General features: G+C 41.0%; 10 protein-coding genes and 1 long non-coding RNA gene across 19 annotated transcripts in view; 5 read left to right on the top strand and 6 right to left on the bottom strand.

Moving 5' to 3' along the window:
• Positions 1-90,010: 90,010 nt before the first annotated feature.
• Positions 90,011-99,894, bottom strand: LOC109141016 (poly(A) polymerase type 3). Of its 3 annotated transcripts, none has more exons than XM_027283900.1 (4): positions 99,461-99,894; positions 99,200-99,289; positions 98,875-99,013; positions 90,011-90,102 (listed from the first exon to the last, which is right to left on the bottom strand). In XM_027283900.1, coding segments are annotated over exons 1-4 (342 nt in total). In that variant the 5' UTR covers positions 99,573-99,894; the 3' UTR covers positions 90,011-90,101. The 3 variants fall into 3 exon arrangements, with proteins under 3 accessions (XP_027139701.1, XP_027139699.1, XP_027139698.1); XM_027283898.1 differs by lacking the exon at positions 90,011-90,102 and adding an exon at positions 95,774-96,435; XM_027283897.1 differs by lacking the exon at positions 90,011-90,102 and adding an exon at positions 95,774-95,958.
• A 2,320-nt stretch (positions 99,895-102,214) lies between these two features.
• agbl5 (AGBL carboxypeptidase 5) lies at positions 102,215-114,759 on the top strand. Of its 2 annotated transcripts, XM_027283894.1 has the most exons (17): positions 102,215-102,363; positions 104,175-104,456; positions 104,602-104,773; positions 104,890-105,056; positions 105,179-105,356; positions 105,500-105,678; positions 106,284-106,818; positions 106,954-107,123; positions 107,352-107,487; positions 107,709-107,926; positions 108,045-108,241; positions 108,778-108,954; positions 112,291-112,436; positions 112,560-112,612; positions 112,788-112,981; positions 113,540-113,676; positions 113,787-114,759. In XM_027283894.1, exons 2-17 carry the CDS (start codon positions 104,242-104,244, stop codon positions 113,862-113,864), a joined length of 2,952 nt encoding a protein of 983 aa, XP_027139695.1. In that variant the 5' UTR covers positions 102,215-102,363; positions 104,175-104,241; the 3' UTR covers positions 113,865-114,759. The 2 variants fall into 2 exon arrangements, with proteins under 2 accessions (XP_027139695.1, XP_027139696.1); XM_027283895.1 differs by lacking the exon at positions 108,778-108,954.
• A 688-nt stretch (positions 114,760-115,447) lies between these two features.
• ost4 (oligosaccharyltransferase complex subunit 4 (non-catalytic)) lies at positions 115,448-115,982 on the bottom strand. The gene is made up of 2 exons (XM_027283901.1): positions 115,844-115,982; positions 115,448-115,571 (listed from the first exon to the last, which is right to left on the bottom strand). The coding sequence occupies exon 1, from the start codon at positions 115,979-115,981 to the stop codon at positions 115,868-115,870; it is 114 nt and encodes a 37-aa protein (XP_027139702.1). The 5' UTR covers position 115,982; the 3' UTR covers positions 115,448-115,571; positions 115,844-115,867.
• Positions 115,983-116,938: 956 nt separating this feature from the next.
• selenoi (selenoprotein I) lies at positions 116,939-125,670 on the top strand. The gene is made up of 10 exons (XM_027283896.1): positions 116,939-117,214; positions 119,587-119,655; positions 120,151-120,259; positions 120,952-121,026; positions 122,985-123,247; positions 123,568-123,676; positions 123,758-123,806; positions 123,896-124,076; positions 124,165-124,344; positions 124,521-125,670. Exons 1-10 carry the CDS (start codon positions 117,158-117,160, stop codon positions 124,584-124,586), a joined length of 1,158 nt encoding a protein of 385 aa, XP_027139697.1. The 5' UTR covers positions 116,939-117,157; the 3' UTR covers positions 124,587-125,670.
• A 10,901-nt stretch (positions 125,671-136,571) lies between these two features.
• Positions 136,572-240,923, bottom strand: LOC104930013 (hormonally up-regulated neu tumor-associated kinase homolog B). Of its 3 annotated transcripts, XM_027284535.1 has the most exons (13): positions 240,842-240,923; positions 240,508-240,569; positions 230,516-230,622; positions 145,662-145,784; positions 145,310-145,479; positions 143,186-143,241; positions 142,897-143,035; positions 142,566-142,693; positions 139,984-140,119; positions 139,126-139,303; positions 138,873-138,956; positions 137,908-138,205; positions 136,572-137,818 (listed from the first exon to the last, which is right to left on the bottom strand). In XM_027284535.1, exons 3-13 carry the CDS (start codon positions 230,519-230,521, stop codon positions 137,040-137,042), a joined length of 2,097 nt encoding a protein of 698 aa, XP_027140336.1. In that variant the 5' UTR covers positions 230,522-230,622; positions 240,508-240,569; positions 240,842-240,923; the 3' UTR covers positions 136,572-137,039. The 3 variants fall into 3 exon arrangements, with proteins under 3 accessions (XP_027140336.1, XP_019125405.2, XP_027140337.1); XM_019269860.2 differs by lacking the exon at positions 240,508-240,569 and having other exon boundaries at positions 240,842-240,910; XM_027284536.1 differs by lacking the exons at positions 240,508-240,569; positions 240,842-240,923 and adding an exon at positions 240,164-240,213.
• tbx18 (T-box transcription factor 18) lies at positions 176,709-189,946 on the top strand. 2 transcript variants are annotated; one of them, XM_027284538.1, is made up of 8 exons: positions 176,709-177,544; positions 178,896-179,055; positions 179,469-179,570; positions 180,874-181,045; positions 181,435-181,602; positions 182,734-182,798; positions 184,110-184,204; positions 184,972-189,946. In XM_027284538.1, exons 1-8 carry the CDS (start codon positions 177,310-177,312, stop codon positions 185,511-185,513), a joined length of 1,539 nt encoding a protein of 512 aa, XP_027140339.1. In that variant the 5' UTR covers positions 176,709-177,309; the 3' UTR covers positions 185,514-189,946. The 2 variants fall into 2 exon arrangements, with proteins under 2 accessions (XP_027140339.1, XP_027140338.1); XM_027284537.1 differs by having other exon boundaries at positions 176,710-177,544; positions 178,893-179,055.
• A 1,320-nt stretch (positions 240,924-242,243) lies between the features above and the next one.
• On the top strand, positions 242,244-244,413 carry irak1bp1 (interleukin-1 receptor-associated kinase 1 binding protein 1). Its single transcript, XM_019269863.2, has 4 exons — positions 242,244-242,579; positions 243,738-243,819; positions 243,905-244,035; positions 244,119-244,413. Exons 1-4 carry the CDS (start codon positions 242,305-242,307, stop codon positions 244,378-244,380), a joined length of 750 nt encoding a protein of 249 aa, XP_019125408.2. The 5' UTR covers positions 242,244-242,304; the 3' UTR covers positions 244,381-244,413.
• A 12-nt stretch (positions 244,414-244,425) lies between these two features.
• si:dkey-261l7.2 (hypothetical protein) lies at positions 244,426-247,228 on the bottom strand. Its single transcript, XM_019269864.2, has 7 exons — positions 247,047-247,228; positions 246,601-246,742; positions 246,337-246,426; positions 246,064-246,155; positions 245,247-245,407; positions 244,999-245,112; positions 244,426-244,917 (listed from the first exon to the last, which is right to left on the bottom strand). The coding sequence occupies exons 2-7, from the start codon at positions 246,723-246,725 to the stop codon at positions 244,807-244,809; spliced, it is 693 nt and encodes a 230-aa protein (XP_019125409.1). The 5' UTR covers positions 246,726-246,742; positions 247,047-247,228; the 3' UTR covers positions 244,426-244,806.
• On the top strand, positions 246,661-256,544 carry LOC109141014 (uncharacterized). Its single transcript, XR_002042631.2, has 3 exons — positions 246,661-246,778; positions 247,228-247,363; positions 256,424-256,544. It is a non-coding gene; the product is annotated as an uncharacterized LOC109141014 (long non-coding RNA).
• Positions 249,881-280,401, bottom strand: phip (PHIP subunit of CUL4-Ring ligase complex). Its single transcript, XM_027283903.1, has 40 exons — positions 280,002-280,401; positions 279,829-279,887; positions 279,713-279,742; positions 279,502-279,561; positions 276,183-276,333; positions 275,950-276,048; positions 275,484-275,644; positions 271,702-271,923; positions 270,558-270,658; positions 270,138-270,208; positions 269,666-269,766; positions 269,085-269,125; positions 268,452-268,550; positions 267,199-267,355; positions 266,786-266,920; positions 265,172-265,300; positions 264,776-265,001; positions 263,980-264,120; positions 262,676-262,859; positions 262,475-262,577; positions 262,158-262,295; positions 261,204-261,301; positions 260,857-261,064; positions 260,370-260,480; positions 259,968-260,075; positions 258,817-258,941; positions 258,368-258,450; positions 258,028-258,139; positions 256,693-256,754; positions 256,443-256,598; positions 255,330-255,450; positions 255,126-255,251; positions 254,914-254,989; positions 254,506-254,565; positions 254,224-254,376; positions 253,577-253,729; positions 253,267-253,478; positions 252,934-253,178; positions 252,298-252,444; positions 249,881-252,190 (listed from the first exon to the last, which is right to left on the bottom strand). The coding sequence occupies exons 1-40, from the start codon at positions 280,039-280,041 to the stop codon at positions 251,439-251,441; spliced, it is 5,556 nt and encodes a 1,851-aa protein (XP_027139704.1). The 5' UTR covers positions 280,042-280,401; the 3' UTR covers positions 249,881-251,438.
• Positions 280,402-283,932: 3,531 nt separating this feature from the next.
• The window catches only part of hmgn3 (high mobility group nucleosomal binding domain 3), a 7,992-nt gene continuing 3,566 nt past the window's right edge, over positions 283,933-288,358 (bottom strand). For 2 of the 3 annotated variants that reach the window (XM_010744662.3, XM_010744661.3), the window contains 4 exons: positions 287,864-287,914; positions 287,203-287,301; positions 286,851-286,950; positions 283,933-284,783 (listed from right to left, as the gene is read on the bottom strand). In XM_010744662.3, the coding sequence (XP_010742964.1) occupies positions 284,776-284,783; positions 286,851-286,950; positions 287,203-287,301; positions 287,864-287,914 (258 nt within the window). In that variant the 3' untranslated portion in view covers positions 283,933-284,775. The remainder of the gene's footprint in view (positions 284,784-286,850; positions 286,951-287,202; positions 287,302-287,863; positions 287,915-288,358) is intronic. The other variant, XM_010744663.3, reaches the window with a different exon arrangement.

Here is a 288,358-nt window from a genome sequence, read left to right as displayed (position 1 = left end):
CCCTTGTCAGAACATGAAAGTGAGCAGAGAGACCTTGATTTTAAAGAGCTCAGATGAATTCACCAGAGCAAGTTACATTGTTCACAGTCAGAGGAGCCTCGCATGGCATCAATAATTCATTTTACAAGACTCACTTGCTGCCTCCCGTGAGCAGGTCGATTTAAACGTTTTGATATTCACATCCAAGGGTGTAACAGGGCCACATTAAAGGCACATTAGCAAAGTTAGTGACACCACCTTCTTAAATGAGAAATACATTGTTCGCATAGCTAAAGCAGAGATCAAGCACCTGTGCTCTTTCTTGCAGCAGGTTTGAGATGCACTGACTTCTTTGTAGTTGTAGAGTATTTGGTTTTGTATGGACAGAGGAGTGTTTAATGACTGTATGCTTGATAGCACACACATTTAGTCTGGCCTATGGGAGGAGCTGGGTTGTCTCTCAAAATGACAATGGGAGTAGAAAAAGGGCTCTTGGGTGATGAACAGTGCATGAGTTTAAAGAAATGTGTTGGAGTGAACTGGGGACCCTCCTTTAGCATATACTCAATCAGACTTTAAATCACACTGGGAAGCACCAGTAGTGGAATATAACTAAGTACCCTACTGAAGTACTTTACTACATCTCAGAGGCAAATATTATACTTTGTATTGTCCAAATATATATTAAGTAATAAACTTAAGGGACCATTCAAGTTATACTTTTAACACTACACATTGTCCTGATAATACTTGGTTGGATGTAGGACTTTTAATTCCAGTGGAATATTTTCACAATGTGGTAGTAATACTTTTATTTAAGTAAATGATCTGAATACTTCTTCCATCACTTGTAATCACATCAATACATTGGCAGTGTAAATCAAAAACATTTTAGTGACAGCATTGGTCTCTTTTTGGAAATCCAGACCCTAGCACATAAATCTCACCTCTGTAAGTACTTTACGAGAGCACAATGTGTGTTTTATGTGTTCTTTATGAGTGTGGAAAGGCCATATCTTGAATGACACTCGCTGCCAGAGCCATAGGGGGGGAAAAAAATACAAAAAAACGTTTTACAGGCTCATTTTCTATAACATATGCTCACTTTCTGTTAAGAAGGAATCTGTGTAAAAATGCAGGGCAACATGTTTCCTCTCACTGCTGTTCACCTCTTTTTTTAAGTTATTCTTTCACTGACAGTGTTATTTACTTGTATCCATGTCGTGGTGATTTACTAGTTAGGTAATGACTGTCACGGCAATTGGCTGCTAAAGTGGTGAACCGGGGCTCAAGTGAAGGGCAGTGTTTATCACATTATTGACTTTCTGACAAGGGTGCCACAGTCTCTTTTGTCACCAAGGCTGGGCCACTCGAAGAGCTGGCCAAGGGAGGTCACATGATCATACTTATACTATGTCAGCTGTTTTAACAGGTTCTTTAGTTACTTTTTAACTATTTTTTATTTGGTTGAAATGTTGTGAAGCTAACCTGATTAGTGCAACGCAGAGCAGCAGAAAGAACTAAACAGTTTGATATTTGATTGACAAAGTTAGCTAAAAAAAAAAACCCTCAGACAACACATATGTATTTTCCCATAAAATCACTGGTTGTAGTTTTTTTTCAACATAAATACTGCAAATGTTACTACAGATTACTGTTGGGTCAGTGTTGTTTGGCTTTTATGAATATTACACTAAGATTGTGGTTTATATTTTTCAGATGTGTTGAGCTAATTATGTTGAACTCAACAGTAAGAGGCTCTGAGATGTGATTGCTGTGGAGAATCATCTGGGAGACAGTTTGGGTGAAAATTTTAATTCCAGAAAACTTTAATTGATTCCCTTCAAATTCCACTATGAGATTTATTAGATGCCACTTTCGACAATATGAAGTTAGTTTCGAATAAAAGTTTTCATCTGTGCTCCAAGGGACTCTTAGGACTTACAAACATATGGTGTCCATCTGTCTGTCATTTTCCAACAATGCAATTGATGTACTGTCAAATTTAATAGGAAAAGATATTCTTTTGCAACCAACTCTACTGTTGCTTCACAATTCTATGCAGCTTTTTCAACACTACAGAAGTTGTTGGCAAGCTTCACAGTAGTAAAGATATGAGTTGTTCAGCCATGGATACCAACACATAAGCTTCATGGTGTTGGGGAGTTACAGTGCATACAGGATGCTGTGGTCATGGAGCATTTTACCGCCAGAATTCACAAAGCAAAGGCTTATAGAGAATAGAAACAGGGGAAGAAACTGCACCAGTGGTCATGAGGCTGCTTACCAGATGGTTTTCACTGAGATGTAACAACCTTTACGAGTTCTTCCTCTTACTTTTTCCCCATCATATGTTACATGATGTTACCTTGTCATTTAAATACTATGTCACTCCCTATCACCTTCAGCAGCAGCAATAGGTGGGTTTGACATATTTTAGGAGTAGAACAGAGTGGGCTGAGTCGGATCAATAGTGAAACAGACTGACTGGCCCCAGCACTTGTCTTTGTCATTTAGCACTAATGAACTCTCCCCTGAGCTTCAAAAGCGAGGCAGAGGAAATCAGAAGGAGACCACACGCAAACATGAGAGGGAGGGTGGTCTCTGATCTCTTGACAGTGAAGCTGAACTAGGGGGTCTTTCATACCTGGAGTGATATTATGTCATCTGGGTCAAGGAATCGGGTGAGACATGACCGTACTACCATTACTAAAAAAATGTCACAGTCAGATATGACAGTATTTGTGATGGTAATACTGAATCACAAATGGGCAGTGATGCTCCCTCATTCTCTTTTGTCACATGTTTCATGAATGATGGTTTAGTATATTACCCAGAGATTGACACTAATGAAATACTTACTTCTTTAGCTTAGCATAGCACAAAGACTTGAAAAAAGGGGCCATGGTTAGCCTGACTCTATCTAACAAAATCTGTTTATCAGCACCTCTGAAGCTCACTAATTAACACATTTATAAATTAAAGCATAAAAAACATAAAACAAAAAAAATTTCTTCGTGCAACCAGGGACACTTCAGGAAGAAGCTTCATCTAATCCAGCCGACCCTGTAAAACTACAGTGTTGTTTCTCTACACTTTGTTTTTTATATGGATTGAATGAGATATAATGTGTTAATTAGAGGCAGATATTGTTACCTTTAAACAGAACCAGGCTACCTTATACTGTTACCTTTGTTTCCAGTCTCTTTGCTAATTGAAGCAAACATCTGCTGGCTGTAGCTTAATATTGAATGGAAAGACACACAAGAGTGGTATCGATCCTCTCATCTAACTCGCAACAGAAAAGCGGATAAGCATATTTAAAAAATGTGGAACTACTCCTTGAAGTTCAAAGAAGAAAAAAGTACACAGAGTTCCAGACACACAATGACACACTGTCCCAATGAGCCCTGTAGGTACAGTATGCAAGTGTGTACATAAATAGACACACAAAGACACACCCACACACATGTACAGTATATGCACATGAACTCAGAGACACGAAATGTGCTGCTTACTTAAATGCTCCCCTTTACTTGTTCTACAAGATATCCAACCATGCATGTACCTCCCCCTTTCTCTTTTTCTGTGCACATTGCACATGCACACATTTTTGCTATCTCTCATGACTATAAATTAGCATATCTAGAAAGTATTTCCTGGTAAGTGGAGCAATGGCAGTTCTCAGGAGAGACACAGACACAGATAGAAATTTGTATTAAAAAGAAGAAACATCTAAGCAAAAAAGAACAAAACCACGGTACACCATTACTTTAATGATCCATCATGTTCAAAGGAAACTTATTCACAATTCTGCTGCAATAAACAAGGGAATGAAACACTGAAGTAAAGTGCTTTTCATTTGGTGCTTGCACGGAGCAGATGTTTGCACTTCACGCCTCCTTCTATGTATTTTTTCACCACGTTTTCTAAAACAGGTCACATAGCCACTGCACATTATACCGTTAAAGATCTGTTAAACTGATGATGTTAAGGATTCACAGTACAAAACAATGGGTTAAAGGCCAGATTCCCCTTGTATCTCCTTTCCCCCATAGGAATGTGGGTGTGTCTTCTCTAGTGAAATTTCTCATTTCCCCACACAGGCCAATACATCGTAGGTTCAGAGTTCAGAGGTTATGAGTCCCAGGAGGTGTCAACCTCATTACTCCAGAGAGCATCAACCTAACCCAGAGGGCTTTTTTAGTATTTACGTAACCCCTGACCTCTTGCTACCGGGGAGGCTCCCTCTTTCTGTCGTTCAAGTCGTCCTTCAGTCTCCAGTTTACTCCCTTCTTCCAGGGGTTTAAGGGTTCAAGTTCACTGTCATCCCAGTCCAGACATGTTGAGGCCATCTAGGACTCCATCTGAGGCAAAACACTGTGTGAATCTTGTCTGATCTGTTTGTATATGTTGTGCAATCATGTGTGGCTTGGCTATTTTACTTGAATTCTTTTTATTTTGCAACAATTTTTAAAAAAATCTAATCTAATATTTATTTTCTTTTGTTTTGCCTTTTTTCCCCCCCTCACAGTTTTTTTCTACATGCGACCATTTTAGCCCAAATTTTATCACGAGAAATTTGTATGTGTGTAGTTTTTCACAAAAAATATTAATCAGCAATGTGAGGTGCAAAAATTAAATCTTGTCCTTGGAAACCACAGTTTCACTGCAAACGTCCATTGTTACAGGGCTTTTCAATTATATCTCTGATCTCTTGAGCTTACCTTAATATACCCACATCCTAATAAACAAACCTTTATAAGGGCAGCCATACTGGATCATCGTTGACTGACAGAAGGAAGGTAAACTCCCAGTCCAGGATCCTTCCTTTCTTCTCCACCCCTCTTTCTCTTTAATGCCTGATTGTTTAAGTGATAAGTGACGGTGATGGATGAGCTGGGCTTTGTGTAATTATTGTCCTGGTTATCATTGTCACTGCTGATAGCATACATCACTGTGTCCCAGGCCATTTTGCATGTGATAAATAACAGTAGCCAGCAAAAATACATTTAAATCATTTGTGAACAGGTTCCTGGAATGTAAACACATGGGCAGGCTAATGGAGGGTCCTGATCACTACGAGCGCTGATGGAGTGAAATCATCGACTATCATGATGATTGTAATGTTTGTATTGTGTGTCGGCTGTAACCAATGGCAAATGAGCAGTGCTATAGACTACACACCCAAAGACAATCTACCAGCTCAGAGGCCCCTATGCACTTGGCCTTTTCCCTCACTCTCTGCGTGTCCTATCTTATCCAAACAAAGCTTCTTTTAAAGAGGAGTCATTCAGTCATTTTTCATACTTTGTCAGTGGTGATTAACTTATTCTAATGCTTTATCATGCATCTATGATACTTGACAGCCCTTAGGTGATGTAATCTTTGTGGATGATTTATGGATTATAGCAATTAGCCCAGAGATAAAGGCTATTATTAGAGTTCATTTACCTTTTACAGATGGCTGTGTGCATTGTAATGTCATTTCGAGGAACATTTACACAGTACCTGTGTGAAGATACAATCTAATGCAAGATAAGGAATGGCTTGAGAAAGCCAGTGTTTAATCTACAGTCTATCTAGGCACTGTGATGTTTCTCACACAATGACGTGGTGAGATATCATCTGCCATTTGCTACATTTGCCTGTATCGAGTGCTATTTATAATAGTAATAGCAGGAGTTCCTGTTATCTTTAATTCATCGCAATAAAATGAGCCTTGAAATAGTCGATTTCCATTTCCTATTTGCTGCACTGCCTCTGCTTCTGTCTCATTCTCTCTCTGGACTAAAGCGAACATGACCTTTGACCCCGAGCTCTGTGGCTGACTGAGCATTATGAGATGCTAATTGGCCGTGTAAGAATATATCATACTGTGATATACTGCCATGTAAAATGTGGAAAACGTATTGTAGACTAATTAGCGTCGCAGATTCTTACTCTGGTAATCGCGACTTATATTTGGAAGGTCAGTACTCTAACAAAATCCTCTTATTCATGTCATTTATGGTCAAGTCTGGTGCAATTCTCCAAAGATTAAAAGTGTCTGTTCAATTGCAATTATTATTATTTAATGTGACATTTTTACATATATTGAATTAAAATATGCTAATTTTAGTCCTAACTTACATTCTATTACAGAGAGTTATTGCAAAATTGTGTTAATTATTGCATTTTGTAGCAACAGACCTTTTGTGAAAAGTTCTGTTATTCTGGAGCAGATTTGTACACATAACAATATTACATTATATAATTTTTTTTTTAATTTTTAAATGTGTAAAAACAAATTTGACGTAGGAAAAATATAGAAAGATGTTCTATTTTTTTATTCACTGCTGTGTACTTACACCAAAAGAGCAGCAGTTTTTTACAGTCCTCTAGTCATCCAATTCCATTTCTGTGCAGCTCATAAAGGAACCCGTCCTTCACCAGTTTCAAATGTCACCTGATCCCATCAATTACAATCTGCTCTACAGACAAACTCTCCCTCACACCTTAATGGACATTTTGGGAGATTAGATGTCTGACAATCACCTGAAAGGTTAAAAGACGAGAAGTCACCTGAGATCATTTAAGAGAAGCGTGACACCTAACACCTGTAAGGGCTTTTGACATGTTTCTGTTGTGCAATGTCATGTAAGTGCAATGTAGAACAAGTCATTATACAGTGAATGGTTTTACCCAATCATTTCCATCAAACTTCATTGGTTTTTCAGTTTTGTGATGATGCACTTTTAGAATAATTCAGTGGATTATTAAATGGTTTACTTAGTTTAAAAATGAGATATGAGATTTTTCTCAAGCCATGTACAAACACTCCATCCTTCAGTATATCTGTCTGTATGTCACTTGCACAGAAACATAATTTTATATTGGCATGTTTTGCGAACAGAGGAATCATGTATTGCATTCATAGGAACCCTGCAATAAACAACACAGAATAAAATTAGTATTTTAAAATTATTAGTTTATAAAGTAAATAGCCTGGTTGAGAACAGACAAAACAGGATTTATTGATCTTATGATGTTAACTAATTTTTTGGTTTGTCACTGAGCATTTCAGTATAAAACCACAAAACTAGTCAAAATAAGTAAATACGTTTTTGTGTTTTTATGTTGAATACACTAACAAACTGACAAGGACTTGTGGGACCCTTTAATGGGGTTGAAGTGTAAGTGTGATCTGTAAAACCGATACAGTGGCTCAGTTGGTGAGAGTGCCAGGTCGTGTTCTTTTTATTTTATATAAAGATCAGGTTTCAGTGGAGGAATCACATATTTTTGTTCCTTGTCAGCAGAGGAGACAAGGAGAAGTTTAAGGGCCCTGAAGGCAGATCAATCAAGGCTGGTCTGTGGAAGTTGAACTGTTGGAAAGGTCAGACAGGTCAGGGAGCACCGAGAGTTCACCGCTGGCTGCCTGAAGCTGTCTCTCCGTCATCTTGAACAATAGGTCATTGTCACAGTGTGATAGAGATGCCTGTCCCAATTTAATTGGTAGTCTTGGGCCAAAAATCAAAGCCAGTTATTTGGATGATTCAGAAATCAAATATATTGTAGACTGTGTTTCATTCGGAGTGAAAATCAGGTGTGTACAGCTGCCCACAGCACAATGGATGACCTGAAATGACAGCAGCTTGGATACATGAGCCACTAAGTACCCCATAAAGCACCTTCACGCCTCTCCTTCTCTCTCTCTTTCCTTCTCTCTCTGTCTCACTTTCTAACCCCACCTCCCCATTCCATCTGTCTCTTTCTATAGCCATGTCTTACTCTCTCACCCCCCCCTTCTTTTTTTTCTTCTTCATAGACAGATGATACGCTGTCCTCCTTCCAACACCCTCGCAGTAGCATATTTCTCTCCCTGGAGCAAGTAACTCTGTCTTCTGCCTGTGTCCACACTCCTGTCTCCCTCCCCTCACCCCCCCAACAACACAACCCAGGACAAGCATGGCCTGCAGCTTCGATGGCCCTCCGTGGAACAAAAACACACGCTGCCTCTCAAAAGCCTCCTTTATCCACGGCGAACAAAAAGACGGCTTCACCTCCGCACTGTTCCCACCATTAGGCCCTGGCCTGGGCCCTTTTTCCTTGCCCCCTCCTCTCTCCTCCAGCTCACACCCCCACTGGGTCCTTTCAGTATGGGGCAGTGGGGGTGTGAGGTACGCCCTTTATGTTCACATGTGTCCATGCTGGTTTACTCTGTCAGACTTGCCCCCTTCACAATAGACGCGCAAAGAGATTGACCAGCAGCTTTTGACGCGGCCACCCCCATTCAGATATGAATGAGCATGGGTGGAAAAACACACCTGCACCTTTATGTGCACGGGTTCATAGCTAATGCCAGAGGGGTATGTCTGTTCTGGGTGATTTGGAAGTTTAGAATTAAGTCTGAAAGCAACTCTGAATAAGGCTGAAATAGGACAGTCTGCTGTATCTGAATTTGACCAGGTAAGCTTAGTCCGACTTGTGGAAAACCTTTTTTCTTTTTTTTTTCACCCCACGTGTCACAATATTTTGATATCATGAGCAAATTATATGTTCTCTTGTTCAACATATGGGTGTACCACTCAATCAACAAGATCTAACGATGCGGTGGCAAATTTGCATTGCGTGAATACAAAGTGGGTCATTTGGAAGCGTTGTTGGCATGTAGACCCTGCCATAAAACCAAATGCGTTTACATATTCAGTAAATGCCCCTGTTCGATGTAATGTTCACCCTTACGTTCATTCTTCCTTTGAAAAAAAAAACCAAACGAGGTGCCTGGGCCATTTGACTCTGACTGGGTCCATGAAGAAATCATTATCCCCATGACCCGAAGCTATTAATTCCATCTCTCACTCCTCCCTCTGTCTCTCATTTCTCTCATTCTCTAGACAAATTCATTTACATGAAAGACCACTCATACTGGCACGGGCCTGCAGGTAAATGACAATCTAACCAACGATTTCATGCAATATTACCATCTCTCAGCTACGCACGCAGTCCACGGGCTGTGGTAAGTGTATCATTAATAAATCTGCCCCTCTCCCATGACTGAAGGGATCAACATGTTTTAATTATCATGCCGTGATTTGAACTCGATCAGCGTAGCGTTCAGTTACACAAACATTCCACCAGCGAGCGAGATAAACACTCTGCCTCTGCACTCTGCATACAGAAAGAGGAGCGGGGACAAGGTAAGACACGGTCAGACTCTTTCTCTCTGTTTGTCTGTCCGTCTGTCTGTCTCGGCATTGCCGTAGTAGAGCTGCGCGGTTTGTTTAGTGGAGCAAAAAGGCAGACAGTGTATCCTGACAAGTCTGGACCTGGTTGTGTCTGATCAGCCACAGCAGTGCAGACATCAAAAGACACTGAGAGGAAAAAAATCTGTACATCTTAATGTGGTTTATATATTTAAACAAAATAAGAGGAGGGTTGAACACTTCTCTTTTGTCCAATTAAGACCCAGTGATCAGGATCTTTCCAAGCATTCCCTAGATAAATCTGAGGGGTCAAAAGATGACTAAAATGTTTAGAAGGAGACTATTATTATCTTTTATTTTTTCTTGTGAAATACTGGATACTTTCACGACTTAAGTCCTCCCAAAATCCATTCAAACAAACAAGGAGGAAAAACTCACAATTTGATTATAAGTACTCCCAATTCATGTCCACAATACCTGTGATAAGAGGTCAGAAGCTAGAAGAATGGGAACCACTGATCCAGAACTAGAATAGTCAGCTATACAAGTATTATCTTACTTGATGATACACATAAATTAACATGCCAGACAGTCTCATAAATCAAGAAAACCGTCTTTCTCTCTCTTTCTTTCTCTCTCTCTCTCTCTCTCTCTTTAGACAAGCATCAAAATTGTCGTTTTGTTTGTGGCTGTCTCCACCTTCATTTGTAGTTTGCAGTGGGAGAGCAGCATAAATACTTGGACTGGGGACCTCAGCATTTAACAGGAACAGGCTCAGGCAGTAAGTCAGTCAGCCAGAGCCTGCATGTGTGTGTATGTCTGTGTGTCTGTGTGCCTTCCCATCTTCTCATCAGGAAAAACTGCAGCCTTTTTGCTGCTTTGGTGTTTAAGTCCCGTAGGGCAATGGGCAGCTTATGTAGTTCACACAAACACACACACACACAAAGCAGACACGTACACACACTTACACTGGAAACACACATACACTCACGCAAGAAGGAACCTGTTATCAAAAGCTCGTCCCACTGGCTGGCTGCCAAAAGAAACGTGCTGAGGCGAACACTAATCCACTTTAAATTACAACCGTACTGAAAGCCTGTGACCACAGCCAAATATTGATATGGGGTCATTAGTCAATTATGGTGGGGACTCTTGCCGAGTGATCAGAGGGGAGGAGCCGGGGCAGAGGTGGCCGAGCAGGAGGTGTCAGAAGTGGTCAGAGAGGAGGAGGTCACCACTGGGGGATTATAGTATTAGCAGGCGGAGGGTGAAACTACACGCCAAAGTTAGTCGAGATAGAGCTGTAGCTGTAATGCAAGTAGTCATGTGACTACACTCTCCTACTTTTTTTCTTCTCTTCATTTCTTCCCCTTAAAACACAGTTACCTCCTCTCTGTCTCTTTCTCTCACCCTCTCTCTCTCCCTCTCTTGTGGGAAAGTATGTGTGTGGAAGTGTGTGTGTGTGTGTAAATAAGAAACAGAACATTTGAATGTAGTGTGTTTTCAGTGCATACCAACCCATGTGCTTGCTCGGGCCCCAAAAAGCTTCACCACCCCCCCTAGTGGCATGTCAGGTTTTAGTCTTTTATCACTGTGCTCTCACCAAAAATGTATTACAACTCATTAAAATAAAATATATCTAAGGAAATGAAATTCTGCTCGTCTCAGAACACTTCCACTCCAATTATAGCCAATTACAATTATGTATTATTAAATTCTGTGTAATTAAAATATCCATTTTTTTTATTTATTTTTTTTTACCTGCTTTTATTTGTTAAATTGAAATGTAAGGCACTCAGTTTCCCTCTTCAATTGTAATTACTATGAGGATGGATAGAAAATCTAGAGAAATCTAATCATTCAATTAGGACCATAGTGTTTCAGGCTAAGTGAAACTACATCAATGCCTTGACACAGATGATACCATTCATTTCCTCTGGGTTAGTAATTTGATAAGGCATCAAATTGGAGAGATTGCATTGCAAAGGGCATCATCACAGCCAAGCCAATTTAGACACTACATGGGGCAAACACTGCAGATTGAAGATTAAAGAATGAATGCTTCAAAACATGAGTTGTGTTTATTTTCAGCTTTTAAATCATTACATTTTAGCAGATGTTTCAATCCCTATTATGCATTTTTATATCTTGTCATAATCAATGTATGTTGAAGCAAGCAGAGGATAGACAAGTTTGCGTTTGTGCAATTTGTCCTTGACAGACACTGTAAAATATCAAGAGCTTTTATTGTCCAATACCTTTTCACAACATGCTTACACATAAACAACGAGACGATTGCAGCTCTGACTGGTGCAAATAAGAAAAAGAGAGAGGAAAAAAGCCCAGTAACAGACCACCAGTAAAGTAGAGACCACCTATAAATGCTTTCCATCGGTGGGTTCACAGAAGCACTTCAGCTGTAATACTTTAATTGCTCAGGGACTCAAAGTCTAATAAGGTTTCTAAATCGAGCAGCTTTATTTGTTTTCCTTTGACTCGCGGCTAGAGCAAAAATGCAGCCACTCTAATTGCAGTGCCGTCATTAAGAGCTGTGGGTATTAAAAGTTTCTTCCTCCAAAAACGAGCATGTTGCAATGTTTTGTTTTTTCTCTCTCTCCAGAACTGAATTATGGGACCCTTTTTGTCAAGCCCAGGTTCACACAGGAAGTAATTGAGTTTAATAGAAGAAATAAAATATACTCTTCGCCTGTACAAATGTTGAAATACAGAAGGACAGAGTTCATTTACTGTTTTTACTAGTTGCGTGTGATGTTTCACGACAATTATCTGGTCGCTGTTAAAGCAACCTCAGCACTGTGCTCCTAATAGAGGGTGAGTGGTGACAAAAAAAGGATCCTTTATTTCATTTCATCCATTTAATTGTTAACTGGCTGATTTTTGTTGAATTGTTGTTTAAAAGCAGTCAAATTCCCTCACCTTAAAACAAGACACCTTTCTCCAGAAGGAAAGAAACAAGCTTCAGCATTGTCTTTTAACCTATTAACTGTCTCCCGTGAAACGGAAATGAGAGATACCTGCGTACATTTGTGCAAATGTCACACAATCTTGGGGACAGATCTTGTAAAAATATGTATTCTCAGATCTGTATTTTTATTCATATTTTAATCAAACTCATCTCATTTCTCTTCTTTGAGCTGCTTACTTTTAATTGAGTTTGTATTACAGTAATTATCAAGTGAGAAGGAAATGAAGTGTCTGTCAGCTCGACGTGTCACAGGTACACTCTCACATTGACATGGGAACCGTGGAGGGGGGTCTTGTACTTCCCCTGATGAGGCACACAATGGCAATCACAACTCAATTAACACTTTCTATATATACAACTGTGCATGCATGCAGACACACACACGTGCACACACAAACACACACACAAGCAGCAGGGAGAGGAGTGAAAAGGCTGTTTTCCAAGCCTTTCTATTGATCCTGTGACTTTGACAGCTACACCTGTTGTAGGACCTGTGAAATTAGACAAGAAGAACGCTCTTGAAGACTTGAGTTGTTTGATGCCAATTAGTTAACTGTTGTGTCATCTCCTATTAGGCTACTTCTGTGCACCAAAGTTTAGGTGGAGAGAAAAGGAACAAAAGTTTAATTTGAGAGAAGAGAGGAGGTGGGAATTTTTTTTTTCCCTCCTATGCACTTATTTCTCTTCACACCAAGGTCAGAAAATAAGTTACATTATCCAAGGTATTATTAAATGATATAATTGGATGTAAAATTGTCTGAATAATTAACAGTGAATGAAAAACACCAGATTTAAGATCAGATCTTTCTCCGCTGTTGAAATTCAATTCTTTTCATGCTTGACTCATACATTTTCTGCATTACTGTACATGTATAACCTGAATAAATCTGCTCAGTCTGGCTGCTATTTCATTTCTAAATTTCCTATATGGCTTCACAGTTGGCCAGCCGTCCTTTATTCTACACCCGATCTACTTTACAGGGGCCAGTCAGAGAAATCCACCTGAAGTTATTTCTAATACTTTGTCCTTCCACTCCCCACATGCAGTTCTTCTTTTTTTCCTCTCTCTCTCTCTCTCTATCTCTCTCTCTCTCTCTCTCTCTCTCACTTTGTCTTTCTCTTCTGTTCCCTCTCCATACCTCTTTCTCTGTCTAAACTTGCTTTCCTTGATGAGTCCTAGCAGGGAATCACAGGCTCGGAAAAAAGGTAGGGGCTTGACAGAGATTGATGTCTGAGCGCTCCCCCTGATTCGCTGATTAAACCCATCAATCAATATGCAGAGGAGGTGTCCAATGCAAATGGATCCAATCAGGCGGAACGGAGTGGTATTGTCTGTGTGTTGTGGCGAGTGGTAAAGTTAGAGGTGGAGGACAAGCACTTCAGCCTGGTTTGTCTCTCGAGGACGGAGACTAAAAATGGATGCAGGCTCGAAAAGGAGAAACAGGACGACGATTTGAAATGGTAAAGGATGACTGCTGTTAATTGTATTCCAGTAGAGAAGCGACGATGCTGTGATCATGGCAGACACTCACTCAAAAGAATTACATTGTGAAGCGCATCATCACAGACTTTCTCCTGTTCTCTGGTATCACACATGCGTACTCTCTCTCCTCTTGTGTAAACACCAGAGAAATGGGCTCATCCGAATACAGCTGCTAATTTCACAGCACACACCAGCTCACTCACGACGCGCACTCAGGCTCATGTGCATAGATCATCTGGGCGGCATTCTCCTTGCGCCGTCCCCATCAGCTCACACACACTATCATATTTTCCATGTCTCCATCTTCATCCAATCTTACTGTAATGGTACAGCAGGGACTGCGGCTGGATCTCCCCTCTGGGCCCGGCTGCTCCCTGAAGTATCTGCCTGGTTCTCACTTCAACCCTCATTTGAATACAAGTAGCATCCTTGGTCATTATAGTGGGAGTGTGTGTCCTGCTCACTTGTCATTGAGATTGGTGTGTGTGTGTGTGTGTGTGTGATAGAGAGAGACAGTCTAGATGGTTGTGAAAGTGACACAGCCGGGATACCATTGTACCCAGGGGTCACGTTGGCCTCTGAGAGCAGCTCGGCATGCGGTTGTTTCGACTATGTCGAAAAAACATAGCTGCCGTCGCAATCACCCCAACCAGCTTTTATTTCTGTCCAGTTCAAGTTCATTATTCATGATTGTTCCATCAGTGTTCTATCTCTATCATTCGGCAGGCTCACCCTCCTCATTCAAACGCCACAGAAAGAGAAGGCTGGTCATTTATTTCAGTAAATGACACAGATGCCTCTCACTCTGCTTATAGACTTATTCCTCCCCTTTTTTGGGTAAGGGGTGGGGGTGAGGCGGTGGCGCATGTGAGGGAATGATACCATGACACGCTCTTCCCTCCCTTTTCCTCCTCCTTCATCTCCTCCTTCTTTCTCTCTCCCGTCCACCACTCTATCCATCCCCCTCCTCCTCCTCCTCCTCCACCCCCCCACCCCCCTTTTCCCCAGCTCCAGTAGGAGACAACGAGCCCCCAAAATGGCTGCCTTGGTGCCAGGGGGACCACAGGCTGCTCTCCCATCTCCCATAATCACCGGGGCGATGCTCGGATGCCTCCCCCATTTGCATAATGCCATCCTGACACTTTCACTTCCGCCATCCATCACCGGCGGCGTGAGTCCCGCGGCCTGCTCCGTCGCTCCGTCTCCCCCTGATTGCGTCCTGTGTTTATCTGCCCAAGCACAAAAGATTGATTCCCCGCTGTCTCTCGGCCTTATGTTCAGCAGATAGGGATTTTCGCCGAATGATGAAGCACCCAGTCAGCTAATGATAAACAGAAAACACATATTCAAAAGGACGGTCTCCCCCCTCTCTCCAGCTTTAGTGTGGCTGCCGCTCGCCTCGCCTTCTCCTCTGCCATGTGTGGGGAAGGGAGGGATGTCAGGTTAAGGAAGTGAACACACTCTGCAGGGAGTTCAATTTGAAACGCAATTGTTTTCCTGTCAGTCCTTTTACATTTTTTCTGTTGATTTGCTCCAGGGGTAAGGGAAAATGAAGGACCGGGAGGAAAGGGAGATAGCAATTAAAATAAAACTGTCGTCTTGATGGCTGCTCTTGTTCTTCTACACACCACAGTGCAGGCGGATCTGACAGACCGTGCTTTAAGAACATATCCTGGCTGAAAGATAAAAGCATACATGAGTGCAGCCCAGTAGCTTTTAAGAGGATGGAATTGGTACATGAGGGTTCCTATACTGCTACTGAAAAAGGTACAAACCAAAGCCAGTAAGTGCATTATTCATTTAATTACTAAGCATCTAACATGATACTGCATTTAACCTCTGAGCAAGACTATAACATCCAATGAATGCATGTTGTAACAAAGGCATGTTACATTATTACATCCATTAAATCAAGAAATAAGATGCTTTGACATCATGCTTCACTTTAATGGAGTGGGCTGGAGTCACAATTCTTTAAATGTACTTGTGCACAGTTTACAATGCGATAAGTATTCCTCACTGTGCTGGCAATGTATGCTGCTGCAGAATGCCAATGCATTTCAGCAAGTGCACCAAGTCTGCAAAGTTTCACTCCACGATAACAAAATACTATTAGCTGCTGTCACGTACAGGAGAAGAGAGATTATTTTATTTATTGAAATGAGATTGAAATGATAAATCTCTCTCCCCATGATAAAACACTGGGACTCATAAGCCAAGTGTGGGGGATAGGGATTAGAAAAAGATGGAGGCGAGAGAGAGCGAGGGAGAGAGAGAGAGAGAGAGAAGGAGAGAGAAGGAGAGAGAGGGAGGAGTGAGAGGGGAAGAAATTCATAATGCATAATAAAACAAAAGGTGTCGTGGGAAACATCACTGATATTAAAATCAGAGGCAGACAGATCTATATGAAAAATGCAGATTTGAAAATGTAAATAACCATGGCCCTAGGGGGGAGGGGGAGTGATTCAAAGATAGGATGACAACATGAAGAGAAAGGCATTTATATGGGGGCTTTGATGTTTCTCACATCCAAATTTATGCTACTGACGACCAAAATAATGCCACTGAAGGGGATTTTACACAGTGCACTGCTGGCCCTGTTTCATATCATGATGATATAAAACACATTATGCTTCACATTATCTCAGTGTGAGAATGCCTGGTAATGAGATGATTCACATTCAAGAGGGATACTTAAGATTGCATTTCAACATTTCCAAACAACAACATGTTATCTTCACATTAAAGCCTTTTTCTGAAACAAAGGCGTTTGATCCGTGCTCAAATACATGTTCCTTCAATGAGAAATCCACACAGTGTGCCTAACCTTAGCCTTTGAGGATGACCCTCTCACTTTAATCCAAATGCATCCCATATTGCTTTGATTTTCTGCTGGAGTCGAGCTGTCAGTCAAAATCAGGAGGAGAATGGACCCCCGTGTTTGGATGAAATATCCCTTTAATAAAGCTGACTGTCCTCGTCACTCAAGGGGCAAGAGAAGATGCTTGAAAGACTCCTGCTCCTGTTTCTGCCACTGTGCCAAAGTGACGGTGCAGTTAAGTGAAATATGAAGGTGCTGCAGTGTTGGGCTTGTCATTTGTGAACGTATAATTTTGTTGTGCATCCGGTTCCGATCCAGTGGCTTCACAAATTTGGATCCTCTGTGTTATGTCTTCCTCCGATGACATTGTTGCATTTGACAGAAGGATTGTGGGAGTGTGAAAAAAACTATACTAGGACACAGTGTTGATTATTGCACATATGTGTAGGAATGCCAAAAACAACTCAGATTTGTAAGGAAAAGAGTAGGAGTCGTCGGCTCTTTCCCCATGTAAATCTCCTGCACAAGTTTAGCCTTGTTGCGGTGCTTTACAATATTCGGCTCCCGAACATTGCCATTAGGGAGCTCTCTCGCAGCCATTATTTTGAATATATCATTATTCTGGCAGCACTATCACATCTAGCTCATCACCATTTTTCTCTTTTTTTCTTTGTTTTGAATAGATAAAAGCTTCATGAGAAGAGAGCAGCAAGTCACTTGAAACACTGACGCCTCAATAGCCAGATTCATCGGCGCTTGCGGTTTTGCATATGTTGTCGAATGCCAATCTACTTTTTACTTCTTTTTGAATGTCAGAACTCACTCATCACAATGCTGCCATTTAACCGTTACTCCTTTACATTTTTGGTAAACAGTTCTATAAAAAAAGCAAGTATCATGATTAATTATAGTTTATTAAGTTTGATCTAATTTTTTTTTGTTTTGGCCCTCGTTAATGTTGGTTCCGGAAACTCACAAAGTTATCTGTGTAGAGACAGGAATAGTACAAAGATGCCCTACAGGGCAAGAAATATACAGATCACACAGATTTTAATCAAATTCACAAATCAATGGATCTGGAAGATATTACTTTCTAATAACCCTTTTTCTGTAAAAATGCACAAACAAAAAAACAAACAAAACAACATTAATGTCTTTATCAACAGTGATGACTAGTAAAATATTTTTTTGATTGATTAGACTGTATGCAAACTGCAGATAATCCAAACCAAAATCCATTTATTAACAACCTATTATGCATTTATTACTGGTTTAAAAACATTTAAAACGGCAAAACACTGGAGCCGAAGATTTTTTACAACCTGCTAACCCAAAATGTGTTCCAATTTGGCTCATAACTGATCTATAAAGCATCAGTTAATGGTTTATCAGCCTTTAATAAATGAGATACAACTGATAAACCCTTTTTAAACTGTGTGACATTACTGTGGTTTGGATAATGGGAATAAAATGCTTGCTTGTTTACAACCTGTCTGATACTCTGACCACTTGTGATTCTTTCCATGTCTGACTTTATTTTAGCAATGTCGTCATATTCCCTGATGTGTTCAAGTTATCATTGAAACAATAGCCAAAAGTACAAAAATCAGACCCAAGATGCAATAAACAGGAATTATCCTTCAGAGTGGACTCCAACAAAAGAACACAGGAAGTACTAAAGTGATTAACAGTTGAGCTGTCTGCCAAGTTAGCTAACGTGGACGTCTTAGCACTTCCACGTGTAGCTCTGCTGAGGTCAGTCATCCTGAGCCCTTTAAAAGCACATAGGGCCTTCACCCCCGCCCGCTCCAACAGCTGCTTTTAGTCAGGGCCTGAGGTCCCTCCATCCTCTCCCTCCCCTTCCCCATCCCTCCTGCCCCTCAGCTTTCTGTTCTCTTGCCAGGACTGTAATCAAGCCTTCAGCTTGTGGCCAGGGCCTACCCCCCCCCCCCCCCCCCCCCCCCCCCCCCCCAACCCGAAAAAGCCACCAACAGACTAAACTATGAGAGAAATGAAGGGCAGAGACAGAAGGAGGCGAGCAGGGTGTGAGAGATAGTCATTAAAACTGTGCCCTGTATGCTGAGAGAACACAAGCATAATGTTTTAAATACAGGGATTTCTGCAGTTTGTTTGGGAAAACATTATTGTCGAAAGTTTTGGCACCGTTAAAGATGGCAGTGCAGGAAGAGTACACGAGTGAGCACTAATCAAAAACATGTGCACCTCAAATTCCACTCGTAGCAGCGTCTGATTAAGGCTTTTGTCAGGACGTTTGTTGGTGGCAAAGGGGTGAGAGTTGCGATTATGAATATTGTGTACACAGTCGACATCTTTTAGAGGAATTAGTCTTTCTCCCTCCGTGGGCCACCTTTTAGAACCATTCTCAAAGGCCAGCTACACCTGCTTTTGTGTGGTTTCTACCTTTCTAGTGTCATCTTCCATGGCCAGAGGGGGTGGTATACCCACCATGGCCATGTCCAAACAAACCCCCATCTTATTCCTCAACACGACGCCTTCTCAGATGACATGACTGCAACAGCAGCCCATTATTCTGGACAGCCTTTTGGTTTGCTCAAGGATGTGATGTTGTCAGTGCTGCCTTTCAAGGTCTAGTCCATGTACAATCTGTCAAGGCCACTGAAAAACAATGCAGAAGATCATTACACAGATATGCAGGGCCACAATCCACTACTTTGTATCCAGACAATTTGAGCACAGTAGAACCACATGGATAATGTGATGATGATGATGGCGATGACGATACAGTTGATGTGGGCTTTGAATTTGATTGAAAAGAAAGTTCCTTTCCCTTAAAAGATTTGTGGAAAAGTAAATGCTCATATGGGCAAAATACTATTTGAAATAAAGTTCAGTCCCTACTTCAGAAGATCCCTTTTCAATATTTTTAGCATCTAAATATTTGTTTGCCTTCTTAAACCGAATTTAAATAAAATAGGTTCACTTTATTTTCTAAAGACATTTGTAAAGGAAAATCCATGGCAGGAAATCCGCCCAAATCCTTGGAAAATCCAATAATATTTGCATAGAGCTTAAAACATGCAAAGTCCCTGCGTACGAATTAAGCTGGAAAGGAAAGCCCTGCTGGTTATGCATTAAAATGGATTGGAAGCAGGGTTTGACTCCTACAGGTAAAAGCCCTGGAGTGATGACTGATTCTGCACTTTGAGGAGACAAAAACCAGAGATGTCCCATCACTGCTGTCCAACTCCTCACTGTGCTGCAGGATAATCTTTTGGCACTCATTGCTCATTGCTCAGTGACCCTCTCCAGCTTTCACACCTACCTCTTGAATAGGAAAGATGAGCACAAAGAAATCTCCTATACATAGCAGAAGGCCATTGACGTATGATGCAGATGTAATGGATAGATTGCATTGTGACAGCAACGACATGAGAGGCAAACTTGTGCACAATAGCCCAATGATAGCGTTAAGTTGAAGAGGAGAGTACGTGGAAGGGTTTTCTTTAGTTGAAGTTCTTCCAAGGCCAGTGCTGATTACAGGACATGGTCTGACACAGTATGCCTGTGTGCTGTCAACTCAGGGAAAACAAACATGGAATTTATAGCACATTAAGAATTCAACAGGCAATCTATTCAAGCAATTAATGGCGTATGAAAATAAGCTCTGTTGGCGTTGAAAGCACTCCAACATGAATGTAGGCCACGACTGTTGTGTGCTTTTGTTTTCCGCTGATTCGCCCTTGAGGATCACAGTTCCAGAGCTCACACACTTCACAAAGCTTCCCTTGCATGTTGTTGTGCCTCCCTTTTATATTCTTGTGTTAAAATGTACAGCATATCTACAATTACAGTTCCACCTCTGTTTGCACCACAAAGCACAGCCAAGGTGATTCTGATTATACTAAATAATGCTTGACATTGACAAGATATTCAGGACATGCTGGCTTTTGTCATCACAGAATTGGAAAATTGCGCTAGTTGGAGAAAGCTGTCATCTGACAGTTGAAACAGGCTCATGTGGGAAATGTAAATAAAGCATTCAGATATTTTTGTAGGAAAACAAACAAAATATAATACTGGACATCCAGTCCCCCTTAATTCCCCTGTTAGCTTTAGTATGTTTATCATCCTGATTTAATTACTGGTTTAGCAGAAATGTTGATCCTGTAGCTGACTGATGAGTTATAACCACAAAATTCCACACACAGAGACAAAGACACAAGTTTTAGGCTATGCAGGTACTGTAAAAATGACCTTTAGCCTCACCATGTTTACTTTGCACTGTATTATTGTCACTCACAATGCATTCCTGCCATAGTTGTAAGGTCAGAGTTGCCCCTGTGGAGCTGTTTTAATAGTTCTTTTACAACTTCTGCCAAACACAGGTTTTTAAAATTATACAATATAGCAACTTCAGGGTCTCATATGTATTTCTGGAGCGAGTATGTTGCTTTCTGAAAACTCACTTATGAAATTCTTCCATTTCTTACTGGATAAACTGAAACATGCATGCTGGTTCCCTTTTCTTGAATTCCCCAAAGGTTGACATTTTAGGGAGATCTGAGGATTTCCTCACCTAACAATGAGCTACCTGGGCTATAAATATAAACAAATTTATACTACGGGTTTTTAAGCCGCAGAGAAGCTAAGGCCAGTAAAATGTGGAAAGCTGTACAGTAAACTGAGATCTGACACTGTGCCCTGACCCATGAGAGGGATTATGGTGAGACTTTGACAGCTCAGAAGTTCCACAGCAACCACTTAGGACAGGAATCTGGCCTAAGGCCCTGAGGGAATGTATGTGTGCGTGTGTCTGTATGTCTGTAAGGCTTTTTTTTTTTTTTTTGCCTAAGGTGTTTCTCCTAAGTGTCAGAGTAAAAGAAAACAGCAATGAGTGACACCGATTCTGGGGGAGTTGTTACGGGTGCAGCTCCTCAAATACACCTCAACAGGCAATTTTCAGGAGAAGATGAATTCCTCCTCCTCCTCTTATACATTTGCACATCATACTTTATGCAAAGACTAGAGACGATAAATGTATATCTTAAATTACCTCATTGTGCAAGTGGCCCATTAAGGACAGTGCGTCTCACATTCATGATGTCAATTCTGGAAAATTACACATGTTGAGTCACATGAGAATGACATAAAGAGATCGTTCCAGCACTTCACACATGCACAACATTAGTTTCACATGTTGTAACCTCATAAATGATTCTCAAGGAGAGGCTGGTACAGATTACACAGTATACATTATAGACCACTGATGCCTCCCTGACATGTGACCAAAATTAATCAGATTTAGATTCAAGTGATCAAACTGTAATTAATCATGTGAAGAGGGAAATGATCCTTGACGCGGCTCCAGCTGCGAGATGCCTCTGTTTGGTCCCGCGTGCCCCTCTTACAGGGGGTCCACCGGGGCTACATTAAGAGGCTTTGTGCCAATGTCACCTAAATTACAGTCACTTAACACAACAGATGTACTGAATGTCGAGCAAATGATGTGCTCGGGTTGGGGTGGCACATTCACATGCATGGAATAAATTTTACTCAATGTATCAAACGTGTTTTTGTTGCATCCTCTCCCCCTCTCAGTAAATTTGCATTTTGCTATATGCATAGCATGCTCCACTAACCCACACTGTCTTGTATCTCAATCTCCAAACAACTCCATCCATGCCTCTTTTATTTGCCGGCCTTTACGGTCTCCAATGCGGCTTCTGCGTAGGTAAATTAAGCGTATTTATTTCAGTGCATCAGTTTGAGGAGATTTTCTCTGCTCTTATAGACTCAGCAGTGGATATGCCAGACAAGCTTAGTTCAGAAGATTATTTTTCTCTTTGTGTGTCAGACTCCTCAGCAGAGGCACAGGCAGATACAGGTATTCAGATGAGAGCCAATGCAGACCGGGCCATTGTGCTTTCCTGTACGCAGGAACAGAGTGTTCTGGCATTGCAGGTATAGAGGGGGGACAATAACCCGGGGTTGCAGGCACAAATTACATTCATCAAGTTTATCAATAGCAAGTCGGGATTTAAGCCAACGAGCTCACCCTACTAACAACTCCACCCCCTTCTCCATAAGTCTGGCTTTCAATGCACGAGTTAATACACTGAGAGAAATGATCTGCACACAATTATACCTCGTTGGATGGATATTTTACTAAACCAACCCAGCTACTGCCACTACTCTGGCAACAATCCCTACACATCAGTAAAGATCTCATTTCTGTGTACTATATATATATATATATACTATGGCCCTTATGTTTTTTATGATAGCGAGAGAAAGAGAGAGAGAGATTATAGGCAGTTTAAAAGATGACACCTTTCAACAGTCTGTAATTGTACTTTGCTGGGAGAAAGACTGGAGTAAAAGGAGCTATATTCTGAAAAATCATAAGCTATTATGCTCCAGAAAGGGTTTGTGGGGCGGGGCGTATATCCACATAAAGCACTGCTGAGAACCTCCAGCAAATTACCCCGCAGGCCCGCGAGGAGGGGGAAATATCACTAATTGCCCTCCATTCTGTCAGGTCAATTGACTCTAATTGGAAAAATAATAAAAAGCATACTACCCCGGGAGCAGCAAGCTCTGAAAACGACAGGGTCCTTTTTGGAAAGAGAGTGAAGGGGGGGAAAAAAGCTCAAATTCCTCAGTGCAAATATGGCATCTGAAATCTATCTTTGCCACTGCCATTCCTCCCTCAAAAACAATTACAGCGTGCCTTCCTCCTGCCACTTGGCAGCTATAATTACAGGAAAAAGGGCATGGGTTACATACCAAGCGAGTATAATAAAATGACATGTGATTAGGCATTAATGTGCATAATCCGGCTCTTTTTACACCTTTATGTGTGATGTCTGATAGTATTGAGAGTGTCTATGGATGTGTGTGTGTTTCTCTGACAGTGGTGGTGGTGATTGGGGGGGGGGTCTTCTGGTCAGCTGCTGTTGGACTGTCTCCCCGGAGAGTTTTGTAATTTGGAGTCAAATGAGCATAGTGGGGAGGCCAGGCCACCTACAACAGTCAGAATATACAGTAGGAGAACAAGGAGGTATTGAATATGAGCTATGCCCCAGGTGTTGGCAGACAAGAGGGAATAGAGCTAATCTACTATCTACATTACTAAATTATTGGAGATGAATGGCTCTGCTAATATAATCTCCCACCCTGGGGGGATGATCCTAAGATTAAGGGTCTGACTCAGTATTCATTGCAGTATTGCAGTCCTTTGAATCGCTTGAAAGTTGTAATTTTGTTTAAGCTCCGTGCTTACCACAAACCAGACGAAAATTCTCCAACTTGCCCATCCTCACTTGGCAAAAATATAAACAGACTCAGTTTATGAAGTACGTTTTTCTACTGTTCCAAAACTGAGTAATTGATAAGATCAATCATAGTGGTCAAATACATATCACTTTGTGTCAGAACTTTTCCATGAAGCATTTGTCAGTTTTCCAGTAGTTGTCCAAAAGTATTACTGGAAATGCTCTAGGTAAATAACTTTTATTACTGAGGAGTTCCATGTGTGCGCTGTGTTTAACTTTAATTGGTAAGTAAGTCATCAGGCATCAAATTTCTTCCTCCTTTCTATTGTCCTGCAACCGTTGATCAAAACCTAACCTGAGCTAAACTGAAATGTGATCTTATTGTCAGTAATTGAGTTATTGATAGCTGCTATCAAATCCAACAAAACTTCTCAGAGAAACAATGATTCCATCACTCATTCAGATGCAGTGTGATCGCAGGTTTTCGAATCCTTGTGATTAATTCACTGGCATGTAAGGCTTCCGGATGACAAAGACATTCTCCTGTGAGACCCACTGGCACATCCCCCGCCAGCGACGTCTTGCCCCTAGAGACAAACTTGGGATAAAACAATGACAGGAGCCCAGCAGCACACAAACCAGTGCCAAACAGCACACCCACCTGCTTATGATCAATGAAACCTCACCGTATACTATCTCGGCATACCATGCCAGCCACTGATGAAAGGCCTCATCGTTAGTGACCGACTTTGATCGGCTCATCGCCTGTTTTGAAATGTAAATTGACGGGAAAAGGAAAGGGCTCCGTGAAGGAGTGGCATGCAGAGGAGAAAAGGGGACCCCACCCTCTGGGGAGATTAACGCCACCCCAGTCAGACATGTGTCAAGTGGGGCTTGATGAATCCTGGGAAAATGAAAAAAAAAAAAGGTATGAAAAAAAAAGAGACAGAGGAAAGAAAGCCCTTTCTCTTCCCTTCTTGCCTCCTTTTGCACATCCCTGCCTCTCAGATCATCATCTCCCGCCCTTATTCTGTCAACGCCCTTCTTGATGGTTACTGTCAGAGGTGCGCATCTCTTTTGTAGTGTGGTGTTTTGCTGCTGCCACAGTGGAGATGCTTCCTTCCTCTGCATATGCACAAGTAGGCAAGGGTGGAGTGGGAGGGTGAGGAGCGGGTGTTGGATGAAGGGGGGGTTTGGTAAGGCACGGATGCCTGTGGTATCTGCTGATCCTGACACACCTTTGGGAATGAAAAACCAAAGGACAGACGAAACGCTTCTCGAGAAATAGTGGGAGCATGATATCGGAGTAGAGGGATTTGGTTGTTGGTGGTGGTGGGGGCTGTTGCAAGGGCAAGGCACGTGTCTGTGACATTGTGGGTGATAATGCAGGGATGACGGTTAACCGATGTGCTGAAAAACCTTTAAGAAAAAGGGGAAAGTTACAGAGAAGATTGACTGTTTAAAGGTGTAATCCTCATCCACATTTGGTCAGTGCACTGAAGGAAAGATGAGACGAGTCGGGGAAAGATGGGACTGTGCGTGTGAGTGTGCACATCCATCGGTCATCCACACATGTGAAAAGGAATGTCTCTCTTGTCACTTAAGGGTGGAGGTGTCACCTTCTCAGTTAATTCCTGCGTCTGTCTGCCTGTGCCTGAAAAGACCATTGCATCATTTGAAGTGACGATGAAATAGAATAGCTAAATAATGTCCCAGCAGGAGGCCGCTTGCAGAGACGATACAATGTGCGGGGCCTGCAAACTAATGGCCAGCTGTCTTATAATGAGCTCCGGCGATCCAGGCCTGCTGATTACCCCCCTCGCCCCATCGCCGTTTCTACTGTGGGACATTACGGGCACTATGGGGTATGAGGGGAAGGGTGAAGAGGAGTAGGAGTGCAAAGGCAGAAGATGAGGGTGGGACTGTCCCTCACTCTAATAGCTCACACCCCCCTAGCCCTCCCTCACCACTACTGAGCACCGAAACCCTCTCAGTTAACGAACCAAGAGTCATCTAATTAGAGCTCAAAAATTCATGAGGGTCCTCATTAATATTGAATATCTGTTGTGGGCCACGACTTCAAAATAAGCACTTGCATATGCAGATGGAAGGTGAGAGATAAGGAGGGTGGATAGGAGGGAAAGAGGGAAGGAGTGTATTCTGCAGTGCCAAAGTAAAGGTAGTGAGGTAAACGTGGAGGGAAGGAGGTAGAGAGGATCTAAGAGGGTAGGGAGTGGGAAGTACATGAAAAGAAGGGCGACGGATTGGGAGACAGATGAGGAGAGGAGATGGAGGAAGAGCAGACAAGAGGAAAGGGGAGGAGAGAGAAAGGAATGAGAAAAAGTGAGGGACCCCAGAGAGCTGTACCTGTGGAGAAGAGTTGTAATGTTGGAGGACTCTCCTGGGAGAATATGCATGGTGTTTAATGAGGAGGGTGGAGCGCAATGGCGAAGAATAACAAAAAAAGAAAGAAAAAAACATTCCGCTCTTAATCCCTTGCTGAGAGGAAAAACTCTTTCAAGCAGGTACGCAGAGGTATCACTTTTCAAGTCCCTCACTCCTTCTGTTTTACCCTGGAAAAGGGTACACAGATAAAAGATACTGTCATTTGAAGATTGTCTGCTACCAACAACCATCATTTGGCTTTGAGATAATTCTGGGTTTTCCACTTCAGATTTAGAGGCATATGGGTAACGCAGAGGAGGGAGGGATACACTACATTAACTATATGTCAGCCACTCTGGAAGACATCAAGAAAGTCATTTCATAGTGGAGAAGAAAAAAAAAAGCTGACATGAATAAACAATTTCTCCTCACATTGCTATACTAGTGGTTGAGTTTTGTCTTTTGTATCACTGCAACAATGTTTTTATGAGGAACTGGGTGTACATGCCTGTCCTCAGGCCTTAGGTTTGGGAACAATAGGCCCCATTTATGCTTGTCACTTCAAGTGTCTCATATCCAGATAAAGTCTAAATGCAATTTAATACACTTTTGTTTACATTTAGCCACATATATGCGTCTCCATTAGCAACATGAAAAATCTGATTGCAATCTGGCTTGGGTTTCCCGGACTACATACAAATCAGGGACAGACTGTTCCAGTCCAAATGGTGGTAGTAATGCACCTGAAGCTGTTTATTGAAAAAAAGAACCCACCAGAATATGAATAACTTTGCTTTTCAATGTAGCTACAAAAAATAACAGTTTTAGCTAAGCGGCTATTAGACAAAGTTATTTACACTTACATATGTATCCCTTTTCAACATCTGGTTGGAGTGCATCTCAAACTAATAAGATTTCAATCCATGTCCTTTAGATGAATTTAAACATGTGTGTGCGGAAAAACTGTGTGTGTGTGTGTGTGTGTGTGTGTTCATCCCACAACTCAACTCTGATTGATCCCAAAACTTACAAGACCTCCGGTTCCAGCAGTTATTTTCCTACAAACCCCTCAGCCTTTTCCTCCTGTCTCCATTTGGGAATTTCCCTCTCAAATTCAAACATTTTCAAATAACATTTAGGAGTCTTTGCCAAAATTCTCTTAGCTTAGGATGAATTCAGGTCTTCTTAGTGTCCACTTGCACTTGTGAATCGACTGCCAGCAGACGGTTAGCTTAGCTTAAAGAGTAGAAACAGGAATGGCTGGCTCTGTTCATAAGCAACAAAATCTGCTGACCAGCACCTTAAGCTGACTTAATAACACAACAGATCTTATTTAATTCATACAAAAAGTATATGTATACTGTACGTGGATTTGTGCTGCACTACTTCTTGGTCAGAAACAGAACTTCCTTGAGTCCTGGTCACTTTGACATTGACAGACATTTATCAATCTTCTCATTTAATTCTCAGCAACAAAGAAAATCATGTATTTTCCATAATTATTCCTTCAAGGTGTGTGAGGCAGCCTGTGAGCTAAGCTTTAAGCTATGTACCTGCATGTGTACTGTGTATATGGATGCAAACATAAATGTGCGTGCGCACACAAGTGGATGCATGTTTGCACACATGAATGTGTGTGAGGGCAAGTCTGACTGTGTCAGCTCAAGCATCTGTCTGTCCATGTGTTCTCAACTCTTTGCTTGTGTCCATGTGTGTATGTGTTTGTGTTTGTGCACAGAGTTATTGTGGTTGAGGCCAACCTGAGCGCTCTTCCTTAATGTGTCTGGGAGGTCCAGGGGAGTCGAGGACTTTGGAGGGCGTGGAGGTGTCTGCACTGAGAGATTTATAGGCTTCAGCCAGGATCACTCTTTCTCTGGTGCCAAGTTAAGCAGTAACATAATTAAAACCTCAGAGGAATCCTTTTGAAGTCAACAATGGGCTCTTAGGCTAACCTTAATACAAGCACACATACTGTACACACACACACACACACGCTAAGTCATGCACCCACTTGCGCTCTGTCTTTGCTCTCACACTTACAGATATACACATGCGACCACACACATATACAGTATGTCCATGTATCTTCACACACTCTGAAAAGATGCAGGGTAGATTAGATTAGAGCTCTATTTGTTGTCAAGGAGGAAATTCATTTCACAGCCAGCCAGTTGCAGGTACATTCATACAAGACAGTTATTACTCTGGCACATGATTTGACACAGACCAACACACCATCACAGAGGGAATGCACTCATAACAAGAAGACATTTCACATAGTTGCAGAAAAAAGAAACAGTCCGGGGTGCTATTAAAGGTGGTGACAGCATATGGGACAAAATTATGCATCGATAGTAAATGTGAGACTTATCCAGCATGTGGGCACATAGAAAGAAATGACATTTCCCTAAATGCTTTCCCTCAGTGTATACTGACGTTGTCTTTCTCTACGCACACACACACACACACATACACACATGCATATTGTACAGGACAATTACTCACATTAAACACCAACAGATGCCATCTTGATTAAATTTGACCGTACAAACACAAATGGAGGCGAGCGGGTCTGCGTCAAGAGTTCCCAGAGCATATGCCGCGTGGGTCGTCAGGAGCCCAGGAAAGACGGAAGGATCTGAGACCGCCTGCTGTTGTTGCGTTGCTGACAACACACCGTGGAAAATACCCTCAGAGCCCCAAGGCCGCGACCTACCATCCAAACCTGCTTGGAGACTTGACTGAACACTGAAGATGTGAACGGGGGAGGAAGATCTTCAGTAAATGTTAGCAAATCGCAATATGTGTAGGTCCTGACCTTGTTAAGTGAACAATAGTATTGCTGTGGAGAAAGGGATGAAGGTGTAAATTAAAGAATCCAGGCTTTTTCTATAATGAGCTATTTCGGTGTATAGTTTTTTCACAGCTCTTGGCTCCGTATCAAAGTGAGAAATGGTATAGTTTGTGTATCTCAAGGTTGCAAAGTCAAGTTAGATCCATGCCCTGGACCCATGATCGCAGTGGGAGTTCACAATGTAAGTCTTCAGAGGAGGGGGGAATAAAACTGAATGCGTGATCCTTATCTGCCATTGCCCATAACCCATGCAGGCATGGTGGTGGTACGCATCGATAAACTCATAAACAAACTGTAATTACCAGCCCATTAGAGTTAGACCCTCACAAACACAGGCTCATAATCCGCACACAGGAGGGATGGAGGCTTGTCGCTCATTTTCATATAACCCACTGAGCTAAAAAAGTAGAGCAAAATACTTAATGATTTGTGACTGGGGGACAAACAAACCATTTTGATATAAGAAGCTTACACACTCTCAAAAGAGATGTAGCAATGTTGACACTCGTGCTCATTATTGAACACATTCCCTTGTTTGAATTTGAGCAAAGCCTAATTTATAGGAGAGGTGATCAGAAAATGAGAGGCAAATTGGTGTTTTATTTGAGTTGGATAAACATGTATTGCACTGCTGGGAGTAATCAGGAAAATAATCACTTCAGCCTTGACGGCAAATCTACTTGAGTAAGTTTCTAGATGATAGTCTTGTTGTTTGAGCTGGACCATGTGCAGTTTGTTTTCCCTATACGTCTAGACAGAAAGTCTCTTGACAGTCCAGGCCATGCTCACTCAGAGACAAACCCAAGTCCAGAGGGATTGAAGGCAGGAACCCCAAGTTCATTTATTATACAAGGCAAGTCTCTCTCCGGCTCTAGATGTCACTCTACAACCCTTACCAGGCCTGTTGTATTTTGAATGATACCATGGCTTTTCTATGACATTTTGGACATTAATATTGCAGGGATTGCTTAGATCCCCTCTCCATACCTTTATGTATTCTCATAGACTACTTCAAAGGCGCTGGTCAGGTCCTCTAACCTGGGATGTATGTGGCTCTGTGTCCCTTCGCTTGCCGCCTAGTTGGACAGCAGGGATATGCTATGATCCACTGAGACGCTGAGTGTGTATGTGTCTACACGCGTGTACGCTGTGTGTGTGGGTACAGCTCTTCTACCTAAATCTGTCTCACTCCTAACCTTCAGTGGACGCGGTATGACTGAGTGATCAAGCAGATCAAGCCCGCATCTACTTCAGCTCTTCTCTGTGGTGACATTTCGCCAAACCCCAGACAATCCAGGCCGCCCTGATCCTCCTCAGCCCATGTTTATTCAAGAGACAGGTGGGCCAACCTGAGCCTGGAGACGGTTTGCATCTTAAGACTACAGAAAAAGGGACATGTGTAATTTAGTTAATGGTAAGGGGAGAGATGGGCTGGAAATCAGTGTTCATAGCAAAACAGTGAAAAGCTACATGTAGGTATATTGTTCGTGTTAGTTTTTTATAATAAATAGTACAATTGCAGCTGTGCAATTTTAAATTTTTTGCTTTTGTCTTTAAAGAGCACCTCTTCTATTTTAAGTGTTCCCAAAAGAACTAATTATAGATTATTCATTCATTATTTCATATAATTCTTTTTTCTTTTTATAATTTCACTCTCCAAAGCACAGGAATATGGCAAGAATCCTGTCTCTATATCATAGCCAAAGCAATAATTAAATGTATTCCATTTTTTTTTCTTTTTCAGTTGCTTAATAGAATGATGTTTTATATTACTGATCAAACAAATATGTTAAACTCTCATTTTAGTTCCTATGAGAATTTTCTGCTTTGTGATGTTTTATCTCATTTTAAGTGTTTGTCAAACAAAACAAGCAATTTGAAGATTTCACTTAAAAAAAAAAAAATTCTGACTAAACAATTCATTCAGTCAGTTAATTGAAATCACTTTCATTAGCTGTAGAACAGTTTCAGTTGTTTCTAGTAAAATGCTGAAGGCTACAGAGAGGCACCCGACGTAAATAACTAAAAGTAAATAACATTTTAAAACAAATTGTCAAACTTCCTGCTTGTTATTAAACTAAAAAACGCCAGTATTCTAGTTCTTCTAGTTCTTACGCCAGTATTATGCTAACGGGAATAAAATGTCTTTAGGTTACAAGTGGTAAATAATAACTGGCAATGCTTGAGCGGGTAGAGAGGTAGTTATTAATTATAGTACCTGGTGATGTGTTCAAGTGCAAGGTATTAGCCTCTGTTGCGCTAACGGGTTGCTAATGCGGTTAGTGTTTGACCGGCGCTGAGCTCTCTAATACGTCTGCAGGGACACGGGAGGTTCTAATTAATCCTGAGCTGACGGCCAAGCTAGGACATCCCCTGGGAGGCATCAGGGAAAGCAAGGAGTATCAGCACACTTATCCACAGATTAGACTCAACACCCTCACTGGGATGCTGAAATGGGATGCTGGGCTAAAGGGTTGCAATTGTTCTTCTCTCACCTGGTTAAGTGAAAAGACAGCGCTTTGGTAATGTTTTTTAAGTAAATCTCCTGTTTAGAAAAATGATCTGTTTTTATATTTTACGATTTATCTGTCAGTCAACTGAGGAAGTGTCACTGGAGTGAGGCATTAATAAAAAAAAGAATATTCATGTCCTGTCTGACTCACTCAAAGTTTCCTCTGCTGAAAAGGTTGTCTGACGGAGGATGAATCTCATGCATGTTTGTCAATATAATTTGCTCTCCCCTTCACCCCAGAGGAACATGCCAGTCCCTTAAGGTTTCCGACTCAAATGCCAACATCTGTCTGGCAACGGAGCCAGAATGAGAGAGTCTAGGACACCTTCATCAGAGGTATTCTCTGGTTGACAGAAGCCACAAGGTGGAATTTCGAAGATGAAATAATGGGCGAGCTGAAAGAGGCCCGGGTATGCAAATTCTGCACTGCACCCACCCCTGTGTTAAACAATCCGTCTTGATTAATATTTCATGTAATGAAAATCTATTAATCAGGAAAAAGTCGAAACTTTTATGCCTTCCCAGAAGGAAGCCAAATCTCTTGTTTTTGCCTTTTTCTGATACACGTATGTGTGATGTCATTTTCTGGGCGACCATCTTGGAAAAACAGAGACAAAACATCTTGTAATAATGGGCCAAAAAGAACCAGCTTCTCTTTTCTGTCTGGAGCTCATGATAGTCTGAACAAACTGAGGCCAGATATGGTAAAAGTCCAAAAGCTTTGAGATTCACAAACAATTTGGCATGGCTGCTCACACTTATCCCCATTCACAAACCTTCTTTTATGTACGTTTTACTTGGCACCCTGCACCCTCCCTCCTCCCCGAGCCCACTCGACTGATAGACAGAGTGGGTGAGAGTAGCACATCACAGTACCACACTGCTCTCTACCTCACCACTTTCATTATATTGTCATTTTGAATTATCAGCAGCGATGGACTGGCAAGGATGACTGACACATTCCTGCGAGCAGAGCAGCTACAGCCTGGCTCTCCAGCGTGTCCTGGCAAGCCCCGCTTTGTGCCGTGCCAGACGGGAGAGGCCTGGCCAAGTGTCTGGCCAAGGGGCTGCACTAATACTGCATAAATACGGGGGGAATCCCCTGCCCCCGTGCTGGCTGAAAACAATACATCTATTTTGAAATGGAAGGCGATATACCTGGGCAGACATGTGCTCATCCTGTGATTATATGTAATTGAGTAGAAAAGTCACATAAAAAGGCTGCAAAGCAGATATGGTAGGGTGAGTACATTTTAATATCAGCACTGTATCCATTACCAAATGTCAATTTCAAGTCAAGTGATATAATTGAATCAAACAGATGCTCTCTTGCCAGAAATATGAGGCACTATAACTAATGTGTCAGTGAAAATCTATCTGAAACGAGCAAGGGTGACAGAAAAGATATCACTATAAAATGCGGTTTTAGCAGCAAATTAGATCGTGGAGCAACGGATTTCACCATAATTTGCATTTTGCATGTAAGCAGTGTCGAGCCAAAAATACTTGCCGCAACACCACAGCGGCGGTCTCAGAGGGCTTAACAGCACCAGCAAACGAGAGCGAAAATGGGAAGAAAGATAGAAAGACAATGAAAATGAAGAGGTGGGAGCAAAAAAAGAAAGAAAAAAAAGATGGTAATAAAAAAAAAGAAAAGAGTCCCAATGCAGCAGGGCGATGGCCAGGATGAGATCTCGTGGGACATTACATTTCACAAGACCCTGGGATCCACATCAACCAGTTAGCAGCGGTTTTACAGCTATGACTCTGTGGTGAAAACCACTTTGTTGCCTTGGATGTAAATTACGTGTTCATACAGAATCATGGGCTCTGACACTGAAAGGATCCAAAACACTGATCTTCTCTGTTTTTTTTTGTTTTTTTTACTCACCAGACAGCACTTCAAATTTGTATTACAAAGACAAAAAAAAAGGTAGACGGACATCTCTTAACTGGAAAAGTCTGGGCATTATTAGGGATTGTGTTGCCTGCTAGGGTGGAGCTGGGATAAGACACAGTGAACATGCAGGAAAGTGCAGCTGCGCTCCTGACTGTACTACGTACTCTGAAGGTTACTCACTGATGACTGCAGTCCTGAGGATATTAAAAGAACTATATTCTTGTAATATCCTCAGGACTGCAACTCTTTAAAAGACAAAGGCAGTTAATCTGATCTCCTGCAGTTAACATAAAAATAGGATCTGTGTTGTAGTTGTTTTGTCAGACATATGTAAGGAAATTTGTTAGTTTGACAACCAAGACCACAAGGTTAGGACATGACAGCATGTCTAATTGGTTAATTGGGAAAGGAAAACTAAACTAAAATTGTGCTGGTCTAAACATATCTGAAATAAATGATCAGTATCAGTAGTGTGAACAAGAGCAACAAGCTTGCTGCAAGACACGCTCGCATTGGTTTCCCACACCCTGAACATTGTGAAATCCTTTACTAATTTGTATCAGTGCAATGCTAGAGAAGGATTGGTTGCGGCTCATTCGATCCACATTATCTTTGGCATATCTTAGCTTATACACACAGACACACACACACACACATTCTACAGTAAGAGCCAGCTCTTATAAAACAGCTGCTGGGTTTCTTGCATATTAAACTGGCTGTCTAAGGCTTACCAGGGCTCTGCCATCTCTTTGACCAAAGAGCACAGAGGTGGGCCCCAAACCAGAGACAAACACATAAGCACAGTGTTGGAACTTTCCCTGCTCCTGCGTCTGTGCATGCTCGGTCTTTTTCCAGTCAAAATCTCATTGTTGGGAGTTTGTGTGTGTGTGTGTGTGTGTGTGTGTGTGTGTGTGTGTGTGTGCGTGTGTGCGCGCAACATGTCAGTCCTTCAGCCTATCCTCACCTCTCTGTGATTCTTGGAACACACTCAGACTGGTGTCAAACTTCTTGGAACCAGATTGAGGCAGATGGGAAGGTATTGTTGGGCATTTGTTCCAATTCTGGTACACACATATAGCAGTGAGTGCTCTGAGGAAAAAAAAATGTTTTCAAGGACCCGTTGACTTTTCACACTGAATGACTTTGTCGCTGAAAAACTGCTGAAGAACTCCAACAGTTCAATTACAGAGTAAACACTGTCCTTTGATTTTGGTATGAAAAACACTTTCTTCCAATGTAAAAGACTTCTGGGCTAAAATGAATTATGAACACTCTTTTTTTTCTCTCTCTCTCTCTCTCTCTCTCTTTCTCTGCGTAATTTCAGTATTAAAGAGAATGAGTGTTTAAGGCCACAGCTGAACTGACAGAGGACCGGTCGCTTAAACTAACTCTGCCCATAAACATCCTGACGCCAGTTAATTGTTGGTTTGAAGATCAGCCCCCCCCCCCCCTAAACCTTGCTTTCTTTCTCTCACACACTCTCAGTCTTTCACCCCATTCTTAAACAATGAATGTAATTTTTACATAAAAAGTGAGATAGAGTGGGTGAGGCATAGAGAGAGAAAGAAAGGGAGCACGAGAGAAAGAGAGAGAGAGAAAGGGGGAGAGAGAGATTGCAGGCAGTGGTGGTGTGAGAAGGGGCGTATGGCACCCATTATCTTGTTTATTAAAAGCAAGTTTCTTTCCTTCGCTCCCTCCTCCCCATGCAGCTGACCGCAGATATTTCCAAAGGCCTCGCTCTGCTGTTCTGTGCCTACTTCACAGGCTGCTGGAAGGGTCACAGAAGTTGAAACCAGGGGGTGTCAATCGCCTGTTTCGCTTCGTGACCCAATGGGGGCATCCCAAAGGCAAAAAACGTGTGCAAGTGTATCAGCTGTGGTATGTTGGTTTGTGCACGTGCATGTGCACAGCTGAGCATAATTTATGTGTGCATGTGCATTTATTGATGAAGGCCCGATAAAATTATGAGGAAGGGAAAGTTAGATTTGTCAGCTGTTGTGCACATTCAGTGTAAAAGGGAAAATGCAAAGCCTGCAATTAATGGAGCGAAGAGGAAGTGTCTTTCTTTCAGATGTTACAGTGTCAAAAATGAAACACCTTGGCGATGAAACATTTTTTTTATATTTAGCTTTTGTGGTTAATGATTTAGGTGGTATCAGTCATAGTAATTCACCTGTCAAACTTTCCATTTTCAGACAGCAAATAATGCAGTTTACAGTGATAATGGGTGCAGAAATTCATTAATTTTTGAAACAATGGATCCTTCATTTCAGACAGAGGAAGACAACAGCAGCCACCAACTATCTGATATCAACATATTTCAGTTGGCTAATTAGGATAACCTTAGCTTCACAAGTTGGTTGAAAGCACTGGCTCCATCCGAGAATGCTTACATGCTTAAAGACTGAGACACATGTTTAGCTACAGTGGTTTGATTTATGCTATATAGTTTATTTTGTAAATGTACAAGATATATAACTTTTAAGATGAGAACTAACCAATGTTTTTGACAAATGTAACAGAGTTTAGTTGTTGCTAAGGTTGTTGTAATTCCCCAAATTCAATAAAAACACATTGGGAATATAAAAAATACTACTTAATGTAACCTGTACCTCGACAAAATGTTGTTTCACTGATGGAATGACATTCTGCCTTTGAAATAGCCATGAGTGTTAACGTCAGCCGGTCATGCTAATGTTTGCAACTTGCCTAGATCAGAAGCACACTGTTCTTGACACTTTTACTTTTGTGGTTTTGGTTTTTGACAGGCTAAAAAAAGACCCCGTCCTTCAAACTCTCAAACTGCAGTCTATCACTCTTACCAAAGCCCCATATACATCCTGTTTAGGTACGGCTGTTACACAATCGATGTTCTTGGACTTCTTTTTTTTTTTTTTTTACCTGAATGTGGGACCTGGTCTTAACCATGTGTCAAAATCTAGTTTAAGACTTCTATAATCTAACTTGTGCATGTGTCTGAAATAAATAGGGGCCTCAGCAGCTAATTTTTATCCCATGGCCCCCTAGTAAGTTAATCCGGCCATGTAGGGATGAGAATGTAACAGATCAGATCATGAGAGATCATATCAGACAGCTACTGAAACCACTGCTATGAAGAGAAGCACACAATGTTAAATACACTAGAGACACTAAAAGTATTTTCCTCTGGTAACACTGAAGGATTTGAAGATGTTGGTGCAATTTCAGAGCATTGACAGTAATTAACATAATCAGTAATAACAGGTTTATCAGTTTAAGTCTATGATGAAAACACCCAGGAACTCAGAGGTCCAACAAAATTGCAAAAATTCTGTTTGTTTTTAAAAGCTTAAATATGTATTTCTCATTCCTGCAGTAAAACTTGCAGCTGGCTTTACAGTTGTAGTATAGAGTCAAGTGTGACTGATTTTTTTAGAGGTGAACTCACATGTTATCCAAATGTTATCTCGTGTAATGAGTAACACCCCACACGCCGTCTGTGGTCGTACTTTATGTTTTTTCCATACTGTATCAAGATGCCCACATGTTACCCAGCAGACACTGAACGGTACTCCTGTATATGAAGTGAGGCAATTTATACTGCTGGTTAAACTGGCTGTAAAACATCTGAGGCATTTCTGTATCTCTTCCATCTTCTGTTTCAACAAATACAATTCAGACTCTAAGTATTAACAGCGAGAATCCACCCTGAAACAAAATTCATGTGTTTTTTATTGACAGTGATCGGTTCACAATATGAACTGTGCACATGAATGAGTTAATCCCACAGCTACAAATATGGCAAAAGGCACTTATGACGCCCCTTGTATATTCTGTGTAGATCAAGTGTCGACACTTGGTAGACAGTTCTCAGGGTGATTTCTCATTGTTGTGGGTATTTCTGCTGAAAAACTGTTAACACAACACAGATTTGAAATGCATTTATGAGTGATCAAATATATTTTTGCCAGTTATATATTCATTGCAGTTGCAGTGGCTCCAGATAGTTCCTGTCATAAACATCACAAATTAACATTCTGGTATGTGTGGTTTACAGTTTTGGGAGAGACTTGGTCATATTTGCATACACAGACTGAAGTGTCATCAGGAGATCATTAGAGTAAGCGCAGTAAGACTTTGATTTGTTAGACACAGTTTTACTCTTAACCATAATGTTCTGGACCCTCTTTAACAGCTCAAATACATACCAAATATTGTTTTATCACCACCAAATTTCATGACGTTTGCTAATTTTATGAGTATGACTTATAAACATGATTCTGAACTGATGACATGTTTAAGAAGTCTGCTACAGAAAATGACGCATTTATTCAGTGTGGGAAACCCAGCTGTAAAACAAGCGTAACACATACAATGAATTGGCATGGCGTTCTGTATTTGTGACTGGGGTTGACAGTATTTTTCTTATCCCTCCTCTACCCCTTCAAAATCCTAAGATCATTCTGGTCATGACATAAAACTGTTGAGCTTTAAATGTTTAAATGTTTTTCAGAGGTCTTGGCACCTTATGGCTATCTTTGGACTGTCCTTTACCACATGCCCAATCTGGCACGCCACTTGTTTGGCATGACGGATCATTTTGCTCCTTTTTGCCTTCTTACAATCATTGGGTCAGTCACTTATTAGGCTGCCTTAAACTAGAGGAAACTTAAATTCAGCTCCTGTGGAGAACCTGAATGTTTTTTATCTGACCTTGTCTCCATTTTCGGCCTACTTTGAACATGTCACCCCATGAGCCTTTTTTTAGTTTTTAATTTTTTCCCATTTTACACTCTCCCACTTCTACCACCCTATCCTTACACTCACATACCTCTGGGTGTGATTGGAGATTCTATGGTATTTTATTTTTTTTATCATTTTATATATTTTAAATTTACAATCAAATGTTGTTTTGTTCTTGTTGTGTATTTACTTAATTTGCATATTGTTGTGTGTTTATGCTCATTATTGCCTTGTCAAATAGCAAAAAAACAAAACAAAAAAACAAACCCAATAAAGATCATTTCTGTGAGAAAAATATAGTAATATAGAATATTATGACAATGTATTCACAAATAGTTATCTAACATCTGTCTGTGTAGGATACTGTACTTTAATTTGTCTGAAAATTGTTTTTTTATTCATGCATAACCAATATAATATGTAAATCAAATATTTAGTGATTTACATATTATAATAACAATACTTGTATGTATTTATTTTGTCTCTTTGCAGGCACAGCTTATGGTGACCTTATTATTATTTCTATGATTACACTTACAAATGTGTGGTCTGTGAGACCTGAAACAGTGTGAAAGTACACCAAACCACAAACAAGTACTGTAACATATAAGGCAAAACAAAGACACAGTTAGACAAACACATGGACGTCCTGCGTGTGCAGGTCATTGTGCAGTATCATTATCTTACACATCTACAGCAGGAAAGCAACTGTTATTCAATTTGCACCAAGCAAATATCTAAGGCTGTTCAATTCATCAAGGCCAATTACTGATACAAAGTGCTGGAGGTTATCTCCACTCGCCACATACTGCACTCATTCAGACATAGACCATCGGCTCTGTTATGAATCAGGGTGCTGCCTGCATGGCTGCACAATGGTCTCATAGTGCAGCTAGAAACTGGGTGGTCCAACTATTTGACACTGCCCAGTACAGTCAAGGACCCTGCTGTACTGTAAGTCCAGCGATGTTTCTCTAGGACACTGATTTTAGATCAGTTTGCCTCAAATGAAATCCATACTCTATAGTGGAAAAGTAATACTGATAAGAGATCAGCGCCAGGAAAGACAAAGTCGCCGGCAGCCACGGCAGGGCGCAGCTCTGCTGGGTCTGGTCTGTTTGGTTCTGTTTGCATGTCCTGCTTTGTGATCCCTTCTAATTGGCCATCATTACACCCCACATTACCCTATCAGGGCATGGCTAGAGGGGGAAACAGACCATAGTGGTGGATGGTACGCTTTGGTAAGTCTGAATTACACAACACCGAGGCCATGACTAATATTGGCGCAGTCGATAACTGCTAATGTAAGCAATGGAACAGATGCCCACGGTGGAATAACAACAAATATAGTCCAGTTAACCTTCTCGCAAGGCTGCCTTTGACCAGTCAGAGAGGCACAGGCTCGGTCAAGCGCACATGATGACTCTCATTCAGCAGTGATTGTGTTTCACTCTGTTGTGTTAAGTGTTTATTAGTTTTAGCTGTTTGCTTTTTCTTGTGTGTGTGACTGCACATGCATATTTCTGTGTATGTGTGAGGTGTCCCTTGTTCTTTGTGGTCAATTGGTGGGATTTAATTACGGCCAGTGTTTATGAAACCTTCCACCACGGCATTAAAAGTGGAAAAGCAATCCTTTATGGTAATAATCCATCTTCAGCCGAACAAACAAAAGTATGTTTATACAAGTAAATGCATGAACAAGGAATCACTTGAGACCGTCCAGAAAGTAAGATAAAGACGAAACAACAAAGATTACTTCCATACTTTTCTGTGACTCATGAGTTTAATTGTTTGTTTTTGTTTGGAGAGTCTGCTTATGTTAATTACGCTCTCTTCTATTTGAGAAAAATAAGAGTCAAAAATATTTTTCAGCACAAACACAAACACTTTGACAGAATGCAAACATGAAAAGTTCCCCCCTCCCCACAAATCCACACCTCTCAGCCCCACCGCTCGCACACTGAAGGAAATTAAACATCTGTCTTTTCTCTCCCTCGCTCCCGAAAAACTTGGCATCTTTGAGTAATTTTTCTTTCTTCTTCTTTTTTTTTTCCTGGTCAGGTCTGGGATTCCCTTGCCACAGCCGAATTCAATTTACTGCTGTTTTTTTTTTCTTTTTGGGAGCCCAGTTTGTCTCAAACAGAAGACTTTGGGATAGCAGCGCTGGGACTGAAGGCTCGGTCCAAACCGCTACAGGACGAGCCTCAGTCATCTTTAGACCCGATAGATGAGACTGTAGCCTTGACCCATGTGCTGAGCTGCCGGGTCGCTTGATTGAAGTGCACCACACTTGAGAACATCAGCGCCTTGCATCCATTGAAATAATAAGCTGACCCAGAGAGCTGCTCGCCTTTGAGCTGCAGCCAAGCCATCTGAATCCACTCTGCCCAAATGAGGGCTTATTTTTCAAAGCGTCTCTCTCATGTGCTCCGGCCGACCCTGCACCCGTGTTCTGTGTGCATTATATGTGTGCAAGTTAGTGAGTGAAAGGGCGGCGGAGGCCGTATTGGAAAGGAGCAGATCACGTCTGTGGCTAAACATTTTGTTTGGTGAGTCACATGTTCCTGGATAGTTGTGTTTTCACAGTTTGGCTAAATCGAAGTCTTTCCAGTTGTTTCCCCCAAGTTTTGTTTGGTGTTTGTTTTTAACCTTTAAATCATGAGGACACAACATTTCTCCAGTGACTTTTCTGTAATGTCATGTAGGGAAAGTCCGGCTGAAACAGGAGGAGACATAATGCATTGGGACAGTTTAAAAGTATTCAAAGGTTCATATGTCATATCCTGGATTATATGGAAATTATTACATTTTCAGCCACAAGGACAGCAATCATGTTGAACCAGGGAGATGGAAGGTAAATGCTCGAAAGTTTATCATGTTGCTGTGACACTTTTGAATATATGATACAGATGGAGTAACCACGTACATTTCACCACTTTTCACAACCTTGAGATTTGAATTTAAACTAATCTATACAAACCAGATTGGGAATGTCTGTGACTGCATACAAATATATACAATCATTCAGGTATGCTCTGTAATTTTAAGGTAATTGCGACTGATGGTTTTCTGTGGGGTGGGAGAGGACAAACGACAAAGGAGGGGAGACTTTAAGGACTGGAGGAGCAAAGAAGAGCTCTTTCCAGGCAGTTAATGACTACTATAATGTGCATGAACAGACAATGGTATTATGTATGTATGCCTATGTAAGAATACTTAATGCTCAGCATTATGCATGCAGGGCCTGACAATTTGCATAAAGACACTGAATGTTCGATCTGCCCTCCAGTATTGTAAAAAAAAAAGAAACTCGGATAAAATCTGGATAAAAGGTTAAAATGGAGAAATGTTAAATATAATGTCTACATTAAATATGGAGAATGGTATAAAGAGGATAAAAAGTGATTTTTCTATCCACTGTGACTTAACATACAAAGTCTCAAACATGAGCAGAGGATGCCATGAGGTTATTTCATACTGTATTTAGAGTGTTTTTCATTCATATAAAGAGACTTGAAACATGGAACACGAAACAATCAATCAATTGGAGTAAAGAATCCTCAACTTCTTTGATTTAAGCTTGAAAAATGTGAATATTTGCTGGTATTCCAAGACTTGAATTACCTTTGGACTGATGAATTAATTTATAAACTGATTTAAATTGATTAAAAATGAATGCAAAAGTTTGCTGTGCTAAATTCCTTTAGCCTAACGGTAAGGTCTATATCACATAACTGGACTCCACTCCTGACGGGGACCATTGCTGCATGCCCCTCCCCCCACCCCCCAAAAATAATAATAAATGAAATTCAAAATAATTTGACAGTTTCGTGAAAGTTTCGGGAAAATCAAGATGACGAGCGAGAAAAGGCCAAGAAATTTAATCTTACTTATCTCATTCTATCAAAGCTTTCCATGATAAAAGTATGAGAGCAGTGAGGAATTTGGTCTATTAGATGTTGTACTGGAGAGGTTTTCAACATGGTTTCCATTTTCATATAGCCCAGTGAGTTGACTCAGGCTCAGGCTACACTAATAACACTCTCTAACCAGTGTGTCCCAGCATTTCATTCCGTCTGTCCCTGTTTTTTTCTTTCCACTCTGACAAGTCCTTACAACATCTGACATGTGTTTGAATTCAAAAGGCCAAATGGAGTCTCCTCTTTTTCCATGCTCATCTATCCATTTGTGTTTTTTCATCCTTTCGGCATCTCAGTCTTGATTAAAACTGTCACGCGGCCATCATCACTCTGCATCCCATAAACTGCCCCACCCACACGAGCTGCAGGACAGTAGCCAGTCAGCAGAATACATGAATGGAATGAATCTGGGGTGGACATGTGGTTGCAGGATGGGGCTGCAGGAATAAAGAGTTCAATGCAGGGCAGAAAGGAGAAACATGTCAGTCAACGGTCACTTCCAACACCTCATGGGAGGAGAAGACAGAAAGTGTAAGAGTGCAAGAAGAAGAGTTCAAGAAGAGAAAGAAGAACAGGGAGAGGAGAGAAAGACGTCACCATGCAATCTGCTCCCTCAGCACAGTTTCTCAGATGTGGTCTGGCACCTAGTTCACAAAGCCAACCAGATCCACACATTGCCTTCATATATCTTTGGAAAAGGGTGAGTGGTGGTGGTGGTGGGGGTGTGATGGAGGAATGGGGTGTGGGGGTTTGGGGTGGGGGTGAAGAAAGGGAAGAGCAAGTCTTTTGTGTTTACTCACACCGAGTCGCTGCCAGAAACTTTAGACCACATAAGCGATTCACTTTTGTCATCTTTGCTGACCCAGTCCCATGTAAAAGATTGATGAGGGAGATGATGAACTAAAATAAACCAATCTTGCAGTCACTCACACAGACAGGCAGCCAAGGAGGCAGGCGAGCAGACAGGCAGGCCCTATTCAGTGAGCAAAACCAGGCCCAGATTTTCTCTGGCCAAGTCTCGTCTTTTCTGAAACAGAGAGGGTCTGGCCCGGTCAGAAGCAGCCTGCTGCCCTCTTTTGTCAATATTATGGCTGCACTAAATGGATAACATTCTTGATCACAGTCATAAAAGACTTAACGTGAAATAAAAACTCATTGGCCCACAGATTTGTGATCCCCAGTGAATAAATGAAATCACAGAATTATATTAGAGAAATTCATTTTTCAAATGTTGATTTAGGCACCAAACCTCATTAAGTTTTTCATCAGTTTTAATCTAGTAACTTTAACATGATCATTTAAAATGTTAAAATGTAGTTTTGGAAATAACTCGAACTTTAACTGCTTATTTTAATATATGTTTTTATCTTCTTACCAAAAAATGTCATATTAAATAGGCAACATTTGACAGAATACATGGTGTAACTGCACTGCCTTTTCTTTTCACCAGTCTTCCTCCATCGCTCCAACAGTATACAGAACTGCAGCTTTTATGAATCCATAAAATGATGTCTTGTTTTAACGAGAAAAGAAATTCATTGCTACCGTAATTGGTAAGTGCCCAAATCATTAAGCCCTAATGCGGGGCATTTCCTTTGGAGGTAGTTTCCATTTAAGAGACAAGTGTCTAATTGGTGAGTTGTTGAAAAGCACCACTACCTCCCCAGAGATCGTTTCGGAAATCATATAGAGGATAATTCCCTTTCAATTAAAAGCAGTATTCTAGGTTTGATTTAATTGAATGCGTTTATTCAAATCACGGGAGGTAGGGGTGGCGGCACCGTGATTCCATTAAGGGCTGTGTAATATTACCAGGCCAGTGTGAAAATATCACTCTGTCTCAGGAAAATAGAGCAATATCAGAAATAGATTGCTCGAAAAACAGAACACTCCAAAGTAGACGGCGGCCAGCACGGTTGCAGATTGAATAAACAATGTTCAGTGCAGAAAGCATAATGCTGAATAAAGATGACCTGCTGCTGCCGCCGCTGCTGCCGCTGTATTTGAATATTATTGGAATTAATTTGTCAGCCAATACTGAACATTGACTATTTGTCAGGAGACTGAATAAGATCTCCTGCAGTTTTCAAAGTAATGCATGTGTATTGGAATACAGTGAGGAGAAATGTTTCTGTGTGCGTATGAAGCTGCAGCTGGGATAAATCATAGTTCAGGGCAACATGGGTGGCAACCAGTCAACGGCTGTGGAATCGGGGTGTTTGGTGTGTGTCACCCAAAACAAATTTCTTCTGAAATACACTGCATGAGAAAGACTACGACTGAAAGAGTCAAATCACGAATGCAGCTTCCTAAAAGTAGAAGGTGAAGAGTTATCTCTCTCTCTTCATCTCTCAGTTTGTTCTGTCAACTCCCCCACCTCTCTCTCTCTCTCTCTCTCTCTCTCTCTCTCTCTCTCTCCCTCTCCCTGGCAGGTGTCACACCCACACTGTGGCCTCTGGGCCACAGTAGCAGTGCAGCACGCCGAGATAAGGCCTGTACAAGCGCACATCCTGTACGAGGTGAGGGCCCCACCAGCACAGCACTCCGCTGCAATGTATGTTTGTGTGCGTGTGTGTGTGTGTTGTGTGTGTGTGTGTGTGTGTGTGACCGCAGCTCCTTCCCGTCTCCACGCCAATGAGGACAGAACCTGTGGTTACCAAGCGCAGGTGTGTGTGTGTGCGGCGACAAAGACAGACCTGAGAAACTCCGCCACGTTCTGATCTCATGGTCGTTTTGATAAGTCTGTAAGCAAACAAGGTCAGAGAGGGTGAGGCGGCCCTGCCGTTATGACGGCGGTCTACAGATGTGAAGTTACTGTGCTCACCAGCTTTCAACTCTCCTTAGCGAGGCTTGTCTGCGGTTTGAGATTACATTGTTCTATACAAAGGTTTCTGTCTCTATTTCATTGTCAAATATCCTCACTGATCTTTTTCGTACTGTTCGGCACTTAGGGGGGGGGGGGCGCCCGGAAACTTGTTGGTGGCCCGGGATTGAAATTCAAATCAGAGTTGCAAACCCATTTGTCAAAGACAATGTGTGTATAAGCTGAACTTTGACAGCAAAAAAAAAAAAAAAAAAAAAAAAAAAAAACACCCAAGTTTATTCACACTTTCCTCGCACATCTGGGACTGCAATGCCCTCTCATGGTTGCACAAGTATACACCCAGTGTGTTGTTGAAATGGAGAGGAAAAGCGAAAGCAAAGCCTCCCACAATGCGCGCTGAGATATTGTGTCGAATGAGGGTGGATGTGTTCAAGGAGAAACATCATATGTTGTCAATATGGAAAGGATTTTTCAGCTTCCTGCTCTGTACTTTAAATTGCTCTGCCTTTATCCGAGCCTCACTGTGAGGAAGGGGCGTCTAATGTGTGCATCATCACAGCTGTTGACGTGTGTGTGTATATCTCTATATATATATATATATATATATAAACCAACAACCTGTGTTTACAAGCTTTGTGTGAACTTATGAATTTATGTATGTGCACAGTGATAACAAATTTTCCAATATTCTTAAAGCTGTGATATTGCTTGAAACTACTGAAGTTTATGCATGCTTGGCACGCTCACATGCACGCTTTTATTGGCCTCACCACACCAACACACACACACACCAGATATCATCTACAGGCCATCTCACAGGCCCTCCCATCAAAGGAGAGACTATTTCTCCTGCTCCCTGCCTGGCTTTTTTTCTCTAAATCTGACCCGCTCTCCTATAAGCAGCCTTGCTTCAACTCCTTGGAAGAGATGCAACTGCTCCCTGGGGAGGGGAGGGGGAAGGGGGGGGGGGGGGGTAGGAGGAAGGAAGGAGGTTGTGGTGGTGGTGGTGGTGGGAGGGGGGGGATAGAAATCGCGAAGACTTCTGTCACTTCATGAAAAATAGCTTCCCCTTTGGACGGAACTTCACAGGCCACAATCAAGCGGTGCCAAGACGCTGCAATCGTGGCAAATCAAGTCAGCATCTATTAATAATATTTCTGGGGCTGCTGCGGTGAGTGCGCGGCGTGTCCTCCCGCTGTCACAGCCCCGTGATGGAGCGCTGCCTTTATCTCAGCCCTGGCACGCTTCTGTCACCGTGATAAACAATTCACACACAAATATGAATAAGGATCCTCCCAGTAGGCCCCTACACACCCTGCCTTTTCCCCTCATTTTCTAGATGGGGGGAATGTAATCTTCAGGCTTGGTCTTTCTCTCTTTTTCCCTCTTTCTCACTCCCTCTATCACCCTCTTTCTCCCCATCTATCTCTTTTTCCCCCTTTCCTTTTTTCTCTCCACCCTCCCTCCACCCCTCACGTTCCCTCCTTTCTCTTTCTTTTCAATCTGTCTTTCAAAGATATGTAAATGACCCCGAGATGGGACCCCAGTGCGTAGGTGGTGTAGCGTGAATGTCAAAGCCTGGGCCTGTGAACCCTGCACACACACGTGCACGGCATGCACACATGCACGGACGCGCACACACACCTGCACTGTAAAGATGTCTGCTTTGCATGCTTATTCACAATCATATGTCAGAGTTCTCCATGTGTATCCCATGCACGCTAATTTACACACACACACACACACACACACACACACACACACATAAATACATAGACAGGCAGATACACACTCTTTCTCATGCACACAAACATATCTGAAGGACACCGGCCCTCTCATTGTCAGAAGGCAAAGGGACCTTGTCATCCTCTGTCATGTTAGAGTCAAGCTTTATCACAATCACAGTGAGAATGTATCGATTATATTTTCTTGAGCTGAGTGGGTGAAAAAAGTGATAATTAATGAATGAACCTATGTGTCTCGTCTCACTGCCTACCAGCTGTGCTGACTGTCATACTGTGCAACATCTCTTATGTTATAATTACTCAAAGATTGTTCCCTCATCACATATGTTTTACTAGGAACATACAGTATCATGACATTAATAGTTTGTTTACAGCATTAAAAGGAGCACATTAACGAACCGTTACCTGTAATTCCCCTCCATCCTCTTGATGCCACACACACACACACACACACACACACACACAGACACACACACACACACACACACACTTTTTCATTACTAAAAGTCAGTTCGGTATGAAAAAAGATTTTTGAGCGAAACAAATAATATGACTTGGCTTGACAAAAGACTGTAGACGTTGCCAGATGTTGTGAAATTATTGAAGCTCATCCTTTAGCAAAATCTGAACTCTTTCAAAGTGCAAGGAGTATTGATCAACTCATCATGCCGCTCCTTAACTAGAAAAAGCTTGTTCTTTAAGTGTGTGAGTTTTTTGGCTTTATGTAAGCTTTAAAATGAATGGCATACCAAAATATATACGGTCAGGTTGCATGTGTCAATCAAGCGTTGCAGAGAATGCTCTAAAGATTTCAGACCAATTAGTTCACTAATTTAGCAAATATTATTCTATTTTCATCATATCACTTATTTAATTGCATACATTTTAATTCAATTCTAATTTTAAAAGGGGGGCCCTGGTAGCTCAACTGGTCGATCATGCAGCCCATGTATGAAGGACTGGGTCCTTGCTGCAGTGAACCATGTTCAACTCTGACCTGTGGTCCTTTGCTGCGTGTTGTCCCCTTGCTCTGTGCCTGCTTTCCTGTCTCACTTCGACTGTCCTATCAAATAAAGGGTGCCTGCTTTCCTGTCTCACTTCGACTGTCCTATCAAATAAAGGCAAAAACTCCCCACCCAATATATACTGTATATATGTATATATAATTTTAAAAATATTTCCAACACAAGGAGGTGATCTCTGATTAATAACCAGTGATAGAATGTAACTAAGTACATGTATTCAAGTACTGTACTTTACTTGAGTTATTTTGGACTATGTTGTACTTATTTCTCCTCTACATTTATTACACCACAGCTCTAGTTGTTGCTTTGAAGATTAAGATTAGTATATAAAACATGATGCATTGTTACACACTAAACTACCAAACAAGTAGTTAAAATGAGCTCCACCTCCAAATGCTACAACATTAAAATACTGCTTACCATAATGATAATTAAATAATATGATATATAAAAGTATAGCACTCACAGGGGGCTTTTCTTTTCTTTTGATAACTAAGTTTGTTAACTACATTAAGATTTGCTAATACAGGACTAGATAGATAGATAGATAGATAGATAGATAGATAGATAGATAGATAGATAGATAGATAGATAGATAGATAGACTTAGTTTCTAATACAGTCTTCTTACAGAGTCCTTTTCTTCTGTGGTGTGCAGTACAGTTCACACCTGGTCTGTTTGGTGTCTAATTGTCAGTGGCTGCTCCCTGCTATGCCCGATCCCCCCATGTCCGTGATGTAATTGCGTATTTCCAGTGCAGTGAAACATCCAAAGAGGCCTAAATGAGATTTCACTCAGCAGGACGGAGCCTGCGGTGGGGTGCTGATGATGAATGTATTGTAAGATTGATTAGCGCCAGTAAGAAGTGTGGCGGATATGGCCACCAGAGGTGTGTGTGCATGTGAGTGTGAGAGAAAGACAAGAGGTTGGTGGTGAAAGTGTATGTGTATGTGTATGTGTGTGTGTGTGTGTTTGATGTGATATGTGTGTAAGTGTGTTTGGATGGACTGCAGAGAGCGTCATTCAGGTGAGAAATGACACATGGAGAGGTGAGAGGTGAAAAAAAAAAGACTGTGAACAAAGAAAGAAAAAACAAACAAGATCTTAATTGTTTTGTGAATCCAGCCAAACATTAAATTAACATCCAACTAGACAACAATCCTAAGAAGCGACATCTCAGTGCCTGAACATAGTTGCATGCTACAATTTTCCAGATTTCAATAATTGAAATCATGTCATGTTCTATATACTGCTGGAGTGCAGCTCTATTTCAAGATGTAGATCTTTGTCTCTAAACAAACCCTGTGTCGGAAGAAGTGAAGATTGGTTACAAGAATATGTTTACTTTATCAAAATCAATCAGTTTGCTTAAAGTAAAAAAATTCGCACTCTGTTAATAACTTTAAAATACTCAAAATAATCTGTTACCTTTCTTGGACTGTCACACGTGTAATTAATGACACCCTAAAGTCATTCATCAAAAGTAACTTGTTTTAGTCATTTGTGTGGGAGCTTACTCTTTTCACCAAGTGTTAGAATTCATTAATTCAACACACAGCCACCCTGACTAATATAAAGCACACTTTTATTTTAAAAAGCCAAACTCACTCCTTGTGTGTCTCCCTGTTACGTCTCTCAGGGCCTGTGTTATTGTGCTGTACAGTACAGTGAATGCTGTAAATGATTTTTTTTTTATGTGACTGCGTATTAGTTACTCTTCACTGTCATTTTGCCCATGGCCTCTGTTGAGAAAGAGATAATCTGTCTAAAGAGACCCCCTGGTTAAATAAAATTAAAACAACATTTCAGGTTTAGTGCACGGCTTGTGGTCTGCAAGAACATTTCATGGTATTAGTGAAATTATTTAAACAGTTATAAGTTTAAAAAACTATGAATGGATTTAAAACTAACTAGTTTAGTTGTTTATTGTAGGACTGTAATCTTTGTGTCAAATACAGGGTTGGATTTAGATAAGATTTGCTGTTGTTGTAGTTTTGTCATTCTTTAGCTGTAGTAATTTTACCAGCAGAAGCAGCAAAGGCAATAGTATAACCTGCAATAGTAGACGAAGTTGTACATTAGAGGTAGTAGTAGTAATTTGAATAGTGATGGCAATAGTGGTAAAAATGTTACAACTGAAACTACAAGTGAGAAAGCAAAATGCAAATCAAACTGCAATAAATAGATCAGTAGCGTCAGTGTAACCGAACGTCGTGTGCATCAAAGATCAGCAGCTACAGTTTTTGATAGTCACTTTTCAGAGTTTTACATATTCATATACTTCTTTGATCAGCTAACAATTCAGTACAGAGGGAGACAAGGCTGTGCACTGGATTCAAACCCTCAGTGGTTTGAGATCGCAGGTGTAGGAGACACCTGCTCCTACGCTGATATTAACGGCTCTACTTCCGTGTCAACAAATCTCAAGTCATTGCAAGCTCTGAATAATATCTGCCGATATTTCTTTCAGACTCTACAGTGTTGAAACTCAGTCAGTTCTGTAGAGCTTCAAGTCCTTGTTGTCTCTGCAAACCTGATAAACATGGTTTTGTGTTTTTGAAAGCAAACAAGCCCTCTGATTCCATTTAAGTCTGGCTGTGGCAATGGTAGGACACAGGCCTCTAGGCTTTGGCATGGGATCACTTCACCTCCTTCATAAGAGGGAAACGTCCTTCCTACTGGAATAGAGCCACAACGCAGCAAGCCAAAAATGCAGCACGGACAATTCCCCCCCACTCTGTTTTTAATGGTGGTACGCAGAGGCAATAATCATAAAAAGCCAGGTTCTCTTTCTGAATGGTAACTGACATTCGTCTCCTACAGCAACCGCAGCCTTAACACTGGGCAATTTCCCCTCAACATGCAAAACTGTGGGGACAAAATGTGGGACCTGCCATTCTCCATGCATATTAAAGACACTTGTCATCAAGACGTCACCCAGGAGCTATGAGAACAAGAGGTACAGTTCCTCCGAGACAGACTCACTCACCATCAAAACCATGAAATTAGGCCCGGGAAAATATCCTTGTGATGGGAAAAATGCTACACTTTAGTGCATTTTGCATATAAAAAAAACTGAAACGGATGCATGTAAATTGCCCGTGCCACAAAGACAAATTGGTAATTCAGGTTTGGAATGAAAATGACACTAAAGTGCAAAACGGAAATGGTGCAGCGTGAAAGGAATAAGGGTTGTTAAAATGTCACATTTGAGATTCTGTGCCTTTAGGAATCGAGATGTATTGTTAGAGGAAATGTGATAAACACGAGCCAAATGTACGGGGAGCAAAATAGAGCTCCATGTATACCACGTTGTCTTAGTCAACGTGCTCAGAGCGACGCCCACAGAATAGACACAAACTGATGAATGCACAATTTGTGGTTATATACTTCCTTGCACCTTTCTCTTACGAACTCATACTTTTTCTCTATAATGACAAAAAAAGGAACATGTACCCACACAATGACATTCAAAGCGTAATTCTGAGTAAATGAAAACCTTTTCGCTGATTTACTCAAAGCTTTGACAGATCTGAGAAACACGTGCTTATGTACATGCATTGAGAGGCGTGCAGCAATTTTCAAATAGCCCAAAATAAATATTTTTCATTTTGGACGTGCTGAAACCACATTCAACACTGAAGCTGTGTCAAACACTCAACACAGTTTTCATGTACTTAACAAATGAACCAGTGTCAGCGAATGAAACAATAGACTTCACTTGTTTGTTTGTTGTCTGTAAATACAGTAAAGAAGGAAGATCACTTCCCCCACATGGGTGCCGGTGACACAAGCCCCCCTTGTTTTGTCCCTGGGCTCCTCAGGCCCAAGACCAGTGCCCTCCAGGATGACAAATGGCCTTAATGAAATTGGACAACTCAGCATACATGCATAAGAGGATGTTAAATATTGATAGTGAAGATCAACGTAGCGGTGCATATTCCACTCTTTAATATTTTAAGTGTCAGACAGGCCTATTGTCTATCTATTGTGTGTGATGGTGGTGGGGGGGTAAATCACTGTCCCCCAGATCTCTTTGAGACACATATGATGGCCGGGGCAGCATTCACTCAGCTACGGATGAGAGCACCCAGGTCTGCACTTTGCATATATGCTCCAACAAAGGCGGATTGTGGTGGGACATCTTTTCATAAATTTTCATTCTGATCAAGTGGGTTTATTCATGTGAAAATCACATGTACGCATGCAAATGAAAGCCATATATCTATTTTACAGTTTAAGCAACAACAAATCAAAAGGTCCGTCCTGATAGAGTTTCATAAAGGGCGCTCTCAAATCTGGCTTCGCTGATGATAAAAATGAACATTTTGATCTCTTGCTAAACGGATGAGTCTTAAGATTTTTAATCCATGCCCTTGCATTCTCCTTTCTTTCCTCTAATGTATTAATCATTTTACATTTTCTCAGGTTATGAAAGAACGTGTAATATCAAATCCTGCACGCATGCCAACACTTGTGTATACAGTGTACTTATCACAGTGGCGGTGCTGCACCTTGAGGGTGTGTCGTTGCGCAGCACAGTAGCAAAGGCAAAGATCACATGAATAACCATTATTCAAATCGATTCAAATTAGGGGGGCACTCAAAGTAATCGGCTAATATCCTACAAAAAATCAATTCCACTCCCATTTGGACACAATTGAATGCGTCTGAAGAGGGCAATTATTAAACACACAGATCAGATCCATAATTGGCAGGGGAGGGTGGGTGGGGGGGGTTACATTGTCATGAGGACTAATGCACTTCCACAGAGCCAAGAGCCACAGCAGACACTTAGCACAAGCTAGGTTGCATAGCGGGGGCAGGCTGAGCTGGCAGCACATAGGCTGAGGAACTGCCAGGAGTTTAGGAAGGAGGGGTGAGGGGTGGAGGTGGTGGGGTAGGAGGACACCTGGGGACCTTGACTACTGGGGACCATTCCCCTGCAACCTCCCCCTTAGCTCACACCAGCTCTAACACCTCTTCCCCTCCTCCTCCTCCTCCTCCCATCTTCTTCTACATCCCCTGGAGGCTTTCTTCACTACGGGTCCCTGACACACCGGAGGGATGACCCTGGGAATCTCATTATGCATACAACCAAAGTGTGCCCCCCCACCGCCACCACCACCAGAACCACCGCTGCCGCCACCCTCAACCCTACTGCCAGCCGCCCCCCACTAATGCATTTGCATACAGAAGACAGACCAAATAAGGTAATAAATCAGCGGCCTATATTCAAATGGTTTGCAGGGAGATTGAAACCCCTGCATACACTACCTCGAGTAAATTCACCCACATGCTGTGGAGCCAGATACCCATTCTCATCAGCGGACACAGGCACTGCGTCCACCGGACACCTAGATATAAATATATATCCCGCTTCACTGCATTGCCGAGGGACGAACTACCTCAATATATCAATATACATATGCTTATATCTCATATGCCTTAGGCAAACTAACTGCCTTGGTTATAAGGCTGGGCTTTCATGGCACCCGAAGGTCACAGCTCATACTGAGAGAGGGGGACAATTTGAATATTGCACTTAATGTAGGTCTTTGGACACCACCTCTGCCAATTCACTTTGCCTCATCAATAATGAAATTGCCATGAACATGGAAATCAAAGTAATTTCCTTAAGGTGGGATTACAGAGGGTTTCAATTTTCTTACAGCAGGCCAACATGTAATCGAGCCTTGCTTTTGTGCCGGCAACAAAGTGACACTTTACTTTAACTCGATGTGATTCACATAACACATGAAGGAAGTGTGTAAGAGCATTGCACATGCTTGATATGGCTGATTATAAAAGTCTGAGAATAAATAAATAGGAATGTCTGGCTGTTGTGCATGCTTGAATAGGACACAGTGAGATGGAATAATAAAATCAAATCCTAAACAGAGTAAGATGTATTTGTGAGTGTGTGTGTGTGTGTGTGTGTGTGTGTGTGTGCATGTGCTGACTGGCACAATAAAGCAGGCCAGCTATGATTGCATTATGATCTGGTGGAAAATGAATTCTGCTTAACAAGCCCCCCCCCTCCCACACACACACACACACACACACACACACACATCCAGCTACACCTACACACACTTACTTCCATTCCATTATTTCCAATAAAAATGGGGAGAAAAAAAGATGCATTTTAAGATACATGCAAATAGCTATCCATCAATCAATTTGTTGGTCCCAAAACTACCATCAAAGGGGCAGAGGCTGTGAAGTATGCAATTCCCCATCAACAAATGGAGGATTGAAACTGAATCCTTCAAGCTTAATTAATGGGAAGTCTGCCACTATTACTTGGTTTGTTTAACGCGCCTCACACAGAGGGCAAGTTGTCCTTTTTTGAATCACTGCACCGAATTCCTCTTGTTCAACATCACTGAACTGCTTTTCATGCAAAAAAACAATCCATCTCATTTTTAATCCTTTCCTCTCATGGGTCGACATGTCATTATTTTGATCCCCACGTACAATGGCTTCACACATTCATATTGCATCACTCTACGAGTGTGTGGCAGTAATTATCACGAGGCAGAGATTTCTATTTGTAGAATAACTACCTACAGTTAGGCAGAAGCACTGAGGCAGTAATTTCTGTTTCATCCCCAAAGTTCATCCCCACACCAAATACCTCTCTATTCCAGATAGCCAATTATATCTTGGTAAACAGTGAATAGGAATCCTATTTTTACTGACGCATCATCGCAAATCTATAATAAAAGCTAATAAGAAAAAACACAGAAGTTTGTTCAAAAATGTCAAGCTTGAACTTTCTGTAGGGAACCAAAATGGAAATGAGTCAATGTAAATAATGGTTTAATAAAATCCCCTCCAGTGTAAATCCAATGTGAAATTCACCAAAATATGGGAAACTTTTCACCCTCTTCAGCTAATAACTGGTGACAGGAAGAGGGCTTAAACAAAAGATCAGTCAAGCGTTCATTTGAATATTCAAATCCCTTTTAATAAAACTCGGCTTGATTCATTTCCCATAGATTTGCCAAAAACACTCATTTTGCATTGGAGAGAACATCATTTGAATTTTACAGAAAAGGGAGAGAGGGAATGAGACAGTAGTATTCACCTGCTTCAGGTCATTGTCCCAAAGTATGAACATTACAAGATGTTTAAATGGCAAATACACACACATGCTTAGAAAGTATCTATATTATATTTCTTTATTATTGCAATACCAACAACTAGAAATGCTAAATGTACCCCTTTAAGAATTGTCACAGCACTTATTGCTGCACTAACGCTTTCTTATCACACTGTACCTTGAGTGTTCTCTGAAAGTCGCTTTGGATAAAAGCGTCAGCCAAATGACTAAATGTAATGTAATGTAAATTTTAAGTATGGGCTGCATCAGGTTTTGATCAGTTTTGCATACCTCCATGAAAAAACATGCTTTGTGTTATAACATTGTACTCACAGTTAAATGCCAAGACCTGAAAATTCTGGGACGTAAAAAGAGGTCAGACACGAAACAGATAAGCCAAACTTATTAAGAAAAGATAACAAGGGTCAAGGACAAGACTGGATACTCTGTAAAGGGGTACTCTGGCCTCTTTCTGTCAAGCTCCAAATACTCTACATCCTACATTTCCTATAATGCAACCTGACCTCCCCTGTGTAGTGAACACCTGCATCTTTTAGACACATACCCCTGTGTTTGTAACACAGGCTTCCGGTTATGAATTTGGAGGCTCAAGGCCAAGTTAAAATAACGCTGGTGACATCATCAGGCGACCTGTTCATTTCATACACTGAAAAAGTTTCCCAGTGTTCCCTGGGCTTCTACATTTTTATGCTAATGGAGCACATACATTACAGTTCTCTGGCTGAGCCAGCTAACTTTCTGCTGACTCCTCACACAAATGAAAAGCATAAAACAATTTACTGATAAGACTCTTTAGGACCTTTTTTATTGGACTTAATAGGTCAAACTCTGCTTATACAAACAACAATTAATTGTTTTACAGCAGTTTTTGTTGTAACAAAAGTCTTTTCTTGGGGCCAGTGGTGCAATTCCAACTGTGGTCACTACATCGAAATGGGTGCAGAACCTTGCACTTTGCACTCCACAGACCAACTTCCTGATTTAACTTTAACTTACCATACTTACTGCACACTGGGTTTTTCCTGCACAAAGTTTCCTGTGCACGCAGTTTCAGTTTTACCCCCAAATGTGGTTTCGATAAAGACAAGACGTTTACTTGTTTACAACCAGTCTGCTTGTTTGACCTTTTGGACCCTGTTAGTGATTTCTGCTGTGTAATCACAAGGGATAGAAAACAATGACCTAAAGTACAAAAATGAACTCAAGATGTGAATTATCTTCTACACAATGTTTAGAGATCAAAATCAAACTGTACACTGTGCACTGTATCAAAAACACACTGGGATCTTTTCCCCCTCCTTGCATGGTGTGAATAGGGTTCCCTTTTGACTTCCCTGTTCTCAAGGCCTCAGCACTCATAAACAAAGTGATTTATTCAAACTTTCCATATCAGAATTCTGCTATCTAATTACTTCAGGGGGACAGCATATTCCACTCGCCTATGAGTTATGGAGAACCTTCTTTATGAGTGAAGTTGATGGAGGATCAGGCGAAGAGCTCATCATAAATCCTCAATAATGCAAACGTTTGAGGAATATCTCAAAATAAAAATGCAAATGTGATTAAGAATGGGTTAGCCTGTGCTGATATGGCAGCTTGTATCACCTAAAGAGATGCAGAGCACCTACGGGGGAAAAAGTGCCATGTACTTAGGAGGCACTCAAATAAATAAATAACATTCACTAGCATAGATGCTGTATGGTAATATCTCCTTTACAGCACGCACAGATGCACATGTGCCCTGCACAAGACACACACGAGCAGCCACACACATACAAATGCACATACTCTTGCCATCACTACGCTTATGAAAATGAAAGTGTGCCCAACATTTTAATCTCACACCTACGTGGCCCTAACGAGAAGGCATAAACTTTTAGGAGGGAGGATGAAGTGGAGGCTTGCAGATGCAAATGGAGCACGTGGAAAATGGCGGAGGTACAATGCAGAAGCTTGTTAGTGACTGAGAGGCGAACAGTGAGGACGATCGCGACACCTCGTCACTCGCCTTTTATCTCTCGTCACCGGCAGATGAAAAATCACTGTGAATCTGCCACATCCGTCTGCATTAACATAACAAAGCCTCAGAGGAGAAAGAAAAAGAGAGGTAGGAAGAGTGAGAGGGAGGGAGAGGCCGTAGCGACTGTCCTTCCCAAGTCTACCCAAAGTCCAAGCCATGTGCAGATTTGACAAATTCTCTACTTTTTTTTTAGCTATTATTATTTATTCTTTCTCTTTCAGTTTCTTTCTCTCTTCCTCTCTCTCTCAGTCCGTCTTTCACACACATACACATTCACACAGGATACAGACAGCGAGAACAGATGTCGAGCAGCCACCTAAAGAAGATCCTCCCCAATCTTAGCATCATCTCACCACTCAGCCAGTCTTGTCAGCACAATAGACAGGACAGAATTACAGACGGGTCTCTCCCTTAAAAAAAAAAAAAAGGCACAAAAGGGGGGCTCATCACCTCTCTCTTTTTCTCTATCTCGCCATTCCCTTCATCATCACCACCTCTTCCTCCCCCATCCCTCCATACAAAGCTCATTGGGGGGAAAGAGAGAGAAAGAGGAATGGGAAGGAGTGTGGAAGGGGGGGGTTGAAAGACATTATGCATATGAAAATGTCCTGAAAGAGGTGTGATTTATGTATGCATTAGATGCAGATTCCATTACGGGCCAGTGGCTCAAGTGAGATCTTTCCAGGAACACCGAGGCGACCTGATCAAACTCAGTCTCATTACTGGCCATACGGGCAGCAGGGAAACGACTAGCGGAGGAGAGAAAGGGTGTAGCAGAGGGAGAAAAGAAAAAAAAAAGAGAGAGATAGAGGAGGCATATTTACAACCTGGACACACACACCTCACCCACAGGGAGAGAGTAAATTGCAATCTGCCCTCCAAGACCGCGGCGGATCACAGACAGGCGTTCACCTGAAAGACGAGTGGGAGAGAAAGAGAGGTGCAGGGAGAAAAAAAGATGGCAAGAAAAGTGCGAATATATGTTTGTGGATAACTGTGGTCAACTGTGAACATTGTCGGGTTGTGTGTCTGCCTATGTTTCAGCCTACCATCCAGCAGCATTATTTCACACCCAAAATTCCCACACAGACATTGTGTACCAGTGTGTACTGTATGTGTTACAATCCATATGCATTCTTTAAAAAAAAAAAAAATAGATATGCAAGTGCACGTCTGTAGGAAGCCCGGGGTGGAGGAGGAGGGTTGTTTGGCTTGATAATCACGTGCCTGCTCGAGATAAGGAAAAAGTGTTTTGTGAAAAGAAAACATGGGCGGCAGTCCTCCATCCTGGCTGACCCCGGCGCTGTAGCCCCTGTGATTGGGGTCAGCCTGGAGATTCCTCTCTGGCCAGCTAATGTGATTGCATCTGAGCAATCCCCTTAAACGCCATCAGCTCTGATCTGCATAGTAATTGGCTCGACTCTCCTTGGACGTGACCTTGGGAAGGGGCGCTGTCACTCCCGCCGCTCTCTCCTGTACTGGCAATCATACACACACACACACACACACACGTACACACATACATAGTGGTAGCGTAGCCACAGAAGCAAGCATGGACAGACAAGGTGAGGAGCAGGTGCCCTACATGGTTCGCTGGGTAGTGACTATGTGTGCAAAGTGTCGAAGAAATTCAGGTGACAGGTGTTAATAAACTACCAGGAAGTGGGTAATATCTCGCAATCAACATGTATTACAGCATAATGACAAAAGTGTTCCACGCAGATGTCTGCCGCTGTGGTGGGAAATCTTGTAGAAAGGCAGCAGTTTTAGAGTTAGCAGCAGTGCAGACTAAAGTCATCTGCTTTCTAATCTGAGAAGAAGCGTGATAAACAGTGCTGGAAATGCCCTTAAAGCTTCTTTAAGAATACATGAGTCTCTTTTCATGATTAACACTAATTCATAAAGAAAGTACAGTGAGACAGGGGTTAAGTCATGCTGCTGCAATTCCATTTTTTCAAACACCCCGTAACCTTCTCTCTTTTTGTCCTTCTTGCATCAGCACTATTTGTTGAAGATCTTAACGAAAGACAAAGAAGCAAATGTATATTTTATGAATGTGCGCCTCTGGTTTATCTTCCTTTGTGGGGCTTGTGTATACAATCGAAACCAGCTCTCGAAGAGAAAAAGTGCTTTTTCTTCTCCTGTCCCCCGATGTCAACGACAAGGTAAGTTGTGGCTTTGGCTGGCTTTTTGATATGCATTTCAAACGGAAGGAAACTTCACAACCATAGAGGCTAATTTGCAATGGAGATTTTTCTTTTTTTTATTATTATTATTATCGTTCTCTTGCTTCGGAAAGCAAAACAGTCAAGGGTGTCAAGCGAGTGACAAGTTTGTTTTCCTGTAATGATTTCCGCAAACTTGAGGTCTGTTCTGTTTTGTTCCTTAGACAGTTTGACCTAGTTGGAGTGCGAGCACGTCCCCTCTCTCTTTCCCTCACTCATGCATTGTTAAAGCCGTGGGCCCGTATTAGGCACTCTCAAGTCATCACATGTCAGAAGGAGCTAATATAAACTGTGTTTGTGAATAGAAATATATTAATATTGTTGGGTATATATTTTTTATTAGCTTTTTTTCCCCAAGTTTCAGCCAAAGAAAAGCTCATCACGATTTTTTACAAAATTACCTAAAAGCAACTGGAAACCAACTGTCACCACCGTGCAGTTGACTACAGCGAATTAAATGACACTCCCTCAAGTTTGACATTAAACTGCCATCTATCCTCACTCCCCAAGTAACCCTCTGCATGGCCGCAGCAGCAACTGGATTATTCATTTGAAACATCAGCACTGAAACAGGCCCAATGTCTGCGAGAAAAAGTTTCTGAGGCATCCTCAAATGGCTGTGGGGGAAGACTGGGGGCCCAGAGGATTTGACTGGAGCGCACCCAGCAATACTCAAGAAAAAAACAAAAAAGGCAAAAAAAAAAAAAAAAAAAAAAAAAAAAAAAAAAAAAAAAAAAAAAAAAAAAAAAAGAAGTGCTTTGTTAGAAGAGCGAGAGGCATCCCTTGGGCTGTCTCTTTGAATAAGCCAGGAGTAAAGCATCCACCAGCACCACCAACCCCGCACACCCTCCACTTCTCCTCTCACTCACTCACTCACTCTCGCTCTGTACCAACCATCTCCTCCCCCACCAACCACCCCCTCCTCCCCTCCTCCTCTCCCCCCTCTCTCCCTTCAGAGCGACAGAGGTATAATTGTGCCACAGGGTTTTAGGTGGTGTGACATATCTGTCACCTGGAGACGTGCCGTATCGTGCTCTCCGGAGGAGCCTCGCCTTCCTGTTGGGTGTTGTGGAGAGAGAGAGAGAGAGAGAGAGAGAGAGAGAGAGAGACTGTGAAAGAGTGAGTGAGTGAGTGTGAGAGAGAGAGAGAGAGAGATGCTGGCTGGCTGGGGCTGTTTGTTGACTTTTGTCATCGCACTGACGCTTTGTAAACTTTCCACCGCCCCAAAGTTTTGTTAGAGCGCTCCGGTACATGAGGTGGCGTCGGCGGCCACACTCGTGCTCCATGGCTAGGGCTCTTTTTGACTGTCATTAAATCTAATACGCAGCCACTGAGAGCGAACAATGTCTCTGCACGCTTTCATGAACTCAGAGAACAGCAGGTATTGTTGCAGAAACACGTCATGCTCCTTAACACATGCTAGACAACATGGCTCTGGCTGTTGTCCCTCCTGAGAGGATAGTCGCTGACTTTAAATGAAAAGTCACATTTTTTTTTTACATCAATTATGAAATGTACGTGGTCCTGAGCTGTCTCTCTCAGAAAAGGCCTTCACTCTCTTTCTTTCGCCCTCTCACTTCACAGCCAAATCAAGAATTCTGTTGGCAGTGAAATATATTGAATTTGACAACTCCAAGAAAGACTTTCTGGAGGATAGCGTTTTATTTTGGGTGACCTAATTGTACGCTCCCCATGGCTGCTCCTTGTGCGGTATCTCACTCACTCCTGAAACAGCTTCATTTCTACATTCAAATTATTCATCATCGCCTGGATTTATTTCCTCCTTTCTTCACTTTTCATACCTTTGGTGTTCTCTGCGGGGATTTGAGATGAGGAGGGAGAAAAAAAAAGTACTTCTTTGTTTTTTTTTTGTTTTTTTTTTTCACGAGCTATTGTTGAAACACCTTAAGTCTCTGGTGTACGGCAGAAACTGAAGTGATAGACAGGGCTGCCCTATTTACAGCCAGATTAAAAAGAATCACACAGGAAGACAGTGTTAAATGATGATTGTCTATGACATTTAACAATTGATTAAAGAAAGATAAGTTTTAATAGGTGCTGGTGATGTGGGTGTTGGGGGAAGGAAGGGAGGGGAGGGATGGGTTCTTCTCGGAAGCAATATATATATATATATATATATTTTTTTTTTTTTACGAATGCCATATTCAGCTGCTTGTAACAATGAAAAGATAAATTTAACATAAAACATCTAAAGTGTCTCAAAAGGAATATAGGTGTTGAAGCAAATGAGGATTTTTTTTTTAACTTGTACAAACAGAGTGGTACTTTTTCTCACACAGTTGCACATACAAAAACATAAATATACATTTTATTAGATTCAAATATCAAATAAGTGTAATTAGGTATTGTGCCTTGTTTTTTTTAGTCTTTCTGTAAACGTACTGTCTTTGTTTGTGTGTGTGAAATATTATCAGTTTTGTTGCTTTTAAAAGGATGTTAGTGTGATATTATCTGTCGGTTATGAAAAACCACAGCCGTCCTCATACCCCTTCATACCAACGCTGACTTTTGTTTCGCCACTTTTACTTCTGCGAACATATTCAATCTGTACTTCTCTGATCACACTGACCACAATTACGAAGTGGTAAATTTGGAGCTTATCTTTTGCTTCGTGCAGCTTCTGAAAAAAGTTGTCAGAGTACACCACAGCTGCCTCTGTGAATTATTTTTACACTCCTCTATGTTTTAACTATGGCGAACTGGCAAATCTTAATCTGGTTGAGTGTGTTGTATTACTCATGTCTGTCAGCATTGTCAAACATGATGTCAGTCTGTCTCACAGCATGCTAATTACTTGTATAAGACGAGAGCATTAGAACAGGGGCAAATAGCAGGAAAACCTGACACGACCGTAGATAGAAACACTCTTAGACAAACAGGCAGACGTGTGCTGACAGGGAAGCAGACAGACGGAAAGACAGACAGTTAGAGAGTCATTGATGGAGAAGTTACGCGGCTTACTGAAACTCTACTGTTTTCGTGACTACAAGGACAAAATGACAGATAGCGTGGGATATTTGTGTTTTCAGAAATAGAATGTCAAAGAGTCCGTCAGTGCAGGGCTGCCAGTAAATGTCTCGGTCAGTGGGTATCAAAGTCTGACTCAGAACTCCACAGTAAAGATTTGTAAGAATGATAAGGGTAGGTAAAATTATTTTTAGATTTTTTTTTTTTTTGTCAAGGTATGATGAACTCCAGTTTTCAATATACCTGCATGGTAGACTGAATAACACACTTCACTCTAAGCAGTTCTCTAAAATGATAAATGTTTGACATGTAAGCCCACACAGCAGCAAGAAAAGAATTTTAAATGTGGATGCAGGAAGGTTTAACAACAAAATAAAAGTCAATTCTTTCAGTTTTTTTAAACACTACACAGTCATGAAGTGTTGCTAAGTTATATTTGAATCCCCCTGTGATGCACACAGAGCTAAATACAAACTGAAAGTATGCAGCTCACAACTTAAATTGATCTATAGCTTTTTTTTTGTTTGTTTGTTTTTGCCTGCCAGCTAAGTGAATGTACACTGAAAATATTTCCACCCAGAACTTTAAAAAACAAAACTACGGATGTAGAATTTCCACAGAAAAAAAAACAAGTTTCCCACTAAGAGTCAACACTGACAAATACAACTTCATTTGAGAGTTTAATGAGTTGAATTGCATTGTGCTGTAAATAGTCTCTCTCTCCGTAGGGCACTGCATTGGCCTGCGGACGGTTCCTGGCATGTCTGTGAAGTGTGGCGGTGCCCTGTGGGGACGGGAACACACACATACACACACACATACACCAGCCCCACCAGCATCCCCCCTCGCAACAGCTGCCGTGCTGCAGGAGGCAGCCGTACCCCTCGCTGATCAAATCTTGTCCGTCACATTTCCCCTAATTAACGGGCATCTGCTTCCCCCATTTTCCCTACATGGCTACACACTCTCCCTCTGTAGTTCCAATCATCTGATCGTTATGACCTTTAACCCCATCCGAGCTCGCCCGCCTCAGAGCATCCCTGCGTTCGCCCGCCTGGCTGCTCACACCAGCCGCCTTCCTTCCTGCTTACCTGCCTGCCACATACCAGCTGGGGAGACGCAAGGGCACGCAAACAAACAAACCAATGAGGCAATGTTCATCTGGAGGACAGACATCACATTTCCGTCTTTTACAGTGGTTATTATTTCTGCCAGAATCCTTGGGAAAAAAAAAATCCTAAAGAAAAATATGAAGCTTACAGTGTGACAACTTTCTTTTCTACTTGGCTATAGTAGGTTTTTATTTCTGAAATGGTCCAAACAAACCCACAACATAACTCATCTTAAAATATTTTTTTATTCCCCCTAAGAGATTTGTCTCTCTAAAGGAAATCTCATTTCATTTTGGTGAAGAAAACTTGCCTTATAGTTCTGTAATGATTTTTATTTCACTAAGAGGAATGACATAATTAAAGCGTGGCAAAAGCCTGGATTAACACCAGTCAGTCAGAGCACACGAGCAGCCACCACTGTGAGGAAATCTCTTTTTTGTTTGAGGGTTTATGTGTTATGGTGGGGACAGAGGATGATGATGATGATGATGTGTGTGTGTATGTGTGCATTCCGTCATTCACAACACAGAAGCACCTGAGCAGGCACCAGCTGGCAATGTGAGAGGTGCGCTCTAATTTAAAATGCATCTCATTAGAAACAACCCATAGCCTGTCACTATACTCTTCCTCTGTATAAAGACACAGTGTGGAATTAATGATTTTCTCAACAAAAAAAAAAAGAACTCCAGAAAAAAAATATCTGTTGAAATGTTTCTTTCAATGATTGTGTTGCATAGGAAAGAATTACACTTAATAGCTTTTTAAAAATATGTATTCGTTTTAACCAATAGGAGGTTTACGTAGAATTCTCTGTTGAAGTTTGACCTTGAATTATGTGCATTTCTATTGAGCAGAGATTGAAGGCTTTTGTTTGTTTGTTGCTATTGTTTAAAACCCATTTCCCATTTGCAGGGAGAAATATACTTAAGAGAAGTGTTTATTCATTTGTAGAGATGGCTCCACTGCCAAGGAGAGGAGACTTGATGGAAGCTCAGATTCATTAAAACTTAATTAATATGCATCATTATGTAAATGAGGGTGCAGTTAATGAGTTTTTAAAAGAAGCATTCCTTAATTAGTTCACTTTTAATGGCATCATCATTTATCTTTTTCTTCTTTGAAGCAGAATGATGCACTAGATGCAGGCAGTTCTAAAATGCTAATCTACGTTTTATCATCTTATTTTTCTGATTTCCATGTGATAGCGACGACATCTCGAATCTTGTCGCTAATGAGGGACGTTTACACGTTTTAATGTCAGTTATTTCGATTCAAGAAATTGTAAAATTTCAAAAAAACATAAAGGGGGGGAGGGGGTTCTAAACAAACAGAGGCTTATCACATATCCTGAGAAAAAAAACAACGATAATTAAAAATGTATCGACCAGGAGAAGTTAAATCCAGACCCTTAGGCTACTCACGAATGCAGTCTTTTTTTTTTTTCCATCACGTTTGGGGAAAAAAAAAATCTCAACAGTTCCATTTCCCAGAGAACAACACTGGCAGGGTGTCAGAAGACTTGACAAAACCTGGAGACTTCTGACAGCGTCACACTTCTGGATAATTGGTCCCCAGCACTTCCTGTAAGAAGCGGGCAAACTTCCTCCTTTACAGAGGTCCCAATAAAACTTTCTTCACAGTGTTGCACCTTAACCAACACTTTTTTTTTTGTATTCATTGCATGCACACTGCTGTTTAAACCATAACATAAACTGCACAGGAAGTGTTTTTTTTTCTTTTTTTCTTGTCATATTTCAGTCAGCATCAAAGACCATGTGAAAACAGGGTTGTCAGGTGAGAGTGTTAAATGCCTCTTGTTAAAAAATAATTCTGATCTGTCCAAGTATAATAATTTTACAGTGTTGGACATTTGAAAATGTATAAAAATAAATGAATGCAGGCAGTTGAAGCTTTTCATGAGGTGTTTTACCACATAAAAACACATGATATGAACTGTGTGACCTGGGTTTAGTTCATCCGAACACACATACTTCTTCACCCTTTCACATCTTCTCCTCTGATGAACATTTGATTGTTCCACCTCAGAAGGAATCAGTTGCATCATTTCTCAGAGGGCATCAGCGCTGGGCGGTACAAGCCTTTTGCATTAACAATAAATTTATCATGCATGAGTGTGGTCCTCTCCTGTGAATTGATAAGTGGATGTGAATAGGAAAATGCAGTATATTGGCCTGTGAGTGAAAAGAAGGGTGAAATGACATGAGGAGCCTCAAAGTCCAAATGTGCACCGCAATTTTATGTCCAAATTCACATGAGATGTTTAGATTTTTGACAGTGGCAACATGCATTTCATATCCATCTGCACGCACTTATTAGCAATATTATAAATGTCTTACTACAGGAAGTTAGTCTAACTTAATGTGTAGCAAATTCACTTATTGAACTTCATTATTATTATCATTATTATTACTATTATTGCTGCTAGTGTCGTTGTTGTTCAAATGCTTTTGTTTTGCTATTATTATCTCTCTGCTTCCCCTTATAGATGAAATGCAGCAGTTTCTCTCATTATTTAGATGTGCATTCCTGTGGAATCAATTCTCATAGACACATATAAATTATTGTTTAACGAGAAGCTGTATCCTATAAATTATTCAAAGCACCTGGGATTACAATACGAGATCAAATGATAGGAAAGAAAGAGCACTCTGCTGGAGGCAGCCCGCACACGAGCCATCACATCCCCAGTTTGATGTTCCACACAATCTGCTTATGCAGGAATAATTGGGGAGTAACAGACACCATGTGTACAGATAACGCTGGCCCCGCTTTTGTACGCCATATTTGGAGAGAGGTAATTGGGCCGCTGGACATGGTCAGCAATGTCACCCCGACTCATGTACACGTTTGTCCTCTGCGCAGGCAAAGTTAGCGAGTAAGCTTCTGAATAACAAGAAAAAATAATCAGCTTGTTTATTCTGTCTCCTGCAGGAATCCTTACAAAATGAGAAAAAAGAATGAAAGTTGGGGAGGAGCTACTTGTTTACAACTATCACGCCGGCATACGGGGGGACCAAACTGTAATAATTTTTTTCATGGCCACTTTCCCCCCGTCCGGGTGAATTTAAACCTCAGATTTCAGTAGGTAAGAATACAGAAACAGTAGAATTTATTGGTGTGTTATGGTGCCCTGATGTGTTGTAAAAAGGACACTCCAGTAGATAAGGAGAAAGCCATTGTGTGGCGTGTGACTGATGGAGAAAGGGGATTTAAATTGAGTCCTCAGTCATAAAATAAATAATGTGTATGTCACCAAAGTGGGGAGCAGATAGAAAGAGAAAAGAGAAAGATGACAATGATCTGCTCTCACAGGAATCCAGGACGTTGTAGGCCGGTAGACGGAGGGCATTGTGGGACTGTTAGAAACATGAGGGATGCAGGTGCACTGAGGGATGAATGTGGTTTTGCTGAGTGCGTGTGGCTGCGCTGGGATGAGAGGGGGGCACATAATTGCCCCCACAGATGGGTGAAGTGTAAAAGAGGAAAGAGGAAGAGGCGGGGAGCCAGTGTGTGCCATGGGTGCATGAACTACTGTATGTGCATCTATTTTGCTTTGCAGAAACCTCAAGCAAATGAGTTATCCAGTGTGAAACCGGGGGAAGAAAATGTTACTGAAATATTCAAACTTCGGCAAGCACAGGAGAAAAAGTTGAAGAGAGGATAAGAAGAGTGTGCATATGTGTCCAAAACAAGCACAAGGCATAAAAGATGTGAATTACTCTTTCTACAAAGTGCAGTAAGTTTAACAGGTGCTGCAATACCCACAACAGGACTACTTTTCTTTCCTCATGAATCCAAAACTCACCTCTCTCTCTCTCTCTCTCTCTCTCTCTCTCTCAAAAAAAAAAGGAAATAAAGAGACTCAGAGAGTAGAAAAACCTCAAGGAGGAAGAGGGATTAAGATGAAGGCAGGACGGGCCGTTGGGAAGGAGAGGGTGAGGGAAACAAAGATAGAGGGAAACAGATAGAGGGAGCAAGTGAGAGAGTGGGAGGGAATCAGGAAGAGGGAGATCATAGTGAGGGAAAAGAAGAAGACCGAAAAGATCATAAGAGATAGATATGCATTTGCACACGAGAGAGAGAGAGAGAAAAAAAAAAAGAGGGGGAGAGGGAACAGGAGACCGTAGGGGACTGTCCCCATTCCTGCACCCCAGGCTGAGAGCTCCTCTCCTCGACCGTGCCACTTCCGATCAGCCACGCAGACGAGCCTCAGCCCCCATGACAGAGCTGCTGAGACTGACGGTGCCAGCTAAAGGCTGGATCCCCACTGAATATACTGACGAGAGAGCGAGAAGTTTGGGCTCTCAGTAGGCATGTTCCTCCCTCTCTTATTCATTTCAATTACAAGGGGCTTGTATTCCTGCAGGGCAAGGCCCTGTCGTGTGATCCACTGTAATGCAGCGAGGGCGACATGGAGAAGACACGCTGATGCACCATTATCTGCATATTATATGGAGCTGGTTACATTAGTGGCTGCAGCGTGAGGGGAAACGGGCAGGAAGTCTCTGCAGAAAGGTGACTGAAAGAAGTTGAAGTAATGATGTAAACACATAAACAGCAGATTTTAAAAAACGAATCTGTTTAATAAAAAAAAAGAAACGCTTCATTTATGCTGTGCTCAAATTAATGCACGTTGTTTTGGATTCAAGTACTGCCCAGTACAAGTACTTGAAATATTTGAAACCATACTGAAATACATATGAGATCTGCAAACATTTAGATTGAATCAGATCATGGTCGCAAACACTTCAGATGCTTTGGATTCTGTGCTGATGCTCGAAAACACACACGCACATGCTTGCACGCACGCACACACACTGCCATCAGAGCTGAGCATTGTTGCACTTTTTTTGTTCAAAATATAGAAAATGTGTGTCTTTATGACTCATATATTATGTTATAGAGTATTGATTAATCTCCAACTCAGACATGCTTTGGAAGAAATAATATATTTAGAGATTCTCCTACCTGAAGTCTTTTACTTCCTATAATCTTTAGCTCAATTTCAGAGGAATATGGGTGTTTTGTAGTGCGACTTCCTTTTCACTAAGGGCTCTCTTTGTGCAGGCAGAGAATGTGTTTTATTTGTATTTATGCATATGAATAGCATACGCTGAATGCCAATGATTAGATGGCTTAAGTTCCCCTTCAGAGTTCATATCCTCCATAAAACTGTCCAATTATCTGTTCATGAGCTGAGAGGAGGATATGTATGCATGTGACTGAAAGCATGCCCAACAGTGCCACCTAGCCCTTTAGAGCAGAGAGAAAACATTTTTAATATCGTCCTCTGTTTGTGCATTTCATTTTTATGACCCATGAGCAAATTTGTTTTGTTTTTAATTTAAAGAGTTCTGCCCAATTTTGGTATCTTACACTTGGCACTTTCTTTGGAAAATATGTTGTATGCAATTGAGAGTTGTTAAATTTTTTTTTTTTTTTAATGATCAGGCTGATACTTATAATTTCCTTTCTGTACAAAACAGGAAACCACAACACCCGTTTGTGAAAATTCTAGTGAAATTCCAACACGGCATATAATATGCATACCTTGTCAGTGGTGCAATATAATACCTCACTGTGAGCGAGTGAGTAATTTTTCGCTGTGTGAGTCTGAGTCTGAGCAGGGGAGTTATTCTCTGCCTGATAACTGCCAAAATAACAGCAGATAATTAGGCCCTTTAGAGCGCTGGGTGTCTCTTAACAAAGGCACCTGCGTTTCCTGTGGTGTTTGCCGTGCACCCCGAGTGATTGTCATTTTTAATCTAGCATTCCCGCTGAGACTTCTTCGGCAGCAGCCTAGTCTGTCGGGGTGCCTAGGGTACCTGCATGGTAGGCATGCGGATGTACGTGTGTGCATGTGCATGGTTGTGTGCAAAGTGTATCCGGTTAGCCAAGCATGTGTCAGTGCATGCACATGAAAGCCGACATGTGTGTTAAAAAAAAAGAAAAAGAAAGAGACAACAAACACCCTGGTGTAAGCCACCTTCACACCGGTGTGTGTATAGCTGTTTATATACATGCAATGTAATACTATTTGGCATTCTCCTCATGACTATGCAGTAATTACCCACAAGTTAAAATGGTTGACATTAAAATTGACATCACACCAGAGGTTAATGTTATCAGTCAGCCTCCGCAAAAGGAAATTACTTCCCCTGCATTCAGGTTTATGTATTCATAAATGTGCCTTATTCTCAGGATTGGCAACTTCAACAGCAAATGTTTGCAAATGTACAGGAATGATTTTTAGTTCATCTGAATGAAATAATTTGTTCTGAACATCCTCCCTCATCTGACTGCTCTGACAAGAAACAGACACCCTCCTCCTCTGTGTTTCTACTTTCTCTCTCTCTCTCTCTCTCTCTCTCTCTCTCTCTCTCTCTCCCACTCTCTCTCTCCTCCCAATAAAGAAACAAACAGAGAGCCAAATAAACCCGTTGCAATTCCTCTCCAGTGCAGCCATCCACATCCTGGACTGTGCCAGGTTGGGGAAATCATTGGAATTGTTTACCCAAAACCCACCCCCCAATACCACCACCGCACGCGCACACCACACACCTCCCATCCTCCTCCTTCCCTATACCCTTCCGCCCACCCCACCCCTCCTTCTCCTTCTTCTCCTCTACAAAATGAGATGCCCGTGTCTGATCGCCTGAGCCAATTTGCAGACCCATGTGGCACCCTTCCCTTCAGACCTGGGCATTGTGCCTCTCGCTCCCTGGCAAAGAGGCGAGGAATTATTTTTATCCCCCAAACACGCGGATATGCACCGATGATTTCAAATGCCTGCCTCGCACATTGTCAGGGATGATTTTGGCCAAGTGCCAAACCTATTATATTGATCTCTCTTTCTCTGTATTTCAATAGCCACAGACAATGCAGATTTACTGCAGAACATATTAGTGAAATAAAAATCAGTCTCAGGCACTAAACTCGCTGAAACTGATGGTATGTATATGCGTGTTTGTGTGTTTGTCTGTGCATCATTGTGCTAAAGGCTTTTTTCCTAAATTTTATTAACAATACTCTCAGGTTTAGGTCTATCGCCATGGTAGCCTAACATCCATTTTCATTAGTTAACCCAATATACAGCTCCTTCTAACCAAATGTCTAATTACATTCTGACATATTCTCATCATGTCACTGAGTATCATAACATTTGAGCCATTATTTTTTTTCTACCTCAGCTTATTGCTTTGGCATCTAGATCTTTTTTCCTTGGAGTGCGTTGCTGGCATGTCAGCTCTGGCTTTGGTTGGAAACGATGAGACCTCCGATGTTTGCTGAGGTACACACGGGAATATTCAAATGTTGAAACTGGCAGGAAACGGCCTGTCAGCTAATGAGCGTGTCTATGAGAAAATGATTTGGTTGTTTCCTGAGAGGGAAATCACAGAGAATGGCTAAATGGGAGTTCTCCGAAGAGACTCTGCAGAGGCTTGGTGTACGCCGATGAGACCGCGTTGGGAGGCTGGCGGATTGGATGAACACTGTCTGTCTGCCTCGGTGCCAATGTCATTAGTGCTGAGGACCGAGAACGACCACCATATCCCTTTTGATTGTCATTAGAGCCTGAAGCCAAACAAAGAACCAAACAAAAGGCCCTGAATAGACTTGGAGTGGAGGTCATGCCAGCCACAGAGAGACTTCAATAGTAGAGCCTTTGGTGTCCTTTAGACCAGCAATTTTCAGCCCGTTTGGCACCGTGGAACACTTTAACGAGGCAAAACATACTGTATCAATCATGCAGAGTAAATGGATTCATCAGACACAGTTTACATTTCATATAAAACCCTCCTGGCTGATCCTATAAAGAGAGAATATCAATGTAAACAAATGTCTTTTATGTGGGGAAACAATGCATGTTCACAAGTTTATTTCATTCCTTAGGGGATAATATTTTTGTTCGATACAGCTTTAACCTTTGAGCTAAATCTCAATTAACATGTTAAAGGTACCCTGAGGAGGTTATGAACACTAGTGGCACTGTGGAGCAATGATGTGATGAGCAGGTCCCTGTATTGTTCATATCTCATGTTCTACCATCACACACAGATAATATGAGCACAGGGTTCCAACTGGAAAGGACAGAAATACCTGTCAAACTATAGTCATTATAAGTTTGTTTGTATGTGTACACACTTGTTTAAGAAAAGTTGAATATACAAAAATAAAGTACCTTTCAAGGCCATGAAAACCTAATTTCTCTATTTCAATTCATAAATAGATGCATTTGAGTTTTGTCCTTGCTTGTTAAGTTGGTTTAAAGGGGGCAATGCTCAGACGAAAAAAGGTGATGTCACACTTGATCACAGTTATTGGATTATTATAACCAGTATTGTCAAATTATTCTGATCAAACCACACCGATACTGTCCTGATGAAGCAAAAAATTTGGCTGTTAAAATTTTAACTAAAGACTAACAAAAAATTTTAGAACTTTGATTATAGCTTATTTAGGTATGTGTATGTTTTTAGCAGCTTTAAAAATCATGCACAAACACTTAACATTATGCTGTACACAATAGCTGAAACATTTCTTAGCACCAGGTGCCAGCAACTCCTTATGTGTCCCACTGACCTGATTGACACACTAGCCATGCTTAGTCTGCCATGACGTTGAACAAATGTCTACATTATTGCCATTGGTTTCACTTAATTTGCTGTGTAAATTTACTGCTGCTGCGAAATAAATTGCAAAAACTCAATGAGGTACTAGTTGAAAGCTTCAGCAAACTCTAATAGAGTGATATCATCAAAACTGTACAGTTCATTACTGAGATAAAAGCAGGGCATCTCGCAGTCACGTTACGAAGGTAGATGTTGTCTCAGGGTTGCATTAAATTGTATAGGCGTATGTATCAAACATGGACAAAAACCGACTCATTTTGTTTTTCTTTTCTCTTCTCTTCTTTGTATGTGTGTGATTTATAGGGCGCCCTCTCTGTATGGCGTAGCATGTCACTGCGTGTGACCCCAGCTACAGATAGATTAGATGGGTCATCTTCATCTCGTTGCAGCAATGTTTTAAATGTAAAACATTTACGGCCCGGAATAAAGAAACGCTTAATGAGGGTTTTCACTGACCTCTGAGCATCTCTGACAAGAGTAACACCTCATTGTTTGGCCTTGAGTTTTCACTCGCTTGTTTAGACAGACATCCTGTGGTAATTGAGGTCAAAATGTCTTCACAGCAGTAGACATAATACAATGCATTGATTTTGTGTTGATATTTCTCTCTCTCATAAGAAATGAACAGGTGAAATCATAGCCTTTTAAATTGTGCACGCAATCTGCAGGAGGTTGTTTTTGCTTATGCCCTGACACTCCCCAGGAAATCCCATTTTGATTATACTTTTATTATTCATCATACAAACTGGCTGCTGCACAGATAGTTGCTGAGATAGTTCAATGACAAGAACCTACAGATGTATTAAAATAGGTCATAGAGTATAAGTGCTAATAACATCACATTGAGATATGTTACATTAACGGATATTTAAACTGTATATTTTAGGATTCTCATGCATGTAGTCCATTAGTGCTTAATACATTGATGTAAATCTACTATTTGTGTTTGAGTGTTGATTCTGTGCATCTGTTCCTGTTCAGGATTTCTTTGCTGATCCCACAAGACTCCTCTGGCCGACGTCCCATCAGAAGTCGTCTCTTGAATGAGAGACGGCTCGATGGTGCTCAGATGGAGAGAGTATTGTCAGAGGAGCTGCATGTGACTAATCAGGACTGGGCTCGTCTCCCTGCCTCCCCAAACCATATTCTGCTGATTCAAAAGGCCACTGAGACTCTGTGGTAATGGAAAAGCATGATGGGGCCATCAGAGAAAGTCAAGAAATATTGTGGTTGATATTGCTTTGGTTGATCTCCAACACAATATGCGGCAATATATCAGCGAAGCTGTTGAAAGCCATTATGGGATTCATTATATAATGTTGATAAACAATTGACTGATCCACCCTGGTGTCAGTAATCAGTGACAAACCAAGTTGCGGATCAAACGTATGAGTTACTCATATCTAACCAGCGGTCTGTCTTGTTGTTGTTTGTGCCTTCTGCCATATGTCTCTCTCTCTATCAGTTTCCCCACTCCCTTTTTATCACTTCCTTTTCTCTCTCTGGTCACTCTCTGCCTTGCTCCGTGCCTCCACACATAAAATGGAGGGCAGCGGTGAGGTTCCAATTCAGAACTCATTTGTGGTGCTGCCGGCCCCCTACCCGCTCAGCAGTTGCCGAGGGGACCCAGGGGAGCCCTATCACAGCTCTATATGCAAATGTCCTTGCACCTGGACAACAGCGTGGGCATGCTGGGACTGGGAGCTTATTTATGCAAATCTCAGGGAGACAGTCACAGCACAGACACTGGTGGCCATATCTCCCCGCTAGCACAACAACTAGTTGGGAAAACGTTACAAACATGAAAGATGTGGACCAAGTCGCAAAAGATGGGAGGGGGAGTCAAGGATATTGGTGTAGAGCTTGTGGTAAATAAAATGTATGGATGTACAGTATGTAGGGATGTGGTGGGCCCTTTTGTATTTCAACACTGAGTAGAAGTCTTACTTGAATTTGTGAACTGTACAGGTATGTGTAATGTGAGAATGGATGAGATATATTATCTATCATTATATTATTCATATATATTATATATATATATATATAATATATATATATATATATATATATATATATATATATATATATGGTAACACTGACACAGAAACACGCGCCGCAAAGGTGTTTGTTTACCATCACAACACCACTGACAAGAGGCAATAACACTGAATGTGTTAAAGCGCTCCACAGCGAAAGGAGAACAAAACCAATCTTTGTGTCTCAGCTGGCCCTGCCTCCCGACTGGGCCGCACCACTGTGTGAGACATCACACACAGGAAAACGCTCCCTCTCCGCATACAACAGGCCACATTAATGTGCAAATGTATGCAAGAAAATTTCAGAAAAGCCGAAATTACTGAGCCAAATGAGGTAGCTGCACTCAAATTGTCGGGATTATGAATAATTACCGCACGTTTTATGGAACTTTCCTCAATTTCCTGTGAAACAATGACTTCAGTGGTTTAATTGAGGAAAATCCAAACGTGTTGTGAAGTTATTGTTTTTAAGTGGCTGGAGCTACCTATGCCCATTTTCATACGCTGAATCAGGGGACATGGAAAGAGTGTGTAGTTGCAACCATTTCCCTTAGTTTTCCCCAAACTTAATGTATGATCTGTCATCTCTTTGTAATACCTGCCAGTTCTCTAGAAGAACCTTGTTAATTACATTCAGCATATTGTCTACAAGTGAAGAGGCTTGTGAATTCTGTTTGGCTGAGGTGACAATATTTTTATAAAAAGTCTCCATACATTGCTGATGAACAGTGTTGGGCACAAACGCATTAGTTGGTAACCTGTTACAGTAATGTAATTACTCTTTTCTAGTACTATATACACAAGGGAATAAAATCTAGTCACTTATCCCAGTAACACTCATTTAGGATTGTTTGCTGTCATTCTGCGACTGGGGGTGGATGGATGGATGGTTTGTTTCTCCGTGTTTAGTGGAGAGATTGGTCTGCTGTGTGTTAGCTTGGTACTTGGGCTGCAGGCGAGGGCAGGTGGTTAGCCTCTGGCCTACACTCATAAATTACCTGCTGTTGTTCCGAGTTGGAGGGTGTGTGAACCCTGCTGCTTTACTGCAACTTCTGTAGCGCGGATGTGTAAAGTCACCAGGGATAAACTGGCTTAATGGTCAGTAAATACCTCCAAACTGTGTGGGCGGGCAGCTTTTTAAACCATACTGTCTTGTATCTCTAAATGTTTTTAATACTAAATATATGATGTGTGGGTGGAGGATTTAGAGTTTTTAAAGTTTTTTTTTTCCCCACAGATCTCAGTTGAGTAACAGAAGCCGATAACGATAATGTGGCTAATAATATTTAATGTGTCATGAATGTGTAATGTAATGAGTTACTTTTACAAACATGTAATGAGTAATTGATTTTTCAAGTAACTTACTGCTGCCAAACAAGCTTTACAATCTCCCAACTAAAAGGCAAGGCCCTCTAAAACTTGGGGCAATGCCCCTTTAATCTGAGAGACTTGAAAGGGCAGAACAGGTAAGAGCGGGCTGTTTTCATGGTAATTAGACCAGTGGCTGACGTGCTGTGCCTTAAACAGCAGTGGTCATGGAGGAAGCAGGTCTCATGGCGCTGTAATTCACCGGGAGAATCATTCACCAGCCTGGGGGCTGACTGGCAGCTTTGATGCTCTCATCACCAGGATGCTTTCCTCTCACCTTCTGGTTCAAAACCAGGAGAGTAGAAAAGAAACGAGAGACAAGGTGGTTAAGAATGATGGCTTATGACTCTTTGTGGTTTGATTGAGAGCAGCAACAAACTCGGATATGACGTTAGGTGCTTTAAAAAATGTAGATGAGTCCATCATGAAAGGCAGATGAAAGGAGTCTTTGGTGATGTGGACCAAGAAGAAAAATGTCAGAGAAGAAAATGACTTAAAGAAAGAGGTAGAAAAGGGAGGGGATGGGGATGAAGGAGGGCTAGGACGGCTGTTGTTATTGTGTTTGATGTAGTGCTTGACAAGAGAGAGAGTTTAGAAATCCTTGTGTAGTACGAGGTAGAGGAAGAGAGGGTTCATTTAAATGCATGCTCACTCAGGGCCCATACGGAGTGGGTGTCTGTTGAGAATTCATCATGGCCTTACTGATAAAGCCCCAGCCTCTTAGTGAGGGGAAAGGAGAGACAGATCACTCTCTTGAGGTGAGATTGCCTCGTGGATGGACACTTGTTATGTAGAAATACACAACACTGACGGATATTACCATGGCACTTTCGGACTGGTTAGTCATCCCTCCATCCTCAAGCCTCCATCCATCCATTCCACCATTTCCTCAGGTTGAATAAGAAGTGGTCTCTGGGGACCATAAGCCACAGACTGCATCAGTGATTAAAGCTTCACAACAATTAGAAGTTTTCAGAGTTAGAAATCTTTGCTTTATAAAGCATCCAGGTAGTGATTTGTATTATATTACATAGGAACTGCTGTATGATTATCACCTGTTAATACTATGTTAACCCATATATAGGTGCTACTTACACACACATAGGCAAGCAGTTGCTAAATTACACATCCAGCAGGAGCAATGTTAGAATGAAGTCTGGGGTTGTGTTGGTGTAAAGTCCAATATTCACGCTTCTTTTAGCTTAATTTTTGTCAAATCCTGGGCGAAATATCAGCCTCTTTAGCTGCTCTATGCATCACAATATTCAACAGCTAGTCACTAACTTTGTCCATCTTTGGTTAAGATATAATGGATTTTTAAGAGTTTCTTTTCTGATGACTGCTGCTGCTGGAAAGAACATTGGTGAGAACAGTAAGAACGAACCAAAACATTCAAATTGTGGTCAATAAAACCGAAACAGTGAGCTGAAAGATACTAAAATGCTCTGAGAGAATTACATAACAGCTCTCCTTGGGTTTGTCACTGTAACCCTTTTCATATTACAAATATTCATTTGATCCATTGTCATTACAGATAGTATTAATTAGAACAGCTTTGAACAAATCAGACCATTAGCAAGACTGGAAACATCTACAGGCCTTGATAATACGTTTTACATTGGGTGTGGAAAATCTGCTTTATTACTTTGTTGCATAGATTTCTTTGTGGTATACAACAGATGTTTACCAGTTCATCTGGGGCTATGCATATACAGTTCAATATGAATTGTGAATATGAATCAATATGAAATGCAGATGGTGGACCAAATGAAAGATGACAAAAAAGCTGTCTCAACATAGTGTTAAAGTTGACGACAACATATTACAATTTAAGCTTATTTAAAGTGTTCTAACGAGAAAATCAGACAGGGGAACAATGGCCTTAGGTGCATGTGTGTGCGTGTGTGTCAAACAATGAGACTTGAAATTCCAGTTTTCTTTTTTTCTGATAGGATCTCTTCAAAAAAAATTTTGTTCTGCTATGAAATGCAGCCAAGTAATTTATATTAAAATGTAGGTTATTGTATCAGGGACAATTAATTTGATTTATGCACCTGAATTGCATCGGTGTTGGTTGTAACCACACCCATTCATTTTCTATTGTGGTTATTGTCTTTGTTGTACTTTGTACTTCGGTTTCATGATGTGCATTAGGTCCTATGTATGAATTGTTGCTGTATTTATTCTTTGTGCACATATTTCATAGTAAATATATGTAGTATATGGCTCTGATAGTGTGAGTAAAATATAAATGTGCCGGTGACACAGTGTGTTATATAACGCAGGTGCAGGTGAGGTTGTCTTTAAGCTGAATCAGCAAGCGCAACGTGTTTCTTGCTGCTTGCTTGTTCTGGCAATTAGCTTTTGAACCTCCATCATGTCCTTGGACAGAGCTGTCCTACCTACATGCCTCTGCCCCTCTGCAGAAGGCCCCTGCTGCTCATCACAGTGACATTCTATAACCAAACAAAACTGTTTCTCTCTCTCTCCCTCCCTGTTACACACACACTAAAATAAGTCAAAACTAATCCAAACACAATCTTCCATCTGCTTCCACTCCAATCTCCTGAAAAGTTGCAGATTTTTATGGCTTTTTTTTTTTTTTTTCATCTCTAATGTGATAGACGGGCAAACTTTTTTGGAGTGCAGGGGGGATTTGGGGGGCTGGCATGGCGGCGATGGTGGTGGTGGTAGTGAAGTAGGCAGCAATTAGCGTGGCGCTAATGAACTCCCTCTCATTATCAGTGAATCAACAGGCCTGTGCTAATTACGGTTAGCAGGACAGACTCCTCTCTCCCACTGCGACGGGCTTCAAGGTCCCTCCGGAGCTGCAACACACCGGATGGTCTGCCAGCAGCCACAGGTGCAAAGCACTCACTGCCAATGTTAAAAACAGAACATAACACATGCACACACAAACATGGGATCTGACAAACACACAAATCCAGAGACCAGTACTCAGTCTGTGGTCATTTCATGCACATGGACCTATTGCACTTTTTTTTTTTTACATATTTGTTAGAAATTAAAGTGCTGTTAGCCCTTTATCACCCAATGGTAAGTACATGAGAGAGGCATGATTCAAACACTTTGGCTGCTAGAGGACTCAAACGACACAGGCTTTTTTTTTCAGTTCACTGTTATTATTACAGTTATTTTCAGAGTACATGCCAGCATCACTAAAAAGAAGTCAGATGGGACAAGCTCATAGAGGTTTTAGGGCGTGAGATGCGTGCATACCTATAAGGTGATACTAGGTCAGTGTTGCGTGTTAGCTTATTCCCCTTAGGCAAACAAACAAACAAAAACAGTTAATGCTACTTTAAACAAACTTGAAATGAGCCCAAAGGGAAATAGATCTTGGAACTCGGCAATTACTTTGACATGTAGCTGTATGCTCCTGCTTTTGGTAGTTTACATTTTAACTGGCACATTACGACAAAATCTTCCAACCTCACCAACATTCCCTTGCTCTGCAAACAAGTGTTTTACAATAGACACAGCAAGATCCATTAATCAAATGCCACTTGTAAGCCAGCAGTGGCCCTCGCCTATCAAACACTAAATACTTATTGAAAAGCACAAGTTCTAACTCCATTGATAAAGGGACTAAAGGCTTTTCAGTGAGTCACTGAGGCAAGCAAACACCAAAAAGATTCTTGGTGTCAGCCCACAGCATGAGCCATAAGATGGGACCTAGGCATGTAAAACAGACCCCCCCCACCACCCTCCACCCCCCTTCACTCTCTCTCCCTTTCCATCCATAACTTAAGCAGAGATCAGTGGCTAACACTCTTAATCCCAAGGGGGTGCTTTCTGAGCTGTAATTTAAAAATAGCGTTTTAATAACACACCACTGCTACAGTACATTAATCTCAGAATTAATTATCTACCCCACCCCCAGCCTATTTACTTGAAAGAGGCTCTTTGCTGCATTTCTTGTGTTTTAGTTCTATTTATTCCATGAGTGAGCGGATAAAGAGATGCATGTGGAGTGTCTTGTGTGGAGTGCAGTAATTATGCAGTTGCTAGTATATTACCGGTATGTATATGAAAACCAGCGAATAAATTAGAGCTGCGGGGTGTCATCGTCATAAATGGTCAGTAAGGTGAGACATTCTTAAATGGTGCACAATCCCTTTAAGACTGTGCCATGTAAACAAGAAACAATTCAATTAAGGAGTGCATTAAATAAAACTGTGAGCATAATCTAAAGATATTGTAGCAAACAGCTGCGGTATGGAGAATAACTTTGTGTTAGTTTACATTTTTATGCAAGAAAATGTTTTTAATCAAACGTCACTCCCAGCAATAGAAAATCAATTCCGAGGAGAAATTAAAGAGCATAATGTGACTGCAAGCCAAGCCTAAAGGCACCGCAAATATTCAAAAACAATATTAAACTGCGATAAATAAAATATGAACCTTCTTTGGCAATATAACATTCAAGCGTCAGGGGACGTGGGCACTTAATGCAAGTTAATGAAACACAAGAATCATGTTTAAAGGCACGGCAATCACTGAGCATTTGTTGAAAGGTGATGATCGCGTTGCTGAGCCCTCTGGCAGAAGTTGCAGGCTGACAAGAGATCAAGTTGAACACTGACAGTGATTATCAGTATATGAGCTGGGGATGTTAATAAAAATGATGTTTCAAAAAAAAAAGAAAAAAAAAGAAAAAGAAAAGAAAGCCAAATCCTTCTTGTTCTCCCCTCGCTTCCTGTTTCTCTGATTGACTGACTGACTGACCTCTATTGTCATAGCTCCACAGCTGACAGTGATCTCTACACATACATCACTTTGTATGTTCTCAGCTGAATAGCGGCAACGTGCGTGAACTCTGCATGAGGCAGGTGCCCCCGGGTCTGTGTATCACAGATAACCTTTACAAGGAGGTGTAGTTCACGCCTCCTGGCCCCCGCACCTTCCCGCTATCACATCAAAGGATCTGGATGTGGTTAAATTCAGTCACTGGAGAGACAGTCGGGGCTTGGCATGCATGATTGATGTCGAGTTTGCAACATTAGGTATCATAAGGTGTAATATAGGAGATAGCGTTAAGTGTAAGATTGAATTTGAGCGTGTTGAAGGAAATAGGAAACAGTTTGACAGCTCTTGGTGTTTTATGGTCTTTTTCTGTTCTGGATATCTGACCACAGCTATAAAAACAAAGACCTGCTATTAATTTGTGTTATGCAATGTGTTAACTCGGTTCTCCCCTGTATCTCTGTCTGCCTTACTTTTTGGCTGCCTTTGTGCTTTGTCTTGCCTGCCCTTAACACAATCCCTCACACACATAGAGAATCCCTTGCAGATTTTTATGTTTCAATTAAGGTTTGATTGAGTTATGAAATATACAAGTCTTCCAGCCAAACCATGACAAAATGACATACATTTCTGTTGTTTGTGACATGACTCTACTCAGATTTCTGCGTCTCCTACATGACATCCTATTAATTTTGTTTATATCGAGGCAGGTGGTTGTCAGTAAAAGTCATTTCGTCAATCAATTTTTTTTTCGGACTGACTATTTTTCAAATGAAAAAATAAGTTGCTAATTTTGTCAGTGCTCTTTCTAGACACTGCAGGTTTAATTGCTAATTGTTAACTGGGAATGAATGCATTTGCATATTAATTAGTTAGCCCATTTGCATTTTTAATTTGCTGCCTTCAAAGGGGGTGAGATAAAAGGTCGCACAATTCTGAATAATTTAAATAATTTATGCTCCATTGGTGAAAAGAAGCTGAACAGAAGTGTTCTGCGGATATTAACCCCTGAGAGCTTTTACCGAATAAAGCACTCCAAAAATTGTTTTAACAAATCTAATTAAACGGAAAAAGGTCTGAACACACAGCCACCCAGAGCACTAGGAGCTAGAGTGTGTCCTCTGGAACAAAAAAAGCTCAGGAGAGAGTGATGGAGGGTGTATGGATATGGAGGACGAGACTTCCAGCCCTCCATCCGGATATGAAGGCCTCTCGTAGTCTTTTCATCATTCAGATTGATCAAATACCCCTACAGGAATGCTGATGGAGTCTGTGCTTGGTACCGTAATAGTAATTCTCTCTGAAGTTAAGCTGCTCTTTGCAACGTGTCGTACTTCATAAGCAATCAAAGAGATGCATGTACTGTGGTGGATCCTTGAAAGTTAGCCGAGACTAATTTCAACTATGCATCCAAGTTGTCATTTTAATGAATGGGCAGCACTAGCACAAGTAAATTCATCAGATCATCACACTGAAGTAACAACTAATAGACCGTATTTTCAGCCATGTCTTCCTCACTTTCACTTCCGTCTCCTCTTGGAACTACTTGGTTTTTTTTTAAGTGTCCATTAAAAAAAAAAAAAAAAAAAAAAAAAGATCTTTCCATTTTTGGGTGCAAGGAGCTGATATTTTCTCTTCCTCTTCTTCAACCAGGTCCCGACTGCATTGTGAGACTGTCTCCTCTCCTTTGTCCCAGTGATCTTAATTACAGGCCCTGGGCCCTGTGCACAGAAGCCCATTTAAATCAGAACACATCCAGCTTCCATTATGGGCTTGGCATTTGGTCTTTGTGCCCATGCTCTTAAATTACATGCTGCCAATCCTAGTGGGCACGGGCAAGATGAGGAGCGGAGGATGGGTGAGAGATGAGGTGAAAGGGGGATGAGAGAAAGGAGAGAGGGGGCTGAGAGTAACAGCGGAGGGGGCTACAGGCTACACTTGTCTGCAGAAAGCCCCCCCCCCTCCCTCCTTCTCTTCTTCTGCCCTCTTTATCACCAGATAACTTATGTAAAGTAGCAGATGAAACCCATTCCCATTCACGTCGGCCTGATTGTCAGAATAAGCTTGCATTCCTTTGAAAAGTGATTGACCGTCTGAAAGGGTACAAATTAGGGGCCTGTTCGTCTTTTCTTCTCCGGTCGTGGGGTTTATTTGCGGCAGATTCACCCAGGCCCAAAATTAAGTGAACTCAGGCAGGGATGAATGGGAGAGCTCTGATTGAATAATTGATTTCCTTTGTGCGGCCTGTGTTTAAGAGGGATAACTAGACATCCTTTGGAGTGTAATGATTGTAATTACTGCGATGACTGGTCATGTCAAATATGACACAGGAAAGGACTGTTATTAACCTTTATTCTCCACATAGAAAAAAAAAACTAACCCAATATCCTCTTGTCTCTCCGTCTGCATATGGGTTTCACCTCTGGTGGAGGCATGGCTGGCGTAGGTTGAATGCATGGATGAACTCATTCCCTGTCTCCTACTCCTGGCCCATGAAAGGTAGATGGGTAATTGACTGTGCAGTCGGAGTCACTGGTGTGTCAATGACTCAGACGGCTAGTGAGCCTTGGGGTAACTCGCAAAGTACAATGCATTATGGCTCCAGAATATAAGTGTAAAAGATAGGAGTTATAGCCATGTTCATGATATCTGTCAGATTCCCATATGCCTTGACCTCTCAAGCAGTGCTGCCCGAATTGGGCTTTAATGCACTTGACGCATTTGAGGGCTTCAGTGAAACAGACATTCATCATGTAGTGATCAGACACAGGCTGCTGAAGTTACTGGACATGCAGTCCGTATGAATCACAGATGCCACCGCTCATCTACTGAGGCTTGTCTTGCCCAAACAGTGAGGTCTAAAGCCCTAGCATTAAATATGCATATACATCTCAGCTTCAAACTAGCCTACACTCTGACCCAAACACTATCACTGAATTCTTCCTCTGTACAATTCAATATTGTACTATTACAATAACTTGTAGATAGTAGATCGAGCCTCATAAAGGTGAAAAACCAAACTTGTTAGTAAACAGTCAAGAGAAACATTATGATTTAGTTGGAGTTGTGTTCCTGGCCACCTGACAAATGTAGGTCCAATATTGCACTGTCCTTTTAACTATGTTTTGTTATTCACTAACTGAAAAAAATATGTGTCCCTTCAGCTGCTGAATGCTTTAACTGGTCAAGGGCTGCATGCTTTTTTAACCTGGTTAATGAGCAAATGAGTCAAAACAGTTGAGCTGTTTAAAACAAAACAACGAGCTGAAAGAGGATAAAACGCCCTGTAGAGCTGAGGAGTCCTATACAATCAGCCCTTTTCACTTAGTTATTTGATCCATTGCTGATATAAATATGTTCATTAGTGCAGCTTTGAATGGAGATTAGAGTTAATGGGAAACCCATTCTAAAACATGTATTACATGTGCTATTTCAATAATAAAATCCAGCTCAGGTTTAATTTGTAAATATGAACAAATGTCTCCTTAAGCTATACAGCAGAGAGACAAGACTACGGGTATAATATCAAACTGAAACCAATCCAATGGAGCTGCTTCATGGGAGGGGAATAATTGAACAACTGCAAGGCCACTGTCACAGCCCCTGTGGTGATTTTACTGGGATATGTAGACATTTTATGATTCACAGCTGTAAGGCCTACAGTCAAATAAAACTCATTTGGATGTAAAATCTCAAACGTTGTATGAGCCCTTGGAGTCAGTCAGTAATTCAGTGTCAGTGGACCACCTCCTAGAAGTGTCATGAAATTATCAATTCAAGACTTGTTGCTGTAATTTCTATTTTATGCAGGCAGACGTCTGTGTTTGTGACTATTAACTGTCCAAAAAATGTGAAAAACACAATTCAAAGGCCCATAAAGGGGTTTTTTAAGCACAGCACACATTGGAAACTTGACAGATACACACTGACAACAAGAGCCCATTTCCAAATCATATCCGACACCATAACCAGTTCCTTTTAGCCATTTTCTTCTCCCATTCCCAGCAACAATATACAGTTATTTGTCCCATCAAACATACCATGGACAAAAACATGGAAAAGACTAACATTCCTAACATGTCGCTGGGTACCTCAAGCCTTGTTGCCCTTCAGTTGAACCTCCAGAGTCAGTGATGCCAGCTTTGCCAGCTGTGGAGACAACTGAAAAACTTCACTTTTGCAACTTCATTTGAAGCCTTAGATACAGGGATAATGTGACCAGTGAGCACCAGACAGATGGCACCAGGGAAACAGCAATACATTTTCCACATGACCCAAGTAAGGCTTCTCATATCGATATCTAGCTTAAACTGTTCATGTTAAAAAAACTGAATGCATTATTTTTTAGCCATGCTAGAGGCATGGCAGTGGAAATGGAAATGTCATGACTTGTCATACGCCCTTGCTTTTCCTGCCATGACATGCCAAAATGTCTACTACTGTGAAAGCGAAGCAACTTTTGATGCCAAGAGCATCACAGCCTCAAACAACAGGAGCCAAAGGAAAATGTCTGTGAAATATCATGAACTGTACCCCGATCTGGGCTTACGTGGGCCGGCTAGTGTCACCATGTCCCACTGTGGCCTCAGTGTGTGATATGTAAGAAGTGCAAGCTAATGATAGAATGTGACCTGCGTTTTAAGGAGACAGAGAGCATTAGTAAGGTGAACCTGAGGGGCCAAGACATCATTTCTGATGTGCCTTGTGCACTTCAAAAGCAGGAAAGGCACGCACCAAGACAACATCCATTTTGGTGTGCCACTGACGCACTACGTCAAAATTGTAATTTGTCCAATACTTTATGACTAAATACCTGCAAAACAAATAGTATCACTCTGTCAGCACTAATTAGCATGTTAACATGCTTAACTAAGATGGTGGGCAGGGTACAGATTATACCTGCTAAACATCAGCATGTTAGTATTGTCACATTTACGCAGTACGACATTAGCAATTAGGTCAAAGTATTGCTTTGCCTAAGTACAGCCTCACAGAGCAGCCATCATGTCTTGGTCTTATTCGACAGCATTACTGATTCCTCCTTCAGTCTGTGTCTCTATTAGTCTAAGAAGCATTAAGGACCCTCCTGCTGGGATATGACTGTTTCTGTGTTGCTTCTGCCTTGTCCTTAGGCTCTGGGTGCTTTTCCTGTGTGATCCAGGAGGAAGTAAACATCAGTTGTGTGCATGAAGCCGTTTTCAAGCAGCTATTTGTACTGGTTATCTTACAAATCAACAGACACAGGAGAATTGTACTGGTGTAATTTTCTTTCGGTAGTGGCATCTATTGTAACTAACATGAATTCAAGCTGACCTTTCAAAAACTGCTCAATTTAATTAAATCTTTTCATATCATTATTTGCACTGACGAGAATCCTCTCAAGGGTGAGATTTAATGAAAGAAATGTCTGAGAATTTCATTTGAAATGTAAATATAATCAATAATGAGCAAAAAACTGTTTTTTTTTCCATGAGTCTATAAATGAAGACACAAATTTAGTCTGGAGTTGGTTGCGACTGTGCCATCCTGCTATTTGTGTTCCTTAATGACTTTCTAATTCCTCATCAGTGGGTAGCTAGCCTCCACAGCAGGCAGCCAGAGAGCAGTGGCAGGGTGCCATCCAGGAACAGGTGCTCTTCCATGTTGTGCTTATGGTGTCCGTAGGCCTCAGTTACATCCTTTAGGTTGATTTTAAATCGGGAGCTTTTCAGTGGGTTCAGTGCTTTGCTCTGAGCGTAACATTTTCTGCTTACACACTTGAGTGCTTGACTTCAACTCAGGATACTGGTTCATTTGTGGCTGCTGCTAACTTGGCTAGCTTTGTTTTTAATTGCTATGGCAAAGTTAGCTGGCAGTAACAGTATGCAGGAAGAAAATAGACTATGTTTTTCCTGCTCCCACTAAAGAGAACATTTAATGATAATGACAATCTGTCAGTCATTCAATCTAAGGACTGGAGCTCAGACTGGTCATCTTGGCCAGTCACAGGTGTGTTATGGTTAACTGAAAGAAGACTCCATGTGTGTGGATTCTTTATGTTATTTTTAATTACTGCATGTTCACAGTAACAGTACACATTACATGATTTTCTCCAGAAAGACAAACAACAAGTGACAAGTGATTTACACCTGTCAATCAATCATGATCAAGTACTGAGGAACATGTACATCTGAACGTCAAATATAGTGAAATAACATTACCATTAGTCAAAGAATGTTGTTGTTTTCTATCTTTTTTCTGATTTTGCATTCTGTTTTTACTATGTTGTTGGACTTTGGCTAATTTGTAAGATATTCATTAGTCCAGACACATTTGGCAGGCTGTACAGTATAGCTGACATCTCAAGCTAAACTCTGTGAGTTTGAATAAAGCTGTCGCTATTTCATGGAGCTATTTATGGCTGATACCAGAAACTTACTTACAATTGTCACCAGAGGACTCCTGTTACTGTATCTTTATTTTAGGTGATTATTATCACCACTCTTGTTTGTGATTTTATAGCCTACATCAGACTCTGTATCAATCATATTTCTGTTTCATGCTCATGAACTTCTGTTCTTTTACTCTCATACAGTCTTGTGTGGTTTTTGTTCGTTCTCCTTCATTCTTCCACAATGGTCATTAATGACAGATTGACATCCAGGTTAGATATTTTTACATCTTCCTGAATACTTTACAGGTTAGACAAAATCCATGTTTTTCACCTTGCTGCCACAGAGTACAATGCAGTGAGTACCTCTTAATTGCAAGAATGAGATGAGTCACAGAAGTCCAGGGAGACTGCAGGCAAGCGACTAATTGGGTTTCCATACAAAGATTAGCACGAGAAGAAGCATTTCTTTACCTTGATTAGTTGTTGTCATCTTTTTCTTTTTGTCCTTTTATAGTGTTTTTGTTACTTTTTGCTGCAGGTTTCTTAAGATTATTAACTAAGGTTCATAATTATTAATTATTATGCCTGTTGTAAGAGATACAACAAGGAACATGTTGTAAGACTTACATGTTTATGAAATCGCATGAACTCCTTTCCTAAAAAGTAAACTATTGGTTCCATAACAATGAAATGTCCTAAGTGGCCAGCTACCAGTAATGAAAGATTATTACAATTATAGGTCATTTAAAGCACTGTCTGATAATCAAAAAGTCAAATGCAGGTAAAAGGAAATCCTGACAGTTTTTCCAGAATACCAAATCCCAGAAAAAACTGACACAGACAGCAAGTCTGTCCGCCATGACACCTCTCCTCTACCACACTGGTCAGATCATTCAGAGCAACACAACAATACACATCTACCAGGCCTCCTCTGATCTCACCCGGGAAGTAGACAACACTTTCATATCAACACCCTGTCATCTCACAATGTGGCACCTTCCCCTTTGAAGGTACAGTAGCATTGTTGCAGTTTCTCAGATGTGAAACACTAGCTTTTATCATCCTGTTTTGGGCAAGGAGGAGAGGAGTAGGAGATGAAGGAAGCGATTTCTTTTTAACTTGGACCCACCAAAGTGGAAAGAAACAGCATCTTGACAGGCATGTGAAAGGAGAACTGCAGGGTCAACTGGGGAACTTCAGAGACCAGTTGAGAAGGCTTCGTGTCTCTGAGGAGGACAAGTAATGGACTCACTGGAGGTGGAGCATGTATCTATGTATGTGTACAAATCTGAAGTTAGCACCGAAGGATAGTTTCTTTGAATGCCTGCACATGTTTTTACCACATAGTATTAGTCGTTCAGATTTAGCCGTATAATGTCAGGCTTGCTACCGTGCCAGGGAACAGTCTTGAGACAGAAGCCACAGAGATTTGCTCCTTGTCCTGAATTACCAGCCAGCTGTAAACTACAAGTCTCACTCCACAGCAGGAGGATCACTCCTCCCATTAGCCTTGGCATAGTGCCGACTACAAATGTGAGATCTGTGGTCGTCAGGAGGCCCAGTTGGGACGAGACCCTCTGTCACTCACGGCGACACATGTCATAAACTCATTGTCTTGCCATCAATCCGGGGACCTAACCACCTCCATAGCAGATGGAGGCCCAGCAGGAAGACAGGGGGCCATGCCCTGAGCCTCTGCCCCACACAGAGTGCACGCGGCAGGAGAAAGAGGGGCCACAACTATAGGGGAGCCCCATACCCTAGACTGGACCTCCTGTGGATAAACCTCTGGATGAAGTCCTAATGTTGTCCATGATTAATTAGAGACAAATGTAAGTACGCCATTACTGCTGTGTAGAAAAATAGGCTTTCTTTTAATCGCATTTAGCCCAATGATTAACAATTTAAAAGTTTCAAATAGCAGATTGTCTCTCCATCTTTTATGTCAGCAATTATTTGGCATCACAACTGCATCTATTAGTATATATGTGAAGGTCTAAGACCACAGTGAGCAAAAGCAACCCGCCCAAATTTAGAAGTGAAAATAGCGATAAACATGTTCTGCAAGGGATAAAGATGTCTTGCCTCCCCTGAATGGGGAAATGTAATGATATTCATAAAGACACCACCGACTGGGGGCAGAAGAAAAACTGTTCCTAAGCAACAACAACAACACTCTTACAAGCTACATCTTGGGAAATTTTGACCGGATTGGGATGCAAACAACAGAAAACCTTTAACTAGGCCATGTTATGAGTCTGCTCCCTATGGCTGAGTATCTGGGTGTCTCGTCTGGCACAAATCCCCCCAACTAATGATACATACTGTATTTCAACAAAAAAAATAAAGAGAATAGACGGGAGCTTGTGGTATGGTGCTAACCAAAATCTCTTTGAGTCGTCCTTCAGTTCAAAATGTTGTATGAATGATTAGTCATATAATTAATGCTCCAAAAATACATGAAAGGTAAAGGTCTTGTCTTAATTTTCAGACAAAAACTACATTTGAAGCTCTTCTATAAAAACTGTACAGGTTACTGACAGGTAAGACAGGTACAAGTTACTGTACAATGGATGTATACTTAAAAGGTCAAGAAGTGGTCAAACCATTTATCTAACTCCTGTTCTCCCTCTAGCAGTCAGAAACCATTTTACATTATCAGTTGATGAGAAAACTCTGATGGCTGAGGTGCATAAAAGTTTTTCGCCCATTCAGTGTAATTAATCGGTGAGTCCTGTCCATTCATTTGCATCATGGGATTACTGAATGTCAGAAATGTTACATTTGGTGAAGATGAAAATTAAAAAGCAAAAGAAAAGGTTGGATATCTAGTCAAGATATGAAACTACCTTATAAGACAATGTCACACTCGGTTAGACACTGTTAGATTTTCCTCTGACGATGGTATTTACATATGCTGTGGAGAACTGTGTGATAGAAAGCTAGACTGTGGACACTTTAATGCACAAATTCTATCTTGGCGTCTGCACTGCAGTTTGTGAATTTAATGGTGTTAGACTGAGTGTGAGTTTTGTGGTACTCAAGCCTTAAGTATACTTGCTATTATCCTCTTCACCCAAAAAGACCTAAAAACAATTACCGTTCAATAATGAGTGATGTTTGTTTCTCCCTGTCATTAATTACAATTAATCAAAGACAGCAGACGACTTAAAGCATCACTGTGCAAACAGCTCACAGAGGTCAACTGACAAAACATTATCTTCTAAGCACAGCACTTCCAAAAAAATGATCAAACAGAATGAAGAAATATATACTTTAAAAAAAAAATCACAACATGATAGATTATCTTTACGAATGCATCACACAAATATTCATCAGCACCTCACTACTATTATCTGGCCTGCAAACCAACCAAGGTGAAAAATACAAGCATTCAATATCTAGATTTTCTTTCTATGAGAACCATTTATAAAAAGATTAGTGAAGGTACATAAGCTCCCTTAACTCTGATCTGCATCAGGTTTTACTGTCACCAAGTTGTCATCACCACTGTTTCTACGGGTGAGGAGGAGGCCAGCAGAAAGGCTTCATTGCCCTCTTGTGGTGAAAGGTGTGACATTCATCCAGCTCTATCAGTCTACCTTACAACAAGCCTTCTATGAAGCTCAACATGTATACTGTGTGTGAGGATGTCTGTCATATGTGGCACATGGTAGTAGATAAGAGAAGATTTGTGTGCAGCTATAAGGAAGTTTCTATCTTAACTCTGCGCTGTACCTGAGGAGCTGGAACTTGATGGTCTGTTTCTTCACTGTGACAGGCCTGGTGCAGTTGGGAGGCACCTCAGAAACCTCCACAGTGGGCGGATTCTGGGAAGGAAGGAACAGACAGTAAGGTTAGTCACAGAACAGGAACATCTTTAGATCAGTTTAACTTTAATAGTGTATGGCAACTTAATAGAACGCCTTCAACGATTGTTCAGCTTACCAGATAAGGTCTGAATCTTTTGCCCAATGATTCAAGCTGAGTATCACTGGGTCTCTTAGTGTTTTGTGAGCTCACACTGAGAGATGGACTCTTACTGAGCGAGACACCAGCAGAGGACTCCTTAGAGCAGGTGTCTCTGGATTTGTTTTTTCATGGACTTTGAACTTCTTTGATAAAGTTTCTGAAAGGCCAAACGGTGATGCTTTTTGTGGCCCATGAAATTGTGGATGTTGTAATGTTTTTGGTGGGTGTGGACACATGGAGAGCTTATTTTCTTACAATTTTTGCAAGAGCTTGGTTTGTGCAATTCATTTTACCGGTCTTTGGAAGAAGCAGGAATACACTGAAAACTCATGGAGACACAAGGAGAACATGCAAAGTCCACACAGACAGGCCCTGCTGGCTGGTGGGTTCGAAATAAGCTACAGCACAATAAGTAAAATCACTAAATAAAGGTCTTCATTAAGTCATTATAAACTTTAAATATAACCAATCTAACCATTTTAAAAGATGTTGACTGTTTTAAATGTGTCATATAATGAATATGAGATTGTGCGTTTAATATTAAATCTAATGTCTACATTTTCTGTTAATAATTACAAGCCTGCGCAGTCAATAAAAATTCAAAAATAATAAGATCATGAGATCAATTTACACAACAAAACCATATCAGTTAAGTTGTGCAATGTAAAAACAGGTAAAGTCTACATAATTCAGATTGAGACATACAACACAGAACATAAATAGGACAAAATGTGAACGAAATCATTCAAATCATAACACTCACATTTTCATCTTTGAGCAGCTGAATACACTTGTACTTCACTTCACTACATTACCTTAACATGTGCAATAATATAATATTGTAGTTTTAATTGGCTTAGCTGGCTAATGTTATCTAACGTTAGCTTCCTTGCTGATGTGCATTAAATGCTAGTTCATGTAACTTGAACGGATAACGTCAGCCAAGTCATCCAAACTCACAGGGCTGATCTGGCTGGTAGACTGGCTGGCCTGCAGGTTACTTTGTCAGCTGCTGTTGCAGGTTAGTCGATGCCAGATACATGCAGCATAGATCATTCAGTATGCATCTTAATTAGCTGTCATTTCAACACATCATTATCCAATCAAATCTGCTCATACACCAATTTAAAGAACTACCATTGAGGTGTGCTTAAAGAATTAGCTTGAGATTCATAAAGGAGTCAACTTCTGACTGATTATGGCTTTGATTACAGCATGTAAATGTGTTTTTTAAGAAATAAAAATATTTCTAATGCTGAGTATAAATATTTGTTTTTGCCAATTGATACAGAATTTCTAAATTACATAAAGAAAACTATCTAACTACATGTTTTCTGAGAAAATGGCCACCTTTATTAGCCAGAAGGGCTTAGCAAATAGTGACAGAGTTGGTGTTTCCTCACAAATTAAATGGGATGATGTAGCATCTGGGTAAACCTGACAAATTGTGGCTTCCAGTATGGCTCATGATAGAACGTCCAAGAAGCCCAGCACATTAGAGTAAATGTTACATGCTTCAGGGAAATAAGATGATAAAGATGATTTACATCTCCAGTCCATAATGTTACCCAAAGTTAACAATGGCCTGTTCTAATTTTCTTTAGCCCACTTCCAATTGTATTTATAACATATCTATGTAATACCCTGTATAGTATAATGATTAATATTGATTTCACATTACTACGGTTTCCTACTACTATTGTTACAGTTTCATGTTTTGCTCAGAAATGACATACAATTGGAGGGAAATGAACACAAACGTGTGGTAAAACATATTAGATACCACAAACTCATGGGCCTGTCATCCAGAGATATATGTCTTTCATACCGTAGACCTACAAGACACCCAAGAGATGTCCTTAACTCCTTGGATGAGCGATCAGTTTAATTATAACTTTGATACGGTTAGATTTTGCGTTGGATGAGATGACTCTACACAAGTGTCTTTGTCAGATAGGCACTATCTACACATCTAAGTAAACTAGTGCATTGTGTATATCTGCAAAATAACAACAGGGCTGTGGTTTCCTGGTAGCAAATAGACAAGACAAACAAAATATGCATGGCAACACTGAAACACAGCTATCCCACCATGTCATTGTCCCCAAATCAATATCAATTTTCACAAACAAATTACGGGGCATGTGTAACTTACTGTCGGCCGTGGCTTGACAACATGTCCCTTTCATACACAACACGGCAACAGAAGCACAGAGCTCTGAAACCAAATATTTCCAATGGCTTGCACTGCACCACAATGGTTTCTTTGCTGTGTCAAGCAAAGTGCAGTGTGAGAAGAGGCCAAATGTTTTTTTCATACTAGTTTTAACTTCAGCCTAAACTTCAGGATGAAAAAAAAAAAAAAAAGTAGCCTTCTTGCCACAAAGTTGCATTTTACAGTGTTGAGATTTCTGTTTATACATTTCATTTTGGAGGCATTTTTCTGTAAGATTCACTGCAAGGCCACAGTATGGAATAAAATGTCATTATATCAAAATGTTGATCACTGAATTGTTTTAATCTTAATCTTGTCAGACTGAAGCATGTCAAATATCCTGCTCCTTGTCACAACAATAAGCGACAATGACATTTGCAGTCTTCATTTCTACAGAGACACCTTGCCATGAATGTCTTCATCACTTGTATTTTGATATCACAATGAGTAGAAAACACTGTTTAAAAAAATGAGCCACAAACCAAAGGGACACATGTTTTATTGAGATTGTTTACCTGTTTAATGTGATTAAAAGTGCGTTTGTGGGTGTTGTGCTGCCTCTCAGCTGGGACTGATTGGCAGCTGGGCCTGTAAGAGAAACATTCACCTTGGCCTTACCAAGTAGGCTGAATTAAATTTCCTCAGTGTTAAAGTTAGAAGGGTAGTGTTAAATGTAGCTTGACTGTGCAATAACATGAAGTTAAATGTTTCTGTTCAAGTCACTCACCTCCCTTGTCTCCATAGTGTGCAGATTAAAACAGTCTCCAGGGTACCTGAGCCTTAATTTGAAGGTTTCAGGATTTACCGTGTGTTGATTAGTGTCAGGGGAGTGTTAATCTGTTTATTAGGTTTTGATGATTTCCTTTTGCAATGTGTAAAGCAGTAAGATCATACAGACTAATTGATAGTACAATAGTGTAAATGCATTTAAGTTATTTTGTTGTGTTTAATGTTTTAGTGTCCAAGTCATTTCAAGTAGCAGGTTATATAAGGCAGCCAGTTTCCAGCACCAGCGGCTGTTGTCATGACCACTTTTTTGTTTAAACAGATGGTCCACAGTATTTATGTACAGTATGTATGTAAAGTCTATATTTATTAAAATGTGTTCAGTGTTGGTGAAATAAACACCTAGTCAATCTGAACTTAACCTCTGCCTCAAGCCTCCAGCTGACACGCAGACATCCTAACACACCTGAAACATGTTTGATATGTTTGAAAAATATGACTGATATGTTTATTATAAGGAACCATCTGGACTTTCAAAAAAATACTTGGCAGGTGATTGGTTAAACCATCTGTCTTAATGGCAAACTTCCAAAGATTGGATCAATGAACCAGTCAAACCAATGAGTGTGAAAATGATGTATGTATTTTTATATCATTGAATCAATGTCTTGCCGAAACCAGTTAGAGAAAAGCCCTCAGTGCTGTTAGCTCTTCTTTCATTGAAGAAATACTCTCTAGTTCCGATATGCTATTAACATCGAAGCTAACCAGTTTAGCAGTTGATTTTAATATACATGTTGATGATGCATCAAAATTAAATGAATCATGTATCAGGGCACATGAGTGGCACATGAAGAAAGTGGTCCAATCCTGTTCTTTCCAATTAAGAAACAGCCCCAAAATCAAAAATGGATTATCTTTTCATGATCTTGGAAAGTCATTTACATTTTTTGTCTCCTTCAATCTTGATAATAATTCACTTTTCATCCTCCAGTCGCTCTTCGTAATGTGTGATGTACAGTGCTCTACAGTGCTCTAGCACCACACACACAACCGCCTGCGCAACGCACACAGTCCAGCACTCACTGTAATGTCCTCCCGATTGCCATACACCTTTTGTCTTCCTCTACTATTTGAGCGGTGTATGCCAAGGGTTAGTGAGGACACTGTTTTTTAATCAATCACAATTTTTTGAATGGCAGGATATAATTGCACATTTTGTCCATTGTTTAACTGTTATTTATAGCATAAAGTATAAATATCCACCAATTCTCCATTACATATTTTTAGTTGACTTTATTCCAACTCATTACCTGACATATGAAACATGTCAACATTCATTTACAGTATGGTGTGACCATTGCTGCAGGGTCATTTTGACCCCAGAGGACAACAGACGTTATTAAATTCAATAAAACACTCATAATTCAATCAAATTACTTCACATTTATTGTAATAATGAAGAGACCCCCAAACAACATCAAACTCATATAATAATATATACAATAATCCTGCACTACCAGAAGTTCTCTTGTCGTGATGGAGGAAAACAAGCTCCTCAGAGATTTTTTCAAAAAAGGTTAAGTCTGGGGCAACTGAACTGTTGTAGATCCGTGAAGACATTTCGCCTCTCACCCAAGAAGTTTCTGACACTGGTGGGGAGTCGGGAGTCTGTGTGTTTAGCTTGTAGATCCACTCATTGTTCCACTTGGTTCATTAGTGCTCATTGTTGTGTGACGACTGTCGTCAGAGTCGTTGATGGTCACCTGAGGTCTGGTGTGGCCGATGGACGTTATAGTCACATGAGGCTAAGTGTCAAGTGCTGTTGAGTCTCTTGGGGAGGGATGAAAGGACAGCATGCAGAGTTTATTGAACTGAGTATACAAAACCGAGGCAGTATGAAGCAGCTAAATTTTTTGCAGTAAGTTAAACCCTTACAAAGAACCGTCTGTCCTCACTGCGCTCCCATAAAAGATTAAAATTGTCAGGAGCACCGTGTTCCTGGCAAGTGATGGAAAGCCAGGTGTGGCCACTCAGTAGCCTGGAGAAACGCCTTAACCCATGGCCAAGCAAGGGGATCGTTCCGGAGATGAAGGTCCTCACTCTTTCTTAAGAGTGCGGACAAGGACACTCCTTTAATGACAATGAAGTTTGCATCTTGGACAGGGAAAGAGGAATGAAGGAGGCTATCTATGTAAAAGTAGAGTAACCTTCACTCAACAGAGGAGGAGGCCTCAGACACCACTTATCACCAACCTACAATGCTGTCCTTTCATCCCTCCCCAAGAGACTGAACAGCACTTCACACTTAACCTCATGTGACTCTAACGTCCATCGGCCACACCCAAGCTCAGGTGACCGGAAAGACTGTCGTTCACACCAGACCTCAGGTAACCATCAACGACTCTGACAACAGTCATCACACAAGAATGAGCACTAACGAACTAAGTGGAACAATGAGCGGATCTACAAGCTAAATACACAGACTCCCCACTAGTCAGTCAGAACTGAAGAAGCTTCTTGGATGAGAGGCGAAACATCTTCACGGATCTAAAACAGTCCAGTTGCCCTGACTTAACCCCTTTTTAAGAAGCTTGTCTTCACCTGAAGCTTGCAGAGCAAATAAAGAGTCTAAGAGGGGGTGAGGAGGGGAGAGATAAATGGGGTGAGGGAAGGGTGGGGAATAGAGGGGGAGAGGATGAGAGGGAATGGCTGGAGTTTCTTCTCTTGAGCTCAACGATGTAATTTGTGAAGCTCGCCGACCAGTCCGTGCCTCCGTTTGTTGTAGGAGATACAAGAAGGAACAGAGTTGTAAGAACTACAAGTTCATGGAGTAGCATGAAACACCCCTCCCCCCAAAAGGTCACCCATGGGTGCCATAAAGACACTGTGAAGAGAGTGACCAGCTACCGCACTGGCTATACAGTATAAAGGAGTACTGAAGGAATACACTGTGGCAGTCAGACTTATACTCCACTTGTGTTTATGCAGGTGAGGAAGAGGCCAGCAGAAAGGCTTCATTGCCCTCTTGTGGTGAAAGGTGTGACATTCACCCAGCTCTATCAGTCTACCTTACAACAAGCCTTCTATGAAGCTCAACATGTATACTGTATGTGAAGATGTCTGCCATATGTGGCACATGGTAGTAGATAAGAGAAGATTTGTGTGCAGTTATAAGGAAGTTTCACTGGTTCAAAGAGTTTAGACCAGGGAGCTTTCTTATGGTGAATTTCTTCAGTGATATTAAGGCCTGTGAATGATAGAGGGAAAGCTTGTTGAAGTCTGAGTAAATCAAAATCCAAACTTTGTTTACAGAATAAATCCTTGTAGTATTCTGGAAGTTAGGAGTTTAACATGGTTTTAATAAATCTTGGCAGCAGCACAGTCACTGAAGCTGCACTGCCTGTTTCTGACAGACCGATTTTGCATCAGAGCAAACATGAAAGTTGTGAGATTACATCAACTATGTTACGCTGAAGTTAACTGGCCCGCAATGCATTTAGCACTGCGAACAGTCAGTGGATATCAGCTGAGGGACTACATACCCCGTACAATCTCCTCCATCAGCTATATTTTCACAACTGATATAAATTTACATTACATGTAAGTGCATACTGTTTATTAATGATAACTCTCCAGTTGTACCCTCACTCACCCTTTGTGAGAATTTCCTCAAATTTTTAACTTTTTATTGCTCTGACCTCACCGTTCCTCCTTTACATGCTGCTTTTGATCAGTTCAAACCTGTATCCCTCCCTGCACTGGCCAATGTAGTTCAACATCTGCGACCTACAAACTGTTCTTCAGACAGCATCCCCTCTCGTCTCCTTAAAGAGGTATTAAGTACGGTGGGCCCTGACATACTTTTATTTATTAATTCCTGTCTTAGCACCGGATGTGTTCCAGCTGCTCTCAAGCATGCTGTTGTGCAGCCTCTTATCAAAAAGAAAAATCTAGATCCCTCTGTGCTGTCTAACTTCAGGCCTATCTCTAAACTTTCTAAAATTTCTATCTAACATTTTAGAGAAAGTGGTTTTTATTCAGATCCAATCATTCCTAGTGGCCAATGACATCTATGAGAAGTTTCAGTCTGGCTTTAAACCATCACATAGCACTGAGACAGCACTGCTGAGAGTTTTTAATGATGGTAACTGTTGACTGAGGAAATCCTGCTATGCTAGTGCTCCTTGATTTGACAGCTGCCTTTGACACTGTGGATCATGGGATTCTCTTAGCACGATTCTCTTAACTCTCTCATGGTTCCAGTATTACTTGACTGATCAGTTTCTCTGTGCATCCTCAGCCCATCTTACTTCCGGGGTCCCCCAAGGCTCTATCCTCGGGCCAATTCTCTTCTTGCTATATATGCTACCATTATGGTCAATTTTCAAGTATAATCTTTCTTTTCATTTTTATGCTGATGATGTTCAGATCTATTTGCCTTTGACATTCTGTACAGACATTGCTTGACTGCCTAAACGATGTTAAATCCTGGATGACCTCAAACTTTTTGAATCTAAATGAAAGTAAGACTAAAATCATGTTTGGATGTGGTTCAGCAGACTTTCCTGCTGGCCTTCTGAGCACCCTACTTCAAACATTCGGTCATCTGTAAAAAAAATCTTGGAGTAATATTTGATGACAGGCTGAAATTTGATCGCCAGGTTAGCTCGGTCGTGAAAAATAGCTTTTATCATTTGAGGATTTTATTGAAAGTAAAAGGATACCTGCCATGTAAAGATTTAGAAACTGTGATCCATGTTTTTATTAATACAAGACTGGATTACTGTAACTCACTTTATTTTGGCCTGGACCGCTCACTCCTACACCACTTGCAGCTGGTACAGAACACTGCTGCCCGTCTCCTTACCGGCAAACGCAAGCGTGACCACATATCCCCTGTCCTGGCGTCACTACACTGGTTACCGGTTGCTTTTAGAATAGATTTTAAAATTTTATTGTTTGTTTTTAAAGCTCGTAATGGCTTAGCCCCCCAGTATTTAACCAAGCTTCTTCATATCCACACCCCCGCCAGAACACTGAGATCCTCTAGCCAGCTGCTACTGGTTGCCCCTAAATTAAAACTAAAAACCAAAGGTGACCAAGCCTTTGTGGCAGCGGCCCCTAGGCTCTGGAATAATTTGCCCTGGCACATCCGATCTGTTGTATCATTTGAGGTTTTTAAATCCTCCCTAAAACGCACTTTTTCTCCCTGGCTTTTTACCAAACTTAAGTATCTTAGCATTTGTCTTAACCCGTTATTCCAATGAAGTGTAACAGATGATAATTAAGTTGGTGGTGCTGGATCAACAACCAAGGAGAGAGATTAGCAGAATATTATCACATCACTTTAGTATGGGACACTCCAAAATGTAAGAAACCTGCCTCTTATTTGTAATAAACCTGTACAGCACTTTGGTCAACCTCAGTTGTTTTTTAAATGTGCTTTATAAATAAAGTTTGAGTTGAGTTGAGTTGAGTTGAGTAAGTGCATACTGTTTTAATGATGTAGTCTGTATATAGAGAGCGAGCTCAAATGGTCTGTTTTTATTAACTGTTTTGTTAACAAGGCATTAACTAGACCCATTCATGATGAAGTAAGGTGACTCTGACTGCAGTGGATTTCAGTGTCTAGTGACTTTTAACTCAATTCAATGTTTTTTTTTACTCCTGAAATAGGACAACTCACCATCTGGTGTAGACCCAGAAGAACTTCTTTACCAGGGTGGACGGTGCAGCATTTGGGTACAGCTGGCAGATCCAGGCCACCATTATGGCCCATGATACACCGCCCAAGAACCCCAGTGAGTTAGAATTAATGTTACGTCCTGAAAGGAAATAAGAGAATGAGAGATTAAGATCTCCAGTTCATGATGTTAATGTAAACAACAGCCTGTCCTATATTGATTTAGTACAATTAAATATCATGTCTCTGAAATATAATATAATATAATATTGCTTATTTTACATTAAGATTAATACAAACATTCTAGTTGTGTGTGTGTTTCACTCACTTTTGGCCCACAGCTTGATGGCTCTCAAAACCATCTGAAAGTTCTCAACGTCAGGAACTTGACGGAGGATCTCCTCTGAAACTCTGTAGCCTACAAAAAACAGAATCAGATTAACAGAGAAAGTCACATTAAAAAGTGTCAAACACAAATACAGAATATGGTACACTGTCACACATGACAAAAACATTCCTGTAAGTACAGCTGCCAGGTACTGATACTGCAGGATTTACCAGCAGGTGTGTTCTTGCATCTGATGCTTACCATTTAGACTTCTGGCACAGTGCTTATCAATGCCGTTAAACCAGCTGTCATCGAGCAGGTTCAGGTGAACAGTGATGCTCCGCCGTTGCACCTGGGAAAACACTAAGTCCATCTAGAAATAACAGGACCACAAAAACTGAGATTAAGACATGTGCAAACAAAGCTTTGATGGAAGCACACTGCAGACAGTAGAGTTGTTACTTAATCTCAAGCCAAATGACCTCAATCCCATCAAAGGTCATTTTGATGACCGGGACAAATGCGTCTTTAATTGCCTAAAGACAACAACATGGTCAGTCACTTGCATTAGAGAGAAAAATGTCCTTTGACTTGTATGTTGAGCATAGTATGATATATACCGAACCACTACACGTATGTCTTTGACCTCCTTCTGAGATTTCAGTTTGTCGAAGAAGGAGGTAAAGAAGTTGCCGTGCTGAATAAATCAGTGGCCAACACAAGGGCATCGATATCAGCACCTGTCAAAACAGCACAGATTCATATGAGAGCAAAGTCGACATTTAAATGTGTCATTACGCTCTGAAGCACTCTGTCCACCGTGTGCTTTCACAGGAGGTAACCCAGCACTGAAAGAACCTCTGCTGTGACTCCCTTTGAATAAAAAGTGTCACTTTGATTATTTATGCCTCACATATTTATCACACACCAACTTCACAGATACTAACCTGTTTTGACTGAAGAAAGTTTGATCACATGTTATGAAGCACATTAGGTAAAGTTATGAGTAACATTAACAAAATACAATACAAGCTGCCACAGTCCTGACATGCTCTTACAGCTGAGGGAAGAAAATTTTACCTTTTGAGTGGACTCCCAGATGATGATTCCCCAAAGGGGAAGATCTTTCCACCAACTTTGGCCGTCACAATTTCAGGTACATTCTAAAATCAAAGGAAGTCACACAGTGACATGTTTCCAGTGTCATATTTGGAATTACTTTTGAAACAACAATACAGATGGAAAAGATGTCTTACCATTGCTTCACACATTTCTGTGAGCCACTCCTTGTAGAGTGACTCCAGTTTTTTTGAGAACGTTCACTCTGCAAATGAAACATAAAGAGCATTTTCCTGGCATGTCCAGGCTGTCACCCCATAATGTTTACGGGGTGCTGGGCCTGATGGAGCTTGGTTCTTAATTGGACTGATAAAACGGACATTTGCATGTTAGTGAAATTGTCATGAAGACATATAACCACACACAGCCACATGAAGACACCTTGGTAGAAAGGAAAAAGTGTAAATATAAGGTAATTTAAGCTCCCTTTGTGTTGATAAATCTGAGTACATGACTCCCATCATAAATACTGTGTATCTCACTTATATATCCTACGTTTGGGACGAGCACCACTATGACTTCCATTCTTGTTTCAGTCCAAGTAGATATGGTTTTAAGTTTGACTTGTGCTTTTAGTGAAAGATATGAACACTAAAACATCAGTCCGTTTGTTTGTCACTGCACCCATTATATTATTATTATATTCATATCATATAATTGAAGTGTAATGATGAACTTTGACTAAACTAAAAAGTAGATCTGACCCTAAATTATCATGTTATAATGACATATTTTTTTATTTGTATGGCATGGCAGCAATACGCTTCTGTATATTAACAAACACAAATGAATTGTCAGTTAAACGTGGTGACAAGCAAGAAAACATTCAGCAGCTAAAGAGCTCTGGAGAGACAAGAGACAGCAGAGACAAGATTATGGTTATAATGTCAAACTGAAACCAATTCAATAGAGCTGCATGTCATGTGTGATTTTAAGAGTAGTATTGATCCAAACCATAAAAATTAAATTAAATTATTATTATGAAATCAACAGTGCTGGATAGTAACTCAGTACATTTATATATGTTTTACATAGGCTATACGTACAATGTTGAGGGACTTGTACTTTACTTGTATTTCAACTCAGTGTCACTTTGTACTTCTACTCCACAGTAAATTGTTGTATTTTTTACTCTGACAACTGGATTTACTTTTCAGATTAAATTACACAAACAAAACAAAAACAAATGTTTAAACTGTTTTGCTGGTGACCCCTCATGAATCATGAATCATCTCATGATCCCTTTCAGAGTTATCTGGTGACCCTTATCTGGAAACCACTTGAAGAAACTATGAAGTATCTTAAATTAGCTCCATGTTGACAAGCTGCAACATTAACAGACTTATTAAACATTTAGGCATCAGTATTAAACAATGATGATAATATCACTTTCTCGAAGGCAAAGTGCTTTCACTTTTTTGATATTTTGAACAGATTTTGCTGATAATACTGATGTACTTTTACTTGAGTAAGTAAATTCAAGGCTTTTACTTGTAAGTCTTTAGTGTCTGCAGGATATAATGAATGCTTTGTAGATTTGACTTTTCAGGTTTATAGTTCATTCTAAAATAACTGCATAATAATGTAAATGATGATGAGTGAGAAATGTGGAAACTTGACTTAAAAAATACACTTTGTACATTATTGTTAAGTTTCATGTTTTGTTTAATTGCTTTATTTTCGATTAGTATAGTTTGTATTTTATTTTTTGCATTTGTTTTCTGGGAAACTGGTTGTTGCCACATTCCAAATAGCGTCACAATATAATAATGCTGTTCACTTAGTGTAAAATTGTTTGTATGAATGTAATTATGGTCATTTACGAGTGAAATACTTTAACAGCATGTTTAATATGACCACTCTTTCCAGGTCGGAGCCCGTGAATAACAAAAATCATCCTGTTACTTGTTGTAAACGATCAGAGAGCGACATTTCCAGACAGCCTTCATTTGTACAGAGGCACCTGAACGCAGCATTTTGAGCAATGAATTGAGGGCTGAGAAGGACGATGAAAACAAAAATGGACATCGATCGAAAATAGCCTGGTAAGACTGAATATTTATTGTCGTGTATACGCATTGGTGCAGATAAAAAAAAAAACATCGTCAGTGCAACGACATAAACCGTGTGTTGTCGTTTGAGCAGCGACTGCTCGTCTCTTAGCGGAGTTAGCCTCGGTAGCTTAGAAACGGATGCTAGCGTCTTTAGCTGAGCGCAAACTTAACGGTATGACACGACCACTAACACCGGCACAGCTGGTAATATTAGCTGGCATTCAATGGTTTAAACAGTGCTCTTGTGGACCGACTGTAACACTTGGAGCTGCTACCTCATTCTCCCCGTCAGCTGTTGTTGTTATTGCTCCGTTACTGACATCAAACAGCAGCCGTCATCTTATCTCACACCACAGAGGTGCAGTCATGCTGTCATAAATCACAACACACAGCAGACGTGCAACATTTTATTTTTATCTGCGTCACTGGTACAGTGAATAAACTACAGGAGTGTGGCTAACATTGGGTCGGAACTAGAAAACACTGTATGTAGTTTGGACATGGTTGTAGTTTCTTTCACGGCCTCAGGTCGTCGCTGTTATGTGTTGACTTTTATCTTGACGTTTCCATCTTCATCTATCTGTAATCACTGTTTGACTGCTAAGACTACAGGTGCTTGTGTATATATATATATATTATATATAATCCACTTAAATATAACAGTTTTGACTACAGATACAGGCAATCTTTCCTGCCGTACTTTCCATCTTCATCTATCTGTAATCACTGTTTGACTGCTAAGACTAAGGGTGCTTGTTTATTTATATTTATATAAATATATATATAATAGTATAATACATTTAAATATATACATTTTGACTACAGATACAGGCAATCTTTCCTGCCACATGCCATCACACTGTATAACAAAAGCTAAATCATAATCTACAATCTACAGTCACTTCACATTTCTCCCTACTTTGTACATATCAACACTGCCAACTTGCTGTATATACCTCTGTACAATATATTTTATTTTATCGTATTTACTATTGCTTTTTTGATATTTTATTATGTATATTTTGCTTTATAGTATATTTTTATTTTTTGTTGTCACTTGTCACCTTGTGTAATGCTGCTGCTGCACTATAATTTCCCAGCTTGGGATAAATAAAGTATATCTATCTATCTATCTATCTATCTATCTATCTATCTATCTATCTATCTATCTAAATAAATATTGTAACAAAGTAGGTCATAATTTCAATTTTTCAACTTATTTAATTTTTAATTGCTGTTCAGAGATGCCAAAACTGTCTATTTTTAAGTCTAAAACAAAGATATCTTATGACCAAATTTGAGATATTACCACAAAATGCAATTTCACAATGACCAATGACTAATCATGCAGTATCCTCCTTGTGCCATCCTCTATGGTACATGCCGTCATCAGAAATGACCATGACTCAATGAATGTTGACACCCGCTTTAGAGAGCAGCAGTATATAGTTGTATAGCTATAGAGGTCATCTTTTTGTCTGTTTACAGGCACATCAGCTTGCTTATTAATGTTTCTCAGTTTCCACTGAAGCCACAGACCCAGAACCAGTTTAGTATTTCGATGAAGTGTCTTTGGTTAGCTGTGAAATATCTTTTTAAGTAGCCCAGAATACTTAAGTTATGCTGCTGTGTCATTACAATACAAGGCTGCCTGCACCATGTAATACTCGGTTTATTGGTTCCATGTGTCACTCCCAGTTTAGTTTATTTCATGGGATGTTCCACCAGAAGCACACCTTTTTCTTCCTTTTATATTTTTTTCTCAGTGTGAATTTAATTGTGTTGTCTGATTTTTCTAACAGGCTGTCTATGTCAGAATCCTGACTGGCACTTCTCGAAGAACCTGAGTGGAGAAAAGGCTGGAGAACAATGGAGGCTCGCTTTGGAAATATTGTGTTCAGCTCCAAGTTTGACTCAGGGAACCTGGCACGTGTGGAAAAGGTGGAAAAGGGCGGTTCTAGCCCTTCTAGTGATACAGCTCCCAGTGGAAGTGGCCCCTCAGGGTCAAACCTGAGCCCTGACTATGAGTTCAATGTGTGGACGCAGCCAGACTGCGGTGGCACAGAACACGAGAATGGAAACAGGTAACGAAACTTCTGCTTTTGTTGGAAGTATTTTATGTTATTCACATGAGAACAGATGAAGGCATGCTTCTTTGTAGATGTTCATCAGGTGCGCACGAAAAGTTACATTATTTATAGCATCTCAAACCATGTTTTTGTGTTTCAGATCATGGTTTTACTTCAGTGTGCGGGGTGCAACGCCTGGGAAGATACTGAAAATCAATGTGATGAACATGAACAACCAGAGGAAGCTTTACAGCCAGGGAATGGCTCCTCTTGTACGGACTTTACCTGGCAAGAACCGGTGGGAAAGGGTCCGGGACAGACCCGCGTCTGAGGTATATATAACTACACAGAGGGTGTGGACATCAGGAGCCAGTGAAGCAGACTGCTGTCAGTCTGGCTTCCTGTTATTATTTTTCAAATAATATTTCTTTCTTCTGTTCCTCTCTAGATTGTAGACAACCAGTTCATCCTCTCATTCACTCACCGGCTGTCAGAGGTGCGTGGGGCGACCACCTACTTCTCCTTCTGCTACCCGTTCTCTTACAGTGAGTGCCAGGAGATGCTGCAGCAGTTCGACAAGAGCTACCCTAATGCTGCTCAACTCAGTCCAAGCAGGTAAAACCCAACACACACACTGTTTGAAACTTTGTCACAAAAATTATCATACTTCTCTCTGACTTTATAATTTGTTCGATGTCTAACCCAAAATCTCTGTCCTTGACTGCTCTCACTGTCAGTGCACCTGGCAGTGTGTATTATCATAGGGAGCTGCTGTGCAACTCTCTAGATGGCAACAGAGTAGACCTGCTCACTGTGACCAACTGCAGTGGGATGCAAGAGGAGAAAGAACCACGTCTGCCTAAACTGTTTCCCGACACCAACACTCCAAGAGCACACCGCTTCCCTGGCAAAAGGGTATCACTCAGTCGCACAATCCGAAATCTCTTTCGCAACGTGACACCTTTCATTTCTTTTAACGACCACACCATAATAACCGGTGGTATCACTGAACAATGTCAAAACAGTGAAGCTGACCCTCTGTCCTTGTGTGTCTGCAGGTGTTTTTTCTCAGCAGTCGGGTGCACCCTGGGGAGACTCCCTCATCCTTTGTGTTTAACGGTTTCCTGAACTTCATCCTGAGAAAAGATGACCCTCGTGCTCATGTGCTTCGAAACATGTTTGTGTTCAAGCTCATTCCTATGCTCAACCCAGACGGGGTTATTCGTGGGCACTACAGGTAAAAACTAACGGGTAGTTAAGTTACTTTAATCAGCTTTACAGTAATGCACCTGTAAAAAGCTGATTAGAAACCTGGTTAACTGAGTACATGGAAATCAGCTTTTTCAAGGAGAACTCTAGCTGGAGAAATCAGGTTTCTCTAAACCCTTAAGTGTGTTCCTGTATACATGACATTTGAGAAGCCAGGTTACTTCAAAAGTCAACTGTAACCCAGTTACCGTGCATGTGAACCCACTGCCGGCTGGACTAGAGGTTAGAAGAGTCAGGTCGGATGTCGCATGTTGACCCTTTTAGGGTTCTCAGGCAATTATGCATTAGAGGTGTGAGTGAACAGTGACACTTCTTTAACAGTGTGTCAGAGTTTGCTGCTTCCTCTTTTGATTATCAGAAATATCTAATAACGTGCATCTGCCACCTTTTGTTTATCCAAAAAACAACATCACTGTGGCTGTGTGAAAATAGCCCTTGAATAATGCTAAAGACAACACAATGTGACACCCAAAGTCTTATTACAGTGCAAAAATGTATGATAGGGTTTCTTCTTGTGTCAACAATGTTTAAATGCTGTTTTTAAAGTAACATTAACCGCTCTCTCTCTTGCAGGACTGATTCCAGGGGTGTGAACCTGAACAGACAATACCTGAACCCCAGTCCTGAGCTGCACCCTTCCATCTATGCAGCCAAAACACTGTTACTCTACCACCACACACACAACCGCCGGCACAACAACGCACAGTCCAGCACTCATTGTAACAGCTCCCCACACACACAAACCACTCCCCTTAACATCAAACCTGCCGATCAGCATCAGCCTCCTCCCTTCACCGCCCTTGAAGTCAGCTTGAACCAACGAAATGCAGAGAAGGACAATAATCCTGCACTACCAGAAGTTCCCATGGTGACGGAGGAAAACGCCTGGGTCACCACAGAGGTGGGAAAGGGGGACCACAACAGCTCATCAATCTCCTCAGAGACTGTAGCTCCTGTTACTGTAGAGGTAACAGAACCACAGGTGGAGGAACAAGAGTCAATTCCACCGCAGGAGGGAGGTGTGGCATATTATGTGGACTTACATGGCCATGCCTCTAAACGGGGATGCTTCATGTACGGAAATAACCTTCCTGAAGAGAGCCAGCAGGTCAATGTTACTAAATTTACTCACCCTCCCTTTGCACTATTTTTGGAAAATTCTCAAATGACATTCAGTGATCATTTTGTTTTCAGCAATGAGTTTCTTTCACGTCAGTGTGTACTTTGCTTGCGCTGTCTGCAGGTAGAGAACATGCTGTATCCGAGGCTGATCGCTGTGAACTCTGCCCACTTTGATTTCCTGGGCTGCAACTTCTCTGAAAAAAACATGTATGCACGAGACAAGAGAGACGGCCAGTCTAAAGAAGGCAGCGGGCGGGTGGCCATTCACAAGGCCATAGGGCTGCTTCACAGGTCAGATTTTGATGGATTCATCAAACCTTGACAGTTGATGTTCAGTGTGATCAGCTCAAGTAGGACACGGCAGCTTTACATGAAAAAAATACTGCTGTAGCAACATTTAGTTGTGCTTCATCACATCAAATGTAAATGACTTTATGTCAGCTTGTATATTATTTCTCTCTCTTTATTTAACTTTAAATATATATTTTTAACATGTTTCTGTTATTGTGTCCCAACCAGCTACACTTTGGAGTGCAACTACAACACGGGAAAATCCATGAACACCATCCCACCTGCTTGCCATGACAACGGACGGGCAACCCCACCCCCTCCTCCATCATTCCCTCCAAAATACACTCCAGAAATATTTGAACAGGTCAGAAAACAAGAGTCTTATTATTCCTTCTCACTTATGGAATTTGAGTCTTTGTTTAAGGACTGCAGGATTTTGTGCTATGTGAATGAACAACCTTTCAATACACACTTCCACACTAGTGTTTTTGTACCTGTTTTTTGATAATATTTAAAAACTGCAAAACCAAAGTTGGCTTAAAAGATAAGACACTTCTGAAGTAAAGCGTTGATTTTGTACATCAGGTGGGACGTGCTGTGGCTATCTCAGCCCTGGATATGGCAGAGTGTAACCCCTGGCCACGGCTGGTGTTGTCTGAGCACAGTTGCCTGACAAACCTTCGAGCTTGGATCCTCAAGCACGTCCGCAACACCAAAAGCCTAAACTCGCACAACCACGCTCATCCTCCTCTAAGAATACACCACAATGGCAGCAAAGCATCACCGCCAAAGAGCTTCAACAAGTGAGTTCACGCACATCTTTTTATTCAACCCAAAAAGACAACACACTTAAAAAATGTAGTTTCTTCATCGCACATAACACTTGGATCGTGGGTTTCTGTGTTTGTCTCTTCTGAGCAGCTGTCTGTCCGGTTCAGCGTCAGAGAACACCCTCAGTCGTGTTCGCTGCAACAGCCACAGCAGCAGCAGCCAGACACCGTCCCCGAAGATGCACAGCTCCCCGAGCTTTACTTTCGGCTGCCCCCCACCCAGAACACAGCACAACGGCATGCACGCCAGTGGACGTGGAGGCAACAAGACACTCGGACCAGTCAGGGGTAAGTCGATGTCTGAACCATCTGCTTGTGTTGCTGGCTGGCATTTTCTGACACATCTCCTGGGGTGTACCTCTTCCTCTATAAATATCACACGTTTCTGTCTTTCTTGCTGCCATCCTTTTTTTAAGACAGGCTAATGGGTGGTTGATGTGTTGCTGTCTGTGTGACAGTTAGCTTCACGTTTCATGTGATGGTGGTTTAGAAAAATTGGTCCCAGGTTTGGGGTCCGCTTCATTTAAGAGACAAAAACAGAAGGATCCATGTCCTGGTCTGTGGCCTGGAACATCAGAATGACCTCGGTATGACCCCTGCATGACCCTGGCATGACACAACCTGCTGTGGCTGTCTGTGCATGCTTTTTGTCACCTTTAAAGATTAGTTTTGGTGGTTACTTTACGTTCCCTGCATGTCTCTGAGCTTGTGTGTGCGTGTGTGTGTGTGTGTGTGTGTGTGCGTGCGTGTGTGCGCGTGTGTGTGTGCGTGCGTGCGTATGTATGTGTGTGTGTGTGTGTGTGTGTGTGTTTCCCTCTCTGTAGACCCTAAGCCTCAGGAGAAGAGACGCCCCCCCCACCACCGCTCCATCCTACGGTCTCCCAGCAACAGCCACACTCCCTCCCGCCCCCCACTCTCACCCCCTTCCTCATCCTCCTCCTCGTCTTCCTCAGTGTGTGCAGTGGGCTCCTGTCCCCTCCCGGCCTCCGTCAGTATGACAGGTCTGTACTCCCTCCAGTCCCCCAGCCTCTCCACCTTGCTCCCCTCCCTGCAGGCTCTGCCTCGCCCTGGGCTGCTCTCCAAACTGAGCCCTTTGCTCCTTCAGGGCTTACCGCCAGCTACCAACACCCCAACTGGGCCCACCCAGGACTGAATCTAACCTAGCCTGTGAGATGCTTGGGCATAGGCATGGATGTGGGTGGGTGGAAGTGAGTGAGTGTACGCTCTTAAAGTTACTTGGAGTACCAGATGAGTGGTGTTAGGTTATATCAAGAGACTGTCTTTACAGAAACCTGCACCTGCCTGGCTCTTCATGTAGGTCCAAACAAGTGCTAATCACTTTTTGATCTGAGTGTGTGTGTATGTGTATGTGTGTGTGTGTCTGACTTAGGCTACTTTTGGGGACACATTTGAGACTGAAGACTGGTTAATTAAGGACAGCTTGTCCAACTGGGGACGAAACTGTGACCCTTGTTGGTATAAAGCTGATTTTAGGGTGAGTGGTTAGGGTTAGGGTTAGACAAGTAGTGATTAGGGGTAAGTCTCCGGGAGATGAAAGCAAGTCTATGTAATGTCCTCAAAAGTAGCCTTTGTCAACACTGAGTGTGTGCCTGAAACATCATTGGTGCTAGCTCTCCTAAATTTTCCTCAAGTATTATTGTTTTATCTTCTTCACATATCTGTGCCATTACATGTATCTACAGTATTAGCACCTTAATAAGAATAATACACTTGAGGGTGCAAGTGTTCCTCAAATCTCAATGTGTTTAAAAAATGTTTTTCATTGTGTTAACAACCTTAAATCAAGCTTTGCTCATCACACTGTCCTGTGGCTGTGCTGACTGGATGTTCTGTACTGAACAAAACAAAACAGACAGTTTAGTGTCCGAATGTGTTTAGCAACCAGAGACAGTTGTTCCCTGGTACTTGCAGAATATACAGTAGATATTTGCAGTATACATCAATATATGATATTAATGGTTATCATTACATTGAATGTCTCTTTTTCAGTTTGTATACAAGTAATAAGCTAAGAAAAATTACCACGTTACTGTGCTGATATTTGGGAAATAGTCACTGTTAAGTTTTAACAGGAGCTTTTTATGATAAGCTACAGTATAATTTATATACTTTACCTTTTGCCATTATGCTTTTTTTTTTATTATTTAACGGTTTTAATTTTGCTTTGCAGAATTAGTCTGAACATGGCATTGCTTCTGTTTCTGTAAAATCTTTAAAGCACCTTCCACTCTTCTCTTTCTTTTTCAGTGTTGTATCTCGCTCTGTAATGTTTGTATGTAAAACAGTGCACGCTGCAAGCTGATCACACCAGCCACTTGTAGTCATGTTTGGAGTCAGTTCAGAGTCGGACTGACATTTAATTTATGGTGACTGAAAATCCAATTTAGTTTTGGGATTTAGTTTTTATATTAAATGATTTGATTTCTTTCATAGTTCTAAAACCTTTATCATTCCAGTGTCAGTCCAGTTTTGGTCTTGACATTATGATGTTCACAGTATAGCCTACTGCCAGAAACCTCATGTTGACCATCTCTGGATTAAATCCGTGTGGATGGTGAAACCTTAAGAGTTTCTTTAGGATAAAAAGGGTTGCATTACGGAGCTGTTTGCCAACAAGCAATATCATATAAAAATGCTTCGTTTGGTTCCGTGTTCAAAGACGTTTGACTAAGTCAAAGTTGGGAAGTGTTTGTAATTTTCTAACAAGATTCCAATATTGTTTTTGGTGTAAATAAAGTGTAGAGGTTTTTTTTTGTTTATTTTGTTACATGTTTCATCAAAGTGGTGAAGAAAACATTGTTCATTATTTATTCAAGCACATTTGTGTGTTTCCCAGTGTAACTTGGCAGGTATGTAGTAGGGTGTCAATGGTCAAAGTTGATATATTTTGTGGTTTGCAGAGGTGAGAAGTTACCTTGTTGTCTAGGTGTATATGTAAGCCTCATAGATAAATCGTGGATTTATAATATTTCGTCTGTAATTCAGTTTCATGTGCTGTCATCCGAGTACTTGATGATGGTCCCTGTTTTAGGACCAGCCATTTTTAGATGCACTGAAGATGCAGAGGTAGAGCGTGTGAGACCTGGAAAGGTTTTATGAGCAGCAGATGAACCAGATCTTTAATCAATTGGATTGAAACAGCTTTCAGAACATCTGGCCTTGATTTGCTGTAGCTACCGTTCTGTTCCAGTGCTGTGCGACATAGTAGTTGTGGTGTGCCTTTCTCTGGTGTCTGTTGTAAGCAGTAGGTTTTTGGAGGCTCTGTTAATTTTTTTTTTTTACCAGAACTGTTGGATTATGTTGTGATCCAGCAAGCTGCAACAAAGAGGAAAAAATGGGGATAATATATTTATAATTTAGTGGCTTTTTGAGTATACAGGCCTAAAACACTGTATGGTTAGAGAAAATACAGAAACATATATATAACTGCAGATAATGTTTGGACATTATGTTAAAGGGGTATATTTAGCACTTTGTTGACCTTTTCTCAAAGAAAGAGGTAGTTAATTAGAGCAAGTTCTGCAAATTTGATGTTCATTTTGTGCTCTGGGGACATAAGTCTTACTTAATGCTCCCTTAATATCACTAAGATGATGATTTTCATGTAGCCTCTGCCCGCTGCATTCAACACAGTGGAAAGGATGTATAATTAGCTTTTATTTTAAGTCGGTGCCCTGAAAAATAGGGAGAGTGTACTGTATTTTGTTTGCTTTCTCACTGTGAACTTTGGTGTCTAATTTCCCAGTTGTTTCAGCCCTAAAGCTTATATATATCTATATACTGTATATCTTCATCCAGAATGACAAAAAAGTAATAACAAATGAACAAAAGCTTTAGGCAGAAACACACTGTATGCATAGTCACATTCTCACTAGGTCTTTCTGCTTTATACTCCTTATGAGAATTGTGCAGTTTCCTTCAATGTGGTGCTAACATTCTATACCAGACTACGGTTAAGTGTTTGTCTGTGCAACATATTTATGAATATCACCTTCTTGAATGTGCTGCTGTCTTTTACCGCCTCTCTGTTTAACCACTGGAATAAAAACTACCCCTTTGTGAAGCAACTACTGTGTCCTCTACTCTCTATTAACTCTGTTTGTCTGTGTACAATCTTTATTTTTCACCTTTGAATGAGAACGTAGTTGGACGCAAACAGGTCAAAACCTTTCGCCTATTGAGACCGCTGTGTGTCAGATAGAGCGAATGATCTATTGTAGATACATGAGTACTACAGGACATACATTCAGCCAACATGTGCATAGGTTTCCTCTCTCTCTGTTCTTTGTATTTATGACCTTTCATCTGGTTAACAGGCCTCAGCTGTCCAGACTTTCAAGCTGGTGGTTCCAGTTCAGCAAGCTGTTCCAGAATGCCTTTCCCCATGCGTGCTGGGCGTGTGGGGAGAGGCTGCCGAACTCTTACAATCACTCATCGCCACCCTGCAGAGGCCCGCACAGAGGTTAGCTGACCCTTGCTGGCTCACTCGCAGAAATTCTCCTCATTTCTTGTATTACTATTTTTTTCTGTGCACAACATACACTCGGTTTATGAAGTATCGTTTTAATGTCTCCATCTGTCACAGGCTGCTAAAGACTTGGGGTCTGAACACATCCTTTCCTCCATCAAATTTAGCAAGTGAGTCCAACCTTGTCTAAGTATGTTGGAAGAAGAAGACCCATATGGAGAACAGTGCACAATAATGAAGACTGTGTCGTTGCTATGGAACAATGTATATTATGGACATTAGTCTTATCCCTGCTTTTATTTATCAAAGTGGTGATAAATATTAACCTCTCTGTTGCCTGCCCAGGTGTGAGCTGCAACCTCATATGAGCCGCATCCCCATCCGTCAGGTGGGGTCAACTGAAACCCTTCCTACACATGACAGTAAAACGTCCCCTACAAGCATTAACCCAGCCTCATCCGGAGATCAGGACGAGTTGGCCACCATGAAGGTCTGGAAGCTGCTTAGACCTGGCCTCCATCGACACCTGCCACTGTCAGGCATGTAGACGTACACATGATGTTGTGCTATTAATTCTGTTTAATCCAGAGGGAGTTACCTGACTAATGACTGCATCAGTTAAAGTAGAATTAATAAAAAGATTTAAATGATCTTACATGCCCATTTTTTAGCCATTCTAGTTGTGAGCCACTGTGCAAGGCAATGCCGGTCTTTCAGTTTGGCGCACCACTTTGGACCAGACTGAAATATCTCAACAACTACTAGATAGACTGGCCAGATATATTAGATTTTGTTCTGACATCCTAGCATCCAGTGAACTATTCCTACATCTGCTTGATGGATTGGTAGAAGGCGTTGTGTCACTCTTGTCCATCCTGACATGCTAAGCTCATAACATCACCATCTTCAAGAAAGTGAAACATCAGGTGACTCTACAGAACCACCTGACCGTGACATTTCAGTTGATTTCTAAAACTGCTGCTCTCATTTCCATGTTTTTACCCCAAAAGAAGATACTTTCCTTTAATTCAATGATTTATTAAAGTTTGATTTTTAAAGTATGACATTTTTTTTACCACTTTTATTCCACTCTGCAGGTGTACCAGGGAAAGAGACTCCCATACAGTTGACCTCTAAAGCACTAATGAAGAAGAGCACAGACATGAGTCTCCAGTACGACAAAGGAAGCACTATTATAGAAACTGCACCAGAAACGGATGAAACTCTGCAACAGGTGATACACAGTGTGTGTCAAATAGCATTGATGTACATTGAGACAAAAACTGAACACGAATGAATCAAATTGGTAAAGCTTGACCGGGCTATGTGACGTTGTCTTTGAAGGTTGAGGAAACTCCAGTGATGCCTCTGCCTGAGACTGTGAACATGTGTGAGACAGTCACCCTGTGTGGAGAAGCCTAGGAACCGCACTGAAAAAAAGGCACTTGTGTACATGTGTATTTACTTAATATGAGTGTAAAGTACCATATTGTGATCGAAAAGATTTAAAAACTAGCAAACAGGAGGAGACATCGTGTCTACTTGGGATACCTTATTGTTCAATGCAGTTCAAGTTATTTATTTAGATTGTTCATAGGATGCATGATGTTTTCAGACACTGCTATAGACCTACTGTTTGAGCTGTCCAGTACAACACTGAGCATCTTTACTGGAGCAGATGGGGGTCAAGTGCCTTGCTCAATGAAACTGCAGCTGAGGTAAGGGAGAGGTACAAACTTTCCAATCAATTAAGAATCCACAGACTTGAAATATGTTAACATTTCAGCTAGCGTTACTGTTACTCACATAAGTGTGTTTTTTTAGTTAAATGCACACTAACACTGTAATGCACTGATAACTAGTTCCCCAGTCAGCCACAGCAGCAAAGGTCTGATTTTCACACAGACCGACGAGCACGGCAGCACCTTTACAACCTCATATCCTTTCTGAGTTTAGACAAATGCGTGAGTGTGAGTGTGTTTTATGTAATTTTGTCAGAAGTTCTTTGTGTTTTGTGAATAGTGCCTATAAAAGCTTATGGCCCCGTTGGACTTTTTCATTTTTGACACTGGTCAACAGCAGATAAACTGAAATGTCAAACTGTAAAATAGTACAGTGTTAAGTGCAAATTATGAAACCAAACTGCACAAGTATTCAATTATAACACACCTAAATTATCACTGGAGTAGCCAGTTGTTTTAGAATTATCATAATTCAGCTGTGTGAGAGCCATCCGTCATGTAATATTAGGATAACTACTTACAAGTTATAAATTCAGCTACTAGTTAGAAAAAGGATAAATTGCTGAAAAGTACCAGAGTAATGAAACAAAAAAAAAAGAAATTCCAACGCTGTATATAGCTCTTGGAGCAAAGTAAGGAGATTTCTTTAAAAAATGTGAGAGCAGACTAAATCCCATGCAGCCTCATAATGCTGTGGGGATGCCTCTGCAGCAGACCCTGGAAGGCTTGTAAAGTCCTTTAAAGAAGCTGCTGCAGCCTATCAGAGATTTGTTAGGATATTTAGTTTCCATGTATACTTAAAGCCACAAAGTTACACAGGTGGCTTAAAAATAAGTCAGATAGATTGATGGCTAAAATTGTCCAGACTATTGAGAAGGTCCAAAGGGTGGCTAAATACTTTTATACAGCATATTTGTATTACCTAGACGTTCCCTGTCACATTCCATTAGAGCTTTTGCTCCACAGCACACCAATATGGAAACATATCCTTTATTACCATATATATTTCAATTACATAAATATTTTGTGTAAAGTAAGTGGTTCAAATAGTTGTCTTTTTAAATGTATAAGCATTATATTTAACCCAGTGACTGACTTTTACCAAATTATACTGTGACTGGTAAGATATTGTTTGAATCTGAAACAAACTTGAAGTTTAAATAAATTAAGTTTAAAAAAAACAAAAACTCCCATGTTTGTTTGTAATATAATAACTTGATGAGAATGTATATTGTGTGTGAGCAGAATAACTTTGATGCAAACGGACTTCACACATTTTTATTAGAAAAAAACACTACTGTGCAATTTAACAAAGATATTCATCTCTTGGAGAAGAAGCCTGGAAGAGGGGAATGTTGTTTCGATGGTGGTGGGAGTCCCATCTCACCTGAGGGGAGAACAAGACGTTAAGTGATAAACACCGGAAAGAAGCATCTCTTTGTGGCTGAATGCGTTTCAACTTTTAAAACAAACCTGTGGGAAGTCTCCAACAGTTTTGTATGCTCCACATTTTACTGACACAATGATCTCAACTCATCATTCACTAAATTTCTTACATTTGCCACAACAATCATTAATCCTGTACAAAAAAAACAAAAAACATTTTCTGCAGCACTGAGTTAAGAACTTGACTTCCTTATGCAAATAAAGTGCACTCACCTCTCCAAATCATAATGGCAACTTCTACTCCTGCTTCTTGGGGTTATTGACGGCAACATAGTGATATAACACAACCAGCAGGAAGAGTGACACGCCAAGCATGTTGGCAAAAATGGCCAGCTGCACGTCTGTCACCATTCTGCAGAGGATAAAAGGACATGTCAGTGTAAGAAAGCTGCTCAGTCTTAAAACACACACACACACACACACACACACACACATACATATATACACACATATATATATATATATATATATATATTTATATATATATGTATAATATATATATATACAATCAGGCCTGTAATGGTAAACAGCTTAAGATCATACCAATGTTTGTGACATGTTTACTTTGCATCACATCTGTCCATTCTAAAGTATAATACACGTGTATTTCATGATCAGTCAATTGTTTTACATTCATTTGACTGAAGTTGCACACATGACTATATAACAGCCATAATAAATAGGAAGCATCATGTTCACTCAATCTCAAAGCAATTTAATGGCAGCTTTACGAGCACGAAAAACGCATTGAAAATGATCTGAGCATGTTTATATTTTGCACATGAATCAGAAAATCGGAGCAGATCGTCCACAGACTGCATGATTATAAATGAGTCTGCCAAATCATGGCACATTTTGAGACTGCTCCATAAATCTGTGTGATGTCAACCTAGCTGGCTGGCTAGCTGGAACCGATACTGTCTAAATTACTCCAATGTAAGGGGCTCCCTCGTGAAATCTGAAGAAAATGATAAACATTTACCCAAATTCAACACAGTTTAAATCATGGTATTACTTACATTATCCCTTAAATTGGGTTTTTTTTTTTTAGTGATGTTTCAGCCGCTCAGCAACAAACCTGTCTCTGTCTTCCGGTTGGAGGGGAAAGCCACGTCACGTTTAAGAGCGTCATAGAAATACGTCGATTAGAGCAGAAATAAAAAAAAATAAAACCTACAAAACATACCTCAACAAACTTTATTAACGTCCGTTTTTCAAGTGACTGTATAACTAACAAAAAACATGTCATTTTAGATCCTTTAACGTAATTTCATAGTTTTTTTTTCCTAATTATTATATCGCTGTCCTCCAGGCCAGAGGCGGCGGTAGTGAGCTCCGCTCCGCTTGGATGTTTGCACTCCCCCGCCACCCGTAGGAGTGGCCCAAATGTTTCGACATCGCCTCACCCGGCGTGAACGACAACAGCCAAGCTAGATGGTACTTCGACTGGGCAGCTAACGTTAGGGATTTGTATTTCAAAGAGGATACATCTATTTATCTCTCACCGTGGAGCCAGACCGCGCCACCATGGCTCTTTACGAATACGTCACTCAGGAGCAGCTCGCGGGCTTCGACAAATACAAGGTATGATTAATTGATTGTAGCGTTAATAGCCGGCTAGCAGCTAGCTGTGTGTGTGTGTGTGTGTGTGTGTGTGTGTGTGTGTGTGTGTGTGTGTGTGTGTGTGTAACAGCTAGCTGTCACGATCTTCAGGGTGGAAAAAAGAGCTAAAATCACACCAGATGCTAGTCATGTTTCCCCCTAGAAAATAAAAGCGTGGTGTTTTATGTGACCAGTTTGTTATAAACTACCGTGTGATCTGCTCAGGTCAGTTTTATATGTTGACCATAAAGTTGTTGGATATGGAGTTGTCCTCCTAAACCAATAATTGGATAGGAATCGAGTTTGGGATTAGCAATTAAAAGCACTCAAGGCGATAGGAAGTAGTTAATGTAATTTACTTAAAGCAGACACTTTAAGCAGTCGGTAGCCGCAAGTATAAACGGTATACAAGCGGTTATAAGTAAGAGATAAATAATATTTAGATATTTCAAAGATATCTCTTTAATATCAGTGTAAATAGACTTTTTTATTTTGAAAGTGATGGCCGGAAGTGTCATGGTTTACCACGCTGAGTTTGACACTAGCGCAAAGCTGCTAATAGTCAGCTAGCTGCTCTTTCTCTCCGTACTTTGCCTGAAATAAGGCTGTGCTTTGTGTTTTCACGTATTTCAGACCTGCCCTGTCTGTCTCCTGTTTGTAACGAATGCCACTGCGTTAACATTTGCTAATATTTCAACTAGAGACGAAAAGGAGAACCAAATACATGTTTGTAATGGACACGTGAGGGGAAAGCAGTCAACTTGAACCAGTACACTAAAGAGAAACGAGAGGAAATCATTTTTATTACAACCTCAGTGACCACAAATTGTGTTGTTAAACGTTTTTTTAAAAAGCTACACCCTTTTCTCCATGTCACACACAAACCTTTAAGTGTTCAGTCCATTCCCATAAAGATGAGCATCAACATGGTGACACACACACACACAAGGAGTCTGTTGTCTTGGTTCTGCTCATGGAGGACTGTAGAAAACAGGAGTGGCACTCACTGAAGGATCCGACAACACGAGACTATTCAGTTTTGATAATGGGGATATGAAACATAGTCATGTATTAGTTTATGTGGCACAGTCTGCAGACAAGCAACACAAACGATGCTTGTGTTAAGACTTGAAAATCCTCCATTCATTTTAATCTGAATGTTTTGCAACAGCTCATACGACAAGATTTCTACTTTCCTGCTCATGTTGTTTGTCCTTAAATGACACAACCATAGGTCATTCAGGCTCTCTCTCTCTAATACCTCCTCCTTTGATTACTGTGTGAAACTGCTCCCCTGAGCGTTTTTTAAATTTTTTCCACGAGAGACCCTTTTCCAATAATTGCTTTTTAAGTGGCTCACTCCATGTGTGAGCTACTGTGCCTCGAGCATCCGGAGGATGACAAATGTGAGCGAATGAAGGGACCGTGGCTCTTTTTGACACACTGTTTGTATTCTTAGAAGGTGCACGGACTCAAGCGTGCATCTAGGAAGAGCACAAGTCTGAAAGATTTTCCATGCCATCATCCATCTTTCTGCCTCTCACGTCCTTTATCACATTTAGCAGAGACTACCAGCTTCCCTCGGCGTCTCTGTGCCGATGCCTGCATGCATGCGTTTGTAGTAGATAAGGGTGTGAATAGTGGTTGCACTGTCTGTTTTTGCATATGTGATGGTGAGTAATCAAATTGTGGATGCTGGTAATGTCAAAAGAGTGTGGTCCTCAAATTGACAAACACGAGCAGTGTTTGAGTGTTGTCAGTATTAATGTGGAATAATAATGATGGATTAGATGTTTAATTATGCAGAACAAGTGCAAGCTTGTGTATGAGAGAGTGTTTTGTAATAGTGTTAATCTGTGTCTTTGGCAGTTGTTCTATTAACACGTTTTGTAGTGTTTAATTTGAGCTCCAGAGAGTGTGCTGTGAGAACTGCAGTTAAAGATCGATAATGAAACCTCCAAATTGCAGATCCCAATCATCTTCCAAGCGAGCCAGGAGGAAGAACGAGATAAAAATCTAAGAATTAAAATCAGTCACAGAAAACATCCCTCATAGAAGACATCGACATCTTAACTCAAAAGCCTAGCATAACAAAACACACAGACCGTACACACTTGTTAAACTGTATGAACACCAGAGAGGGTACATTACACTGTAGCTCGGCACATGTTCGTCATGCCTGGATAAAGTAACAGACTGGAATCAGGTTTGTTTTGATCTGCGTGATGACAGGCTACCAATATGACCCAGTAAACAAGGTACTAACTTTAGTACACTTGCACTTGGATGAAATAATCATTGTGTCTGTGTTCAATAATGATATCCTGACTGATTAAACAAATGTGTCTTTGCAGTACAGCGCAGTGGACTCGAATCCCCTGTCTGTCTACGTCATGCACCCGTTCTGGAACTTTGTGGTGAAGGTGAGAAAGACCTTTTCAGTTCTGTGTGTGTGTGTGTGTGTGTGTGTGTGCGTGCGCGTACATCATTAATGAGGTTTCCAACCATCTGCCGTGATACAGTAACAACACTGAATGCCTGTGTCAGAACTCATCAGCCTCCGGCTGTAAGAGTTTGTTCTGTTCTTTGGAGATACTGTGTTGTTATGAATGCAGTCATGTACCTGATACAGACTGAAGGATTTCTCAAATACACAAGCCTGAGTTCCCTATAAACAGTCTGTTTAGACACTGACGCATTCATGTTCTTATCTACATCGAGCCTTTATTTTTTTACGTCAGTCTTTGCTTTAACGCAACCGTAGTTATATCACATCTGTGCCTAAAATCGCCATCATCCATGAAGTGTGACGACAATAATTACTTTAATCAGTGTCAACATTAAAATGAGACTCTAATCAAGAGCCAAGTGACACGTTAATTAACTTTTACTCACTATCTTTATGTCTCTGTCAACAGTTTCTGCCAACATGGTTGGCTCCAAACCTCATTACGTTTACAGGCTTCATGTTCCTTGTGTTGAACTTCCTTATGTTGGCCTTCTACGACTTTGACTTCACTGCCTCTGGTAGGTTCTCAGCACTACTTCTTGTGTTGTCTAGTGGTTGAGGAAGTGTCGTTCACTTTATTTTGTCTTTGGATTTCTAAATGATGCAATGCTCCTTTTTTTTGCTCTGCTGCTGTTGTTTTACTTTTAACTCACCGCTACTTTGTTGATTGTAAGTGACTCAGCGAAGCTTTATTTAAACCACGGTTAATATTAAAATCTGTTAATTGTTACATCCCTGGTTGAATCCATCCGATCTGTTTAGAAAATGGAGGAAAGAAAATAGAGGTGTGTGTTAGTGATCTGGCTTCTAAAAGGCAAAGTCCAACACTGGCTGAAACACGCCTGGCTCTGGTGACTCAGGGTAATAAATGACCCATAACATCCTACAAACACACACACTGAGCTGCTAGTGTTAACATGTACAACAGTATCAGACAGAGTGACACCCTGTTCTGTAAAGACACTGTGCTCTGTCAAAACGTCCTCACAGGAATATTTGCTGTCAGTACTTACAAGCAGGGCTAAACCAAATTATGCACACATGTTAAACGTTCACCAGAAAATATGCTTCCTGGCCGTTCTTATTCCGCAGAGATGCTTGTGCATTCCTTTCCAGGAAATTTGAGTAGTGTGAGAAAAGTGAAAATGCATCGGGCTGATCTGTGGCCGTCTGTGTGGCGTGCTACATATTTACACTGTTTGTGTCTCAGCTGCAGGACATGAACACGTGCCTAGTTGGGTCTGGGTTGCTGCAGGGATCTTCAACTTCTTGGCCTATACACTCGGTGAGTCCTAACCCCCCACGACCCCTGCGTGTTGTTTTTTCTCTGGCCTTTTGAGGAGCGCAGGGGAAATTCTTGTTAATGGAATGTATTCTGTACAGTGAGTCTGACACTAACCAGGTGGGTTGGATATATTTAAGTTTCAGGTTTATTTATCATATGCAGGAGAACACAGGGTCAACAATACAATGAAATTTGTTTGACAAGAGAAACCAATCAGCTCATTAAAAGTGTGTAACAGATAGAAATAAGCTAAAGAAGTCAAATACAATAGTATAGAAATGTAGGTTAAAAAAAATAATATAAAATACAAAATATATAAACACAGCATGTACAAAAAAAAGAGAGTAACAAAAGATAAATAAACACGTAGTTTGTTGCTTTGACTCTCACAGTAATTAATTTATTTTCATTATATTCTTCTTTGGAATAACAAGGTGTTAAAATATGATTGCAACGTTAATGTCATGCAGCTCTTGCCTTTGGTAAATACAGATTGCAGCATCAACAGGATGCCACAACGGCGATCAAACTATCATTTGAATAGATAGAGGACATTTTACAGCAATGTAACTTACACAACCGTATGGATTGAGAATTTCCATGGGAATAAAAAAAAATGTGATTAAGATTGAGACATGCAGCACGAGGAACTTCAGTGATGTCTGTATCTAATGTTTATTGTAGTAGGTTTTGATATTGTAATTGTAACAAAACATACAAATCCAGGTGTTTTGTGTGAGTACTTCAAGTGTGTATCACACAGAAAACACGTTGGGAGAAGTTCATGCTACACCATCATTCAACAATTACTATTTAAGGGCCCTCAAAGCAAGATATTTCAAGCTGGAATATGATCACAACATATTTCTTTAGCTGACTGTTAACGTGCACATACACGACCATTTGTCGAAAGTTGCACTAATCAGTATTTTTCCTACTGACAGACAGTTGGTATTATGAATATGAGTAATGTGGAAGGAGTTGCTCAAGGCAGATAATTTTCTCAGGAATGGGTGGAGATCAAAACACACCTGAAGGAGAGCGAGCATTGCTCATTAGGTTGCCAGAGACGTGACTCCAAATACAAGACCGTGTATTAAAATGGTCAACACTGCTGACTTGCATGAGGTAATAACACACTCAGTTGATGCAGTTTTAATTGCACATGAAGCAGAGATGTTTGCGCTCCAGGAATTAGGATCCACTCCAATCCTCCAAGCAGGATGAACCACTTAAACAGATCAGTATTTACACAGCAAGGTGCATATTATAATATTTGGGCATGTGTTCCTAACTTTTTTAGGACAAGAGCACCTGAGTTAGACCTCTCGCCTGTAGGCAGTTGCAGCTTGTAGCATTGCTTCACAAATATGAGCTAAAGCTCCAAAGCTTATGGGAATTATAATAAAAGTACCAGCAGGGAGAGCTGAATTTGATGTTTTATAGCTCGCTCGCTGAGCGTGCTGAAGTCACTTAGTCGTATAGATGCCCTCAGATTTTCCCCTCGGGCAGTCAGTGACTCTCTTACTACAGTCAAATAAATAGAGATTTATTTTATTGTCAAATTCCTTCTCTGTTTATGTGTTTGTTCATGTGTGGACGTGAACCAGACTGAAGTCATTTTCAAGTCCTGCTGACCATTTTGTGAACCATTAAAATAAAACAACTTTTCCATGTGGACTTTCTTATGAGGATGCGTTTTGCAGAATGCTTCCATGTGTGGATGGAGTGAGTGTTGCCGTGATCAGTTGCCGTGACAATTCATTCAGCGGTGGGAAGCAGGAATGTGGCTGTTTTCGAAGACTTTGTGCAGTTATGTGAGTGTGGGCAGCGGCAACTTTGGATGAATGGAAATGAGAATAGGAAAAGGAAAATCTTAATCGCTGTCTGTTTCTATAAATGTTCACATAAACATGTACTGTATGTAATGATCTATGTCTCTTTTGTGTTCTGTGTAGATGGTGTTGATGGTAAACAGGCTCGTCGCACCAACTCCTCCACCCCACTAGGGGAGCTGTTTGACCATGGCCTGGACAGTTGGGCTTGCATCTTCTTCGTGGCCACCGTGTACTCCATATTCGGGCGTGGGGAAAGCGGCGTAGGTGTCGCCACACTCTACTACATCCTGTGGGTGGTGCTCTTCTCATTCATTCTATCCCACTGGGAGAAATATAACACGGGCATCTTGTTTTTGCCGTGGGGATACGACGTCAGCCAAGTGGTAAGGACATGCACAAACACACATGCACGGACTTTGATGTGGTGAAATGGGACAGCCATCCAATTGGCCGTTTCTGTTTGTTATTAGTGTTCAGAATCAGTTTGATTGGACGGGTGTGTGTACACATACATGGTGTATGTCAGGCACGCAAACAGTCTGCATACATGACGACAGTAGATTTATGTTTGTTTGTATGTTTCACTTTGAATGTTGCAAGAGAAAGGGCTCTCTGGATGAGGAGGGGGGGGGTTGTGAACAGTCACCACCTTGACCTTCCAGCCTTCTAATGACCTGATACCTTGGGTCTCGTCTCCTTCCAGACCATCTCCCTCGTTTACTTGGTCACTGCTGTGGTCGGCGTGGAAACATGGTACCAGCCAATCCTGTTGCACTTCCTCTATAGAGACCTTTTCACCTTCATGATCATCGGTGAGCTGTGATTGGTCACACCGTGTACATTGATTCGCCAGCTGAAGCGCTCGCACTAATTCACGTTTTTTTAATCCGCAGCCTGTTCCTTTACCGTGACCTTACCCATGAGCCTCTACAACGTCCTGAAGTGAGTCAGCCTCTCATTTAGAGTTTCATAATATCAAGTTTATTATTTCACACAGCGCTCTGAACTCTTGAGCCTCTGTGGTTTCGCAGAGCTCACCGCAGTAACACTCTGAAGCACAGCAGCCTGTACGAAGCCTTCCTGCCCTTCCTCTCTCCTGTCCTCCTCTTCATCCTGTCCACAATTTGGGTGGTCTACTCTCCATCCAACATCCTCGAGCTGCAGCCCAGGACATTCTACCTCATGGTGGGGACAGCCTTCGCTAATGTCACGGTGAGCTGATTTCTTTCCACACACACACACAGTTACACTTTAGTTTCCATAAATGTCCCATGTTAATGAATGTTTATTTGTCTTGCAGTGTAAGCTGATTGTGTGTCAGATGAGTAACACGCGTTGCCAGGCGCTCAGCTGGCTGCTGCTGCCCATGACGCCGGTGGTGTTGTTGGCGGTGACCGGGGTGTTCGCTAACGAGACCCTACTGCTTTATCTGTGGACAGCTGCTGTCATACTAGCACACATACACTACGGTGTATCAGTGGTAAGGACACACATATACACACATTACCTATGTTGAATAAAGACATGAAAATGATAAGGCTTCAAGAATTACACATATTGGTCCTGTGGTGCTTAATGTTAATGTTTTGTTTTTTGTTTTTTATTCATACATGATTTTGAATGAGGTGTAAAGTTTTTTTTTTTTCATTGCTACAGGTACAACAGCTCAGCGGCCACTTCAACATCCTCGCCTTCTCCCTGAAAAAGCCCAACAGTGACTGACAGGAGGAGGAAGAACGAATCGGCTTGAAAGAAGCGGAGGTTTAAGCTCCTCCACTCCTCTGCTTATCGACACTTCACTCTCATCACCACGGAAACCACATCCCCTCCCTGCTATCCATGAGGACACTGCAAGTGGAATAGACTGTGGCCCTCTTTTTCCACTGTCCCCCAAACATACACACACACAACTCACACAACTCACACAACTCGCACACGGTCCCTAACCAACCAACCAAACTCTGGTCTCTGCGATGGGGCGGGCCCAGGGGCTCTGGCTTCCGTCATTAGTGATTGGCTAACTTGGTTGAGCCAATGAGGTGCAATTGTTTCCTACGGAAATGTGCTTCAGTCGAGAGGACAGGAGCCACGCAAACACACACACACACACACATATATATATATACGATACACACATGTACATACATTATTCTGCTTTCATGCAGATCATTTGTATCTCGTGGCAGTTATTTCAAATGCAAACACAGCCACACACACAAACAAGCAGAACAACAGAACAGCACTCACATAGTATTATGAATGTATGATATGCCTTGGGGAAACGTCATTTAAGTTTTATTATATTAACAGGAATGCCTCAAGTTTCAAATGTGACCCAGCCTCTAAATTCTGGCCAGATGTGGCTCTTGCATCCACAGCTGTGTCCAGAGTTTAGAGGTTTAGTCACTTTTTTTTTTTTTTTTTTTTATCATCGGATGATTTTCAGTTTGAAATTCCAGTGATCAATGTTAATAGCTACTGTATATACTGTATGTGTGAAGGGGTTTGGGGCATTTTATTTTCAAACTGAAATGAAACTTAAAAAAGAAAAAGATGATTACTCCTGTAAAACATTGTATAAATCCCCCCTCTAATTAATGCCACACTCTGCTCTGAGGTGACACTTGATTTTAACTAACCAGGGCAAGAATTTACCAGGGTGACCTCTGACCTTTTGAACTTTACTAAGCCTCCACTTTGACCTCTGTCTGAGCACTGGCCTCGCAGCTCTCCCTTTCCTCTGAGGTGTCGTGTCTTCATGCTGATTCGTTCTGTTTTTATTTTTTAACATATTTTTTATATATATATTATATCTTATCGATATAATATATATATAATTTTTTTTTTTCTTTGGTACTTTGTTAGTCTGTTGCCATGGCAATGGTTTGTGGTTGAAGTTGCGCAGCGCTTGAATGAAGAGTGCGTCCAAAAACCGGCAACGGAGCGGACTCACTCTGAGGGAACAAGCCGTCGCACAGGACACCACAAACGCCTGCAACATCGCCTGGCATCACACTCTCCTGCGCACACAGATATCACATCTTTTATACTGTCTGTCACATAACTTGTGAATTTTTTTTTTTTTTCTTTATCAGTGTGTTCAACACAGTTCCTCTGTGTGATTTAATGTTTCCATGGTAAAGATGGATATTCAGTAGTGTCTGCAGACTGGACTTGGTTTCTGATCAAACTATTTTTCACTGCCAGCACAATTAAGATTTGACAGGGGCTTATTAATCATCTGTCATTTTCTTCCTGTCTCAGCATAGACTCTTTGTCCGTGTGGTTGTAGGTTGAAGTGTAACCTGGAATCTGTTTTGGCTTTGCTGTTGAAAAGTGACCAGTCTTTCTGTCTATCTGCGTGGACTCAAGTATCTGTTGACGTAGGACGGAAACGTCCCAGCTTACGCTCAAGAGTTTAACAATTCAAGCTGACTGAAACCTAAATGATCAATGTGGAGCCAAAGCTAAGGAATGAAGTGTTCCACAAGTCAGTCTATCTTCTTAACCAATATTAAATCAACTGTTTTCAACCAAATTAGTAAACCACAGCCCCACCAGACATGGGCTGCCACACTTTTTTTTAGGTGAAACAGGTGGATGCAGTCAGCTTAAACCATTGGTCCAAATCTGTTTCTGTGGTTCTGAGAGGAAAATAGTTCAAATGAACCAGAATAACAACTGTTGCGATTGCGAATGTCTTGTACTTTTCTTGTGAACGGTGGTCGTTTTTATCTTACTGAACAAGCCTGAATGTTAATCATCTCACATACAGTGGATTGCTGCAGTGTCATGTGTCAGTGTCATGATACTTTATGATTAAAAAAAGTACACAGCAAACACTAGATACACTGATACTCTGATCTCTGCGGATCATTTTTACCACTTTATCTGGAAGTTTTGTACATAAACTGTTATTGAGCAACACTGAACAATTAGTGATTCTGTCATGTTGTAAGATCAAACTCTACTGCCGTAATACCCAGTAAAGTAACCCATTTTGGTTTGGTACTTTTGCACTGCAACTGGGGAAAGCTTGTATGCAGTCATAAGCACATTGTAAAAGTTGAAATTTGATTTGACACTTTCTTAATGAAGGCCCTACATCTGTGACTTTGGAGACCGTAGATTGTACTGACGAAAGAACAACTGACTGAGATTTCTCCACTAGAACAGTAAATTGTTTTCTCAGTGGGTACATGCACTGTGTGAGTATGTGCAGATCCATGTGTACAAGTCCGTTAAAGTATGGGTGTATGCGCTATATGTGTGGATATCTGTGTAAATACATATATTATTTGTTCATTTTTATTTTAGTTTTTAAATTACAAAATGAGAATTTGTTTTTCGCTAAACTTGATTTCTAAAAACACGGGGCAGTTGACTTTTTAAACCAGGGGATGATGCCGGTCAGCGGTGTTCTTGTCAGCTCAAAGGAAAGCTACAAAACTGCCTATGTAGCAGTTCAGACAACAGTTTGTTTGTTCTAACAAATCTCATTTCTGCTGCTCTACGGGCTGATTGGATCTGGGTGTGATCTAACCCTGGCTGCAAACACTACAAATAATTGTTACTGGAAAATTGTTAGCTGGGTGAGAAAAATTGTGCCATTTAATGAAAAAAACATCAGGCAGAAAATATTAGAACAAAACATAAAAAAACAGTGAAATTCTCATCCAGCTGGCAGGTGGATTCATCAGTTTATTTAGGATACATTATTATATTTTCTGGGCTTTTTATTGTAGTGTGCTCGTCAGCTTCACTCACCACTTTCTAGGAAAACAGTCTTAATCCCCCCTGGATCAATGAACCAAGCCGTTTAAATTGTGACTAAGTTGTTGTATAATGCTGCCCTGGCCAACACTCCGGGGCTTCAGTGTGGCTACTTGTGATTGTTGTATTTAACCAGTGAAAGAAAGGACTGTCCAGAAAACAAATAAAGGTGAATTTTCTTTAACCACTTCACTGTGTTGAAGCCAGAAACTTGAGCATTTATGAGTTCCTTTTAATCTCTGGACCAAAACCTCAGGACCAGCAGAGAGCAGTGTTGAGCTTAGTAGTCTGTCTGGTAAAGTATTTACATCTCATTCACTATAAGCATAATCTGTGCTATTGTTGCCTACAGGCTGTGGTTTCTGGTCCTTGTGTTTTCCAAAGATTTCGCTTTGTCCAGGTTTTCTCTGTTCATTCCACACAGGCAATCTGTAAATCCAGCAAAGTTCATCCTCAACTTGTTTCAGACATGACAGTGGTTATGTAAAGTCATGCTTGCACTGACATCCGTGATCGATAATCTAGCTGTTGGTAATGATTGTTTTGTCTTGTGTAGATGACATTATGTCAAAACTTTGAAGTGATATTACATATTTGTAGCATTTGACAGGTAGAAACTATGATTTCTACCCAGCCATTAAGAAATATGAAATAAATATTTTTAACTAAAAATTAATTTTCTACTTACAAATCCATGATTCAGTACAAATCAATGTCAGTTACAAAGACCACAGTACAATGTTGAAGATGTTTGACTTTAGACACATTGACACTTTTAAACTAAAGTATAAAATATTATGACTCGGCTGTAAGGTTGCTGTTCTTGAATTCATTCAGTTGCAAAACATTAAACTTGAATTTTCTCCAAATCTTCATGGATATAATTCTTATCCAGCATTACATTTAAAAATGTTGATAAGCTTGATAGGTTGAGCAGCAGTTGATGGCAGTCTCTAGTACTAGAGGAGCAGTGGAAGCCAGCAAAGCTTGAAGTGTTGTAGTGAAGCTTGTATTGACCAATACAAGCAAAACTCCAAAAGGCTGACACACCCAGATGCCATAGGAGTGTCATAGGAGTACTTCATGTATACTTGAGCTTCAACTTAAGCATCAGCACTTCCCTCCCAAATCCAGTTCAGTTCGGTATTTCTGGAGCACAATCCAAAAGCAAATACAAAATACTACAAAGTTGTAGATTGTATTGAGAAATAATAGTTTTATGGCTAAAACCTAATCTTTATCTTCTTGAATCACAGCATTTGTGCAAGCACATAAAACTATTCCCTCTGTGTTATTAAAAAGGGTGACATCAGCTGCTGGTCCAATATCGCTTCATTGATAGGTACTACGATCCAGATGAGGCCAACTATAAATCAAGATGATTTACAAGGATCAGGTTTTAGTTAGAAGGATTTAGTTACGACAGAAGTGTAATAAATGTGATGCAATGTGTTGGTAGATTCTTTTGAAAGTTGATGGATAGAGAGGAGAATGACTGCAACAACCAAAACAACCTGCACTACACAGATCCTTCAGCAGATGGAGCTGCAGAACTATACATGTTATATGATTTTGTACCGTATGTTGATGGTTGCAGCAGCTGAGGATAAGAGTAGGGAATGATCAAAGTCTCTGCACACATTTCCTTCTAAAATGAGCTTCACAGGTAAAAGCAACAGTTGTCATTTTTACAGTCTTCATCACAGCGTGAGCGACATATGTGCTGAACTTAACACCTCTGACTCATGTGGCTCTGTTTTCGGTTACAGACTTCATTAGTAATTCATTGTCTCCTCGCCCGCCAGTTCGTCTGGCTGAAAATGTTTGTGCGTTTGTTTGTTTTTGGTTTTTTAATCATCTTTGCACTTTCACATCAACTCTTAAAACACTCAGGAATCAAGAAGGTTTAAAGAACTTTGACTTTCAAACAGAGAGCGATCAGAAATCCTCAAGTAATCTTTAAGAGAAACTGCCAGAGAACATCAAAGGAAGACTCTATGGCGAGTTTTCCTTTAATAAAGGCTTGTATATCATAAGAGTCAGTCATCTTTGAACAGGGAGGCCGAGCATGTCTGTCTCAGGTCGGCCAGTTTATTGTGAAAGTGTAGGTGCCGAGTTCTGCCTGTCAAAACAGCTGGCAGCCGATCATGATGGTTGCTTATCTTGACGGAATCTTTTTCATCCAGAAATATGACTCTCATTGAGCAATGATTCATCCAAACAATGTGCTGTGAGCAAGCCAGAGGTTTGGTCGTCCATTAAATATGTGATCCACCTCATTGTCTGGGTGCAGTCGAATGCAGTGGGGTTCGAAGTGTTTTTATTGACCAAAGATTCTCATACAATATACTGCATTGATCTCACTTTAGTCCACATTTTCTCTCAATACACTCTTATTCCTGCATTAAAGAGACCTTACTTCATATGCACGTACAGGAAAATAAGTTTCATGTTTTATAGACACCGTTTTGTGTTTTTTATTTTCAAAGGAATACTCAACCAAAAATCCCCAAAAGAAATTAGTATCAAACACTGTAGCGTTCTCCTTCACTAAGCTGTCATCAGCTTTGAACAGCAGGCCAGTTAAAAAAAGGAAAAGGCTATAGAAGCCAGACTGTCATATTCTTTTTTTCCCTTCATATTCTAAGTTTTCTCCTCTACAAAGGAAGTCAACACATTTTTCAGTGTAATGCTCCTTTAAAAAGTTGATATATTTCCTAATAAATCCTCCATTCATTAGGATAAATTGTAACTAATGACTTGGTAATCAAATCTGTTACTGGTCCTCCTCCAGCAGGACACTTTGTCTTTTTAGCTGAAGGACATCCCGACAACAATCTAACTATTATTCATTCATTCATTTTCCATTATCACTTATCCTTATCAGAGTCCCAAAGGGGCTGGAGCCAATCCCAGCTGACATCAGACCAGAGGCGGGGTACAGCCTGAACAGTTTATCTGATCTGTTTATCACACGGGTGACACACAGAGACAAACACCAATTTATGCTCACGTTGACATCCATGGGCAAGTATAAAGAAATAAGAGAGAGGAACACAAGACATGATGATAAAACACATCAAATGAGAGGGCGCTGAATGAACTAAAATCAGGATCCACTAAATAATGATAAAAGTGTGATTTGAGAGGAAACAGATTCAGCTATACAGGCAGTCTAAAACATTCCACCAGTAACTCATTAACATGAATAACTGCAGATAACTTACTAACTTTAGCTGTTGACTTATTAAAATGAAGTGAGCTTTCACTTCTGATAACTTCTTGTGTGAAGGTTGAGCTCGCATGTGTTGAGGTTAAGGCCATCTCCCATGATGTGCCGAGGTTAAAGTGACACAGTGTCCCTCTGGTCAGGGCGTCTCTTAGTGGATTAGCTGGTGTTGATCTTGAACTGACAGTTAATCAGAGGTGGTATCAATTAAACAGTGTTCAGCTCAGGTTACTGCTCTGCGGCACTGGACGTTTTGTGCGCCGCTGACCCCTGTGACTCATACACACACACTGTCATGGCGAGCAGCCGGAGACTGGTTAACCACTGCGCCACCCTGGACCGCTCCCCCCCTGCGAGGTGAGACTCAATTATGGATGACCATCATTAGAAACCAGACACGCCGGAACACAGGCTTGCCCAGACTGACACACACAAAAACACTGTGATGGGCATGGCGATTATTCTCAGAGACACCCAAGACTATTGAAGTGCTAATGGAGTAACACCATCCATTTCATTCCATAAGCATTGCACCCATAACCCCTGTAGCCTCTAGGTGACCATCAGTATGCTTTTTACATATCTATATGATCATTAGGTAATTAAAATTAGTAAAATTATGACACTGCCCCAAATTAAGTAGACTTCATTGCATTTCTGGATGTGTTTTTTCTAGTTTATCATACAGTAACAATGTGATATTCCTAGACAATGTATTTGGAAGTTGATGTTGGGGTCAGCCACATATAGGCTCTTTTGTCTGAGCTCTTAATCCCCTATTTGTTCTATGGAAAAGCAAACACAAAGGACACATCTCTCATCAGTCATTAACACAAGGGATTAAGATACAATACATCAAATGATGGAATATGCATCCATAATGTGCACAGCACACAATGAAGGGGTCAGCTTTCAGACTGGAATCTGGGTATGTTAGTATTCGCTGCATTTCTCTGCTGCCTCTTCGTCTACATCTCCATTCCTGTTTCTTGATATGATTTAATATAATTTGACATGATAGCAGAATTGTAGCTCTAGAGAGGCAATGCTAGTCCACTGATATATCTCAAAAACTATTGGACAGATTGCCATGTTGAGCCGCATTTTGTAATAACGGTGCATTTTGTAATAAACGTCCAAAATGTAATAACTTTTCATTTCATTTTGTAATAAACTGCCGCATTTTGTAATAAACTGCCCCAATGCATTTTGTAATAATTTTTGCCGCATTATGTAATAAGTTATTACATTTTGACAAGATTATTACAAAATGCAAAAAGTCTGCAATTTACATAATATTCTCTGTTAATGCAACCTTTGAATAGTGTACTGATAGTAATTGCTAAGTACTGCTACTAGGCTAATACAGTAATACTAATAATAGGCCTAGCTTTTACAAATACTTTAAAGTAAAATAAAATACAATTAATCTTTTAATAATCTTTTAATTAATCTAAACAAATAAACTATGCTTTAGAATTGTTATTACATAATGCACCATGTTATTACATTTCCTAGAAAATAAAAAAGTTGCAAGTGCATTTGGTAATAATCTTTTCAAAATGTAATAACTTATTACATAATGCGGCAAAATTTATTACAAAATGCGTCGGGGCAGTTTATTACAAAATGCGGCTTTATTACAAAATTAAATGAAAAAGTTATTACATTTTGGACGTTTATTACAAAATGCGGCTCAACATGCCATGAAACCTTGTAGACATAGGCACACCATCATTGGGTCAAAGTTTCAATTTCAACAATGCTTATGACTAAATATTTGGAGAATTAGGGGTACTTTGTGTTAAGTGCTAACTAGCAGATGTAAACACAATAAACTAAGATGAACATGATAAACATGAATATGGTAAAAGTTTACTAGCTCAGCATTATATAACAGTATGTTATCATTGTCATTATGAACATGCTCAAAACATAGAAGTATATGAAGCGAATTACAGAGGTGCTGCAATTGCATAAAAAAGGCAGTAAAGACATGATAAAGACATAAATCTGTAGGGCTGGTACATTGGCTATTTGGGGTAAATAACCTACAACCTCAAGAGGTGTGCAGTGAGTGCACATCCATACTCGACTGGACTGAAGACCATGGTGAAAAAAGAAAGACAAGGGTAACAGGACTTGTTCTTCTTTAATTCAGACAGGATAAACTCTATCTGTTCTGGGACTGCTTTAATAAGTAACTTGCTCAAGTAAAAGTACCAGACATGTCCAGGCATGTTTCGTGTCTTAATGAAGCCACAAACTAAATTAAATACACACATGCATGACTAACTCTGGTGACTGCGACTGGCCGTCTCTATAGCCCCTTATCTAACAGGGCATGACAGTGACTGAAACTTTAATGGAACTCGACCTACATTCTGCCGTATAGCAAACAGGAGCGAGAGAGAAATGGAAATGAGTTTGGGTGGAGGAAGGATGTTGGTTTCACCAAAGATCAAAGGCGAGAATACATCTCAGGACAAGAGAGGAGATAGTAGGTGAAGCGGTGTGCTGAGGTAAATCAGACCATTTCTGTGCCACTGCTTTGGAATAACAATTATTGACAAATTTGATTGGCAGTTGATTTGACCAGTAGAGGACATTAAACAAAGATATTAAGGTCCCAATTCAATGCAAATGGAAAGGTCTAACAAGGCTAGTTATACACAAATCATGTGTAGGTGTAGGGCTCAAGGGAAATGATCTTATTGTCAAAAAATCTGACATTCAAAACATTTTCATTTTCTCACCTGACCAAGGTAGCATTGTTATTAAAATGTCTATTTCAATACATTTGTGACTTGGTGTCATTGTTGAGATGTTACTTCATCAGTGAATTATCAGGTAACTTGTAACTTTTTTTTCCATCAAAAGAGTTTAGAAAAGATTTAAATTTAAAATGTTTAAAGTGTAGCTACAATCTTTGATCAATGAATTCAAACCAGTACTTTATGTATACCCTATAAGACCTTGAATTACTTCCTCTATCAGAGAAGGATGAACTCTACTGGATACTTGCAGTGAGCTTTACAGTATGATTTTGTGTGTTATGAAATTTTCTATCCTTAGGTTACACGAGGTCAGGTGTGGGTTTTGAGGTCCTCAGCAGTATAAGTTGTTTGGCTTTAGTTGGGAACAGTAGGTGCCCGTCTATCTCAACACTGTGGTGGCCAGGGTCAAAGAGACCTATTGCTGCCTTCTTAGACATAATAGATAGCTTGTCTCCAGACTAGAATATGCTGACAATAACAAAAAACATTCTCTTTGACTAATATTGTGCATATAGTATTTGTGGTGTTACCTTGGGGTTTAAAGTCTATGCACCAGGATGAGTTGGGCAGAATGTGAGACCGACTCAGGCACTTCTGATGCACCATGAGAGTGTCTCTAATTCTCCTTGGCCAAGCGTCAATAAAAAATACAGCATAAGACATCAGAGGCTCCTGAACACTTTCTTCCCTCCTGACCTTACCATTGACCTTTGACTTTAGCAATTTCTCCACAACACTGTGCACCAGCACAACTGAGGAAGTAAACAAGGTCTTAACATCTTGCTAAAAACCAGCATATAGCTGATACAACCTGAGTTGTTATGGCCAAATCCTAGTCAAGTTTCAAGTCATGGCTCAATACTTATGGGCAATTAGGCTTAAGAGGCAATTGTGTCTTCGTTCCTTCCACCGTTCAGCGCACAGAGCTAATTAAATATTCAATTTGTGTTTATGCATGTTCCAGTCTTATTTATTTTTAATTATTCTGGAATTTTACCAGCTCCAAACTTGAGACTTGAATGTTTTTGCTTTCACGTCCAAGTCTGCTTTTTGTGACCTGACACTTAAGCCTTCACCTCTCCATGAACTCTCTTTTTCTCTATGACACAAAGACATAAACTGCAAACATTAACAACCACATAGATTTGTAGAGAATCCCATGTGCTTGTATACTTCAGTTCTCTTTAGAAAAGAACAGGTTCCAAGTACTGAAGTACCAGTGCGCGATCAGGGATGAGATTACAATTTCAAGTACCGACTTGTAGGCTTTGGGTTGACTTTCACTTTTGCTTTGATTTTGTGGTGAAAGCGCACAAAAGTGTGTTGTTGATAATCGGCTGTGATCACATGAAAATGTATCTTTAAGCTGCTGCTTGATGTTACTGTTACAGGCTGATGGAGCAATGTTCACTGTAGCATGTGCGTAAACGCAATGTTCCGGTAGCCATGGATACATCCTTATGTGCAATGTGCATTATTAATCAGTTTTCCATACGTTGTTTGTTCAGTTATTACGCACATGCACCGCTCAGATTCGGTTTGACTGAGCTCAGTTCTCAGTGAGGAGGGAGGGTAGTGGACGTCTCCAGCATCTAAATCAAGCCTGGTTGGGCTATATACATGTACTGTAAACTGTAAGAGTTCAGTCACTTGTTTACACTGAAATTACATTAATTTGTTTCAGGATACAATGCTCTTGTATTTCCATAGGATTATTTAACTTGACTATTAAACAGCCATTCTTGTTTAGTGTATTGCCATTGTGCAGCATGAATGTGTGTGTTTGTCTGATACAGTATCAGAGCTTACTGGTTCATATCACTGTTAAGTAGCCTGAGAGGTAACTGGAGTGGGGGATGTATCCACCTCAGTGGGTTCAATCTGTCCTCATTGGGCACACACTGAACATAGCCCCATAGCCCAACACACACGCACGCACGTACGTACACACGCATAAAGAGTATCAGGTAGCAGCAATTCAATTATTTAGCAGCTAGAAGAGAGCCACGAAGCAGCAACCAGATTCCTCCACCTTGTTGCAGCACATCTGAATATTAACGATCCAGAGACAGTGACATGACGAAAGACGAGGGCAGACACCGATGGGGTATGACGGAGAAGAAACTCGCCAGAGATTTGGGGGAAAGATTGTTTCAGCTTGAATGTTTTGATATCAATTTGCTTTGTAGTATGACAAATGATTTAGCAACACATTTGAGACAGTGGTTTAGTGAAGAATTGGCTGTTGTGCAACCCTGTGTTGTGGTTGTAGGTTGGTTCATCATTGTAAAAACAATGTTGTTATAAAGTATCTTGAATTGTTTCCAAGTTTAGGTTACAACAATGGATTTGACTAAGCTCATAACTCGTCCAAAGACTACAAGTTTACCAAACAAGTAGTTGTGGTAACAAAATCTAGTTAGGAACAAATCAGAAAATGATTACAGACTAATGAGTGAACAAAAGAGTGACTAATTGTTTGGAAAAATTTGTAAGTTTCTCAAAGCTTTTGAGGAAATCAGGTAACCAAGAGCAATAAAGTCCATGTAGGGAAGAGTGTGTGGTGGATTGATGGGTCAAACAAGACCAGGGAGACTGAAGAAGAAACTATGGTGGTCATGAAAACTAACAAATATGGCGATTCAACATGGCAGACCTGCCTCGTCTGTAGATATAAAAGGCTCGTTCTAATTTCCAGGTGATTATACATGAATGAAAACATACTAATGAATTATATTCCCTTCCTGCTACTAGATACTCTTAAATCTTACACATTAGACCTTTAAGGGAGAAAATTCATATTTGGCTAAAAAGAAGAAATCATATTTGAGCACGATAAGCTGAGAAAAAACTCTGTTTTCACCTTAATATATTCTTCATTGAAAAAACTTGCCACTAAGACACACAACAACACAAAGGGTAGAAGTGAAGTGTTTTTACTTTGACTTTCAACGTTGGTACAAAAAGAATATTTAAGAACACGTGAATACAAATACAACCTCAAATCTGTGCGCATTCTGCACTTCACAGTGTGCTGGGTGGAGATTAATGTGTTCCCTAGCTACCAAAAGCCCAATTCAAATCCGTTAAGTCAAAGTTGAAATTTTGGCACTGCATCATATAAATGATGCGTCCTATGTGTCGAGTCCTGTTGGTGGCATGAATGGAACAGTAAAAGTAGAGAGTTATAGCATTTTTTTTTATAGCTGCCGTTTGAATGTTAAAATGTCTATGCACAGTTTTCAACTGCTGTCAGTATTTCATACCGTCCACCCATAATCTGTTCACCTGAATGTGGCGTCCATTTCAGCTTATCTGCTTTCTAAACATGTCACTAACTTCAGTCATCTCTTGACATAGCACCTTTTTTCCTTTTCGTGTCCCCCTGCTTATGTATCAGTAGTCCATGCTGTGTAGCTGATTCTTCCTGTCTGTCTTCCCCTGCAGGGCAGCAGGAAGCAGCGGCAGATTCAGGTCCGCCACCCGACGCTGGAGAGATGAGCGTAACTGAACGGAGTTACTCTTTGCTCCATTTAACACTCCCCCTGCCGTCCCTCTCTCTCCTCCTCCTGCTGCAGCTGACAGATCTTTTCTCTTGCCTCTCTCTTGCCTGAGGCTCTTAATGACCAAAGTATGTTGTCTTTGCGTGGGGAAGGCGGGAGGTTTAGACCCGTTCACCAGGAGTCCTGGGGGTGCGGGTCGGGTCAACCCAACCCATGTCATCTTCCTTCCTCGTCCGTCTTTCAGCCCCACGTTGCGCAGGCGGGGCAGAGGAGCAGTGGGTGATGTCTGTGTCCCCTCTATGCTACCCAGGTGGTCTCTGTCTGAGGAGTGTGCGGTGTGTGTGTCGGCCTCCAGGAGCATCCTGGGAGAGATGCCGTTCTTCTCGGTGGAATAAAATGTCTGCAGCTTCTCCAGGCGCTCGTTGATGCTCAGGTGATGAATGTGGTCGTCCTGGTGGCGGTTGTCATGGAAGCAGTCTGACCCAGGATCTGCCGCACCGTCTGATTGAGTAGTCCTGAGCAGGTGTGTATGTCGAATCTGTCTCGACGTGCCGTTGTCTCTGATTGGCTCAGCAGGTAAGGGGACTTGGCTAGGGGCGGAGTCACAGAGTTGAGATGCAGAGCTTTTAGGAGGAGAGAGATGGACAAGTTCCCTGTCCCCGAACACAGACACTGGAACACAGAAACACACAGATGCAGGACAGTATGTCACACACAGTGCTGTGGTGCAGCTTCTCTTTCTGGATGCTGTAAATCCTTACCTTCAGGAAAGAGTGTCTCTCTGGTGTCCAAGGTGATGGCGATCTCCTCATCAATGGCCCCATCCTCTGAAGACAAGCGTGTGGCGGAGGGTGAGGCATGGTGAGGGGGTATTGAAGGGGATGTAGAGTGAGGAAGCTGGGGTAGAGATGGAGAGGGTGGACGGTTCTCCACGTCCTCTCTCATGTCCTTTCTGCGCAGGTCCTCGGGCCTTTTCCTGTTGTTCTGACATTCAGTTGTCTGCTGGGCTCTGAGAGGTCTGCTGGACGGCTTTGAACTTTTCTCATTGGTTGGTTCATTCTAAAAAAAATAAAAAAAAACACAAGCAATGACTTTTGTTTGTCAGGAAGCCCAAGAATTTTTTCTACTGGCATAAAGGGGTAACAAAGGCTGTAGTCATCTCATTTGACCTCAAATAGTAAGTTGTCTGACTCTTTTCTAATACAGGCACGACACACCCTGTGCTTATACACACTTGAGTGGATTAGTGGCACAAGAAAACAACGCTACAGCATCTGTTTGAGGGCAAGAAAAGGCCAATAATTGTCCTAACTATCATTTATTTATTATCTACCTTTATATGTGGTTGCTGCAAAAATTCAAATGCACAAAATAAACCCTGATAATTACAGTGGCTATTGATACTGTTTTCCTTGGATATTCTGTTAATTAATTTGTTTGTCTGCAGTAAATACACATAAGTAATGCAACGTGTTGCACTGGCTTCCTTCATTACCATGAACAAAGGCACTGGAGTTTAATTTCAATCCTACATACACCTTGTGCATCAAATGTATATTAATCCATGACTGAAAATAGTCCCGAAGAAATTCACCATTATTCCTATTTACTAAAAGGATATTACTGAGCCTTTGAAAAAAAACCCTTCAACTCTTTAATAGAATACTATTATGTTAACATAAACACAAATAATGCAATCATTAAAGACTTTATTGGTAAAAATTACCTGTTGTTGAGTCTTTGATTCAGTGTTATTCCTCTCTCTCCATGTATTCTTGCTCGGAAGACTCCAGTCATTGCTCTCTAACATCTGCCAAATCGATCAGTTTTAGCCATTAAAACTTTACAGGAGAACATGAGAATGCTTGTATTTATTCATTTCTTAGGGTACCTTTATACCCGACCCACTTGTGTGTTACCGACATCAGAAAAGATGTGTTTACTAGTGTTTGTGTTGTGCTTGAAAATAAGGTGTGAACCTTGCTGGCCTTGGTTCCTTTCTGGTTCCTGCTGAGCTTGTTGAGCAGCAGGTGATAGGAAGCCATGATGGCGGATGGTCGGTTGTTGGTGAGCGTCTGTATGATTTCAGAGAGCGAGTAGCCGAGCGTCTCTGTCATGTATGCCAGCACAGAGGAGTTGAGATCCTCTGAACACAACCTGGGAAACAATGTGAGAGAAGGATGGGAAAACAATTAGAAAGATAAAGTGTGAAGGGTGAAGCAGAAAAGGATTTTAGGGTTCATTAAGGATTTGTTGGTAAGGAATGACCAGTAACTCAAGGATTTTGGTTTGACGATTTTCAACTGTGAGAAGAACAGAGCTGGAACAATTCTTGCTTCATTCATGTGGATTTTAGAAAATGTATTATTGCCAGGAGAAGCCATACATGATTGCATTTCCACACTGCGTAAAGTGATAAAAGTCTTTTAGTAATGCTATAATATACAAAGCTGTTACCCAACTGGCCACAAAAATTTTCATTTTGTCAGAAAACTCGCAGTGATTTCCTTCTTGGGTCTTTTGCCCACATTGTAATGTTTGCTGCAGAACTTTCCCTGAGGCTAGTCTTTGTGTCTCATGGTACAAATATACATCAAGTTACAAATATAGTGTAATATATTAAAAAAAAAAAGTCAAAATATACATTTTCATTAAAAAAATGTCAAACTTCATATGTTTAGATATATTTTAATAAAACATTTTTCCAATTTACTTATTTTTTTATTCAGTAAATAGTTCTATCATATATTTCTAAAGTATGCCAATTTATTGTATCTGCAGTTGTTTTCGTGTTTGTAGGCAGTGTGTGAAAGTATAGTCACACTGTAAAACTTTACCTGTTTTTATGACAGAGTGTATGTAGTGGTTTCTTGGCATATCCCTCGTTGATCCATCTCTCCTCCATCGCAGCTCTGATACTGGGTCTCTTAGCTGGGTCCGGCTCCAGGAGCGACAACACAAATGCTGCCGCACCTAAAGTGAGGGCACAAAAGAAGCTGTGTTTGTTTTCTTCATTTTCATAAATTTAGTGATTTCTGCATTTGGTTTGGTGTAAATTTGAACACACACATTTTGATCAATTGCGTGACTGCTCACCCAAACTCACAAACCCACAAGGAATTATCAACCAACTCTGTAGTTCCTTTCAGTTTTTACAGAGAGTTTTAGCTCTTTGTTTTCGTTTTCTGGCCCACACTTTGGTTCACTTTCACTGCTCCCAAAGCGGCGTTTTTGTCTGCTGCAGTGTGCCATTTTCAGAATTAAAAAAAACAAAAAAACTGAATGCTTACTTGCTCAACAGACATAATTACCAACTCGCTGGTGGAGCTTTTAGCAAAAGCTAAAGAACAAGATATTTTTCTCTCAGGAGTTGGTGGAGACCAAAAACAGAGCTAAAAGGACAACGACTTAGGTGTCCAGAAACATGACTCTAAATGAATGACAATGTTGTCAGTGTCACAACTTGTGAGAACAAGTTTGCCACATTAACTTAAAAGGTGACAATATGTCAGTGTTGTGTTCACAGCTTGTTTCTAAAACTTATTTTTTGCCAAAGTGGCCAGAAAAACAGTTATTGCAGGTTTAAATGCTATAATCAACCAGACCCATACATAAAAAACTGGCGTCTGTGCAGTTTGTTAGCATTCAGCTTTGGTTGCCTGCATGAACATCAGTAAAGACCGCACAGTAACAGTTGGTATTCTGAGCTCAAGCAACGCTCGTCAACAACCGTCTTGTTATAAGAATTAAACCCAAATGTGTTTGGAAGAGGTTATGCTGTACTTATATATAAAACAAGAATGTGCTTCACAGCGCCTCACATTCACCCACACAATGTTGGACATGCAAAGCTCTAGCCTGCTCATTTGGAGCAGCTTTTGGTTTGAGTCTTGTGTGGCTAAAAAGCACTCTGGCATGCAGATTGGGTTTACGATCAGACCACCAACTAAGCATGTATGTTTTTTTTAATGTATACCTACTATTCTTGCCTGGCCAAAATGGACCAAACTCAAAGAGCCAGCCCTGCAGTATCACTCATTGTAACTTCAGTGAACGCGCCATCAGAGACGACAGAATGGATCGAGGCAGAAGGTCACTCCAGGATCACAAAATTGAGCCTGTCAGCCTGTGACACAGAGCTGTCCTGTGACAGCCAAGCGGGGTTGATAGTTTGACTCCAGATGGGGATTCCCGATAAGCTCTACGGTCTGGAGGAGCAGATGGGTTCGAAAGGGATGGCTGCCGCATTCACAAAGATATAAGCCAAGACTGCTCCATCCAATCCAACTGCTACTATCAGTTGCCTCACTTTTGATGGCAGAGCCAAAGCAGCTCAGTTCAAGGTCAAATCGATTGTTTGTAACTGATAGAATCAAACACACCACTACAACAATAGTCCAGTACTAAAAAAAGTGTTAAAGGTAACATTCAAAAACATGCAAAAAACAGAAAAATAATTTCTAAAGATTTAAAATAAAACACAAAAGACAAAAAAGTGATGACAAAAAAAAAAGAGTTTACATAGTTTCAAAAATAGGCCAGTCTTACAAAATTTACAGCGAAAGAAAAAGAAGAAGGTGCAATTTGTAAAAGTGAAGTAGAGTTTGCAACATAACCCCTTTCAGAGCACAGTCTGTATGTTAATGTCCATGTCTCAGATACCCGCCTGTGCCAGCGATACAGCCACTAATCCAATCTTGTCACTGTTTCAGAGCATCAGAACTATACTGGTTTGCCCACAGTAACAGGAGCTATGTTTGTTTGTGGTGACATGGCACCGTGATGAGTGTAATGGAGTGACTGTGTGTGAGAGAGAGAGACTAAACTAAAGCAGAGAGAAACAGAGACACTAAGGCCACTGTGTACTTGGTACAGAACAAGTGGAAGAAGTAAGTGAAACATTTTTTCCTTCAGCTCTCTCTCCAATGACAAGTCTGCGGTCTGTAGAACGAAGATCCCAGTTTGTGTTCGCAGAGAGTGATTTAGAATAGCTGGACAAATATTTTTCACAATTAACATTACTGCATGTCCAGGATACCACATCCTATTTACCGGTACGTGTTGACTGTGAAACTAACGGAGACTTTTCCAAATAGAAATCCAGTCAGTGTGAGGAACATCTTTCATTTGGTCTTTAATATATGTCTCATTCTTATATTTCCCTGCAGGGTTGATTTTTGACTTTTTACTTTGTTCACAAAATAAAAAGTCTAATTTGTTTTGCTACTTTAACCACATTAGACATATTAATCATTCATTTGCGTTTTATTTTGTTTCATGTTTTTTCTTGTAGCATTTCCAATTTCAATTTAGACTATGAGCACACACTTGCCTCCTCTCCGAACAAAATGTACTATTAAACTATAAACACCTTACTTGTGCAAACAAAAAGATGTTACTGCAGTCTTTTTGCAGTTACCTTTGCTGACGTCACTGGGGATGCTGCTGATCTCTCCGTTGACCATCTTTTGGTGAAGGTGTTTGATGTTAAAAGGCTCAACAGTGAAGGGCAGAGTCCCTGTCAGCATGGCAAACATACTCACGCCTCTGCATACACACACACACACACACCAGTACACACAAGCCAAAAGTGTAGAAACATAAACACATTTACAAGATGCATACACAGAAACTGAAGTCTGTAATTAGTTTCAGACAGTAAATAACACCAGAGGAGAAAAAAAAGACTATAAGCTATGATGGAGCAGGCCGGACAGCAGGCCTCTTCAACAGACACTTTTATCACTTACACTGACCAGACGTCCACTTTGGGTCCATACTTTCTGTGAGCAAGCAGTTCCGGGGCTGCGTAGGCAGGACTTCCACACTGGGTGTTGAGGAGCTCCGGAGACAAAGATTCAGCCTTCAGAGTGTTACTCAGGCCAAAGTCTGTGTGAAACATCATCATTTTACCAGTGGAGCACATGTACAGATGTACTGTACAGCTAAGAATTGTTCTGCACTACAGATTTGTCCAACATTTTGCATCAGTATGCTGTCAGTCAGAGGTCACTTGAGAAATTAGGAATGTCAACATACCCACAATCTTTATGTTGTTATGTTCATCCAGCAGGAAGTTTTCAATCTTTAAATCTCTGGAGAAGGAAAGAAGAGAGAGAGCTGTTTGATCACAAAGAAAGAATGCTGTATTTTCATGGGCTCTGTCCTTAATCCTACAAGAATTTCAAATGTGATTTTCCCTTACAGATGAATGTTTTGGAGCAATATACTTGACTTTAGTCAATTTAAGAACCCCTGCAATGTGTGTTTGGCTTTACTAAGTCGTGTATTTATGGACAACCAGATGAGATGGGACCAGACTGGACCCACAGAAGCAAAGGAAAACCATCGCTAAATTTGGGTTTGGGTAGAGCTCAAGCTTCAAAAACCCTGGTGAAAAACAGTTTTATTTGCAATTTTTCTGGATGAACATTTAATGGTAAGTTGGTGGATTTGTTTCTTTTGGACCTATCAGTATTTTCAAATCAAACCAGTTTGAAATTTTTAGGCCAAAGTGACTTGCTCGCTCTTCTCCACTGAAGTAATATCTCTGTGTTCACCTGGAAAAGTTGCCTGACTCCCCAGTACCCCCGGCCTCACCACCAACCACACGGCCTGCTTTAAAACTACCGAGCTAAATGAAAATCTGTGGTTAGCAGAGAGAGAGATCCCCTATAAACTATAGCCTGGGAATAAGCCACGTTCCTTTCATCTGCATTCATCTAACCAACAGACACTCCCGGGTCTCAAAAATCCAGAGAACACTGCTCACACAACCCCCGAGAAAAGTTCAAAGACAGACGGAGGGAAGAAAAGAGGAAAAAAGAGCAAGAAAGAGCGACAGCAGACATTGTCATAAAGGATAAAATGTATGCGGTAAACCTACTGGATGTGGGTGGCATGAGGTGCATTTAAGTGCAAATTTTCCATTTATTTCCAGTTTAATCATTCCTATGTGGGAATGTGGTGCAGTGTGAGTGAGTGTGTGCATGTATGTGAGCGTGTGTGTGTGTGTGACAGAGAGAGGTGCTATTGAAGGGTCCAGAGCGACGTCGTTGAGGGACTTCATTAGAGAGGAAGTCCATGATGTTGTGATGATGTGTGAATCATGGCGCCGGCGCAGGATGATGAGGTCATTGCCTGGTAATCACATTCCCACCTTCAGAGGAGCCAAGGTCTTAAACCAAAGCCCAGCAGTGTGTATATTTTGTGTGTGGTGTGGTTGTAGTGTAAGTGTGTGTGTGTGTGTGTTTGCGTCTGGAGGGAGGTATTGGGTCTCTAACACCTACACATACTAAAATGCCACTAAAATAACACTCCCAGCTCCCACACTGCACTGTTCCATATATTGCCTTTCTTGCAGCGTTTCCTCCTCTGTAGGCTGTTAATGCCCTGCAAACTACTCTGTGTGTGTGTGTGTGTGTGTGAATCTGATCTTAACATCCACTATGCAACAACAACAGCTACTGTGTGCAGGTAGGTTTGGCTCTCTGGACTGGACAGTGACATTTTGAGACAATCACATTTGCAAAATAGTTTTGCCAAATCACTAACTGGACCAAGTAGCTGAAGGTAAGAAAAACACATGCTCCTGATCGGCTCACTCAGTAAGCCAAAAGATGGCCAGACATCTGTGCTATATTTGTTTGAAAAGCGAGGGATTTTAACAGCAGAAGGATCTGCCTTTTCAACTCTTCCTTCAAAAAATTTGTGGGTAAGAACTTTTAATATTTTGGGAAATACACATATTCACTTTCCTGCTGAGAATTCGATCAGAAGATTGATGCCGCTCTCATGTCAGTACTGTAGGTGCATAGCCAGAACCAGCAGACAGTTACCTTGGCTTAGTATAAGGACAGGAAACAGAGGGAAACCTGCCAACCTAGCTCCATCCAAGGGTAACAAACGTCAGCTTAAAAGCCTCTCTAAATTGAAAGGTTATGACTTGGTTGTTCAATATACACAAAATACACAAAGTGTGATTAGATTTGATTAGATTTACACAACTGTTTTGAAATTAATTTGAAAAAAAGTATTTTTTTTTTTTTAAGTCGGTCCAATAATTTTCAGTGCCTGTCTGTTATGCATGACAGGTTAATCAGCTGATCTGCTCTGCTCTCCTTATTGAAAGTTTCATACAGCTTCCAGTGTGTGTGGTCTCACCTGTGTACGATGCCGTGTTTGTGCAGGTGTTCCACCGCAGAGAGGATCTGACGAGTGTAGCGGCGCACCTCCCTCTCCTCCAGCCTCTTCCTCTCACAGATCCTGTCCATCAGGTCTCCTCCTGCACAGAGCTCCATGGCCATGTAGTAACTGTTCTCCGTCTCCAGGGTCTGAGACACACAGACAAACACACACGCAGTTATTCATGTACTGTACATATGAATAGGACAAGCTTATTCCTAACTAGCCTATGTAATGCTGTAACTGTATTTGGTCTCTATATGCATTTCTGATGGTTTGTGTGTGAGCACTGATGTATATGAATATGTGAGTTTATATTGGATTTTTCTACCTCTAGGAGGACTACGATGTGAGGATGTCGGACCATCTGATGAATTCGAGGTTCTCTCTTCATGTTCTTTAGCACATATGAGTCCTGCCGGGCTTTCTTCTTGTCAATCACCTTAATGGCCACCTAAACACACGCACACACAAAAAAATGCACATGCAAACATCTTTTACCATAATTTATAAAGGGAGGGTATCTTTGTATCAAAGGTCTGCTTCCAAATAATATTTGTCCATGTGCTTTTACTCTTATTGCAGTATAAGGGAGTTTTAACTTTGGCAGCTGTCTGTGTTCTTACAACAAATTCCCCTCCTGATAATGATGGAGGAAAAAGGATTTGGCCTGCAGAGGAAATAAAATTCCTAAAAGTTGATGTTGAAAATGATTCAGCGTGTTCGGATGACTGCAGTTCCTTAAGTGAATAATTTCAATTAAAATACATTTTTTAAAGATGAAGATGAAGATGAAGAAGATCCTTGGGTCAACAACAGTGTGTGTTTAAATGTTGGCAGACTTCGCCTCTAGAGGGTAACAAGGGTTAAGAGGTGCAAACACCCCCGGAGATTAGTTTAGTCATTACTATGGCAACCAGGTCAGGTACATATGAGCCGGGTCAGGGACTCAGTGACACCGATGTAAACACACACACACACACACACACACACACACACACACACACACACACACACACACACACACCGTATTGTCCCAGTTTAGAGCATAATGCCAAAAATAAACAAAATATAAAATACAAATATTAGCATAGTTCTCTTTGTCTCATACTAGTTATTTATCATAAATGCAGCTTTGTTATCATGTTTAAATGTCATTAGTTTTTGGGTTTTTTTTGAAGAATTACGGATATACTGAGCATAAACAGAAAGTTTTGTTCTCCCTTTAAGAGTCACGGTTATGAAATAAAGTAATTACAGATGAGTCTGACTGGTGTTATTGCGCACATAAGAATAATAATAGGCCACTACCTTCTTCAAACACAACCAAGAATAATTATCAGTTAGTCAGTAAGTCCACAAGGCACAAGTTGTAAACGTGTAATCATAATCTTGTATGTGTGTGATATTTTTCTTGTGCCACCCCCCTTCCACTCTACGGCATCTCACTCCATGTCTCTTCAGTTTTATTCTCAAATCAGGCAGAGAGCACCGACCTTCTCCCCCGTGCCGATGTGTAGCCCCTCCATCACTTTGGCAAATGACCCCTTGTTGATCATTTTCCCCACCAGATAGGACCCCACCCGTTTGGAGTGAGGAAAGCTCCGCAGCAGCTCCCTGGGGACCTTCAGAGAGGGCAGAGGCGGCCGCTCCCGGCCCAGCCCCATTGCTTCCCACTGGGACAAGCCGCACTCTCCTTCACCCCCTCCCTCCGCCACCATGTCCTCCGGAGAGGGCTTCACTGCTGCTGCTGCTGGCATCCCGTACACAGCCTGTGCCCCATGTGGCCGCCTCTCAGGCACACGCAATCAAATCCAAAAACAGGACAGTCCATGTAAAACACACATAGTAACACACAAAGGAGCAGGTGCTCAGCCTCCGCTGTAGACTTGTTGTCCTTTGACTCTCAGGTAAGTATATCCTTTATTCCAGACTGTCGGATGGAAGATTCCACTTGTCTTACTTGTTTTATCTCTTACAGGTGCCTCAAAGTGTCTCTCTTCCAATCCAACTGGGCAGCATGTAACACTGGCGTCTCTCTCCTTCTCTCAGTGTCTCTCTCTGCCGGTTAGTGGATGATTAACTGTTGTGTTCTTAGGTCAGCTCCGCGCAATGGGGAGGACATTCTACACCGTAATTACCCCCCCCTTTGCACACACTAAAGGTACACACAGATACTCACAGTTACACAGTAACAATTCAAACTCTCTTACTTTACTTTGGGTTCCCTTTGAAATCTTAGTTTCTAATCCTGTTTCAGTTTCTGGACAGATCAGGGTTGTTACAACACGGTCATGTTGATTGGTTAAAGAAGGAAAGGTTAGAGGGTTAAGTGTACATCACCTCAACACTTTGAAAGCCTAAAAATCAGGGCCCGGGATTTTTATAATTTTTTTAAATCTGTTTTTCTTCATTCAGCTATATGTCGTATATGAAAAATTTGGAAAAATACTCACTTTCCTGCCCAAAGTTAGGATTGTTACCACACTCTGTTGTATTCTATTTTATTTGTATACTAAATAAGAAACTACAGCCAGCAGCCGTTAGTTTAGCTTAGCCCAGAGACTGGAAACAAAGGGACTCCGAAGGTAAAACTTGTCTTGTACATGACTTGTATGGATCATAGAAATGCGATATAAGAAAAAAAAACAAAAAAACAAAAGCACATTTCTCAAAATGTCTCTACATTTGTGACTACATCTAAGTTAAATAGCTTTTACCTCAATAGCAATAGTTTGTATATACATTACAGTATAATAAAAAATAATAATAATGGGTTTCATAGGGTTATCAGAGAGCAATCAAGTTCATAATGCACAAATCTCCCCTTATGTTACCTGATACTAACTACTGTCTTCATTATTGACCTCTGCAAGGTAATTATCTCTTGTCTGGCCCGGGGGGTCAGAGGTCAGGGTCAACAACAGATCAGCACCCATACAGCTGGTGGGGATTCAGTGACTTTCTTAACAACCCCTTAGCAAGGCAGATTCTCCTGGCTTACTACCATGAAATCTGCTCCGAAGCCAATTATGGTTTCTGTAACTGAATTTTGAGTTTATATGATAACACTCAAAACTTCAAGTAAGAATGAAAGTGGAGCTATAAAGGTTTTCTTTTTAAAGATATTAGTGTTATGATATAATACTGGAAAGAGGGATCATAGCCACAGAGGCGTGTGTTATGACAGTGGTGATCAATGGAAAGCAGCAGTGAGGTTTGGTGCTGATGAGTGATGACCATCATTCAACTATGTCTGCTTTTCTGCTACCGTGTGTATTAAAGTGTGTGTGTGTGCGCACGCGCACGTCAGGGTCAGATTGCAGTGTGTTGCCGCTCGATTCTTCCTCACTCAGCTGATGAAAGGAGGGATAGAGCCTTATATCCGCCGTGTAACCCAATATACTCACACACTCTCAGACACACACACACACACACACACAACCTTACACAACCTTTAACTGTGCGACTGTAGTAGCCAAGTGAAGCTTCTAGAGTTACTTTATTTTGTTTTAAACATGTTGATACTGTATAATTTGATTTGGCATTCAAAGCACACACACAGTTGCGGCCGCCATGACAGTTTTCTTCCCTTTTGTGCGCACTCAGGCGCCGTTAAAGTCAGTGTAATCACAATCAAAACACTTTGTCGACCACTTTTCTCCCTTTAGGTGACCATGCCAACATTTAAAAACTCTTTATGACTTACAATCGGCTACGCTGACCAATTCAGGTCCAAACTGCAGCAATGAAAAAAGACACATAAATATAAAAATCACCCATACTGTACACTGGTGTCAACAGTTTTTCCAGAATATTCTGAAATGAGCCGCAAAACATAAAGCAGCCCACCATTAGTGGTTTCACATCAGTACAATCCAAAATCCTGTGAAAACATTAAACCAAACCCATTTATGAAAATCACTAATTTTCCTACGCACATCAAATCTCACATCTTAATCTCTCGCGTCTTCTTCATGCGTGTATGCGCTCTCATACGCCAGGAGCCCTGCACTTCATAAACGGGTCTTAAGGCCCTGGCGTGTGTGTGGGAAGAGGTGTTAACACACCCTCCCTAATGCCGCGGAAGGGTGTCAAGCTGTATCTGGCTTTGTATTGGACGGACGCAGAGGAAGAAAGAAAAAAAAAAAAGACAGAAAGAAAGAAAGGAAGAAAGCGCGGCAGAGAGAAGTGTTGGTGTGCTGTGTCCGTTCCTGACAAAGTGATGGATGAGAGACGGGAAGTCAGTGAAAAATGCACAACTATATAGAGAGAGACGGGATGAGTGAGAAGGAGAGAAACCGAGCTCCGCAACTGAAAAACAAATGTGAATTAATAAGACCTCAAGAGGCTTTTTATATAACCTCGGCACTGCCATGCTTAAATGTTTTGCAGAGGCTTTTTTTTTGTGTGTGTGTGTGTGTGTGCGCGCGCGTTAATGTGTGTTTCCATGGTTCAGAAAAGGTCATCCTCACTGCCAGAGACCACAGTCTATTTGTGTGTGTGTGTTTATGCATACACAGATTTGTAAGCCGTTTCTAAAAGCACTATGATGTGTGTATGTTTTTGAGATTACGCGTCTTTGCATCGACACACGGGCATACATAAGCTTCATTTACATGCCTTACAGTATAATTATGCGTGTGTATAGTCGTGTGTGTGTGTGTGTGTTGCGTTGGCGCAGAGAAATGCTGGCTTGCCTGTAGGACTTGGCGACCTTCTCGGCGGTCACATTAAATGAGAAGAGAAACCCCCTTCTGCTTCCTGCCTGTAATAAATGGATCCCCAGCAACCATTAAGGCATATTTTAACACCAAATAACTCCCCAAAACCACACTAGAACAGACGCAGTCGACCCCCACCCCTCTCACCATCTCTCTCACTCTCTCTGTCTTCTACTCTGTTTCTTTCATTTCTCCATCGGCCCTTTTGAGTCTATAAAAAAAAAAAAAAAGCAAGAAGCTAAATGTTAGAATAAGATCTTTTGGTACCACAGCATGATGTACTTCACAGTCGTACTTTGTAGCCCGTTGGAGTGTTTAATGAGAGTTATAACTCTCACCAGCAGCGCCGACTCTCTTAAAATTGGCCTTTTCTTACCCTTTCTCTGAATGTTTTAATGCAGACATTTGAGCTTTGTTGTTGCAGATGTTCAAAACATGCTTCTAACAAAGTATGTTTTCATTCAGAGTCCTTTAACAAAAGGGCAGCAGTGTGATCCATTTCTATATTGACAATGTCATTACATTGGGTTGGGTTCTCTGTGTGGGGCTACTCAGAGGGTCTATCTGTATTTTTTAACCACAACAGATTTCAGTACTGCTGAATGCTAAAAGATGATGATAACAGATTTGTTACCTGTTGACCTACTTCAGTTAACAATCAACATAATGGAGTAGGGGACACGACAAGGACTACTGAGGAAAAATGCAGCACATTCAAAGCAATTATTCAACCAATAATAAGACAAAACTGTACTAAGGAGTAAATCTGGTGCTATTGTCCTTGAATGTATTCAAAGAAAAATGGCATCACTGCAATTCCCACTGCATTTGAGAGGGTCAGTGACAAAAATGATTCTGGGCATTAAACCCTGAACCGCAACTTAGATCGGATGTTGTCACATGCATTACTCATCATATAGGAGGAGGGTGCTACATAGTAGATATTAAAGGCCAACATCAAGGTTAATGGTTTGATCTATGATGAAAACATCACAAATCATCTACTCCTGCACAAATGTTTATGTATAAAGCGATTTCTTTACCTTGATTGAGTCAAAGTTACTACAAATGTCTAAACCGTGTCCCAGGTGATGATTTATCTGTCTCATGTGGTTAATCTCAGTTCATGGTGATATTGTATGGCCTAGATGTTAAATAAGGCATTGAGCTGGATTTGAACCTGCAAGTCAGGTGTCCAACGTGACCTCGCTAAAATATTGTGACATGCTTATAAAATGACACCACTGTCCAGCCACTCTGTCCACCTCCTTGAGTATATCAATGCTGCTGTCCCTGTCTGCCCTCCAGTGGACATTACAGACTGATGCAAGGACACTGCTCTTAAATCCAGCCCTTAAAGGAAGGAATTTATCATCAGACGAATTGAAAACGGATAATTGTTTGTCTCCTTTTTGCCTTCTCCACTCCCTCTTTCTTTCTGTGTGCCTTTGAAGAACATTTCTCCAGTTATACAGCAAAAACAGAAATTAACTCTGAGGCGGCAGATTCAGAAAAGATTTGGTATCAGCCACATCATAAAGGCCTTGTTTCTGGACTGTTCAACATCAAGGCAATCGCGCAGAGAAATCATTTGTTGAACTCAGACACTTATACTCAATAGACCAGAATGCACTTCTTTGCAATCTGTCAAGCTCTTTTGCTTTTTACAAAGCCTCACTCTCACCACCTGCATACGTAACCCACAGCTGAGAAGTGTGTAACATGTTAGCACTCATTGTCTAAGGATTGTTGTTGTCAAAGGGGATTTGGGAAAATGTAGGAAACAATTAACCCGAAGTCAGCGATGCAGCTTGAGGGAAAGTGAGTCACTTCATCACAACATAACTCCTGCAGTGGAGTAAATAGCTGAGATTGAATGTTGTGTAACAGCATGGGAGGATGCATGATGGACTAGAAGGAGAAATGTGAAGTGGGGAAAACAATTAAAATGACAAAGAACACTGACAAAGGTCAGAGTGGAGGGAAATAAATGCCAGTGCTACATATATATATATATATTAATAATATATATATATATATATTATATAAATCATATATATATATAAAGGATTGATTTGTAGATGATGTCACCGTCTACTCCTACATCTAGATGTGTCATTAGGAAGTTGGGGTGGCTGCCTGCCAATGGCTGATGACTTCATACGATGCCACAACCTCCTTGACGTGTCATCATCTGTCAGTGACACCCGCCGTCACATCACCGCGTCTTCATCAGTCAGTGCGTCGTAGCAAGCTTAGCGCCTGCATGTTGCTGTGGTTGGGACCTCTCATCGTTCTGTGGTCTGCGCTTCACTGATGCTGATTGGAAATGGTTCTCCATGGTTTCTAAACAAGACAAACAACGCATTGCACTCTAAGACTTTAAGCTGTGTGTCTTCCACATTGTATACTGTAAAAGCTGCATACAGACCAAACCGCTGCTGCCCACAGAAACATTTCAATGAGATCAGGTTGCTTCGGCACTGAATTCAAGCAGAAATGGTGCTGAATTACCTCTGTAAACAGTTAGGGGAAGTGTGTTTTATGAAAACATCATGTGCCAAGAAAAACTGAAATAAAGAAAGGGCAAAAAAAATTAAATAACACTAGTAGCATGCTTTGATTTAGGGCTGTCTTAAACTCTTAACTCACGTCTAGACAGAGAGCGGAGATATTTAAGTGTTGAAGTATCAGATAAACTTGTCTGCAGCGTCACTTTTCCGACATCTCAAATGCAAAAGAGCAGTAGTTTGAACACACTGAGATAGCACAGATCTATGGAAGTAGATCTGAACAACAGATATTTTTGAAGTAGCAGTAGCAGTGGAACTGAAAATTGCAGATTTTATTTATTAATCTAAATTTAACCCCTATGTAACCCCACCTGCCTAAGAAACATGTGACAGATGACCTCTGTTCATATAACTGTGCAGTTAAAGAACATTTTGTTTGTATAAACAATAAATCTAAATGCTTCAGAAATATATTATTTTGAGAATACCGAATCCCTCCAATTTAAATCCCTAAACACAGTTTCATTTAAAGATCTTGTCTAAAAAACATCAGAATCAGCTGTAAAAATCTGTGAAATTTAATTAGAGAACTAATTACTAAACTCAAACTAAGAACTAAAGTTGTTTTCAGACAATGGAATTTCCAAATACTACCTCCAAATTCTAAAAATACTCAACAAAAAGACAGATAACCTCCATATTATTATACTAAAAGTGTTAGTGTGGAGTTCTTGACAAAAAGATGACTTGCTGTTCCAGTTTTCTCTGGCTATAAAAATACTTTTGTGCTGCCTGAAAGTTCACTATGTGCAGAGTATTGTAGATCAAATACACACATACACACTTGCACACACAATACATTTCCATAAAAAAAATGTCTCTCCCAGAGCTTCAGTCCATCACACTCTGCTAATCCCACACAATCCTGACCAAGCCTGAAATGGGAGTTTGTGTCACGGGTGGTTTAGAGGTTTTCTACTGTCAACAAAGCACTGACGAGAGAGGGAGAGAGAGAGAGACACACACACAAAGACAGAGAGAGAGAGACAGAGAGAGAGAGACAGAGAGAGGTCGAAGAAAAATACAGAAAGAAAGGGATGAAAAAGAGCCCACCCCCTTGAGTTGAGAGGTTGAAAACAGAGTGTTGTAACACAAAAAAGTGCACTCCCACTATCGCTAATGTGGACCGTGTGTGTCTGTGCCTGAGCGCATGTGTGCAGATGTGCGTCAGTGTGTTTTTGTGCATGTGTGTGTGTGTGTGTGTACATACGGATTGTGTGTTTCTGTGTGTGAGTGTGTGCTGGAGTGGCCTGCTGCGCCGCTCCCAAATTGAAATGTGAAAGAAACGTGTTGGAAGGTGATGACAAGAGTGAAGTGAACCAGTCGTTTCCTGAAGGCCCAGGCCAGATGTGTCGCACACAGAGCCTCAGAAATCTGCTGCACATTTCTGTTTAATAACCAGGATATTTAACCAGGGGAGGTGGGAAGAACAGGGGGAGGAAGGAACTGTGGGTGGGTGTTTGTGTGCATGTGTGCTTACCTGTGTACACAAATGTGTGTGTTACATGTTTGTGTTTGCTAGGGGAAATGTATGCGAGTGTGTGTTTTGAGGCTGGATGGGATGTGTGGTTTATTACTTTAATTGGACGTTTTCAGACTGCAGAGCTGCAGAAAGTGAAGGAAGGAGAGGAGGAGCGAGACGACGAAGAGAAAGAAGCCTGACAGACTGATAGCCACACCTCCGATCACCACTCAGGACACACACACATGCACGCCTACACACACACACACACTGGGTCTATTCCATACTGTACTCAGCTACTGACCACAATGCCCGCCACTTCCTCCAGGAGCAAGCCCTGGCGCCTAGAATAACAAAGAAAATATTCAGCTCCATACTGTCTGATGTCTTAATATTTCCAACCCTTCTGTTCTCATATACGCATGATTCATGGACTATAACTTAGAAATACAATCAAATTCTTTTCCACTGATCCTTCTGCTAGTTAAATAAAGCTTTCTGAGAAATAACTGCAGGAGGAAATAATGCAGGGGTGTTGCAGATTCAGCTAAGGCCAGTATAATGTTGGGACAATATACCACAGCATATTTACTGGGCAGAAGGTACATTTACTGTATAGGTCTGACTTAAGCAGGATGAGACTGAATTTCAACTCTTAAAAGCACGATGAAACAATTATTCTAGGAGATTGGAAACACATACACACATAATTATTTGCTGTTATTGTTTTGTTTTTATTCCATCCTTTTATAACAACTACCACATAATTGACAGCTGGTGTTTGTGTTTTTAAAATGTTAATGATTTTCCACAGAGAGCAGGGTTTAATCAAACAACATGTTCCTACATTCATCTATTGGCAACATACAACATGCGAGCAGCTATAATTCTCCTGATGGGACTGTTTTTATTAACCAGCTGATACATTTTTATTTTTAAAAGGGAACAGTTCAAAATTTGGGGGAAATACATTTTTCACTTTCTTTCCAAGCGTTAGATGAGAAGATCTTTAATACTCCTTCGTGAGAGTTTGTTAAATACAGAGCTGGAAGTGATTAGCGTAGCTTAGCATAAAGACTGGAAGCCGGGGGGAACAGCTAGCTTTGCGAAGTCTACGATTAACAGACTGTATCTCGGTTGTTTAATCCATGCAGAAACAGAAATGTAAAAAATAAAATAGTGGTTTTAGGTGGAGACAATTTCTTGGCCAACAACAGCCGGAGGCAGTGACTTCCTGAAGTTTTGTACCACTGTTGGGATGCCAGACCATAGACATGTATACATAGACGCTGCATTGAGCGCTGAATCGTACGTCGACGTCGCCGCCATATTGGATAAGGCAGATCTGCCAGTAAACTAATACAAGGAAATGGACTGAACTTCATAAAGCGCCTTTCTACAAAGTTCTTTAAGTTAATGTCTCTTATACACCCATTCACACACACACTAATATATATGGGGAACAAACAGGCACCAAAAACAACGTATGTAACTTTTAAAGTGATGATTATAAATGTTTACTCCTTATGTAAGCACCATTTAACATTTATAATCATCACTTTAAAAGTTACATACGTTGTTTTTGGTGCCTGTTTGTGAGTTAGAGAGCTTTAGAGCAGTGAGTTAGAGAGCTTTAGAGGTATTGGAAAGCAGATTTTAAACTTTCAACTAAGCCAGTCTATTTGCTTCCACCTGCTTCCAGTCAGCTAAGCTTCTCCTGAATCCAGCTCCGTACACACAGACAACACAATACAGTTCACTCCGGTTGGAGTAAGAGATTACTGCATTTAAGGCTTATTGGATGCCAAAACATACTCAAGTCAGGATTTTACAGCTCACTGTGGCAACTATTTTGTCTTTTGTTGCAATGATCATGAGGTAAACAGCAGAAATACACTACAAAGTAATGTGACAAGAATGTGCCATGTTAAAAAAAAGGTTTAATTCATTACCAAATAAAAATGTACCCATTTATTTTCAGCCTGCTAAAATGTCTCGGACAAAAATGGCCTAAATCAGTAGTTAAAGGATGAAAGCACACCGGTCTTATTCTGGGAGCTGACACCGGCCCAAAGCTAGTTTTAGTTGCTGCTAACGGAGGCAAAATCCTCAGCCCAAAACCAGCAGTCCACAGTCCCAAAACCTAGCTGACTCTAACAACCATAATTGGGCCGCAACTAGCTCACACATGGTTTTTTGGTGCTAGAACACAGTTACATGTGCCGACAATCGGCCACAACAGTACCAGCACAACTCTGGGGTTGGCTTGTGTCATCAGCTGCTGCGTGTGAATCTAATATTTTCTAAACCAGAAATGGCTCCACAATCAGCTGCATCAGGACAGCGTGAATGGCCACATTGTGTGTGTGTGTGTTGGAGAAGAAGAGGGGCAGTTTGTTTGGGCAGGAGGAAGCTGCTATTTACACAAAAGGTGTTGGACCAGCACACATTTAATTGCTTTGGCTTGTGCATGTCTCTGCGAGTGTGTAATGAGAGAGTGTTTAGCTGTGTAAGCCTGTGTGTGTGAACATAATCGCCCATGATATACAACATTATGGCCGTTTCTTAATAGCAGTGTTTTAAGAACAGCCATTAATGCAGCTTGTAAAATATTCCCAACACCACGCCAAACACTCACTTCAACTTCACCTCCCTCTTTCTCTCTCTCCATCCCTACCTCTCTCCACCTCGCTCTGCCCCTCTCTCTTTCCCTCACCTCATTTGTGGGAGAATTTATTTAACTCGTTAAAAACAATTCTCTGAATATTCCCAGCTGAGTGACCAGGCTTCCGTCCCGCCCCCCCCCACCCAATTCTTTCTCCCCGTTCCCTCTCACTAGCTTTGTTTTTTTCCTCTCTTCTCTTAAACTAACCTGTATAATGTTGTCAGAACTGCTTGAGAATGAAGTGCTAAGTGTTGCTTTTTATGGGGAGGAAACAGACTGGAACAGCGGGTGTGTGTTTTCTGATGCCTACTAGACACACACACACACACACACATGTATACATACGTGTGTATACACACACACACACACACACAGAAATGCTCAGAGCGAATATGTTATGAATTACAACCTGTTCATTGATGAGATAGCCCCGAAGCTTTACGCTAGTAGATCATTAGCGTTTGAGTGTGTGTTGCATTTTGGTGCGTGTGTGTGTGTGAGCATGTGTTTGTGTGTTTTTAGGGTTGACAATGTCATTAAGGCACCTTGGTGAAAATCTGTTCTCAATTGTTGTGGTGATTTCTGCTGTTTTAATTTGGACAGTAAAGGCGCTGCCAGCTCTACCCGCCGTGATGCCGTGACCACTTAGCAATGTTAACTCCATTCCCACACACACACACACACACACACACAAATTTTGTTTAATGCATCATGTCCATAAAAGCTCGGCTCATAATTGGTTTTCCAAAATCAGGATGTCTCATGAGTGAGGAGTCTTTGTTTAAAGGGTGTGAATAATGTGCAGAAAATTACTAAATAAAACCGTCTTTCAAAGCATTGTAAAGCAAAACCTGATGCACTTCTTCTTCTTCGTCTTGTTATGTTTTTGCATTATAGCAAGTCAGCTGATGCAGAATAAAACAACAAAATGGAGGCACAGTAGAACTGACCACATTTTTTAAAATATGGAGCCTTCTAAAAAAAAAAAAAAAAACCTTCCAAATATTTTTATTTAAGTACCAGATAACAATATAATAAGCATGTATCATGTTTAAAAAGTTTAAAAAGACCCCACAGCAAAAGCATAATCTCTCTTAGTTTTAAGTTTGGACCAAGAAAGTGCTCGGAAAGTTTTGTTGCAGGATCTAAAGTTGAGTGCCAGTATGTGTGGGCAAAAAAGCTCACAAAAACCAGAGCCGGACCCCGGAGTGCTTTAAAAGTAATGAGTAAAATCTTAAAATCAATTCTAAAATCAACTGGAAGCCAGTGCAAAGACGATAAAATCAGGGTTATGTGATCTCTTGTTCTTTTTTCGGTTAAGATGTGAGCTGGCTTTGCCGCTAAGGCAGGTAAACAAAAGATTTAGAGAACTGTACTGAACCAGATGAAAGTGGAAATAACTTATCGGAGAAAATGAAACGGTGCTACTTTAATAACACGATAATCAAAAGACAGATCGGATTCAAAGATAACTACTGTGTTTTTAGCTGTGAGCTTAATGGCAGCTGCCAGGTTAGTTTTTAACCTGACATTAGTTAAAACAATGGTGCTTTTATATTTGTGCATCCATGTGTTTTTTCTGCACATATGTATTTTGGTCATTCGAGTCATAAGTTCAAATGACCTCTATTCTGTGAGGGCTTGAATTCAATCAGTACTTTATTTTTTGCTTCCCTGGCTCCCTCTCCCTCCCTCCAGGCCCTCTGCTGTCCCAGCTGACAGCTGGCTATGAGCACCTCTGACTCTGCCTGAGGATGAGATAAGCTAAAGCATGATTGGACGGAACTAAAACAATTCCTAAAGGTGCAGTTGCATCAGAAGAAGAAATGAGTACCACTAAGCAAATATCGCATTAATAAACTGAACACAGCACGTTCGACTTTGCCAGCCTTGGATTAAGGATGCAGGACATTTCTTTTCCTTGCGCTTTACTACTAAATTGATTTCCATGGTCTAAAAAAGCTGCTCATACATCATGTTGGAACATTAGTGGGGTTTAATGGTAGTAATGGTACTGCTGCTGGTGCTGTTGGAGCAGTGAGGGGTCCCAGGATTCAAACGGAAACCAGATGGATGCTTGGATGGCACTGAGTTCCTTCACCTCAACCAACAGGAAATGGAATTATGGGCGATTATTCACGCTGCTCCCAGCTTCAAATCTCAGCTTACATGTGTATGGTATCTTTGTTTTGACTTGCTTAGGAAAATACGCATGTGTTTCTGTGTGTGTGTGTGCGTCTGTGTGAACGTGATTAGGTATGCGGGGTGTTGGCTGTTAAAGACAGCTAATAAAGTCTGTTCCCTTTCATTAGTGTGTGTAGTGTTAAAATGGCCTGGCAAAGTTAGTTTGTGTTCGTGTGTGTTTTGGAGTGGGTGAGTTTGACTGTGTCTGTGTTAACTAGGTAATATTTTGTGTGTGCACTTGAGTGCCCGTGTGTGTGTGTGTGTGTGTTTGAGTGCGTATTCAATAAGCATGTGTTATGTTGTTAATAGCACACCTCGTTGGCCAGGCAAAATGAGGTCGTTAAACTGGTGTACAACTATGCTTGTGTACTTAACAAAGGCAGGTCTATATTTCTGAACCTAAAGAGTAGAGTGTGTGTGTTTGTGTGTCACCTGCACACAACTGTGCTGTACCATATGAAATGCTAGCATGATACACACTACTCTATGTTCATTTTGTTCCTTCTTTGCCAAACCAGGCTGACTCGAGCCTATTGACCATGTAGATCCTGGTCTTGGTTGAATTGCCGATAACGTTTCTGATGGATCCAAAGGTCAAGATAAAGAAAATCTTTTCATAAATTACTAAGCCCAAAATCTGTAAGTGTTAAAATGCAACAATGATTTTTTTTGTTGGCCATTTGGGGGCAGTGCAACAAGCTGTAAACACTGACATATTATCACCTTATAAACTTGATTTGGTAAACACATCAGCGAGCAATCACCTGTTTATACATGCAGTAGACATGTAGTGACATTACAATTCATTCAGTCAGTCCAATATTTTAGCTCAATTTAGCTAAAAAAATCTGTCTTTAGCTGCTACTTGTCTCATTATACTCACCATGAGTCGTACGTACGAACGTAAACCAGAATATTAAAGTTGCAGGCTGTAAGATCAAAACAATGAAGCTAAAAGACATTAAACAAACTGCGGAGGAGAACTAGGTGATCATTTTCTATGGATTCATCAATACAAGCGACCCCTTTCATAGTAAACATCATCTGACCCACTATTAATACAGAAAAAGCTTTTTTTTAGAGCAGCTTTAACGGTGTCCGACATGTAGTAATCGTGGAGTCTGTAGTAGCAGGTATTTGGAAAGCGGGAAAGTTTCTGTGATCCTGCCAATCACCAAGAGCACGGATGATGATATGTTCACACAGCTGCAATCTCAGATGTGGCGGTTTTAGCAGCTCCTAACTCCACACCTCGCAACGGGATACACTTTATTACGACACACACACATGAATGCGCACACAGCACCCCTCCCAGTCATGCCTGGCAACTCTGTAGTTTCTCACAGCTCAGTTCCCGGGAATCATAAAAAACAAGGCCAATAAATAAATAATTTTTTAAAATGTAACCTTGATACCTGTGACCATTCTCCACACTTTAAACAAGGAGGGAGGTGGAAAAAGAGAAAGTGTTGCATTTAGTTTAACCAACTCTAATCTGTGTGCTCTTTAGCAGCTTGTTATGCATGCTAATTAAGGCTAATCAAGTTAAAAAAAAGACGAGGGTGAAGACAGGTCTGCTACATACTTAAAATCAGTCTCATTACTTTTATAAAAAATAAATAAATAATAGAGTTGTAGCTACTCAAGACTCCATCCACTCCATGATCTTTATCCACGTGAACAGGTGGCATGGTTTTCCTAATGCTTTCTACACCACTGGAAATGACAGGAAGTCATAAACATGAAAGACTAAATTCCTCCACTTCAGCTGTCTATCAAACATGTAGGTTACACCAGATTGCCTCTGGCTAATTTCAAAAGTCTCCACTGCTCAGTTGATACACATCAGTGCAGGTCTGAGCAGAAATATTAAAAAAGAGATATCACAGACAGTTTCAAGGAACTTCAGCTCAAACATTCTGTTCTGATCTTTCTGGGATTTAAGCCAGTTGCTAAATCAAATCAAGTTATATCCTTTATCCCTTGCATTTTTGGACAAATTTGAACCTCACTACATCCAGTGCCAGTGTAGTGCCCTTTATCTGTCAAGATCATCAGAGCTACTGAAGGTTGGGCTGGTGCATGTGCAAGTGTTTTAGTTGCCTAAGCTTACTTCATTACCATACTTTATTTGTCATTTCCTTAATAACAAAATTAACATAATCGAACATTTACTCTACTGTAGCTGCAATGCACCAATATTGTAGAAAATGTTCATTTTAAAATAATCTTGATGTTTAATATAATCCAAGTTTTGTAAACATTATCTGTTATCTACTTCTCCGAGTTCTGTTTTTCTGATATAATCTTTGAATGCATACCATAAACCAGATGCAGCAACAACAGTTGCCCAATTTAAGGACATATTTTTTCACAAAAATCAGAGATCAGCTTCACACAGTGAGGATTCATAAATGTAATCTTCTTCTTACTGTACCCTTTAAGATGCTTGTGTACAAACTAAACTAAATTAAAACTGCAATCATGAGTCAACTTTTACCATCTGTTAATGAAGGCGGATGGAGTTTGCCTTTAATTTAGTGCAACTTTTATGTCTACCTTTAATGAGTCGTACACCATGTGTGCCAATGTCATATGTTAGCTTGGGCCTTTCCCGTGGTGCCTGCCTGCCCGTCTTCCAGTGCTAATGTGCTAATCTGCTGTTTAGTCCAACCAGATGGGCTTTTCCCCCCCCGCACTGGGGGAAAATGGGGGAGAGTAGGGAGGAGGGAGGAGGGAGGAGAGGAAGTTACCTGCAGAGATCTCCCCTCATTAAAAAATCCCTCTGCCGAAATTACACACCCCACGTTCAGCCCCTCCCTCCCCTGTCTCTCCTCCTTCCATCCCCCTTTCCCAGGATAACCAAGCAAACTTTTATTAGGCAATGACAGGCTCAGACACCAAAACTCTCCTTCACTCTTTGGTCTCTATCTCCCTTTCACACTCTTTCTGTGCAGCTATTTACTTACCCCTAATTACTCATTGAAATCCATCTAGGGTTAACGTCTGACAGTCAGCCTGAAGAGAGTCGTCATACTTTGGCATCCACATCACAGGCCTGTTGGCATATGTGCTGACTTCACATAAAACTAACACATTCCTTGCCGTAGATGAGAATAAAATGAGAGCTAGAGATGAAAGTGAGCAAGATCTGAGAGCTAGATTGATATATATGTGTAGAAACACAATGTGTTAAAAAAAAAAAGGGGGAGATGAAAAACACATATGAAATCCAATCAGGGAGACCACACACTCTATCCATCATTCACACACAATGCACATGCTAACAGCTCTTTTGCTGATGCCCTCTGAACGTCTATCAAGTTCAGACCATCATGCATGAGCGCATGCAACAAGCAAAGGGAGGTGCAGGGCCGAGGGGCAGGAGGAAAGAGGGGTGGGAGGAAGGAGAGGAGGAAAGACGGTGGAGGGCGTAAAAAAATCCTCCCTTGGAGGGCAAATAAGAAAGGACTGTTTAAAAGCCTGATTAAAATTCTTATGCTTTATTACTCTGCTCTTTAAGTGGGCTGTTGATAAAAAAAAGACGAAAAAAAAAAGAAAAAGTGGAAGAAGGCAAGAGAAGTGCAGTGCTGCGAGGCAGGGCTGATTCTGAACAGGCTGTTTAACAACGGAAACTCTGCTTAAAGAAAACTCCACAAAGCTTGTTGAGAAATCCCCTCATATTATGGAAGAAAAAGACAGAGGGAAAGAGGAGCTGCTAAAAGTCATCGTATCAAATTTTGAACTCATGGATAAACATGTGACCGAGGTTAACAGTGGCCATCTTGTGCACACGCACACGCACACGCACACGCACACACACACACACACACACACACACACACAGGCTCCATCTTTCATCACAAGACAATGATCGCTTTTCCTGGACTGTCTACACACTCACACACTCAAAACCAAAACCGCGGGACTAAAAATGGGTCCTTGTCATAGTCTATTAGGAGTAAATTTGCTGTGTCCACAGAGTTGTTTCTCTCTTTCCCATTGCAGCCCCTTTCACTGTGTTTTGATTGCTCGCTGGTCCTCTCACTTCCTGAAGATTTAGCTGTCGCCATCAGCCACACGACCGCTCAACAGATAACATCAGACCTGTTTTCCAAAGGAAAGGAATTTTCTCCCATCTGTTGAGATGTGCAACTAATTTTTTAACACATCCACTTCACATCTTGCTTGCTCCCATAACTGTACAATAAATGCACATGCCACCAATTATAGAGTGCTTCATCTTCATTAAGAGGGAACCAAATCAAGTGATGAACTGGAACAAAACAAACAAACAAAAAGTGTTCAGTGGTTCACATGCAACCCTATGACAGAATGTTGATGTTGGACAATTGTGCGGAAACTTGGATTACTTTAAATGAGAACACATTTTGATGTGCAATACCAAGGTTTTTTTTTTTAAGATGATTTCTTTTGGCCTTTTCAAGCTTTATTTGACAGAGACAGCTGAAGAGTGACAGGAATGTGGGGAGAGAGAGAGATGAGGAATGACATGCAAGAAAGAGCCACAGGTCGGATTCGAACCCTGGGCATCCACAGCAAGGACCGAGTCTTCTTTGCACATGGGGCGGCTGCTCTACCAACTTAGCTAAACGCCGCCCCAACAATGCCAACCTTTTAAAGGAACCGTTTGACATTTTGGGAAATGTGTTCTAGTCATATGAGAAGATCAATACCACTTTCATGTCTGTACAGTAAATACGAAGCTACTGCCAGTAGCCAGTTAGTTTAGCACATGAAAAGACTGGAAATAGGGCAAAACAGCTGGTCTGGCTCTATCTAAAGGTTACAACAAAAAAATCACTCAGAGTCTTGTCATGATTTGAGGCTGACAGTCAACCAGTCCATGCTGTTACTGAATAAATGTATTAAAAAGAACTGTATTATTAGAATGTATTACCTGATGAGCCTGCTTGTTACACCCTGTGTGACCACTACGTAACAAATGTCTTTGTGCAAAGCTAAGCTGGCTGTAGCTTCATACTGAATTGACAGACATGAGAGTGTTATCAGTGTTCTCATCTTACTCTCTGCAAGAGAGCATTACCTTCAAAATGTCAAACTATTCCTTTAAAAGTGTTTTTTCTTTTCAGAATGGGCAAAGTTAGGGAAAGACTGTGGTTATGGTTAGAAAAAGTTAACATTAACTGCTGGAATGTGATGGGACTCCAGTGCACTTCCTGCACTGGCACCGACTGATGACACTGAATGGAAATTGTGCCCTGTGAATTTTCCTATCGAATTCCTGGGGACACCGGACCAGTAGAAAAGTTGTTCTTTGCCTGCTCCCTGCTTATTATAGATGATGATTTCTTTAGATGAACATCACAGATTCTCCAACTCATTATTTCCTTTAGCAATTACCAAACAACAATTACTACTTGTTTCTCATGACATCATTCAATATGAGATCTTCCAATAAAACAGGAAAGAGTGTTATTCTCACTCATCATCAGCTTGTATAACAACAGTTGTGTTGCACATTGACCCACAGGGGACTGATCTCTGTTGCAGAGTTTTGGAGCTGAGTATTTCATAAAGTGAAGGTTTCCAAAACATTTTCAAATCAGGACCCATATAAAAAAATAAAATAAAACTGTTTCATGTCGCTCGGCCAAGGCTGATGAAAACACATTAAAACTCAACAGAAAAGAAGTGTGACCCATTTAAGGCTGTTAACTACAGTTAAGAATCTAAGCTGTAACTCACAGGTCTGAAAGGCCCCAGCTTCAAAAGAAAGCTCAATATAATGTATTATATCAACAGCAAAAAACATATTGTCCCTATCTGTCAGTATGACTACTCCACAGTATTTACAGGACTCTAAAAATCCTGCACACTTCTTGATTTGTGAAACAATCTGATTCCTCTCTGCACCTCTGTCCACAGTGTGAAATACAGGCAGCATGCTTTTAAGGGAACAAAGATTAATTAATAGTGTAAACCCTGGAGAAAAAGAGGGGAAAAGACCCGAGGGATAGATGTAGATAGGTAAGGAGGGACACGAAAACACAAAGACAGAAAGATCGTATAAATATAATACTGAATATAATATCATTAAGATGTTCAGGTTTGGTGTATTTGTCACTATTGCTCCATATATTTTGGAGGCTCCAATACCATATTGTACTTTTGCCTGGGCTGGTAAACATTTATCCCCATGCAGCGACTGCCTGTTGTAATTACCTGCTCTGCTTCAAGGCCATTATGGAAGGGAAACAAACTGTCACTTACACCATTAACTGTTCCTACGACCCCCAGTATTACAGGGTGTTTCTAATAAATGTATAAATGTTGTTTACATAGCCATGGAGTCAAAGGACATGGACATTGATGCTCCCTGACAGTAATGCCTGCTGCTAATCTGTGTATGTCTAACCAAAGGACTTTTTCTTGGCATTGTAGTGCTAGGAACCTCTGAAACTGGGCACTCGTACCACCACACAGTCAGGTTAGATTATAGGCAAAAAACGTCTCATTCTGAGCCTTCATGCTGTGGCTTCGTGGAATGATTCATTTGTAAAAGATGCAATGTGTATGTGCACAATTTCATCAAGCACACCTTTTATATGCATCATTTTGATGTGCATAGCTGTAAATTCATAGAAGAAAACAGCTGATGCACAGTCATACTCTTTCATCTCATCATTTATGTATCCTGTGAGTGAATTATTGATGGACAAATTGGCTCCTGTCATTTCATCACTGGAATAAATACAGAGTATGAAAGTTGAACTGGGAAAGTAGCAAAGAGAAAAAAATGAAAAATCTACATCAAAAACAGCACCACCTGCAGGACCTCAACTCCAATCTACACCACATATAAACAGTGAATAGCACTTTCAATCATGCAACTTTGGCAAGTCTGACTAACTTCTTGAATTACTTATACTTTTAAGGACTAAGTTTGAAATATCTGGAGTTGTTTGTTTTTTGTGCTGTTTTGGCATAGAAGGGCAGAGAATAAGCTCATGAGGTATGGCATGACTTAAAGCTGCATTCATTCATATTTTTTGGCTATTTGGGGGGAAGCAGAAGTTGTAAACATGACATTGACCATATAAAGTTGTTTGGAGAAAGATGTTAGCATTATTCATGCATCCAGCACATACACAGCAACATAAACATTCATTTAAAGTAAAGTTTCTGGCCACATGACAAATGTACATCTAATACTTCATTCTCCATTTAGCTCATTTCTGTGTGTCCATCAACTCCTGGTAGACGTTTTAGCTTCTAAATATGCCACTATTTTCACAAGATAGTTGCTGACTCTGAAAATGTGGGTTTAAAAAGAAAGAAAGAAAGAAAGAAATGAAAAAACTAACACCATTTGCTGGATGAATCAAAACAATATTCTGAAAGACCCTAAAACACTCCTTGCAGCTGAGGGGAACTGCAGATGTGGGTGATGTGTGGGTGCATCATTACATTATTGCGACCTATATAACATTTGATCAATTGTTTCCAATGTGTTTACATATGTTTGTAATATCCTCACATCTAAGTTCTCCTGTGCATCTGATATGTTTTATTGGTCTATTTTGTTTTTCATTTCAACATTTTTTAAGCTGATCACTGCCCAAAAGTTGTCATGTGTTCTTGTCAGTGAGGTCAAAGGTCAGTATCAGGGTTAAGAGTAAATAATAAGGGGTTCTGAGACTGAAGGACTTTCTTACTTTTAACTAGCCACTCCATCCATGTGGAAAAAAGTATCTTCCAAAAACCTTATCTCATCTACACGCAACTAGACAACAAGGCAAACAAACAATCATCACTTTGGTGAGGCGGCTTGATGTCAGCAGGTGTAGTCAGTGCCGTCCAGCTGCATCCTCCACTGCGGGGTGTGAGCAACATCTTCACTGCCTCGTTAACAAATCATAAAATCTTCACATGGGCATGAGTGGTGTGTTTGTGTCGGACAACGTTCAGATGGTCAGTTCAAGTAAAAGATGAAAGACTTGGCCAGCTGACGGCGAGTACAGTTACACACACACACACACACGCACGCAAGCAAACACCCACACACACACACATACACATTAGACAACTATGTCAAAATGTGAAGTTTTCTGGAGTAATAAGAGGGTTTGAGTGAAGGACTGCCAGTGTCTCAGCTGGTGTGCGGGTAAAATAAAGTCAACAACTCTTAATTATCTAAGATATATGAATGATGAATGGATGGTGGATACACAGATGGCCAATAAACAAGGAATTAATGGAGGGATAGGTCAGTAAATAATAAAAGCATCGATGTGCAGATTTAGGAAAAAAGGCATAAAGCCAACACAAAAGCTCAGTCTTATTCTCTGCTCTATTCTGTAATACTGTACTACTACAGAATAGAGTAGGAATGTAATAATAATATTCCACTCTATAAACATCAGTCCAAACCATATTTCTAGTAAATTCTTCAGCTTTAATATCATTTTTCTGTCGGTATATGTGAACCATTTATTTGCCGCCTTCTCCATCCACAATCTGTTAGAAGCAGTCAACATCTTTGGAGTTTATTTGGAGCCACAATGACACGTGGCAGTTTTGCAGGGATGAAAAATATCCCCCAGCCCATTATATATGGTGAAACCCTTCAGTTGTGAATTCAGAAACTGTATAAAATGCATATACACACACTTACATGTGCGTGTGCGACTAGGCTATAATATGTTTGGACAGAGCAGGATGCCAGGCAGTGCCCGTTAAAGGCTCTAATGTGGCGGTGGTTTCATGGTGGTTGGCACAGATCAGCAGGAAGAGGGCAAAGAGAGGGATATAAAAAAAGAGGGAGTGATGGGGGAGAGAGAGAGAGAGGGGATCTGGAAGAGGGAGGGAAAGAGCAAGAGCAAGCTAAAGAAAGAGGGCTATAGTTACAGAGGCACACCACAGGCATCAAACAGTGGTGGATATATGAATTCTCTTCTCTTGCTTTTTCTCTCTCTGTCCTCACTTCATCCCTCTCTTTCTCCATCCCTCCCTCTCTCTCTCTGGGTGAACGGCACCATTCACAGTGTGGTCCTGGGGTGATCAGAGTGGACCCTGCCCTCTCCCTCTCTGCTTTCATTCTCTCCCCGTCTTTCATCCCGTCTTTTCTTTTCCTTTTGCTGCAGTGCAAGGAGGGGGGGAATAAAAACAGTCATACTTCCCCTAAACTCATCTTTTATTAATCAGACCTCAGCAGTGTGTCAGGGGGAAGAGTGACGCACATGGGTTTGTGAGTTTAAAGTGTGCCTAGTGAACACACACACAAGTAAAGAGCAAGAACATACAACTGACCGCTGACAAATGCCTAAGGGTGTTTCATATTTCCTCCGCTGCAAAACAGGCCGTCGCAAAAAAAAAAACACAGCAGAGTGCTCAGTTTGTGCCTGAGTATGTGTCAAAGAGAGAGACAGAGAGAGAAAGAGAAAAAGAAATTAGCGAGACAGATGACTTGACTGCACCACACGACCTCCGTCTCCCTGTCATTCATAAAGCCTCTCTCACTCCCTCTTCTTTTTCCCCATCTCCCTTGCACACACACACACATACACACACACACACACACAAGCTCACAGGCGGAGCGGATATTCTGGGTGGTGTTATTCCAGGTGTGGAGTCGTTGAGGTCTCCATGCTGTGACCCTGTTATCCTGGGAAGAGGGAGAGTATTAGAGGCATGCCGGGAGAGGAAGAGACTATATCAAAAACACATTTTTCCCTGAGGCTGTATCACTGCAGCTATAAGGCTACAAATAAAGAGATGTGCACATACTGTATGTACACACACAAACAGATGTTTGTGTATATATGTGCACGATTGTGGATGTAATGTGTGTATGTGCAAAAACTACTGATGGACTACTAAAAGTGAAATACTTCAGAAAGAAAGAAAGAAAGCAAGAAAGAAAGAAAGAAAGCAAGAAAGAAAGAAAGCAAGAAAGCAAGAAAGAAAGCAAGAAAGAAAGCAAGAAAGAAAGCAAGAAAGAAAGAAAGAAAGAAAGAAAGAAAGAAAGAAAGAAAGAAAGAAAGTTCACAGGTTGTCTGCAGTACAGAGACAAAAGTGAGCACACACCTTGTGAGACATGTTTGGGAATGACTGTAAGGATATCAACAATATATTATCTGAAGCATTATGAATAATTCATAATATAGAAATTAGAACTCCATTTGACAGCATATGTCACCCCACTTTCTCTTTTTGTGCATTTTCTTAGGGGATCAAACAACAAGAATAAAGACGACACCGATGATCACTTAACATGCATCCATTGTAAATAGTTTGTAATTTAATCTCTATGTACTAATCCATATTTATATTGGAAATTATAGGTTGATTTAAATATTAATGACTGGCAGAAATATTAATGTGAAGTTAATAAAATTAAAGAAATGAGCTGTTTAAATAAAGTAAATAGACTGTTATTGCTCACACAACAAAAGTATTTTACTCATCAGTCAGCTCTTTACTGAAAGTGTAATTCTCAGAAGTTTAACCATCTGGACGTACTAGCAGTCATCCTGAGAACCTAGTGACGACCAACACCCTAACATCAGTCATGTTAGGGTGTCTTTGCATTTGTGCATAAACCTACAAAAATGCATGAAACAGTGCTAAGTGTGCCTACTCGACAAAAACACGATCATGAACACAACAGTTGCTTACGTACAACTGACCGCTGATAAATGGCCTGTGGCGTTTCACATTGTGCATGCATAGATGTTTTTAGTGTGTGTGTTTTTGTGAATCAGTGTGTGTAATGCTCCCTAAAAGCTTTGATGTCCCGAGTCTCATTCAGAGTTTGTTCTTTCACTCCACAATTAAAACTGTGTCATTACGACCAATTAGATCCTCTGAAAAGCTTAAAAATAGCAATTGGCATTGGCGAGAAAACACAGAAAACACTGAAACGCTTTTTTTGTAACATGGTAATAAAATTCCGTATATATACATATGCATGTTTTGTGCACGCTTTAACGCAGACATTCCCTAAATACTGTAATAAAACAGCATTCCTTAAATCTGCGCTAAATGCTAGTTATCGCTGGGCTGGACGTTGAATGCAGGCAGGGAGGAGAGGCAGGCTTACCGGACGCCTTCACCGCCAATTCTCAATTTTAAAGACTTCGTTCTTTGATTAAAAAACGCCTAAACGGTTCCAGTTGAGCCAGAGAAAGAGAAAAGAAATAAAACTCCAACTTCTAAGAGATGAAAATAACCGTTGTTCTCCCAGTTTTAAGAGGCACGTGTGCTGGGGTTGGCCTGAGACGTCAGTTACGAGCTGCAGATGTTTGTATGGTTTTTTATGATTGTTGTTATTTTCAAATTGCAGCGTTTCCGTGATGAGCTTTGCACTCGTTAGTGTGTGTGTTTGCGTGTGTGCGTTTGCGTGTACGGGTGTGCAAATGAGAGAGGAACATCCGAGGAAAAAAATCTCAAGTACTTTGAGCTTAATTAACCATAGTTCTAATCTGTGTGCCTTTTAGCAGCTCATTATGCAGCCTAATCACAGGAAACTATAGAGGTGATTACACACAATGATAGACTACCCACATATGCACACTCACACGCATAAACACACCTATGAATTCAAGAATTCCCTGGCAGTGAATAACGGGGCAATCAAAACCTCTGCATAAACAATCCTTCTTGCTAATGACCTCATGCACACACACACACACAAACACACAACATTCAGATCGAATCTTCATGTGGTTTCACGGGTTATGAGAGGAGAAAATGTTTTCACCTCTTCTTCGCTAGATGGAGAAAGCCATAAAAACAGCACCTGCTTGCCGGTTCTCCCCCCCATCCTGAACGCCCCTCCTCTCTGGCTGTCTTTGAAGGGAGGAAAAAGAGGCAGTGAGGTAATGAGATGAGTTGTTTTGTTGCTGTGTAACAGCATAAAACATTACATTTGATTTTAAGCCCACTCTCATCAAAAGCATCTTAAAATGATCGGGCAGGTAAACGACCTGGCACCTTGCTTAAGGATCTTCTGGGGTCAAACCTGCCAAGTTCAAGCAGCTTCAGCCAGTAGGCCACCCTGCCACTAGTCCCCTTTGTCTATAAATCATCCATGTTAATGCGATGAGCTGATGAAAAACGCAGGTTACCTTGGCAGCAATGTAGAGAGCAGAAAGTATTTTGGACCTGAAGACACAATGGACCTGTTTTATGGTGTGTTCAATGCCAGTGGATGAATGGTTTACTTCCGCAAATTATGACTCAGCGTTGTAATTAATAGACCTTAGATCAGCTGAAGAAATGTGTATAACAGTGTCTCCTGCTGTCTCGGGTAAATATGACTGGAGCCAGTCCTGCAGAGCGGATGACCTCTGGCGACCTGATTTAAGTTCAAAGTCAATTACATACAGCACAGCTACATAACCACCTTACAGAATACCATAAAGGACCGCTTGCGTCATTCACCCTCTAGCATCCCACCACACTTTGGCAGCAAATGCTACACAGAACTATTTACTTGTGATTTTGGAATCAAGTAAAATTAATAATTTTGGCAAATCACCCACATAAGCGCCTTTATCTCTTTATTGAGATAGTGATTCCTGTTACGGCCAGATGTGTTTTTCCAGCCATTTTTAAAACCAGAATACCAAATTAATCTCCATTTAAAAATACAGTCTAGTTTCCCACTCCTGGCTAAATAACTCTACAGCCAATATCCACAATACAGTGTTTTTGAGTAAAATGTAAAACCTTTAAACAAGCATCAAGCTGCATGTATGATGAGCCAACACTTCTCAGTTAGATCCCATGATAAACCGTGCATCTGGTTATTAAATAACTTCCTATTATTATTATCACTTGCTTCCTCTATTTTATTTATGTCTCTTGCCTTCTCTGCACCTTGCTCTATCTCAAATAGACACACAGACTTTGTGATACATACTGTAACAACACCATAACCTAGAGTACAGTTTGATGATAAAGAGCCTTCATTTACTTTAATGTAACCCCGGTCACACTCAAATTCCACAAATGAAAAAACAAAAAACAGTATTCATACGAGTTACAAATGACTAAACAATACTCAACAAGTGATGGAAATAACTAAGAAGTTTTCACACCATCTGTTACCATTCTGTTTGTCTCTGGAGCTTCACTGTGGCTGCTGTGTAAAGACATATTAGCACATCCTTCTGATTGTAAAGGGTAAATGCCCAGCAAATGTTGGTGTAAATCTGATGAAATAAAGGACAGACAAATTACAGTTTTTGTCACAATTTCTCCTTTTCTTTTCCTTCCCACCATTTCCCAGCTCCCTCCTCCATCTATAAACACTGATAGTTCTGGCAGTGATAGAACTTATTTATGGACAGCGAGCGAGTCATCCTAAATGTATTTCAGTTTGATCTCATCAAAATAATGATGTGATAGGCTGTGTAGTGACAGACCTGGCTTAGCTCAGCAAAGCATTTTTGATCTGTGAATAAGAGGATGACTCTAACACCAGTGCAGCAGTTTTAGGCTGTAACTCAGAGTTACACAGAGCTTCAGTCATCTGTGTCTCCCTCTTTCTGTCTGTCTTTGTCTCTGTATGTGTGAGTGAGAGCGAGAGGGAGAGACACAAGCTATTGCAGCCAGAGCAGGAGTTCAACTTGAATAACATCCGAGGCGCACAGAGGCCTGAATAAACGGCGTCACGACCAGAACCGGCTCGTAAAAAAATTCAATAAATGTCATACATCCATCAACTTCTATCAAGCGCGTCAGTAAATACCACGTTTTCAATGGAAGGTTAACTTTATGAAAGAGAGCAGGGGTCACTTCACTTGGATGACGAGAGACTCTGGGCCAGCATAAGCAGGATATGCTCGCAGGGGCCCCGGCCGTTTGCTTTGCAGTGTTGGCACAACTGCAGATAGGCATGGAGTTCAAGTTATGACTTTCCCAGTGGAGCCATACAGGGGATCCTGCAGTTATTGTCTGGGATTCGGCCGCCCAGGATAGGCTGCAAGGGTGGCTGAATATGGAGGGAGGCAGACGGCTGAGGGTGGATGCTGCATTTCTCTCTGTGTATATCACTATCTCTGTCTGCTGTTTGACTTTGCTCTCAGCCTGGGTCAGTGAGCACTAAAGCGTCCCGTCATCAGGAATGATCAAAATGACACATAACAAATCTGAGGAAAGGTATCCCTCCTGAAACCTTTAAACTCCACTATGTTACCACTGCACTGTATGCAGGTCTCTCTCTCTCACACACACACACACACACAGAAACTCACACACACCTTTCCCTGCCGCTCATGCCACTTCCGCCATAAAAGCCCTGGCAGTGCTCCACGTGCCCATTAGCACGCGCTAAATAACTGTTAACAATGTATTACCCAGACTCCCCTGCTCCGGCACTTCTACCCTAACCCGCGTCCCTTCAAAGCTCACAGGTAATTATGTCAAAGGTTTTTAATAAACAGCCTATTCAGTGCGCAGTGGGTTACGCCTACCTTCAGAGTGACAAAATGGATTTTTAAAAACGACACTTGAATGAAAGGAGCCTGGCTCTGATTGGCTGAGTCACGCCAGAAGCTGTTAAAAAATCCGCAAATGAACGCGCACCTGCACGTCATCATTTGGGACTAACATGGTTATGGCGTCGGTGAAACAACATAACACGTGACAAAATTATGAATAAATAAATTTATATATATAAAAACAAATATTCAAGAAATATTATTTAGTCTATTATTTAAATGACGTGCAAAGTGTTGGAAGTAAATTCGTTTTTAATGAATTAATTAATTTGTCACTATCGCACAATATGGTGTTTTAAGACTATGCAGGTATCAAAGTAACAGCAGAGCCGATGACAATGTTGCAGCAACAAATATCATTTCACATACGGGACAGAAGGCTGCAGGCTTACAGCTTCAAATGGATCCAATCAGGTTCAGGTGCTGACAAATTGAGACGCCAAAGAGCCAGAAGCGTAACAGCAGTGCTAGGCCTGTATATTAAACATCAGAGGGTCTCATCCACACAACCTGAAATAAACTGGCTAAAACACATTCAAAGCCCAAGATATATTTTTTTCCCAAAGCGCGGCTACACATCCTTCAAAGGATGTCCAGCTGCCAGACTGGCAAATCCATAACAGAAAGGCTCCCACTATTTTTAGATACAATGTATCTACAGAGGACTGCGGATCATCCATGGCTGCAAAGAAGTCAAATTATATACGTGTGTCTATATAGAGGCCCAGATACAATTATTCTGCATTCCTATTGCCTGGAACGCTTTCCGGTCATCTTTGCCACAGGCCTGTATAAGTTCCTTTGTTTCTAGATGTTAGACCTGCTTTATCGTGTACGACACAAAGTTTAGACGTTTTCTCTGTCGCTCTATCCGGCAACGATATTGCTGTGTTACTCCTTCCAAAAACAATCTATGAAATTACAAGGTATTAAAGAGTCGTACGCCGACGGCAGATGGCACAATGATCTCTAGGATGCATGGATAAGTGCACCTGTTAACGAAAAAAGTGAAAAAGAAAAGTAATAAGAAAAACAATTATATATATTAAAAATACATATATTATTTTATTACCAAAAAACAAAACAAAACAAAACAAAGCATGTATTTATACGGCTACACTCGACATCATTGCAACGAAAATGCCACCAGGCCATAATATTATAATGAAACTGCGCCAATTAACAGTTATGGGATTAAAGTAGTGGCCTTAATTAGACCCAGAGTCCTGGTATTGCGCTGAGTGAACCATTTACCCAAACTATTCAAGGCAACGTCATAATACTTATGAAATATAAATATCTAATATTATATTTACTGTATCATATTAAACTGTGAAACATATTCATTATTATTATTATTGTTATTTATTATTATTATTATTATCATATATCAGCAGATAAGACTGGGCTTTTGTCTATTTTCTCGTTTTCTTTCTTTTTTTTTTTTTTACCCCATGGGCGTAAATAATGTTCTTAATTTTATCTTTATTTTGTTAACGACACATTAAGTGCGTGTTTTTAACTCATTTCACATTTAATGTAACACCGGTTTAAACTTAGTCATAAAAAAATGTCATAATTTCTATGTTTAAAAACGACAACAAAACAAACATACAAACAAAAAACATGCCATCTTACTAAAATATTAAATATATGTTTTGGGTTCGCATAATTTTTATAGAGAGAAAAATAGGAATCTTCACTGTGCCATTAGGTACTAAATCTGTCTTATGATGAGCATATCTCTGTCTTTGATTGTCCGCAGGCTTCACAAGCTTAACAGCAAATATTTTAGTTGTAAAAGTTTAGAGGCTATTTATGCCAATGCTAAGGTAAGTCATGCGGATGTGGGTTTATGTTGAAACGAAACTAAGCTCCATTTCAAACAGAGCGGAACCTATTTAATTCTCACGGAGTTATTAAGAAATAGCACATTTTTAAATACCCACGGGGAGTGAAACACAGGGCTTTTGATCTGATAAGCCACACGGATACGGGCACAGACCTTCTCCTTGACGTCCAATCATTTACACTGAATTTATGCCAATAAACGATGACGACGTGTTGTTTATTTAACCATCAAACCACGAGAGGCCTCGGAGCTTTGCAGTGATTTTAGCGGAGGAAACAGAACTTTAAAAATAATGTCACTGATCACATGTCACTAAATCTAATCTAATTATTCAGTGAAGATGTTCATGCGCGGAAAAGTAGGGAACAACTTTTTCAGTTTAATAAAGCTATTGTTTACATATATTATAGGTATCTGTGGGTCAGTAATAAATTAAATATCCATTATTGGATATTCATGTTGCATATCAAGCTGATTTGCAGTCACTTGTGTGTTCATTGGATTCTGTATACAGGTTTCAGTTTGGGAAAATCCGCACACGCGCACAAACGCGCGACTTCGCTGCCCTGTTTATTTATAGCCAGGTTCTCCCCCTCCATATGTTAGAGCCCCCACACGCACCCACACCGACACGCATTCCCTGCGTGACCACACGCTCGTTTACGCGGCCTTGAAAGTGTGGAAGACTAATTCCAAACGCGCGTGGAGCGGGAATCCAACTCATCTCTCAACTCACTTAAAGTGGATGCAGATTAAATCACCTCTGTCATCCAGTAACTATCACATCTAAATATCTGAAACATGACTGCGGACTATAATCAATTCAAGCAGACGTTGGAATATTTGATTACTTACATTTTCAAACCGTCTATAATGATGATTGATTAGGTTATCATTAAACAGCAGATAAATCTTTTATGTATTTACACTTCTGTTCAGGCATGTGTTCGTTATGCTGCCTGTAAGTGGCTGCCTATAGATTATGTTATGTTGTGATACAGTTTATCTCAGTGCAGTTACAGCTTCTCACATGATGGTACATCATCACATTTGTGCTGTTGCAATAAAACAAAGACTGGAATTTGTCTGCGCATTGGAGTCAAAGATATTGTTACCAATATTTCACTACATAGAGCTGCATAATGTTTCTGTTTATTGAATACAGCTTGTAATAATGCTATGAAGCAGATCTTTTGTTGTGTTATTGTTTCTTCTGTCCAGTTGCTCAGTGATATGTTGCAGGACACGTTTGAAGAGCTGATAATACTCGCAAACATGTTTCAGATGCAAAATTAAATTTTGTCTTTTGAAGTGCACAAAAATTAAAAAAAAAATACATAAACATATATTCTCTTTATGGGTCAGTGACCATATATAAAGGGTACCAGAAGACTAACCACATTTATTTTGCCTGCTCACAGTTGTAATGATGACCACATACTACATTTTCAGACAATGATGAACTCGTACACGCTGGAAGAAATGTTCATTTCCAGGATGGGAGCCACAAGCAGCCACCGTGCAGGAGGCACTAATAGGCAGATATGCAAAGCATGTCGGGCCGGTGTGTGAAAATGCTCGCAATGCCCCAGAGAGACGCTCCTCGCACTCCTTCGCCTGAAGACATGATTCAATCACCAGCTTTACTTTTACCACATAAGGCGGCACGAGCGGCCCCCATAGCGGGCGGGACCAGGGAAAAGTTCCGGGGGGCTGTGATTACTCGTGATTGGTTGCTCTGTGTGGTGATTGACAGGTCCCCTTCTCCGGCTCTCCTCTAAGCTCCGGTTGTTGACACTCTCCAAAAGTCCGCACGGCTCTCACGGATAACGGAGACATTATTGCAGCTCGTTCCGGCTCCCTCTGTTTCTCCTGCGGTCCGGCTCGAGGACGGACAACCCGTCTCACCGAAAGCACCGGACTGTCATCGTGGATTCACTTTTTGCGACTGTCCGTTTTGAACTTTTCTTGCTCCCTGCAAGCTCGTAACGTCGCCGTCTCCTTTCTGCGCCCCGACACCGAGAGAAATGGCAGAGAAGCGACGGTCCCCGTGCGCGCTGAGTGTCAAAGCGCATGCATTCTCGGTGGAGGCGCTAATCGGAGCGGAAAAGAGACGCAGGACGGCCGGAGAGGATGCTGTGTCCCCCGGCTACGAGGACGGAACTGATGTCTCTGACATAACCGGGAGCCCGGGGCCGCGGGCCGACAGAGCGTGCACCAGTGACCGGGGCAGTGAGGCAGAATGTGCAAGTGACGGTTCCCGTAAGTAGGCCTAAATAACAACTAATAAAGACTACACAGATAGCAACTACGACAATAATAATAATAATAACAATCATAAAACTCAATAAAATAACTAATAAAAAGAAATCACTACATAAAGTATGCTCTTAAAAAATGTCAACATTGCCAAATGAGTAGTATGATGAGCTTTTTACTGGTGGATTGTTCAGCAAATATTTTCATCTGTCAGCCATAAACCATGGATATTTTATTAAAACTTAAAGTTGACATTTCTTTTTTTTTTCCACTGAGAAGCAGCATAGTTTTGATCAGGATTATGCATGCTCTATTCTGCTCATTGCTGAGAGAAATTTAGTAATAAAACGCAAAAGATGTAGGTTCTAAAGAAAAACAATGATAGGCTTTAGTCAGAGCCACAAAGTGGAAATGTGATATCATATCATGGCCCTGGTCTAGTAAATATGAGTGGTGTGAGTGTGACTAATGTGAGACGCTTTATGAGTTGTGTTGCAATCATAAACACGCCAATTAGCAGCGTATAAAGGCAGGGAAACTGCCACGGAAAGGATGCTCAGAGGTCTGCAGAAAGCATAAACCGACTGGCCCTGACAAATTACGATTTAAATCGGCTGTAAGTTTAAAATGCACTTGGCTGAGGATTTGTCTTTGGCTTGTTAGGCCCATGTCTTATGTCCATAAATTTCCACCACCTGGCGAGACCTGAATAACACAAATAACAACAGCGGTGAGACACATAAACACTAGGGAGTCCTCTAAACATATCCTCAATATTAAAACACAGATTTAAACCCAGGTACTCCATCATGAGAGTCATTATACACTTCCTGTTGGGACTAAAATTAGAGCTCAGTCATGAGTGAATAATATTCTTGACACTTCTGCATCACAATGTACCAATGAGTGTATATGATCTTAGTTTAAGGAGACATAACTATAAAATTCTTACAAATTAAGAGCTTGCACGGAATGTAGCAGTATTAAAGAGTGACTAGTTTACTTAATTTGAATTGAATCTCCTTAAAATAATAGCTATAAAATAGCTTTCAGTGTGGAGCATATCGTGGGCTGCTGTAAGTTTATTTAATTATTACAATAGTCAATGTGATGGGACCATTGCAATAATATACTTAATAACAGGGCTAAGTCATATGTTAAACCTGCAGTAGTGATTTCTTCCCGTTGTAATGTTTGTGAGCATTTTAAATATTTTCTACTCAGAAATTTTGTCTTTTCTGAGCCAGAGTGCAAAATATCTTCAAGAGCAGCACCTTGTAAGTGAATCATGCTCGCCTTGGATGGGTGTGTTACCATTAAAACGTGTTAATCTCGCCTTTTTCCGGTACAGCAGAGAGCGAGGACGCGCTGCTAGAGAGCCCGCAGCCCGCAGCTGTGTGCACGGCGCCGGTAACCGGCACCGGAGAGGAGACCCGCGTGGACCTGCAGGGATCAGACCTGTGGAAACGGTTCCACGAGATTGGCACGGAAATGATCATTACAAAGGCTGGACGGTAAGACAGGAGTTAGATATTTGGGAGGGGAAAAAAAAAAAAAAGAGACGTGCTCAGAGATTGCTGCAGAAATATATACAATAAATATATATATATTTTTTAAAAAGATATTTTAATAACATAACAAAAACATGCATTAAATATTTAATATAAAAGAGTAAATAGTGAGATAAGAGTTATAACGAATCATCTTATAAAACAGTGATATTTTTTGAAGGGATCAGCTGACTTGGTAGAACTAACAAGACGACTGCCTAAACAGAATTGTCTGTCTTACTTGTACTTATTTTTTTTATTAAGCTGCCGTTATTAATATAATAATTATTATCCAGTAATAATGTCTCTGCGTTGTAAATCCATGTGGTCTGGGCTGAAATCTCCTATGCAGATGATTTATTTGGTTTTCCTGTTAGGCGGATGTTCCCCGCTATGCGTGTCAAGATTACGGGCTTGGACCCACATCAGCAGTATTACATTGCCATGGATATAATCCCCGTGGACAACAAACGATACAGGTAAGACGCACAGTGCACACGCGCACACACACGCGCGCGCGCGCAATCAAAGTGCGCAATGCGAGGCCATGCAACCTCGTGATTGTTTTATGAATTTTAAAAGTATATTTCCCCAAAGAGAAAGGAATCTGAGTGATACCGGGGCTGTAAATATAGAAGAAGTAGATCATATTAGGGGCCTTATATGCTCACACGCATGTCCTATAGAGACGTGAATATTACAGGATTTTCGTTAGCATGTAAGCTTAATTTAGACTCAACGCTGTTCATGGAACAACACAAGATTTTGTAATTGTGCAACCCCAGTTCTGTCTCCACAAATGGCGCTTGGCACCGGTGCTGTGTCACGGCGGTTTTGACCGTCCCCTTTTGGAAAGGGCCTTTTGGATGCCTAACCTCTCCACCCTGGAAGGTCAAACCAGCAAATGTCGTTATATTGTAGAAGAAAACAACGTGTTATTGCAACGGCGTAAACACAGCCAAGTCTTTGCACGCTATACACTGTGGGTCTATCATTTCAAACTTTCAGAAGCCGTTTATATGTGAACACAGTTTTAGCGGCGCGGTGGAGTGATGAGTGACATCCTAGAGGACCTGTTATTCGGCCAGTCTGACAAGATATCGCAAGAAGTCTTACAGTCAAATGTTCACATGCTCACATATGCGGACAGTTAAAGAGTTACAGGCGACAACGCGCTGTACAGGAAGGAGAGGCTGGAGGTTTTTAACCAAACGCTGAGAACAGCAGGTGATGAACGCACCTTCAACCAGATGAGGAACTAATTAGTTTCTAGCTGAAGGCCATTAGACCTATAGCCTACCACATGCATTTAAAAACTCTAACATATTTAATTGCATGTATCTAAAAAAAAGCTTTAAGCCTGCTTTAAAAGCAAACTCAACATTTGAGTTGGCAGACGCTTTGTTTAACATCTTCGTGTAGCGCACAGGGAAATGTGTTTGATCTGCGGTATTTGTTCAAAAAATATTGAATATAACTTTCCTTCAGGAAGAGTAGCTAAAATATGCAAAGATAATCTGCAGTCAGTGGAAAGAAGAACAATAAGACACAATTCTGAGTAAAATATGAAAAACAGGTTTGATGGATTATTTTATATTCACGTGACTGCTATTCAAACATGCCCCTCTCTAGGGTTTAAAATAATAATTTAAAATAGTCTAAAGTCTTTTTCTGGTCATTTCAGCCGTGGTGCATGTGAAGCGTTAGTTCATAGCAGGACGGGAAAAATGCTGACTTAGTCCATTGTGTTCATCTGCCACCCTGTGTGTCTGAATTGTGAAGGTACGTGTACCACAGCTCCAAGTGGATGGTAGCGGGGAACGCGGACTCTCCTGTGCCGCCTAGAGTGTACATCCACCCGGACTCCCCGGCCTCAGGAGAGACGTGGATGCGTCAGGTGGTCAGCTTCGACAAACTTAAACTGACCAACAACGAACTGGACGACCAGGGACATGTAAGTGCCCTAACAAAGAGTGTGTAAAAATATTTCTGTGGTATAATTATATAACTGTGATGCTCATAGGTATACTTACCTCACTGTGGCCCCTTTATTGTTATTTTATCTCACTTTAATTGGACAGTGTAATTACATTTTTTTTTTATTTAGAGTCATTTTACAATATACCAAAAAGTCAAATTTATAAGAAAATAAAAGCCTGCATTTCTGCTGCATTTTGTAATAATTACAAGAGGTATGACTGCAATATAAAAACATGATGTTTATGCAGGTGCCTTTATCTATGGATGGTCATTACCCCACAATAATGTTTTATAGCCCTTAATAATATGAAACTGCTGTTATGTCATTTAAGCCTGAGAGAATATTTTTTCCTCCCTGCTCAGATCATTCTACACTCCATGCACAAGTACCAGCCGCGGGTCCATGTAATCCGCAAAGAGTGTGGAGAGGAGTTATCCCCAGTGAGAGCAGTCCCTGCTGGGGAAGGCACCCGCACCTTCTCCTTCCCTGAGACTGTGTTCACCACCGTCACAGCATATCAGAATCAGCAGGTAGCCCAGCTGTCCTCCACACAACCACATTTCCTTTTATAACCAACACCACCAAACAGGCTGAAAATAGCCACTATGGACAAGAAACCCACGTTTCTAGCATGCAACCGCTACACTGACTTCACTGTTGCCAACAGATATTATTGTTTGTTTTGTAGTTTTGCACTGTTTGGAGTTACTAGAGAGCGATGACTGATAAAGATTTCAAATACATTTCTGCAGGTCATACTGCAGTATGATATCTTCAGTTACACATTCCAGACAGAACAGGACTATAAGATGTAAACAAGCCAGATTAGAAACATATATATTATATATATATAACTTATATATATATATATATCGATATATATATTATATATATTATATATATATTATATATATTTATTTATATTAACTTTTATTTATTTAAGTTTTATATTTCACATTGTGGTCTTGTTTGTGTTATAAAGGCAGGTTCATTTTTAAGTGCATGGATTTACCTATGCATGAATGTGTTTTGCAAAACAGACTGACACAGGTCCTGTTCTACCAAGTAAAATGATTATTGGACTGATTATCAAGAAATAACACTACTTGATTAAAAAAAAAAAAACTTTTACAGTACATTTCTGCATTGCTTGGGTGTCTCATATTTTCTGAATGGTGTCGTCAATGCGCAAACACTACAGTTTTTTCTGGATTTGAGCACTGGATCAGTCAATGTGAGCTTTGAAGTAAGATGTTAGCTGGTTGGCTGGCTGAAGTTAGAACATGGTGGTGATGCCTATAAAAGTCTCTTTGGATGCGGGTCACAGAGCTGGGCCTTAAACACCACCCACAGCCTGGGCAGCCCCATGGCAGCCCCACAGACATTAACGAACATGCGTGCGCATACACACTTACACAAATTCACATATATGTGCAAGGAAACACACAAGTACATACATGATTTCCCACACATATTCAAAGCATAAAAGCAGCACAATTAGCAGTTAACGATGCACATTTATTTATAGATCTGATTGAAAGATTACAGAGAAAGAAAATGATTTTGGCAGGAAAAAATCTGCCATTATACGGTATATGTTATCATGGACTTTGTAATAACAAAATTTTTGAAAATAATTAGAGTCTTATTTTACTTTGCAGATTACAAGGCTGAAAATTGACAGAAACCCATTTGCCAAAGGCTTCAGAGACTCTGGCAGAAACCGGTGAGTTCATTTCAACCACAGAGATTTTCACATTATCTAGTGCATTAGGGGTAATGTGGGATGCATGACTGCATTATATTTTGGCTTGGTTGTGGTTTTTGTCACGGTTATTTCAGTCTGATTTTATGGGGAGCAAAGCTATGTATTTATTTATTTTTTTCTAATGGAAAATGTGCAACAGCCTCCCATTAAATCTGTCCTAAACTGAGCAGACGTGGCACATATTATAATGATTTCACCATATTAATTGGTGATGCGTTTTCATTTGAATGTGCTAACTTTAAAGGCACATTAATTCCAGCAATTGCATAGTTACAGGCACATGCTTTGAGAGGGAAAAATCTAACCTCGGATGCAAACCTAAATGGAGCGTCAGATTCCAGCCAGCCTCGGGAACATAAACATCAACAGCAAAATAATAAAAGTCAAGAGTCTCCTGAAGAAAATCTGTATAAACACATTTCTAAACATATATAAACACAGCATTAAAACAACACAGCAGTAAAACTCCAACAGTCTCCAAACAGCCACTCCCCTGAGGCCTCACAGAAATCATTAGAGAGGAGGGGAGAGAAAGGGGGAGAGCGGGGGAGAGAGAGGAGGAGAAGGAACGTGTGAGACAGAAAATTTGAGAGGGAGGAAGGTAGAGTACGGCAAACTGGATAACCCTGACAGCTGACCCTATAAAAGTTAAACTCAGGAAGGCTGAAAAAAAACTCCCTTTAAATATTACAGGAAGAGTTAAGCAGTTTGCTAAATAAACTTCTGCTCTGATAGGCTGCTTTGGAGCACACAGAACCGCTCCGGGCAGCTTGTCTAAATTATCACCGTGGCTACAACCCCGCGGGGGGGAGGACTTTTATCCTCACGCTAACGAGGGGTAACAGAGCACTCGCATTACCCCGCCACAGCAACCCTCTGCCCCACCTAGAGGAGGAGGGAGACGCAGATTGGGGGGAAGGGGGAGTCCCACCTCATAAATCCTTGCTGCGGCTTCCTGCTCCTTCGTCCTGATTCGCCCGTAAAAGCCGTGTGAAAGCAATTACCTCCGAGCACCCGACTGGCAGCAGCCAATCGCAATGTGGCGTTTATGCCCCTCATTACCTGCGGTCTCCATGGAGACGGCGAGAGAGGCCCCACGGGTGACTAAGATGGCCGCCAGGTGGTTGCCGTAATGTACAACCCAGTAAGGCATGCTGGGAGAAAGTGGCTGCAGCTGTATCAGTGACTGTAGAAGGTGCAAGACGAGGACGTTCAGCTTGTGATGTTTTGTCAGTCATGCTGATGAATGTGTGCTAACGTGTTTTTCAGGATGGGTCTGGAGGCTTTGGTTGAGTCTTATGCATTCTGGCGTCCATCTCTGCGAACACTCACATTTGAGGACATCCCTGGCATGGCCAAGCAAGGTAACATTCACTGACCCTTACAGTTTCCTGGATCCTGAGAAGTCAGTGTCCAAACAAAAATGACAAAGTCAGTTAGTCAGAGATTAATAGCGCTGTTTTCTGGTCTCTTTAAGGGTATGGTTAGATTTAGGCAAAAAAAAAAAAGTACATGGTAAAAGGTTAGGAAAAGATCGTAGTCATCGTTACAAGAAACAAACAGTGACTGTTAAGTAGGACATATTATGCAAAAGGCTCTGTCCCCAGTCACAGTCTGTGTACACCCAATTGCCCACCCCAACCTTCCAAAGAGGTTTTGCTTGAATGATACGTCATTATTCGTGCAGCCACAAGAGGAAACATAATCATAGGTCATTTTCAGGGATGCCCCAATCCAACATTTTATATCCTGATACCGATTATGGTACTTCAACTCAGCGTATCTGTCAATACAGAGTAGTGATCCAACACCCATGGACTCTTTTTCCAAAATGTTAAAACATTATACCTCATTGTGTATAACTCATTGCAATCATTTTATGTAAGGTAACATTAAACGAAGGATTCCTGTGGCCCAAACAGCCCGCTGTGACTGAATTAATGTAGGAACATTGAATTTTATTATGGCATTGACAAAGACATAGCATTTTTATGTGGATCAGTCATGTCACGGATACTTGATTCGCCTAATAAGATTAGCACAGATCCAGCTTATTGGATTAGACATGTAAACCAGTAACCAGTGCTTAAGTGGATTTAGGTTGAATGTTTTTCTGTTTCTGTTTCTGTAGGGGTCCCTGGGGCTCATGGAGGGGTCGGAGCGTCATCTCACCTTCTCTCCACTTCCCCGTGCTCCTCACCCTTCCAGGTTTGCCCTCTCAGCCCGCCTGATTACACCTGCAGCCGACCCACACACCCTCTCCATCGTTACAGCAACCCCCCGGAGCCATTCCCTCCTCCCAGAGGTCCATCGGTATATGAAAGTGAAGGATTCTGTTCCCTGCCTCTCCCTGGTTCTCAACTTGGCTATCTTTCCAATCCCACCACACAGGGTTACGCTGGGCTTCGCCTCCACACACCACCCTATAGCCTGTACGGTTACACATTCCCTCCGTCACCACGCCTCGCTGCCAGCCCCGATAAAATGGCCGCCGCTGCCACTGCCAATCATCAGAGCCCCTTCCTTGGCTCGTCTCCTAGTGGGACTCTAACAGACAGTCTGGGTGTGCTCAGTGGAGGACAGCAAGGCTTCTTGTTTGACTCTCGGACTTTAGGACTGGCAGGTAGCCAAGCAGGAGGTGGGGCCTCACAGGTCACTGCCCACATGGGCTGAATTTGACTCCAGACATCTAGGGTAGTCATGAAAACAAAATGACACCCTGGAATGGGTGTAAGTTGCTTTTCAGAACGTTCTACGAATTAATCATCCATGTGCTGCATAAGCATCGGGCTGAATTGTGGACAAACAGAGAGGAGTGCCAGATTGAGCCATTGCCTCTGTGAAAATAAAGAGCTTGTTAAAGCTTCTTTAACTGAAGGGAATATTTTCTACCAAGTTCTTATCTTTCAGGTATGTTCTCTAGGACATGCATGTGCAGCTGCAGTGGTTATCAAAGGGAGAAACATCCTGTGGCTTTGGATAACGAGTCTAAACGATGTAACCCACTGACTGAACTGGAACTGAATATGGATTGGGCAGAAACTGGGCTGGCCCAGGCACTCAAAGTAAGCACTTCAACTCCTGGCAGGAGGCCCTGAAGCAGTAACTATTATACTCACACAGCATTCTACATTGCCTCCTTGATCTTGCCTACTTTGGATGGAGTTACTGAACACTACTTTCTAACTTGTTTTTATGGGATATATTGACTAAATTTCTCTTGTCAATTGAGTTCCTTGTCTGGTGGTGGTCTTGATCAAGTCTTTGGAATAACAAACATGTAGCTAAAGTCTATCTAGTAATATGCACTACAGGCAGGGCCTTCTCACCACTCAGACTTTTAAAGAAAAAACACTTCTACACACAACACCAGGAGCCTGTCACATATTCACATGATGAGAGCTACGGGAGATATCCCAGTGACAGTTAGGGACTGACGCAGTTAAAGCTGTGGGAGAATGATGGATTGATGATGGACTGATCTACATATTCTACGTCTGGCTTGACAGACGTTTACTTGATGCAGCTGTCTGGATGTCAGGCTGAAGTACATCTTTTCTTGTGTGACACAGACGTAACTGCACATGATGATTCTGTATATAGCGGGAGGGGGGGGTGGGCGGGAGGAGAGATGTGTATATAAAGGGCTGTGTGACCCTTCGCACTTAAAAACCCCAATGCACCTGCTTCTGCTCTTTAGACTGGGTCAGGTACGCAACAGCCAACCCTGAACTTGACCGAAAAGCTTTTCTTTGCAAACACGCGCTATATCAGCACGCCCTTTGGCCAAGGACATTAACATGTTCTGTGACCCTTTTGAGCCGAATAAAGTATATCTATTCATGTCACAATGTTAATATGTAATCAATATCTTACTAATTTAACTGATTTCGTATTGTTTATTAAGGCAATTGTGAACCTACATGTTTGTCAGTGTTTTATTGCCTTTTTTTTTTTAACTAAAGCAATTACGATGCTTACAATATAATATTTCCTTGTGAAAACAAAGACCAGAGGACTGTATGCTTATGTATTCTCACTGATGTGTGTGCTAGTGGTATTGTGTATGTCTGTGTGTGTGTGTGTGCGTGTGTGTGTGATAAAGCAGTCAAAGACGGGGGTTGTTCCACAGCCTTTGGATGCCAGAGAAATGAAAAATACCAAAGGAGACAGGGAGCAAGAAGTACTCTGAGGCACGCACGCGCACACATACATGCCCAAGCAATTGTTTATTGTGCGATGGCCATGCAAACTAATACAACACAAGGCAGGGTGTGCGGTGAATGTGGGTGTGAGAGTATGTATGTATGTGCGCACATTTGTGTGTGTGTGGCAACAGGTGGTTGAGTTGTCAGCGAGTGTGTGACCTCACAGTCTCAAAGTTCATGTAGATCCTTGAGAATTGACCCCCCCCACCCTTTTCCTCCAAAGTCATACTACTCTGCTGCCAAGATTTTTCAGAAAGCTGTTCGCTGTAATTTAAACCCATTTTAACACCTGCACAAGCACTCCGACTAAAGACTCCAAGACAAAACAAACCCATTTTTCCCTCTCGAACTTGAAATTACATTTCAAAAAGAAAACAAGACAAGTGCAATACACTTCATCTCTTCTAATGTGTGAGCTTAAAGAATCCCATTATCTCAATACAAATGAGCTCAAATCAGTCAAATAAGATAAACAATCAACAAAGCACTGGTTATAGTGGACTTCTGCTAGCTATCTCTCATGATTCAGTCATATGAGACCACCCTAAATTGTGGCCCCTTATACTTTGGGATTTTGTGATACAAATGATTTTTCTGAAATGAAACTGTCTTGATAGGTTACAAGCAGCAATATTATGGAGCTGCACTTGTTCTTAACTTTCTCCTCCAGGTATAAATACAAGGAAAGTTTGCAGTTTTGAACTGACTTACTGATTTTTCATCCCAAAAGACCCTTTCCTGCTGTCACCCGTTTCCTCCTCAGCTCCTCTGTTCACCCCCCCCCCCCCCCTCAGTTGTCTCCTGTCACTCTGAAGGTGAGAGGTGCTGACGAGAGGAGCACATGTGAGGGGGGGACAGGAGGTGAGAGAGGACGGCAGGGGGGAGGAGAGCTTATTTTAAAACCCAGGAATGATTGGCTTGTTGTTTTTGAGTGACAGGGGACGGGACCCCCGCCTGATGCATCCGTACCACACACAAGGAAACACACACCGGCAAATGCTGACAGAAATATTTATACACAATGCTAGCTAACTATCATTCACCTTGTCAATCCTTTGAAACCTAGCTTGTCTAGTAGTTCTGATTCTGGAAAGATGGATTAAAATAGAATTTAAAGCTGCAGAACATTTCAGGCACACACACACACACTCATATATTCACACAGACACACTTGTGCATGGTGTCAGTGGTTTAGTGATTCTCAGCTGAGGTGGGGACATTAACACTTGTGTACGACCAGGTGCCGACGTGACATATCTGTCACGCTATCTGCCGCCTGGAGGAGAAGGACAGAGAGGGCGGAGGGAGGGGGGAAGGTAGAGAGTAGGAGCAGTATGTGTGTGTTCAAGATTCGTATAACGTTGAAGCAAACCTGTTCATTTCAGGGTGGCTCAGGACTTCTTTTTGTTAAATCCCAACAGGAAGATGTCCAAATGTCCGAAAATAAAATGCGAGTGAAATACAACAACGCCAAGGGACAGTACAATCTTCTTGGTTGAAATCAACAAATTTCAAGGAAGCATGTGAAGTACATTTTGAAGGTTATGTACAGACATGAATGTGGCAATACAGAAAATGTCAGGAGGCCACTGGGGTTCATCCTCTGGGGACAAGGAGCATTCACAACACATTTCATGTCAACCCAGCCATGAAATATCATAGGTGGGAGAGAAGGTGGTAGAGGAAATCTAAAAATTAAAAGACCAAGAGCTAAAATACACAATTAACAGGAGTCAATCACTGGTGACCATGAATATCCATTCCAAATATTATGGTGTTGCTCTTAAGTGTTGACAGACACACAAAACAACAGACATGCAACAAAGTGTCATCAATCCAAACAATTTTTCCAAGAATTATGTTCATTTGCAACATTTTCACACAAGAAATACTTTGTGGAAGGCAAAATGCCACAAAGAATCAGATTTTATTTAAGATAAGAAACAAAATATTCATTTAAACCCTGTGATGAACTGGCGACTTGTCCAGGATGTTCCCCACCTCGCCCAATGCCAGCTGGGATAAGCTCCAGTCCCCCGTGACACTGATAAACATAAGCGGTTATAGAAAATGTATAGATGGATATTTATGTTTAAAATATGTAAAATGTTTATCATTAATGTTTTATTTTTATATTAATGTATGTAGGAAAGGGATATATTGCAATACCCCCTTGTGTCTACTAAAGCATTATTAAAATGTATGGTTATTTGTTACCGATGTTGGAAAAGTATGGCATGGTAAAAGACACTATAGGCACTGTAGATTGCTAAAACAAATAATCTTCATCAAGGTTTAACTTTACTTGCATTGATTGATGTGCACAAGAAGAAAATAATGTAGATAATATATTATTGACTTTGATAAAAACAGTCAGTACTTATACTGTCTGGAAGAGAGGAAAAGTTTTCAGAGAGGAAAGTCAAATTTGACTTGTAATTCCAAATGATTTGGCTATTTTACATTTCATCTGGTATTTTAATTCAGTCATTTTAATAAAAGTCATCACATTATTTCACAGTAATACAGATCATGATGGTTATGATATCATCTTTACTTGTAATGTCTATTATTATCTAAAGTAGACTACTTTGATTTACTGTTAACATTAACCACACATAAATATACACTTTGCAGTGCTGCCAAAGCAGTTCATCATGACACTGAATATCCCCAACGCTCTGAGGCTTCAAATCAAATCTAAGCGACATCACTCTTCAGTGTGTTTGCGTGTGTGGGGGTATCTATTCTTGCCAGCTTAGGCATATTAATATAGACATATACTATTAAAAAGTGCATGAATGAGAGAGAATGAGCAACAACGAGAATATTCTGGGTATACTGGTTCTTTTAGGTCTAAATATTATGTTTTTTTATTATTAACGGTGTGTGTCATAACAACACTAAATGTGATGGTGGTCTCTCACACACACACACACACACACACACACACACACACACACACACACACACACACACACACACACACACACACACACACACACACACACACAGCTTGCATTGCTAAAATATGAAGTCTTGCATTTTCCACTTGTTGCTTGGTGCTGAATACTACAGGGAACTACAAGCACTCCTGACCTTTCCACTCACAGTGTTTACGCAAACAGTTATAGTTTGGTACATGAACTCAACTAACCAACATAGACTCAAGTGCAGCCTTCTATAAAATGATCATATTGTATTCTAGAGATGGTTCTACGATAGAAAATAGTGTTTTCATAAAAATTAATAAAAGAGATTAGGTTAGGTGTATGTTACATTAAATATGAACAATAAGTAATGAAAGCATAAGACAGATGCTGCTAAGCTGAGAAAACTGTTACTGTTACTGTATACTGTATTAACATGGCCTCAAATTGTTTTCCCATGTACAGAATGATGGTCTGGCATCCTCCAACAGTGAGTCTTGGCGAAAGTGGAATAAACCTATTTACCATATCTTTCCTCTACACCCACTGCCTTTCTTTCCTCAGGGAATTGGTTACCCTGAACACTCACAACACAGAAGTTAGCATTTGCATAGAGGCCAGTTATGTGGTTTTAGCGTCCTGTGTGATTGAAGTGTGCATTAACATACGGGCCGACGACGTGACCACGTGGTTGACCGTGCTCAGAGGGGAGTTGTGGCCTGCTGTACGTGACCAGGCATATGAACTGGGGAGTCCACAGGTGAGGTCATGTTGGGCAGTGACAAGAAAGTTCCCTGGAGCACAGAATAAGGTTTGGCACAAAAACTTGCAACTGTCAGAAGCAAAAAAGAGGTCCGTTTGTATCCGATGAGCAGCATATTAGAATTACAAATAGCGGTTTAGACAAACTTATCTTGCAATAAAAGAAAAAGCCTCAAGTTTCTTGAAGACAAAAGGCCACTGAAAGGTTTCCCAAACAGCAGTTTTGTAATGATCTTAAAATGTGTGTCAGCACTTGAGTCAGTTAGATTTCTATTGAGAATTCAGGATTTCATTTTAGGGGTCACCTCAACGCATGTTGTAGTGTCTCTCAATTTAAGGAGACAAAGATTTATGGAGGAGAGAGGACAGGACTGAATACTGGAGCAAAGAGACTCTTCTGCCCCTGCTGCTGTTCCAGGAAGTGCACCTGTGCTCCGGGGGGCCTTCAGCTGGTGACAAGAGGAGGGTGGGTGTGCTGATGATGTTACAGGCTCAGCTCAGCTACTCCTGCGTGACCTGTTAATGGCCTAGCGGGTATTTGATGACAGTTGCAAGAATCTGAGGCTCAGGGTGTCCTTTACAGCCGTTAAATCTTTGTCATCAAATCTCCCCCCGCTAAGTTGATTTATGGTCAGCTCTGCAGGACTTGTTTCTCAGTACCCCTCTATTAGACACCCCAATGAACTTTGATCTATGAGGGAGGTGTTGAGAAATAATTATGACAAAATATTTTCCTGTAATCTTTCCATGTCAACAAAAAGGACATGAGCACCTCCAATGACTCTCTCTCCAGCTCTGCAGTGATATACAGACAAACAGGAACACACACACACACGCTTATGTGAATTAACATGTACACTGCATAGTTAGTATATAACACTGCATGCTTATCTCAGATAGACAGAGTGTCGAGCCAAAATGAAAGGACAGGCTCTGCAATGTCTTGTAAATGTCTATCAGATCTTTAGCCATATGATATGTGGCAATGTTCCTGATCGGGCCTCTGGCCAACACATAACCAAATGCAGGACAGTTATTCACAGCTGCCTTAGGCGGACAGTTTTAAGGCATGAGGATTTTTTGGGAACTTTAACACTTGACCTAAGCACCTGCTAAACAGTGGCACCAAAGAAAAGAGAAGAGTTTAAAGTGTGAAACCGAGTCAGTGTGAAAATGGATGATTATGTAATTAAAAGATGAATCCCAGAGCTACTAAATAGATCCTAAATAATGTTATAGCTCCTATTAAACACTATGACAGCACCCATGGTGGGTTAACTGGGAAAAATTTTCATAAAGAGAACCAAAATGAAACCAAAACTTCTGCTCTAACTGTAAGTGAAATTAATACAAAATCATAGTGACATTGGTAATAACACAAATTACTAAAAGTTCAGTCCTGGAACACAAAAGTATGTAAGAGTAACAGTATGTAATGCAGATCAATCATTTTCTCTATACATGGATAAAACATTTTAAAAGAAATAATATTTTATCTTTATATATTTAATATCTCTGTTTTTAGTGGCCCTTAACAGACTCCATTTCCCCACCAGGCCGTCAGCCCAGAATACCTTGGATTTACATCCACCATTACATCCAATAGTAACATTCAGTGCCAATACAGGAAGTAGTGTACAGAGTGTATGTAGCAGAGCGGAAAGTGACGGTGGGGAGGTGATGGATGGCCCAGACCAGAGTTTGTGTCCCACTACAGACCTGATTAATGTTCTTTTTCTTTTCTTTTTTTTTTTTTATAACCCATCGCCACAATCTTTCCCCAACTTACACCAAATGCTTTAGTAATTAGTACAAGTGCTTTAGTAGCCTCGCCCTAACATACTTGAATAGTTTATTTGCCTTAATGACAATATTTTATAATTCAACATACCACAGATATTATAGAAAGTAAGTATTTAAAAAAGAAACGTTGTCACTGGATGTAAAACCACTGTCACTGAACATTATCCAGCAGTTACTATGACACATCGTACCCATGCAGCCTGACTAGTTAACTGTCATGGGAGCAGCAGTTTTTTTAAATGCTAACAAATGAATTGTAACTTTGTTCAAATTATGAAGGGTTCAAAGAAAATGTTTCACTTTAGACAAGCAGGATGGAAAACCAAGCCCGGGACTTTGGCTCGTCATTCAGAACTGGAAGACCTTCATTCAAAGTCAACTAAAGTGTCACATGATGGCCATCAATTCAAGTTATTTTTTTTTTTAAATGGATTTTTTCTTTAAAGCTGAATACAAATCTAATGCACAATTATGTATTTCTAGAATTAAATCCTCACATTCGCACACACCTCAAACATAGCACATACAGTACAGCATCAAATTAAAAACACCAGTTTAAGTTTTTGAAGATCGGCAACTTAAACTCTTGTTGCTAAAATATACAATATAAGACATGATCAGCAGTGTGCAGGTTACTGATCCACAGCAGGCGCTGCTGGAGGTGACTGACAGGGTCATGGCAGCTTGTGTGGGTGTGTTTGTATGTGTATATCTTCTGTGTATGCTTCCATGTAACAAAAATAGTGCCCCTTCCTGGGCCCCAGCTCTGACATTCTGCTACTAATAGGGAAGGTGCGTGTACATATGTATACGTGTGTATGTGTGTGTGTGTGTGTGTATTTGTGTGGATGTTGCCTGACCGTGGCCCTGTCCAAATCTTAGCATGCTCATTTATAGCCGAGCAGCCCATCAATCTTAATAGAGGACAGAAGTGCAAAGAGCCGATGAAATGCCAGACATGATCACTATTCGCTCGATGGGGGCGAGGAGAGAGACAGAAAGAGAGAGGAGCAAGAGGAGGGAGAGATTAGAGGAGGGGAGATGGAGGAGGCGAGGTGAGGGAGCAGAGAAGGAGTGAAAGTGAGGAGGGAGGGAGAGGGAAAGAAGGATGGGGTGAGAAAAAGAGAAGTCGCGAGTTGTTTATCCTTGTAGGTGATAATAATGATCTGATCCTCTCTCTCGCTCTTCAGTCTGTGTGAGTGATGGCTGAGGCCACATGAAAGCTGCTGAACAGCCCAAGGTGAGAGTCACATAATCTCCTACACACACACACACACTTTCATGCACACTCTAATCTTTGGTTTATTTTTAACTGATTAGTTTTCCTTATGATCGAGGTTCTAAAAGTTTAGCTTAGCAGAAAGGTTAGCACACTGTAGCACTGGCGGTGCTGGACGGGTCACATACCGGACATTGGATCACACTGTGCTCTGTGTACGTGGTGTGGCCGCGGTGTGTGTGTGTGTGTGTGTAAGTGGGGGTAGGAGGTCTGTGCTGAGAGGTGGGGAATGACAAGAGGATATTTGGCAATGTGCTGTGAGACTGTGCTGACACAGGACAATGCGTCTTCATACAACAACAGAGCTGTCACTTTCCCAGGCACAAGGTGCATGAGGGAGTCAAGTATTTATAATCAATATTTACACTGGTGCTGGCCATCTTCACCTGCTAATGTCATAATTCGATTAGGGAAGTAATGCAAGTAAAGTAAAGCTCATAGATCAAATAGCAGGTTTGACTGTAGCAAAAGGAGTACAGCTACAGTGCACATGTGTAATTATGAATATTATTTCCATCAAAATACTCCAAACATCTGCAGCCTCTTTCACACTCAAGTTAAAAACAAATAGACGGGATGTCAGATTTTGTTGATTTTGTAGGTTCAGTGAAGCATTATGATGGATTTCCATGCTGTAAGTAGTTGGAATGTATTAATGTATTGGTCATTTATTAGAACTGTTATCTGTTTGCACTGTGCAAACGTTTCATATTACTCAAGGGAATAGCATACTCTATTTTTTCTGTTTTCCGAAACAGAAATTTTCTGACATTGCTTCATCACGCCCCGCTCCAGTGGTTTTAAAATACGATTTTGTATCTTTTGCAAAAGAAATTATACCTAAAGTTCACATGTTTCCAAGTTGGTATATATTAAAACAGTTATTGGTTACTATAATTATTCTTGCTGTTCATATTAACTGTGAAAAGATCCCTTTATTACACAATTTCAGTGTTAGATATAGACAAGATTCACAGTCCCTGTTTAATGGACTAATGTGTTGTAAACTTTAGACAAAGCTAACATGAGGCTAGGTGCCCCGGGGTTAGATTATTAAAGACCGGTTCTGCTATCGGTTTTAGTCTATGATGCATTTTCCAATCAAGAAAAGATCTAAACATGAACAATTTTTTCAAACATTTAGTGAAATGCATCCCATACAGGTGGCGAAAAGCAGTTTTTGACTGCTCATAGCAGCATAGTAGCTCGTATTTCTTGTTGCCCAAGTCACGTCAAATATGTTATGCATGCTCGCATCCTAGAGCCCACATGGAGTTAACTAAATTGTACAAACATGGGTTAATAATTGTGGTATCATTCATAGTAATCAAATCATGCATTCAAATGCATTTTTTACTATCTCATTATAATGGCAAATATTGCTTCACTGTGCAGTTTGAACAATAACAGTGTGGCCAAAAAGGATGTCATTATACTTTTACTTTAGAATTAGTAAAACAGATGAAGCAACGCTTGAATATGTGTTTTAATAGTTTCAAAAAGAAGATCTGATTTATCTTATTATTGCACAAGATGTGCTCACTTGTTGGTCTTTTCGGTGATATAAATCAAGCACAGATCAAAGCAGTTCAAATGTTTAAAACCCTATTCATGTTTTGTATATTTTGCCTGCAGGTCTGAAAGCCAGGACCACAGAGGGCAGTGCAGTGAGGTGAACCTGGGAAAGCCTGCAACAGCTGTGAGAAACCATCAGATCTGCCATTCCTCACACTTCAACAGCCAACAAGAGAGCGATTTATGACGGCTGGAGAGGGAGAGAAGGAGACGGAGAGAAGGACGGACAGAGAAAAAATGACAGACAGGGGAGAAGGAGACATAAACAGAGAGAAAGAGGGAGAAAGAATGAAATAAACAGAGAAAGGAGCAAAGACAGAGGAGCTGAAAGGAGATGTGATAAAGAAAGCAAAATGAAAGAAGAAAGAAAGAAAGAAAGATAAATAGACAGGGAGAGAGGGAAAAGAGGAAGAGAACAAGATGGCTGACTGGGATAGAGTAAAGGACACAGTCTAGAGCTCGAGAACAGGAGGATAAGCTCAGTTTTAACAGTTTAATAAATATGAGAGCGACACATCTACATATTGTGTGTATAATTGTGTTTTCTTGTTCTCCCGTGTCCACAAAACACTCAGAGGGTAAGAGACCCCTTGATCAGCACTCTCAAACTTTAAAACACACATTAGCTCCAAGGTCAGGCCTCTTACAGAGTGATCAGACAAGTGGGACAGCTGAGCGAATAGAAGCTCAGTGCAACAGCCAAAAGACCTGGCAGGCAGCCTAATGCCAGATTCACACACTCGGATATAACGCCATCTTAAAGTAAAGACATTATTGCACGTCAAGTCAAAGGTCGGGTAAGCTATAAAATGATTCTGCAAGACTCCTTCACCAGTGCAGGTGTCGTTGACCTCACGTCCTCCAGGTAAGGAACAGTCCCCCTACACACTCATCCAACCTGCTTCTCCAGGAAATGAAAGATATTTCCTTCTCCAACCCTCCCACCGCCACACATACACACATTTCCTCCTGTCGCGTTTTCGATTTCTGTCTGCTTGTCTTGTCTGCGGTGGGTTGGTGGTGTGGAAAGCTTTGTTTATTTGGTCTTTTAATACAAGCTGACCCCTGTCCCCCGGTGTGTGTGTGTGTGTGCGTGCATGAGTGTATGTGTGCGCACAGGTCCAGAGAGCACTCTCCCATGACAACTACGTCAACGACCCAGAGACAGTGTCGACAGAGGACCACACCACACGCGGAGAACACACACATTAACTCAACACACATTAATGCACACATGCACACGCACACAAATAAAACATATATCCAACAAAAAAATATAGCACATAGAAGAAAAAATATATGTATGTCTATGTGTATGTGCGTTTATGTGTGTTCTGGTCCTGAGGAAACATTCAGCATGTGTTGGATGAGTCCCCGGGGCTCTCACTCAACTCTGATTGGCTCACTGGCTTGCAGTGTTTGTTTCCACAGTGACAGAGCTGTCACTGCCTCCTACCACCCAGGTAGAGCTGTCAATCACACTGGATCCCAGCCAACCATACGCATGCCTTGTCTCAACCAATCACAACACAGATCCCGTCAGCGATGTAGTTCCTGACTAATTATTAATTGTTAAATGATAAATATCATGATAATAAGAAATTAAATCCTCAGAACAAAGTAAAACCGTTTTACTAGAAAAAAAGAAAGACATTCATAGAGAAGTTCATTGAATCTTTGCTTTCTGTTGGAAACAGCTCTGGTTTCTAATTGGATTTAAAGCCAATTATAAGGGGTTCATTTGAAAAGATGAAATATTTCAGTGCTAAAATTCAAAACAGCCATTCTTTAATCACAACTTGGCCTCTGCCTGAAGAAAATTGGCCATATGCAGTTCCCTAATCACAACCTTCCATTTGGTTCATTTCATCCTTCGACCTTAAATCACATCATCAGCCCCTTATTGTCCCTCTTATTTATGACCTAAATACCCCAGGGGTGTGCTTCCAAACAATTATAATCCATCTTCAAATAGCAGACTTCCCTTTCATTTCCATCTCATCTTAAGATGAAGAACCTCAAACCAAAGAGCAGTTAGTTGACTGTAGCAGTAAATACGGGGGGTTGTTGATGTGTCACAAGTAATATAGCGCGGTCATGGGTGAAACTCACAAAAAGATAAAAGTGAAATTAATTTCTTGAATGAGTCCTTTATAACTTCATTTGATGAAGACATCAATAGTAGCTGGTCAATTTAATAAACATCTAACATTCAATTAAAATCTACATGATTTATTAGTTTACGGCGTTCACACTGTGGTGAGCATTTATTTTCAACACACACATTGGCCATTGTGTCAGTCCTAGGCCACATCTATCACATTTCATAAACTGGCTCTCCTCTTCAAACACTATGTCTACGTATGTGACAATATAGAACATCATTATTAGCAGATCAATACAACCAATAAGCAAAGTTTTTGCAGCATACTCTTCACATCTTTACGCTTTATTACAGTGGGCAGTCTGGCATCAGGTGTCATCAAGAACTTTGTGAAAAAGGTCAACAGATGCTGCACATTAGAAAACTACTTCTGTTACTACTACTCAACTCATATTTAGTCTGTCATTTTCAGATTTTTGACAAAGGCAGTCCTGCTGCAGATACAAATAATGAGAATGGTCGTAAAAACTACAAATAGAGCCCTTTCTATTTTGGACTTGGGACATATCTGGAGGCGGTGAAAAGCAAATGTAACTCAATACAAGAGTCAGGGTCCTGCAGAGCAATGTCATAGAACCAGAACTGTCACATGCACACAGGAATAGACAAACATACACAAGACGTTCAGAGAAAGAGACAGACAAATGTTACAAATGCCTTTCTCAAGGGGCATTTTTATTTGTTTTTTTAATTATTGATATATGTCCATGTGCATGTGTGAGATCAGTGTACCGGTTGTGACTTTTATGACCTGCGATTGAATTGCTTTCTGAAGCTTGTTCAGTTATCTTAACCTTGCAAGGCAGCTGGACTTATGAGATCATGTGAGAATCCATCTTGCCAGGCTTCGAGCTATGGGCTTGTGTCTGAACCACAGTGGTTTGGACCTGTGTCCTATGAGGACTGGCAGCTACAATTGAGCTACGGGCATGTTATAAGGCTAAGTGTATGATAAGTGACTGTTTGCTTGAAAACAACAACAGTAGCTGAAGTAAGCGTGGATGCTGTTAGCATCAGTTTTCATTCAAAGAACCTCAAATGTGTCTGTTTTTGGTCAGTGTGTGTGATAATGGGTGTCTGTCTATGCAGTATCAGTGCATCATTGTGAATACATTTACTTGTGTGTGTTAGCACGTGTATGTGTTTTGTGTTAATCCCTGTCCTTGCTCAGCAGTCACACACACTGCTATACACACACACAGCAGCATGTCCCCTGTGGCCTACAGTAGCTCCCTCAGTGTGTTTGTGCCCCAGCTCAGCTGTATACAGTAAAGCCTAGTCACTGTAATCACTGATCAATAGTAGTAATCAGAGGCCAATCATCAATACTGTTCCATCTGGTACCATTTAGCCTGAGCAAATAAACACACGCACTTAGGCTGAGGATTCACAACATGACTGCAGAGCCTGTAAAACAGTAGAAAATGAAAGCGGCTCTGTTTTCACGATATAAGCAGAATTGTTCTGAACATAAATGAACGTCATCAAAACACACAGCAGACACACTCCTCTCCCTCCAACACACACAAATGCAGACCTACAGTATGAACCCATCATTAATGCGTTGAGCCGGATGTTGCTGTGACCTTTCTCTTTTTAGGCCTGACCCCCAGCAGATGACCCTGGAGAGGGATTAGTCTCTGATACGCCTAATTAACCCCACCGCACAAGGCTCAAGCTGGAACAGCAGCTACTCACCCACACTACAACACCCTGTCCCTGCTATATTTATACTATTCTTTCATTTGGTTGGGGTTTGGTGGGAGCCTCCAGTTTTTTTTTCGTGATTCTAACTGAGAAAGTTTTTCTGAACTACAAGGTTTTTGTCCAGAACCTGTAAAATCCATTTTCATGCATAAAAACCACCTCACCGTAAAATCTACCTAAAATCAGCTTCTTAACTCTTTTTCTCCAAAGTCTTCCATCCACCTTGACCCATCAACTAATACTCCTCTGGCCCTAGCCAACCCCTGTGTAATCCCTATGAAGCCTAAACAAGTGTATTTTGACTGTGGGCTTTGCAGAAAGGAAGCAGATTGGATTTCCACAGGAGTTTAAAACCGAGAAAAACATCCACATTAAACCTGCGGAAATAAGCCTGTTAACATAACACATCCACATGCAGCTCACACTGAGGTTAAAGAAAGGGGTGACCGAGTCCACCGTATACCCATGAGTAGAAAAATATCCAATAACTGACTTCTCAAAACAAATCAAATAATATGGAAATGAATATTTAATGAGTTTAACGATTATTTTAAGTTTCTTAATAAGAAGTCTGGATAGCATTACGTTATTATGAGATGAATGACATAGAAGAAACAATCCAGTTTACAATCAAGCATAATTCTTGGTACATCTGCAATATTTATGTCAAATTTCCATTTTAACTGAAAGTGTAGATGCTGTCTTCTTCAATTTCTGCCCATGCTGCACTGTGATCTACTTGCTCGCAATCCATATACTTCACTTCCAGTTACTTTGTTGCTTTTTGTATGGCAGAATAACATCTAAAGCTCCCCCCACACCTTTCCAACATCAGAATTGAGGTGGCCGTGTCCAACAAATGTTTAGAATTTTATGAATCGGACATTCGCCGCCACTTCACTCAGCAATTGGCTAGGTGTGCTGATGTGTGGTAATGTAAGCAGGCTTTCTCAAACTTTTCATGTGTATAAAATACAAAACTCAAATCTATTTGGAGGAAAGATTGTCCGAGAGTGTGCATGCTGTTATCCCCTGTTAAACAGTGTCTCACCCCTCTTAGTGATGGCTGTTCAGCAGCTATAAACACTTGAGCCTTTAGATGAGGTCAGATGACATGTCTAGTTTGTTTTGAGCAAACCCTTGAGAATGGGTTACAGTGTTTTACACTGAGTACATTGGCTTTATATAGCTGATAATAATCCATTATAATATACTTGATTTGCCCCGACACAGGTTCTACTTACTTCTGCCATGCTTAACTTATGGTTTACAACATAGATTACATGGTGGTTTGGCATACCTCCAAATCGAACCCCAAAATAACTTAACCAAACAGTTGATAGTATCCAGGTTTATAAATCACAGAGTTGGGGTACACAAATCTCCCTGAAACGCTGACATGAACAACTTTTGAAACCCAGAAAACTTGGCTTGGGTAGATGGGCGCACAAGGTCAATTTTGTCATCAGATTTGGTGATGAAAGACTAAAGTTTCAGATGTCCTCATTTAAAATCATTCTTCTTACTTGGTCACATTTCACCTCAGACAAACACACACATATGTGAAGATACACTCAGCTGTGTTCATGATCACAGTTGCATGCATACTGATACAGTACAGTATGTAAAGTATCCTGGGTTGGGTTCAGACGACGCAACTCGACACCAGACTACAAAACAGTTGCACAGAACCAGACACTCTATTTAGAAGGTTACTAAGCAGCTCCTCTCCAAGCTTCGATTTTTAATTTACTTGGCTTACGTTACTACGTTTATCTATAGATTTACATGACATATGCTAACTTATATCCTGTTCACACCTCCTTTGCTCCTGCATGTGTGCGAACACATGTTTATGTGTTTTAGAGTTACTGTTTGCACAAACACATTTGTATTTTTTGCCTGGCAGCCAGTTTTAGGATGGAGGATGGTTGAATTACAGTAAAATATAATGCAGCCTTATAGACACCACATAACCGTCAGAAAACGCACACACACACATAAACTTGCAAGCTTTCAAAGGAAGCCCTCACAGCAACACACAGGAAACCAAACATGTCCCTCCAACATCAGCTTCAGTGTTTGTGTGTTTTTTTATCTCATCACAAAGACTTATGGGTACCTCCCTACAGCTGCAACTTTTCCTGGCTGAGTCATTTAGATAACTTGGTGGTTGTGAATGCTTGTCTTTGTCTCTATTACTATATAAAAACCATATGAATATGTGTATGTGTGTGCGTGTGTGAACCAGTGTCTGCCACACAGGTGTGAAGGTGTGACAGAAATGAAATAAACCACCTTCAAACGGTTAAGTGTGTGTGTGTGTGTGTGTGTGTGTGTGTGACCCTGTGAAAATGGGTGTGTGTGAGAAATTGTACACACACACTGTTTGATATTGAAAATCTCACACTATCACATTACATGATTTTAGTCACACATTTCTATTGTCTATGTGTGACTGTTCACTTTTAGTTTCAGCACCATCTGTGTGCTTCAGTGCTGCAGTGTTTCACACAAAAAAAAAAATCATGATCAAGTTTCTGGATTTGAACATCTTTCTGTTTCAGCGTTGTCACTCGTGAAAGGACGGGGGAGAGGGTCTGTGGCAGGGGAGCGCAGAGAGGACAGAGGGGGGGGTAACTGGTTATTACAGGCATCCAGAGAGCAGGACAGATGGTTAGACACTGGTCAGAGTTACACAGCAAAAGGTTGTAAAACAGCTATGGGAAAACCATGTGTGTGTCACTTAGGAACGCACACACTCTCACACAGATGCACACATATGTACACCCTTACACCCTCACACATTTGCCATGGGTGATGAGAGGAAAGGGTTTGAAGCAAAAGGAGAAACAGACACTAGGAAAAATAAAAAAAGGTACAATCTGGGATTATTCACAGTCACCTGCATGCAGAGAACCTCATTTCACAACACACAGTCAGTTCTCTTTGCCAAATATTTTGATCAGAAAAAAAAAATAATCACACATTGTCATTGTCTGCTGTATTTTTAAGACAAAGTTTTAAACTAAAAGCTAATAAGAAGTAAGGCTGCGCTTTTTTTCATCTTCCTCTATCAATTCCTACAATGACAAAACACAGACAAAGATACCCACATCATAAAAAAGCAAAATAACTCCAAGTAGCATCAACAACCTCTTTTCCCCAGCTCTGCTGTCAGCACCCTCAGGATCCGGAACCACAGACAGGCGCCAAGGACGAGCCTAATCTGCCTACACATCTCTCTCTCCCTCTGTTTGCCTGCTTTGGTCTGCCCTGCTCTCTGTGTCTTTTTCTTTGCCTCCCTCTGCATTCTCTCCCCGGATCGTCTGCTTACACTTACACCTGCGGCGAGGCGAGACTATCCGTGGTCGGGATCTTCACGGAGGCAGGGGTGTGGATGAGACCGGCTGGGAGAAAAGGCTTCATCTGTTTCATCTGTAACCACTTGCTGTGTGATTGTCACTGCAGGTCTCTGGTTCTGCTCTGTTTAGACACGTATGTGACTTGTATTTGTGAATGTGTCCGATTACAGTTGTTGTTGTCTGTGTGATGCCAGTTGTGTTAGCATTGGGGCATAAACTGCTCTGCATTGCTGACAACAACTAACCTCTCTCATATTGTAGGGGTTGTATCTGTAATTTGGGCAGCTGAGGTTGCTCGGCTGGGGGGCAGTGGGGGTCTCCTGCATGACATCTAAAGTAGTTGCACCAAAAATCGACTAAAACTGACTAAAAGTTGAGGAATCTGAACTGAATCCTTCAGTTTGTGGCTATTAGTAATGATTTTGTATTATTCATGTCAAAACCAAAGAAAAGAAACTAAGAAACAAGTTGAGAGTGTCTCTGTTTGGTACCGCTTTGTTAAATCTCCCATCACTGTTTCAGACACAGACGCCTGCTTGTCAGCAGCCTCATATGAGTGGGCTCTGTTCCCACGACCAACCCGCTGCAGGAGACGCTGCTGGGAAGGACACGCCATTCAAACGTCAATGTAGCATGAGCTCCTATCCCAGTAAGACCGTAGCACTGAACGGTTGCACATGCGTGAGTGTGTGCGTACGTGCGTTCATGATATCATCTCCCAGTGCTGCTATTACCCACACCTTTCTATCCGGTTTAGACCCATGACCGAACACCATTCACACTCCATCTCAGTCCATGCACACACACACACTCACACACATGTAGAGATACCAGACCTTGTGTCTGTAATTGAAATAAAACGGAGCGTGAGCAGAGGTTATGACCTGGTGGTTCTGGTGATGCACTATTAACCCTGAGTTAGACTCTCTCTCACTCTCACATTCCCACCATCCTACATACATCTTTTCACATGATTTCACATCTGACTTGTCATCAATGTATATTTAGCATCTTATGAAAATATGTCTCTTTCTGGTGTGGACTGTTGCTGCACTTGATATGAACCCTAAAATTCACCCTTTTTCACTTGCAGTATTTATGTGTTTAACTGCAGGGTGGTGCAGTATGATATCAGCATGAAGCGTTCAAAATAATGGAAACACTGAGGGAAAGGCTTTCATTTCTCTTGTTGCTGTACAGAGGGGATGTTATTGTTATGATTTTAGTTGACAACTGTGCAATGTGAACACTCATCACCCAAAATCCACCAAGAAAACCTACATTACAATAGGGAGAGCTCAAATATTTTGGGCGATGTCATCAAAGTTCAAGGACAAAAAGAGCATATAGAGCATGATTCAAGAGGCAGATGTAAAAAGCAATGAGTCTTTAGTTTTAAAAACACACAAAAATCTAGTCAAACCAAGTACAAAAGAATCAGACTCAAAATACACAGTCAGGATAAAAAAACTGAGGGGAAATAACCAGAGCGCCAGATAGCTAAGGCACATATATAATCTGGCAGAGAGCTAGTAGAAATTGACTAGTCATTAATTATAATTACACTAAAGGAGCTAATGAGGGAATGGAGAACAAGTGAGTAGTGAGGATGAGCATGTGAAGCTAAACTAAATAAATTAAAGATGAACAAACTGAATGAAATTTAAAGCCATGACAATGTTTTGGGACGTGATTTGAGATTTACGGCTTTCCCAGCTATCAGACTAAATAAAAATCAATCATTGCAAGGCCTACAAGCAAAACAGAATAACAAGAAACTGCACCGCTGGCAAGGCTGTCATCGTTACTACACAGCAGAACATGCATCAGTTCAGACTAATGTTAGCTCCATCACTGAACAGACTGAACGAGGTAGAAACTGCACTGCCTTGGCTTAACCTCTTCTAACCAGAGATAACATCGCATCAACAAATACAACCCATTTACTGCTCAGCTCCAGGAACAGAGGGTGGAGGAGCTCCATGTTGAAGGGCTCCTAGACGGTAGTGTCTGGAACAGAACTGATCCCAGGTCGCCTTCCACTCCCCCCTCTCCAAACTCTTGTTCCCCTCTCATTTGTTTTCTCTCGGAGCTAATCTAAATTCCTCATGAACACCTTCCATCACACAACCGATGATCCATGCACAGCTCCCTCCCTGACGAGACCGTTTCATCAGTACACACAGATACAGGCGCACAATACACACCGTAGTGTGTTCCTGGCCTTGACCTTTGACCTCATCTCCCATAATTTCAATGTGTTTGGATCCCACACACACTGGCCTCTGAGCACTAACAGATAAATCTAGTGGATTTCAGTAACACAAACAGGAGAGGCACACACATACACTACAAACTGTATATGTACATGTTAAGATGTCTGACTTCATGTTGCTATCTGCATGACTGTATGTGTGTATTTGTCTACAGTATATCCTTTATATACAATTTATGCATTTGTCTAATGATGGTAAAAGCGATGTTAGCACACCGTCAGTGTGTGTGTGGCCATGAGAGTTGTATTTAATCTAGGAGCATGGCTACGACTCCCTCGACTGTTGTAAGCGTCACGCTCTGAAACACTGCAGGGGCCCACAGAGTGGCCAGAGGAGAGGGAGAAGAAGCTGGTATTGCAAAAAACACATGTAATGAATCCCACTCTTAAGGTCGGGGTCCTTTTCCAGTTGGGGGATTCACTAATTGATCTATCATGTCTTAAGGAAGAGGGATTATTTCAGGTGTAGAAAAATTCTACAACATAATAGTTCTGAGGTGTGCAAACTTAAGTAAACTACATAAATTCAATGAGACGTTTAATCAACATGTCATTTTTAGGTTGGCGTTATGGACTGTGAGCATATGTCTTTCTGCCTTCTTAGCCAACAGAAAGATTTCAAATAAATATTTAAGTTTTTAACTATCCAGAAGTTGTAAACAAATGTCATGGACGAGCAAGCTGTTCCATCATTGGTCAGAAATATGACTTGTTAAGCTGATTCAGTAGTGGATTCTGATTCACTGAAGTGCTCAGTGGAATCTCAATTACCTCTTCCTGTCAAGTGGGAGGGTTTGGAGGAAAAGGACCCAATTGCAGGCAGGTGAGGGTGAACAAGAGCTCACTGTAATTTAACCAAAAAAATGTAAAAGAAACACGGAGCAGTACTCCAAAAAACAAAGGACACAAAAAACAGATGAACCAAAAGGCGGCTGAAAACCAGGCAAAGATACACAAACCAAAAGGCAAATAATCCAGCAAACAAAAACTAGGAACAGGAACACAGGGATGAACACAGAGACACTGGGAAAACTAACAACCAACAGACAGACAAGGAAACAAAGGAAATACAGGAATTAAATAGACACGCAAGACTAATCAGGGACAGGTGAAACAAATCAGGGACAGGTGCCAAATCAAAAAAGGCGGGAAACAGAACAGGAAGTAGAATGAGACAAAATAAAACAGGTGGTAACACTTCCTCTACATGCTCCAACCTTTAATCTGTTTTGCCATCTTCTTATGTGAACTGAGGAGGAGAACAAACTACTTTTCACACTGTTGATCCAGCAACTTGTCAAGATCCAGTTATGCTCTTTGTACTGCAGCGACACTTATTATCCAAGCTTGTGGAGAATGCCTTTAAGTTACATAGTCCGAAATCTAAAATTACACTCCAATTTATTCCAAATGGTGAGTGGCCAGCCACAGATGTTTGTGTTAACCTCATGCTGCACCCTAAGGACATGCACTGTCTTACCTCAAATCCAATTACAACAGAGACGAGTGGTTAGTGTGTGTTGCGTGCATGTGGGCTGCACGGATGGATACATGCACAACCAAAAGTGTGTTGTGTGTGTTTGCATCTGTTGTCTGCCTATATGAGCAGAGCATGTCTAAATGGGGCTGTGTTTAAACCTTGTAAACACTAAACATAGTGGGCTGTGATCAGCGTGCTGCCATGCTGCTTGTGATTAGCAGGTTACAGCAGAGTGATCAGAGAGAGCCAGGCGAGCGGAAACCAGAGAATGTGTTTTATGTGGATCTTATTTTAGCATATATTTCCTTGAATTAGCTCCACCACGGCAGATAATTTCAGATCCAGGGATGCAAAACGCTAAATATAACATAGCAAACATCTGACAGATGTAAAGACAGAAGCTAATAAAATGCAAAGGCTGCTTTGCCAAGTTAGCACATAAACATGCATTTCTGTAAAACACATATATATCCACCCAAAAGAGGCGCGCACACACGGAGCAGATGCTGTGTGGGCGACATGGCTGTGCTATATGCGTTGCCTGTAAACTTTTCCTTGAAAAGAAAGTTCTAAAAAGATTAACATCATAAACGCACAACAAGATGCCCTGAAATGCAAACACGTGTGGAAAAAGGAGGGCATTTCTATTTGTGTCCATGTAACAGCACAGCCTAACAATCCATCTTGACCAAAGGTCTAAGGTGTCTCATTATCAAGTTCAGAGAGCAGATGTCTTTGTGCACAACACTTGCATATAGAGGTGCTAACTGAGGTGGTGTGGAGGGATCAAAAGAGGTCTAGTCCGAGCAGCCCATTACCTCCATAAACAACCACAGGCACACGCACAAAAACAAGTCCCCTCTTACCCCTGGGTCAGCCCTGCTTGTTGCCCTGTTGTCCATGTCTGTCAGCAGCCTCCCCTACACCTACACACACACACACCAGCAGCACTGGCACAGGGGCACATATGCAGTCAAAATAAAGTTATCTCGAGGTAAACATCCACATGGCATTATCGCAAAGCCAGAGGGTGAGGGAGGGGGATGAAAGAGGAAGAAAGAAAGAATGAGACAGAGGGAGGTGTTATCTGTGGTCATCAGCTCGAGAGGGAAGGTGTTGAAAGGAGAAAGCCCCAAATCCTAGACATCTGTATCTGAAAGAGCAGGAAACGCACATTGACACAAGTGAAAACTAACACTCCGTAACCAACCCGCCACCATCGAGCATATTAGGGATCCAAAAAAAAGAAAAAGAAAAAACTTTCCTGGTAATCACAAGTCGGGGCAGATATGTGTGTTGCAGTGAGGCGTAGAGGTGACGCTGTACAATCTGGATCACTGATCTAAATGAGCACAATGTCCTGCACTTTCAAGACAATCAGATATTATAGAGACTTACTATAAGTATGCGAGTGTGTTTGTGTGTGTGTGTGTCAGAGTCAGACCAGGCTGCAACTGTCTTATATAAAGCCATCAGAGGCTGCGGCAGGAAAGGCCAAATCACTTACATACTTTAAAGACAGCGAGGGGGAAAAAAAAAAAAAAAAAGAGGAAATGAGTGGAAGGGTCTAACAAGAGTAGTGTGTTGGTCTGTGAGCGTGACAGCATGTTGGCAACACCTCCAGAATTAACACCTTATTATTCACACATACATCACTGTGTGTGTGTGCGCACACACATGTCCATAGGCCTGTGTCTGTTTTAGCGGCAGGATTATGAGACAGACAGAGGAGGAAGTGTGGTTGTATGTGAGGCAGGTTGGATGAAGCATGGGTCTTGAGTCATTTAAAAAAAGATTAGAGGACATTCATTTCATGTGTCACGTGAACGTTTGTAACAGATATCTAACCCCCATATGAAAAATTGTTGTATTTCCTGTGGCTGTTCTCAATATCTAACACTGTTTTTTGTTTTTTTGCTTAATGGAGTATTGATAGAAGCTGTGAACATGAATTACCCTTAGATATTAAGATGGTGTAACAATCGAGACCTTGCCAGCAAAGGTCAGATCCATCACTGAACTTCTACTGAGCTCCTATAAATGTCAATAATAATAAATGTGTCATGATTGATGGCTGTTTTTTCCTTAAGAAAAAAACATTTTGTATTATATTGTTTTTGTATCCGTGCAACACATGTGCACAGTTCGCCTATATGAAATGCTTTGTTTGCTCCACATCATCCGTCTCAAACATGTACAACATTCCACGATGTTTTACCATTTACAGTCAGCTTTATGATGCATGATCAAATAAGCACAGGAATCACACATAATTGAATAAAAACCTTTCCTTCATGCCATGTGGGGGCACATGAGAAGGGCTAATGCATTCTTTATGGGGCACAGCGACTCTGCATGGTTACTGACCAGGCCAGGAAACTGGAGATGGACCGTGTGCTCACCAGCAACCCCAAAAACTTCCTCTCTGAGTTGACCTCATCATCAGCGAGCCATTATTTGGATTCTTAACCCGCCGCAGCCACACACACACTTCTTTGTCTCGGGTGCAGTGTTAGCGAGCTATGAGGAGCAACAGAAGAGTCTGGTGTGGTAAACATTTGCTGGTAACGACCTGGACTGATCATTTCATTAATAGGTTATGATACTGACCTCTTGCCACTTCCTTTCACCCTGAAAGCCATTCATAACAGCAACTCAACAGTTCCCTCACATTGACTCCTCTTCTCCCAAACTCCCACCTTCCCTCCCTCCCTCTTTCCATCTATCTTTGCCCCCTCCACCTCACTATCACCTCTCTTTGCTCCCCCCTATCCAACAAGAGTTGTGTGCATCACTTCAACCTTCGTACGCAGAGAAGATAAGTGTGCCTGTGTGTGTGTGTGTTATTAATGAGCTTGCGGGGGTGAGGACATTCCGTCAGACGGCTGTCTCCATGCACAATCAGTCGTTACCTTAGAAACACACAGAAAATAAGCAGATTTTCGTGAAAACACACACACACAAACTTGGACAGAGGCAGACAAGCTGCAACCCTCCTTTATCCAACATTTATTCTATCTCTGACCTTTTAATTACACACAATTACAGAGGAAAATGCACACATTTATCTTCTTCAAGGCTTTACTCTGTCCGATATCACAAAGTGTATCCTCAGTCCTTGCTATCACACAGTTATTACCCCTAACTTCTGGGATTGCTCTCTCTCTTTGTAGTCAGTTGGCTCTGTCCGGTTGCTGTCCAGTCTGTGAGGCCACGGTTATTTATCACCCAGCGGTAAAATGGAGGGGACTTGCCGGGCGCCCGGCCCTTATTAGTGAGATTTACAGTGTGCAGGGAAGGCTCTTAAGGGGGAAACTCTTCTATAAGCACCGTCAGCTGTTCATCAGATAACACCCACATGACTGGACTGGTACATGAGAAGTCAGACACACATGCGCAAAGGTAGAGCGGAAACATGCCAATTTCCCCACTGTGTTTGAAACATGGACTGGAGTGACCTTACGCTGTCTGTAGTGGTGTTTGTGACTCGGATATTTCAGCCATTAATCTCAAAGCAATGCCACGGAATATAGAACAAATATTACTGAAATAATAATCAAATCTTAGCTGAGGAAGTGCATGTTTTTTTTTACTGTAAGAAAATGACATCTAAAAAAAACCCTGAACTAAATAAAGTTTCGACAGATCTCATATACTGTGTCAGTGTGTTACAGCACCTCTAACATTTGATGCACTAATTTTGATTGCTTCCACATTTAAAATCATTAAAAAATGATGGAACACTGAGTCAAAACAACACCCACCCTCCACAATAGAGCTCTAGCTTAAATGATTAGTATTAGCACAACAAACACAATGGATGATGGGAAGCCAGTGAGGGATCGGTAGTAACACTGGAGGGGGACTGGATAGGTACAAACTTACAATATCAAACACAGAGTAACAGCACTCTGCTGGGCTTTTGGTGTAGTAGGACTTGTAGGTTACATGACTAACTTTTGCCAAACACACCAATTACAACTCAAACAAAAAACAGAAAAAACGCTTCCTGAGTCCACATTTAATCACCAGACCAGACAACATTTCTTAATGTCAAAGTTGCCTTGTTTGACTTCTACTTTGGGCACTTCTTATCACAAGCCTGTTTCAGACTAGCTACATTTGCCACTGTCACACCCAATGAAGCTCCTCTAACCAATCTCACATATTGTAAGTGTTAAAGCTAAATGTGTACTTGTCATATCTTATGTCGCTCAGCAGTAGGCCTACATGCTCTTATCGAAGCTCAAAGTGCTGGAGAGGGTGAGAAAAGGCCAACAGTGTCTCTGTCATGTGTCTCTGTCACAGCCTCTGGGGTCAGGATATGGTCTGATAGCATGCAACAGCATCATTTGTCACTTAGTACATGTGTAAGTGTTGTTTGACAGATACCACAGATAGTCAGACAATTATGCGCTGGTGTTACCCCACATACATAAAATGTCACATCCACTGCCATTTCCTCCAACATCACAGCAGCTCTAAAACCTCAAGAGATCTTACTTGAATCGTGAATCATAAAAGTGCATATTTTTTCTTATGTGAGCATACACACATACTCTGTAATATCTAACAGACATTCAGCGTCTTCTGGTTTTGATCACTACAGTAATTTGGTGCAGAAAATGACTGTCACTCAGCCCAGACTATAACCAGGTAATAAGTTTCAACAAGAAAGAAGCAACATTTCATGATCTTGACTGCCTTATTATGATACCCAGAGTGTAGCAATCTCTTTTGAAACATGTATTTGCTTGGCAAAAAACGAGTTTATTGAAATACTGAAAAGCACTGCAGCAGCCGTTGTGGTTTCACTGGCATCAGACTGACAGACCAACCAGGCACAAAGCCCTTCCAGGACCTCGAGTTTTGACTTTCATTCAAGCCCTTAGCTGTGATGTTATATGTATGAGGCCACTAAACAGATCTTGTGGAGCACTTTCACTATCATCCATATGCAGAAGCTTCTTCCTTCCTCCCAGGCAGCGGTTGTGGGCTGGACGTTCTTTACAACGAACGCCCTTCCTCAGAAGCCAAAAGAGATTGGAGTGATTTCATAAGCTGTTTTCTTGGCTTCTGCTAGAGGTACAACAAAAGTGTTTCTATGTGAGTAAGTTATGTGTCTTTGTATTTGCATTTGTGTGGGAGCATGTTTGTGGGTGTACGTGTGTGAATATGATCATGAACTATGATAATTTTAGATTCAGTTCCTCTGCTCCTCTGAGGCTGTCAGAGACAGAGGCAGGATGAAAGACCACAGAGAGAAAACCGCAGAGGAAGAGTGAGTGTGTGTGCACATGTATGCGTGTGAATACAAGAGGCTCATATTTACATGGTAAAAGTTCATTTCGGCTCTTTGAAGTGGGGAGTATCAGTGTCTTACGAAAACACACTGAGGAAAGGCCAGTTGACTGTGTGTATGTGTGTGTTTGTGGGTGCGAGGGAGAGAAAAAGAATAACAGAGCAAGAGAAAGAGATGAAACCATTAATAACGTCTTTATCACAGAGTCCCTCATCTCCTTCTCATCCTCCCTTCATCCCTCTTCTGCCTCTCTCAATCTCCCGCCGCCAGGATTTCTTTCACTACTTGTCTCATAGCAGCAGAATGATGGGGCTTGGCGACTCCAGCCCTCATAAATTTGATAATGAGTCTCTTCATTAGTGTGATAGTAACTCCTCCCATCTCGCTGTCCATGTGTGCGTTTGTAAATGTGTTTCCCCTGTCATCACCCTTATCTCACTACAGAGACTAAAAGAGTAAGTCTCCTCAGAAAAGGGAAAAGATTGAACAGTTGGGAAAGAGAAAATGATAAAACACAAGTAGATGATAGCTGGAGTAAGAAAGGGAAGTCACATTAGAAGAAAAAAAAAAGACATGAAGAAATGCTTCATGTTATTCAAGAAAAGACACTGCACAGGAGTCCTGGATGTTGGATTTTATGTTCAAGTATATATCCAGCTATGACTTGTGTCATAGCTGGATATATATGTATATAGATGTATATATTATCCTGTAACATTAAAGCATTAGAAAAACAGAGCCAAGCTAGTGGTTCTACAGCATATAGGTTTATTCATTTTATTATTGTAGATGGATTGCTATAAAATTCTGTCCAGACAGGATGAACTGTAATCACTCTGGGAAGCCCTTAACTTTTATCTGGTGTCGTTAGATCCGCATTTGAATTTACTTTGTGTTTAGTGCTAATTAGCAAATGTTAGCTTTCTAGCACATTAAACATTATACCTGCAAAATATGTTAGCATTTAGCTCAAACCCCTGCTGCCTACATAAAGCCTAAGAGAGCCCCTGCATGAATGGAGGTCAATTTGTAAATGAAAGATTTACTCACTAGTTGATCTTAGTGAAGAACACAAGAATAGAAAGTTTAAGTTAGTCTGCTTTGATCTGTGAGGACGTTCTTTAGTTTAATATCTCTTTTGTACTACTGTAATCTTACAATGCATCTTGCAATCATGCCAAACAGTCACACCCAAAGCGCCTTCACCCCTCAACCCATGACCTCCACGTCATCCAAAAGGATTTTCCATAAAAACTTTGACAGGCAGCATGTAAGCCCTCAGATGATGATACCATAAGATCACATTTTCTTACCTTTGTCCATTAATAGACACAAAGACACACTCCAGTACGACTACACACAATATGTGCACACACGTTTTACTAACTTTGAGATGTCTCGTAATATTTTTTTTATTGAAAGTGAAAGGGGGGGCAGAGAAAGAGAGCGGGATGGCGTCAGATGGAGACAGACAGATGGAGACAGAGAAGTGGGGAGCTTGCTCCATCGCCACCATGTCTAAAGGAGCGGGTATCTCTAGATAAAATAATCTGGTTATTCTCACTAACACCGGGAGGAGACATGCCTTTTACATGGCGTGGTCCTGTGAGTATGAGATTGCATGTGTGTGTGTGTTAATTATATCCACGGGGAAAAGATACAGTGCATTATGGCACAGTAACATTAAGACACTCACTGGAAACATGGGTGAAAACATGGGATTGAGCAAGAGAAGTTTGACCCCCAGTACTTGATTACTATTAGTACTTGAAAGAGATGCCCATGTGACGTGAACATACACACATCTCACATACATGCAGCCATCAACACAAACTTATCAATGCTGTCATGTACTGTAGGTAGGTTTGTAACATATGGTTAATCTTACATGTCTGCAGTATTTTTCTACAGTTCCTTTGTGTGCACCGAACAGGACACTTGCATTTTCTTGGATTGTTGATTTAAACCCACCAGAAGGCATTTTGGATAAAAGCCCCACACAATTTACGATATCATCAAATACAATATGCTTGATGCCGTCTAATTTCCTCTGTACGGCACAATCTAGAGACAAAACCTCCCTGACTCATATTATTTTTGTATTATGGCCCAAATCGGGTTAACCTCCTGTGGGCTGGGGCAAAGATCACTCGAACTCAAATGTTTAAGACAAACAGGACTCACTACAACATACGGACAGAATGGATTGTCTTTATTTAATAAAGTCTTGTATTTGTCATGACGGCCATGATGTTTTATCATGGTGGTGATCTATTCATTCTTTCTTTCTACTACCCTCAGTAGTATCACCTTAATCGCCTATTGAAGTAGGAACTACAGTAAAAGCTGTGCTGTTGTTGTCTAACATAAAGCTGCTGTCCGTGTCCATTTCACAAAGATATCTTTATTTAGATTTAAACCACAGGTGGAAAGAAGTGGACTATTTCATTGCCATTTATACTGTTCAATATGATAGTGCATATATAAATTAATAATAATGAAGCATTATTTAAATGCATAATTAAAAGCTGGTCAAAGTGAGTAGTGGAAATATAACTTGTTCCATATAGCGTGATTTGTTTTGGAAAAACTGGTGTTTGTGTGTATTGAATTGAATGTAGTGTACTGATGTTGATCATTAAATCGTGTGTGTGTCTGAGTTTTTTTCTTTTTGCAAAATAAAGGGTCAAAGGAGAAGACGTGTTTTATATGTATAGACTGTAAAGCCTGCTGTGATCGTCTACTTTGCATGTCTGGAGTGGAAAATATTAAAGGCCAGAAATCACAGCACCAAATGGAAAAATCACTGGACCTCTGGTATTGATCAAAACATGTATCAATCTATGATGTATATAAAATGCTAAAAGACAACAAGGGGACAATTAAAGCACTGGATTTACTCAAACACACAAGAGACACAGAGAGTGAAATGAAAGCATGGTGTTCATCTGGCCTCCATGACACTCATGATGTGACATTTCTTTCACTTCTTCTCAAATATTCTACCACTCACACATTTTTCAGGACTCACTGACTGTTTTTAATGACATTCAGATGATATAAAGACTCTATTTCAAGGTTTCCCCTCTGCTCTGAGCCCAAATGAGACCTTGGCTGCGATTGTTTTGTGTGGAGTCCAATGAGCAAAAAAGGGCCTGTGACCTATTTGGGGTGCATTGCTTAAGTAACCACTGTCATTGACAGTGTTCAATAGGTCTATTTCCAACTGTTTTAGTGGCTCAATTTTCACTGCCCCATTGCAAACAGATTGTGGGGTTAAGGCCAGGAAAATAGTCATAGGCTGAAGTTGCATCCAACTGTTTTAGAGCACAGAACTTTTGATGAAGTCAAAATCTTTAATATTCTACTTCTGTTGACATTAATTATAAATTCAAAGGGTTCTGTTACGGATTCGTTTAACAAAGTGGCTGCACCAAGAAAGCGAAAATGGTGTTCTATATTATTAGACAGACTACTTATCTTTGTCTTTCACCTGATACATGTCAATTCAGTGCAAAAGTAGACACAGACGCACGCCATCAGTAATGGGACTTTTTCCGATATTGTGTACTTTTATAATTCTGTCATCGCAACTATCGCTGAAAATGTTCCCGGGTAACTAAATCAGAGATAAAACATTGCAGACAAAATGACAAACACTTGCCAAAGAGGAAAATATTGTATGGGTGACACAAATATATATTCAGGAATATTTGCTACTTTTCTCTGGGAACTGGTCAGATTAGCTCTAAAAGGCCAGGACCCCATGAGCCTGTGGGAGGCGTGTGGGGATTTTGCACACTCTCCATTTGTCTGTGTGTGTGAAAGAGTGTATGTGTCTGCAAATATGTGTGGGTGACCGTCTGACTGGTTTTATCATCAGATTTCTTTTAATGCTCCACTCTGAATGTGATGTTGTCATAGCCTAACCTTCACAAAGCCATCTACATCTGGCCAATCACAACTCACCACTAGCTGTAGCCTGTAACCATCACCATCATCATTACAGTCACCAAAGTACTGTAGGTCACATGGAGAAGGATGAATTACACAGGACTCCTACAGCTTTAGATGTGCAGACATTAAAAAACTAAGCAACTACTGCTCCTGGTGCTAAAATATGCACCTATGGGAGTAAAAGTGTTTTTAAACCTCAGTGTTTCCGATGTCAGGGTGGAAGAAACACAGCAGAGGCATATTTTCTAGAGGCAGGGCTGTAATAGCTAGATAACTGAGTATTATCATTAAATACCTTTGAAAGCCACGTCATGACTTGGGGAGCGTATGACTATCAAACTGAAAGATAACGCTGACCACCATAACAGGCCAACTGCATCCATCAAGGGTCCTCAACTGAGACCGTGACTCCCTGTAAGTCATCGTTGATGGTATCTTTTACTAAATGCTTAAATTATAATTTCATAAATTAAGAAATAAATCCTCAGCACTGCATGTTTTTAGAATTACTGGAGAATGGAAGGTATGAAGGAAGAGCAGGGATGTTATATCTGCTGAGATGTATCATTATTTAATAATATGGAGAACTCTTTTACATTCTTTCCATTAGAGACCAGTAACGTATGTCATGAACCTTTAAACTATGTAAGAGTTAAGTGCCCTTTCATGGCTATTAAATGGTGACAAGTGCATCTGCCAAGTGTGTGTGTGTGTCTGTGTCTAAGTGAAAAGTACAGGTATCTTATTAGCACTTAAACCAGAACCATGCCACATTGACTGCACATAAAACTGAAGGTGAATATTCGTTTTTTCCGACCTCCTGAGTTTGTCCTGGTTTTTCCATTATGAAGCTGATCAGAAGTGGCACACGCAAATATGGCACACACTTTCTCTTGTTCCTTCACACACACACACACACACACACACACACACACACACACACACACACACAGACCAAACCACAGGTCCTTACAGACCCATAAGTGCCTGTCCTTAAGCATTAAAACACACAGAGGCCCACGGGATGGGCAGGAGGAGAAACAGACATTGGTCAGCTCAGATTCAGAAGACAGCACGAGACTGGACAAAAGGCCAAATCATTTTTAAATCCGCCTGATAGGACTTTCCTCTGATTATACATTACTGCATTCATAATTATATCGAGCATAATAGTGACTGCTAACATGACATCCTGCAACCTCTGCCTCCCAGCAGCATTCTCTCAGCATTCGTCACTTCCTCTCTGATGCATATCTGTAAACATTTCTCAGGTTTCACAGGGAGTACGTTGAGAAACATGAAGTATGGGGGTACATATTTTGAAAGTTCCTGTTGGTTGACTTTTTAAATGTCAAAAACAGCTGCGATTTCATGATACCATTGTTTTTAAATATTACAACACAAGGCCCAACAGACCAGCTATCTTGTTCCTAATCTCTCTTTAGTTCAAATACTTCAGATATATTCAGACAGGATAAAAGGACAGATGATATGCAATAAATATAGTTAGTGAATATATAAAGAGGTAGAGTCAGGACACATTTCACAGCATAAAAACTGGAAGCGAGAGGAAACAGCTAGACTACGCTCTTCTTCCAATATGTTAGCTCAGTGATATTGCCAAGTATTGCCTTTCTGTAAGATCTATACTAAAACCTGTGCTTACACCAACCATATCTGACAACTTGCACTTTGACGGGAGGGGCACCAAAAGCCCCTTCACTGTGCGTGTAGGTTATGCTATCGTATGTGGCATGTCGTATGGTACAAAGTGCTGAGTCTGTAGTATTCCAGTATGGGAGTGCTCGTTGTTTTGGCATGGTATCAATCTTTTTATCCAGCTCTCAGAGAGAAAGCAATACGTCTATTCTTCCTTTTTTTCTGTTCCATTAACTTCAGTGAGTGACAGAATAATATGTCCGTCTGTGTTCAAGGTGGTGATACATGCAGAGGAATGAACATTTTGTTTAACTCTTGGGAAACAAAAGTCCACAAAATAAACAGATTTGAAGTCGACACAACTACAAAGTGGAAATCATCACATTGGCTGAACCACATGAAACAATAACTATTAAGTCATTCTCCTGCCCTCTTAAAATCCATAATATGTTGAGTCTGTTAATCGTTTCCTCACTGGGTAGGGAGATGCTGAAATGTGCTGACAATCAAAATAGCATTTGGTTTATTTTCTCTCCTTATGGTTACCCTGTATACATGAACATAAAACATGAAATGCAACTCATGGCACTGGCCTCAGTACCCTGCCAAGCAATGACTCTGTGTGTGTGTGTGTGTGTGTGTGTGTGTGTGTGTGTGTGTGTGTGCCTTTACCCTGTTGGGTTTCAGATTTATCTTGATTGTTTCCTTTCACGTCTTCTCTTCAAAAACGTTTTCATGTTTCTCAAGGGTGAAACTTTATGTTGACTGTGGTCTCGGGTTTTGGTTATTTTTGAAAGCAAATGTGGAGGAAATATCCCAAACATTTTAACAGCCTTTCTTCAAAGAAAGTCAACTCTCTGTTGAATTTAATTAACAGACAGAATTGAGATTGGCCTTAAATAGCTTGGCTTTTTACTGTGCTTTTCAGAACTAAAACATGAAACCACATTTAGCAGTCATCAAGTCTGCGAATCACCACCCCAGTTTATTTAAGCACAAAATTAGGCTAAAATGGGAGAAATCTTTATAAACATAGCGGGACATTTCTGGGACAAGCTTGATTTAACTGCAGGCATTCACACCCGAGACACTGCCTGTAGTTTTTAACAGCTTACATTTAAAAAGATAAATATGGAAATTAGATAATTGCATATAACATTACACTAATGTAATGTTCTTTTAAAACACAAGTTTTAAGTATATTTGTGCTTTTATTAGTTAGTAGACAGTAAAGAGGTGACAAAGACGCCTGCCTGGAGTCTGGAGAAGAAGTTGCAATGACATGGTCAGTGTCTCGAGCACACGTCATAAATCTAACTTTTAAGGACGTACAAGCACTAAATGGACAGTTGATCCACTTGATGACAGTTTTGTAATTTAATTAAAAGTCAAGTATTTAAACAATCTAAAATACTACATTGTACAGAAATATGTAGAAAAAGAAAAAAGTTGATAAAAAATGTGTCTGATGCAAGGGATGCAAAGTTTTCACAGGACAGTGATGACATGCACATCAACGTTTATGAGCTGAAAAAAACAACCAATTTTAAGCTCGGTGACAACACATTCTTTAGATAAACCAGTGAGGTTTTTAGAATAATTTTCTCGACCAATAAAAGTTTTAAAAATTCAAAATCACCAAAATTGGAGATACATGGCTTTCACTGGAAAGGGAATTCTTTTCAGTCCCGTTACCAAATAGTATTATTAAGTAAGGCCAAGCTTGTGCAGCGGATTTACCTCCCCTCTACTCAACAGGAGAAACAGCCCCCCGCCCCCCTGAGGACAGTCTCAGTACTGCACAGCTTTTCCCCTAGAGAAAACCTCTGCTACAAGGAAGGAAGGAGGGAAGGAAGGCGGGAAGGAAGGAAGGGAGGAAGAAGAGGTCCAGATGTGGAAAGGTTGGGTGTAAGGGCAGGTAAAGTGACAGCACTTGTACATGTGTGCAATGTCTTCATTGGTCCACTGCAGCATAGACCAAGGACTTGTGTGTGTCTTCATGCAGGTCCCAGCGGGCTGTAGATTTTAACAGAGCATGGATCACAATTACTGTTCCTCAGAGGGAGAACAGCAGAACTGAAAGCTCGCTCTCCCTCTCATACATCTGCTTTGTTCCTTTAGTGGAGCAGCTGAAATTCCCATCAGAACTTTACATCGTAAAGCACCATCATCATCATCGCTGCCTCTCTTTGGTTTTCTCCTTTGTTCTTCTGTTCTTGCTCTCCATTCTTTCATCCATAAGTCACACACTATTCCCTTACAATATTTATAAAACAGAGTAGAAGTGTGTTTACTCTTATTTTTAAAAGTAAAATCATTGAGCCAACTCCCTGTGCGGATTTTACTTTTGTTATGTTAATACGAGTTCGTGACAGAATGTTTTCAGCAGAGTTGTATATATATATATATATATCGTGTGGTGTGTGTGTGTGTGTGCGCGCGCGCGCGTGCATGTGTGTGTCTCAGAAGGCCTCAAACCATCAGCTAGCTTGATATTTGTCCACTCAGGACTCCGTCCAAGAACAAAAGATGGTAAAAGTTTTATTCTTCAACACACAAAGCTCACTAATCGATGCAACAGTATAAGTGTAATGAGTATATGTTATGGAAACATACACTTTAGGGCACACAATCTTTCAAACAGTAAAAAAAATCTCAGTAGAGATTTTGCACATGGTTGCTCAGGGTGCAACGGAGTCAGAGGTGACAGCGCTGATGACTAAAGCAGAAGTCACATCAGTTGGTGACACAAGGACACACACACGCATGAAACAAGCCACCTCGGAGGCAACATCTTGCCAGCTCATTACATTTACTTGGACAGTGGCCTTTAACACACAGTACCACCTAGAGAGCAGCACACGCCCACACACACTGAGTGCAGTGCAGATTCACTGATTACACCCTTAGTGTGTGTGTGTGTGTGTGTGTGTGTGTGTGTCTGCACATTCCAACTACTCCAACTAAGTGCGTGAAGGTCAGAGGTGATGACTTTTGCAACACGAATAGGGTTTTTAAATCTTTTCAATAATTACGGAAATAAAAATAATAATAAAACTGAATTCTAATTTACAGTTTAAATAGCAATTCAATAAACTAAATAAAATGTGTTCATTTTTTTAAGTGTCCTACAAGGCTTTATCTTTATCTTTATGTAACATACATATTCACAGGACAACAGAAATGTTAGAATTATGTTTCAAATAAGTGCATGTATTCTGAAAATATAAATATTTACAAATAAATAATAATACATCTATTGTGCATAAATATAAATATTTACAAATAAATAATAATACATCTATTGTGCATTTTAATATGCATAGCTATGTTTTGTATGTGATGCATAGTATATTAAAATATTTATGGAGATAAATGACATTAATAACATTTACTACGACTAATCGGTATTTATAGAGCGCATTTAAGATGACAAGACAATAAAGACAGATGTCAGAAACAGTGCCCCGAAGTCATTTCTGAAAAGATTGAAAAGAATAAAATGTAATGACGTGTTTAGTAGCAAGCTTGCACAGACAAAGCACACAGTGAACTGCAGCATATGTATTCTACTCTGCAAAGAGGCACAGATAAGTAAATAAATTAGACCTGTGCTCATTCTACTCTCTCTGTATTTTTCTCTGTATTTCATCATTTTATCTTAAATGCTGACCAAAAGATTTTTTAAAGTTATTTATTTAATAATTAGTCAAAAGTCTCGGTGTGATGTTGGCATGCCTTGCTACTCTTTAGACCGTCTCCTTGACTTCCAGTTCCCTTTAAGTGTATGACTGTGTTCAGTGTGTGCTTTCAGTATTTCTATATAGAAGCTGTGAAGTGAAATTCCCACCTGTGCTTTTTTCACTTTCTCTACTCATTCATTCAACTAGCTTCTGCTCACTTTTCCTTCTTTCATCCTGTATTTGGCTGAATACACACTCTGGCTCCCTCTCTCTTTCTCACACACACACACACACACACACACACACACACACACACACACACACACACACACATAAGACACACCCACATACAGCCGGCTCCCCTCCGCTCTGCTTTAAAGCGTTGCCTATCCAAACAGGAAAGTGGCCTCTGCCCCGGCAGCAGTGGAGGGCACAGCAGTGGAGATTTCATTAGTCACAGCTAACAGGCTAATTATCCGCTTCAGTGCACCTGTAAAACTTAACTGTGTGTCAATCTCACACAATCACAGACACTGCATATAGGTGTGTGTGTGTGTGGGTGGGTTTGTGGACATGTGGGTCTGTGGGCGGGTGTGAATTGGCGGGTGTGTAACAAACCCGTCTGTTTCTGTGTTAATATGTGAACTGTGTGTCAATCAGGCCTCTGTGGGCATGTGAGCATTTTATGTGCAATAGTATGGTTGGAAATCAAAGCTTTATTTATTTCAAGAAAAGTAGAGGAAACTCAAAATTCAACTAAAATATATATAATTAAGGAGATAAACAGCCATCAGCTTTGAGAATTGTCATCTACTTTTTTTTTTATTGTCTTCATTTTGCAGTATGAAACTGTGAAAATTAAATTGATGATCAAGTGTTGAACAATATTAGGAGAGACAGTCCGCTTAAGAAGAGCATTAGTGATTTTTGGAAATGTCTCTTCCTTTGTGTAAGGACTATCACAGGAGAAACATGCAAATCAGATGAATTTCTCACCACAAAAATTTAAATTTTATTCCAAGTGATAAAGGATAGTAGCATGCAGTGTGAATTTCATTTAGAACATAAGGTAAAGCAGCAGCTCTAATGCTGGGATTCTGTGATGTTCAGAGTTTTTACTTTTCTATGCATTAATCGGCAGTAATACAACCGTAACTTAAATTTTGTTGGAGCTTTATGTCGACGTGTAATTTAACAGCTTGTCTGCTTCATGAAATTCTACTAGTTTAGCCTAGTGATACCAGACGGATCAACACAAATTAACTTTCCATTTGGTTTCTTTGAGGGTTGAACTTTAGCTAAACTACATTGTAATATTTTCAGTTGGGACTATTAAAAAGCCTCATCTGGCTCCAAGGTATAGTTTAAGGTATAATCAGGATGTGAAATTCCAGTATTACTTTTACACTGCCAAGTTGGCTAGATGCCCTGTGACACTATTTTGATTGGAGGAGAGAAGGAGAAGAAAAACAAAAGGAAGATTAGAACAATCAAATGTCCTGTTTTAAGGTTTCTGTGTTTAAAACAGCCTTAAAAAGAGAGATGAAGGAGAGCAGGGGCTACTGATGTTCTTGAGGTTAAGGGAATTTCTCACCATTTTACTGCAAGTGCCCAAAACCCACATCCTGTCCCATGAATAGAGCTGCATGGACACACACACATGCACACACACACCGGTACCCCCTGCCTGTCAGCCTCTTTGTAGCCATGTTGTGATTGTATCAGATGTGGAGTGATAGAGGTTAGGAGTATGGGGGTGTTGGTAGGGGGATGTGTGAATTTGTAATGTGCTTATGCTGGGACCGCAAAGACAGGAGATAGGGGCACCAAAGCTGTGTTATACTCCCACACACTCAAACACAGATACACACTAACACACTGTAGGGAGTGGAACTCTAGCTCCCTGAACTCCTTTCATCCTACTGAAGGTGGAAGTGAGTGCAGAGGTTTCCTGGAGTCACAGCGAGATTCAGCACTCTCTATATCCTCTGCAAAACTACTGCCCACTGACAGCTAGTGTGTGTGTGTGTGTGTGTGTGTCTGTGTGTGTGTGTGTGTGTGTACGTGTGAGTGAGTGTGTGAGTGTGGTTCAAAGGCTCAGAGTGGACAAGGTTGAGGTGAGCTATCACTGTGTGATCTCCGAGGCTCTATGTATAACACATCACAGTTTGAATTATTGAATTAACCCATATAGCACCTTTAATAACGTGGCTCTGCAGAAGCGAGAATGGAGAACAGGTAAGATCAACTTTTCTACACTGTACATGGTTTAAGTCAGTATATTCTATCTCTATTCTATGTCTAGCACTACAACTACAGAGCCTTTTGAGATCATATCACTGAACCTCCATGTGTGGTGGTGGCTGAGGTCCAAGAAGGTCACCAGAAGCTAAAGAAGGAGCAGCAAATGGCGTCATTTCCCTTAACGCCAGGTTAGAGGTCAAAGGGGATCCACACCGGACAACATACCTACAGCACACTGCACCAGTACATAAAAGCCACGGCAGTTTGTCATACTCATTTTTTTTTTTACACGTGTTTACAAAAGAGCCAAAGGAGATGATTCCTTTTCACAAATCATTTTATAACAAGGAGAAAACTAGACCACGTTTATTGATTGCAAAATATCTTGACATTCATCTAATCATTGTGTAATAATTTGATGTAAAACAGGTTATATGAAGTATATAAAAAAATGTTGCAGTTTTAGTTGCAGTAAAGTTAAATCAAGAAACTAACATACTGTCTTTGACTATGATCACACAGAGATGATGCATGTAACAAATGATGAACTACACAGTAAAAGTAGATGTAGATGAGCTATTGCACTTTAGACAAGAGCTGGGGAGGTTCGTTGACTTAACTGATTATGGGAATACGTCAATTTGCAACAAGCGTTGAATGATGCTGTGCCAGTAAAAATGTGGATTCCCCCAGAAGACAAGCTGCGGAAAAACTTTGCCCACAATTCTCTTAAAGTGTGTCAGTATTTTAAACAGAGACCAACACTGTGATGCTCTGCAAGCTCTGTAATTGGAAATAGCTTACGACAGCAGTACAGCTGCTATGCACGAACAAAAGTGAAAGCACCCCCAGAGCGCTCTGTCAAGGCAGCATCTTCTTCTTGTTCCCACACAAGCATGATATATTAGTACTATCAACACATGGCATGTGTTTGTTAGTAGTTAGTAGTTTTTTTTTTAATTAGGTAAAATTAATTTCTGCTGTTATGGTAATCAATGCCATGTATGAGTGAGAAAATGACTAACTAAGGTTATACTGATTTACAGACTGTTAGTATTTACACTTTTCACACAAATGCAAAAATACATTTGCCAGTGATTATCTTACCTGCACATTACTACAGTGTTAAAGCTGCGCCACAACTATAGTGAGTTTTAAGTTAAGTACAAAAGTAAGTAAAAACTTACTGGTTCTGATACTGATTCACCAGGAACAGAAATTGTTGTTGTTGTTGTTGTTGTTGTTGTTATTACTACTACTACTACTACTACACAGCAGTGATTTGGAAATTAGACTCATTTTATTTAAAGTTAAAGAGTTATTATTGTAATATGCTTTGTGTGTCTCTTTTTTCATGACTGAATAAAATATTGGAATAAAAGATTTGATCATTAGTTTGGCTAAATTAATTCTTACATTAATCAAGTAATTAAAAAATAATCTGTAGAATAATCAATAAATGTTGTTGTTGGACCACCTGAGCGCTACCTGATTTCTACCTGATGCTCAGTCCAGTCAGATAAAACAATTGATTTAGCTACCACCTTTACCAAAATCATTGACATTCATCCTATGGCTCAAATTCCTTTCACACCTTGATGTTTCTCTCATAAGGGAAGTGAGTAAAAACATTTAAAGAGAAAGCTTGTCACACACCAGTTTCTTTGTCTCCCTCTTACCAAAAACTTTCTTTATCCCTTAAACCCACTGCGTCTTTGACAGGCAGACTCGCTGACTGTGGTGATTTTGTGTGTGCAGTGGACCATGACACACCCATAGCCACATGCTCTATACACACTTAACATATGGGTGTTGCCTCAAAAGCTGGGGGCACGCTACGCGACAGATCTCCCTGACTGTTCGAACTTTAACAACTTTTATTGCTGTTATTTACTGGAGATTATTCACTTATGATGTGGCACAGACGAGGTCACATTAAACAAATCTTCACAGATGGCCATGATGGATCTCCATACCAAACTGTCTCATAAAAGAAAGCTTGACTTTGTTTTTCACCTAACTGTGCTCTACAGACCCTAAGAAGGGTGAGTGCGAACAAAGAAAATAAATAATTAAATCACATGGCGCTACACACTGAATTTGGGAGGATACGAGCTTGGACCATTAGAGCTGGGAATTTTGATTTAGTGTGTTATGATGTGGTCGCAAAACAATTCTTGCCAAATACACTGAATGCACTCCACAAAAGAAGCAAGCTATAAACTTTTAATGCCACCTTTCAAGTCTACAGTGGGTGAGTATTTGATAATCCAAAGATTTTGGGTGGTGTGTTGCTTTAATGCACTCGCACACTGGTTTCAACATCCAGCCATGGTGGCACGACTCCTTCTTCCTTTATTTCAGCTTTTGTTCTCTGTGTTGCTGCTGATGTTCTACAACTCTGATTTGTATTGTCAATACATACAGCTAAAAAAATGTGACTTTATTTTCTATTCAGAAAGGCATCAGAATTCATCTTACAGAGATGCTACAAATTAATTATTTTTTATGAAGTAACACAGGCTCATTGAGTGCCAAAGTCCTAAAATCACTTCCTGTCTAGACGCTGTTCCGCTAGCTTCTATAATTCAGTACAATTTCTCAATGGGGGTTTTAGTCAACGCTCTGAAAAAAGTGAAACATCTTGTGTTTTTACTTTCTATATTCTAGGAAAAATGAGCATGCACTCTACTATGACACCTGCAATTAGGATTTGAATGGCTTGTGATTATAATAAGGTTTTTCAAGGAATAATATATTAGTATTCTAAGAATCTACTATGCATCTATGCTGTATAGGCCTTCCTGTCTACACCATAGCTCACCACTTTATTCAAATCTATTTAAATAAACAACAATATTACATCATTTCTTATAAACACCAGAGTAAGGTCAATGCATGTTTGGTTTGATTTCACTTGGGTTCTCCAACTTAATTATTTTTGTACTGATGCCACCAACTCCTGGAGGTGGTGCACACACTGTGGTCACATGTGGTCACAACAGACGCACACTCATACACACCAAGATCAGAGGATTTCCTGCTGCTCAGTGTGGTCGTGGCAGTGTGAGGGTACCTCCTGGCACAGAGCCTTAGCTCGACAGCACGACGGGGGTAGAGGAGAGTGTTTACACACTTGCACCACCACCACCACACAAACACACAGCCAGGTCCGGCTCCTGTCCCCCTCTGCTTCTCCATATAATATATCAAAGCATCTCTGGGTGTCTATGGATCTCACTAAATCCGCCCTCACTTCCTCAGCCACACTCTCTCTCTCTTTATCTCACACACACACACACACACACACACACACACACACACACACCATGCTTAGTGATGAAGGATGGTACCTCTCCTCTCTCTCTGGTCTCCAGCTGATGTACACACACCATTCCTGACAAAACACCTGGAATAACATCACAAACACATACACACACACACACACACACACACACACACAGTGGCGAGAGTGGCTGCACCGCTGCTGGGCCAAGATAACCAAAAATTCACACAAACAGATGTGGCACAGCAGAAGGATCTATCCCAATTATTTTGGCACTGTCCAGTACTAAAAAAAATTCTGGACTGACATATTTAACTGTTTTTCTTAATTTTGTAACAGAAACATTCAGCCAGATTGTACACTAGCAATTTTTGGCTGCTCTAGTAGCACAGAGGCCCCTTCCACAAGAAACAGATTCTTAAGCTAGGTATGGTTGCAGAAAAAAAAAAAAAAATACTCAATTGGAAATTTCCTCTGCCCCCGTGTTTCAAAAACTGGTTTAATGAAATGCTTTCGATATGAAAAGACACACAATAAATGAAAAAGATACTTGCACTCTAGTGTGCATGTTACGTCTTTGCCTCTTTTTATGACCTTCCAACCTAGGTCCTCTTTATCAGGCTACCACCAAATACACCCCCATCATGCCATAGCTATGAGTTTGTAGATTTTTGACTAAAATACCATTTTTTTACGAGCTTACGTTGACCTTATTTTGACTTGTTCATGACTCCTTTGTCTGCCAAAAGGCAGACACAAGGCTTCAGAGGGCAAGACTGAGCTGGAGGAAACAGTGGAACAAATGGTCTGAAGCAAAGACAGCGAAACAGAGAGAAGGCAAGAGACACAGAGAAATAAAGAGAAAGTGCGTGTTTGATTTAGCTCGTGTCAAAGAGTGACTCTGTAAGTACATCTGCACCTTAAAAATTCTCTCTGTGTGTTTGTGCACATGTGCCTATCTATGATACTACTGTCTATCTCTGGTCACTTCCTGGTCAGGAGGAGGAGGAGGAGGAGGAAGAGGAGCTGGAGAAATAAAAAGATAAGAGAAAAAACAGTGAGCCATTCACAGATTATGTTCCTTAGAGAATGCAGTGCTTTGTACAGAGAGAAACAGTGTGTGTGTGTGTGTGTGTGTGTGTGTGTGTGTGTGTGTGTGTGTGTGTGTGGGAGAGGCTGTGAGAGGAGATTCTTGATCAACCAAAAAAAAATCACAAAAATCTACAAGAATCCAATATATCAAAAAGGGCAAGTCTGTTTGATCTATATGTAGATACAAATACAGTATACAGTGTGCCATGCGTGTGGTCTCGTCCTCTCATCCTGTTTAGGAAGGAGAGTGAGACCCCTGTTTCCTTTGGCTCTGAACCCTCTGTTGTGACTACATTACAGCCCCTTCCATCACCACCCCCAACTCCATATGTCTCCCATAGAAAAGCCTCTCCACAGGCCCAAAACCGGAGTCCACATGAACCGGGTTCAGGCTTTCAACACTCTCCGCTCTAGCTTTTAATTAACCTCTTTAAGGTTTCGGAAAACGAGACAAACATTGTGTTGCTCTGCTATGATTTCAACAGTCGAACAGATTAGGAGACGATGCAAATGTATACTGTGGTGTTACTATAGCAAAACTCGAGTTTGCCCGACAGCACATCACAATTACACAAAACTGCAATTCCATAAATGTGATTTTTGATTTCACTTGCACCCAGATTTATTAATTACTGTTAACTAATAAGCAATTCTTGCATTTAAAGAAGTCACTCAATGTTTCAGAGCTGTTTTTCTGGTGAACAGCTGAGAGGGACTTCCTGGAATCTTGTCATCACAGCTATAGCTGGAGCCTCTCTGCACAGAAGTAGCAGGCAGAATGATAAATTATTGCTCTCGATACTCAAAAGAAGAAATTTGCTCTAAAACTACTAATTGTTGTTTGGACATTTTGTAACAGTGTGAGAAACTGAGCTGAACTGTTGGAACTATTTTCCTAAAAGTTAAAAAAGGCTTTTTAACAACATCTCTGTCTTACAAGATCATTACAAACTTATAGGATATACATACAGGCAGTGAGAGAAAGAGGAAACCTGGAGTGAATTTATTCATGTTTACTCAAAATATACAGAGCCCAGTTCCCTCCATCCCAGCTGAGCGCTGACAAATCCGCCAACCGCTTATCAAATTAAACCCCCATTAGCAGCATAAACACACAGGCTCACACACTCACACAAACAACCCATTACGAGCACAAGCATGCTAGTACCCCACACGTTTAGCCACTTTTCCTGTTCGGAGTGTGTCAGTCTCTTCAAATAATCCGGCACACCAAACTAGACATTCGTCTCCACTCTCAGGTAAACTGGTCTGTGTGTCGCAGACTGCCCCATACAACATGTGCTCCTGACCTATGCCGTCAACTGTCAGCGCCTGTCACGCTGCGTGTCCAGAAGTATGCGCAGATTTAGCCCCGTAACGTCACACCTGATGAGACACGGCACCCTGCATAGAGTCCAGTCTAATTCTTTCCATGCGCGCTTGTTAACATGTAGGATTTTCTTTGCAGCCACCATAAAGCAGAGTGTGCAGGTAACACAATCTCATGAACCTTCTCTCTGTCTGGCAGCTGCTAGAGGGATTTACCTCATAATGTAGTAATGTAAACCCCAAAAGTAAGACATCACCGTAAAAAGGACAATTTCATCTGTCTTCCTTCCTCTTCCTGTGTGGCCCTCGGGGGACTCCAGGCAGGTAGTGGAGGGTGAGAGATTGGGGGAAGCGGAGACTAAATGGAACACTTGATATGCACTCCATCAGCATAAACCAATCATCAGATGATTGTCAGGTAGACTGCAGTGTTTGGATGAACATGCCGAGGTGCATTTATGTGCCGTGTCCTAAGAACGGATGAAGGAGGAGTTTAGAAAAGCCCAGGAGTGAGCAGAGAAGTCCAAATGGCAGCAAAGACCCAAACTCAGGACATACTGCACGTAAAAGAGGAAGGGGTAAAAATAATCCAGCGTCGGTTCCAGTAAAGACTGTACGCGTCATTAAACAATGCTGCTGATGCTCCCTCAACACATTTCACACAACCTGCACGCATCACTCATCCATGTAGTTTAGCTCAATTACACCGACATGAAATGATTCACTCAATCAAATATAATAGAAATCACACCAAGAATCCCTTTTCCACACTTCCCTCTTATTAAACTGATACACGCAAGGAGGGCAACGTCTCAAAGTCTTTGCAAACGTATTAACAGTTTGCCAGAACTTCTTTCACACATCATCAGGGGTGTGAGTTATTTTGGAAACCTGTAGAAATAGACGTTACTCATGCGACTGCTTCACTTTCGTACTCAGCATTTGGTCTTGTTTGTAAAAAGTTTATAGTCTTTTGCTGAAACATGCTGAGGAGCCATATTCCTCCTGGCAAGATGATGTCTGAAAGCAGACTCGCAGTATTCGAGGTGAAATTACATTATTAACATTGCTTCTATAGTTAAGTATGCTCGCTCATAAAAAGTGGATCAAGAAGCTTTTTTCATTGTTTGTGTGTTCCATATCGATGCAGTCTGCGGCTCTTAAATGTGTGCTCTGAAATGAATCCAAACTGAAAATCTATAGTTCTGCCGTGTCCTTCTTCTTCTTCCTCCTCTGGAATTCTACTCTCTCTCTATTCTAATAAATCTGAAGGGGCCTTTTCCAGTTTTACAGGAACAGCAACTCATTAAATGGTTGATTTCAGATGGCAGAGTGTGAATGTTTTGAGTTAACTTTATTGATCTGTGAGTGGGTCTGCATGCCAGAGAGAAACTGACGTCCCCTCCGGCACATGGGCAGTAGATTTACACCTCCGCCATTCAAAGACACCTCTAAACCCAGATGGCCACAGGCCCACGCTCTCCTGTGCTGCGCTGGCAGAGACACTGTGGTTGTCTCTCCTGCATACATATTCACAGCAAAAATTACTCAGAAAAGGATATTTTATTCACTTACCTGCATGAATATACTTCTCTCCTCCAAGAGGACTGTAGTGATGCGTAGCAGTCTGCTAGTTCATGCCTGGTTTACTTCAGCCTCCTCGGAGCTTCAGTCCTGGCTGTCTGTAAGACATACAGAGGTTGTGTGGCGGTCATACAGAACAAATTCAAATAAATAAATGATTCAATTCTTAAATGATTATTTGAGGGGTTTTTCTGTTTTATTAGTCACTAAATATCAAGAAAGATGAACACGTTGCAGAGCTCGGGGTTGTTGGAAGAGAGAGTGTTGATAAACTCAATGAGCCAAATTTTAGCCCATAAACACAAAATTAATGACATGGAAGAAAAGAGCCAACCGATTTTATTTCTCTATGACGTGTTTTTTTCAAATATGGCTCTTTAAGCATGAACTAAAGATGGGACTCTGAACAGCCTGAAACATGTCACAGCTCGGCTTAATTAAGAAATCTTCGGCGTTTCAGATGCTGCAACTCTTACATGCCTCCCTTCGCCATATCAGCCAGGGAGAGCTTGGTCTGTCTCCTACATATGACATCACTCCCTGAGTATGAGCCATTTCCCATAAACCTCTACGGTCCCCAGGGTTTCCAACCCATGAGATCAGAGAATAGGCAGGGTGATTATGAAGAAGCAAGACTGCTTTTTATCGGAAGTAAGTTAAATTTTATCTTATCATTTGTTGTTTAAGCAACAACATGCAGAAACACGCAGGATACTTTGCAACTGTCGCACACTTTTTCATTCAAACTCCATCTCTGTATATATTATTAATCTGTTTGGATTTTCTCTTCCGTCTCGCTCTGTATTCGTCTCTCTCTCTCCCCCTCAGGGCCGAAAGCTGTGAGGCTGTAAGGTCCCTTTCTTCCCACAACTGCTCTCAATCGCCCTTGTGACTGCTTAGCTGTCAATCACTTTAACATCAGACCCACACTGAGCAGATCGAGTCTGCTGGCACACACACGGTCCACGACATGCACACACACATAAAAAAAAAAAAGGGTTTGCAGGGGGAGTGGAGAGATGAAGGGGGTCCTGTCAGCACCTGCTGGGCCTCACCGGAGAATCTGCGGAGACACAGATACACCCACACACACACATGCACACCGCAGGGCACTAGTTGTAAAGGTACCACTTTAATTTTGGCCGTATTTACTCAGCCTCCCCCAGAGTTGCCTCCAACCATGCTGTCCCACAGAGTCAGTATGAGCTGCTCTGCCCTTTAACCGAGGAAAGCGTTGGGCAGCTGAGAACCACGAGGCAAAGCACACATGTACAGAAATTAAATAGAGACACACAGGGGCACGCATGTACTGCAAGTGCAGGGAAGTCTGAGGTCATACAGTTTGTCACAGACCAATGTATAGACACACTAACATATCAACACACACCTAAAGTCAGGTATTTTCTAGGAGTAAGGAAATCCTGTAGAAATGTACAGACTCTATTCTGGAGGTCTCTTCTTATGAAGGCAAAGCCTCTCAATTAATTTCATCTGTTTCTGTCCAAAACCACAGTCACACACACACACACACACGCATGCACACACACATGTAACGTAAGTAGACACAACGCACATGCACACAAACATACACACAGTCCATTAGGCTCATGTGTTGGGCCCAAACCACGGCCCAGAGTGCTCTTTCATGGCTCCATCATTACATCAATAAGTCTTCACATTAATCTCAGCACAGCAGAGAACACAGGCTATTACCAGACCAGCCCTGCACCACAGAGGCTCACTCCGAAGCAGACATGGGCAAAATAGTAGTCAAATATATTCTGGATACTTGATAAACACACAAGGCGTGCTCGGTTTGTCTCGTTTTTGAGAGGGATGTGTCCAGTTTTGAGGCTGGTTAAGCGGCGGAGGATAAATTACGTATGCCTCAAGTAGTTCAAATGCATGAAACCATATCTAGATATATTTGGCCACGTGTGCTCTGAAAAGCCCTCAGAAGGACTTTTTTTTTTTTTATGTAGACTGCTGATTTAATACAGAGCCCAAAATTATTTTTGAGGAGCTGGTTTCAATAGTGACTAACGAGAATCTTTCGCCAAAGCCTTTTTCAAATCTGTGTAACATAAGATCATACCCTTTTAATGAAGCTCCTGAGAATAGTCTGAAAAAGAAAAAAAAAACATGGTAACTTTCAGAGATTAGCTTACTCCACCGCTTATTATGAAATCAGCCTTTGGTCTGCAGTTAAGAGCTCCTGTGAGGAAAAAGGCTGCACGGTTAATAATCACTATGATGAGCTAAGGCAACTAAGACGAGGCTGCCATCACAAACACAGCATCAATCACATTCAAAACATTTGGTGCAGTCTAATGTTAAGCTCAGATAGAGAGCAAGAAGGGCGGGGGGGATAAAGGAGGAAGAAAGAAATTGAGTGGAAGTGAGAGGCGGGGTGTTTAGCCCTCGTCTGTCTGGACAGGAAATGGGGTGCTTTAACCCTTGACCCAGGTTCACAATGCGGCTGTGAGTGTGTATGTGTGTTTATCCTCTTGCATGTGCCTCAGAACAGGTTCTTTCAGACACTGGTTTGATGGACACATGGTCCTTGTTGTCATGGCAGTCCATGCAGGTGTGTGTGTGTGGGGTTTCCTGCCCTAAGGTGTACAAGGACGGTGGGGTGGTTGGTGTTTATTATCCACAGTGCCAACGGGCAGCAGAGCACCACTGCTCCCAAGAGGTAAGAGGAATGATGGAGGAGAGGGAAAAGGGGGGAAGAATGAGGGATGGTAGGATGACTGCAGAAAGGAAAGGAGAGAGAGTGGTAAGCTGTAAAACTTTGGAGGAGCGTCCACTTTTATCACCCTGGATCTGTACTTGGATGAAAAAAGCTGTCAAGTATGTTTTTCACTCGTCTCTCATTCTCTGCCATAATAAGAGAATAAAAGAATATTGCCTCAGAAACCTCCGCTGTTCCCGGAATGGCAGCCTCAGCTCAGATGACCTCAGATATTGTTCCGTTGTATTCTTTTATTCTCCTTTCAACATTTCGGACCGCAAATGTGAGGTGGGAGGAGAAAAGGGGGGGTGCAGGGTGGAGGGAGTTGAGCAGTAGGGCCAAGGGTCACTTCTGGAGATTCTCCCCTGAAGGCAAGTCCACTGCAAACGGGGTAATAATAAACGTTTGGCGTTTTGAGTTTCTGAACCCCACCACCCGTCCCTCTGTCCTGAGTCCACCTACTACAGCTCCTGTACCACATTTACATCCATCAAAGTATCAAAAGCTTAACATTTACTTAAAGATTCTCAAACACTCAAAGGAAAACTGTCTATATAAATAAAACAAAGAATATCCATTCTTTTTTTTCTAATATTCATCTTTCCATTTTTTGGAATAGCAGTGAGGTACAAATTAAGAATTAATTTAGCTTAACTTAAGAAGTCTTGTTAACCGCCCTTAGCTCTCCTGGGAGAAAGAGCCAGGATTGTTATTGCCATCACTGTTTGCAAAGCTTGATTCAAAAACATTTACGAGAAAATGTGTATTTGGAATCATTTGAAGCTAAATGCTTAAATTCTGTGAAAACTAGTTCAGTTTATTTGAGCGGCTTTAAACCAAACAATGGCAACTTTAAATTAACTGAGGGTATACTGAAAACAAAATTGATGTCAATAAATTTTATAACAAATTTGATTTGCAATATGCAGCCAACAAAAGTATTTTAAATGTCATACTAAAAGAACATTACAACCCATTACAACTTCAAATTAAATCAAGATAAAAAAAGAAAAACTACTGAACTAAAAAATTAATGCCAGCAAAACCGCAACTTAAGAATAAAAAACAGAATAATAATAAAACAAACACACAGATATGTCCCTGCACATACACAGGGTTTAGCATAGTGGAAATATGTCTATACCACCCATCTAATCCCAAGCCTCGCCATCTGGGTTGTTTGTTTTTGTGTTTACTCTGGAATGTCAGACATCCGAAGACAAAGCGGAGAGAAAGGTCAAATCCACAGAGCTCCAAAGACTCAACAAACATTATTAAATTCTAATTTGTTATAAAAGGTTTGTGGAAAGTAGTGTAGTGAAACCATTAGCAATTTCTCTGGTTATTTTTGTGTCCTTAAAGGCTTTTATACACTTTAAATCTTAAGTACACATATGCTTGACAACTACGACACACATACCAAAACAGAAGGTCTGCAAATCATGTTGGATCTCGAGCGTACAGTATTTCTCAAAGAAATCTGATTGCAGGAAGTGATACATTGCCATATAAAACTGAACATGAAACTAAGAAGTAACCGAGGAAGCAACGGCTTAAAGGGTATTTAAGAGTTTTAGTAAGACAGCGATAGGGTGACAAAGTGTGACTGGACCCTACAAGCTAAGTTTTCTCATGAACGTATTTCATGACAGAATTTAAACCCTGAAAACAGAAGACGACTTTATGGAGATGAATCGATTATCTGATTTACATTACAATAAAAATGTTTTTGTCAAAGCCTGCATGGATGGATTTTTTTTATGTAATGTTAAGCTCTATAAACAAAAAGATCATCACGAAAACAGGCTCACAAGAAATAGAGCACTGGCTATTGGTGAAAATCTTATGAAATCATAGTTTCCAGCTCATGTGTCAGAAAAGCAGCTTGATCTATTGTTTGGAAATGAGGAGAGGAAGAGAAAAAAAGAGGGAACAAACAAGGATAGGGTGCTGAAAGGGTTGTTAAGTCTGTGATGGATCTTTGGCTTTCAAAAAAAAAAAAAAACTTGATTCCTGTAGTAACAATGAACTTTGTGAGGAAATATTACTGAAGCCTCCATGAGGGGAACATGTGTTGCTGTGTGGGCATTTGTATAACCAAGTGTGTGATTATGTGTTTTTCTGTGTGTATGTGTGTGTGTGTGCTGTGCACTCATTAGTGAAAAGCCTCAGTGCAGACTAGCTCCAGTTACAGTAGTAAACGCTGCCTTTGAACTTTTAATAGAGCCCTGAAACTCAACCAGGCCTTAAAAAACACAGATCTGCAGGAAAAGAAAAAAAATGGACAGAAAGAGGTGGAAGTAAAAATACAGAAAATGTATGCAAATGTATGAACGGAAAAGGTGAGATGAAGAGCCTGCATTAGAAACTGAATAATTTAGGTCATGTGATCATGAACCACGACACTGCTACTGCAATAATCTGCAACGTACGGGCTGACCTGAGTCAACAAAGAGGCCAGTAATACTTATGAAGCACAGCATATATAAACACACCTGTTGACCTGGCTGACAGACATGTGCACTCTGAAGTGGGCAAAAACATGCCAAAGCGTTATTGGCATATAAAGTGTCTCAAAATGCTCTCTCTGTAGCACACATACACTCCTTATCATCAATAGGGACACTACTTAACCCAGGCACCTGTGTGTGTGCTTGGACGCAGTCATTAAAACATGCATGTGTGTGTTTAACTTGACGGGTATTTATCAGGGTGGGTGTCTGTGTTGCAGAATATTCTGGTATGCATTGCAATAAACAGATGTGGAGTCTTTATGAGGTCTTTACAACAGGTTCAGCGGTGCCCCAAAGGTTTGTGTGCGTGTGTGTGTGTGGCTGGCTAAGCATACATAGGCCTAACATGGAAACCTCTAATCAGTGAACCATAAAAGAGACCGCAAGTGGAATTGAGCAGGAAAGGTGCGGCATTCTTCCTAAATGTTTAGAGAATTTTAATTGTTTCAATAATGCTGCTTTCATAATGCTGCAAGTCGCTGTAGTTAAAAACAAACTATTCTTATCTTCATACACCACCAGTGTTGAACCGATCCCATTCATCTTTTCTCACGGCAAACTTAGACTTGCACAAGTGTTACAACAACATTAACCATGGCTCTGTTTCATCTAACAGACTACAAAAGTCATGCATTATGCAATGCATTATCGTTATCAATGTAATTAATTACACCTGTGCTTTCCCTCACAAATCTGCTGATATGGAAGTCTGTTCAGTGATGGGAATGAGACGGGCTGTGGACAGGACTGTTTATTTGACTATGAGCTGTTTACAGAGATGGACGCTGTGGAGCTGAGCGACAGCATGAGAAAATACCTCTGATTATACACTGACACAGAGAGCTCAGCAGTGAATTCGCCTCATTGCTCATCTCTCAGGACCTATGAGCATCACTCCATAGCTGAGAATAATTATGTAAAGTCATGATTATGTTCAGTAACTACTATTAAAACATTTTATATTATTCTCTCCAACAATGTCTTTGCTTATATTTTGCTCATCTGGCCCTGAGGGTAACGCTGTAAGGATTTGAAGGAGACTTGCCATGTTATCCAAGTTTGGGTAATTATCAAATTACAGTACACCCACTCCCACTGTGATATCATGTGATTCTCCTGGATAAACATTTTCTCGGGTCTGACAAAGGGATCGGGACTTTTAGAGAATGCTATAAAACGCTACACTATTTTTCATTTTCACGGTTTTATTTCAAGGTTCATGAGCAGAAAGCATGCTGGTGTTTTTTCTTAATAAACAGTCCAGTGCATTCACACATAGCAAGTGCTGAGTGCAACTGCTGTCTTCAACTATAGACCTCTGATTGGCTCCACAACAGCGAGGATCATAGCTACTATTGAGACACTAAGGTCATGTCCTCAACAATGTTTTTTTGTGGACTTCAAGTTCTAAAATTAAAATATTGACATAGTTTTGAGCTTTTTCAAGCTGATTCCACTATTGTTAGGCAGAGTATGTTTAGATTTGACAACTTCTAAGCCAACAAAACAATATGAACACAATGGAACACCATTTAGAATTGAGAAATTTTATAAAACATAATTTAACAATCGAGAGTGTACAAAAAATATCTGAAAAATCCAAGACGACTTTTTCATAACTGTGAGAGTGATGAGAGGGCGTTGGAGAATTTCTAAAAGTCTGGCTACAGACGAGACTGCTGAAAGCTGAAAGGAGTTGCGAGCCATGGCACCTCGATGGGTTATTTCTTTCACAATCCTTGTGCATGCACGGGAACAAACAAAAACAGCTTGGGGGCCATCTTTGTCCTTTTTTAAGATTGTACAGAACACAGATCACGGTTCAGGTCATAGTGTCGAAATGTTATAGCCCTGTTTACACTCATGCTATAATTACACAGTTGTTAAAAGTCAACTTTTCTTAAAGCTACGAAAGCCAAATAACATAATGACAAAGTGAAACATAGAAACTGTTCATCTTATTCATCTAATGACCAAGAATTATGAGTTGACTATTAGCCCGCAAGTTCAGAGCACCTCCTGCTGATGAAACAATGATCACCACCTGAACCTATTGTTAAACAGAGCTGAATACTGTTGGTTTTATAACCAATAAAACTGTTCATCGGAAGAGTCTGGAGACGTAAACAATGAAAATCTCCATTTATTGTGTTTTCTCATTCTATCAGCATCTGTTTTTAACAGGGTAGGAGATTTGTGTTGGGAAATAAAAAATGAAACTTGACTTTTTTCCCCCTTTCACAATAAAGTCCGAGACAGATGACAGCTGTGGACACACAGAGTGCACGCTGCATGTTTTATCGCCTTCACCCATAAATAAAAAACGCAGAGTGGAAGAAATACAGTCAAAATATACGATTTATGGCAATGGCACAGGAGGGAGTCTGGAGATTTCTTGGACAATATGAAAATAAAACTGCAATAAAACTGCATGGGACTTGATTGTGGTCTATGGAGAGACATGGAGGGCCTCCAGCACAGCTAACTTTATTACTTCATCTGAGAGAGCAAGAGAGAGCGAGAGAGACATCAACAGATTCAGCGACCATTACAGTCAAATCTTTTCCCCTAAGTGGCCACAGTCTCCATCTGAGGACCCCCAGACCCTTTTCACCCAACATCCAGGCACACAGTGGAGGGCAAAACCTCCTCAATTTAATTTGCCCAGATTTTTATTTATGCGACCATCCCTTCTTTTGGTTTGCATAAATCTTATAATGTCATGGCAGGCATCACAGTAAGCACTATTAAACTGATGGTAGTTATATAAACATTGGGGGAGAAAGAAAAATTAATGCTTTTAAGAATAAAATGGATTATTGTTTATGTAAGTGGTCGGTAACCTTGTGACCATCGCCAACTGAATAAATAATTTACCGCCACTTTCATTGACCACAACATCACAGCGCTCAACTTTGTTGCTCTAAGCATTTAAAATCATTATGAGGGAGCCATCTTTCTGGTCAGAGGAGGGGGACAAAAGGAGAGAGAGGAGTCAGATGAAATATGGGTGATTTGAGCAAAAGATAGCTGGGAGATGTTTGAAAACAGTCTGCAGGCCACTCAAGGAAAATGCTGTGGGCCATGATTTAGCAGTAAGGGGTGTCCTCTCATATGAAAATAGCCTATTGTAGGGTGGCTGCATCTTTCTTGGCTGGAGCAGCGCATCAGATCTAGAGTTTCACAGAGCATACGGGGGACCGGCGAAACCAGAGACAATAACAACAAATATGCCCTTGTATTTTTAGGTTGTGATTATAAAGCCAGTTTCACAGTTTAATACTCCAGGGAAGCCAAACAAACTTTGTTGTTTAAAGAAACCAGCGTCCAGAATTGGATCAAATCTCTGCTGCTCCCAAATAAAATATGAAATATGAAAGAAGAGGGCACAAAATAGGTCTACAGTACATGGAGAGACTGCAGTTTACATGGCTTTCAAGTTAACAGATTAATGCGATGCACTAGGCTCTCTCTAGGAATATTGCTCTTCAAAGCAATATTTTTTTTTACTAATTTCTGATACACAGAAAGTACATTTTACATTTCGATATTGCATGTTTCTTTTGCATTATGCTTATTAAAATTTTTCTACTGCTATTACTTCTTTGATAGGGTTCTGAAAATGTCAGGTCACTAATCATTAAATCAAACATAATCAAATATGGAAAGCTTACATCTTGAATTATAAAAAAGGCATTTCAAAAGTACCTTCACGTTCGGACTGAAGACCGCACAGACTGTATGTACATTAGGCTTTCACCTCCAGTGCTGCCATATTTTATACTATACTGTTATGTTATACTTTGTTGCCATCTGCTGGCCAAACAGACATACTGACTAACCCAAGCTGCATTTTTGTACACTTTTACCCTGTTTGTTTCTGCTTTGACTGTTGAGTGACATAAAAATATGAGAGAAAATGTGTTTTCCGTGGCGCTGTGCACAATTTGCAATGAATACGATGCAATAAGATGAACTTCAAAGCTGACTCACTGATGGCATTGAGCTAGGATGCAAGGTGCAGTTCTGGCATATTTGTTGTTCAGTGACTTGCCCAAAATAAAGATAAATTGACATATTTCAGGATTGCATCAGGGACCCAAAACATTTGAGGAAAAATAAGTCTGTATAGTGCATTACAGGATTTCTATGTCCTTTTAGGGCTTGCTAAAGCTATTAAGGAAGACAACTTTCCTTCACACATCTCTACACTGTAAATCAATCTGGAGTTATATCTTATGTCAGAATCTAATTAACCAACAGAGTGCAGGGCCACTGGTCCATTTAACATAATTTGGTCACACTTTAAACAAAGTATGACTATCATATAAGGACAGTTCACATTTATATAAGCTTCGCTTAATATGCTTTCATATAAACTTGTTAACTTACAACTCCATGAGGAAAACACATGGCATTTTGATAGATTAAATATCAATTAAAACTTGAAACAAAAATACAAAACCTTGTGAACCACACAGACAAAACAGATATTGGCTAGTCAGCAAAGCCACAGGTGAAATTAATCAGAACTGATTGGACTGGCCGCAAAAGCACAGGTGGACCTAATATCAGTAATGACCGACTCTGTTTAAGTAACCCTAACCCTAACCATTAGAAGTGCTAATGCAGCTTTATTATATTAGCCACGCCTGTGGTTTTGCTGCTAGTATATTTCAAAATTTTAAAAAATTCAAAAGTCTGCCATGAAAAGAGTTATTAGCCTGTGTACCTACCTGCTGCACGCGTTTGTCTGTGTTTTCTCCCAAGTCTTCGACCAATTATTTTTGGCTAGCAGCTGGAAAATCAAATTCACAAACAGAATTTGATTATGGAGAGCCTAAAATTAGCCAAATAACGGCATAAATTATTAATTAACATTTAAAAATTATCGGGAATTTCATGTTTTGTGTCGAAGAGCAGAAGTTTCAGCAACGGCGGAACTGTTATAAAAGCGAACTTGAGTCACTTTGTTTGATATTCCTTATGATTTTATTCGTATTGGCTATGCTACGGCTCTGCAATAAATAGGGTTTGAACAAATATGTTGAGTGCTAGACAAATACAAACCTCAACTATTAGCCAGCCAATGTCTGTCGCGCATGCGTCCTGATGACTCGTGGCAACAAATCCCAGGTGTGTTCAAGGTGATTCAAATCACGTGATCACAAACTTAACTTGCACAATCTGACTTTTTTTCAAATTGCAGCAAATATGTAGATATATCCAGAAACGTGAGTAAAGCACGTAAGGTATCTTTTCTTTTTCCACAATAAAACATATTTGAGAAAAGAACCAAAGGATTTGTAAAATTCAACTTCAAAAGGGTTATGAGAATCATATATTGGCCTTAGTTTAACACTAGTTATGAAAATTATTAGATAGTTATATTCATGAACACAGAAATAGATTTATGATAAAACTCATGTAAACATGTAAGTAAATACATATAAGAGTCTCAAATAATAGAATGGATATGAGGTTATCATGTAGTATATCAATGCATGTTACCTGAGATGAAAGACTTTTCATTATAAAAACCCAACAATAAAGCATTTAATTTAAATCTAATTGTTCCACTGTCTTCAGAGTAACAATCACAGCAGGCTTCTCTTAATTGATTAATTAAATTTCCTCTCCTTGGATTGGGTATAAACAAACCTGCTTATACTTATAAACTTTTTTTGTAATGTCTGGCTATATAGCATAATCCATATTTCTATTTCTTATAGCTTCCTTATGTGCAGCTAACCCACAGTGTGCTAGACTGGCCTAGTATTGAAAATGTGTGGCACATTATGAAGTGTGAAAGATTCAGTTGTACTGTATATAAAGCAAAAATGGGAAAGAATTTCACTTTCAAAACTTCAATAAGTGCTGTCCTCAGTTTGTAAATGCTTACTGTCATTTAAAGAAAACATGATGGGACACAGTGGTAAACTCACACCTGTACCTTCTTTGACACCAAATTCAGAATGAGTGTGTTTTACTCTGAACTTGTATTTGTACTGTTTTCCACCTATATTCAAATGAATATTGATCAGGAAGAATTTGCAAAACATTGCCTTGTGTTTGTATTTATATTTTATACAGCATTTTTGTTGCTTTCTTTTTCACTTTCTTTAGAATTGTAGTTATATGACAACAAGGAAACTAACTTTGTCATAGAATTGTAGTTATATGACAACAAGGAAACTAACTTTGTCATTCAGCAAATAAACATGCAGTTTTCTCATGTGCACATATCTTGTTAGGCAAAGTCATTTCTATTACAACATGTCTCTTGAACACTGAAGGCTAGACTGGATAGAAGATTAAATGGTTACAGTAGTTATTGATTTTAGTCATGTTCTCTCCTGTGATGAATCACATAGTATTTTCAAAGCTCACAAATCTCTGTGCTTCTTGGAGCCAAGCAGGATTTGACACCACCATGGGTGTTTGTAGTTCTTTGACGGAAAGAAGCCTTCAAATCCCGACGAGCATTGCGCCTATTGCCATAGCAGCTGGAAGTTGGTTTGTGTCTCCCCATCATGGAGAGTCAGACTCGCGTCTTCGCTGCAGTGTTACCTGCTGCTGCTCGGGAGTTTGCCGGTCACGATAACGAGCAGGGGCTCGATGTACGAGCAGTTAACCGTCACAGTCCCGGTAACCGGCTGAGGGAGGTCCAGGTCACGGGAACAGCGGAGGTTTGTTGCCCGGCGGACCGAGCGTCGCTGCGGGTCAGCGTGGGCAGCAGCAAAGAGTCGGTCAACGATGTGACCAACAGCGTTTCACGGCGACTTGAATACATTTTACAGGCTGTCAGGTGAAAACACACAAGACCTCAGCTGTTTAACTTTAGCACGGGAGGACCAGAGGTTTGCAGTGTAGCCATTAGCTTTAGGCTAATTAGTGAGCTAACGTTAGGTTAGCTGTGGTAGTAGTGCTCTCACTGCAGTTAACATTTACTTAGAAGTACTGTGAATGTTTACTTAGCAATACTACCTCAATGGAAAACAAACATTGATATTTTTGCCTGAGTAGAAATACAGAAGTATTGTCAGTAAAGCATACTTAGAATATGAGTAGTAAAAGTACTCAGTAGTGAGCTGTCCTGGGTTACCACCGAAGTATTTAAGTGCCTCTAATTTACCACTTGTAGTAGGGTTGCACAAGTACTATAGTAATTATGGTAATTGATGAAGCAATAGTTAGACCAGTGGTTCTTAACCTTGTTGGAGGTACCCAACCCCACCAGTTTCATTTGCTCATTCACCGAACCCTTCTTTAGTAAAAAATAAAATATGATTTTTTTTACTGGTGCACAAAATGAACCGTGCATTAACATCACCTTGTTCAAATAACAAAACCAACACAGTGCATGAACTCACAACAACTTACCTCAGTGTGACTTCTGCTGTTGCCTTTGAGAGACCAGTTCAGATATGCGTGGCTTCACCTTGGCAAGTGCCAGTCTCATGTCATTTTCACAGCAAAGTCTGTTCCTTTTCTTAGTTTTTATGTCCAGCATCCTCGAAAACGATTGCTCACAAAGATATGTTGTAACAAATGGTGTAAAAAATTCCAGGGCGAAGGCTCCACCGAACCCCTGAGACCGACTCACCGAACCACTAGGGTTCGATCGAACCCAGGTTAAGAACCACTGAGTTAGACTGTATGGAAGACGAATGATTGTTTCTGTGTATGCACACTGCACGTTTGAATGAGCTCATTTCACCATGTCCCCTTAGTCTTTAAGTCTGTGTAAAGGCAATTCTGAGATTTCCTTTAAAATACATTAAATATGTTGGAAAATAGTTGCTGAAAACGTGAAAAGACTTTGAACGATATATTACTGAAATGTGGAGTTACGAGTTTAAAATGTCTTTGGTCTGACAAACTCAGAACACATTACGTACTTACTTTACATGGAATTTAAAGCTATACTTGATTGCGTTGAATGACATGTTTTTCTTCCATTTAGACAACATGGTGTCAGTGACAGAGACACTTCTGTGAGGAGGTTTCTCCACCGAGAGGCAGACCAGTATCACATGGACGCAGAGGTGGAGTATTTGAACAAACACTAATGATCCAAATGTGTCTTGATGCTGTTAATATTTCACTGACCCTATATTTCTGTTCCCACAGGTTGTGGTGACTTTCTCCGATTTTGAGAATATGGAGCGTGTGTGTCGTGTCCTTCTGGAGAAGCTGGACAAGAGTGTTTGTGTTGGAACACCGCACTTCTACCACAGTGCCGAATGCCTGAGTCAAATGAGGTATGAAAGAACACACACTGCAAAAGCACTTCTTTGGATGAAACGCAGCAGTTGCAACAAGTGTATGTTTGTCCGTGCTTTAGGCGGCGTGCATGTGTGTCAGCAGTTGAAAATGCTCAGCAGAAAGCCAGTGAAGTCAGTCAGCTCTTGGGCCAAACTCTGGGATCCCCCCTATTGGTCAGAGAGGAGGAGACAAGAGAGTGGAGGAATGAGGATGAGGAGGATGAAGGCAGAGGCCAGGGTGGAGCGCCCCTTCCTCAGCTTCCCTGTACACCCACAATCACTGCCTCTTCACGGGTGTCTGTGTCCTTCAGCCTCAGAGACAAAAGCAGGAAAAAACTCTGAAGACGTGAAGTTTGTCGCTGACTCATGAAACCAAAGAGCGAATTATCACAGTTTTAAAGTATTTTATTGCTTATTTGTAATGGCTGAATAAAAGTGCAGTTTTTTTCTACCTCAGCTAACACAAAAACTACATGGGGGAAAAACTACATTGATTTAAAAAAAATAGTTTTGTCATTACAAGCATTTACTTTTGTCATTTAACTCTTGAAATCAGGCAAACATTAAATTCAGTGTTTCTATCTGTTCTATTTTTTTGGCACATAAAATTAGAATACTGTCTATTTTTACATCTCAAAGAAATCAAACCTGGATAACTGAGAGCTGTTCCCCTTCAAAAAGAAGGGATTTGACAATTATGTTTGACCTGTCCAAATCTTGACCTCTAGGGTCAATATTTGTACAGAAAATATGCTACAGCTGAAGAGGTCAGACGTCCTCGACCGCGTCCTCAGGGTAGAGCTTTTTGAGCCAGGGCTGCATGACGAAACGCTCCCCATCAAAATGTGTGAAGTAATTCTCCAAGGTGGGAATGTCCGGCTGGAAACATCAAACAGTGAGTCCAAGATGTGTTGAATGAGTGTGATTGTGTGTTTATGCGCTGTGATTTTCAGTACATACCCTCGTCCTGGTGACGCGCTTCAGTTGAGTCTGAGGCAAGTATCCAACTAACAGAGAGGTGGGTCCAGGCCCGCTGAACAGCACTTTGTAATGAGGTGTCTCTGCTTTGATGCCCTGCGTACACACACACTCACAGAACTCACTTAAGTGTTTAATGTTCCAGCGTTTATTTAAAATAGAAAATGTCCATGGGGGGTTTGTGTCACAGAATGTTGATGAAGAAGCTGTAGTGATTTGTTGTTGCTAACCTCATAGCTGGAATACACACTTTCGGCCCACTCCGGAGGGGCTCGCATTTCAGGGTCCCAGCTCACCACCACCCCAATCATATTGCCTTTCAACTCCATCACCACTTCTCCGACCCGCAGAAACACATACGGAGGACGAGGGCTGCGGGCTATCTTGGAGGCTGCAGGGAGGAAGAAAAACGAGAATCCTGTGAGCTGTATTCAGATTGAACCTCCACTGGCTTACAAAAAGACACACTCATTTGTTTGCTAGAGCGTGTATTTGCTTGCTTCCTTGAAGGGTTTGTTCCAAGTAGAGCTATAAGGATACGTTTTTAATTATCTTGATAAGTAATTATTTTGAATCCAAATTCTCTGATTTCAGCTTCTCAAATATACATATTTTCTAGTTCCTTCAGTCCTCTATGACAGCAAACTAAATATCTTTGGGTTTGTTGACAAAGCAAGAAACTTGAGTGTGTCACCTTGGCCTTTTGATAAACAGTAATCAACATGAATAGATCATGAAAATAATCATTTCTTACCGCCCTAGTTCTAAGTTACAGTGCAAACTGAATATTGCATCAGCTTCAACTTTTTCGTGACGTTACAGTTTTGGCCAACAAAAGTTTAGTTCATTTCTTTTTGTAACTGAACAGAAAGAAACTATTAGACTACAAAATGCATATTTAAATTATTTGTAAGAATAAAGTAATAAGTAGCAAATCATGCACATAACATGATTATATTAACACATTTAGTTCTTGCTGAAGAGCTGCTTCTCAGGCATGTGACAAGGACAAAACAATATACAAGAATATAAATAAATAATACAAACCTCCAAAGTATCCCTCCTCATTGTCATAAAGCATGCTCTCTATGGCGAGTGATTCTGGTGGTTGCTCATCCTGCCCAAGGCCAACAAAAGACCTTGGGAAAGAAAAACACAAAGTCAGTTTGGACATAAAAGTGACCGACCCATGTGTGTCCTTAATGCTACAACATGGAAACAATACAAATGACTTTTGAAGGGGCTGAAAGTAGTTCTTGATAGGATGTCTCAATCAATCAGTTTTTTTGTTTTATGTAATTGCCAACATCCCATGCTCACTGGATTTTGGACATCTGCTGGTTTGCCCAGTCCACCCAAGCAGTGCCATCGAAGTAAGATCTTCTCCACTCGTTCCAGATTCGAAGCAACCTGTAACACCATGAATATTTATTCGTTATGGACAAAAACACACTGATTCATCTGAAGGTGCACTTTAATGTTTACATGGGAACTCTGATACATATGGCTAAATCTAAAGTCCATTTATTATACACCCTGCCCTGTCGCGCACACATGGAGCCCCCTTTTACGCATGGGTCCTACCGTGTGGTGGCGTGGTAGCGCTGCGCAGCCGTGGACCCGCTCCACCGGGAGATGAGGTACTGCGCGGGCAAGGCGGAGAGCAGCAACACGAGCTGCAGCACCGCGGAGGCCGACAGCTGAGGCATGACTGCGCAGCCGTCACCTGAGGACGGAACCGAGCGGCAGGTGGATGAAGCAGGTTTGGAATAAAAATAAAAAAACAGTCTGAATGAGTCCAAAGTCCATGTGTGAGCTGTGTGTAGAGCTCCAGCACAGAGATCATGCTATGAACTGACAATATGTTCTTTAATATAATAGTTTTGTATTGTTCATGTGGATATACCTCAACTTACGGGAAGTCAAATCTTAATAAACAACACGTGGTGCTGCAGAAACTCAGTAAATACACGTGGAATGACGTAATTTAACTGTCAAAGCTCGTTATTATTAGTAATCATGAGCCTTACCTCGTATTAAAATCCAGTCCTCCCTCCAACTATCTGTCAAACATTGCGTCTGACTGTGTGTGTGTAAACGGAACACTGTGACACGGTTTCACTTCTGTTTTATTTACATAAACCATAAGCTAGCCCATGTCGTTGCCACCTGTGTATTTACATGTTTTTTTTGTAAAAACTTGTCAAACAGGTAATCTGCCCAATCCCCGCAGCCCACGGAAGGATCGGCCGGCCTTTAGCGGCTCGCCACGTCAGGAGGAGCCGAGCCAAGTGTAACTCCGGGCGGGGAAGTGGTTTGTCACGCAGTTCCGCTGTGGCAACGCAAGGTGGGAGAGTTGTTCATTCATTCAATATGACTTGTCTTTTTAAAATATTGTAGTGTGTGTTTGTTTTTTTTACTGCTGAGAGAACAAGCAAATCAGCCAGAACACAAAACACATTTTATTTTGAAAAGAAAAAATACCCTCTAATTTGGTGAATTTAGGAAAATAAAACAACCTGTGAACAAGAAAAGATTTTTTTAATTAACACATCAACAGCAGGGAGGAAAAGTGGATATGGAAACACAACTGTTTATTTACTTAAAATATGGTATGAACTAACAGGACAGCAGTACTCTCCTACACATACATTCTAGCCTTATGCTTTTTTTTTGCATTAATTCCTTTATATATAAAAAGTATCCAAACTAACAAAGACATCCTCTTCAAATCAGTTCATGTGAAACAGACCCCCTTCCCTTTCCCTTTTCCCCTTCTGTTCTTTCCCATCCCATGCCCCCCTTAAAACTTAAAACGCCCCCCAAAATGCTTCCTGGTGGCTCACATGCAGCCACTTCACATACACATTCACTCACTCACTCACACACGCACACACACATTCACACACACACTGTGACCTTTAACCTCTGACCAAACACTGTGAGGCCCAGTCAGAGGCCACAAACAGCACAACACTGTCACACTTTTTAGCACAGGCCTGTGGTAAAAAATGTATGTGTACATGAGCTCCAAAATGCAGTGCGGGTTCAACAAGAGGGTCGATCTTGAACTGCTGAGTCAGTGAATGAAAAAAATCAAATTAAATCCAAAGACACTAGGGACAGATGTGGCTGATTTGAAGTAAACGGGACTGAATGAACACACCAATTCTTGTTTATAAAGCAGAGACCTGCTTTAAGGCCCCGTTGAAATGATTAGAAGTAACCTGATCACCAATAGCAAATCAGCTCTTTTACTTTGACGGGTCTGATAAATACAGGTAGTGTGGGTGATCTGATGAAGGGGGGGTCTGACTTTGATATGACAGCTGCATCCCCATGTTGTATTTCAACAGGAAATCAGAGGGGAAATAATGCACATCCCTGCCCATCCCCTTATTAACTGGGGATATGACGGCTTCTGTGTAGCCACCAGCAGTTCATGATTCAAAATTAGTTCATCCACACCAAAAATCCGGCAAACTTCTGGGATTCTCAAGTACTGTGGGTTTTTTTTTCTTTAGTTGGCTCGTGTAAACATTATGTTTAAAAGTGAGCTCATACCTTAGGTTTGACAAACCTGGCTCTAAAATCTTGTTTCCACACTCTACTCATGATAATCTGTGCATATATGTAAATATGATTATTTGTGATTGAGAAAAAAACAAAAACCTTTATGTGCCTATGAAGAGTTTATCTTTGCCCACAAGATGCATACTTTTGTGGGCAAAGATCATTAACTTCCTATTTTAATGGAAACCCCAAGGATAATAATTATTTTTCATGCCAACAGTCATTTCAGTCAGTGTTTTAGGCTGTCTCAATCTGGAATAAAACTCTTCATATACACAATATAAACAAATCTTTTGTGAAGTAAATATAAGCCAGACAGACAAAACTGTTAACTGTATCCTAAAATAAGCGTGAGGACTATAAAACACCGTTCTAGCTCCATGAATCTTAGCCTGTGTGGCAGGTACACAGACAGAAAACAGTTGACACATTATATGTAAGCGAGCTCAACACACTCACTGCGGAGACAATAAAACTTCTGCAGAAAACAAACACATTCAAAAGCCATGTTCTAAAACTTCAGTGCCCAAAGACAGAATTTGGCATTGACAAATCCGTGACAAGGAAAGCAAAAAACAAAAACAAAGATTAACAGGTGAGATATATGTTCGATAATACGTGACAAGAAAGACCTCTGAAATGAACTAGGCGTATATAGATGCTACCGTCCAGTTTTCCGCAGTCAAACCCACGACACAAGTGGCTGATTTTGGCATCCAGTTGTTCTGTGTTGTGGGGTGAAAACAGAAATATGACAAAAGTGGAGGCCGTCATCTTTATGAACTCAGTCCATCGGTTGTGTGTACAGAGAAAGAGTGACGTGATCATGTCAGTCTTTCCTCTCTTTCATAAGCCCTCCGTACAAAGTCTGTCAAGGTCCAGTGCGGTCCCAGAAGTCCAGTTCTCTGAACCCAGCGACAAGCAGGAAGTCCAACAGCAACAACAACGAAAAGACAAAAGATGGAAAGAAAAGGCCCCAAAAGCAGAAACCAAGGATTCAATATGCCAGAATAGCGAAGGCACACAATCAGAAAGATGAAAATAAGACTTGTCTCTCTCTCTCTCTATTATATATATCTATTATATATATATATATTTATATATATTATATATATATATATATATATATTATATATATATATATCTGCTTCTTTTCGTCCAAATTTAGTCCGATCCAGGTTGATCTGGCTCGATCCTGTTTGCTCCAGGCATGAAAGTGCTAGAACATGCGAGACAGAATTGTATGTGTGTGTGTGCGCATGTGTGTGTGGTCACCATAGAAACAATTTAATCAACATTTAAAAAGTTCGTTCTTTTTTTTTTTATGGTAACAATTTTAAAATACACAGGGTTAACTCCCTACGACTGCATTGATAACCGGTCTGTGGTAAGTGCATCTCAAAGCTAGTCACCCAAAGCTCCACTGGCTGTACCTTAGGTATAAACTGACAATAGGTTGGTTATAGGATAATATATTGACATGAATAATGGTTTTACAACAACAGTAAAGTCTTTTTTTCAACTGCTATAAATACATTTCTTTGAGAGGTTTCACAACGATCAAACTGTATGCCACTGTTTGTACGCCGAAAGTGAATGACACACTCATCTGTGTTATAAAAACACACACACTCCTTCAATTTCACACGCTCGCATAGTCACAACTTAGTTCGTACACATACAGGCACATGTACTTTTGCAGGGCAGAGGCCAAGCACACTTATACACACACACACACACACATACACACACACACACACATGCACACGCTTGTGCACGCACACACACACACACACACACACACACACACACACACACACACACAGACACACACCAAAGACATAAAGGCACAAGGTATTGCTAATGTTCAGGACGCGTTGAAACATGATCCATCTAGACAAATAAATGACCGCTTCCACCCATGCATCCTTTTTGTCCTCCTCACAGTAAAAACAGCTTTTTCTTTCCAATTAACATGCAAAAAAGGAACAAAACAAACAAAAATACCCACATACACACACATCAACAGTAAACAAAACCTACAGATCTACAGTACCGACAAAGGTACACCATTTGGTATTTTAGCGCAGACAGACACGCTCAGGTCAGCCAATGTGTAAGACTTCCAAAAAAAACAGAGAGCCGATCATCACGTACAAATCTTAGAAAAAGCAGGGGACGAGGGGGGGGTCGTATAAAAAAAGAGCAGGAACAATGAAGAAGGGGAAGCGAAAGATGTTGTCAGTCCAGCGGTCTGTAATCCGTCACAGACCTAACGATTTCAGCTCAGCGGGAGGTCTTTGCCCTACCCGGCAGAGACTCTGGAAAAGTCCTCAAAAATGGCAAGAGTGAGATAAGATACATCCAGCTCTCTTCGTGATTTTTTTTTTCAAGTACTAAAACTCTGTTTGACTATTGTCTGACACCAACAGTGTTTAAGGTCAGACGGAGGTGAAGAGTGGTTCACTGGACAGAAGGAAAAGTCACAAGACCACCAACGTAGGAGTTCCTACGCTCCTGTAGGATCCAACATGGACCAATAATGTCGGAGGAGTTGGAACGAATGAACATGCGTTGTCAGAAAGCCATCGCAGAGAGGAGGGAAGAGTGAACAGAGGACTGAGCTGTTGTTTCTCTCCATAGCCACAGCTTCGAATAGCAGCAGCTGGACTAGCGGCTCCCCTGACGTACACACACATACACGCACAAAATACAACACTGAGCATGAATTCCTCAACTCAGCCTCCTGCTCCTCCGACGCATGAGCTAAGAAATCTCAGCCAAATTTCTTCTCTGTCAGAGCAGCCGGACTCCTCCTCACCTCCTGCGTGTTTGCTTTGCCGTCTCTGTTACCAGCCTATCAGGTTGGCTTTGGCCTTTTCTGTCAGCTTGCGGACGCGTCCCTTTGAGGAGGTGCCAAAGGTGATTGATGAGTCCTCAAACAGCAGCTGCCTCTGCTCCTCCTCAGAGTCCTCCTCCATGTACCAGGCAGACCGACGCCCCTGGTTACGTGTGCGCATCGAGCCCCCTGCCTCATCCCCTGCCTCCTCCTTTGCAGACTCCTTCCGATTGGATCGCTGAGGGGCAGGTTGGGGAGGAGGCGTGACCTCCTCATTGGCTCTCCTGCTGCTCCTCCTTAGTGATGAGGGCTCAGGTGACTCAGCAGGAGGAGGAGGAGGAGGATTAGGAGGTGGAGGTGGAGGTGGAGGAGGAGTGGTTTCTTCAGTTCTTACCGTTCGGGGCCGGCCACGCCGTCTGGGCGTTGACGCCACGCCAGAGTCCGACAACACAGATGTTTCCTGCGTGGAAGACGTTCCGCCTTCGTCCCCTGTCGATTGGTCGAGTTCATCGTCAGGGGTTGAGCTCCTGCGGTTGCTGCTCCTTCTCATCTCCTCCAGCTCCTGCTTGCTCTTCCTGCCTCTCTTCTTGCCAGGAGGGCGACCTCGCGGTCTGGAAGGGCTTCCCGGAGTCGTGGCTTCTGGAGGACTCACTGGCGGGTCCAGTTTGGATTTTCTCCCCCTCCTCCCCACACCCAGGGTCACATGACTACTATGGCCATTCAGGTGAACTGTGCTCTGAGATGGAGGGCTGGCGGGAGAGCCTGAAAGGGAAAGGTGTTGATTTAGCAGCGAAAAGAAAGAATGTATATATAAAATGCAGGTAGGTGACATTAAATTTATTTTATGACTAATCATAAACATCTCTTACCGGGTGTGTGTCGTACAGGAGTCCTGAGTTTCCTCCGGGTGCTTCCTCCAGTGCTACTTTCTGCAGCTGGTGAGGGTGTCACCTTTTCAGGAGCCGGTGGCGTTGAAGCTCGCACAGAGTTATGAGCCCTCAGTGAGCGAGTCGGCTCTGAAGATGCCAAAGAGATATGCAACAAAGGGAGTAAATAAAACATGTGAGACGTGGTCAATTCTTGAAGATAAACTTTGCTTGCCTGTCAAGAGTTAAATGAGAAAATCAATACCGGTCTGTACTGTAAATAAGAACCCAGCCAGGTTAGCTTAGCATTAAAACTGGAATGGGGAGTAACAGCTGGCTCTCGCTAAAAGATAACAAAATCTGCCTATGATCACCTCTGCAGCTTACTAATAACTCAAGTGTAAAAACATGTGGTTTTACAGAGGGGACTATTTCCTGTCAGCTCGCAGTAACTTCCTGGAGTGTTGTTGTCAACAACTTCTGGCAGACGCTTCACATACAGCACACAAACATGTTATCAACTGATAATCTAAAACATTATTAAATTATTAAACGTTATTTCCCAAAATGTCAAACTATTCCGTGAATTCTACACATTAATTTATCATCGTGTGACTTTACGCCTAGAAGTGATCTCACCTGCTGTGCTCTGTGTGTTGCCGCTTGCTGCGTTTTGTGAGGAGGATGAGGAGGGTGGAGTGTGTGTAGAATGGCGTGCTGCGCTTCGTGTACGCCCTGCGGCCGGCGTGTCTGCCTTCCCGTTGACCAGCTGAGGGGGCTGTTTGGGGGGGACGCTCTGCCTCAGAGAGGGGGGCCTCGAAGGAGCCGGCGATGGCTCCCTTTTCCCCGTCACCCTGGATGACACACGTCTCTTCCTCTCTGGACTGGAAGGCAGGATGAATACAAAAAGAGATCACACATAATCCACAGAGAGAGACCACAGAACCAGAAATAAAATGTCCTTTCTTTTACCTGGATGCGGTGCTGCTGGCTGGAGATTCGCTCCTCCTCCTTCTCCTCTTCATGGCGTGCCGTGTCTGTCTGTCCGTAGTGTGTCGCGTCTGTCTGTCAGTGCCCTGTCTGGTCAGCTTATCCGTCAGGCCGTGGATGGCCTTGTAGTCATCCAGGATGGAGCTGACATGCTCCTCAAACAGTGCAGAGAGCCGGAGACTCATACTGTAGATCTGGAGACACAATAAAAGATGCACTGATTCAGCTATATGCTGAGTGTAATGCACCTTGCTTTACAGACCGTGTGTGTGTTTCTGCATGTGTATCTCACCCGAGACTTTTTACTGGGCGTGTAAGCTTTGGAATTGCTGAAAATGAGCCGGACGTCTTTGCAGAGCTCAATGGGAGACTGGTACTTTCCTTCTGTTAGTGTGTTGACAACAGTGCCAAAGTCCATTGGTGAATCGACTATTTGCAGGTAGTCCTGAGAGAGAGAGACATTTCAGGTTTTAAAAATAAGTTGAGGAGAGTAAGAGAGGATAAAGACGTTAATGAGATTTGGGGGATTCGGCGTTTCACTTTGAACTGAACCAACAGTAAAGAAACTCCACTATTCTTCTGTTAAGAGGCGAACTGTAGCCCACTGAAACTGATTCTGTTCACACAGTTTCCTCTCCACAACTTTTCCATTAGATTTGGTCTTCATTTCAAATGCTGAATGGAGAGGCCAGCTGTTCAGACCAAACAATCGCTTCGCTTCAAATACCACTCCCTGTGTAATTGAATTGTGGCCGCTTGTGCCCCAACTGACTGTGTAGCGAGATTCAAGGACTAAAAGAAAGGTAACTGAAAAGGCAAATTAACATGAGTCTAATGGAAATCCACAATGAGCTGAACTCAGATCACATTGAGACCAGTTTAGTTTGTATTCTGAGGAAAACAGAGTTCACATGTGCACACAATACTGGATAAAAGTACCGGGTATTCCTGTAGGTCCACAGGTTCTCTGAAGGGCTCTGAGTCTTCACACTGAAAGATGAGATCCAGCAGCTCCTTACAGCGTCCCCTCCATGCATGAGGGTCGTATGAAGGGGGTCGGGTTCTCAGCTGGCGCCGCATAGGTCGACGACCCTGCACCGAAACAATGACGAGACCAAGTAAACAGATGTAACCGTGCTGGGTTGGATGCTGGAAGCAACTTTTAATGTGAACCCTAAAGACTTTAAGGGTCTACTATGGTTTGTCTGTGAGATATGTTACCTTATGGTTTCGTGTGGATGTTCCAGGAGTATTAGTATCTTCATCCTCCTCCTCATCGTCCTACACAGATATGAAAAGGGCAATTAAATAAAGGTGACATATATTGCGCTGTATGCGTGTTTTATTATTTCAACTCCCAATTGGGGTAACTTCATACAGCAGCATTTTTAAAATGGAGTTACTACTTGTTATCCCAAATTGCTGTGATGTATGCAATACAATATCCACCTCACAGCATGTTTTGGAATTAAGAAAATTGTGTGAAATAGTGAAAGTAAGCGTTTTTAATACAAATTGCATAAACGTTTCAGCTGGGTGAGAAATCATGTAATCTTATTTAATTAAGAGTACAAAGCAACATGTTCAGGAGAATTTTAATTAAAAACTAATGTCAATAAATAAACACACCTCATCTTCAGAGTCAGAGAACGTAGCCTTCTTCATAGTTTTGTAGAGGGGCATGAGGTCTGTCAGACTTTGGTCCCTGAAGAAGAAAAAAGGAGGAGGTAGGAGAAATGACTCTTTATCTGACAGACAATACAATACTGAACTGGTTGCTGCTGTTAATATTTTCCTGTAAAACAACACACAGCCTTGTGACTTGATGACAACATACTCACTTAATGAATTGCAGCATGAGGTCGGAGACAAACTTGGCGGTAGTGACAATGAATGATCCGGGCTCATTGAATGTTTGGGCGTTGTGTTCAATATAACGAACCTCCCACATCAGAGAGGACAGTCGTCTGTAAAGAGATATGAACATGTTGAATGTGTATTTAAATTCACACACTTGTCTTCTGTCGTCTCTAATCGTGAGGTACCTGTAGAAGCGGTTCACCAGCCTTTGGCGTATGGTGCTGAGGTCAGTGATGTAGGCCACGACTGTGCAGTATGTGGGGTAGGCTTGTAGGTCCACCGGAAAGGCAAATGGTGCTGCCACATCTGAATGTGGCAAGTTTAGTTGGTGGTTGAAAGACATGTGAACACACAAGAAGACAGGATTATTATTATTATTATTATTATTATTATTATTATTATTATTAAAAACACACATGAAATGCACCAAACTGCAGTTCTGTTCAGGTTTCAAGTTAAGTGAGGTGAGGATGTTTAACAAAGGTCTACCTTTGTACATCTTTGATTAGACTGCAGGCAAATCTGATTTGTTTCCCGATTTGTATAGACCATCCGCACTGATATTTGCAAGAGATTAGATCACATTTGTGTGTCCAGACATCACTAAATGATCTGCATGTGTTGCTGTAGAATTCTGATTGGAGTCGTGTTTCAAACCACCTCAAAATGTGGCTTGAACTTGCAAATAAAATCATTTCGTGTGGGTTTTGAATTATATATTCAAAAGAACAGATTTGTCCTGGCAGTCTACAAAAGACCGAAATATCCGTCCAAATAAAATAACTTGCATATGTCAAGTACTGCCTTTATCACTTTTACTAAAGATTTTTCTGCTAATTCTGAGTGTTCTTACCTAAATTTAGATAACACATAAATCCTGTCCTGTAAGCCAACTGTAGCACGCAGTGTAGGAGTAACAGGGAGAGATCTAGAAGGATTAAAGTGTGTTGGCTGATGGCGCCCTTGTGTTCAATCCACAAACTGTCCCTAGAGGGAGCCCTCAGACCAGCTTTCCACTGGCAGGATTGCAGTGATACAACAACTAATGTGACATTACATCACTTAACGGGAATTCAAACAAGCAGCTCAATATGTGGTTCAACGTGTTAGCAGCTTATTTCTTTTAACATGTGATCCGTGGCCCTGCTGGACTCAGAGCTGTGACTCGTGTTGTGTTGAGAGTCATGCTGCTGCTGCTGCTGTTTTACGAGAAATGTGCCCTCGTGGCTGAACTTCACATCTCTGCTTACATGACATAAGCGGACTGTTATTTTTACAGGGGCTCGATGATGTCATACCGAGTGTGCAGAGCTGATCGATGGCTTTGATGATGCGCTCGCACTCCTCTGCACGTGTGTGGCAGCCCCATTCGCCGTCCATTGGGACGTACAGCAGCTCCTTCTGTTCTGCTTCTATCAGCGGGACACTCATCCCCAACTCTTCGGGGAACGTGGCTGCACAGGGAAGAAGAGACAGCCCTTCAAAAACATTTTAATTTGTGAAGAAAGATGTACACTGGGTGTGTGGGTGTTGTTAAGAGTGACCTACCATCATCAGGGATGGGCTCCATATCCCAAGGACTCATCTTCTCCGTGTCTCCATTATCCCAGCTGGATGGGAAAGTGTTGATATGAATCATCGGCATCATCACATCTTTGAGTCTTTGTGTTGGTGATTTCTTTCTTTTGACATTTTGCAAGTAGTCTAAAGTGGATGTCACTCTCTAACAAGGTTTTCCAAATATTATGTGACCATGAGCACTCTGCACTGACAAGAACAAGTAACTCAAACAGACAATATGCTCATTACAGTTTCAAACTGGAATATCACTGATGATGAAAGTCCAGCAATAACAAAACAAAGGGCAGTGTTAGTTACCGTCACTGTGATACACCTAATCTAAACTGTCATCCAGGACTGTTTCATCAGGTTTCTTGAGTGATTCGAGCCATGACGTGTTTGTGAAGTTAACGAGTGTCGTGAGCGGAGGTGTCAGCGGCATAATCACGAGGACCTATTCGTCTACATTTGCCTGGAATTCGTCCAAGCTGACAAATCCCTGTTACATGTAAGATATTTTAATGAAACGGTTCTGTCACTGCAGGATAGTCAGATCTGAAACTCACTCAGTCCCAGGACTCGCAAAGATACCAAGAGACTAGCTGTACAGTCGACAAAGTGGGAGTCAAAGTTTTCACACTTCTGCAGTCGCCAGCTTTAGTGGTTCAGAAAACCAATCTATAAATTCTAAGTGAAATTTCTCAAACTCACAGGACTTAAATAATTACAATTCCCCTTTCAGTGCTGCACAATTGTGCGTAAAACAAGAGCTGCGATTTTCTCCCTATGAAATCACAGTTTTCCTTCTGTACCTGTCTGTCGACTATGCTCCATATGTAGCTGTTTGTCTTTTAGGGCAGCAGAAACCTTCTGCTAGTTATCATCACATTCTAGTTTGGTCATGTTGCATGTTGTTGCCTTGGTTTCAAGGGCTTTAGTGCGGTACATATGCTAAAATATCATCTGCAAAGTAAATTATTCTCAAAGTCATCATTACCTTGGAATATGAAAATAGACAATATGACTTACTCTACTTCATTTTCCTCACCCTCGCCAACAAGCTTTCCTTGATACTAAATCATTTTGGTCTCGTTTGTGTTATTTCACACACATTCTATCAGTTTTCATTATTGTCCCTTCCACCTGTGCACAGTGGGCTTACACAGTTTTGTCATTTGTTAATGTCACTTAGAGCAAAATGAGGAACTCTTTGCTAATGCAAATACAACAGATTTGTCATGTTAAAATGAGACTGTGTGGCACTTTGATCTGCGGTTTTAAATGTGCAACCCTAAATAGAGTAAATCCAAGCTGTGATCATACCAGACGTTGTAGCACTGAAACAGGCTGTCAGGATACTGAGACTGGTAGGGCTCCTGGCTCTCAATGGTCCCAAACCACCACGCGTCGTCAATCACTGACCGAAACCTGTCACCTATGCACACATCAGAGTTTAGGTCTTTACAAGATATGACTTTATGAATTGAGCAAAAAAAAAATATATATATATATATATATATAATATATATATATATAGATATATATTATATATAGATATAATATATATATATTATATATATATATAATATATATATAAATATATATATATCTATGACATTTATTTGGTATTCTATGAGGTTTTAGAAAGGCAAAATTGGCTGACCTATAGTCCACTGCCGCTTTCTGGCATTGTCAAACTGCTGTCGCAGTATCAGGAAGTCGATGACATCAGGCATGTCGTGGTATCTGCAACGAGACAAGACGTACACGTTGAGTCAAAGGCTGCAACAAAGCAACACATGAATGAACAAGACAACCATATTAACAGTGTAAACTAGATCAAACATGCAATTTGGAGAAGCACTTCCTTGCCATTCCCATAACGGTCTTTACTTTCATATTGTTAGTCAACCGGAGTTAATGTTTCATGAGTACTGTCTTGTTTTGTGTCAAGATGAGAATTAATTTCAGGGAAGGAAATGTGATATTTAAACTTAGCAGAAGGAGGCACATAGAAGAGAATAGTTTCACACTCTGTGGGCACTGAAAATCTGCGTATTTTTGAGAGTGAAAATCAGTCGAGTTAAGCACAGGATATGTCACATTGCTTACTTCATAGAGAAAGATCCTCCGGTCAGTTTGCCCGTGTCAGGGTCCAGGAAGGAAAGCTTCAGACAGCACAGCGTGGGCAGGCCAACCTCATACTTAATGCCAACAATCTTCATCAATTCCTGCTCCTGATCACCACAAATAAAAAAAAAAGGACAAATAATACAAATCCATTTCTTTTCAGGAAACAGCTTTCACACACCCTGGAGCCCTGTTGAACACAGATCAATGCACTATTTTTCATTTTCTATTGATATATATCCTTTTCAGTGTATTATGTAGGCTGAGAGAGTACTAGAGTAAGTTTTTTCTAGCTAAGAAAAAGGTGAAACTGGAGAGAGTAACGCTTCGGTCTTGCCATCCCTGTGTGTTGATATTATAGTTAATAAAAAGAAATTTAAAAAATGGTACAGGAGAGAACCCTGCATTTTACACGTTACGGGCAATGTATTCAAAAAGATGCACACTGTGCCTGCAATGCATTAAGGACCGCTGTCTGCACAGAAATTGCTATTTCTGCCTCCACACATCGAAAAGAAATGAAAAATACACCAAGTAAAAATTCAATCCTGTAAGCTGTTACTTTTAAGCATTTTTTTCTCCCCATTCTTTTAAGAGACAGTTTGATTAACAGGGATGAAACTTTGTTCTCTGCAGACATTTTTCTTTTAGCCGTGGTACATTTTTAGGACGGAAAAAGGGACTAAAGTAAACATGAAAGTGAAACCAGACAAGCATCTGTGATAAAAGAAAAAATACCGGTAAGAGGTTTGCGAGCTAAAGGGTGTGTGTGTGTGTGTGTGTATTGTGTGACAGTGAACAACTGCATTATCATAGCTTGAAACTATTTAGATTCCTCAGAATTGTTATGTATTCTGAGGAAGCTGGTGTGCCGTTTACTCTGGAAACTCACATCTGATCACTACAAAGGTCTTAAGAAAAGGCTTACTTTAATGCTCTCAATGAACTGTTGTTAATTTTACTGTACACATGTATTCCCTCTGTGTTAAAGCTGTATTTATTTTCACTTTAGTGGTTGTGCCCACACAAATAAAGAGACTATACTAGATATAAATCTCTAGATACATGGGATCTAAAGAGCGCTGTCTCTCTTTAGAGAGTCTTCAATCCATCTTTGTCACACAGTTTCTTACCCGTAGCTCCATCTTGTGCCAGGGCTGCTTCTTAGGATTGATGCTGTATATCTTTTTTTGTTTGGCCATCTCCACATAAGCTTCATGGCCCTGTCTGAAGTAGTACACCTGCACACACATGCATACATCAATTTAAATATACCACAGAACTGTATCTTGTATATTTCACTGGAATGTAACTTTACTCAACAAACTTAAAAAGACAGTTTTAGTTGCTTTTAGGAGGTGGCAATGTCAATGAGTGCCCCCCTTATTTTCTTGTGTGTAATGGGCATTACAGCCTCAGGGGGCCGCTAAATTTAGTCTTGTTGCTATGTAAAACATGAGCCGGTGTTTTGCTATGAGCAGACATGTGGTGCACATGTGCTGAGGACACTGAAACAGAAACAGGCAAGCGCGTACCTCGTCTCCCATCTGGGGTATGTAAGGACATCTGCGGGGGACCGTGTCCGTGATCCAGGCAGAGGGAAGCCACTCCTCCAGAGTTAGCCCTTGCTCCTGAAGCTCTGTCCTCTGAATGTCACACAACAAAGTACACACTCAGTAACAGTTCTCAAACTGGAGCTTTTGAGTCATGAAACATTTGTTTTCTTCTCCAAAATGGAATAATTTAGTTTGTTATATGTGTCCGTACTTCATATCAAAATCAGTTTTACATCAAATACGCAGATAGTAATTGCAGAAGAACCTTTTGTTTCATTTATAGGAAACAGGAAGAGACATTTCTTGAATGTTGTATGTGAAATGAAATGTCTTTTAAACACTCTTTAATCTGAACACTCATTGCACTGCAAATGGCTGATGGGTAATCACAGTCACAGTAAAGTTAACCCTGAAGCCACAAGGAGGGAAAAAACTATTTTGTCAAAGACCAACACCAATAACAAACCTTCCTCTTCTCCTTTGGCTTCTTCTTCTTTGGTAATGCGCCGTCTTTGTCGGCTTTCTCCTTCTTTCTTTCCTTCTTCCCGTCCCTCTTCTTCTCTCCATCTTCCTCGGAGCCGCTGCTTTTCTTTTTCACTTTCACGCTCTTCTTGGGCGGTTCAAGGTTGATCCCTGCGTCTGCCGTCCAGTCCGAATAATCGCTGGAGTAGTCGCTGCGAACGCATTCAAAGAGTGAGGATTAAATACACAGATGTATCTGCGTGTGTTTATGTTCTGCTTTGCATATAGCATGTGTATGTGTCCCTTGGAGATAGTTGATATGATAAATGTGTGTGATATTATCTATTTTACCTTGAACTACTGTGGTCATCCGGCCAGGGCTCCTTTCCCTCCTCCTCCTTCTCGTCCTCTGAGGAATGTCCGTTGATTTGCCGTACCTCCACCTCTCCCTGGAAACATGATTTATGTTAGTACTCTAACGGACACACAGATGAACAAAGACAAACCGAATCAGTGAAAAGGAATGGCAACAGAAAAGTACTGAAAATAAATACAGAAGTTTGCTTATTGTAGTCTGTATATTTGTGAGCTCAGCAGTTTGGTGTGCTTGTATCAGCTTGTTTGATTTGCTAAACAAAAGATAAGTACTACTAAGCAGAGCTGCACCCCCTTTAACCTTTTAATACTCAGTAAATTGACTCGTTTTTATTGTTTTGCTATTAAAGTAGACATTACATTTCCATTGATTTATAACACTGTTTGACTGCTGGACTGCTTTGAAGGTAGGTTAATGTCGTATATTTCAGCTTTCAGCTGTAAACTCTGTATGCAGCCATGTATTTCGCCTGGATTACTGAATGACAGGGTGTCCTTTTGGAAAATGAACACAAAGAGCAAAAAGTATACATCACATGTTCATATTCATGTTATAGTTCACAGTACTAACAGTCCATCATTGTTTTTACGCAGCACAAGTCCCAGAGGCAAAGCAGTGGGCAGTAAAAGGTTAACACGCTGTCAAAGTCTGAATAGAAGGTCTATGGTGAAATCAGCTGATCTAAAATTGGACCAGAAGACAAAAGAGTGCAAAAGAAGTTATGGAAAGTTAGATGGGCCAACAAAAATGCTAAAAATGACATCCCTCAAGTTAAAGAAGTGAGGATTTTACTGCCTGTCTGAACAATGGAATATAATTCTAAGACCTTTAAAAAAAACTATAAAACAGACAAAGTCATCTGTGTTTTAGAGTTTTAAAAAAAAAGTTTACTATGCCGCAAAACAAGGCGGTAATGTTATTATATGAACCTCTGAGGTGCTTTCGTCGTCATCTGCAGCCTCAGCGCTCTGGCGGCTCGTCTCCTCCATGGCAGCACGAGTGTGGTAGCCGTGGTTCCCTTGGCTCTTCCTGCCTTCGTCAGCTGCACACTCTGACGTCGGATGAACCTGCGGCAGCAGAGAATGATGAACAGACAAGTTAGGAGATATGAGGACTGAAAGTGGAATAACAGTTCAACAATAACAGGAAATCAGTATTAAAATAGACATTAAGTCGGTAATGCAATGATATTCACATAAAACAATAATGTTTGTTTCTAATAATGCGCGCGTGTTGATTCACTTACCCTGCTCTCTTTGGGGAGAGAGTGGATTGTACGCCTCCTCCTTTCTGACTGATAAATATTGATCTCCTCCTCCCCTTTAGCCTCACGCCAGTTTACCTGTCTCCTAAACAAAAAAACACACACAGGGTGTGTGCATTAATACTATTACTTCCAAAAACAGCTTCCTGCTCTATAAAATCAATTTTAGTGTGTGCGTGTTACCCGACAGAGGCGTCCTCCAGCTCGGGGACCAGCACCCTGCGGCTCCAGGCCACCAGGTCTCCCTCTGTGGCCATCTGGCTGCGCGGGGCATTACTGTGCATCTGGCGGACACCCTCGATCTGCCCGCTGCGTCGCAGACCCACGTTGGGTGGAGAGTGCACCTCTGTGGGCGAACCCACCGATCCTGAGAGACAAAACAAGTGCTTAACAGCATTTAAGTGATTAACACTTGATGAACACATCGAGCTAATCCATGCGCTTCTACGAGATTGTTTACTCAGGTGCTGTGCTCGGTGTGTATGACGATAGAGTGATAGATGGCTTCAGTGACTTCTGAAATAAGTCAATTACAATTTGTAAACACAAATAGGAAAAAGGCTTTAACTAATGAATCATTGATTATCGACGGGGGTGTCTTCAAATTGAGTATTTAGTCAGGCCAACAGTTGAAAACCACAGAAAACAAAAGACAAAATAAAAGCAGCAAATTAGAAAAGCTGGAACATGGAAACATTTGATATTTGAAAAAAAAAAAAAAGACTTAATTTAACAACATAGCTGACTGACTGTTTTTGTGTTGACTTACTAATCAGTAAATGGACTCATTAATTCAGCTCAAAAAGTGACTGAGTAAGAGAAACAAAGAGAAAAACAATGATTTGAACTCAGGTGAGTCAGTTACTGAGTTAGATCTGCTGTGTTTTCATTACTTTGTTTGTAAGATGACCAACAGGCGAATCTCCCACTGATGATTCCCCGATTTGTTATGTGAAGCTCCGTATTCTCCAACTCTTTGAGACACTTTCATTGAAGGTTTCCTGTGTAAATCTCAATGAGTTGCTCAAAATCCCTGTTTTGCATAATTGGAAATGATGTAATTATGTTGTATGCATGTGATATCCGTAAAAAATCTTTTACACCATTACAAAACATGCCACAAAGAATTAATAAAATATTACTACAAATGTAATGTGTGGCTTTTTATACAGCTCTGTATACTAATTCATCATATGCAGATTCAAATTGTAACTGCAATTAATTCTCCGCTTGTTTTCAGCTGCTTCAGAGATACTAACTAACTAGAGATACAAACACCACAGTATTTAGAAAGCTTCAGTATTTCTAACTAAATTAAGACACTTAATTAACATTTAAAATTGCCCCTGAAAATGTCCTTGCTGCTCCAGTGCAGGTGAAAAAAACAAAAAAACAACAACCAACTGGCAGAGCATGTGCGGCAAACCGCACGCAAGCAGCTGCCCACACAACAATAGTATGACCTTCCTGTCATGACACGGCCATACCTCTGCTGGCCCTGGAGTTTGCAGCAGCAGAGGTGTCGTTCGTTCCCAGTCTTTGGTCCTGTTCCTGCTGGAGCCTTTGAATCATGGTATCCAGAGGACTGGAACCATCCACCGCCTGCTCGCTCACCACTTGGTTCAGGCCTGACACGGAGAGGAATGAACAAGAGAGAGAGTTCTGGTGAGCTATAGCTGCTACAACAATTACAGCCATAAAGTAGAGCAATACCGCTGCTTTATTGCATTCGTTTCTATTTCTATTTTGAGGAGGTGAGCTAAAGGTTCTCTACACGTCATAATACTTTACTTGAGAGAAGAAAAAAAGGCAAAGGGTTTTCCCCAAATCCTACATAGTAACCTTTATACCCTTTCTAAAGCTTTTTTAAGGGCAAGGTTAGGTTAACATTATTCTATATACTGGGAGGCAAAATCCCCAGAGAGCATGTAGTCACATTGTCTCACAATAGAGAGAAATTCCTCTCTCCTCCCTTAGCTCCTTCACCTATCTCCACTGTGCACTACTGGTGCATTTCATTAACTACTGATTGTCTCTGTTTATATCCCTGCCAAGATTTTGCCATTGCTGTAGTGTCAGTAAAAGCCTCTCATTAAGCATCTCTGAGGGCATTCCTTTTGGGTTATGAGAGCAGTATGATCGTGATGACAGTGTCTTTGATCCGCTGTTACGACTAGACAGCGTCACCTCTGAAGTGTACAAGCGAACGAGAGCGGAGCGGCGCCACAACTGAGTTCAATGCTGTGGAGACGCTCCTGAGGGATCTGATTTAAACCTCGGTACCTGAGGAAGTGACCCCCATCTGCGGGATCAGCTGCTCATCCCTGCAGCCCTCCCTGCCGGGCACCAGCCGCTGGTACCGAGGCGGGTGAGGGTTCCCGTCCACATCCACCAGGAAGGGAGGGGGCATTAGGTGCGGCGCCTGCTGAGTCTGCTCGTCCAACACGTAATTGTTGGCATCCCGGATCAGTGGTCGGTAGTCGGTATGGAAGAACATCTGGTCCGCTATCTGAAAGGTAAAGCATATGCACTCACATTTCAGAGCTAGTACTGATTTCACTGAGGATGTAATAATCACAGAACGACACAGGGCATTTGTTCTTACTAATCATATCAAGTATGTGAGTTGTTAAATGTCAGGTGTCGCTATAATTATTGAGGCTGAGCGTGTTTCTTTACCTTGTCATACTTGCTGCTGGAGCCAAAGCCAAAGATGAGTAGGTGTCCATGGGAGTCAGTGGCTGCAAAATGCTGCCCATCTGGACTACATTTGCAGTCAAACAATGCTCCGTGCCCTTGGCCCTCGATCTATCCACAGAGGAGAGGAGGGAGGACATGGGGAGAAGGGTTCACACGGTAAATCATAGTATTCCACTAACGGGGGGAATTCCAGGCAATCATAGCAGTTGCATGCTTGAGCACAGTCAACCTGACACGTCAAGTACACAAGATCAGATGATATAAGCCACATGCATGGCCCTTACAAAGTACTGATCTGCAAGATTTAGATACCTAAGTAATATATGAGAAAACCATATTTTATAATACAGCGAAAGGATTGTGAAAATTGCTGTTTCTTCCAGGTAAACCCCCATGGCAGGAGGCATTTCTCATTTCTAGCAGCAATGGTGACATAAATAGAGTTTGATAGACAACAAGAGCAGTGATATCCGCTACTACAAAACGGAGAACCACCTGGAGCAACTGAAACTTAATCAACAGAAGCCCCAGACTGTTCTGACAGTCAGCTGACTATTGCCTTTACTTTGTTCAGTGGTTCTTCCTTCGCTCTCAGAATAGCTCCATTCTCTCAGTGTTTATGCCCCTTTGTCCCTGATTTAGTAAAGAAGACTGAATCTGCCAAAGCACAAAAGTCACATAGCACTCAGTCTAACCCAGATCGGCCCGATGCACTGAACATTCAATCATCTTCTACTTGGACATATTTGTTTTTAGCTTGTGGTGGTGGCTAATGTTAAAGGGACACGAGTTTGCTTCCCCAGCTGGGCTTGCTGTGCTAACTTTAGCAACCTTTAGATAGATATCTCTGTGTAACTGACTCCTTCCTACTTGTGCCACTCTTACACTACATTTTAGCACTTGCCATCAGCCTGTAACTGTCACTTGTGTCCTTGCGTGTCCTTGTGCACGAAATTTCACGTTCACACACCTCATATTGTAAAACAACACTATTCGCCGTCTATGATCGACACAAAGATTTGGCCGACTGATCAGCTCACTTAGTGATTCACTTGTTCTGAGACCGTGATTAATGGTGTCCTTGGTTGCCACAGAGACGCAAGCAGGAAATACAACAGTGGCTACGATGATTAACGCACTAGATGAACACGTACAGGGGCATATGCACATCAGAGTGGTGTCGTGATTTCACTCTACTCTTGTGCCCAGGGCAACACGTAGTGCATCAAATGACGAGAAAACTCCAGCTTTGGAGGTGAGAGAAAACAAGATAGCAAAGAGAGAAAGTGAAAGTAATAAGGGAGGGGAAGAACAGTGGTAGGTGAGTGGGAAAGAATGTGAGACAAAAGAGACACTGAGAAAGAAGAGGGAAAGCATGTGTGGCGGGGGAAAAAAGCAAAGACCTAAGGAATAAGAAAAAATATGGAACAGTGCTCATCTCTGTGTCTTTTTGCTAATTCACTACAGAAGAAATACAACATCTGTGTCACATGTGAGGCAAGCAGATAACAGGATCTGGTCACTTTCAGACTGCGAGCGAAAGGCAATGAGACAAAGAGACAACAGAGGCCCAGGACGGTTCGAGAGACCCACCATATTGAAATAAGAGCGGATCTTGACCCCTCTGGCCAGGTCCCACACGACACAATTCCCATCATGCCCCGCTGAGAAAAGGATTCTTGGATCAAAGGGATGTGGCTCCAGAACAAACACCTCGTCCTCATGACCCTGTCGATAAACAACAAGAACATCTAGATTAACATATTAACGATAAAATAAGATATGAAGTTAATCAAATTCGTATGATCTTTTTACCGGTGTCAACATTTATCGGGCATCAGTGAGGTAACTCTGATGAATCTAAAAATCTATAATACGTTTTGAAAAAGGTCAGCAGGATTATAAGACTGACAAAGAACCCTTTAATATGCCATTCATTTCAAATCCATGCTGGGACATGTGTATCTGTGTTCACTGTGTTTGCATGCGTTTCATCACTGACGCACCATGAGGACGTGGACGAGGTTTCCGGTGGTGGAGTTCCACACCTTCAGCGTCAGATTGTTGGCCGCTGTGATCACTGTGCCGTCATGGCGATCCCATGCTACCATGGTAACCTTCAGCTTGGTCACCTTGTCTTCTAGCGGAGGTGGGTTGTACTTCCTGATGGGGAATGATGTTGACGTCATGATTAGACATGTTTAAAGATCACCAAAATATTACATAAAGAGCAAATAAAAGACGAATAAAGAAGAGAACAAATCAATGAGCCTCTTTTCTGATTGGCTTTAAAATGAATTAACTCTTTACAGTTTAAGATAATTATCCACAACATGTGCTGTTAATGTTTCCATGTGTAAACTGTGAAAACCAACACATTCAAAACATGTCAACACTGTCCTGTGTGATTCCCTGACTGCATGTACATTTCTATTTTTTTTCAGGGTAGGAACATAGTTATGTATTGTATGTATGAGTCTAGTCATTTCATAAAGATAACCAGGCATTGTTATAATCTGTATTCATTCTCATTGCCGTCTTATGTTTGTTCTGTTCATTCAGGCAATGTAGACTTAAATAGCCTGTCAGTGTCATCTCCATTCATTCACTGTCTGTGACGGCTGCAGTAAATCTATATTCTGTCTGGGAGCTGTCAGGTAATCAATCACTGTGTCACATTTCACACCACAGGTGTGAAGATGTTGCTTTATTCTTTAACTTAATTATTTATGTGCTGTGAACAGGGTGGGAAATTAGTGCCAGCCACCAGCCAAATGCTTGTAAAAAATGAAAGAGGCTGCTAGATTTCAGACAAAAATATTGATTTGCTATTGAGTGGCTGGTGAATTTAAACTTTTATCTGTGAGTGGCTGGTAGATCCTCACATTTTAATTCCAAAGTTAACCCTGACTGTAGATGATGCAGTAAGGTATCATACTCTTTATGCAAAAATGCAGAAAAGCATTTTACAGATGGCACAGAGGCCAAGTGTCTTTTAAATATTTCTAATGAAATGTTTTTTATTTCAGAACAGAACATTGTTTTCGACGGGGAGTCTTTACACGCTATAGGTCAGGCACTTTTGTACACAACAAGACAGATTTTTGTAAAATTTAGACTGACATTATAACCTGCAGGATCATCCCAAGCCACGGCCCTGAGCTCTGAGCACAGCAGCGCTGGAGGAAAAGCCAGACTTTGACAGCCGCACACACACGCACGCACACACGCACACACACACACGCACACACACACATACCCGGGTAATTTGGTCTGCATGTCCAGCAGAATGCTCCTCCAGCCCTGAGGCTGCAGCTGCCAGATTCGTGCTGTACCATCCCTGCTGCCGCTTACAAACCTACAACACACAAGCACGCACACATATTTGTGAGCACAGATTCATGCAGCAGCTAAACAGTAAATATAACATTTGGTTCTATTTCAGCCTTCTGCAGTACAATGAATGCCTTCATCTTCACACATCAGGATATACTAATTGTATGTACCCCCCCATCTCCGCCCGTCTCCTTCTCCGTCTCCTCCACCCCTCCTTTTTGCACAGACAGTCTACCTCCCTCGCTGGTGAGATTACAGCACCCCAGGAGAATTACGGCTGAGCTTGTTTTTCTGCAAACCCCACATAGGCACACACCCAGAGAGTGTATGATATGCGCGTGTGTCTATGTGTGTGTGAGAGGACGTGTTTTAGAGCATGTGTCAAATAACAAGTAAAGTTGGTGTTTCTGCTGACATCATAAAATCACATTACAACACCCGCAGGTTCCATAAAAACAAACAGCGGTGCACACACACACACACAAAAAATTAACTACATCTATTATGTAGCTCTCATACACACACATACAGACAAACACCAGCTGAGCAAACCTACCTGTCACTGCAATGTGAAAATTGGATGCTGTCAACTTTGTCCTAGGTGAGAAGAATACAGGAGAAAAGTTAAAACAACACTGTGAGTAACAAGCATTTCCTCTGCTGCTCTCTCAAAATCAGATCTCTGACCAAATAAATCATGTTTCTGACCCAAAAATACATTTATTAGCTCAAGGTCAGCTTACTACCCTTTTCCAACAATCTCCAAGACAACTGGGCAAACTATATCTGCTGAGGAAGTCCAAGAGATAGTGTGAAAGCTCTGTAAGTATATAATAATATACTGCAAGTATATAAGTAATAAGTATAGTATAAGTACTAAACACATTCATACACTGATGGCATTAGCTGCCATGCAAGGTGTCAACTACATGTGCATATACACACACCGATGGCACTTTGCAGTTCAGTGCTTAAGGACACTTTGACATGCAGACTGGAGGAACCGGGGATCGAACCAAAACATCTGATGAGTGCACGACCCACTCTACCTCCTAAACCACGGCCACGATACAGCAAAGACACAAACTACTTAAAGTTTGTATCTTTTAGGGGGAAAAAAGCACCATGTTGACTCACTGTATGGGACTCAAGCTCAGAGATCTTCTCTGGTTGGCCTGACCCGAAGTAGTACACCCTGATGATGTGATCCGTGCTTCCTGTGGCCAGGAACATACCACCTAGACAAGCACAAGAAGTAACAAAATTCATACATTACACTACTATTTTAGCATAAGTATTATAAAAACTAATATACAGGAGAATACAACTGTGGTAAAACAAAGTATTGCATTCTGCTTTAAACTTTAAAAGCCATTTATCAAACGTTTAAGATCAACAGCATCTCAATATAGAAACACACTTTCAATAACTGTGAAGCGCACTTATTCTACATTTACTGAAAAGCAGCGGCACACTTGAGTGTGGCTGTCTGCTGAGCTAGCTCTTCGGTTAATCTGGGCTAATTGTGCACATTTTTTCAGCTCCGTTGCCATTTCCCCTCCGGTGGTCTTGAAGCATGCATGAAAATCAAAAGCAAGCTGTGCCTCACCTGCACTGAAGGAGGAGCAGATCATCTGGACGCCAGGTCTGGAACGCTCTGTGAATTTGCTGGGCCTCTGACTGGACACGCACACAGAGAAAAAAGAAAAATGTAAGACACTGACCTGCACTTTTGTATGTATTTTACAGGTGCGCATGTTATGTATTACTTAGACACGCCTACTTTTGAAGTAGGAATATTCTATAATTATTAAACAGTGAAATTAATCTGTGAAGCACTAAAGAAAATAGAAATCAATTCCACCCAAAAAGTAACAAATCATCTCAAATCTGTATGTTGTTCAGATTAATACCATCTTAAAGAATGTGCCGCATAAGTCAACCAATATGCTTAACAATATGTAGATGTAAAAGGTGTGAACGACACTCATATTGTTTGTGCTTCTGTGCTGTGTTGTGTGTTTCTCACCCAAACTTGAGCGTGCGTGCATCCCACTGCCAGAAGCAGATGGTGCCGTCAGCGCCGGTAGAGGACAGGTAGCGCTTGGAGCCGCAACACAGAGGAGAAAACTGCAATCACAACCAATTAGAGGTTACAGCTGAGTATAACGGGCAATCAAAAGACCCGCATGTGCTTAAAGAGCATCCATAACAATGCGGGGAGAGGTGAGAGTTCAGCATACAGGCTTAAAACGCATACATGCACAGATAAATAGGCAAACAAAACAAAAATAATGGAGGCTCAAAAACTATTTTTAAAACAGGTAACATAGAGGCCATCCCAAACAGGCTGGAAATATTCTGCATTCTTCTTATTGTTAACAATTCCCATGAAAAGACTGAAACCAACATTGAGCTGTTACTACCAAAAAGTATTACCTGCATGGTCAAGCCTGATATATCTTATTCCTCATTCGATGAACAAGAGCACTGTTGTTTATGTTGAGTAAACCCACTTTACCCCTACCTGCTGTTAGAAATACTAACTAGTGTGCATTAATTCAGTGAAAATCAGTCCAACATATGCAATATTTACTCTAATTTGAGTAATGTTTTGCTAAAGTGAAAGTGCTGTTTCAGGAAATAACTTTTTGAGATTCACGTCTTCAGCTGGTTTTGGAACTGTCATGGGATTTCTTGACGAGAAGAAAAATATGGAACAACACAAATAATAACCAGTCCTGGTATTTTAATACAAACTGGATATCACCCAGTCATGTCTGAAGTTTCCTCTTGACCTACTAATAAACATATCCAACCCACAGTGGACTACACTAGAGTTTCAGTGTTGTGATCTAAATATTGTTTTACTTTTTTTTAGGTTTCATTCTACAAAGACTACAATAACACAGACTACATCCTATTTGGCAGCATAAAATGAAGCAACATGTAAAGTACTGACAAAAACATCAGCGAGGCATCAACTTCAGCCTAACAAGAGTTGCTTAAACTGCCTATTTTAGATGAAGCCTCTACAATGTACTGGTACAGATCAGGACATGTTCAACAGACATCCTGGTGCCAAGAATTAAAAGTAATTTTCAAATCCTCTTGGGCCACACATACAACAGATAAACATAGAAACAAAACACACACCCTGACCGTCTTCGTACCTGGAGTGAAGTGATAGAGGCAGCATGTCCCTCGAGGACGGCCAAAGGGGCACAGGTCTGTAAGCACCACACTCTGATAGTCTTGTCACAAGACCCCGCAGCGATCATGGTGTTCTCATAGCTGACGGCCATGTCGGAGATCTCAGCGGCGTGGCCGCGTAGCGTCGCCAGCAGGCGCCCGTCATCTGTTCCCCAGATCTTAACGAGGCAGTCGTCTGAGCCCTGGAAAAGCCAGAAAGCACAGCCAATGTGGCATGAGTAAAGACTAGTGGTTTATAGTTTGAGAAGTGGTGTGTCAGCCTCCAAGGCACACTTCTGGTAATACAAATTAAACATGTCAACTTCAAAAAGATTTTAAAATATATCCGGGCATACTGCAGCTGGAGTGGCAGCAGACTGGCAAACAGGTTCTTCAGACGCAGAAAACAGAGGTGACTAATCTGCAGTGTGACCCAAGGCACTAAGATCGTCATTCTGCAAGTTACATGCTCGCTACTATTCAAATTATTACCACTAAAGGCAACTTGTGAGCACTGCAGCTGTCATGTAAACACCTTCAGTATGTACAGAATTAGAGTTAGTATTGCCCGATTAACATGCAGTGTTACTGTGGTGTGGTGTACATACAGTATATATACTGTACACATAAATATGTTGGAAAATAGTTGATGAAAACTTGAAAAGAATTGAACGATATATTACTGAAATGTGGAGTTAGAGGTTAAAACTCCTTTTCACTATTTTTTTCACCAGATTTTTTGGGCGCTCCTAAAAGGTGGCTTGATGACACACTGAGGCCACCCTGAGCATAATGGCCCCGCCCCCCCGCCTCCTTAATCTACAACAGTATAAAAGCTTTCAGCGTGTTAGCATCTGTGCTTCTCCATTGTTTTATTATTCTTGATTACACTCAGTTGTACATTTGAAGCACTGCAATTGCATCTTCCCTGGATCAACAGCTTTATCTAAACTTCCCAAAGGCTAAGGGACGAAGACGTGGATTTATTTTGAAAAAGATCTGAAGTTTCAGCGCCTCCAGCAGACACGCCCCCACAGTCCTGGAGGATTTTGACACCTAATTTCATAAATTTGGCTGGGTGGTTAATAACACTTTCTTCTTTGGTCTGACAAACTCTACTTCACTTTACACGGACTTTAACTTCATGTGTAATGTTTTGTCTTTTATTTTGTAGTGCTTTCTATTGGCTACACTACAGTGTATGTACATTAAGCTGACAACATCATTTAAATTTGGGGAAAGCTGGTAACTGCAACCATGTAGACTAACATTCATCTGGTGAATCACATCAATGCGCTTACAGTGTGCAGGTAAACTTATTGAATATCCTTCAGCACAACAGTTAACCACAAGCAGCAGGAAAAAAGCAGATACACCGGTTCACTACCAAGACAGTTCAGAACTGAGATTTTTCACACCGCTGCGAGATACACTTGCCCGCTCTGTGAGTATGCCTCGCTCCGGCTGAAGTACGACTGCACCAGAAGATAGAGTAATCTCAAACTGAAGAGAAACACAACTGTGCATTGGCGGGGGCTCCACTAAGACGTCACAAGATGTCTCATTTTGACAAAGGCTGTTGAGGGGTTTCTAGCAAAACTGATTTTGGAAGTATATTTATTATTAGACATATACAATCAAATAAGAAGCAATGCAAAAAGAAAGGAACATGCTACCAGGTCATAATAATAAATAAACCATAAAGCTGAGGCTATAAGACGTTTGGTAGCCTGGAGGCAGCTTGTTCTCACAGTCTTTAGACTGGATTGAAAAGGCACAATCAAGACGTTTAATGAAGACATGAAAACACAAGGACTCAATTGAGAATTTCTGGCAGTGATCCAGCTCGTAAGGGGTTAAAGGGTTTCGTGATGCAACATGGTGACAGACCCATCTGTGCCTTGATTACAATCTCAAAATAATTTTTAAAGCCAACAGGTAACCACAGTCAGAAAAAATACCCACAGTGTGCCACGATCTAATGTCTTCATTTAAAAAAAAGACAACTCATTTGAGTGATTTGTACAAGCTGGAAATAAAGAAGTGACTAACAGAGCAGGCAAAAACACACACAGAGAGCCATGTCAGTAAATGAGGAGGTTTGAAGATTTTATAAAAGAGGAGGTTATAAAATGTGATTTTTCTAACCTGATTATTAAGTTTGGGTATCGAACAACAGATATGATTCCAGTTCAGAACATGCTGAAACATCCGTCCTTTTATATCTGCAAAGTATTTAATAAGATGGGCCACGCTATCAGTATCAGCATAGATTTTAGAGGAAACATGAGACGAAAACACCAGCCCCCCTCCTTTGAATAAATCATAATCACTCGCTCTATCACCAGTGGAACAGAGTCTAACTGGAGCTGTTATTTCGTGCGGACTGATCAAAACAGCAAGCGTTCCCTTAGTGATTTAGAAAAAGCTCAAGGGCAAATTACGGCTGTGGCAAGATGGACGAAAAACGGATGTGCCAAAATAAGAACCAGGCCTGATTGGTGCAGACTTGACACAAACTTTCTTTATGTTATGTCACATTAAGTTATGTTCACTATCATTACAGGGCAAACAATGCACAGCCTAAGAGCTAAATTACACAAATCTATATGGCTGTTTGCCAATCGATTGTTTAACAAATATACACGCATTTGCTCATTGATTACAAATGATCCCAGTGAATGTTTAGGCAAAATAAAATAGCAGATAGTTAATCGATCTGCCTTTCACTGCAGCAAAGTCTGAGTAAAAAGACCGAAGACGTCCAAAAATAAGAAAATATATAAATAAAAATGATCTTGTGATGAAAGGAGACAGAGAGAAAGGAGCGGAGAGAAAAAAGGGAGAAGGAGAGTGAGGGAGACCAAGAACGAATTTTAATTCTGGCACTTAGCCAGCGCCTCAGAGGAAACATTTTCTCCAGTTATGATGAGAAATAGCAAGAAGAGGGGGGGGGGGACAAAGGAGGGGCAGCGCAGGATGAGGGACGGGGGAGAGAAAAAAGAAAGAGAGAGTGAGAGGAAGAGAGAGAGAGAGAAAGCAAGTGCGGGCAGCGTAAGAACGTTGGAGAGAGAGAGATAACAGGAAAGGAGAGACAGAGACAGTCAATCTAACCACCCCTCCCTCTCAGCAGCCAGCCATTTTTAGAGATTTAAGAAGTGAAAGCTGAAAATGGTGTATAGCAGCAGGCAGGGTTTGACTCAAGGATCCAAACAGAAGGACGACACCATTAAATCAACATTATCTCAGCGTTCAGTCAATATTTAACACTTCAGTCATGCTGCATCTCCAGTCCAGCCACGTGGAAAAGGGAAAGTAAAAGCACATGTATACCAGAGTGCAAAGGTCAACTTCCTCCTTTTGAGAGATCATGGGAATTCCCTGTTTCCATTCTAGAGAATATAATTATCATAATAAAGATGTGTGAATTTACTGTCCTGCAGGCTGAATTGGGCTATAGCTGTGAGTCATTCAGTAAAAGCGCCCCGCCACAGTAAGGTAAACAGTAATTACCTCCTACCAGAACTGTTACAACAGGGAATACACACGCTTGGTCATCTTGGTAAGCAAAAGACAGCTTGTAACAATCAAATACATACACAACACACTCTAAACAAGCACACTAGTGTCACTGAAACCACGCTGAACAGGCCCCCCTAAACAAGCAGTACACACACAGGGGGCGTCACAAGCAGCTGAGGCGTATCCCAGCTGAGGTCAACGCACATGCCACGAAACCACGCGCAAACGCAGCAGCCTTTACCGTGAAGATGCGTCGTCCCGTCCTGTCGAATGTGACGCAGTACACGGACGACAGGTGTCCCAGGATCCTCTTGTGCATCTTCATGTGCTGGTACACAGCTGTGGGCACCAGCTGCCGGAGGCGGTAAGAGCCGTTCAGTCGGCGGCCGAAGCCCGTCTCAACTGGATAGGGAAAGAAAAAGACCATCACGTGAGATCAGCAGCAAAATCGATTTAAAAAAAATGCTTGTTTAATAAAAGACTTTGACATTAAAATGGGCCACAACTATGTGTATCCCCTGTGCATGAAACACACTGTGTTTCTTGGAAGAAATCAATAAGAACACCACTGTCAAATGCTACTGGCTGTGAAGACCTTGGCAGGTGAAAACACAGTATAGTATGTAACATCTGACTCATACACTGACCATGAAAGGCACAAAAGAAGATGTTAAAGAATTATTCTTTTACAGTTTTTTTTTTTTTACCAATATTAGGTGGGCTCCCATAAATAATAGGCGGCTCCGGTGGTCGCCCACAGTGTAGCGCAGCCAGCGCTGAGCCCTTCCACACGACATGCTTGCAACCTTGAGAAAGATGCAGACAAAACAGATGCATGAAGAACAAGTTTGTATTATAGTTCTGTGTGCATGCATTTTATTTTTTTTAGATTTAATACAGCGCATACATGTGCTACATCATGCACTACATATCCACTCACTCTTGCTGGTGCGAAGGAGATTCTGCCTGCCGGCCCCCAACAGGCTCGTGAGTCCAGGCACGCTGGCAGGGACCTCCCTTTCCAGCAGTGGACAAACTCTTGAGCAGACCTGCAGCAGGTGGTCTGCACTGATGTGTCGGTATAGCTTCACCTGCACACACACACACACACACACACACACACAGCTTGTAGTCACACTGGTAAATGACAAAATACCCGTCAGAGGGCAGCAGGGTAATATAGTGAAAAGAAAACTAAAAGAAATGTGTTCAATTCACTTTGTTGCCAAATGTTGACGTGTCAGACATCAGACTGGTACTAGCTCTACATTTTGTTGTTTAGCCTGCAGTGACGTGATGAAAGTGGCAAGGCAAAGAAAACCTCCCTATGAGGATTAAGACAGTACCACAGCATTACAGCAAAAGCTAACTAATAATATAAAGAAAAACATTTTCAACCCGTGAAGTTTTTTTGTCTGTAGCCTGCAGACAAAAATGTTTGTTCTTTGGCTTGAATCTATTTAGTTTCAAACTCTAAAATAAAAAAAATGTTTTAAACCATAATTAGGAGACGTTAAAAACAAGGTCACCGCCCCAAGCACCTGCTAGTTTACTGAGAATTTCAAAGACAAAGGTGCCCTTTAAAAAAATGAAATTAATTATTATTCTCCGATTATTCCAATAGAAACAAGCTGAGTGGGGCTACGAAGGTAAAAAACACAAACACGCAAAAATAAATGTTTTTTTTCCTTTTACTGAATAACATTCACTCCTATAACACTGCGAAAATGTCATTTCAAATAGATGACAAGAACGCTGACAATTAAATCAAAATGACTAATTATTAAATATGTATTAATACTTAATAGAATCATCAGAAAATGAATAAAAGATCAAATAAAATGTGCAACAAAATTAAAGCTGAAATTCAGTTCGGTTTGTCTTTTATATTTCAGTGAATAGAGACACGATTCACACACACACACAGCATAGTGACAGCAGAGAGGTGGGGGTGTGGCATGAGGCAGAATGAAAGCCACACTCTTATAAACACAGTGTGTGTCTCAGTCCACTGGCACATGTGGGGATACTCCTACACTGGCCTACCTCTGAAGAAACACACACACAACAGGAGCAGCAGAGATTCACCACGGGATGAGAGCAATAATAATCAAACAAGCAGCTCTGTGTTTATTTCAGGATTGCAGGATTATTTTAAACCTATTAATTCGAATCAGACGTGCGGTAATCAGCTTTGTTTCAGACACATCTGATTTAAATATCTGAACGGGGTCAAATAAGCCTGAAATTAAACAATTAATGCACACACACACACCCACACACACACACACACCTACACCCACACCCACACACAATTAATGACCCCTTAATTGCTTTCACATCCTTGCTGCTTCAGAGACGTGATCAGTGTTTCAAAGCACATATCACAGCACAATCCCTTCTCAGGTACACACAGAGCTACACACACACACACACACCATCAATTGAGTGATATGTATTACCAATTTGCTCCATTTTACTTGCTTCTTAAAGGGGAGTGGATAACACTCCCTCAGCCACAACAGCAGCAGCACCAGAGAGCACATGGCCCCCTACGCACACGACTGCAAGTTCCCCTCTGCACAATTATCACCTTTATTCCAACTCTTCAAAAAAACCGACAAATGTCTCTTATTCACGACATCATCCTCTTTAATATGTAGCTATAATATAAACCAGCCGTTATTAAAATCCACGTATCAATTATGGTGAAAATAAAAAAAATCATAAATTGCTGTAAATGTGTTTTTTAATCATAATAGGCTGCTTTTCTTTTTAAAAAAAACAGCTTCATATGTTTTTCTATACCGTCTTCCCGATCGATAACATGCGCCAAATTACAATAATTATACATCTAATTAATCCGCCCTAATTAATTAGCCACAATTAATATCGTTAATTATTACAATATCATTGAAGTCAGCGTTGATCCCTCATTGTTACCCAGCCCCCTTTCTGTACAAGCCCAGACATCAACCTACATACAACCGCTGACAAACATGTCCAAGCCGTGATCCGGTAACCACCCCCCCTCCCCACGCCGGCCTCTAAACACTCTTATTTTCCATTCGGTGTAATAATTATAAAACACACACGCAACCCTCCGCAGTATTTTCTTTTTTTTTCCTCCAATAGAGGAAATTATGCACAAGAGACAGGAGGCAGGCTGAGCGGCTGGGAATGGGGAGGAGGAGGAGGAAACGAATGAGCCAAGCAGGAAGAGAGAGAGAGAGAAAACACACACAGGCAGGCTGAAAGACTCAATAATTTGTTAAACGTATAAATTTACATCCCGGAGAATGTGCACTTCATGAGAGCTGGTGCTGAGTGTCCATGTGTCTGTGTGTGCGTGCGCAAAAGATCCTTTAAAAAAATAGAGAGCTGATTAAATAGGCCATAGGTCACTATTTTTATATTAACCTTAATATAAAAGTTATAAAATAGCAACAAAAAAAGTGGGGTGTATACTTGCAGGACGGTGGCTAAGAAATAAATATGTACGCGATGATTAATTCTCTCCACGCCCCCATGCGTAAACGGCGCGTCCAAGCGAGCCCTGTTTGTTTACATGACAATTAGCACGTCAATTAATAGAGCGATTAAAAAGAGATCAGCTCAACGTTACCTCGCATCTTCACATAAACTCATCTGCCTTCGTCTCTCCCGAGCTTGCACCACAGTCAGCTCCCCCAGAAAGAGCTCCTCTTCCAAAAAAAAAAAAAAAAAAAAAGCCTCCACAACAGCCGGCCAGCAGCCTCTCTGCCTCTCAGATGGGAGCTGTAACTCCAGCTTTACTGAATATACTGTTTATATTCTCCTCCAAAAAAAAAAAAAAAAAAAAAAGTCCTGTTTTCTAACTCTTGCCCCCCTCGTGTGTTTTCAACCCATGCACACAAATTATGGTTCTTGCAGGACAAGAGCGCCTCCATCTCTCTCTGGCTCGTGGCGCAGGGAGTCCCTCCTCCGGATCCTGGCGCTCCTACACCACAACACTCATGACGTATCAACATTTCACACACATTTTTCCCAACAACTATTAAAACCTTTTGGACATGCATGGCACCAAACTCGCACACCACGGTGCACAGGACTCAGGGACCCGACCCCATGGTGCCCCCAAACGGCCCCAAATTGCACCCAGCTCTCCCTGCAAAGTCCTTTTCAGTTTTTTTCTTTGCCACCTGATTTAAAAATTGCGGGAAATTCAATTTTTATTTTGCTCTCTAAAAACTTTTTCCTCAGTTATAGGGCTCCCTTACCAAATTTTCGTACGTCCCGGGGTGTTCCAGCCCTGTCCAGTCCAGCCTTTTGGGTAGCAGCTGAGATGGAAAAATAGTGTCGACTGTGATCATCCAGTTCATAAACGTATCGGGTGATGTTTTTAAACAGTAAATGATAAATCAGAGTAAAAGCAACATCACAAAGTACAGTGCAGAGAGAAGCATCTCTCTCGTATTGCTGACTGCTTACCTCCTTCTCCTCCACCTCCCTTATCAGGGTCTGAAAATAGGATAAAAAATACAAAATTACACCCCATGACAATTTCGGACATATTATAAATTATCCTAAAATACAAAAACACCAACCTCGGCTGCTTTTTGACACGGTCCAGCTTCTAGAAATCGGGCTATTAGGAAGTACAGTTCTGGTATGGTTGGAGGGGGAGAAGAGGACGGGAGCTGCGTTAGAAGAGGGCACCGAGGAAATTGGGGGGATATTACAACAACCATGACATATTTTTCCGATCTCCTTTACTCACCAGAAGTCAACTGCGCGATGTGTGTACTGTCTGAAGCCATTTTGGTGTTGTTTGCCAGGGCAGCGCCAGAGCCTGTGTGGAGGGTCTAGGTGGCTGCCCTGTAGCTGTCACTGTTTATCCACCAGGAAGAGGCTGCCTCCATTCAGCTCGGCTCTACACGAAGTCCCGGCTGCGTCGAGTATTCCTCCGCGAAGCGACAATTAGCGCGGGGCACACGGTTTAACCCCCGCAAAACACCGTCTTCCCCTCGCAAAGAACAAACCACCGGGACACTCACGAACCGAGTGGCTTTCCGGATGAATTTTAGCGGCGCTCGCTCAGCCGTGGAGGCATGTTTGTTTCAATCCCCCTCCCCCTCAAAAGAAAAAAGCGCAAGCCCTCTGCGGAAGAATACGAGCGCTTTGGTTCACGCACGCCACTGTAGAGGGGAGGTAGAAATGGCAGCCTGCTGTAGGAGAGGACACACTGCTGCAGAGTGGCTGCTACTTCGTAGATAAACTACATTTATCACCTTTTAATAAGTGCAGGCTTACACGTACATGCTTTAAATTTCATTGCGGATTGATACAACGTAATTTCCTGTTGTGTTTTCTCCGTATTTGTAGCTGCGGATGTAGAACATGGCTCCCGTGTTTGAGAGGGATTTACCACCGATCCTAAGCGCCACAGCTATCTAACATTAAATAACACAGCTGTCCGTGTTTAATTCTGTGTGTTCTCCGTCGGCCTCGCTTGTTATTGCTCTGTCGTTATTGTGTAACAAGATGTCTGGCTAACACACCCACTCTCTCTGGGAGCCGTTTTTGGTGGGGAAGTCGTCCATTTCTCTTCCAAATACTGCCAGGCAGTAAAATGGGGGAAGGGTTGGAGAAGAAGGGGAATGCAGCTTAATGAATGAAACCTCGTGAGTTACAGGAATCTAATGGCAAAGGAGACATTTATGCAAGAAAAATGATCAAGGAAGGGTATCAAGGAAATACAATGACGGCACACTTCCTCTGTGGTACACTCAAAAGTTTTTTTGAAAAAAAAAAAAGGTGTTATTTCCTTTAATCAAATGATATGATGCTCTTATTTGTGTCAAATATGTCTTTTATGTTTTTATTAAATGCATGCATTTCACAGCAGGTTGACCAACAACAACAAAAAAACAAGCTCCTAGCTCTTACTGACCTTGTGAACCTTGTTTGCCATTTCTTTTATTTGAAATCAGTGAGAGCACAATTACTACTAATTATTAATATTACCATGGTATCTACATTGTATTCAAAAAATCATCAAGACTACTTTTAAAATGGAAAACTAAACCACCTCCTAAGTAGGCCTACAATGATGTGTGTAGTCACAGCAATCCAGTGACCCACGACATAAAAAGTCAACCCGAGCGATATTTACACACCTATAGGAACCAAAGAGTGTATTTTAAAAACCCACTCATAAGGTGTACCTTTGTTGTTTATGACACATTTTCCTCCCTGTTATGTCTTTTGACATCAGTACAAACCCTGTGCAGCTGCTTTATATGGTGTAATCGACCCAAAGATCAAATTATTATTAGAGTTTTATCATTATGTATATAATGTGTATTGTAGCAAATCATTTTATGATCTAATAGTTATTTTAAAAATAATAACACTGGTATAGGAACCACCCCTCTATTTATATAACACACGTCTCACTTAAATCACTGGCATAGACATCAGGGAACAGACGAGTTTGTGCCTGGGAAGATGGTGATGATATAAAAAATTAAACAGATGACTGGCTAATTCTCAACCTCTGTTATTAAAAAAAAAGGTTGTGTTTTTTTAATGTTTTTTGATTGCTAAATAAAATAAAAAATATTAGTTGCCTTTAATACTGCCTTATTTCAGTTTCAACACATTCCATGTTTGCCCGTGAAATGCAGACATACTTAAGACATCAGCACAATCGTCATACTGCTTCTGCTCATTTAAATAGAATCATTTAATTCAGTTTATTCATAAGAGCTTACAAGGTGTGAATCACCAAATGAAAATGCAATATACACAAAGCCATATCGTGTCTGAGCTGATATTTGTTTTGTAAAGGGACTGGACAGTTTGTGGTCCACACACTTTTCCCAAATCCTGTTTAGTGCTGTATGTGAATGTAATTTTATGCTTTGCACTTATGGATTCATGTTGGCCGTTTCAACTACAAATAAAATAATAATTATATAGAAAATGTGAGCATCTACTTGCTACACCACCTACTATTACTTTTTTGTGTGTGTGTGTGTGTGTGTGTCAAAAGTTATTAAGCTTAATCTCTACAAGGAAGCAGTAGGCCTATATTCCCTTTCTGCATCCACATGTGTATGTTGATCCTCCACTGAGTTACATCAGCTGTGGTGAATTTGCTCATGTCATGTGAGGCTGACTTTGTGAGTTACTCCCATGGATTTGAATGGGGGGGTAATCACAAGCACAGTTGACTTTCACAGAATACTAATAAAATCCAGGCCTTATGATTATAAGGGGATGCTTGATTTATGACAACTGTGCAGCCGCGAAGGATTTCAGTGCCACTTCAAGAACTACTTCTCTACCACTAGACCAGACCAATCTGTAGTCTGTAAAACATACCTGAAAGGCTTTATGACCTGAAAAAAACATTGTTGCATGGAAAATGTTTTGAATCTTTAGGGCTTGTCAGTCACTTCCATGTTATTTTTTCATGCTGACCCCCTAAAGTGTAGTTGTTATTGTGCTGGTTGACATGACCACAAGGAGGCAACCTCACTCTGTTGCACGTTTTGTCACTCTGTTGCACGTTTCGTGAACCTTTTGTGCTCTGATCCACAGTCAAAGGTTATGAATAATGAGGGGAGTGGGATCACTTATACATTTTAATTTTCTGTAACATAAATAGGAATTCAATTATTATTAGTGACCATGATGAAAATGATAACTGCTGTGACAGTTGCATTTTGTGTTACTATTAATACTATTAGTTTGAAATCAAAATAAATCCATACCCTTTTTCAAATTACTTTCTAACAGTTTCCCCTTATGTCTCGTGATATTGTTATGCATAAGCAGGAGTAAGAGATTAAAAAAAGTCTGTGTGAATCAGGACTGCTACAAAAAGTAGGAACACATTAATCCAGGAATCTGATATTTCAATTTACCTGTTGCAATTCAACATATACCATAGTCCCACAAATATTTTAATCATCAGTATTGTACCTGTGTAGCTTTATTCTGGATTTAGTGGTTTGTTGTATGGGTCAAAAGGTCAGATCATCCCAGTGAAGAATATTCCAGATTCTTTTTTAATGTAATCAGTGCTGTTCCTCCCACTCCTCCTGCTTAACCATTCTATTAAAGGGCATCATATTATTAATATTGGCACCTGATAATATATTTTAATTGGCCTCTCCAGTAACTGGTATTTAGACATCATCACTTCACACCCCTCACATGTTAGGTAAAACTGGTCCACATCATTGGTCCATCAGTGTGAATGATGGCTTGACCCTCAACGAAGAGACCATCCCTCCACTCTGGCAAATGCTGACCTTTCACTTCCTGACACAGCAGTTGTATTTAACACAGCCACGTGCCCTTGCCGACCTCACACACACACATATACACCCACACACACACAGCGCTGGCTTTGTGTTGGTTTAAAAAGTTAACTCCAAACATGAACACAGTGAAAAGGAGCACACAAACAGAACATACACGTGATGCATAGCATGTTTTCTCATAGAACTTCACACAGATTACCTGAGTTTTCCAAACTAGAAAAAACAGCATAGGCGAAGTCTTATAATTACAGTATGTGTGTGTAACAAAGAGATGGCGTCGCTGTTGAGCTAGAGAAAATATTTCGACAATTCACAACACACATCATTTCGCAAACCAGTAAGAGAAAAGACACAGAATAAAGAGAAAGTCCCATGTGACATCAACTTTTTCTTTTATTTCAAAATACTCTCCCAACAAGATGAAACTCAAAGAAGCCCAGAGGGTCCAAAGCCAATAGAGCCGTCTAGAACAGAAGCACCACTCATTATTGCTATGTCACTCTGCTGCAGGACAAGGCGTTCAGGGAGGGTGGGGTGGGTTTTTTTTTTGGGGGGGGGGGGCAAAGTGAACTGAAGTCAAACACAGAGACCCACAAACACATTCGCTCCAGCACACACATACAAAAGGAGCTATGTGAAACACAGTGGTAGTGATTCTAAAAACGGAGATTTCTTTTTTAAAAAAAAGCTGCAGATGTTCTCCATGGCGACTATGAATCTGATTTCTTCTAACGCCGCACTGCTGATACACATCCACAAATCTTCACCTTAAACAATCCGGGGGTAAAAAGTCAAGAGTGCCAATAATAATGATCATCTTTTGTAGTGACTACAAATATAGGCAGAGCTGGTTTAGAGATCATAACAGTCATGATTACCGTTCCCCTTCAGGCAAGATGAAGAACATCTGCAGCCGTCTGATAAAAAACACTTCATTCTGTCTTGTTGCTTCTGAGAGGCGTTTAGTGACACAGAATGGAGGAGGGGAGGAGAATCGAGCGAAAAAGTACTGTAGGTAGAGGAGCTGAGAGGAGTGTGAACATATGAGGATGGGGCTGCTGGTTGTCCGTCTCTACTATCACAAGTCTAAAAAAAATTCAGCATGGTACAAAAATCGTCAGTAAAAAAAGATGCTTTGCTGCCATGGAGTCAGAGAGGACGAGTCGGTGGACGCGTCCGTGTCTTTACGCCTTCTCCTCAGTCGCATCCTCTGCTGCCTCAGTTACCTGGTGGGAAGAGGAGGGGAGATAGTTACACGAAGATGCCGGTGTCAACCATTATGCCTGGTGCATTCCAGTGCGGACTGGGATCAACCGGCCTCAAAAAGAAACCCACAAACTTTTGATTGAATATATCCTGCAGTTAACTAGATATGCCTTGTGCAGCTGAATGATGGAAGAGGAGCTCCTTGGAACATCAACACAAGCCATGGATGACCTGGATGAATGTATGAAGCACATTTACAGTTATCTGAATAACTCTGCATTAACCTATGCTTCCAGGTTTTACTTAGTACAGTAAGTAATCAGTAAATACCTGTTACCTGGATTACCAAGACTTCAAATTTCAAAGTAGAAAAAGACAGCAGCTTGATCTGTAAATGTTAAATTTGAGCCAAAACTCTTCTGAATCATACTTGTGAAATGGTTCAACATTTTATGGAAATGTCACTCTCGCTCTGTCACCGTGATCTGTGCGTCAAATATAAATCTACAGTCGAGAACTAGCTTAGTTTAGCATAAAGACTTGGAAAGCGGTTGAAACAGCTTGGCTCCCTTCAAAAGTAAAACAAATCTTTCTACCAGAACCTCTAAAGCTCACTAAAAACTGTCTAGGTAACCTCAGCAGCCCCGGGGAGCAGCAGAGGAGAGACCCAGAGGCAGAACTTCTTGAGGAATAAACACCTGCAGTGACGCCAGATTCTGCTCTGGTGCACTGAGTTTATTTTTGAAACTTTTGGGATTTAAAAAGTGAATTTATCTTCACGCTCCCTTTTAACCTGTCTGCAGCAGTGGCCTGCAGCAGTGGTCAATGATACTACTTCATATTTCTTTGCCGAAACCATACCAAAAAAGCTTGGAGAAAAGTAAGTAAGGAAGCTCGACCACCCGGTAAGTGCCCAAGCTCCAGCAAACTAAACTAAAAACTAAATTAGAATAACCTTGATCGATCCTAACTCTGAACCTAAAAAAGTATGAATTCAGACTTTTTACCAAATTGGCATCATATCGTAACATAGTTGTTACGGCATCCTTTTGATCCTTTCATTGCAATCGATTCACAGCGAAATCTATTTCTTTTGGGTTCATACCACTGTGATGTTAGTAAGTGGGTTGAGCAGTTCATACCCACATAAATAAACACAAATAGTCCTGGGGCTATATTTGAGCCATTTGCATCAGCAGTACTGTTTGGAGAGCTGGGCAAGTTCGCTTCTGAGGAATCGCAAGGTTTATTATGCACGTCTACCTGTAAACCATCTTGAACAGTGCCATTGCATAAAGAGTTGGAGGAAGTGAAATTCTTCCCCCTGTTTTTCTCAGAGCATATGGCCATGAATTACACTTATAGATGTTGGTTATTTTTCTGGTAGAAGTGAAATCTGGTGGTCACCCAGAATGTAACCATTTTTGCAAAGACACTGTTGTATTGTGATGTCAGTTATGGATATCTTAAAGCTTATAAGCTCATCAAATAAAACCAACACCATCTGCATGGCTGGACAGGGTGAAAACAATATGATTTGATTTTAATTTCAGTTTAATGCTCATGAGTTCCAAGAGGTATAATGTGAGCACTAATTTCATGATTGGTCCAGCTTAAAGATGCTAGCTCCAGCTCAATGACTATCAATGAATCTCTATCTTGCTAAAAAGCTACTTACTGAAACCTTTAACTCCTCTTGTATTTGCAGGAGTCAGCATTAGCTCAACAAGGGAATAAAATCTGGATGGTGTGACCACACTGGGGGGAACATCTCCTGTCTGACCACTGGTGAAACCAGCTGTCTATGAACACAGTGAGCCAATCACATTTCAAATCACAGCTGTGTGAGCAGCGAACCCTCCCGCCGATGTGTAAAAAAGTTGTCCTTGGCCCACTTCACTGCACACAGCGACAAAACTGTCAGACATCCTCACTTCTTCACTTTCTCTCTCGCTCTCTCAAACACGCCACGGCACTCCAAAGCATTTTGGGTAAATGTTTGCTCAATTAACATACAGTTATATGTAAGCAATAAATTAGTGGTCAAACACACACTCCAAAGATGGGTTAGAAACACTCGACCATACCCTTAACTCTGACTGTCTCACTCTGCCCTCTCACTGTCATCAGGGAGGGAGCGGTGCTTCTGACGGAGGACACTCTGACAGACGGACGAGACACATAGATCTGTGTGTGTGTGTGTGTGTGTGTGTGTGTGTGTGTGTGTGTGTGAGCATCCATACGTGTGTGTGGAAAGAGATGTGTGTCAAACCGTGTGGTTATGGTGGAAGATAGGTGCATTGTAAGTGTGTTCATGTTGATACACAAATACAACGAAATAAAGGGAACAAAGATGGTTATTTTCTTGTCTGTCTCTGACTAAATATACACTTTCTTCTTTCGTCAATTTTTTTTTTTTCCAATTTTCCCTCCTCATACCTCATTGGTCTTGGTCTCTCCGTTCTGGGCAGGGCCGTCATCCTTCTTACCCTTAGCACCGCCTTTCTTTGCCTTCAACCCCTTATCATCTACCACCTTCTGCACAGAAGAAACAAGACATACAACTCTATTAAGATCACATGATGGCACATATCATCACATATGGAAAATATTTGCTGTGTTTTTTTTGTTTCTCATTTTTTTCACACAAAAAAAATATCTCCGTTTTTTTTAAAGTAGTGTATCAGGCGAACCACATTTGTCCTTCAGTAAAATAATTGTGTTTACCATGTGTATTTCATCATAGAAGAGGGAGAGAATAGTTTTGATTTTGCATCATCTGCAGATCCTCAAAGTCATGAAAATAAATCAATTCAAATCAAATTTGCTAAAAAAAAAAAAGAAATACAAATAAATACCAATAAAATTTTGTGTTGCTAAAATAATTAGCCCTGGATACTGTAAATGTAGCTGAAATGTATGTATGCATGTGAGGAGATGTGTGTGTCTGTGTGTGTTTTAACATCCAGTGGCCTTGGGTGTGAGAATAAACTAGTAGCGAGGGGCAACAGGGTACCTCAAACTGTTTTTGGGGGATATAAATAAATTATGACATGTGTAGTTGTATGTGTGTGTGTGTGTGTGTGCGTGTGAGCTTTACCTTGACGATGGCCTTCTTGGGCTTGACCTCAGGCTTGGGGGGAGCAGGTTTCTGCAAATTAGGCAGAAGTCAGTTTAAACTGACCGACTGCACGGTGCATAGTTTTGGGAGATAATATTATATTTTTAGTTCCCCAGAGCCCTCTCTGTACTGTTTAAAATACTATGATTTCAACCCCAAGAGCTCCTTAGAAAATTTATTAGGACTAACACAGAACACATGGAGGATTGGAATAGTCTGCACTGGCATGCACTACAAATATTAACAATAATCAAATACTTGTACTGTATTTCTTATGCAATGTGATCTGACAATAATCCTGTGCTAAGTAGTTTTAAATATCTGCCTCTTCTCAAAGTGGACTGACCTCAGACCACTGTACAATGACTATATCAGATGGGAGTTAAATTTCTGGCCACTCAGTGTGAACATGTTTGCTGCAGAGCTTTTCCAGGCTGCTGAATGAATTACCATGAAGCCACGAGCTAACCCTAA

Source organism: Larimichthys crocea, chromosome XI (assembly GCF_000972845.2).
Source record: "Larimichthys crocea isolate SSNF chromosome XI, L_crocea_2.0, whole genome shotgun sequence".
Lineage (NCBI taxonomy): Eukaryota > Metazoa > Chordata > Actinopteri > Sciaenidae > Larimichthys > Larimichthys crocea.
This window is presented reverse-complemented; position numbering and strand designations above follow the sequence as displayed.

Coding starts and splice junctions, on each gene's coding strand:
- tbx18 (XM_027284537.1), top strand. CDS start 177,310: ATGGCAGAGAAGCGACGGTCCCCGTGCGCGCTGAGTGTCAAAGCGCAT. Junction 179,571..180,873: donor GTGGACAACAAACGATACAG/GTAAGACGCACA, acceptor TGAATTGTGAAG/GTACGTGTACCACAGCTCCA. Junction 184,205..184,971: donor CCCTGGCATGGCCAAGCAAG/GTAACATTCACT, acceptor CTGTTTCTGTAG/GGGTCCCTGGGGCTCATGGA.
- ost4 (XM_027283901.1), bottom strand. CDS start 115,981: ATGGTGACAGACGTGCAGCTGGCCATTTTTGCCAACATGCTTGGCGTG.
- agbl5 (XM_027283894.1), top strand. CDS start 104,242: ATGGAGGCTCGCTTTGGAAATATTGTGTTCAGCTCCAAGTTTGACTCA. Junction 105,057..105,178: donor GCTCAACTCAGTCCAAGCAG/GTAAAACCCAAC, acceptor TCTCACTGTCAG/TGCACCTGGCAGTGTGTATT. Junction 105,357..105,499: donor ACCGCTTCCCTGGCAAAAGG/GTATCACTCAGT, acceptor GTGTGTCTGCAG/GTGTTTTTTCTCAGCAGTCG.
- phip (XM_027283903.1), bottom strand. CDS start 280,041: ATGGCTTCAGACAGTACACACATCGCGCAGTTGACTTCTG. Junction 269,126..269,665: donor CTGAGCTTGAGTCCCATACA/GTGAGTCAACAT, acceptor CTTCTCACCTAG/GACAAAGTTGACAGCATCCA. Junction 267,356..268,451: donor ATGCAGACCAAATTACCCGG/GTATGTGTGTGT, acceptor ATTCCCCATCAG/GAAGTACAACCCACCTCCGC.
- LOC104930013 (XM_027284535.1), bottom strand. Junction 138,206..138,872: donor AATCAAAGACTCAACAACAG/GTAATTTTTACC, acceptor TATTTTTTTTAG/AATGAACCAACCAATGAGAA. Junction 137,819..137,907: donor AGAGACACTCTTTCCTGAAG/GTAAGGATTTAC, acceptor TCTGTGTTCCAG/TGTCTGTGTTCGGGGACAGG.
- LOC109141016 (XM_027283897.1), bottom strand. CDS start 99,572: ATGGACTTAGTGTTTTCCCAGGTGCAACGGCGGAGCATCACTGTTCAC. Junction 99,014..99,199: donor CATCAAGCTGTGGGCCAAAA/GTGAGTGAAACA, acceptor ATTTCCTTTCAG/GACGTAACATTAATTCTAAC. Junction 95,959..98,874: donor TTCTGGGTCTACACCAGATG/GTGAGTTGTCCT, acceptor CAACAAACGGAG/GCACGGACTGGTCGGCGAGC.
- irak1bp1 (XM_019269863.2), top strand. CDS start 242,305: ATGGAGAGTCAGACTCGCGTCTTCGCTGCAGTGTTACCTGCTGCTGCT. Junction 243,820..243,904: donor AGTATCACATGGACGCAGAG/GTGGAGTATTTG, acceptor CTGTTCCCACAG/GTTGTGGTGACTTTCTCCGA. Junction 244,036..244,118: donor GAATGCCTGAGTCAAATGAG/GTATGAAAGAAC, acceptor TCCGTGCTTTAG/GCGGCGTGCATGTGTGTCAG.
- selenoi (XM_027283896.1), top strand. CDS start 117,158: ATGGCTCTTTACGAATACGTCACTCAGGAGCAGCTCGCGGGCTTCGAC. Junction 120,260..120,951: donor CTTTGACTTCACTGCCTCTG/GTAGGTTCTCAG, acceptor TTTGTGTCTCAG/CTGCAGGACATGAACACGTG. Junction 123,677..123,757: donor TTTCACCTTCATGATCATCG/GTGAGCTGTGAT, acceptor TTTAATCCGCAG/CCTGTTCCTTTACCGTGACC.
- si:dkey-261l7.2 (XM_019269864.2), bottom strand. CDS start 246,725: ATGCCTCAGCTGTCGGCCTCCGCGGTGCTGCAGCTCGTGTTGCTGCTC. Junction 245,113..245,246: donor GTGTGTATTCCAGCTATGAG/GTTAGCAACAAC, acceptor GTGTGTACGCAG/GGCATCAAAGCAGAGACACC. Junction 244,918..244,998: donor AGCGCGTCACCAGGACGAGG/GTATGTACTGAA, acceptor TGATGTTTCCAG/CCGGACATTCCCACCTTGGA.